A 288,358-nucleotide genomic window follows, 5' to 3' on the forward strand; every position below is an offset into this window, starting at 1 on the left:
GGGAGCGAAGACACTTGCAGCAAAGTAAAATAACTTCACAACTATTGCATCAGAGCTGCATGTGTGAGAGAGCCTAAGCCTGTCTCAGAGTGCAGGGGACAAGCGGAATGGAATGGTAAAATTAACACTGACAATTGAAATTTTGTTAAATAGCCTGCTACAGTTAATTTTATCACTTCAATGTATGCAGGTGTATTTCTATGAGCATTTATAGGTTCACACAACCCCACCAGCCCCTCTTGCCCCCATGGGGGATGGGATTTCTCAAGCACAGTGCCCCTCCTGCTTGCTTGGGCCACGCTGCGGGTCCTCACCTGGGGCCAGACTGCTACAGTACACTGAGTCCCCGAGGCACGGCCTGGGATACATGACAGGAACAACTGTGCTCTTGGCTGAGGGCCTCCATTTCCCCCTGCAGTGTAAGAATGCCGGTGACTCAGTTAGAAGCATGCATCCAAGCCGTCCTTCCGTGTCATCACCATCTAGAAGCGGTGCCTGAATCTTCTGAATTTCTGCAGAATGTGGTTTACAATCACCTTGAACAAGTGAGTGTGTGTCCTCTTTCAAGTGGAGGAGTTACTGCCGTTTTCCTGGAACTTACTCATCACTAGTCCATCTGATTTTTCTGTGCTAGGATTCAGTATGGCCTGCTAATAACTCTGCAGTCAGATCTAGAAACCCTGATGAAGAGGATTATTTATTTTCTTTCTTTATATGATAGTATTTTACTTTCAAATTTCTGAGTTTTCAGTTCTTGGAGGAATTTTTTCGGGGGTTGGAGAAACAACTTTGCTCTTACCATCTTTGTGACCTGTTGCTATATGCGTCTCACCTGTCTTCTGTCACTTGTGAGGCGGTTCCATTTGTGACCCTGTCCTGGTTGTTCATGTAATAAAACATAAAATCTGTAAAAGTACAGTCCCTTTTACTCCGAAGACATTCCACAAATACTCCTTTAATCTGGGTATGGTTTTAAGAAGACACAATAATTAGAATATATAATTGCAGGTTGCCAGTGCAAAATCCCCAAATTAATAGTCAAGCTCAACATCTAAAATCTTTCTAATCTACCATGGATTTGTATGGATAAGTGAAGTAGTTTGCTAAGAACTCAATCCTCCCAAGCTGATGTTCTGCCAGATGGTGGAGCCGAGGGACGAGGGTGTGTCCTGCCCTTCCTGAGCTGACAGCTTCATGGCAAAGACCTTCACCAGGTGAAGAAATTGAAGTTTCTTCTAAGAACAGTGGGTCTGAAATGAGTCCAAAAGCGTGGGAGAGACACAATCACATTTGTCTCAAGTAGGGGAGAGTGGCTGTGGGGCCACTTGGGAGACTCATGAGTCCAGGTGGGCAGTGTTGTTGGCTTCCACTTGAGCGGTGGGACGGTCAGTGGGTAAAAGCGAACAGATTGAAGGCATGTTTAGATGGTAAAGAGGAAAGGATCAATGATTTCTGTGAAGGTAGGATGGAGTAAGGCCCAGGTTTCTGGGTGGATTAATGAGTTAAATAATGGTCCTGCTGTGTTCTGAGGAGGGAAAGCAGCAGAGGGAGTTCTGGGGGAAAACTGATGAGTTCAGCTGTGGGTAAAGTGAAAGGCTGTTAGATGTGTGGTCTGGGAGCTCTGGTGAGAGCCAGCAGTGAGTAGGGGGCGGGGAGAGAGACTTTCAAATCATTTTGTCTTGTGAAAATACATACAAGAATGAGTAATGACACAACCCCTGTATATTCTGGATTTAAAACCCAGTAACATTTTGCTATATTGACTGCAGGGGTTCTTAATTTTTTAATAGAAATAAAATAAATAGAAATAAAATAGTGGAGTTAATGAATATCTTAGAGTTGATGTGTGTCCTTGTATGTATTTTCATACCTCATCTGTTTATAAACATAATCTACAAAAAGTTAACTTGCTTAGCATTAGAGTTAAACAGAGGGACGTGACACACTCTGTTGGTGGTTCAAGGTGATTTCTTGGGCAAATTATGTAGCCTCTCTGTGCCTTAGTTGCATCTTCTGTGACTGCCCCCGTGCCCCTCATCACAGCTGATTTCCTAGACTAGATGTTGGGAGGGAGGCTGCTGAAGGGAGTAAGAGGTGGCAACTGCTAGGGTCACTGAAGAGAGAGACAAAAACAGATTAAAGCCGAGAAACTGAGTGCTAATACCCTCAAAGGAGAAAGAATCCCTTAGTTTTTTGAGCCACTTAGCCTAAGAGAAAGAAAATCATGTGGATCCAAAGCTCTTGAGCATATGAGTATTGTGGGTGGGAGGGTTTCATCAGAAAAGGGTTGAGAAAAGGCCTTTTGGTTTCCCCTTACGTTTCCAGTAAGGATGAGGCGCAGAAGAAAAACCACCCGTTTCACCTGTAGAAGGTGCTGTTTTGTGCGAAACTGACCGAAGGTTGGAAACCATTCATCAGTGGTGCTGGCAAAAGAAGAGACTTCTGGATTGGGTGGGGCACTTGCTGTGACTTCCAGGTGACCTGCTGGCTGGGGGCTGTGAGGCGGGCAGTAGGTTTGCAGTGTGACCTGGGTATAATCCCTGGCAGTGAGGCTGCTGATCTGACTAGCAGAGCTGGGCAGACACCGTCCTAACGGGGCTGCTCGGGATGAGGCCTGGGACACCTGCCATGCTGAGGGCGAGAGGAGAGCTCCCCTGAGGTTGTGTCCCTGTGAAGATTAGAAACGTCCTCCTGCAGGGGAGGAAGAGCCTCTGAGCAGCGGGCCGGATGCACAGGCAAGACCAGCCTGAGCACTGAGATTTCAGGAAGCCGGAATTCATACAGGCCCGAACAGCCTTGTTCCTGAGAAACTGGAGGGAAAAGATGCTGCAAATGCAGGCTAAGTTCAGACACTATTGTGTGTCATGAGTGATAGGAAAAGACTGTTCAGGCAGCCACGAGAGAACCCTGTGGTTGTCCCAGTTGGGCGTCACACAGGAGGGAGGAGCAGAGTTATATACTTTGCCACTTATTAGCTGTGTGACTTTGAGCAATATCACCCCACTTCTCTCTATATATATCTACATCTGTAAAGAGACACAGTGACAAGCTCGTGTCATCAGAATGCTTTGTTTAGCTCTGATCCCCTTTGTCCAGTCCTGTCAGTGCTGCCCTGCAAGGTTCTGCAGCGGCTGCTCTTGCCCTGTGATGGGAGGGCATAAAAGGGCATTGTAGCACCCGAGGGCAGAAAGGGGTTGCTTTAAAAGCAGACATGTAGCCTCCTGCAGCTGCAGACCTGCAGGCAGTTTGGTTCATGGTCGTGGAGAGGACTTTGGAGGCCTTAGCGTCGTCTTAAGACTTGTTTTCCCTTGGGGACCTGATTTGCCTTTGCAGATTAATGTTGAAGATTTGGGCTTCTGGCAAAGCTGTTTTCAGAGATGGGTATATACGTAAAATATCATATAAAATAAAATGATTTATTTAACGTGTGCGACTTTGCAGCTGTTGGGAAGAGCTGTGTTGGCCTGGTCTCCACGGGGGACACCAAGGGTCAGCAGAGCGTGCGGGAGGGAAGGCAGCCTGCAGTGCTTCTGCGGGGGGTTCTCCCCAGCAGGGCGCTCTGCTGAGTTGACTCTTCTCTGAGTTTGGTTGCCAGAGGAGCAGACAGCAAAGTAATGAGTTCTGGAGGGATTGTATAATGACAGGAAGAAATAGGAACCTGGAGATTTTCTGGACTAAAACACGCTTTTGGTTCCTGATTCAGTGTGTTCCATTACAGAATTGTTGAGTTGTGTCTATTCTGGAACGTCATTGAAATAAACGTTCAGCCTAAATGTTAAGGGCTTTGATTTATTTGGCTGGAGGACTCGAGCCGGGATGACAGCCTCTCAGATCACTCTGAGGGACTGCTCCCAAGAGGTAGGGGAGGAGCTAGGATAAATAGAATCTTTACAACAAAGATCAGGTAATTGGAACAATAAAATATTGCTTGTTATCTAAAGAAAACCAGATATCTCAAGTTCAAGTATTTAGTGGTTTTCTATGTATGGTGGGAAGCAAACATTTGGGTCATTGAATTCATTCCTTTGGCAAGCACCTGGCTATCTAGGGCCAGTATCCTGTCCTTTCTTGCACTGAGTCTGCTCAGAGGGCACCACTGTGAGTGGCTGAGAGGCCGGGCTGTAGGCATGTACTCGCTGGGGGTTGGCAGCAGCCGCTGATGATTTGGATTCAGCATTCTTTGTTTACTGACATGGTTGCAGTATTTTCATGCACATTGTAGTATTTTCATTCACAGTGTTCCCCCTTGGTCCTAAATTCGACCAATATTTTGAGAGACATTTCATGACCAATTTTGTCCCACGGTGCTAGGATGGCTCATTCCTAGTTCAGGTGAAGAATCTTCTGAGTTGCCATTCAAGGTGTTAGTTTTTTTTGTCAGGCCCTGTTGATACTAAAAGTTCTCTGGATCACCTGTCTTACTACTCTATTATGATCCAGGAAGTGTTTACCCATCTTTGCTCATTCCCATACCTAGAATCACACTATTATATTTATTTTATTCAGGGTTATAAATTTTATCTGTTTCTTCAAGATGTTTAGCCATCATCAATCTTGTGGGCCTAGTTACACATTGGGAAATGTAACAGACAACAATTTTATAAAATAGACAGGATATAAGTAATACAGCTAGTAACGTTAATAAAGTCACGAGTAAGAATTTAATAGTCGAGAAGTTGTATTTTTGGGTTAAAATTTTGCTTGTGTTTCTGAGTTTGATCCTATGAGAAAGTTCATATTTATGGTCAGGGTCAGAGCAGGTATTAATTGGCCAGTTGAAATCTCCCACCTTGTAAGATCAACAGTGGCCTAAACAGAACTATAAATTCTTTTTAGAATAACGTTTCTGAGGGCTATCTAGTTAGAGCCTTGGAGTAGGGAAACCCACCAAGGTAACACAGAAGTACTAGACATAGGTAATTTATCATAAACTTAACAATTGGAGTAGTTCATAATCAAAGGTTGGAGAAATTATCAAAGTAATTGGTATACAGTCCTGGTCCGGTGTCTTGGGTCAGCAGTCTAGCTCAGATGTCGTCTTCTTCTCATCCTGGTATGGAAGCTTTTTCTCCATTTGGGCATTGTTTTAAGGTGAGCAGCGCTCTATAGGCCAGTGCACTGCAGGGGCTGTTTCAGATAGGAAATGAATCCGAGACTCCGTTTCCTTCAGCTTTGGTGTGTATGGTCTAGTTAAGAGTATCTGAAAAAGGGTCTTTCCATTCAGGTTGGAGACAGTTCTTTAAGTCATGCCTGTTGCAGTATGTATAATCCCCTGGCTGCAGGTCATGGGGCATTGGAATTTTACCCAAGGATAGATTACTGAGCTTCAGAATCAAACCTAGAGTATTCTTTTCATAATTCAATTAAACTGTACAGCAGTGTGACATAACAGCAAGGAATGATCTGGGAAGTGTCTTAGTAAATATGGACCTCAATTAACAAAACTAGAATTTAATATCCACTAAAATATAATTTTTTTCTCTCTAAAGTTACCCTCAGTTTTCTCAAATATAGCCAAATCAAGATTAATTTCTTTACAAATTGAATCTGATTATTTGATCATATAGGCTTTTTAAATTGACTGTGTTGGAAGTTTTAATACGGAGTCTCAGGGTAGAATGTTAATAAGGTTTTCTAAGGCCAAGAAAGCCACGTCAAGGCTTTTCATGGATTTTTGCCTTACAGATTTAGGTAAATTCTTTTCTCTTTAAAATCCTTAAAATACCTTTATACTCCTATATCTCTTAGGAGATGATCTCCCTAATTTGTCTGATGGAGCCACTGGGGACCTAAGTATTTTTAGTCTTTTGAGGAATCAGATAGAGAGAAAAGATAACTGTTCCAAGTCTGTATACATAGTTATAATTTATCAAATTGCTGTGAACCATAACTAGCTTAAGGAGAAGAGATTCTTTATGTCTGGGAAACAGGTTAAAAGGCAGTATTATTTCAAACAATATCAAAAATTATAACCATATTCAGCTGGTTAATTTGTCCCATGTAACTAATTCTTTTAATGAGAGTTTTCATTAGAACTTTAAAATTTCTTACCCAGTTTAGTTCAGTGCTGTAGTTTGAAATTTATTAGAAATCAGTAAATCTCCTTGAAGAGAAAGCATTTTGCAAAACCATCAGAAGAAAACAATTAACTGTCTATAAATGACAAAAGATTTAAAAGCATGGTTAAACACCGTTACACTATAATCAATAAAGAAACCTGTTCACTATACCCATAATTATCACTGGTAACATTTCAGATAAACCAGAATTTTAGGGAGTCCATATAATTTCTACAATACCTATATTAATAATATTTCTCATTCAATATAACCTTAGAAGTTTTATGATTCATTTGACAATTCCATGTTATTTAAAATGCCAAATGAAACTTTATAGTTAAAAATCTCTCTTTGGGATGATTCAGGGGCCTTCTGTAGCATCCCAAACTTAACTGGAGATTAAAAGAATTTTAATTAATTAAATTAATTTTTATTTAATTAATTAGAATTTTATATTTGGGGAGCTTTTTGAAAGATTTCAGAACACTTGATCAGATAAACATATAGATCACTGTAAAGTAGTACTAATTCATTAACAAGAAAATATGTCAAATGTAAAGGCAGAACAGATCAGCTAAGTGGTATAAGAAGTTTTACAATCTGTTACTGAAGGTGGATTAATATTTTAAGAAAAATTTTTCCTCTTACCAGAGAGAAAACCAAATCTAATCTTGTTCCAGCTAACTTCTAAGATTCATTTACGTTGCCCAATTTGTTTCTAAACTTAGCCAATTCTGACCATGTACAAAACTCTTCCCTCAGGGTTCCTTTTCAACAAGCCTTCCACAGCTTTCTATACTTATATTAGTGTGTCCCTTATTTTGTCTTCCATTCAGAGGTAACCAGCTTCAGGAGAAAGTCACTATTTTTCATTAACAAAGTATTATTCCATTCTTACATCTTCCTTTACGCATTTATATTACTTTCCTAGGATACTGAGATCATTCCCTTACTAATAGAGACTATTTCTGTGTGACACCAACCATTTATTAATATTTCTAAACACCTTTAGTTTCACTGTAAGAGGAAGTTAAATGTTAAGTAATTCATATTTCAATCTTATTTTATCTGAAAATGGCATAGATATTTAATAAAATCTTGTCATTTAACTTAATTTAGCACAACTCTAGAATTTAAAGATATCAAACATTTAGAGATTATTTTAAGCATACATTTTAAAAATATATTTTAAATATTTACCCAAAGCTCTCATCTCATTTGCATTTAATTTACTTAAAATTTTACCACAGCACATTACTGTTATTTTTTTTTTGACAAATCTGCAACAGATATAACAGGATCTTATTTGACTTTCATTAAACCTAGGTACAGTAAAGGTATTATACATAATACTGAAGACTTTAAAGATGTCTATATTAATTAGGACATACTTAAACTAAACAATATCAAATATTACCTTAATATTGAATATTTTCCAATTCACATGACACTGAAAGTCAATTTGTTAAGGTTTTATTTTAAAAATACTTAATTTTTAAGCTCTTATATTTTTACATCAATTAAGCAGAGCTCTTTGATTTCGAATTTTTTTTTTTTTAGCAGTAGAAATATCTCACTTCTATAATCTGTATGCAGGCTTATAAACAGACAAAAGCTAGAGATCTCATGGCTTCACTTTAAAACTTACTTATATTTATAATAATAGTTGGAGTAAGCTGAATTTGCTTGCTCAAATCACTAAGGCTTACTATTTATGAAACAGATAATTAAGATTTCCTCACAAAGTCTGAAGGACCCGTCAGAGTTCTGAGTTCTAAAATGCCAAAAGTTTCATGGCCTCAAGTTTTATTTCGTTGAGCTAATTAGGCTCAGTCCTAGGTCACTGTTTGTTGTATTTATATTTCTGATCTGCAAGACAAAGACACTCTCTTCCAGGTCCCCAGATAACTGCTCTGTCACCCAGACCCAATTTTATCTCCTTAATTGGCATTTTTGTATCAGTGAGAAGAGCTGTAAACAAAGAATTCCATGTTTTAAAACTAAGGTTTTCTTTATTTTGTCTTCCAAAGCTTGCATAAGACATTTATTAAGGTCTCTTTTCTTTGAGTTATAAGTTAAACCCAGGGTAAACCTATATTTTTTTTTTAGCTACTCAAATTACTTTTTAGATTTACGTTATATTGGACGTCTTAAGTAACTATATTGGTTTCCTTTAATTTGTTCAATTAATATTTTCAGAGGGACAGACATGTGCCCAGCCTTATAATACCAAGAAGGGGAAGCGTTTTTCCACTGAAACATATCTATCCCACAACATAAGCAAAAGGTTTATATAAAGACCATCTAAATATACCAATTTCACAAACTTTTATCTCAATTTTATTAAATCTTATACCTTTAATTTTTATATATATTAAGTTTAATCAATAATTCTTATTTCTAGAAGGAGTGACAGAAACCTTTTTTTTGTGGGTGTACATTGTATACAATTTTATAGAAGTCTCTAGGATGCCCAAGTTTCAGCCAAAGAGCTTAGGCCCTTCTCGATTTTTAATTTCATTAATTGGTCTGTTGTCCCAATCCTTGATCAAGTATTTCAGCCTACATATAAATATATTTTAAACTGTGGTAAATAAAACGGACTTGTTTGAACTTTAATGTTGGGGGGGAGTAGGTGAACTCTTTGGCCCTTTTTTTTTAACTTTACGTAGTGTAGTATCAAAACCCTGTATGTAAATCCAAAAATGTCCATTTTATTTATCTCATTCAAAATAACCATATAAAAATATTTATCCTTTTGGAATAAGCCACTTATCTGTTTTTTTGACATTTTTACAATCCTTTTTCCAGTTATTCAACCTATTTAACATTAATTATACTAAGTTTTTATTAGCATCTCTAGAAACATTTATCAGAAAGGAAAAACAAAAATGTAGCTTTTCAAACCAGTTATGTTTTTATATCTGAGTTCTTAGGTTAACCATTAGATATATTTTTCTGCATTTAAACTTTATTTTAATAGGTACCAATAAAACAGCCGTTTATAATGAGATCTCTTTAAACTTTCACCAATTAAAAAGTTTTTCCAAATTAAAAAATCCATCATATGGCCATCAATTTATATATATATATAGTGATTTTAAACCAATAAGATGAAGAGGCCCTTCCACATGAGAGTCGGGGTGTTGCCTAAATAAAATTCAAAGGTTTACTCTCCAAAAGCTTAAAGCCTTCGTGGTCCAGGCTGATGCAACAAAGTTTAAGATGGCAAAATATCTGAAAATTGGTACAATCAAAGAATTGCTTAGAATCCCAATTTATTTGCGTGGCCACCGTATGTACACAATACTTGAACCTTTTGTATGGCAGAGTCTAAGGTTTCCTTTAAAAACTAAACTAAACATATATATACTTACATGCACACACTTAAAACACCCAGAGAAAGATAAAATGTTTACATTTCAAGGACACAGGAAGAGAAATCCAAGTTCCCCCTAAAGGGGATTTTGTTTTTATAAGTTCAGAATGCCAAAAAATGTTTTTATCAGGCCTGGTTATTTCCAGAGTGAGTTTTTTTTTTTCTTATTCCCGATTAATGTTGTAAGTTTTGTATGTACATAAGTCTGGTTGGGGTAATAGTTGGAGACTGGCAATCTGTCATTTCTTTTTCTTTTCTTTTCTGTTCTTTATTTTTTTTTTGAAAGTTCTATTCCCCATTGTAAGGTCGGGTTCTCAGAATAAATTTGCTAGTAAGATTTCCCACAGGGACAACTCTGTGGCATGAAGTCTTTGTGTCTACCACTCCTGGAAGATTCCCTGTCACCCGAGAATGCTGTTACCAGCCAGGAGGATGGTCCAAAATTTGGAGTTGAAAGTTTCCTCATAAGAGTTTTACTTTTATCCTGAAAAATTCAATGGAGGTAACCAAATTGAGGAAAACATTAGACCAGCCTCTTACCTAACCACTCAGTCCTGAACCCAGTGTCTTTCAACTTGGACCCACTCGGGATGTCTCCACTGGGTGATTATTTTCCTCATATGTTTCCACCAGCCCCACTTTGGACATATCCTCAAGGTGGGTATTTCCTGTTATCTTTCAAACAGGCCCCACCCAGGATGTCTCCACTGGGTGGGTAATTCACCTCTGTTTCTTTCAACTGGAGGGCCACGTACCTGGATACACCGCCAGATAAAACTTAGGATCATCAACCAATATGTGAGATCTGAGAACCAGGAGAGACTCAGCCAAATTCATCTGGACCCCCCGAGGAGGCGGATGAGCACAAAGGGCCACTGCTGGTACCAAGGCTTCGGTTACTCGGAGAGTTCAGGTGGAGAGAAATCTGCTGTGGTGCTTCATGGTGTCCAAAACTGTTGACTGAAATAAACGTGCAGCCTAAAAGTTAAGAGTTATGTTTTATTTGGCGGGAGGACTCGAGCCAGGATGACCGTCTCTCAGAACTCTCTGAGGGACTGTTCCCAAGAGGTTGAGGAAGAGCTAGGATATATAGGAGCTTTACAACAAAGACCAGGTTGTTGGAACAATAAAAGATTACTTGTTATCTAAAGAAAGCCAGGTATCTCAAGTTCAAGAATTTAGTGATTTTTTATGAATGGGAGGAAGCAAATATTTGGACTCACTGAATTCATTTTTTAGACAAGCACCTAGCTATCTCGGGCCAGTAGCCCGTCCTTTCTTATTCTGAGTCTGCTCAGAGGGCACCATTGTGAGTTGCTGCAGTGGCTGGGCTGCAGGCCTGTCCTCGCCGGGGAGTGGCGGAAGCCTTTAATGACTTGGTATCAGTATTCTTTGTTTACTGACATGGTTGCAGTATTCTCATTCACATTGTAGTATTTTCGTTCACAGACCGAATATGGATAATCTGCAAACTTGGAAAGCAACCGAGATGGAATTATTGCAGATACCTTCTACTTTAATAAGCCGTGTGCAAACATAAACATGGAGGAAGCATACACTTGGATTTGGAGGTGTAGGAAAGGGATCCTGCACATTGCAGTAGAACGCAATGCAGAATTCCTTAAGTCCACCTTTCTTTACTGTAGTGGTTTCTGAGAACAGTTTATGGTAATTAAACAACATTGACAAACGGTGGCACACATTGCTTTTAAGAGATGGCCGGCTGCAAACTTTTATATTGGACAGGTGGAATTCATAGGCAAGTGGTCAGGTGGATGGGAGAGAGATGGAGCCAAGGCCTGGGCCCAGATTCCGGTTTAAATTGCCATTTCTTCACCATAGGGCCTTGGAATAGAATGCATACTCTCAACCTGTTGGTGAATCTGTGAAATGGGCATGATAATATTCATTTCTTCCTGGGATTGTTGTAAGATCTAAAGAGTATTATAGCACACATGAAGCATTTAACACCCTGGCACTTAGCAGTGTTCACTGTGTGGGGCCGCCCCGCTTAGCGTGCGTCAGAGCCGTAAAGGCAGCATTTGTCTGTTGAGGATGCACTTGTAGCCCCTTGGCTAGGTTGTGAATTTGTTGATTTCCTTTAATACTTGTAACTCTGTGTGACATGGGCAGTTATTTTCATGGACAGATGAGGAATCTCAGGGTAAAGAAGACTGTGTAATTTGCCCAAGGTCAGACCATAATTTTGGGTGCAGGGGCCTCAGTTCAGCATGGGCCCCTGGGCCTTCTGCTCTCTCCGTTCAGCACCAGAGCCAGATATGGAGTCGGCTGTTTCCCTGCCCAGAATATCCGGCAGGACCCAAGACACACCTGGCCCTGTGCTGCTTGAGCAAAAACTCCGGAGGAGAGGCAGTTACAAAAGGGATAAACATAAAAACATACGACAGCAAACTGTGATCAGCTCTGAGAAGGAAAGGAACACGTCTCGCCGTGCAGAGCTGGGAGCTTTCCCGTCTGGGCTGCTCTGGGGGTGTTCATCTCAGCTAAACAAGTTCTGCTGTTGCAGCAAGGCAGGAAGGCAGGGCGCGTGTGGGCAGGTAGAGAGGGCCTCATTGCTCGTACTCATTCCCCATTAAGCGGCAGCTTTCACGGGCACTTACCTAGTAAACATTGGCCATAATCTTCACGCAATTTGCTTGGTAGTTTTATTGACCCCAGCTTTGAGATGAGGTCATTGAAGCTGGGGAGTTTGCTGCATGCCCGTGATTACCTTGCAAATACCCCCACTGGTCTTTCAACCTAGACTGGTGTGGCTGTCATGCCCCATCCCTGTGAATGGCATTGTGTAGCTTCTCCCAAGTGGCCCAAATGACTGACATTGATATGCTTAATTCGTAGGAAATGGTATGTGGCAATAAGAGAAAAAGGTAGCAAGAAATTGCTTGGAAAACAAGAAAAAAACCTATTCTTCCCCAGCTGGGGGAGCGTAACCTGTATCACCCACCCTAATCACTGCCTGTCACATCCTCCCTGAGGATTCTGTGTTCAGACGCCACTCTGAGCCTTGGGAGAACATTTTTCCTCATGACACTTTTGACTAGGACCCACGACATCTCTGTCCCTGGTTAACACTCTCTTCAAAGCCGTTTAAATTTTTTGCAGGCTCCTCCACTCTGATGTAAGAATAGCCTGTTTAAACTTCTTGATGCAGCTCCTTAATGAAGATCTTGTGATGGAAACCTAGCCAAAACTGGGATGTATGCACATAATGACTGCAACTTCAGCACATTGTGAGTTCATAATCAGAGGGGTGGGTGACTCAGGAAAGGCTTTTTTAAGGTAACAAGGGGAAAGTGAAAGGACGCTTGCTGTGTGAGAAAGAAACATCTCGGTCACAGCCAGCAAGACACCTGTGTTCATGATGGGGTGTGGCGAGTGCAGAGTTCTCACAAAGAAAGAAGTGATATGATGGGAGGGAGGACAGTTGGGTAATTTATTGGGGAGGAAAAAAGTGGGCTGAACATTTCCTGGTTGAACAAGAGGATTGTGACATGACGTGCTTGTATTTTGGAGAGAAGGGTTTTGTGGGGACAGGCCTAGCAGTACGCTGTATGGGTGGGGAGTCAGCACAACAGAGAAACACAGAGAACTGGGCAGACCCCAAGGCCCAAGCTGGGGGAGAGGCTGCCCGCAAATTGGAACCCTGGAAGCTGGTTCTGTCCCTTAGCTGGGGCCCCAGACCTCACTTCACAGCCCAGTCCTGTTGATACAAGAATAAAAAACGTTTGGCATGAGAAGGGCTGTGTCCCAGGCTTTCGTTGAGCCCCTGGGATGTGCCCCACCAGATTTTGTTCTTTGAATTCATGCAGTAAAGAATTCAAGAGCAAGCCAGTGTTGAGTAAAGGTATATATATTCAGACATACATTGAAATGCAAGAGAAACGTCACGAGGTGTGGGGGTTTCATGCACAGATTAGAAGTAGGTACACACCCCACAGACAGAAGGTCTGTCTTCTCCAAAGAGGGACAGAGAGTGGTGACCGCGAGGTGGCGCTGTGTTGCTTGTTTTCTTGGGCTTGGTGGTTTCATATGCTAATAAGTAGAAGGACCAGCCTTAGGGCAAGGGGTTAGGATTCCCAGGGAGTTGGCCATTTTCCACCCTTTGACCTTTTGTGGCTATCATTGGGACTGCCATGGTGCCTGGGGCATGTTATTCACCAGGTTACTATTACAATGGATGTTTACTGAATCTCAAGATCTGCTAGAAGTTAAATCTCTTCATCCTGAGCCTCAAGGCCTATTGGGGGTTGAATCCTTCACCATTTTGATGTCAATTGCTGCGGCCTTCCTTGAATGGCTGTGCTCTTCCCCCTTCCATCCTGTATCACTGTGATGACACAAAGACAGCAAAGGCCGTGCCCTAACCATGCTCCTGCATTTAACGGCAGGAGGTGTGGTGTGGGCTTATGATGACTCTGAGTGGTGAGAAGGATGTTTCAGATTTTCCCACGTGAGACATGGGGACTTACCAGCAGCCTCCCCAGATTTATCTCACGGGCATTATCCCTTGTGTTGTTATGGAAACAAAAGGCCAGCCAAGAAATAAGAATCACACAGAGGGTTGGAGTACTGAGATTTATTACGCTGGCGGGCTCAGAGGGGTTTCTTTTCCAAAGCTCTGAGCACCTCCAACACGTGCACATGAGGTTTTATAGGGTTAATTACAAGTATAGGGCTATTACCCAATAAGGCTCAAACAACAAAAAGCAAGGAATCAGTACACTGAAGCTTATCAATTTGGAACAGATCACGTTACTGACAAATGTTGACCTTGGATTTTCGGGTTAGCTTATTAGCCCAGTAAACTGACACTAAACTTCAGATTTACCAGGTAGCCCAGCAAAACTTAGATCAGGAGACCGACACTTATCACACTTTGATTTGTGACTTAGCTTGTTAGCCCAGCTGTGGTTTTCCTTCAGTGTCACTTATCTTTTGAATTTTTCTTTTTTCCTTTTTTTTTAATATTTAATCCAAATTTAATATCAGGGTTCTTTGGGAAAGAAATTTCTCTTTTTCTTTTCTTTGGTGATCTTTTAAGGGGGCAGTTAATTAGATGTATTTATCTGTTAGTGGAAGCCCTGGGGCTTCAACCCAGGACCCCGTGCACGCTAAGCACACACACTACCACCCGCCCCATCATCTTTTCTTTTTGGTTTCGCTGCCAAGAATCCTACAGCTGAATTTATAGGCAGCCTTAACACTTGCCCTGACGTCATGGAATCCATTTTTATGAGTTTACTTCCCCCTGGTTTCATTTAAGTATTGAATCTTCATTTTCTCTTCACTCTCAGTTTTGCCTTTTTGTTGTTATGGTTGTTAAGCTGTGTTTAACAGAATTGTTTAAATTCTCTTTTAGCAAGAGGCTGAATGTAAATAAATATGTAAACAAACAGCACAATTAAATGCTTTTATACATTCTGAGCTGTTTAGTAGTAACTTAAAAACCGAATTGAATATTAAAGTGATAGCATTTTAAAAATATTTTTTAATTTTTCATAAAAATATAGCTGATTTAAAATATGATATTAGTTTCAGGTGTACAATAGATGCTCCATTTATAGTTACTGTAAAACATTGTCTGTATTCCCTGTGTTGTAAGATACATCCCTCTAGCGTGTTTACATTACATGTTGCAGTTTGTATAAGAAAGTTGGGTAACGCAGAGTCTGGAACGTGGCTGTGTATGACTCAGGTTCACGCTCACCCTGCCTGGCAGAGCTCAGGCCTTCACTCCTTTCTGCAGGGGAGTGAGTGGAGGCAGCTCTCATCAGCGCTGGCACCACCCTCTGAGTGGCAGTGACAGCAGTCACTGTGTGTGGACGTGCAACTTGTTTTTCCAAGAGCTTTATATGCGTTTCTGCATTTAATAATTAAAGACCTCCTGTGAGGAAGCGTTTTAAGTTTTTAATGCATAATACATTTTATTTTGATATTGATAGATTTCAAACCTCTGGAAAATTTACAGGAGTAGTACAATAAACGCTTAGATACAGTTCACTTTAAAGGGCACTATTTGGCTTTTTGTGTCTGGCTTATTTTAGCATAAAGTTTCAAGGTTCATCCATAATTGTAACCTGAATCAGTACTTTATTCTTTTTGTTTGATAATATCCTTTTCCTTTTTTTTTCGTTTTTGGTCTATTTAAAAATATTTTCATTGAAGTCTTGTTAGTTTATAATTTTGTGTCAGTTTCTTGTGTACAGCACAACACTTCAGCTAAATAGGAACCTACCTGTATTCATTTTCATCCTCTTTTTAAACATAAGTTACTATAAGATATTAAATATATTCTCCTGTGCTATACAGTATAAACTTGCTGTTTATTCTTTACATACTCAGTATCTGCAAATCTTGACTCCCAGTTTATTCCTTCCCACACCCTCTCCCCACTGGTAACCATAGTTTGGTTTCTATGTCTCTGTGTCTGTTTCTGTTCTGTAGATAAGTTTATTTTTTTGTTTCTTTCTTTTTTTTTTTTTTAGATTCCACATGTGAGCAATCTCATATGGTATTTTCCTTTCTCTTTCTGGCTTACTTCACTTAGAATGACATTCTCCAGGTCCATTGATGTTGCTGCCAATGCCATTATTTTATTATTATTTTATGGCTGAATAGTAGTCTATTGGACAAATATGCTACAACCTCTTTATCCAGTCATCTCTCAGTGGACATTTCGGTTGCTTCCATGTCTTGATATTGTAAATAGTGCTGCTGTGTACATTGGGGTGTAGGTGTCTTTTTCAATTAGGGTTCCTTCTGGATATATGCCCAGGAGTGGAATTGATGGTTCATATGGGAGGTCAATTTTTTGTCTTTAGAGGAACATCTATACACTTTTCCACAATGGCTCCACCAAACTGTATCCCCACCACAGTGTAGGTGTGTTCCCAATTCTCCGCAGACTCTCCAGTATTTATTGTCAGTGAACTTCTGAATGATGGCTATTCTGACTGGTGAGAGGTGATACTTGATTGCAGTTTTGATTTGCATTTCTCTGATAATGATATTGAATATTTTTTCATGTGGCTACTGGCCATTTGTATGTCTTCATTGGAGAAATGTTTCTTTAGGACTTCTGCCAATTTTTGAATTGAATTATTTGTTTTTCTTTCTTATTAAGTGTAAAAGCTGTTTACATATTCTGGGAATTAAGCCCCTAGCAGTTTCATTTATTGTAAATATTTTCTCCCATTCCATAGGTTGGTTGTCTTTTTGTTTTGCTTACTGTTTCCATAGCCGTGCAAAAGCTTGTAAGTTTAATTAGATCCCTCTTGTATATTTTTGGTTGTTTTCCTATTGCTTGAGTAGACTGCTCTAGGAAAACATTGCTGAGATGTATGTCAGATGTTTTGCCTATGGTTACTTCTAAGAGGTTTATAGTGTCTTGTCTACATGTTTAAGTCTTTAACACATTTTGTATTCATTTTTGTATATTCTGTGAGGGAGTAGTCTAACTTCAATGATTTACATGCAGCTGTTAAGTTTTCCCTACACCATTTGCTGAAGAGGCTGTCTTTACTCCATTGTATGTTCTCACCTCCTTTGTCAAAGTTTCAATGACCAAAAGTTTGTGGGCCTATTCTTGGTAATTTTGTTTATCCGTTCATTGATGGATGGATATTGTTAGTAACTTTTGGCTACTCTGAATGATACTGCTATGAATATTGATGTGAAAATTTTTATGAGAATATGTTTTCATTCTGTTGGCTGTACATTTGCCCCGCCATATCTGTAGTTTCCACTACATGAATCCAGATGGTTGATTGCAAAGGGACTCGAACATCCTTGGATTATGGTATCCAGGGTGTGGGGTTCCTGAAACCAACCCCCCAAGGATATTGAGAGATGACTCTATATGTAGGAGTGGAATTGCTGAGACATATAACTCTAAGCTTTTGAGGAAATACCAGACTTCTCCAAAGAAGCTGCAACATTGTTCCTTTCCCCTGGCCACATATGAGGTTTCTCTGCCCCCTGAACGACATTTGTTATTGTCCATGTTTTGGTTATAACCATCCTAGTGGGTGTAAAATGAGATCTCATTTTGTTTTTGACTTCCCTAGTGACACTGAGCATCTTTTCATATGATTATTGGCCATTTGCATATCTATTTAAATTCGTGGTAAATTTAAAAATTGGGTGTATTTTCCTGTATTGTTCAGTTGTAAACATTAGTTATATATCCTGGATACTACTCTCTTATTAGATACATGCTTTGCAAAATTTTTCTTCTATTCTGCACATTGTCCTTTAACTATATTTTTTTTAAACATTAAAACAATTTCTTTACAGGGGAGGTAGTTAGATGTAATGATTTATTTTATTTTTTTGCAAAGCACGCACTCTCTGACTTGAGATACCCTTTTCCCCTGTCATTTCAGTTTCTTGATGATGTCTTTGGAAGAAAAAGGTTTTAGTTTTGATGAAGTCCAGTTTATCTGCTTTTTCCTTCTATCACTTGTGCTCTTGGTTTTGTATCTAGGAAACCAAAGCCTATCCTAGGCCCACAAAGATTTATACTGTGTCTTCTTTTAGAAAGTTTATAGGTTTAATTTTTACATTTCTGTCTGTGATCTATTTTCAATTAATTTTATTTGTTATATAAAATATGGGTGTTCAGATTCCAGATTGATTCTTTTGCCTGCAGATACCCAGCTGTCCCTGAACCATTAGTTAAATAGACTATTCTTTCAATGGAGTGTTTTTGGCCCCCTAGTGGAAAACTGTCTGTAAATGTAAGTTTTTCCCCGTGGGTTTTTATTGTGTCTTTTAGATTTATTTATCCAAACTTATGCCAGTATCATACTGACTTAATACTATAGCATTTTAGTACACTTTAAAGTGAGTCCTCCAACTTTACTCTTCTTTTTCAAGGTTGTTTTTGCTGTCCTGGGCCCCTTGCACGTCCATGTGAATTTTAGGATCAGTTTTTCAATTTTGCATAGAAGTCAGCTGGAATTTTGATAGGGATTCCACTGAATATATAGTTCACTTTGAGGATTCTTAACATTTTTAATAATATTGTCAATTATTCCATGAAAATGGGATGTCTTCCATATATGTAGATCTTTTAAAATTTATTCTGGTGATACTTCAAAAAGTTCAATGTACAAATCTTGTAAATTTTTGTTAAATATATATCTCACTTTATTTTTAATGCTGTTGTAAATGGAAAGGCTGAATTTCTTATGGGTGGGACTATGTATCAATCTTCTTATTTGTAGAATTCCTTCACAACAAATACCCTTGGTATATATTTGCTACATAAATCTATCCACAACTATTCCCCGCCCCGTGTTATAAGAAACCAAGACCCAAGTTAAGCTACATGAAAACACCTATGTGGAAGTGAGAAATGAGACCCTTGGGTGGGTCTTTGTGCAGATGATACTGAGAGCTTATTCAGAATGGCTTCTTCTTAATTACTTTTAAACAACCTTTTCAGTGTATTTAGTCAGATACATTAAGATTATGCCCTTTTGATGTGCGGAGTAGCTAAGACTATAATTTTCAAATAAATTCTAGTGAGAGTGTTGTACTTGAAACCTAATTTGCATCAATCTTTGAAGATTTATGTTTCAGGAGCTTTGACTAAAGAACAACTGTCTTTATTCTATAATGAGAACTAAATGCTCAAGCAACATGTAAGAGTTTGAGCAAACTGCCCCCGCCCCGTAGTGCTGGGTGGCTGCAGCTGTAACTGGAGTCAGCACTTACCTCTCCCAGTATGCTTGTGCTGATCTGCTCAAAGTGGTTTGTCCAACAGTTTGTCAGTAGTCTGTTGGACAAAGTCATAAAACATTGATTGAAGGTTGCTAGAATGCAATATATTCTTATTAATATTAAGTAAGCACATATTGAATGCTTACTGTATGACGGAATTGTCCCTGAGCCTCACATCAATATTATTTCTCTTGAAACCTCACATATTTCCTTGTTATTCTCACTTTACAGATAAGGAGACTGAGAATTAGGTCTTCTCTCTTTTGGGGGGAGCTCATTATTAATGATGGGCAGTTGTAAGGAAAAAGATATTGATTCATCATGAGAAAACATTTTTGTGAGTGTCAGCAATGAAGAAGATGAACACTGAAGAAGGTGATCATTGTTCGAGTGAGACAAGCCCTGGGTTGTGCGGAGTCAGCATCCCTGTCCTAGACACGGCACGTGTAGAGCTGCGTGGTGGGTGAGGCGGCGCGGCCGTGCAGGGAAAGCGGATGCTGGGGCCTTAGGCTGTGCTCAGGCCTGGTTGGGCTTTCTCCTAAGGGGAGTGAACCATCATTGACAGATTTTAAGTAGGAGAGTGGGGTGCTCTCATAGTTCATATTTGTCTTCTAGAATGTTTGGAAACATTTAGAAGGCTTGGCAGGAGATGATGTGATGAGTCAGAGTAGGGTGGCTGCGAGGTGTAGCAGTGTCCAATTTTCAAGTGGTTTTCAGGCCCAGGCTTGTGGCTTAGTAGCCGTGTCAGTTTGAATGACGCACGCAAGGAAGTGAAACAATTTATCTAATCAATTGAAGCAGTGATGTACCCAATTCCCAGGACTATTGTGGAGATCCAGTGAGATACACTGTGCAGTGTGCAGTGTGGTCTCCAGCAGAGACTCAGTGCTGAGTGAGTGCCAGTGAGTATCTGGTAGGTCAGTTGAGGGTAGTGGGACTCGGTGTCTGAGGATATCTGGTCCCTGAAGGAGGGGTCCATTCACATCTGTGAGTGATGGGCCTGAGTTGGGAGACGCAGGGAGACCTTACCCCCCGACCAGGGGCCCTGGTAAGGACGGCTATGGGAGGAACACCGTGAAGTCAGCTCTTTGCATGTGGAGATGGAGCTGCCTTTGAGACAACTAACTGCAGTGTCACGAGCTTAAAGAAGAGATCTGGGCCCAGGTTGTGCATTTTCCTAAGATCTCAACTCCTAAGGACGCCGAAGTATTGATCACTGAACGTGAAGTCATACTTTAAAGGACAAACGAATAGTAGTATTATCTCTGTCATCAAAGCTCACGTCTATTTATTCATCACTCACTTTGCTAATTGGGTACTTACAGAGCTCACTTCACCGTCCTCCCATGGGCTCAGGCTCCACAGAAAAGAGCTGGTGAGACTCCCTCTTTTCTAGAATAAGACACATTTAGCTTGTAGCCTTCTGTACCTCGCCAGACTTAGGATATTAGTTTGTTGGTTTAATTATATTTTCTGTTGGCCATGTCCTGACAGGAGAGAAATTTTACCTCATGGTCATGTTTCAATTAGCTGTTACTGAGAATTGCTGATCTGATACATAGTGTATGTATTATATTAACTTTGTAGAGTAGTTATCATTTTTCTGTCTTTGCCCGTTAATTTGTTTGCCCCTTCAGTGTTCTATTCTTTTTGGGGCCTTATTTTTTTTTTAATTAAAAAATGTCTGTTAGTAGTTAAGAACAAAAAAGCAAAGAAAAAATGCACATGAGAACTAAATTTAGAAAATGTCTAGTGTGTTTTCTCTCTCGGCAATGGAGGGTTCTAGAAACTCCTGAAAACCTTCATTACACAAGTTCCTTAAAACGCTGATTGAGAAATAAAACCTTCCTTCCTCATCTTTCAAGCTGCACAACTAATTGTCAAGAAAGTGAGGGAAAATTCTCAGAAGCCAAGACAAACGAGAAAGCAGGGTTTCTGAGAGATACGTGAGCGTTAGAAGCCGTGGTGTGCTGGTTGGCTCCTGAACTGATTTTCAGTTGCCTTGACAGGAGGGAAGCAGGTGAGACCCAGACCTCTGACAGTAGGAGTTGGATGGGTGATCATATAATGGGCCAAGCCCATCCTGAGAATCTTGCTTTACTAAAGGGTGAAACAGGAAAAAAAATTTCCTCAAGACAAGAAAGTAAGAAAAGTCAATTTTGGTGGAAGAGGGGAAAAATAACAAATCCAAAGTAAGGATATAGTTTAAAGTTGTTCTGGCATGAGAGTGAACACAAACTCCTGGCAGAAAACCACAGCTACTCCTTGATAGATAAGTTGTGTTTTGAATGAATCAGTGAACAGCTATTCCGAAAAAGGCCTCCAGAGTCTTGTGGATCAAGATACTGGACAGCAAACACCTCTCTTCCAAGGTCTCATTGAAATAACCAGAAAGGTTTTAAAGGAAACTAACAATAATCTGAGTTGTATTTATTGACATTACTATATGCTAAGAATTCAGAGGTGACTATGGAGTTGTCTCCTCTTTTATGGACCTTATTTTCTCTTTGGGGAGAAAAATGACATAGTTGGGTATCTTGGTGGAGGGAGGTGTTAGTCTGTTGCAATTAGCCAGGAGAGGAGATTAAGAAAACAGTGAAGGGTGGGTGAACTTTTTAGCTGAGGACAGTCTTGTTCACTTGGCTTTTAATTGCAGGCTCAATGAGCTGTCACTGGAGGGAATAGATCTTACGGAAGATGGACTTAGCTCAGGCCTCTTTGGAATGGACAAGTGAACCTGGAAAAAGACAGTCAAATCTGTGCAGACATTAAAGTTCACTTGAACGTGCTGCATCCCTGAGCCAAAGATAGGACAAATATGCAGCAATTCTTGAGGACAGAAGAGTGGTTTTTAAGGTTCTCCAAGAATGAATCCCATGGAACCGAGATGGCCAGTTGTCAAACTGAGACTTTGTTCTTTGGACGGTGTACCCAGCAAGGGTATTGGCCTTTTATATGTTTCCATTTGTCTTTAATACATGTCTGTTAATGAGGGCATGGGCACAAATGTTTGACACCTTGTCGAGGCGATTTTGGATACCTGCCTAGAAGCACGGGCACAGTTGCGGCTGCTTCATACATCTTGCAGCCCATCCCTTTCCCCGGCTCCATGATCACGGCAGAGTGGTTCCTTGTTGACCTGTCCGTTTCCTCTGTGACATCATAACCCATGAAAAGACCGGAGCATATTAACTTGGCTTTGTTAAATTCAAAGAAACAGATCAAATATGAAGTCAGATTTGTTCTTTCCTATTTCAGTAGTACCATGGAGACAGCAGTTTGGGCAGCTTTTTGTAGTGTCCTGGAGGCTTTCTCTCTCAGCTTCTGGGCGCCTCTGTTGAAAACACTTCATAGCTCTCTGGCCTGCTGGAAAAGCACTCTGTCTGTTTTACCCTGAAGATGTGTTCTGTTTATAAACTCATCTCTACTCCTTGGAAAACAACTCAAGAAAAACTCGGTTGGTTTTCCACCAGCCATGGGCAGGGGTGAGGTAAACCGTGTTATTATTTCATAAAATAATAGTAATAATAGTAATAGTAATATTAGTAGTAGTTGTAGTAATAGTAATAATAATAATAATAATAATATTAATATTAATAGAAGTCTTAAAACTGGACAGAGCACATTGGAGAGAGTCAAAAAATGCTTTCTGGCTTAAATCAAAAGTGATGACTAGTGATTCCATGGCTGCTGTATTTGCTAAGCTAATTACTCCTTTGCTCCATTACATATTTGTTTTATCTGAAAAAGAAATACAAGGAAATGGTTTAAAAAAAACTCAGAGAACAAAAATACACAAGTGAAAGAAGTTTTCCCTCATCCTCTGTTCTTTCAGCCCTCTCTGGAGATGCCTCTGTTTACTATCCTTTGGGTGCTTTTCCAGATATGCTTTGCACATTCCCACCTATGTATGTAAATTCCTTTAAAATTTTAGTTATTTTTAACTTAAAGGGGTTTAAATCCTCAAGTGGCATCTGGCCGTGTAATATAACAGAACAAATCTGACTCCATATTAGATTTGTTCCTTTGAATTTAACACTATGCTCTGTCACCTAGGTTTCATCTTGCTTGTAAAACAATGTTGCCTAGAGCCTGAAATAAACAGGAGACCCTATTCTGAAGGCTCTGACCTTTAAGGATATTTAACACTTTTTCATTCATTAAAAGATAGCAAATTGCAGAATAGAAAATAACGTTTCTTTTGTTGGAGGTTTACAGGGATCTGCCCACGCAGATAGCTGCAAGAAGAAAGGATTCTAACAAGAAGGAATTCCTACACTAAGAAGTTTGCACTAACCAAGCACATAGGAAAGGAGCCTGAATTGTGACTTGGGGAGATGGTTTTCCAGAACATTAGTTTGCCATCTAGGTCTACAGAAACTTGCTATTCCATGCCCCAACATCTGGTCTCCCAACTTATTGGCCTGTCCTGCACTGAGGAGAATTAATTTGGACTTGGTAACACTCCTATCTACCTAGAAAGCTGGGCACTGGAGCTGAGTGTTATGGAAACAGGCCAGCCAAGACAAAAGCACCAATCGGAGTGTTGGAGTACTCAGAATTATTATGCCGGTGGGCTCAGAGGGGCTTCGGCTCCGAAGTTTTGAGTACCTCCAAGAAGTGCACATGAGGTTTTAAAGGCTTAGTTACAAGTAAGGGGGGATTAGCCAATAAGGCTCAAAGAACAAAAAGCAAGGAATAAGTACACTGGAGCTTATCAATTTGTAATAGATCACATTACTGACACTTGTTGAGCTTGGAATTACGAGTTAGGTTGTTAGGCAAATAAACTGACACTAAACTTCAGATTTACGAGATAGCCCAGCAGAATTTAGATCAGTAAACTGACACTTATCACACTTAGATTTGTGACTTAGCTTTTTAGCCCAGCTGGACTTTTCCTTCACATGAGGACAGCTCTCCCACACCCAGGGAACTACTGTGAGCCCTTGATGTTTCCACTAGGGTGGGGTATGGTTTACCCAGGAGGGATGGGGACTATGCACCAACACTCAGGCAGTCTGCTCCGTCTGGGGCTCTGATCTTGTACCATCCAGCTCCCCGCCAGCCCAACACCTGGGACAGTGGAGCTAAGGCAGAGATCCTGCCTGCCTGTTTCCCAGCGTGTAAAAGGGGAATATGTGCTCTTCACAAGGTAGTTCTGAGCGACAACACCTGCGGGTGCTTGGTTCTCAGAGCAACAGAAAACCCAGCTCCGCGTGGGGGCAACGGGTGTGATCTCCCTAGGGTTTCTGCAGAAGCATCGGACGGAGGGTTGGATCACGGTGGTAAAATTGAGCTGCGGGGCTTGAAGGGTAACAGAAGGGTACAGAGGCAGGTCTGCCGCCTAGGGATGCCCCAGAGGTAAAGCTTTTTTTCTCCAACTCCTCTAAGACCCTCCCTTCTCCAGATCCCTTCCTTCTCTCTGCTCATCCTGTCCATCTGTATCCCTCCAATTTTCCCGTCCTCTCCACCCGCTCCCATCTTCTCCCTCCCTCGCTGTCCCACCTTCTCTCACAGAACCCAGAGAGGAGCGCTGGCCCTCCTGCGCATGCGCAGTCAGTGCCAAGTGGTCCGCTGGTTGGGAGCTCCATATCCGAGCCGGGGATCGGGCCCAAAGGCTTCTCAACTACGTCGCCCGGTAGGCCTCTGGTTCCTGCCTGGGGTCGGGGCCTCTGACTGTGGAAGTGCAAGGTGGGGGGCTCCTGGGAAAGGGGTCAGGCGGCTGCGGGAGGGCGGTCCGCCTGTCACAGACCCCAAGGGCGCTAGTCAGCCCGTGTTCAGATGAATTGCTCAGGCCAGACCCCTCTGCCAGCGCCACCTGCCCCGGCGTCCCGGCCACAGTGTCCAGGGCCTGGTGTGCACCTGCCACCTCTCACCCAGCCGGGATCCCCTCAGTCCGCGGCTGGCGTCCCATTCCCCTCTCCCTCCCGCTAGTCCTCTCCTCCCGGGCTTCCTCTTCTCGTCCGCCGGCCCGTCCCCGCCCCTGGGCGGGCTGTGTCCCGGGCGGGCGGGGTCTGCGGACCCGGACGGGGGCGGGCGCCTGGGACTGGGGCTGGGGCTGTCCTCCGAGCGAGGCTGCAGCCCGCGTCCCCCTCCCCGCTTTCCCTGCCCCGCGACCCCGGGGCTTCCCTGCTCTCCCTTTCCCGCTCCCTGAGGACCAGCTCTGTGGCGTGGGCGCTGCTACCTGGGCTGAAAGCCTCCGGCTCTAACGCCCAGCTTCTCCTGGTGGAGTCGGGAAAAGGGAGCGTCACTGCTAAGCGAGGTTCTGTCTCCCCCCTCCATGTTTCTGCCTCAGGTAAGTACCTTGAACACTTTCAGGTGTTATGATGGCGGTGCTTGTTGATGTCACGTGTTTTTATAGTGAGAGGGATTGCAGTGGTGAAAGCAGGGCTTGGTTCTGTTAAAAATGTGCTGAAGGCATGAGGCTGTGACATCCTCCTTCCTTCCCTCTCCCAGGGTGAAAGGAGTGATCCTCGATTTTCAAAAGATAGTTACAGTCCCTAACTAGCCCAGCCCAGCTATTGTGTGTTAACAGGAACAGCACCACCAGAGGCCTTGGAGACCCAGGGATATTGCAGTCCTAAAGTGCTCCTGGCATAGTTTGGCTTGTTAAGTTTTTTGTTTTTCTTAAATTGTGGGACAGACTAGTGTATAAACTGAAAAGTAATTGTCAAGAAATAATTTTCATAGGACAGTTTTATTGTGATATAGTTCACAAACCATGAATTCCATCCATTTAAATGGTACAATTCAGCAGCTTTTTGCATATTCACAGTGGTGCATCCATTATTATTCCAGAACGTTTTCATCACTTCAGAAAGAGCAGTGGAAATGAATGACCTATCCACCCCTCCCAAGTGGTGGTTCTAAAGAAATTTCTTGGCTATTCCTGACCATAAATTAACTTGTTATATTCCAAGAAAAATCTGGTAGGAATTCTAACCAGAATTGAAATGAATCTGTCTATCAAAACAGGAAGAATTTATAACTTTATGGCATAAACTTCTTCTACCCATGAATATATCTGGGACCCTATCTTTTCATCTGACCAGAGCCTGGCCCATGTGAAGTTCTCACTACTTTTTGGGCTTGTGAATGATGAGATTCTATACATCGTTAGTTGCAACTGTAGCCTTTCACAGAAGAGAAAAGTAACCTCAGTGAAGCAAGTGACTCTCTGATGGTCAGAAAGAGTGACAGCCAGTGCTGGAGTGATCCAGTGGACTTGGTGTTTGCAGCTAGATTTCTCGACCACCTACAGTTAAGGGGATTAGAGAGTTCTTTTATTTTTCCTTAATGGCGTTGCATTTATTTTTACTTATTTTTTAAAATTATTTTTTATTTAAGTGTAGTCAATTTACAATGTTATTTTCAAGTGTGCAGCAGAGATTCAGTTATAAACATATGCATATGTATATATATATATATGTTTTAGATTGTTTTTAGTATAAATCACTACAAGAAATTGAATATAGTTCCCTGTGTTAAATAGCAGGTCCTTGTCATTTATTTTATATTTACTAATTTGTATCTGTTAATCCCCCCTTTCCTGCCTGCTAAACACACTTTGCATTCTATGTCCATGTGTCCATTACTAGGAGCACCGTTTTTCCTAGTAATATATGCTCTTTTGCTGCTTTCAGTTTCAGTAATTCCATCTTATCTGTGGGTGCTTTTCTTCTGGTGGCCTTAATGTGGTTTGCACACGTGGTAATAGAGATCTGTATTTGGGAGAACCCCAGGCCTCGTGTAGTCCCTGGTACAGAGTGCCCACTGAATTGCTGCTTGAACTGGGAAAAAAGCACAGTAAATGTTGGAATTTCCACTATGGTTGAGAATTCTATAACCTCTTTTGACAAACTTAATATTGGCTGCACCCATTCTGGGTAATTTGGTGGAAATTCATGTTATGGTGGTGAAGAGACGGGGCCTTGTATGCTTCTTCTCTTTCTGTTTTCTAACACTCATTCTCCTGGGCCTTCCAGATCCTCCCCTAGAAGTGCCAGGTCTGGCTTGGTGCTGCACTGAGGCAATATTTGTTAATAAGGCCCTTTCCTCATCTCTTCTGAGCCTCCGGTTTTTTCTCTGCACAATGAGGGCTTAGACTAGATAACTACTTTTCAGTTTCTTTTAAAGCCATGTTTCCTTTGAGAAACAGAAAATGCAAATCTCTCCTCTCAAACCAACCCTTTAGATTTTGAAAAGTCCTCCAAGGAGTGACATAGCTCTTTGTGGAAAATGAATGTGATTGTGATTGCAGGTGACACAGAAAAGACTATTCAGAGATTGATTGCAGGGAGAGGGCAGGAAAGGGGCAGTATGTCACACTTTCTAGTGTGAGCACTAGAGCAGGGGCTTGGATTTAAATACGGTGTCTGACGTGGCCTCTCTCTAATCTTGTAGAATGTGATAAACTTCTCTACCTCAGTTTCTTGATGTGTCAAGTTGGGGTGATAATATTTTAAGGCTTTTGTGAAACATTATGCACATAAGCCATTTGTGTATGGGTAGAAACAAGACCTGCTAGGGATTCAGGGATTTGTTTAAAAAAAAAAAATCGTGTCCATAGCACTCTGTCTGTGTGTATTTAGTAGTTTCTGAAGGGTGAGGGTGAGTCTAAAGTCCATCGTGGGACAGGTGGCCCATGGTTCTCTGTGCCCCTGAATGCCCCCTCCTCCCCAGTCCTCTTCCTCAGTCCAGGATGAAGTTCCCTAGTAGATTTACTCAGAGGTCTTGTGAAAATGGCTATTCATTTTATTGTTTCACCAAGAAGGACTGCCATCATGACCTCAGCCCTCCCCGGCCGCCACACCAACCCGGATCCCACCCCGGTCCATGTCCACTGGCCCCGCCAACGGCGCTGCCGTACATTTACCGTCTGTGAGACGCCGCCCCAGAAAGGATGTCGGCCGCCAACTGACGCGGCCAGAACTAGTGGCCCGGCCAAGCAAGCCGCCATCCCCAGCAGCAAACACCGCCATGGTCCCGGGCAGCTGCACACTTCCGGAGCCCGCTGCCTGCCCCAGAAGCGCACGCCAGCCCGCGAGGAGCGCGGCGTCTTTATCCATGGCAACGCCGCGGGGCCCTGCCCTAGCGCTTGCGTCTGCGTCCTCCCGAGGCTAGACGTGGGAGAGCAGAACTTTCGGAGCCAATGGGAGCCAGGGCGCGGCCAGGACGGGGGTGGGGGGAGGCTTATGGGGCAGCTGGGCGGGGCCGGGGCGGGCGGGGCCGCGCGGAGGTCCTCAGCTGCAGGTGGCACCGGCCGGAGGCTGGGGCAATGCTGCCAACTGTGGGCGGGGCGGCGGGGCAGCGGGGCGGGGGCACCCTCACCTGTCTGTGTGCGGGGCTCAGCCTGGGCTCCGCGGCCTCCGCTTGCACCGGAAGTGGACCCAGGCTACCTGTGGGCAAGATAGAGGACTGAGCCCAGGCAGGCACGGCTGGCCAGGTAGGGCACCTGAAGTGCAGATCCGCCAGGCCGGCTGCCGGCCTTGAATACGCGCTGCTAGGCAGTTTCCAAGAAGACGGGATCTGTCCCAAGAGGGGAGGTAGGGCAGGGTGCCAGATGCCTGGTTGGGTGCGGTCTTACAGGAGAGCCACGTTGAGAGGGTGCAGAGCAGCCCCTGTGTTGGCGGGGCTAGGAATTTGGGGTATAGGGTGGGGATGATGTGTGCCATTCCCTGTGGTCTCCCAAAGAACTCGCACCCCCAAGCAAAGGACCCTGCTCCCTCCACCCTTCACTGCATCCCCTGCCTTCCCCATCACCACCGCCCCTGCCCCCGGAGTGTCCCATGACCTCTCCCCACACCAGGCACCGTCCCTGTTACAGGTACTTATCTCCTGGTGGTTCCAGCCCAAGGGTGGGGGCTGTATCTAACCAGTTAGGATGCCTGGAGCCTTTGTATGAAACCTCAGACTATAATGCAGGCGTGCACAGAGGCCCCTCAAACAGGATTCCCTGCATTCCCTCCCCACCACGCACCCACAGCGCAGCTGCCACACCAGGCCAAGCCTGCCGGAGGACCGCTGTTCCCTCTCCTCCTGTCCCTGATCAAGAGTGCACCGCCCACACTGCTGGGTATTTAGTGGGCCTTAGAAGAGCAGCTGGTATTTTCATGGACAAATATTTGCTCTTTTGGGAAGAGTTGAGTGCAAAGGGATGTAGGGTATGCCTTTTCTGTTGTCCTGGAACTGGTGACTAGGATGCAAACTTAAGTCAAAGCAGTTTTTAGAGAGAGCCACAATATATCTTACCCAAAGATCACTGTTCCCCTACAAAGGCAACACCACCTGGCGGGTGGGGTCCTGGTCCCTCTTTCTGGAGGTTGGGCTTTGCATCCTCCAGCTGGGACAGAGCCCGAAACAGCTCTGAACACGCTCCAACAGGCTTTCCCAGCACAAACTGCCTTTATTTTGAATCTGGCTGAAGGAAGCAGCTGAGAAATCTGGGTAAATCTTCCTGGGTGTAACCATGCCTTTTGTGCTGAATGAAAGAGCGGCTCTCCACATGCTTACATCTTAGAACTGAATGTGTGTCGAAGCCTTCATGCATGTAGCATGTTGGGAACAGCGTTTCATGGTGAGGGGAACTCTATAACTTACATGTGTATGGGGAAGCCCTCACTCCAACAGGGTTTTCCTGCACAAACTGCCTTTATTTCGAAATTGGCTCTTGCTGAGAAATCTTGGTAAGTGTTCTTAAGTGTAGCCATGCCCATTATGCAGGATGAAAGAGCGGCTCTACACTTTTTCACATCTCAGAAATGAATGTGTGTTGAAGCCGTCATTCATGTAGCGTGTTGGGAACACAGAATTTAGTGGTGAGAACTATGTAAATTACATGTCTATGATGAAGCACTCTCTCGAGCCGGGTATTCCAGTGCATACTGCCTTTATTTCGAAACTGGCTTCTCAGAAGCCTGTGGTCTCCACTGCAGGTCTGTCTCCAAACCCAGGGCCAGCATGGTAACTCTGCTCCCCCTGTCTATTCTGGAAGTTCTAGGTGTCCTCCATGGCCCTTCCACCATTATGTTTTTGGAAAACCCCGCAGATGGAATGGGCCTGAGAACAGGAGAGCTGGATGCCAGAAGCCACTGCCCAGTGTGAGGCTCCTGGGAGGGGCATCTCCTCTCCGTGGGCTCTGATCTAACCTCCCCTCTCCCCCACCCCCACCCCTCTCCTCCTGCATTTCCTGATTGATCCCTGGATAATGGTCCATACCAGGAATGACCTGGGAGAGGTTTTATGAGTCTTTAAGTGGAAAAAAAAAAGAAATCTTTAGACAAGTTACTGAAAGTAACTTCCAGCTTTACCGGGAAAGACCTCATTCCAATGTTTAAGGCTAGTTGACAGGGTGTCAAATTGCTTAACCACTCACATCTGAGCAAGTGCTACCTCTCTCTCCAGCTCCCCGCAGCATCCACCTGTGGCAACTTGGCCAAAAGAAGGCAAGAAAGCTCTTTCCCCTCGCCAGCACCAGCGTGGCTTTGGAGTCAGTGGAGGCTGAGAGAAAGAGCCCCGCCCTGAGGTTTGAGGGGCCTCCAGCCACAGCCAGAGGAGCGGGGGTTTTCAGAGTGGCCCAGCAGGGAAACCAGGCAAGGCCACCTGGCCCAAGTCTTCCCTGCCCAGAGAGCCCCATGAACTGCTTTGGGCCACACTCCCCGTTTGGGCCCCCTGCAAAAAGATACCACGGGAGCCACACCTGAGAAGGCAGAAGGACAGCCCTTTAGCCTGGGGTCCCAGCAGGTGTGTCCTGTGAGACCTGTGGCCACATAAGTTCCTTGTCTCTCCAGGTCACTGAAGGGACTGTGCTGGGCATCTTGGTGGTCAGGGACATGGGAACACCTCTAAACTCTGAAGAAGGACAGAGAGACTCTTCCTGGAAGCAAGGATTCCAGGGAGACACCTTGCCCAGAACTGGGGGACTGTGTCCTGAGTAGACCCCTGGGAGGCAATGTGGGGCTGTGGGGTCCTCTTCTGAGAAGGGAGCAGGTGAGTTTTCCGGGGGTGGGGTCCTGCTTTGTCCAGATATGTCCTTGTGTAAGACTCATTTACAAACACCTCCAAGTCCACCTAGGGGTGGCCCCAGAGGTGGGGGTAGAGGAGGAGAGTGAAGGGTGCAGACTTAGGGCCCCCTGAGCCACCCAGGGAGCCAAGGGTCAGTGGGAACATCTTGGGAGTCTAGTGCAGGGGTGGAGGACGAGCACTAAGAACATGCCAAGTCATGCAATAAAGTGACCCGTGACCACGAGACACAGGTGGCCGTACACCAAAAGAGGCAGATAGAAATTTAGACCCAGGATCTGAGAACCTTGAGAGGGGCTGGAGGGTCCCAGGAACCCTCAGGAACAGCTCTTCTAGGGGCACAGACATCCCAATACACACATTTCTCATGGAAGCTTTTTGGGGTGCAGAGTGAGTTACCAGGATCCTGAACTTAGTATGGAATCACGGTTCCTGGCAATAAATTGCTGTCATTTGTCCCTGGACATGCACAGGGGAGCTGACTGCTGTGGGGGTCACTGCAGGACTAGAATCTTCTGGTGTCTGCTCTGTGACCACAGAAACCCAGGGGGATTTCTCAACAGGAGAACCTGGAGACCATGCCTGCAAGGACCACCCTCATGGGATGGCCAAGGAGCTCGTGGTACCCAGGTCACCAAGTGACGAAGTTGTGAGGTTGCCTGGGGTATCGTGGGGGCATGTAGATTTCTGAGGTCAGCACGTGGGCCCAGCACTGCTGGATGGTCTGCACAAAGAGGGGCCTGCCCTCCTGATGATGGCTCTTAACACCTGCAGGGAAACTGCTCCCAGGGCTCCTGGAGGTCCATATTGAGAGTGTCCTGCCAGCCTTGTGGGGTCACCTTCCCCTGATGCAGAAGCAGACCTCTCTCCCTTGAGGCCCAGGGGACACCTGGCTCAGGTGCCACCTGTGTGCCCTGGACACGCAGAGCCCCAGAGCTCTGGCACAGCCTGGGGTGTGGTGGTGTCCGGGCAAGAAAGGCCCTGGGAAGGGGGTCATTCAAGGGCAGAGGCCACTCTGCAGGGATGCTGGACCTGGCAGCAATGCACTGCTTCAGTACTCCCTTGGGTTGGGTCTCCAACCTGTGGGATGGAAGGGCCACTCCTTCCTGCGTTGCAGTCGGGGGAACTAGATCCATCGTCAAGGTCAGCCCTGAAAATGGAGGCTGCGCTACCTCCATTCCTGGAAAGAAAATCAGTCCCCTCCAGTCCAGGTGATTCAGAAAGTCATTCAGCAATGTTCGGGGCCCCCACTTTAGGCTTTGAATTAGAGCTGAGCGGCTTAGGAGGCCAGATCCCTGACCGTGGCTCCAGGAGCAGGTTTTCTGCTGGGGGACAGGATCCTCACAAACACCTGTGTCTTTGTGGGACACTCCCCTCTGACAAGCTGGGAGGCAGGGTGCAGTTGTGGGAAATCGTGTCTACATGAGCAGAGGGCCACCATGTGGTGGGGGCACAGGAGACTGTGAGAATGAGTCCCACAGGCTTTCTGGAATCAAAAAACTGGCAAATGTGAAAAAGTGCATAATTTGTTTTATTGAACAGGCTGCTTATGTACGTTTCGAGGACCAGGTTCAATGACTCAACATCCCTCCAGGACAATAGCCTCAAGAGAAGAACAGACAGAGCAGGAGGAGATCTGGGGTTTCTCCCAGGAATGAGGTGGAACAGGGATTTCTGCAGATTTGCAAGGAGTCCCCGACCACTGAGCATGGGGTTACAGCCCCACGAGCCCCTGTCATGTTTGGCTTGGGCTCTGGTTCTGGCCTGCTCATGTATTCTTCCAGCAGAGTTCCAGAAACTCAGAGGGTGGACTTAGAGGGGCTGCGTTTGGAACCTAGTGAGGAGTTGGAGGGTCCTTTATATTGAGTCCCTTCATCCTAATCACCGTAGCTGAAGCCCAACACCCCCCAGGCCCCCATGGTTGCCGTGCAGGGAGAACAAGCCTGGCAGGCGACCTAGGGGTCCCACTACTGTGTCCTTCCCTTGTCTTCGTTCCCTTTCACCCCGGAAGGTGTGATTGTCTCGTGTCATGGTGGCCTCCACAATGTCCCTCCCAGTAATCTCTCTTCTCCATCAGGTGGGGTTCCCAACCCCGCTCAGCCTTCTCTGCATGGATGCTGAAGGACCAGGCCCACCTGAAGTTCTGAGCTCGAGCAGTAAGGTGGAAACAAAGAAACCAATGGAAAAAAGAAGCAAGTGATTGTGGCAAAGCTCCCCACCACAGAGAAGCTGCCCTGAGTGGAAGGGAGAGTGTGGGCATGCCCGTTTGTTTCCTATCTCCCAGTGCTCTTAGCTTTCTTATTGCCTACCTGCATGGTTACAACAAAATGATCTGCAAAACTGAAAATATTTACTCTCTCGCTTTTACAGAAAAGGCTGTCCAGCCTCTGGTCCGGTACCAGGCAAGAGATTGGAGTTCCTTTCCAGTTTGGAAACATCTTGGCAGGCCCAGGTTTGCAAAGGTCTTTAAGAGTAGTTACGGAGTTTTGCTTTTAAACTTTTTTACGGCTGTATATACTTGTGAGATGTGGTTGTGATGTATAATTCTGAGCCGGGATTTTCTCAAACTGTTTCTCACTTCTTATACCAGACATTCCTAAATTCCAAGTGGAACTGCATATTAAGGAAGCCATGGAATTTAGCAAAAGGATACAGATCTCATTTCCTTTTAAGCATCGGTGTACCTCCATCATGGCAGTATTTGTTATGTGTTATTGATAGGGGAACTAAGTAGTAAACAGATTAATAGAAAATAGGGGATTTTAGGTACACAGGTTCATCTTTTCAACATTGTTTGTAATATTTGCAGTTTAAGATGACCATTCCTGAGAAACAGGCAGCCTCTTAGAATGAAATAGCATTTCCTCTGAACCATAATTAATTTTTATTTTGTAGACAGCAGGAAGGGTAATAACACGTCACACATTTGGGGACGTCAAAGAGAAAATGTAACTTTCTGGGAGCGCACTCCCCCGCCTCCCCCTGCCCTTTTTACTGTCCCATTCTCCCTGGAAGGCTCTTTCTTATCTTCTGCTCATGGCTCCAGTAACTCTTTCTTCCTCCTTGTTCCTCAGCTGGTAAGGTTAGTTTTCTACTTTGAACAAGCAAACAAGCCAACAGAAGAGAAATTTCACAAGCAACTCCCAGCACATCCGCTCGCCTTCTGATGTCTGTGACCTCACTCTCGGTGCCCCACCGCTTATTAAAAGTGGCATCGAAAGCCAGTTCCTCCAAAAGTCCCCGAGGCCCCATCCCTCCCATCTTCTCTGGGTTGTCACTCCCAAAACCATCCTCTCTTTCACTGCCTCATCTATTTTGTTCTCCTGCTAGTTGCCACCATCAGTATATAAACGTCCATCCTCTTAAACCAACAGCACTCCTTGACCCTAATTCACCCCCACCAATTGCCACCCTGTGTCTTTGCAGCAAATCTTTAAGGAGTTGTTTAAACTCACTGTCTGCATCTTCTCTTGAGCCATCCCCTTTTACACCCATTCTGGCTTTTCGCCTGATCCCTCGCTCTATGGAAACTGCCCTGTCAAGGCCATCAGTGACCCCATGTTGCTAAATATAGTGGTCAATTTTGACTCCTCATCATGCTTGGCCCCTCGGCAGCATTTGACCCAGCTCTTCCATCCCTCCTACCCCGTGTTCCTGCTTCACTCAACCTCCAGCCCATCTCTCTGTCTGTTTCTGCTTTTGGCCTGCTGGCTGGTCCTTTGCCAATGTCTCCTGTTTTTTCCAAACATATACTGTGGGTGTTCCCCAGGGTGGGTTCCTGGGCCTCTCCTCTCTCTCTCTGCTATTCCTTTGGTGGAAGCAACCCAGCCTTGGAAATTGGCATGCCATCAATTTCTCGATTTCTCCAAAATTCCCTGATTTCCCCTTTCCATCTGAGCCTTTATCCCTGAGACTCACATCACATTCTTTTCCTTTCATTCATCTTGCTTTCACATTCATACATATGTTCTACTATGTAATTACTTTTCCAAATTTTGAATCAGTACATATATATCATGTAAAATGCTCAAATATGTATTATTTCCACTAAGATGCTAATTCTACCTTAGAACATTTCTGCACTTCTGTATTTATGTGAATAAAGCGAATAGTATTTCTACAAGCCTCATAGTTAAACACTGTTAGTTTGGGGCTATTATGTAACATGAAATAATGGTACATCAACATAGTCGTTTTTCATTTATTTTTATGTAACACCGAGATGAGGTTTTTGCCCTGAAGACTGGTTTTATTGAAATTTTACCTACGTTACGGACAGTCAGTTTATGTGAAAGCCCTCATTTCTCCCCTTTTTGATATATGCTCCATTTGGCTATATATAACATATAACTTGGCATGAAACAAAATTCCCAAATCATTCACATAATACAATTAATATGTTTAATTATATTTTTTAAATGTTAAAAAGAAAAAGAAAACAGATTCCTCTACCTATTAGGCACTTCTGTGGCAATATGTAACACACCTCTTAACCATGACATTGAAGAACTGAGCTGATACCAGCCCCTTTCCACCTGCTCAGCCCCACCTTTTCCCATCCCCTTTCCCATCCGGAGAGGACATCCCTCCCATTGTCCAGGCCCAGATGTTGGAACCATGTCCTTTCTCTCTTTTTCTTTTACACTCACAGACAGCAAATCCAGCTTGTTAGAAAATTCTGGATATTCTGTCATAATTAAATACCTGCTCTCTGCTCCCCGCCCTCCTAAGAGCCACCTTCAGCCTTTCCTGGATACCAATAGCCTTCTGTTTCCATCTTTGCTTTCCTACAATCTCTCATCCACACAGAGTCAGAGGGAGCCTGTAAAAACATACATTGGGGGTGGTGGGTGTTGCTCAGTGGTAGGGCGCATGCTTAGCATGCTTGAGATCCTGGGTTCAATCACCAGCACATTCATTAAAATAAATAAATTACTTCCCCCCAAAAAACACAAACACAAAAGCATAAGTTGGACTACATCACCCCTCCCCTCAAAACTCACTAAACGGGTCACCATGTCATTAGGAGCCAAAGTCGTCACAAAGGCCTCAGGACCCGGCGTGCTCTGCCTCTCTGCCCACACTCTCCCCCTCACTCTGGGGACCTCTGGCTCCGGCTCTTCCTTCTTCCTCCGGATCTATTCTGCTTCAAGTTCATTACTCCGTGAGATCTGCCAGGATTGCCTTATTCTCTCCTGCCTGCCTCCCACCCCACCGCCATCACCCGAGTTTGCTCATATCACTCTTTTTTAAAAATTTATCCAAACTCTTGCTACCCCAACATGCTGCCTGTTTCCTCTGCTAAAATTCTGAGCCCCCAGTGATGGGGAGTCATGTCTATTTTGTTGACTGATAAAGCCCGAGAGCCTTGGGAACGGTCTAGTTAGGAGATTCCCGTATGTAGTAGGAGCTTATACACATTTGCTGAATGAATGTAGATGCCCTGGTCCAATCCGATGGAGCACTTCTGTGACGTGCTCAAAGAATAACTCTCCTTTCCACCTGAGAGGGGGTGACAACTTCCCTGCTGATTAAAGGCAAGAATTTTTTGCTTTATGCTGTTAACCTTAGGCGGGGAGACTGGGGGATCTTCATATATATTTTTAAATTTGGTTCACTCTGCAGTTGGTCTTTGGTCTCTGTATAATTTTGAGAAACTCTTTATGAGTGATCATTCTATGATCAGATTGAACAGGTTCCAGGGGGAAGGACCAAGCCTGTCCCATCAGCCATTCTATGTGTCTTGTCCTGGGACCCAGTGGATGCTCAGCATGTAAGTGAACCGACAGGAGTGAGTGAAGAGATGGGAGCATCTCATTATTGTGGCGGATCTCTGTCCAATGCCTTGAGATTTGGGGAAGGGTTTACGAGTGCAGAAGGGAGAGGTCAGGTCCTCTGTGCTTTTCCTGAGTGCCCTGGCCTTACCCATTCCCCCAGCCCCCTCTGGGCAGCCAAGCCAAGGAGCTGGGCCACCAGGGGTTGTGCTGATCAATAATCCACCTTCACCCCAATTCCGGGGGTAGGTACACATGGTTGTAGACACTGGAGTCAGGTCCTTGGAGGAATTCCTCACCGAACTATGTTTTGGACCTTTTATTTTTCTCTAGAACCTCCAGCTGAAGAAGATTGTTTTAGACACATGAAAGTTGAGGACACCTTCTGTCCCCTCGCAACCCAGGTGGGGCTGGGAGTCTGCTGTTTCTATAGCCGGTGGGCTCGTGTTGATTTGGGCATCCCTGTGCCTGAATTCCTGCAGTACACTCGGTGGTAAGGTTGGGGGTGCCTGGCAGGGAGGGAAGCGGGTTGGGAGACTGTACAGCTGGGCTGATGTTAAGCTGGGGTGAGCGGGAGCTTGCTGATGCATGGCATCTCGGGGCAGGGAACTCTCCACACTCAAGAGGGGTTCCCACTCCCGCAGGGTCCCTTTGATCAGGGTGCTGGGCTGTCAGGGGACCACAGGGGTCCCAGTGAGGATTAGGGTGCCTTCAGGCAATGGGAAGTGTGGGGTCCAGTGGCAATTGAATTAACTGTGCACCCAAACCCAGCCCCCACCTCTTTCAGCCTGTTTCCTAATCTGCAAAACTGGAATGTTATTAAACATCTCACGGGGTCATTGATGGGCTGGGACAGACTAGACAGTCAGGAGCTGGAATTCCTCTGTCCCCTGATTGTTTGCCTTCTTTCTGACTATTTGCTCTCACAAGCTCAGTCTCTCTGTCTCTCGCTCTTTCACTTCTAAGTGACTCTCATGCTCTGGTTTCATTTGATTTCCAACCACCGCCCCTCCCCTCCGCCAAACTCCAGATGAGTGAACTTGATTTCTATGTGTCAGTTCCAAATTCCCAGGAAAGATGCTCTGTCACCCTCTGGATCTGCTGTCCAACCCATGAGTTGTGGCCAGAGGAGCGAGTCCTTCTGGGACCAGCAGAGGGTCTCTGCCGAGCCCCCAGCCACCACTGTGGGAGCACATAGCTCTCCGTGGAGGAAGTACTGGCTGTGACCTTGTGTCACTAAGTGTGAATTTATGTCTTCTCTTGAACCACCTTCATCCTCCTAAACAAAGATGAAAATTAAACACTCCCGGGATTTGTGTCATGGAACACTCAGGGTGGGGGCTAATGGGGCTGGAATTTCTGCTGTATTTAAGGGGCTACACTGAATCCCCAACGAGAGCCTACAAAGGGAACAGCACCGGCCCCACCCGGCACTTAGGGCGCTGAGTCTGCGTGACGGTGAGCCAGGCTTCTGACCACAGCTCAGGGGTCTGGTCTGACCAGTTAGCCTTTGAAACCAACCAGCTTTGGATTCCTCAATCCCACCCTGAGGTTTTACCTGAACCATCAGCTTCTGTATCTCTGAAGACAGATGCTGAGGACCCTTCACGTAAGCCGTTCGCACAGCCCTGTTCAGGCCTTTGTGCTGCACGGTCTGCCCGGCGAGCTGACCGAGGTTGGTATTTTACTGATGTTAGAAGTAGTCTGGTTTCCCGATGTACTGTTTCACTGAACAAGCAACAGAAGCCACTTCTCGCTGATAAAAGCAGAAAAGGGACATAATGGAAAGATACTGGGAGGGTGTGTGGAGTGGCCAGGACCGGAGCCAACCCAGGAGCTGTAGGAGGTGTTAGGGAGCCCCAGGCACCAGGCTGGGAGGGGTGCTACCGGGCCCCCTGCCACCCCAGAAGGGACCCCCCTCCACCCGACCCTCCACCTCACTCACTGCAGGTTCATGTCCCGGCAGGGCCAGGTCACACTGAAGCCACCAGCACACACCTCAGTGGGGGAGCTGGCCCCGTCTGAGCTGCGGGCGTGCCTGGTGTGGGGAGAGGCCCAGTTAGAGGAAGGCAGTTCCCCTACTGTTCCGAGTTAAGGTGCAAGTCAGTGCCCATCACTCAGGAGAGCCAGGCTGGACGGACCTCATTGTGGTGACTAGGCTGTCTGAGTTCACTTATTACTTTCTACGTTTGAAGGCCCTGGAGGGAGAAAAAGTGAAGGTTCTAGTACTTATTTTGTGTTTCCCACGTACCAGGTGTGGTAAACAAGCCACTTCAGACAAGGCCCGGAGCAACCACGTAAATAGGCCACGGAGCAAGTCGTGCAGTCAGGCCTCTGTGGTCCCGAAACCCGTGTCCCCATCGGCTCCATAGTTACCAGTGGAAACTAGGGGGATTTATGGGACTGTGTGCTCCTGTGAGGGCTGGGATATGTGTGTTTAAGTCCACATCTTCAGAAACTCGGCTAGAACCACAGCCACTGATTGCACGGTGGCAGAGGAAGGGAGGATTCCAGCCTCTGGTCCAGCTCGTGTGGAGCTCAGAAGTTCTTCCTCCTGTCCTGAAAATAACACCAAATCTGAGGGAGCTGCAAACCCACTGCTCTTCTTAGATCCCAGAAGACTGAGGGGGAAAGCTGCTTCCAACCCAGAGAGGTTGCAAAGGGAACAGCGGGCAGGCTTGGAGAGTCACAGCTCCCAAGGCAGAACCTGCTTTTGTAAGAACCCCGGGGGCAGGCAGATTTAACAGGTCCCTGAGGCCAGCAGGAGGCTCAGTGTGGGGAAATCAGAGTGTGACAACTCCAGCGGGCCAGTCAGAGGGGCCCCATGCTCTTTTTCATGTATTTTACATCCAGGACCGTGTCCTGTTCTCAGAATGAAGGTCAGAGGATAACTCCTCATGCTTCCTGCCTGGAGAGGAGAAAATAACTGTATTGAAATACACCCAGAACATTCTGTTTCATTGGGGGAAGTTGTTTTTTGTTTGTTTTTTTAATGAGAAATTATTTTACCAGAGCCTAACCAACCTGGGAGAAGGGAAATCCCTTCTGTGTCACCCAAATTGGGGTGGGGGGAAAGAGACACACTTGTGGAGGTCACAGCTCAGGGCACAGGCTCAATGAGAACTAATCACAGGACTGCAGATGCCCTGCTCTGTCCCGCTCCCCCAACACCTTACCTCCATGTCAGTAGGGCCCGTGTGTAATAACAGGAATAATACTAACAGAAGTAAATGTCTCAGGAGTGTCTAGGGAAAACCCAAAGACAGCGGGGAGATGAAAACAAGGACACACAGGCTGTTTTAGCCTCTCACACCAATAGCTGTAGCAAACTACACACAGCCCAGCCCCAGTAGATAAACAGACAACCTCACAGAAGAAATTATTTATTTTGGTTCTCTTACCCAGTGCATTCCATGGTGCATCCTCGCCTAGAATTGAGTGGAAGCAAGTCCATCTCAGAAGGGACATAACTGAAGAGGGATGGCTTCCCAGACTCTGAGGGGCAGAGAGAGCACCAGCCTGGGTTAGAGAAAGGTGAGGGGTGGGGTAGGGTGTGGGCTGCCTTCTTCCCCATATAAGGAACCTTCCTGAGGCCAGCACAGTAGGAGGGAGGGCCATGGGGTGGAAGCAGCCAGACTTCATCCTGAGAACTGTTGGGATGCCTCAAAGGGACCATTCAGGTGCCCAAACTGGGCCCTGATTGAGGGAGCCAGTCGGTCTGACTCAGAGCCCAGGACTGAGGTGGGCTCACAGCAGGCCGGTATTACTTGGCCGGATCCATTTCACTTCTCCGAAGCCCTGTGTAAAACATGAAGCGTGGACGGCCTGGTGAGCACAGCTCTGCCCTCAAGACCGGTTTCAACTCCTCTCTTCCCAGAGAACAGCATCTCTGAACCCGTCCTGGGTGACCTCACAGAGATCACCCTAGTGGCCCAGGCTAGTGACCGGGAACATGTACCTTCCTGCAGGCAACCCCTGACGTCCACTGATGCATCATATACTGGCAAAGAGTGAGTCACTGTGCATTGGTCTAACAGCAGAGACTCTGCCAAAGGCCCAAGAGGTGGTGTGTGGGACATGCAGGGGTGCAGGAGTGTAAGCAGCGCAAAAGTGTAACTGGTGACAGGGGTGCAGGGGCTGTGGAGGGCGCAGGCATTTCAGGGGATGTGGGGGTGGAGGGATGCAGAATTGCAGAGAGTAGCAGGGGTGCAGAGGTGCAGGGAGTGTAGGGATGCAGGGAGGTGCTCAGGGACCTGGCCAGGATAAGAAGGCAAGTGCACATCCTTGCAGTCAGCCTGAACCCGGTGGGCTATTGCAATGCTTTTGGGCTGCCGCGGCGGCGGTGGCGGTTGGGAGGCTGCCCGGGCAAGCCGATCGATTTCTTCTCTTCCCTGCAGCCTGGCCTGGGGTGGGGCTTGGCCGCCGGAGATTCGCCAGATGTTGCACTCCAGGTAAGCTTGCTCCTGGGAGGTGGGGCGGTTAGGTCAGAGGGCGGTGGCAGCGGCAGAGGGGCGGAGCGGGCCTACCCCTGGCGAATGGGTGGAATAGCTGCCTTGTCCCGGCTGCTGGGCCTGGGAGCGGCCTCTTCTTCCCCAGGTCGCCGGACACTCCTGTCCCACTCAGCTTGCTGAGTGCGGAGTAGGGGCGGGGCCGTTAAGGTGCGGGACCCACGGGGGGAGGGAGGCTGCCGCGGGGGAGCCGATCAATTCGCTCCGCTCTCCCCAGAGGCGGAGCCAGGGGCGGCTTCTGCTGCCCTAGAGGCGGGACGCGGGTCTCCAGATGAGCTTGCTCCTGGGAGGCGGCGGCGGAGGCGGCAGGGGCAGGGGATGTGTTCCAGGGAGTTGCTCCATTTCTTCTCTCCCCCACGGCCTGGCTTGGGGGCGACGTCTGCCGCCGGAGATTTGCCTGAGGTCCGACTCCAGGTGAGCTTGCTCCTGGGAGATGGGTGCGGTGCGGTCAGGGGGCTGGTAAGGTGGTGGCTGCAGGCATAGGGAGGCTGCCCCGGAGGAGATTGTGGATTAGCTCCATGTCTGCACCGCGTGGCCTGAAGGCGGCCTCTGCTGCTCCAGGTCCCGGGACACCCCTGTCCCACTTTGCCTGCTGGGGGCGGGAGGCAGGGTAGTCAGGGTGCAGGGGTGGCGGTGGTCGGGGGCCTGCAGCGGGGGAGCGGACCATTTGTTCCCATCTTCCCCGCGTCTTGTCCTGGGGGCGGTCGCTGTTGCCCTGTGTTATGAGACGCGTGTATCCTAGTCGGCCTGACCCCGGGAGTTGGACTTGGTACTTTGGGGGTGGTGGCAGCAGCGGCAGGTTTTCCCAGGGAACTTGTCCATTTGCTCCCACTTCCCCCCATGGTTTGCCCTGGGGGCGGTCCCTGTTGTCCCAAGTTCGTCGGACGTCCATCTCCAGGTCAGCCTGCTCCCTAGAGAAGGCCACTGTGAGGTCATGGGCAAGAGTGGTGGCTGCTGCGGGGGTAGGGGCTGCCTTGGGGAGCTGGTGGATTGGCTCCCGTCTCCCCGATGGCCTGGTGTGGGAGTGGCCTCTCCTGCCCCAGGTCACCAGACGCACCTGTCCCACTCAGCCTGCTGGGGGAGGGGCGCCCTGGGCGGTGCCTTTAAGGTGCGGGGGTGGCGATGGCGGGGGTAGAAGACCTGCAGCGCGGAGCCTGTCAATTTGCTCTCCTCTTCCCCGTGACCAATCCTGGGGGCGTCCTCTGCTGCCCAAGAAGCCGGATGCCCGTCTCCAGGTCAGCTTGCTCCTGGGAGACGGGCCCGATGCGGTCGAGGGGCAGAGGCAGTTGCGACGGCCGGCTGCCCCGCCTAATGGGGCCACTTCTTCTCCTCTCCCCTGACCTGGCCTGGGGACGTCCTCTCTGGCGCAAGATTCGCCTGACACCCCACACCTGGTCTGATTGCTCCTGGAAGGTGGGCGCGGTGAGATCAGGAGGTGGAGAGGACAGGGGCTGCCCCTGGAGAGCTGGAGGATAAGCTCCAATCTCTCTGCAGGCCTGACGTGGGGGCGGCCTCTGCTGCCCCTCGTTCCCAGGTCACAATTCTTCGGGTCATATTTCCCCGGGGTTGCGGTAAGGTGCGGGGGCGTCGGGGTGTTGGCGGGGGTATGGAGCCTGCCGCTTGGGAGCTGGGGGTTTAGCTCCCATCTTTTCCGCAGATTGGCCTGAGGGCAGCCTCTGTTGCTCCAGGTCGCAAAGCAATATCTCTGACAGCTTAGCCACCGGAGGTGGGCAGGATGGGCTGAGAGGGCTGAGGCAGCCGCCAAGGCAGCGACGGAGGGGGCTGTCCCTGGCCAGCTGGTCAATTTGTTCCCATCTCAACCTTTGCTGCCGCAGTTTCGCAGAACGCCCTTCTCCAGTTTATTCTTCTCCAGGGAGGTGGGCGCAGTGCATGCAGCCCGAGGTCTGGGCTCTCCCTTGGGAGGGGCAGAACTCTCTTGTTCTCCTTTGTCTTTATTCTTCAGCGAAGTGGTTACTGGACGCAATTCTTAATTCTGAGAAAGTGTAGCCTGTGTTATGGAAGAGCTGCTGGACAGTGAGGTTTCTGGGTGGATTTTCACATCAGCTGATGCCCCAGGCAGGCAGGAAAGCTATTACTCAGAGCTTCTTAGTCTGGGGTTGGGGATGGCCCCGCCATCCTCACCATGCTTTTTAAAAATGTGTTACTCCCCTCTTTTTCCTAGGTGACATTTTAGGTTATTGGGTCTCAGATTGCTGGCACACTCATCCCTGTTCTCAGACATCTATTAAACTTGGGTGAAGTGATAAGTAGGGGAAGATGATTTACTGAAAGGTAAGAATACTTAAATTCGCATTAAAGCTACATTCTGTCAATCTTTCTAAAATGATTTTCCTCTGATTCTAAATCCACGACCTAGTGAATGTTGTACTCCTGTGTAAATTATTGATCTTCACATCATATTTGTTGAGTGGTCAACGAGATTTGTTAATTAGATTATTCCTGAAAGGAAAAGTTCAGGCTTTTCAGAGTTCCTTGTCTGATGTCACCCAGGCAGTCACAGTAGAAGACAGAGCTGATATAAAAATCCCTCAGCTGCCTGAACTGCAAAGCTTCTGGGATTACTGATCCCTGAAATGCAGGTGACTCTTGATGATAATCTGGGGGATGGTTTAAATGATCAGATTCTTCCAGTCCTATAAATGGGTTCCGTGGCCCCAGCCCCGGGAGAACTGGACATAAGGGCCATATCGTGTGTGGTGGGATGGGAAGGCAAGGTGTAAGAGCTGGAATCACTGAGATTCCACACTCGCTAAACACAGACTCCAGAGCCTAATTGTTGTCAGGTTCTGTTCTGGATTTGAGAGTGTGTTCATACGTGATTCTTGCCCTTCTGGAGTCACTGCCTGGGTGGAAGTAACCTATACATAGATCTGTGGAGGATGACATTTAAGTAGATGGGCTGTTATGGTTCTCAATGTGCCCAGGCTTGCTCTTCCAGGCACTCGTGGGACTAACGCGAGTCATGTTATTCACTCATTCACTGATTTATTACCCTTGAATTGATCACTCGTCCCACAGTAAGTGAAACAAGGTAACAGGAAGCTGAGTTTTGTCCCCTCTCCTATCACTGATAGTTTTTCAGTCGGGCGCCCTGCGTATGCATTGTGAAACGGTGGTATTTCGTGCCCAATGGGGCAGCACTGTCAGTTCTGAGAATCAGGGGAGACACATGGGTAGGACAGCACCCTGACACACATGGCACCCCCCATCCCGTGAGACAGAATTGTCGATGCTCAGGTGACCCGATGTAGACTGCGGTGCTAAACCTGAGCATGTTTAGTTATCCTGGTGGCTATGAAAATACAGACTACCAGTCGCTACCTCTGGAGACTCTGAGGGTGTGCACCCCAGAAATCTGCATTTTAAGAAGCACTTTAACGAATCCTGATGAAGAGATCTGAGTGTCCCACGGAGAAACACTGGTGTGCGAGGCACCAATATTGAGGATTCTCAGGGAACGATGTCTTTTTAGGATGGTCCATGGGCCCTCACTTTAGACTTTTGCCTTGGGTTTAATTGTATGTGTTCAGAAGTGATGTCTTTCAATTCCAGTGCATGTCAGCATGCTCTGTGCAGGGATTTACTCTCAGTAGATGGCAAAAACTATGATTCTTCAGGTCACCGCGCTACACTGTGAACGATATTTTATTTTGGTTTTCTTTGTAGCAATGCAGAGTCTCCCGAGAAGAGATTTAGACTCAACAGCTTTGTGTCAGACTTTGGAAGACCGCTGCTGTCCAAGGTGTTCTCTGGCAGTGCAATGACGAATCTAGGTCCCTCTTTCACTGCTACATCAATGAAGTGGACCACTTGGACAAGGCCAAAGCTGGTATCCCTACCATAGCCCTTTACAGTGTTATTCGGCTCCAGGAAGCCATCAGATGCAGCAGGTGGCCAGAGGAGGAGCCGAACAGACTCATGAAATGTGACATCCCCAACTTTATCAACACGGACCAGAACTCTGCCTTTGTGGAAGATGATTTCCTGATTTTGTAACTACCGATTGTTCTAGAAAATAAGCCAGTTGCCCAGAACTCCCACAAAGACTTGAATTGAGAAACGTGCTTTCTCAGGTATCTTTCTGAAGATGTGAAGTCTGTCTTTGTATGGAAGGAAGTCCCCTTTCACAAAACTGAATGTGTTTGTGTCTGAGAGAGGGAAATGGAGACAGAAAGACGAAGAAGCAGAAGAGAGCCCCCTCAGAAGAGATCTAGTTAAGGTGAGTTTTTGTGCCTTTAAAAAACATTTGGGGTTTTAGGGGGAACAAAGTATTTACACTGTCTTATTCTCCTCATTGGAAACCTTGGCCCCGTCGTCAGAGTCAGCGGCCTTGAACGGGGGTTGCACGCTGCGTTTCATCTGGCACTGCGACTTCCACGCTCTGCCTTTAGCACGTTGCTTTGCCTGTCAGGGTTGCCACCCTTTTAACTGTAAGGTGAGGAGTCTGGAGTAGATGATCCACCCCAGCTCTGCTGTTTTGCAAATTTCTGATTTCGTATTCGGATGAGTCTGGGATACACCCAGAGCAGTATAAACCAGGCCCTACCTCCTGCCTATTGCTGGGGCATCCCTCAGGTCTGTGCCTTCTACTCAACCCTTTACTGAGCCCAGCTTTTGTCAGGAGCCCAAGTGCCTACCGGGATGGCAGGGGACTTGTCTTTCGTGGTCACGGTGGCCAAGAATTCTATTGGTGTGCTGAAACAACTCTTCTGAGATCCTCCACCCACCCCTGCTCAAACCTAATGACAGCACTACGGTTCCTTTCCTAGGAGGAGAATCAATCCATGGTGCATTTTATGACAATCCTGTCCCCAGGGATGCACGGAAGTTTATCAGCTGAGTGAGGGGAGGTGCCTCTGTGTCCCTGTATCTCTGTCTGCTGACAGTTCGCTGCCACCGGCTACTGAACAAGAAAAGTGCTATTCACCATGTTGTGTGTTTTCCAAATGTGTAGGTGATGGTCTTGTGGCTCGTGCGTGGGCTTTGATTTGGGATGGTGAAGGGCTTATAAATACCTCATCAACATGTATTCGAGGTGGCCTGGTGCCACACAGATTTGATTCATGAAGGCATCAAGCCTGCACACTGGTTTGGAAACAACTTGGTTTTGATCATTCACACTGCGTGCATGACTCGCTGCTAATCTCTGGGTGGTTTTTTCATTTCAGATTTATTCACCCCATGTCTTGCTTAAGCTGAAAAATACATTTATTTCACCAGAATATTCTCTGATTCTTTGTTTACACACATCCAGTTTTTTTAATTCCTTTAAAAATGATTCTGTGTTTATAATGCCTCCTAATTTCTATCATCTCTATGTTGCCAGTGGCCTGAGACATGCACCAGATTTGATGCCGGAACAGTTCCACCAAAAGAAATCCCTTTGCCGTAATATCTTTTGAGGAAAATATTATTCTTTAAGGCTCTAACAGTAAATCGTAGAAGAAAGCATGGAACATTTCTTGTAGTTAATACATGTTCATGCGAAAAGAAATGATATTTTCATTAAACAATGTTGATTTTAATAACTTTTACAAATGTGAACATTATTATTCATAATTTAAGTAACCAGATAAAACCACAGTTATTTATTATGAAGATTGAAAACTATTTACACGGTCTCTTAATTAGAAGTAGCTTTATTAGAAGACTGAAGGGTATTTAAAAGATGGAAAAATACCCATGATGACACCATCATTTTTATTAACTAAATATCAAGAACTGTGCAGGGATAAGATTTAACCCTCTGCAAACTGCCAAGTTAGCATGAGGTAGTTTGTGGATGCTGCCAGAGGACAGGACACTCCCCCAGGATCAGAGACAAAGGACTTCCTGCCAGCACAGCAGGCAGCCTGTGGTTCAAGTTCATATTGGTTCCTGAGTTCCTTTCCTATTGCTGTTGTAACAAAGGACCACAGACTCAGTGGCTTAAAGCAATACACATTCATCTTCTCACTGTTCTAGGGTGCAGTAGTGCAAAGTCAATGTCAGTGGGCTAAAACCAACGAGTGGCCAAGGCTAAGTTCCACACCGAGGCTCTTGGGAGGGATTCGTCATCCTACCTTTCCCAGCTTGCAGAGGTGCTCACACTCCTTGGCCCAGGGCCCTGTGTCACTGTGACCTCTGCTGCCACTTTACATCTCTGTCTCTGACTATATAGATATAGAGGAAGAGTCTTCTACATCTGGTATGGACCCTTTTTCCTACATGGACATTGTATCCCTATTTATGTGCAGATGAAAACCCCTTCCCTCCAGGGTGCGGTGGCATCAGCTCACAAGATGACCACTCTGGGCTTTAAGTGTCCTCTTTGTATTGTCATCAGGGAACTTCTCTCTCCATAGTTAGCTCTGTGTTAATTTGTTGTTATATTTTACCCAGAATTACTGAAAGTTTTACTTAAAAGGGATCCTAATTAGCTCTGTTTACCTGTTTCCAGAGCTGAAAGCTTCAGTTCTAGAGTATCAGTTTGACTTTTCCTAAAAATACATTCCAGTATATTTCTCTGGTGAAAGTCTCTACCCTGTTATCTATTGTCCCATCATTTCCTTATTTTCTTGAATATATTAAAAGTATTTTATAGCCTTTATTGGTAACTCTGATGCCTACATCACCTGGGGTTTGCATCCTTTGTCTAATGCTCCTTATTCTCATGTTATCTGTCATATAGTCTGGACATGTTGCATGTCTAGAAATTCTTTATTACATGGCAGACATTGCAAATGAAAAATCCATGTTATCTTCCGTGAGAGCTTTTCTACCTTCCCGTTAGGCAGACAGTGTGAGGGACTGATCATGTCACTCCAATCAGGCGCTGAGGTGGATCAGGACTAAAGTGCCTTTTTTCTTAAAACAGCTTTGAGGTATACTTGGCAAAATAATTTTCACACGTTTAAAGTGTACAGCTTAATACGTTTTGACGTAAGTATATCCCCAAGGAACCATGACCACACTCAAGGCAGTGAACATACCCATCACCCACAAAGCTTCTCTCCTGACTTTTGTTGTCCCTCCCTCCCTCCTCGTCTCTTCCCCTGGGAACCATTGATCTGCTTTCTATCACAACATAGTGGTTTGCATTTTCAAGATCCTTATATGAATGGATTCATGCAGTATCTACTCTATGTTGTCTGACTTCTTTCATTCAGTGTAATTATTTTGAGAATCATCTGTGTTGCTGTATTAATAGCTTGTTTGTCTTATAGTAGAGTATTGTTTAGTGCTGAGTTTTTACTGAAGAGTTTATTGTGAGCAGTGTTTGTATAGACCATCATTTCTTTCTGCATTTACTTCTTGATGGATGCATGGGTTATTTACAACTTGTGCTATTATAAATAAAATAGCAGTGAATATTTGGTTACAAGTCTTTGTATGGACATATGCTTTTCCTTTCTAAAGCACCAGATGAGGAATATCTGGATTATATGGTACACAGGTGTTTACCTTTTTAAAAGAATCTGTTAAAGACTTTTCCAAAATGGTTGTACTATTGTAAATTCCTCGTGGTGTGTATCAGTTCTGGTTGCTCTACTTCCTTGCCAGCACCTTGTAAGGTCAGTCTTTCTAACTGTATTCATTCTAGTATGTATGTGAACTAGTATCTCACTGTGGTTTTTAAAAGTATTTCTCTAATGACTAATGACACCTTTAATCAGCATCTTTTCATATGCTTATTATCCATCTGGATATCTTTACTGAAGTGTGTTTTCTGGCCTCATTCATTCAGGTGTTTGAATTATTATTGAATTTTGAGACCTCTTTATTCTGGATCAGATACAAAGAGAGACCTTTATCAGATATATGATCTGCAAATAGCTTCTGTCTATGGCTTGTCTTTTCATTTGCTTAGCAGTGTTTAGAAGAGCATTGAAGAGTCTTCATGTTCATAAAGTTCACTCTATCAGTTTCTTTTTAAAATAGATGATACTTTTGGTGTCATAGCAAAGAAAAATTTGCCAAACCCAAGGCCATAAACCTTAAGCCTATGCTTGTTCTCCTAGCTGTTTTATAGTTTTAGATTTCCTATTAAGATCTATGATCCATTTTGAGGTAAATTTTGTATATTTTGTGAGGTGTGGATCAAAGTTCATTTTTTTTTTTTTGCGTATCACGATCTAATTGTTCCAGCACTACATGCTGAAAAGATCCTTTCTCCACAGCATCCTTTTTGAGAATCAATTGTCTGTATAAGTCTTGGTTTAGTTCTGAACATTCTATTGTGTTCCATTATTCTATTTTCCTGTTTTACACCAACACCATAATTTCTGATTACTGTAGCTTTATAAAAAAAAGTTTGAAAATCAGATAGTGCAAGTCTTCCAACTTTGTTTTTCTTGTTCAAAGTTGTTTTGGATTTTTGGGATCCTTTGAATTTTTATATGAATTATAGAATAAGTTTTTAAATTCCTTACATCCTGTTCTGCCAAAATTCCACCCATGTCTTTGGCCGTCTCCAAAGCCACATTTTCTGAAGAAGTCTCTCTAGATCCCAGGTGAAAGGAATTTCTCTTTCGTCTGTGCTCAAATCACATTTGATATTATTTGATTACATTTAATCATATTTGCCTGTATGTACTTGTCTGACCTTTCCAGCCATTTAGTAAATCTCAAAAGATTAGGAATCTTGACTTGGTTCCCTCTGTGTGCTGAGAAACTAGTTCTATGCTTTGCAGGAGTGAGCCCTGCAGTAAGAGTTATCTGCAGCACACATCTAGCTCATTGCTTGAATATTGTCAAGGAATTCTGCAGATTTAGAATTGTTTATTGATTGTTGTCTCCAAGACGGCTCAGTCTTTTTTATTTCTATTGCTACTGCTGCAGTTTCAAAGAACAATGGGCTAGTTATTTTCCAAATATCAAATCATACTCTAATTGTGTTGTCACGCAAATTATGTGCTGCTGTGTCTTAACAACCTGCTTAGTGTTCACAGGCTCCTTCACTCATGGAAAATTTGGGAGAATGTCATATCCTTAGAGATAGCAATGCTGTCTTTGGCGACCTGAGCAGCAGTATCTGAATTCACTCCTGCTGTTTTTCCAGTGTCCCCTCTAGACCTCCTCCAGCCCTCCATGGGGGGCCCTGCAGTTCTGCCCTAGAAAAGCCTGTTGCTTCTCAGGAAGACTTCCCTATGAAACATAACCATGTCCTTCTTGTGGGGACATTCAGTCCAGAGACCTGAAAGCAGGGGAAAATATTTAGCCTGCTTTTGGTAGAACCTAAATTCTTCCATACTTGTTAGAAGCAATTTCAATGAGGAAACTGTTTTGGCATCTAACAAATCAGCATAAATGACTGATGAGGAAGATCAGCTTCCCCATCCCACTCAGTCGTCATGTTGATGTGACACACACATTGGCAAACATTTTCTCCTGTGAGCAACATAAAGTTCAAGACGTTATGAATGGCTTTTTGTTTTTATTTCTTAGTCTTTCCACATTCACTGTGTCTCGTGAGATTATATGAATCCTGCTTATTTTCAGCCCAGCACTAAACTTTTTAAAAGGATCACGTGTTTAAAAGGCTAGTGGACAATTTTTTAGAAGACAGAAATCCTTAGATTTTGGTCCCAGAGTTGAATCTTGGTTAGTGGTGAATGAAAATTCCCATTAAAATTTTAAATTCAGTGATATAAAGTCTTAAAAATAGTTAAATATTAGTCAATTTCATTAAACACTATAAGAGTTATTTACCTTTAAGCCTGTTTCTGGGGCAATTTTGCAATGATTCCCTCCCTTTATCGATTCCCTCTTTATCAGAATCCTTGAGAGGCCCCTGTCATCATTGTCAGTATCATCATCATCATCATGGAACTGATTCTTCTGGAAGATTCTAGGAAAATAAAGAGATGGACGGGATTATGTATAGGTCAGTGTGTGCATATACAATAAGAACAGCTGTCAGACATTAGATGCAAGATACCCATTTCATTTAGGGGAGAATGTGGTCATGAAATCCTGATGTGGTGAATGAAGGAAGCGGTGGGAACAGGATAGTCAATGGAAAGGAGGAGGAAGTGAGTGAATTGGAGAGCATAGATCCTTGGTTAGTTGATCAGCACATTGGTGAGAATGAGGGGAGTGTGATGGCAGAATCATGTCCCTCCCCGGCCACAGGGTAGCCACCTGTGACATGTTACTGTACATGGCAAAAGGGATGACAGATATTTTAGGATTAAAAATCTTAGAGGATTTCTGTCTCCTAAATTGTCTATTAGTTAGCCTTTAAACCCATGATACATTATTATAGATTAGTGCAGGGGCACAAATAAAAAGGATTCATATAATCTCACCAGACAAACTGAATGTAGAAAGGATAAGGAAGAAAAACAAAAAGTCACTTATAAGTGCCTTGAACCATAAATTGCTCATGAGGAAATGTTACACAAGGTGAATGTCACAGCCACATACATACTGCCTGAGTGGGATGGGACAAGGGGATCCAGAGATGAGACAATAGGGTGAGTAGTCTGGATTGTCCAGGTGGGCTGAATGTAATCACAGGGGTCCTTAAAATGGAGGATATTTCCCAGCTGAGTTTAAAATCAGAGGGAGGTGTAGCGATGGAGCAATGTTCAGAAAGGCTGCTGACCATGAAAATGGAGGAAGTTGAGGGGCACAAGCTAAGGAAGGTGGGTGACCTCTGTAAACTGGAAAAAAAAAAGGAAACATTCTCTTCTAGACCCTCTAGGAGGAAGGAACCCTGCTGGTATCTTGAATTTATCCCAATGAGAACTGTGTTGGATCTCTGACATCCACAGCCATAAGCTAATAATTCTGTGCTGGTTTAAGCTATTAAGCTTATGGGAATTTGTTACAGTGGTAATAGGAAAATAACATAGTGAGTGGTAGTGTAAGGGATTAAAGGTCTAGGATGGGGTGTGGAGAGAATTCTGACATTTACACCTAAAAACAACCAGGTGAAGTGGGAAGGTGTTTTAAGGAAGACCTACCTGGCAGGGCTGTCAAGCAGACTGGAGTGAGCGAATCCTTGGAGTTAGAGGAATCAATTAAACCTCACAAGGAAAATAAGAAATAAAATGTAGCAGGGCTTCAGTGTTAGTAGATGTAGGAATGGAAATGGGCAGAGAGATATAAACATTATTTTGAAATTAGCTACAGGTTTGATGACTGCATGTTTGGGAGAGTTAGCCAATGTGTGGACTGAATGCATCCCCTCAAAATCCATATGTCGAAACCTCATCTCCCAGGGTGATGATATAGGGATGCGGGGCCTTTGGGAGGTGATTAGTAGGATAAAATGAGGTCATGAGAGTAGAGCCCTCATGAATGGTATTAGTGTTCTTATACAGGGCCCCAAAGTGCTTGCTTCTCTCTCCTCTCTGGGCCATGAAGATAGTGGGAAGACAGCCATCTTCGAGCTGGCAATCCTCTCCCAGATACATTGACCTTGAAAGCCTCAGCCTCCAAACCATAAGGAATATGCTGGTTGTTTAAGCCACCCGACACACGGTAATTTGTTACAGAATCCCAGACTGACGAAGACAGTGGAGAATGCCACTGTGTTTTGCACTGATTGCCTGGAGAATGCTGAAACCCAGGGAAGTGGGCAGCACAGACGTTTACTCATTTAATCCTGCCAACACTGTAGGGGATAGAGTCTACATTTTCCTCGCTATTTAAAAGGTAAGGAGAAAGAGGCACAAATAATAACAATGACAACGACAACAACAACAACAACAGCAACAATAATTTGTCCAAGATTCACACAGAACTCCCTGGAGGGAGAGTGAGAATTAGTACTTATGCAGGCTGGCCCCAGAGCCCCTGCTCATAACTACTAAGTCAGATCACCTTGCTTATTTAATCAGTTTTTTTCAACTGTGATATGAGTGTACTGTGCCCAGTAACTTATAATTTCAAAATACCTCACTGTAAGGGAAACATTAGTCGCAGGCATTACAACCCACAGAAAGCTAGACATACAAAAATAACTTGTTAAGGCAAGATAACCAATAATGTTTTTAAATATTATACCTGCTGACCCTTTGCAATAAAGTGTTTATTTATAATTCTGTCTGGCTACAGAATAACATCATAATCCTGCATGTGGCTGGTGGCTCCCGTGTTGGACAGCACGGGTCTAGAGAATTTAAATGACTTGCCCAGCCTTGCCCAGGAAGCTCGTGGTGGGATCAGAGCTATAGTCTGGGACTGTTCCTTCCTATCCAAGTCCCTCATGGAAGTTTAGAAGCTTCTCCTTTGGTGCCCAGCTGTCTATCCGTACTTATGACATCTTGTCAGGTGCCCCGGCCTGCTCCTGAACATCAGCCAGAACCCACTTCTGCTCTTTTTTGGCCAGGTAATACCTTCTAGCAACTTCCATTGCCTTCTTGGCATCAGTTTTTACATGGAAGGGTAGTGGCTAGAGAAGGAAATGTGTCCACATGACAGGTTTTTCATAAATATAGTAGGAGTGGTCAAGAGAAGAAAACCTCAGGAATACGAGTGGAAGCAGGTCATTTAATATACCAAATGCGTACTTTCAATGTATGTTTGTGTTTCCGAGTCCACGCTTGTTCTACTCGTGCATTATAGGCCAACACATCAGGAGACAAGGATTTGGGGCAAGAAATAGCGGCTTTAATTTGTAAAGCCAGCGGAGAAGATGGTAGACCAATGTCCTGGAGAACCATCATCCCAAGTCAGAATTCAGGCTCTTCTTATATTAAAAAGGGGAAGCGGGAATGCTTGATTGTTGCAAACTTGGTGTATGAATTCTTTGTTGTTAGAATCCTTTGTTCTTGCAGCTCTTCACCTGGGTCAGATCCGTGTAAACCTCCAACAAGCAAATGTTATTTTCTATTCTGTATCTTGTTATCTTTATACGAATGGAAAAGTGATAATATCCTTCAAAGTCAGAGCCTTGAGAATAGGGTCTCCTGTATATTTCAGGATCTAGGCAACATTGTTTCACAAAAGGTGCAGAAACAGCAAGACTAAGCCTAGGAAACAGGGCACAGGTTTAAAGTCAAAGGAACAGATCTAATATGGAGTCAGATTTGTTCTTTCCTATTTCAGTAGTGCCATGGAGAAGGCACTGTGGGCAGCTTTCTGTAGGGTCCTGGAGGCTTTCTCTCTCAGCCTCTGTGCGCCTCTATTGAAAACCCGTCATCGCTATCTGGCCTGCTGGAAAACCAGTCCGCCTGTTTTGCCCTGAAGTTGTGTTCTGTTTATAACTCATCTCTACTCCTTGGAAAACAACTCAATAAAAACTCAGTTGGTTTCCCACCAGCCCTGAGCAGGGGTGAGGGATAGCATGTTATTATTTTATAAAAAAAAATATAAAAAAGTTTTAAAACAGCACTGGGCACATAGGAGAGAGACAATCAATGCTTCCTGGCTTAAATCGAAAATGATGACTCAGTGAGTCTATGGCTGCTGTATTTGCTGAACTAGTTACTCCTTTGCTCCATTACACATTTATTTTAACTGAAAAAGAAATATATGCATATGGTTAAAAAAATTCAAACAGAGCAAAAAACACTCAAGTGAAAGAAGTTTTCCCTCATCCTCTGTTCTTACACGCCTCCCTGGAGATGCCAATGTTTACAATCCTTTGTGTGCTTTTCCAGATATGCTATGCAAGTTCCCACCAATGTATGTAAATTCCTTTAAAGTTTTACTTATTTTTAACTTTAAGGGATTTAAATCCTCAAGTGGCTTCTGCCACAGTAATAGAAAAGAAGAAATCTGACTCCATATTAGATCTGTTCCTTTGACTTTAACCCTGTGCTCTGTCTCCTAGGCTTCTTCTTGCTTGTAAAACAATGTTGCCTAGAGCCTAAAATATACAGGAGAGCCTATTCTGAAGGCTCTGACCTTTAAGGGTATTTAACACTTTTCCAATCATATAAAGATAACACGTTGCAGAATAGAAAATAACGTTTGTTTTGTTGGAGGTTTACAGAGATCTGACCCAGGGAGATAGCTGCAAGAACAAAGGATTCTAACAAGAAGGAATTCCTACACCAAGAAGTTTGCAAAAACCAAGCACATAGGAAAGCAGCCTGAATTCTGACTTGGGGAGATGGTTTTCCAGGACATTAGTTTGCCATCTAGGTCTACAGAAACTTGCTATTCCATGCCCCAACACTTGGTCTCCCAACTTACTGGCCTGTCCTGCACTGAGGAGAATGAATTTGGACTCAATAACACTTCTACCTACCTAGCAAGTTGGACACTGGGACTGAGGGCAGCTCTCCCACACACAGGGGCCTACGGTGAGCCCTTGATTATTCCCCGAGGTTGGGGTGTGGTTTACCCAGGAGGGATGGGGACTCTACACCAGCACTCAGGCAGTCTGCTCCTTCTGGGGCTCTGACATTTTACCTCCCGCTCCCTGCCAGCGCAACATTTGGGACAGTGGAGCTAAGGCAGAGATCGTGCCTGCCTGTTTCCCAGCGTGTAAAAGGGGAATATGTACTCTTCCCAAGGTAGTTCTGAGAAACAACACCTGCGGGTGCTTGGTTCCCTGAGCAACAGTAAACCTAGCTCCTTGTGGGGGCAACGGGTATGATACCCGTAGGGTTTCTGCAGAGACCTTAGCTGGAGGGCTGGGCCAGGGACGTAAAATATGAGCTGTGGGCAATGACGGGTAAGAGAAGGGTGTATAGGCAGGACTGCTGCCTCCTTCGGGGTGCCACAAGAGGTAAAACGCTTTCTCCCCATCTCTGTTACTCCCCTCCCAATTCCAGATAACTGCCTTCCCTCTGCTCCTCCTGTCCATGTGTCTCCCTCCACTTTTCCCCGCCTCCCCTCCTCCTCCCCTATTCTCCCTCCCTCGGTTCCCCTTCTCTCTCAGGACCCAGAGCGGATCGCTGGCCCTCCTGCGCATGCGCAGTTGCTGCCAGCTGGACCGCGGGTTGGAAGCTCCAGCTCCGAGCCGGGGATCGGCCCCAATGGCTTCTCAGCTCTGTCGCCCTGTAGGCCTTTGGCTACTGCCTGGGGCCGGGGCCTCTGGCTGTGGAAGTGCAAGGTGAGGGGATATCGGGAAAGGGGTGAGGCGGCTGCGGGAGGGCGGTCGGCGTGTCACAGCCCCCCAGGGCGCCAGTCAGCGTGTGTTCAGCTGGATTGCTCGGGCCAGACCCCTCTGCCCGCGCCACCTGCCCCGGCGCCCCGGCCACAGCTGTCCAGGGCCAGGTGTGCCCCTGCGCCTCTTGGCCCAGCCGGGCTCCCCTCAGTCCGCGGATGGCGTCCGCTTCCCCTCTCCCGCCCGCGAGTCCTCCTCTCCCGGGCTTCCTCTCCTAGGCCGCCGACCCGTCCCCACCACTGGGCGGGCTGTGTCCCGGGCGGGCGGGGTCTGCACACCCGGACGGGGCGGGCGGCTTGGGCTGGGGCTGGGGCTGGCCTCCGAGCGGGGCTGCAGCCCGCGTCCCCCACCCCGCTCTCCCTGCCCCGCGACCCCGGGGCTGCCTTCCTCTCCCTTTCCCGATCCCTGAGGTCCAGATTAGCGGCGTGGGCGCTGCTCCCCAGGCTGAGAGCCCGCGGCTGTAACTCCCAGCTTCTCCTGGTGGAGTCGGGAAAAGGGAGCGGCAGTGCTGAGGGAGCTTCTGTCTCCTTGATCAGGATTTCTGCCCCAGGTAAGTACCTTGAACACTTTCAGGTGTTATGATGGCGGTGCTTGTTGATGTCACATGTTTTTATACTGAGAGGGATTACAGTGGTGAAAGCAGGGCTTGGTTCAGTTAAAAATGAGCTGAAGGCATGAGGCTGTCTCATCCTCCATCATTCACTCTCCCAGGGTGAAACGTGAGACTGTCGATCTTAAAAAGATACTTATAGTCCCTAACTAGTCCAGCCCAGCTATTGTGTGTTAACAGGAACAGCACAACCCGAGGCGTTGGAGACCCAGGGACATTGCACTCCTAAAGAGCTCCTGGCAAAATCTGGTTTGTTTTGTTTTTTTTGTTTGTTTGTTTTACTTAAATTGTGGGACAGACTAGTAGTATAGAGGGAAAAATAATTGGCAAGAAGGATTTTTTCATATAACAGCTTTATTGTGATATTGTTCACACACCATGAAGTCCACCCACTTGAATGTTACAATTCAGCAGCTTTTAGCATATTCACATTTGTGCAACCATTATTATTCCAGAACGTTTTCATCACATCAGAAAGACCAGTTGAAATGCATGACCTATCCACCCCTTCCCAGTGGTGGTTCTAAAGAAGTTTCTTGGCTGTTCCTGACCATAAATTAACTTGTTACATTCCATGAAATATCTGGGAGGAATTCTAATCAGAATTGCAATGAATCTGTCTATCAAAGCAGGAAGAATTAATGTCTTTATGGCATAAACTTCTTCTACACATGAATATATCTGGGACCCTATCTTTTCATCTGTCCAGAGCCAGGCCTATGGGAAATCCTCATTAATTCTTGGGTTTGTGAATGATGAGATTCAATACATCATTAGATGCAACTGTAGCCTTTCACTGAAGAGAAAAGTAACCTCGTAGAAGCCAAGTGATTCTCTGATGGTTAGAATGAGTGACCGCCAGTGCTGGAGTATTCGAGTGGACTTGGTGCTTGCAGAGTTCTCCACCACCTACAGCTAAGGGGATTACCGTGTTCTTTTACTTTTTTTTTTTATGGCGTTGCTTTTATTTTTACTTATTATATAAAATTATTTTCTATTGAAGTGTTGTAAATTTACCATGTTAGCTTCAGATGTACAGCAGAGATTCAGTTATAAGCTTATGCATATGTATATAAATGTTTTTCAGATTGTTTTTAGTACAACTCATTACAAGAAATTGAAAATAGTACCCTGTGCTATATAGTAGGTCCTTGTCATTTATTTTATATTTATTAATGTGTATCTGTTAATCCTCCCTTTCCTGCCTGCTAACAACAGTTTGCTTTCTATGTCCATGAGTCTATTTCTAGCAGCACCGTTTTTGCTAGCAATATATGCTGGTTGGCTCTTTTCTGTTTCCGTAGTTGCATCTTATGTGTGGGCGTTTTTCTTCTGGTGGGCCTGTGTGTGGTTTGCACACGTGATAATAGAGATCTGTATTTGGGAGAACTCCAGGCCTCGTGTAGTCCCTCGTATGGAGTGCCCACTGAACTGATGCTTGAACTTGGAAAAAAACAGTAAATGTTGGAATTTCCACTATGGTTGAGACTTCCAGGTTTCTATAACCTCTTTAGCCCACCTAAATTTTGGCTGCACCCAATACTGGATAATTTGGTGGAACTTCATGGTATGGTGGTGTAGAGACAGGGCCTTGTATGCTTCTTCTCTTTCCTTTTTCTAACAATCATTTTCCTGGGCCTTCCAGGTACTCCCCCAGAAGGGCCCAGGGCTGGCTTGGTGTTGCACTGAGGCAATATTTGTTAATAAGTCCCTTTCCTCATCTCTTCTGAGCCTCCATTTCCTTCTCTGCACAATGAAGGCTTAGACTAGATAAGTGCTTTTCAGTTTCTTTTAAAGCCATGTTTCCTTTGAGAAACAGAAAATTCAAATCTCTCCTCCCATCACAACCCTTTAGATTTTGACACGTCCTCCAAGGAGTCACATAGCTCTTTGTGGTAAATTGACGTGATTGTGATTCCACGTGGCACAGAAAAGACTCTTCAGAGATTTATTGCAGGGAGAGGGCAGGAAAGGGGCAGTATGTCACACTTTCTTGTGTGAGCACTGGAGCAAAGGCTTGGGTTTAAATACAGTGTCTGATGTGGCATCCCTCTAATCTTGCACAATGTGATAAACCTCTATCCCTAGTTTCTTAATGTGTCAAGTTGGGGTGGTAATGTTTTAAGGCTTTTGTGAAACATTATACACATAAGCCATTTGTGTCTCGGTAGATACAAGACCTGCTAGAGAGTCGGAATTTCTTTAAAAATACATATATATTGTCCACATCACTCTGTCTGTGTGTATTTTGAAGTTCCTGGAGGGTGAGGGTTGAGTGTAATGTCCATCGTGGGACAGGTGGCCCATGGGTCTGTGTGCCTCAGATTGCCCCCTCCTCCCCAGTCCTCTTCCTCTCAGTCCAGGATGAAGTTCCCTAGTAGATTTACACACAGGTCTTGTGGAAATGGCTTTTCATTTTATTGTTTCACCAAGGAGGGTTGCCATCATGATCTCTGTGGTCAGGTTTTGGTGACCTGAAGGCTATGCAATTGGGGATTTCTATTTTATAAAAAGAAAAAAAATTACAAATACAAAATTAGACCTAGGTTGGTGGCAGGGGCTTTTGAAAGTGGGGACCATTAGCTTTTTTAGCTTCAGGTGCAGTGGCCTCTGGCCACGAGGACACATCCTCATGCTCTGAATTTGGAGGGACCAGTGGGTTCAGTGGGAATATTTACTGAGTGCATCTCATGGGCTGCGCATTCTCTTATTTGTACTGTGTGTTCCTTATTTGAGACGGTGAGCTGATTTAAACTCAATAGCCTCTTTAAAATAATAGACTTTTTATTTTTAGATGTAATGTAGATTCCCATGTAGTTGTAAGAGATAATATGGAGAGGGCCTATGGACTCTTTGCCCAATTTTCTTTAATAGTTCCATCTTGCAAAGTTGGGGTACTATTCATTCGTGACTCACTAACCCTTTTAGGTTTGTGTTATTGCCCTCATTTCTATTTATGAATAAACTGGTGTTGAGAGAAGCACACAGGTCTGCCCAGGTCACCCACGTGGTTAGTGAAGATTTGGGTGGAACGTGGGCTTGGCATTTCCAAGCAGTACCATTATGATGGTCTGTGGCAGGGAGCAGCATTCACTTTGCTTGTTTATTCATTCATTCAACAAACATTTATTGAATAAACTCTGTGGGTCAGATGCTTTCATAGGGTTATCTGATTCTTCAGCAGTATGGAGAATCAGGTAATGTTTTCTTTTTCTTTTTTTTTTTAATATGAGAAAAATATCTCTGAGAGGTTATAATCTCCCCAAAGGAAAAATAGCTCATAAATGAGGGATAGTACATTTGTACAGTTCCTTCTACTTATGCAGGTGGTACCCTAGGCATTTTACATTTGCAAACTTCCATAATCCAGATATATTCTTGTAAGGCAAGAAGTTTTTTTTTAATTGAAGTATAGTCAAGTTTACAATGTTGTGTCAATTGCAAGGTGGTTTTTTTTGAATTTTGAATGGAGAAAATATTTTTTGAGGGGGTTAATTAAGTTTATTTATTTGTTTCATTTTTCTAAAATGAGGTACTGAGGATTGAGCCTAGGTCCTTGAACATGCTAAGCACGTGCTCTACCACTGAACTGTACCCTCCTTCCCAAAGCAAGTTTTCTTACCCATTATTCTGCACCTTAGGAGTTCAAATAAATTGGCGTTGAAATCCAGATATTTTGATCCTACTATGGTTCTTTGCATTATATCCTGCTGAGGGGTGGGGAAGCAGTTCCTTTATTCATTCATTTATTCAGCAGTTTTGAGCACCGACTTTGCATCAGGGCCTGCCTAGGTGCTTGGAAACAGAAAACAAGAAATGATCCTTTTCTGCAGGGGATGGAAGCCTAGACCAAAAGCTGGGTAATGTGATCTGAGCTTCAGTAGCCATGTGCAGATGCTGAGGACAAAATTATCCCCGATTTGCTTGGACTTCCCTTGCCTTCTGGCTGGTGCACACCAGGTCGCCGCATCCCAGTGAGGCCCGCAGCCCACAGCACAGTATGTACATCGATTTACCCTCCCTTCTCGGCAGGGCCTTCAACATGAACGCCCCTGACTACGTGCAGTGCGCTGAGGACCACCAGACTCTCCCGATTGTGGTCCAACCCGTGGGGATCATCTTAGAGAATTTCTTTTGCATCTATAATGGAATCTCCTTGGTGAGCCAGATCAGACCGTGCGGCTCCCAGTGGGCACTCTGTATCTACTATAGGTATCTCTATGTGCCCGAGAATGGATGGAGTGACTTCCAGACCCACCGCAATGTCATGGGCCTTGTCACCATTACTGACTGCCTCTTGGCCAAGACCTTCTAGAAGCTCCACGCACAGAGGAGCTGTATGGCACCACGCTCTACGACTCTCAGCTCTTTGTCTTTGTGCTGTATGGGGAGGTGGCCGAGCAGCCGCACACCGACGTGGCCTTCAATCTACGAGGACTGCAGGGTGGTGGAGAAGAGGATCGACGACTTCACTGAGTCACTCTTCATCTTGCCCAAGTCCAAGTGGCTGGATGGGGACCGCGAAAATTCTGGGGAGAAGACCCCCCTCCTCTACATCCTATTTGAGAAGGAGGACTTCGTGGGACTGGACACAGACAGCAGGCAAGTCAACCTGAAGGCCGGGCCACCCTGGCTGTGTGACAGATTGCTTCCCTACATCCAGAATGGGATCATCAAGGAGGAGGGCTTTCTTGTAGCCAAGGCGGGAAGGAGGTGTAGCCCGCCGGTTTTCAGACGTTTAAAACTAAATCCGCCTTTGTTTCAGAGAGATCCTTTTAGGGTTAGTGTGGACACTTACTCCCCCTTTTCAGCCAGGACACTTGGGGGGACCCCTGGAGTTGCTGTCCAATAGAGTAGCCACAGCTACTGATTTTAGTAGTGCTGGGGAGGAGGCCGGTCTGAGCTGAGATGTGCTGTAAGTCAAATGCACATCAGACGCTGAAACTTGTCTAGTAAAAAGAATATAAACTATCTTGTTACTTTCTATATTGATTACACGTCAAAATGATAGTATTTTACATACAGTAGAATAAGTAAGGTCTGTTCTTAAAATCAGTTACTTGGTTTTTTTTTGTTACATTTTAAACGTGGCAACTGGGAAACGTTATTTACATGACTCTCATTTCATTCCTGTTGGACAGCCTGTCCTGGGACAGTTTCATCCCTTTGCTTATAAATGAGACTCTGAATCCCGAGACGCAGAACGAGGTGCTGGTTGAGCTCAGGGTGGAGCCGATGTCTCCTGCCTCCCAGGCCCAGCACCAGCACGGCTCAGGCCCTCTCCCCTGCCTGACAGCCACCATGCCAAGTTAGGACATCAGAAACACTGCCAGGGGCTTCCGAATTAGCTCCTTACGCAGGGAAAGGCGTGTCACGGTGTATGGGACACAGCAGGGAAAAATTCGTCCTCACTTTGTCCCTGTGATTAGGTCAAAGGCCCCACTCTGCCTTGGAAGTGCAGACGATCACTTCTGGGCTGCCTAACCCCTCACCCTCTACTATGTTTCCCTGTGTATCTTTCAAGCTGTCCCTCGGGCAGAAGAGGGTGAGACGTCTTTGCCGAGAGGTGGTCCCCCTTTACTGGGGAGAGTGAGGTGAGCTGTGTCCCCCCGGCCTACGGCCTCGGGCCTTGAGTCTGGAGAGCGCTCATGGCGGTCCCACAGGTGACGGTCGGAGGACATGGCACGTGCTGCCGGGCCCACTGTGCAGGAGGGGCTCTGTGATTCTCTGTGATTCTAAGGTCAGATTCTACTTTCTTGTTGTTGGTAAGATGGAGGAGAAGATGCCAGAGAATTGATAAAAAGAAAATCCACACCAGTCCTGTGAATGACAGACACAGGGGATCCGTGTCCCACCTGCGTGTGGTGCCTGGCAGGCTCTGGAATAATTTTCACTTCCTCCCCGGACATTCCTCTATGGCTTAAGGAAGGGGAGAGGCATGTCGTGGCCATGATCTGTACTTGTCCTCACAGGGCCCTGTGATCTACATGCCCACACTACACTTCTGCTCCTTGGAGATGAGGTGTCAGGTTTAGGAAACTGGGCACTGCTGAGGGCATAGCTGCCAGAACCGTGCTACACCAAGACTGGCTCCGTTCACCTCACCTGTCACCTCCTGTTGAGTCCTAAGGCGTCATTCAAGGTAGGTGCATCGGTGCAATGAAAGCAGGGACCTCCTTCACCCCCTGGACAGACTGGTGGGTGATCAGTGGAAGCCTGGAGCCCTGCCCCAGCCCCACGCCAGTGCCTCCTATTTTGTCATAGGAGGCACTGGTGACATTTTTGCTCAGCAACTGCTTGGCTCTGATTCTGCAGAGCCAACAGAGAATGCCAGCTTGTTTTTGCCTTTTGAAGTCTGCCCTTGGGATTTGGCGGAGTAGCTGGATGTGTGCTTAGCCCATAGTGGTTGACACTGTCACCATTGTTTACCCAGAACCTCGTGTACCAGGCATGGCTGCCGGCATCAAAATACAGCAGCACATTAAACCTCCCTCCTGGTGGGTCTGTCTGTTCTGGTACCATAAGGGCTCAGCCAGCATCTGAACGTCAGTGAGATAACGTGGCCAGTGAGCTCGGGTCAAGCACGTTCTCCTCCAGTGACTTTTACTCCATTGTTGCTTTTACTATTACACAGTCATTAATTTTTTAAACAATGCTTTGGTTCAGGAGCAGAACCTAATTCTCCCCTGTTCCTCTTGGTGGGAGTGAGTAAAGTTGTCCAGCTTGAAATGCGACCACATTTTGTAGCTCAAAAGCTGTCTACACGCATCTAGGTGAAGTTTTGGTTTGGGGCGCTGACCACGTTGGGGTCCCCCGGCAGCATCGCTCCCCTCAGGCCCCTGCCTTCCCTGGATCAGGAGGTGAGGGTGGGTCTCACCGTCCCCGCGTCCCTGTCCTCATCACACTCACGTAATTTCTTGTAAATGCTGTCAAATTCATTTTTGTTCTCGTGTGTTTCTAATTTTGGCTGTTCCTCTATTCCTTTTTCTATTTTCCTTTATCCCTTATACCACCCCGTGAGCATGTTGTTCGGTCTGAAAATGTGGGCTGTGCACACCCTGCATTGGAATAGCCAGATCGCCCTCTGTGCCGTCTCCATCGCTATAAAAAGCAAAAACTTAACAGTTGCCATGATTCGTATATTATCCTAGTCATCTTATTTTCTACTTTTTTGGAATTTTTGCTATGTTAGCACATCACCCACTGGAGTTTGATATCTGTTAAAGTCCTTGCTTTGAGGAACCTGTTAGTTCGTCCTTATATTTGGTAACAAATGCTCTCTTACTAATTTTGTTTATTTGTTTTGAAGAAGTGAGATGCGAATTGATTTAGGCGGCTGCTGAGGGATTTTTTTCATGGAGTATTTAAACTTGGAAAGTCAAAATCTGCAGCACCTTGCTTGATTCTGGCTTTTACACAAACGTGCTCGGCACACGGTTCCTGGCTGTCGCTGTGTGACGTGCGTGACGGCGCTTCCTGGCCGGCGGTCACTGGTGAGGAAGTGGCCGGCTCGGGGGTGAGCAGCTGCAGGGGACGCTGTTGGAGGAAGCAGTCACCGGTTTTTTGTTTTTTGGTTTTTTTTTTTGCATTCACCTTCCCAGTGCCATTTACTTTACTTTGCATTCATAGAGGGGCAGGCGCGGGCCTAAAACCATGCCACTCTTTTGTTCCCTTTATGAGGCTGGTTTTTCTAAGTATCAGGAAAACATTGCCTTGTCCTAAGGAGCTGGTTCACTTGGATCTGGTGGACACAGGGACCCCTAAATGGGACCATAGCTTCCTCTCTGCTTCAGCCAGTGGGCATTCAGAGCCGGGTCTGTGGTTTGCCTCAGAAGCCGTGCAGGCCTCCCTGCACCGGCCTTTACTTTTACCCCTTTTTGGCAGTAAATAGCTGACTCTGTGTCTGTTGCAGCTGATGTCCACCACTGACGGCCGTGTGGTTATTTTGCGGTAGTGAGTCTCCAACACCCCTGTCAGCCGTGAAGGGACCTTGCATTCTCACCCCGACCCTGGTTCATCTCACCCAGGGAAAGGGCTTGGCCACCACCGTCATGCTGGACATGAGGCCTTGTTTCTCCTTTCATGCTCTGGTCCAAATGTGGACACTTCATCCTTCACTGACTTGGTCTCGCTTGAGACAGTCCAGACTTTCTGAAAGAGTCCATCACATTCTGGGGGGGAACAGAACAGAAGTAAGAGTCGCAAGTAGGAGTCTAGGCTGTCTGGGTTGGCAAATGCAGGCTGGGATCTGTGATGGCCGGTCTGTGCCCTGGAAACTGGCCTTTCCCGTGGCTCCCGAGAGAAAAGGGGTTGGAGCGAGAACAGACTTGCCTGGGTTCCTACCATCCTCATCTGCTCACTGACAGGAGTGTCAGCTAACTAGGAGCTCCCCCAGACCTCGGGCCCTTCAAACCTCAGATCACGGGAGATCCTTGAGTCCCTTCTTCTGGTCCTTCTTTGTGAGAATCCAGTGCCTTCTGAGGTGGCTGGCAGCAGGAGATGCCTCCCCCTCCAGGGAACTCCCTTCGGAGGACTGTGACTCAGTGCACCTTGCTGTGAGCTTGTGGGTTTCCATCGTGCTCCCTGCAGAACCAGACTTGAGACTGGCTTAGCGACAGAAATAACAAGACTGATTCCAGGGCAGGGCCAGGTGGAGGGAACAGTGGAAATTGAATGTGACCTCAAACACCTAGGTGGGTGCTGGGGCTGTTACTAAAATGGGGAGCCTGGGAGGTACCTGCCAGGAATCGAAGTCTAGAGTAAATGGTGGACATAAGGCCTTTTTTTTTGACATATGGCATTTTTAAGATGCCATTTGTCATCCAAGTTAGGACTTCCAAGAGGCACTCGTGTCTATGAGCCTGGGGCTCAGGTGAAGGAGCCGGACTAGAGATACACATTGGGATTCGTCATTCTTAGCTGGTGTTCACAGCCGTGCAAGTGGATCAGCTCATCTCAAGAGGTGCAGACTGTGTCTGAGGGGGGGCAGGGCTGTGCCTGGTTTGGAGGAAAGCCCGGACCATGCAGCTTTGGTGTGTCAGTCAGCGGCGTTTGTGATTTTCAGAGCAATGGCATTTATCCTTAAGGTTCTGGGGGGTGGGCAGGGCCACACAGGAAGAAATCTGAAGAGAGGGTTTTGGCCACGTGTGCGCGTCTTGGGACGATCCAGAGGCTGCAGGGTCCAGAAGGGGAAACTCCTCAGAAGCTGGAGTCGGAGTGGGGAGTTGGGAGAATGTAGTCACACTCTCCTGTGATGAAGGGAGGGAGGCCTAGGGAGTCCGCACCCTAGCGGACTCTCTTTCCCACGAACAAAAGGCAATCAGACAGAAGATTTGAGGTAAGAAGGGATGGGCGTTGGGAGAGGAGCCAACCTGGAGAACGGTGGTTGAACAATTCTTGAATAGTCTCCCTGAAACATAGAGTTAAAAAAACCCAGACTCTTAAGAATATTGATAGTGACTGGGGAGGAGGCAGTTGTTTTTCTGACCTCCTAAGGGTAAGGTATGTATCCGGGGATATACAGAAGAATCGGGCAGTCTGTTCCTGGGGCTTCACCCTTACCAGGGGGAACAGTGCAAGTTTAAAGGGGGAGAAGGGCAGCGGAGGGAAACTAGCCAGGTCCCGTGTCACGTACCAGTCGGCCGCCCTACTTGCGTGTTGCATTCACATCCATGCCTCCCAAGTGGGCGGTGGCAGCCCCGTTTTGAAGATTGGGAAGCCTCCTCAGAGGTTTAAGGAATTGGTTCATTTAGCAGCTAGTAAATGCTGTAGCAGGATTCCAGCAGGGCCTTGTCAGACTTCAAGGGCATGTTCTCTCTACTAATTCCGGTTGTACCTGAAATGGTGAAGTGAGTCAGTTTCGGAGCCTTTCAGAGAAAGTACGCTTTAAGTGCCTCAGGACTGTTGCACAAAGCTCAGTGTTCTTTCATGGTTCGGAACCACCGCAGTGCTTTTTGCCCCACAGATGTAAGGTCTTACTCCTTTGACGATGGCGTGGTTGTAAATGACATACAGGTGCAAAACCACACTTAGCAGCTTCTGAAGGGAAACTCTCCTGTTCTCCCTTGATCGGCTTTCTTCCACGGGATGTAACTGTGCTGCAGCTAAGGCCTGAGCTTTCCGTATGGAGTGAGGGTTTGATATCCAAATTTAGCATAAAACAGTCAGATGGAGAAAATCGAAGATGACAATATATTTTGGGGTTTCATTAGACAAGACATACTATCTGTTAATGGCTCATAAAGCTAATGAAATTGAGTACAGAACATTGCATTTCTTACTTTCTACTGAGAGCTGTCTTCCAACATAAGTTTCTCTGCTTTGGAACTTCAGCTCAGCCACTAGGGCGCCTGTCATTGTGTTGGTGTGATTGCATTTACACAGTGCATGTAATCTGGGCTTCCTTAGCCCCAAACACTCCAGTGCAGAATCATAGGCTGTAGCCATCACTTAGTTATACAAATACTTCTAAAACTATATGATACCAAAAAAAATAAATAAATAAAAATAAAGAGAGAGAGGGAGATTGCCTTTATCAAAGTTCCTTTGGATTTTAACTGCAAAGTGTTGTTGAGCAGCTCTGGTTTCCTTTGGATATGAATATATACATTTCTTTGCATGTAACTTGGATTTCAGGCTTGAACACCAAGCTCTTGTTTTCCATGAGCCACAAAAATCATAGCCAAATGACACACGTATGAAACAGTTTATTCTTTTTATCTGAGACAGAATCCTTGAATTTGGGACTTGAGCTGCGACTTTCCTGTTTGCTCTTCCCACCCCTCTTGTCACCTCACTCCTTTTTCCCACGTGGCCTCCAAGAGGTCATGGTCTCATAGGAGCAGGTGGACAAATACCAGTTGGTCGCCAAGCAGTGCTGCTGTAGATGGAGCCCAGCCAAGAGCTAAAGGACATCATCAGGGAGGACTTCCTGGAAGAAATTGGCTCTACATTCAGTTCTGAGGACAGAGTAAGAGTCAGCCAGGGGAAGGAATCAAGAGGGTGACTCAGGTGGCAGGAGCAGCCCGGGTAGAGGCCTGGAGGCTTGTGGGGTGGGGACTCAGGGAGACTGCCCTGTGTGGTCCAGGGTGGTGGGTGATCCTGCTTTGAAGGACACTGGAGAGGGCCTAGGGGTGGAGGGCTTTGGAGGAGCTTGGTTTTTACTAGAACTGACACAGAAGAGGCAGTGAAGGGTGTCAGCAGGAAGTGACCCTTAGGAGAGCAGCTCTGCCTGTCCTTTTGAGTCCCACCCCTTCATTCTTTTATTCACAACACACGCAATTCTGAGTGTCTAGGGGAGAGGGGGTGGACCTACAGTAGTAAGCAAAATGTACTTGCTTCTTGAGAGCTTAGCAGTGTCAGAAGTTGACTTAGATTAAAATGTTTTATTAACACAGCAGGGCACCTAATCCAAAGTGCGGAGGTTGGAGGGAAGGAAGACTTCCTTGACAAACAGTTAAAATGAGCCTGGAGGCTAGTGGGAAGTAGCAGCAGGTCACGGGGCCCCTGAGGTCACTGGGGACCTGGTACTGAGGTGAGGATGGACAAGCAGGTTCGGGGGTGGGGCTAGAACTCTACCAGGGAGCCTTTGATGGGTTTGAAGTGGGGGAGATGTAATCAAATTTGTGCTTTGGGAAGGCTGCCTTGGCTGTGTGTGTGTGTGTGTGTGTGTGTGTGTGTAGCGGGGAAGAGGGGGAGAGTGTCACCAACTGGGAGGGTCATTAGAAGACCATTCACAGGCTCGGAGGCCACCAGTGGGAGAGGGGCGTCGGGGCTGCTTGGGGACCGCAGGGGCAGAGTGGATGCCGGGTTTCCTTATGTGGAGGGCTTGTTAGCGGGGTCGCTCTAGCGACACCTTGTGGCTGGAAGTAAACAGATGGAGGCCGCCAGGTGGACTTACCTCTTCTCTCCTTCCCTGCCTTGTGTGATGATCTTAGCTCTGCCAACATATGGAACAGAAGAGCTAAGTTCCAGAGTAGCCCAGGACTTTGCTGGGCTCGTTCAAGTGAGAGCAGATAGGATTTAGGCTTGTGTTGAGATCTGTAAGTTAACTTAGCTAGAAACGTCCTGTCTTTTGGATTTTCATAGGGGTAGTAATTCTTGATAAAGATTGCTTTCTTGGTGAGAGGAATTTTAATACAACTGATGTCTTTCTCAAAAAAATATCTTATCTTTTAAGAAATTTAATATTCAAAATAATAGGAATATTTTAAAATGATAAACTAAGGCTTTCGTGTAGTTTCTTTGGTTTCTGAGTTGATGTGTAGGTAGACCCTTTGCATTACATAATAGCACATCTTTGACAGTATTTAAAGAGCTGTTAGTGAGCGCCCCCAATTTGAAAGCATCATTAAAGCTTGCTCTGAAATAGTGAAGTCATATAGGTCTTGTTTGCAGAAGCCAGATATTTGGTTTATAATCTGCAGCATAGCTCCCTTTATAAAATAATAATAGATTCAAAATTAACAAAGTGGAAAATAATTGATTTTTTAAAAAAAATGAAACATAAACTTTCTTGTGCTATTGTTGCAACTGGAAATTTTGAAAAGAAAAATCCTATTGTAATATCATCTAAGTGAAATACATATATGTCTGTCACATTTGAATAGTAACTGCACAGTGGTTTTTGAAGTCAGGATCATTCCAGCTCAGATACTGGCAGTGATGGTTGCTGGTTTTCAATGGAAGAGCCTAAATTTGCTTTCTTAGCTTTATTCTTTTCTTTTCTTATATTTTCTTTTCTTTTCTTTTCTTCTCTTTTCTTTTCTTTTCTCCCTCTCTTTTTTTTTTTTTTGGGTAGTGCGAGGGTTGAGTAGTGCTGTGCCAGCATGATTTGGGGGCAATTTGTGGGCAGATGTCGTGCAGCAGCAGTGAGATATTTCCATGCATTTTACTTTCCGGACATCACCAGGGAACATGTGTGGTTTGTGCCTGCAGGATGGGATGCTGCAGGACTCCCTGGTCCATCAATGTTATGTCTTGGAGCTGCTCCGGTCAGTGAATGATTTTCTGTGGCTTGGAGCTAATGTGGTCTGATGCAGATGATCAGATGTGTAACTAAAGTACTGTTACTTGAAATAAGAGAAAAGCTAGCAAAAATGTCTCTAAAATACAGGATGAGGGAGGAGAATTGGCTGAGCTGCTTACAGTGGGGAATATTCTCAGGTGACTCCCTCACTGTGTCTCCTGTCACTATCCCCCACAGCCCTGCATGGCAGTCCTACTGAAGCAACCATGCACTTTCTCAGAAACGCGCTGAATTTCCTTGTGCCTCTGATTGTTCACTTTTTTTTTTGAAAGCACATCTTGCCCTTTGCTTAAATGCCATCCCTGCTAGCCACCACTTACACTCATTCTTCTGGACCTCGTCCATATATAGCTGCTGAATGAAAGAACAAAATGTAGTATCTCCATTTAGTGGAATATTATTCAGACATAAGAGTGAATAAAACAGAAAAAATAAATAAAGGGGAATATGAAAAAAGCCATCTGCTCTGGGTAGTCCACCCTGACTGCTCAACCCGGCCTTTTCCCTTTGAAACCCCACCCCTTATACCCCACTCTAACTATTTTTGATAGTATTTACCACCTTCTAATAAAGTTTAACATTTTCAAAAAAAAAGAGACATGCTGATACCACTTCAACATGGGAAAGCCTTGATAACAGCACGTTAACTGAAAGGAACCAGACACAAACGGCCACATATTGTTGATTTCAGTGATCTTAGAAATGCCCAGAATTGGCTCATGCAGTGGCAGAGAGCAGATGATGGTTGCAAGGGGCTGGGTGGAGGGGGGTTGTGGAGTGACTGCTAGTGACAGGGGTGTTCTATTGGGGTGATGAAGTGTTCTGGAAATAGATGGTGGTGAGGGCTGCACAACCGTGAGTGTGCAGAAGACTGCTGAGCGCTGTCTCTGGGAGTGCTTGTTGTTGGGGCGGCTTTATTTTGTTCTCATCCTGTAATGTGAAGGGTCATCTTGTGCTGAGACCATTCAACTCCTGTGAGTGGTAAGGCTAAGAGACTTTGCAGAGTCATGTTTCTTTTTTCCCCCTTGCTGAGTGTAGGCAAAAATGGTTTAAGCCTGAGAAAGTGCTCCATATGCAGAAATGTCTTTCAGTTTTGGCTGGTGTAAAAATCTTGTGAGCTTTTTAATCATTTAGGACAGTCTGTAGGGGGAAACAGCCTGTGAAGCCTGGGTGAGACTTGGAAGAGCCGCGCTACCCTCCCAGACACGGGTGGGGATTTCACCCCCATTCAGGCAGTGAAGGGCCAAGACCCGTGAGAGGAGTTGACAGTCATGAATATTTATGTGTATCCGCTGCTTCATCTTGGATATTAATTTCTAGCTGAGTCATTTTGTGGCGGCAGCCTCATCCTACATCAGGAATTTATAGTATCTGCTCTTTGAGGTGAAGAGCTGACAGACTTGATTATTTAACAGTCTATCTTGTATTGATATCTCAGATTCCTTTGTCAATCGCAAAACAGCAGAAATACAGACGTCCTTTAATGCCGATGTGACCTGGAGCAGGTTTAGTTTCTGTACCTCAGTGACCTTATCTGCGTGTGGGGAAGATGATAACAGTGCTTCCCTCAGAGGGGCTGGTGAGAGGAGACTGAGAAGCACAAATGGAAGACTTACACGAGATGCTCATGAATGACAAAATTTAGTGCTCTCAGCCTGGTGAGGCCTCAGGGGCAGAGATGTCAGAACAGAGCAGTCCTAGCCAGAGTTCGATCCGCATTGGCAGGTTTTATGATCACTATCACCACTGTGGGTTATCAGGTAGTTTTAAGACTTGGTAATATGAATTCATGAATAATGTTAAAGACTAGACAACTCAGATCCGGTTTACATAGTTCTCAAGATTTCCTGTGAGAAATGGATATTTTTTCCCCATCTTAAATCTGAGTGGATTCTCTAAAAAAATTCTGTAGTCCTCCATCTTTTTCCTTTAATTCTCCTTTTTTTTAAATAAAAGTTTTTAAATGGAGTTACTGGGGACTGAACTGAGGGCCTCATGCGTGCTGAGCACATACTCTCTCAACTGAGGTATACTCTCCCCCATAATTGTTTTAAACTTTACTTTCTTAGTATTCAGAGGTTAGAGGCCTCTAATTCTTTTTTTGGAGACTTGTCCATAAACCGGTAAATCTAAAATTAATGGACAAAATTTGGTTTATTAAAAAAATCATTAGAACTTTTATCAATCCATTCAAAAGGAAATGCTTATTGAGTTAAAATGTTTCTCCTTTATGGTGATTTCTAATTTTTGGTCTAGCTTAACTTATTAAAAGTAATCCTCATCATCATAATGACCAAGCTTGCTGTGAGTGGACACCTACCAAAGGCTAAACTGTTTTTCTCATGTTTTACTTCAAAGCAGGTGTTTGACGGTAGGTATCAATGTCTCCTTTTTGCAGCTGAGGGATTGAGAGGTGGGCAGCTTGTCCCAAATCAAACGCAGCTGGCGGTGCCTAGCTCGGTGCTGGAACCCAGGCTGCACAGGATGCATTCTCAATTTCTCCTCTGATCAGCCTCCCGTTGAGTGGTTTCCCGAACTCCTGTGAGTCCATAAATGACCGATTTTGGCGATCTCAGCCTGATGAGGCCTTCAAAGGAGAGACACCAGTGAGAATGTGAGACAGAGCGGCATAAATTAAAATTGTACATTTTCACAAATGTTGCATTCTCAGGTAATGACTTAAATAGTTTATGTTTTCTTTATATTAGTGCTATGTAAGCACTAAAAACAAAACATTAAAAATGATTATAGTGCAAAATAGGAGTGGGCTTTGAAAGTCCAATCATTGCTAATGATGTTGCTTGTTTTTCTCTAGTGGTGCTTATTGACAGAATAATTTACAATGACTGAATTTGTTTTATGTATGTAGTCTTAGTATGGAGGAAAAGTTTGTCAGTGCATATTGAAAGTAAAATCTTTACTCTTTTCTTTCCTGATGATAAATATGTACGTTGTTTCCATGGCTTAAGTATATTTCCTCATTTGTGAAATTTGAGTGATGCCGTTTACCATGTCTGACTGTGAGAGGTAGACGCCTTGTATACAAAGCATCCAAGAGCTGCTTAGTAAAAATGTGCTGTCACAATGACAGATAGTTTAGAAGGATCAACTGTGAATACTAAAGAGGGTGGCTTGTTTCTGATGCATATTCAATATGGATATATATGAATATGGCTTAAAGTAACAAGGATTCAGGGTTTTGTGTGTGTGTGTGCGTGCAGTATGAAGTTTTAATGAAATCTGTATCATTCTATTGAGACAGGGACTAGTTAAATTGACTTAAGCAGACGACCTTGAAGATTATTTACACAGAATGTGTATTGTTACAACTCAGTGTTCATGCTGCCGTGTAACTATACACTCAGACATTTAAATTCGTAGGACTCTGACCAGAAGCATTAAGTTTAGAAAAATCCACATTGATCATTTTCAGGGAATAAGCTTCTCTCTTTTGTGATTAAAGAAAATTTTGATTTATTTTTCTGCACTCTTAATAGGTTTTAAAATATCAAAACATTGATTTGACATGTCAGCTTTTTTAATAGAAAAAAGCTCATGCTGTTTTAATATGTAAATAAATGTTTTTGTATTTCAATACACTTCTATGATTTCCTGGCTCTTTGAGAAGTATTTTGCAAGATACTTAGATTACCTCCTGTTGGAAAAATACAGACATGACTTTTATGAATATAGGCCTAGTACAGTTCTGTTGGTTTTTGCTACAGTGCAAGACATGAGGACTAGGAGAGCAGTATGTGCTACATAAGCTTTTAGTTATCTGATTCTTGTTTCTGATCCACAGGCAATTTTTGTGTTGCACCTTTCCAGGCAACCAGGAAGGCCTTTTAAGCCATAGGTGGCGCTGTTACACCTTCTTACAGTCTTAACTTTCCTGTTTGTAAAGGAAGTCTTAAACAACGTTTTTTTTTTTTTTTGATTCCTTTGCTTAGTGCTTCAGGGTAGCACAATGTCCATTATGTCTGACTACCTGGAACTATTATTCTGCTTATGTCTTAGTTTTATTCTATCATCTCGCTGTGAACATTTCAGACTTCCTGTGCAAACAGTTGCAACATCGGACTTTTCTTGCAGTGTTAGAAACCAGTGAGCCGGGATTTTATAAAAGAGCTAGAAGCGGCCTCTGGAGCACCTTAAAGCTGAAAAGTGTACTGAGTTCCCTAAGTATTATCCCCACCGCTGTGTGTCAATGGGTGGTAGGAGATTTGGTACATATACAAAGGGGTGTGGTGTTTTGACTTGGGTTTGCGTGCACGCGCTGCCACTGAGCTACGTGATCCTGAGTCAGTTCTTTCTGAGTTTTTCCCTCGTCTGTGAGATGGGGACACTCATTTCTGCTTTGTAGAATTGTGAGAATTAGAAATTATGTAAAGTGTTTAGCACAGTGTGTATGACAAGAGGGCTCATAATCTTAACTGCTGTTTGGTGTGAAGCCATCATTTGATAGTCTTTGGCAATTACTGAGAAACAGGAAAATAAGAAAAGCTGGTTTTATGATGAAAGATATTTGAGGAGGTTCCATAGTTCCTATACACATAATTTAGCATCAGCAGAGTCAGGACAGTTACACAGTCGCCCTGAACCAATGTTAAGCCACAGAATTTTTGTTACTTCATATAAGTTGGGGCTTAAGGGGACCCAATACTTATACACATGTTGTGTCCAGCAGCCAACTGAGAGATGACAAAGAAGAACAGGCAGGCGATAAATGTCTCCTTTATTACTGATGAAGCCACGTTCTCCATGAAATTCAGGGCTGTGGGAGAGTGAGTGTCATGACACTATGTCCCAGAATTAGAGACTTACGCAGTCCCAGGTAACTCTGGTCCACAGCGAGCATTCCCTTGAGAGATTCTGACCCATAATGCACAGGACTGTCTTGCCATGGAACTGAGCATCCCGGCTGCTTCCTAAGGGTGGCCAACACTGGAGGGGAAGGAAAGCTTTCATATGCCCTGCTTGTCTCCCCGGACTCACACCTCAATCTGTTAGTGTGAGGAGGGCTAGCCGTGGGCCAGTGGTCAGGGGTGTGAAGGGAGAAGCAGTCTCCCATGGACCAGAGGAGTGGGGAGGAGGGAATCCCCCCTCAGATTAAACAGGTGGTGGCTTGAAACAGAAGGGTGCTCCTCAAGAGTTTATAAGAGGGGAAATAAGGATTTCCTTTGGGACTCAGAATAGTCATGAAACACAGAAGATGATTAGATGGGAGACTTGTAAATCACTTTCTTATTAAATTGAAATTTGTTGGGCACCAAAAATGTGCTACATTCTTTTCTGAGAGTTTTACAGAAATGAATCCTCCAATTTTCACAACAAGTGAGTAAGAAAGATTTGATTGTTATCCCAGGTTTACAGTGTGGAAATTGAGGCACACAGAGGGTAAGTAATTTGGCCAAGGTAACAGAGCTAGTAAGTGGCAGAGCTGATTAAATCCTGGCTATCTGGTTTCCAGGCTCCCAGGGATGGGCTTTGGGTGTTTACAGGTATCTGCATCCCTGGATCTCTGTACCTCTGCATCAGTTAGACCAGAAAGGACAGGGAAAGTGGAGTTATACAGGTACTCACAGTCGTGTTTCAGCCACTGTCCATGGAGTGTGCCCCGTGATTGGCATTAATTGTTTTCCAGGCAGTAGATCTGTTCTTATAACAGAAATTTAGTCCATTGAGTTAATCTAGAAACCCTTCCTGCTCTGCTTCTGTCCACGCTTGCCATGTGACTGCCTGCCCGAGATTGGGCCGTGGAGGAGAATCTGTACTCATGGTTGAACTCTGATATTTCAATCTGGTTTGTAGTTTCACATCTCCTGTTACATTAATAAATTGAATTTCTGGTTTTCTTGCATCAGTGTGTCATAAGTTTGCTTAATGTGAAACCAGTCCATGGGAGCCGAGGGGTGCTGACGGTATAATTTCTGAGCATGTGGCATTTCTACCCGTGCAGAAATGGCTGGAGGATGTCCAACTTCCTCACTGATTTCTCCCAGCAGCAGGGTCCTCTCCCACCCCCGGATGTGAGGATGGGATCTCTCTGAGTAGGCCATTCAGAGGCCGAGTCCACCAATCAGATGAAGTACCTGGAAGTGGGTTTAATAGAAGAAAAGGGCTTCCAGGTAGTCCGATGGGCTGTTTGAGTCCGTTTGGTGAAAAGATGTCCACTGTCTGTGGTTGAGCTGCTTCTTTGCTGTTTAAAAGTCTGTATTACATGAAGGGATTTTAAAAAGCAGAAAGGTGTGATTTCAGGTGGTACATCCGCACCGGTGAGTAGTGCCGGATGACCGCCTGTGTGAGGAATAGACAGAGTCTTACAAACTTCATAAAACAGCTTTTAAAGCTCTTCCATCTGAGTGCACTTCGTATGGGGTCCAGTTCATGACTGGTCGCGCTGAGAGGGCACGTAACTGATGATGGCAGAAAGGACACGGAGGCATCAAAAAGGTCCCAGACATGTTCTGTGTTTAGAGGATGGGGCACAGAGTAACATATTTGAGCTGGTTTTTCATTGAACACTTTTGAGTATTTTCTAGGACTCCCCAATCCCCCATGGTTCCATGCAGCTGGGTGTCCCCTCAGTGCAGCTCTGTCAGCGCTTGCCCTGGGCTGACGCGGTGTCACGGGGAGCAGGACGGTCAGTGTCCCCGGCTCCTCCGAGCTCCGTCTCCTCATCCGCAGAGCCGGGTTTCTCATCCGTGTCTACTTAGTAGGATTGCTGAGAATCACACGTGATGGTTGTCAGGTGTGATTTGTGGTTGTCTCTGTGATTGGCGTATAGTCAATATTTGATAGAAACTCTTGTTTTTTATTATAATTGTGGCTCCTAGATTGCAGTGGTTTTTAGTCTGCATTTATGTTTTTATATAAATTTATTCTTATTTTTAAGTAAGCACTTGTATTTATTTATTTTCATGAAGGTACAGGGGATTGAAGCCAGGAACATGTGCGTGCACAACAGGTGCTCTACAATGGAGTAATACCCACCCTCCTTGTCTGCACTTAAAAATAAATATTTCAATACACAAAATATTTCTTAAACACCATCATGGGTCCTATTTTCTGCATAGACAATTGAATACATATGCCATCTCAATAAGAATAAATGTCATAGGGACATACCTTTCTAAATCTGTTTACATGTTTTAAAACGATCATAGCTAGTGAAAAACACGAGTCTTGGATCCACTACTTCTTAGGGTCTGCTTTGCCATCATGGGGAATTACATTCTACAGAGAAGGCTAATTGGATCTCATTGATATTTGGATGATTTTGCAATGTTCAAGGCTTTCAAAAGCTGACCGTTTTGTATTTTAAACTAACTACAAAGTTATCTTCTAGAAGTTGTAAGTCCTTAGCTTGTGAAGTGCCCAGTAATTCAGTTTGTATATGTCTGTGTCTCTGTGAACGTGTATGTGTGTGATTTCAGGAATGTAGCAATAAGTTCCATATAGCCTTCTGAAATGTTTCTCCTCCAGTTCAAGGTGTAGGTATATATTTACACAAATAAATTGATACTCTTTTGTGATTTGGCATATTGGTGGGAATAAGAGGTTCTCATAATTGTTTCAGAAGGGTTGGGGAGCATGAGCTTAGAAAATGGGAGGAGATAGAGGCAGGGAGGTTCTTTAAACTTTGTGCAAGATGAGAAACAGTAGCTTTTCTTTTTTCTTCTAAAGCAAACTGGCACTGAATTGTAACATACTAATACTCAGAATTGCTTTTCTGATCAGAGACAAGTGCCTCAGATTTTTCAAGGCAACATGAATGATGAAATGTGTTTTAGCAGTTATCTTTAAAAGTATTTTTATTTTTCAAGTATAAGTCTATAGACTGTTCTTTTTTTCCAGCTGTACAAGAATTTCTCATTGATCCAGGTACGTGATCAATGTGTTTAGTTTCTTTGGGTTATTTATTTTTTTTAAGTGCTTGATTCATTCTGGTGTGAATGAATGTTTAAAATTTCTGGATTTTGATCTTTAAAACTTGCTGATTTATCAGAACTGCAAAAAACCTGATGTTTGTTCCTTGTTTGGTGGGGCAACCTATTGATTTATGTTGTCTGTTATAGAGGGAAATTCTTCCTCTAGCCTGTAGATAATTAAGTGAATGGTTTGCAGTGTGCCTTAAAAATTATTTGAATGCATTGAGCATGTTTGTCCAGTGAATTTTGGATTGAGTCATAATAATGACTTTGCTTTGATTCTGTGGCTTTTGTCCTCTCCACAAGAATTTGAATTCTCTGTTGCATTATGTATTCGTGTTCTTAACAGGGGAAGGAATTTTGCATTTTTTACAGAGGTGGGTTTTCCTATCCCCTCTGAATTCCTTCTGTAATTGATACAGCGAAAATCTGTTATTGCAGTGCTTAATTATTTCATAAAAAATTTTTTGGCTTAATCAGAAACAATGACAAAGAATGATAATAAAAAATACGAAAACCTTCCTTCCTTTGAAGAATAGAAATGAGGTGGTCAGGCTCACGCATGCTTTGTACCTGACACACTTACTCTCATGTCATTGTGTATCATGAGCCGGAGATGGAGTTGCTTCAGGTTTATAGATTTTTGTTTTAACATTTGTGTTGAATTCATTCTCTAGGCATGATGATTCCTGTTGCCTTTGTGGAAAGTGTAGATGAAGGGAAACAAATGCTTTGTTTTGTTTTCAGGAGGCCTGAGATGCTGATGAGAAAAGAGTAGAGGGTGGGCTGAGGAAAATAGTGATAGACCCTCACCTCCAGGCTGAAATTGATGAACAAAGAAATCAATTAAGTGTATTGGTATTTGACTAATAGAAGTCAGACAGCCCAGACTGTCTAGTTATACCCAAAGGAAAGTACTGAATTCACCTGCAGAATTAGGTGCTTTACCATGTAGAAGCAGCTTAGAGCAATCAGAAAAATCAGTCTTATGATGAGATATAAAAAGAATATAATATCTTTTATTTCTGAAACTTTTCTACATTAAGTTGTGTAGAGCTAAAATTAAGTTTCAAGCACCAGGAGTTAAGAGTTTAGGTGGTTCTGTGGGATCGTTATTCAGGGATGTGTCTAGACCCTGCTGGAGTGGCCGAAGCTGGCAGGAAAAGATCCAGAGCCAGGATTTGTCATCCTAGGATGTCCTCCATAATGGTTCCATGTGGGAGCCCATGATTGAGTTAACAAGTTGTAACACATCGCAGCCGCCTGTCAACTTTAAGAAAAAAAATGTGCTTATTAACTGCTTTAAAGCAAACACCTGTGCATCCTCACTCCTGTCTCCTTGCCATAAAAAGCAGAGACAATGCCTTGCTTGCATATTTGAGGTTATAGATAGCACACTGCTTATTGCAGAGCAATGACCCAGGCCCTCAGCTATAAACGCCAGGCCTGCGTGGTGTTAGATAGTCTATTATCCCCAAAACAGGGACCAGGCTGGTCTGGTGGTCTGCTTTGTAATGAACATGTCTAAAAAATGTATCTTGTTCCCCTCAGCCCATGACTTCCCTAAAGGTAAACTAAGCCTTAGTACTCATGGTGGAGTCTACAATCTCTGTCTCATCCCTTCTTTCCCCAAGTTCCTGCCTACTATCTCACAACTGTTATTGACTTTTTACTTTGATTATACACAATAAATATGGGAGCATTTGAGAGACTCGTGGATTTGGCTCCCTAATCCCTCTCGCTTTCTTTCCTTTTTCCGCAGTCTTGAGAAATTCATTCCGTGTCGGTAAGACTTCCGCCAGCCAGAACCCACAGTTCCAGGTGAGAAGGATGCAGGCTTTATCCCTCCTACCCGAGGGAGAGAGAGGAGATAATTGAGATATGCTCCCCTGTGGTCCCTTCCTGCCCCAGGGCCACTCCAGTTCACCTGCAGCCTTCTGGCCTCTGCTCACAGGGCCTCTGTCCCAGGATTGACCGCAGCCTTTTATTCCCTTGTCAACATTCCCTGTGCCTTTCAGAGGTTGCTCTCTTCTCTGCAATTCAACCCTGGCAGATGTGATGGTGGTCAGCGTGCTGATGGGCAGTTACTTGGGGACTCCCAGGAGCCATGCTGATTCTCCTGAGTCATTCGGGGTTACAGAACTGTCAAGCACTGCAGGAAGCCCATTCACGTGAGTTCAACACAGCATTACATCACTTTCATTTTATTTTTGAATTTTCAGTGGAGAAATTATTTGTAGCACACTGTTCCAGATTTTAGGCCGCCTGCTTTCCTCACCACCATTTCCTTGTTGGCTCTGGTGCTTGTTTTAAGAACCAGGTTTCTTCTCTGGTCATTTGTAGCAGCTGGGCTTGCCGAATCCTTGATTTGCATTTGAAGCAGAATGCTTCTTCGTGATGTCAAACTGATTTTCCTTGTCATGTCTGAATATTTCTTGTACACTCAGCAACAGTTTCAAGTGAAATGCTCTTGTCCAATTTCAGTTAACTAATATTTGCTGACCTCCTGCTTTCATGCTGAGGGCAGTTTCTTCTTCCTGTAATAAATGTTAGCAATTTGCATTTACTATGGAAGGTACTAATCCGAGGTGCTTTTGTTCTTAACAGTTTTAATACAAATCACCCATTAAAATGTACAGCGGATTTTACTCTATGCCCAGAAATGTGCATCCCAGTCAATCTTAGAATATTTTCTTCCCCCCAACAGGAAACCCAGTACGCATAAGCAGACATTATCAACTTCCCCATCCTCCCCAAGCACCAGGGAGCCACTCTTCTGTCTCTGTGGATTTGCCTGTGCTGAACATTTCATGCAAATCGAGTCACTTCATGTAAGTGGAACCGTCTATTTTGACTGACTTCTTTCACACTGAGTAATGTTTTCAATGTTTGTCCACGTTGTGGCCTGGGTCAGTACTCTATGCTTTGCTATTGCTGAATAATATTTCACTGTATGGCTGGGCCCCTTTGTTTACCCATTCATCACGTGATAGACATTTGGGTTGTTTCTGTTTTTTGGCTCTGAAAATTAATGGCGAAAAGTAATGGTGAATATTCCTGTAGGAGTTTTTATGTTAACATTTGTTTTCAGTTCTCTTACTTGTGTGCCCAGGAAGCAGAATTGCTGGATCATTCAGAAGCCAAATGTTCAACTCTCTGAGGACGTGCCAGGATGTTTTCCAAAGTGGTCACGCTGTGTTACATCCTCACCAGCAATGGCTGCGGGCTCCGCTTCCTCTGTGTCCTCATTAGTGCTTGTTAATCTTTTTTTGATTTTAACCTATTGTAGTGAATGTGAAGCGGTTTCTCCTAGTTGTTTTGACTTGATTTCCTTTAGAGCTAATGTTATTGAACACCGTTTCATTGTGCTTATTGGCCATTTGTATATTTTCTTGAAAAATATCTTTTCAGATTCTTTTTTCATTTTTTAATTGAGTTGCCTTTTTATTGTTGAGCTGTGGAATTTTTTTTTTGATACACAAATTCCTTATCAGATAAATGATTTGAAAAAATTTTCTCCTGAGTGTTGTTTTTTCACTTTCTGGATGCTGTTTTTTGAAGCAAAGTTTTAAAGTTTAATGAACTCCAATTTATCTCTGTTTTCATTTTTCCTTGTGCTTTTGGGGTAATATTTAATATCTGATGTATTTTATTAAAACTTGTATATATAAAATAACTTAATTCTTAGGACCGTTCTAGGAGATGGGTGCGGTTGTTGTCCCCAGTCTATGCATCGGAGACTGAGATGCAGAGAATTTGACTGACATATTAGTGTCAAAGCTACCTAGTGCTGTGGGAATTCAGACCCTCATGTTTTTCCCTAGCATCTGAGCTCAACACCACCATGCTCCAATCTTTCCAGGAAACGTTAATGAAAAAATCTTTACTTTTTTGATTTCTTGTTAGATTTTTTTCTTATTGGGGACCTCAAATTCTCATTTTCTTTTCGGATATCAGTGTCGATTTATTTTAGGTCTCATGTAGGGAGAAGCATTGCTATCAGTTAACTTCTTTATTACTCACTCTCCAGTGATGATTGTTGCTAGTTGATCTAATCAAGTCATGCTTAAGTCTTTCCTGCTCATGACACTAACAGCAGAGTCATGACTTATAGAATGCTCAAAGAAGAAAGTACTTGATTGATTTTATTTTGCCAACCAATCAAACCAATCAAATAAAACCCTGGTGTTGACACAGACTATAAGCCCTCCAAAATAGGGTCACTGTCTTCATTGTGTTTCATTTGTTGGGTCACAGTGTCTGGATAGTGCCTTGCTGTCCAGCAGTTTTGTGAGGATACGGTGCTCGTGAATCATTGTAAGGACAGAATTTTGACAACAGACTGTGTTGTTCATTTCACGACGGAAAAGGTAATATAGAATTACTGTTCAGATCTGTTTTAAAATTAAGCTTTGAATTTTGAGAATAGTTCAAGAAGCCATACAAAGCTCTTTTTCACTAATTTTAGATCTATCTTAGACACATTATGTTTACATAGCAGAGTAACTTATCAAGTAGATTTGACAAAGGAGTGTTATATTGATTATTTGTTTTAGTTGAAATATTCTACCAGGGATAAAGTCATAAGTGCCCATAAATGAACAAATATATTTGTATTTAAATGCAACATGGGAGCAGACTACCTATGTTTCTATATAATATATATGACTGTGTGTTTTAATCTTTCTGTCAGTGTTTTAATAGTTTTTCAGCAATTTTGTAACTTTAGAATTCTTCTAAAAAAATCACCCCCAATTCTAGTGCAGTTTGTACTGTGTATCCTGTCTTATGCATGGGATTCCACTGTCCCCTCAGTGAGGAATTTCCTCTCCTATTGTGTTAGGAGCAGAGTTAAAGGAACTGTGATTTCTAGGCCTTTGCTCTCCATGTGTTTGCAGTTGGCTCTCAGTCACGATTTTCCCTTTCCAGAGTTTTCATTGTTAAATTAGAATTTCTGAAAATAACTATTAGTATGTTGCATTGGTCTCCCTAGAAACTTGACGTCTTTGTGCTTTTCAGTTTTCAATTTATGAAAAATGCAAATGCACTCTTGTTTTTAAGTTGTCCTTTTTCAATAGATATTTATCTCTTAATTGATAGAATAATTTTTTCCCAATGAATGAATCGGTGTGCATGTTTTAAAGGATAACTTACTTTTTATTTTTCTTATTGTAACAGTAATATTCATTGTAGAGAATTTAGTAAATAAGGATTAACACAGTAATAACTTCACAATGGCCTCTAATCTCACCTGGAGATACAGTTGTAAGGTTTGAAATTGAGAATTATAAGTCCTCTCAAATTTTTCTTTTTCAAGGACGTATAGGTTACTGAGATCCTCGAATTCCCATATGAATTGTAGCAGCAGATAGTCAGTTTCTGCAGAGGAGCCCGCTGGGATTGTGATCGAGACCACGTTGAATATACGGATCGCTCTGGGGAGCACTGCCATTCCCAGAGCACTTTCTTTTGATAGGGGAATGTGTGTGGAGTGTCTGTCCTGGTATTTAGGTCTTCTTTAACTTTTTTTTTCAACAATGCTTTGAGTTTACAGAGTATTATTTTACTTTAATTATCTTTGCCTTTATATTGAGGACAAGTGTGCAGGGTACTGGGATCAGAAGTGTATTTGAACCCCGCAACTTGCTGCCACCATGGACGCTGCGCTCTTGCTTCACCCGCTGTACAATCTTGCACAGAATACGACCTCAGTAACTCTCTCTTGAATGAATGATTATATGATTGTTGGATGATGCTTGAGAGTCCTTGTGATGATTTTTTTCCCCAGCCTTTCCCCAGTTCTTAACTATGCCCTTTCTCTTCCTAAACTCCAGCCTGGGTTTCAGCCTGCCTGTGGCATTGATTTTCCTTGTCTGTGGACTCTTCCTTTCACTGGTTCCCGATAATGTTACATGTGGGCTGTGGAAACTTGCTAGATGTCAAGAAAGAGCTAATCCATTGTAGGCCAGTAGTTTTAGAGTTTGTTATTGTTTTATTGATTGAAATTAAATGAGGCTGCCCCCTGAGCCCTCCCATGAGCACTTTTGACCTTCCTACAGCTGATACTGCTCTAGTTGCTGCATGTGCCCTTTCCCCAGCCTTGATTTTGTAATTGAATAAGTCACCATCACTGGAGCCCTCTCTTTAAAAGATAAAGAGAACATTTGCTCCTTTTCCCTGTTTGGGGACTTCAATGAGATGAGATCCCAGATAAAGAATGGAGCCCCACCTCTTTCTGACCCCCGCTGTTTCCGTTCCTTTCTTCAGGGGAAAAGAGTACAATTCAACAGTATAAAAAGATTGATTGTGAGCTAATGAGATAGACAAGACAACCGATCATTTATTAAATAACCTTTCATGATAGAAACAAATGTATTATACACACAAACAGCACACAAAGCACTGTAGTACCATGGTTACAATCGTGGGTCCGAGTTCGTGTCCTGCTCTGGAGAGACCAGTCCTGTGAGATGGAGAACTGGTAAGTCGGCTTAGCCTCTCCAGAACTGGTTTTCTGTCCTGCAGAGACGGGGCTCGCTAGGCGTCCCCCCCGTAGAGGTGCTGTGGGGTGTAAATGACGCGCGTGGGCAGCCTGAGCACAGCTGCTCATTCCTCGTAAGTGCAGGGTAGCATAGCTTTTGCGGTGATGGCTTTATGACCGCCCCATGTAGACTGTCAGTGCTCTGAAGGGATGCCTTGTGGTTTGGAGATGGGATTCTCACTTCTGTAAATACCCAAGTATAGTGTTATTGGGTCCTGCTGATTTCAGTCTATTTTTTAGAAAGTACATATTGTAGATATATTTTTCAAGCATGAGTGCTTTTTTTCTTTTACTATTTAAAGTTCTACCCTCTCATCTCTTGGTGTTACTTTTCATGGAATCCAGGAAACAGTCCTAAGCTACCTGCCTCTTCACACTTTTCCGTGGTGGTTTCCTTCCCTGATTAGAAGAGGGTTTTGCATAGGAAATTTTATTTGTTCCCCTTTTCTTGGAGTCTCTCTCTCTGTCTGCCCATCTCTCACTTCTCAATCTGTCCATTTCTCAACCCACTGCTTCTTCTGACATGTTCCAAAACGCATTTCAGGTAGCTTACAGAAGAACAGATACCAAATAAACAGGTGAGAAAATGGGGCCCAGTTCAGACAGTGAGGCTAGGAGGCGAGCCTGTTTGAGGATTGCAGGCGTGAGACACATGTCTCTGCCATGTGACTTATAAGATCGACAGCAGCAGTGTGCTTCAAGCTCCCAGCAGACACAGGGAAGCAGGATTTGAGGGAGATGCTTACTGGCTGTGAAATAAATAAGTGACTTAGGAGAAGCCCAGCCTTTCCAGCTACTAAGGCTTAGGAGAATATTTTGAGTGTCTTCCAAAATCAGAGTATGGCATCTTTTCTTTTTCAGAGTTCTATGTATAGTTGGTTACATTCTATACCTGGAAATTTCTCCAAAACTGCTTCCCACGTGAGTCCCATGGCTCGGGGATTGGGTGGTTCTGCTCATTGATGGGGGTTGGCCAGAAACAGAAAATGAGAGCCTCAAAGGGGCCTGGGATTTGTCAGTTATGTTTTGTCAGTGCTGTAGGGTTCAAGAAATGCTTTCACCGTTTCTCTCCATCTGAGGCGGCAGCGTAATCTCTTACCAGCATCAGGAGCTCAGGGCCACGGGATGGTGGGGGCTGACTGCACTGCCGTCAAGACAGCTGAGCTAGTCACTGCAGGTGTGGTTCTTTTACATACTGCATTTCATGTTCTTTACTAGAATGTTTCAACAGGGAGTTAATTAACTGAGTTAATTAACATTTAATAAATATGATCTTTGTTGAAAAGACAGTTATAGGCAGAATATAAGCTGTGAAGTCTTTAAAAACGGTTTCATTACTGAAATTTCATTTGGGGAGATACACGGTTTATCTTATATATGGCTCTCTTTTAAAGTAACAAAGAAACAAGACAGAAAAGGCAGAGGATGATTTCTGTTCTTCCTCTCGGCTTGCAGGTGCCCTCACCCCCAGTAGCATCAATCAAGACACCAGCACTGACACTGGCCGTGCTCAGAACTGCCTCAGCCCTGAAGACACTGCTGACAAATAGAAGGGGGCCACGCCCTGTTACAGCAGGTGCTCTCACTTTGTGGGTCCTTATGTAACTTCGTGGTGTTAATCAGGATCGCCCGTCCTACATTGTGTGATGCTGCTGCTTTGTCTCCTAGTTACTTGTTTCTCTAAGTATTCTTGTATTATTCTCCAATGCATAGTACTACACACCTAAAAATGCTTTTTTTCAGATGAAAAAGAATGTGCATTTAAAATAATAACTCTGAAAAAGGGGGCAAAAAAGGCTATCCTTGTCCCGCTATTCAAAGATAATAATTAACACGTTAACGTATATTTTCATCAGTGTGGATCACCTCTGTCATAAAAAACCAGAGAGCACTCTGTGACTGTTTACTGTGTGGACACCTCCATTTTCCATTCGGCTTTTTATATGTTTTTCTACAGTATTCTATCTCCTCTGGCATGATTTTTGATGACCAGTATAGCATTCTGTCTTGTGGAGGCATTGTCCATTTTACTTCGGACTTAAATAAACTTTTAAATTCCAAGTATACTTAACTGAAATACTGAAAAGAGAACTGTGGTGGTAGAGGAAGGCCCTACCTCCCTTCCCCTTATTTCCGAAGAGTAAAAACTGTTGAAAATTTGATATATATGTTTCATGACCTTTATGCCTATGACATACATATATACACACATATGAGAATTCCATGTATACGTGTGTGTATATATGCTTTATTTAAAAATGAGACCATACTATATGTTTTTCTGCAGCTCGCTTTAATCACTCAGGTGTATATCATAGACGTCCTCCCACTCCAGACTCACCTGGTCCTTTCAGATAGAGTGGAGGGGTCTCCTGATTTGCGGGTGTGGTCTCTTTCCCACGCACACCTTTGGTGAGAGAATGCTGTGGACAAGGCCCTGGACCACGGCGAAACGCCGGCTCCCTCATTGCTCGCAGCTCGTCGTGATTTAACGCATCATTGTCTTGATGGTGGACAGTTAAGTTTTCTCCATTTTCCACTGTCAGAAAGGATATTTGACTGGCATCCTTCTTGTACAGACATTCCTGTGATCTTTTATGAGTATTCCTTTAGTTAAGGCTTCTGGAAATTTAGTCCCTGGATGTGACATTTACATTCATCACAGACTCCATTCAAGTAACTCTAGAAATTCCTTCCATAGGGGAATGAAAAGATGCACAATTACTTATGTAACCAATTCTCTATTGCTGGATATGATTTCACTTCAGTTTTTCTTCCCACCATTGTAAACAGTGCTGTGTAAATGCCCTGATGGGTACATCTTTTTGGACTAAATTTGTTTTTTCCTAGAGGAAAAGATTCGTAGAAGTGGTGTTGAGTCAGTGTGTACGTACGTTTTTCAGAGTTTACATATCCATTGACATGTCGTCCTCTGAAAGTGTCGCTCATGGTTTCTTCTCCCACAGATGGACACTAGATAGAATATCTTTTAAAAATATTTGCCAATATGATGAGCAAAAGTGCTTTTTCATTGTTTTAGTTTGCATTTGATGACCAGTGAGGTATTGAGCATTTTTCACTCATTAGCCATTTGACTTTTTTAAAATGAATGATTCCTTTTATCCTTTGCACACATTTAAGTGGGGGAGCTTCTTGTTGCTTTGTGACAGCTCTTTGTATGTTATGAACATTAACTTCTTGTCTTCAACAACATGTATCACAGAGCTTTTTCTTGTCATTTCTTGCCTTTCATTTTGTTTAGGAGGATTTTAATTTTGGTAGTGTCTCAAAATATTCTTATGATAATAAATGTATTCCTTATGTGTTTTATCTTTGAAATTATTCTTAAAAATAATTTCTTATACTGGAATAAATCTCCTCTGTAGGTTTTTTTTAATCTCTAAGATGGAGATGATAATAGTACTTGTTAATGTAAGGGTAAGTTGAGTTACTAAGAACAAAGTGTTGTATTTGCTGTTATTAGTACTTTTTTATATTTACATCACTGTCTGTAAATTATCTTGTGGTCCTTATGAGAGGAATAGTATTTATTCTTTCTAGGTGACTGTCTGATTGTCTCAGGACAATTACTGAAGTCATACTTTTCTCTTTGATTTGAAATCCCACCTTTACAAAATACTTATGTACACTAGAGTCTCTTTTTGAGCTCATGGTTCCCTTCTGTCAATCTGCCTTTCTTACTCCAGCACCATAACTTACATATTGTAAAAATTTATTTAATAATTGGCAGTCTGAATTTTTTTTCATTCTTTTCTTCCATCCCAAATTTTCTTGTCTAGTATTATGATTTTATTATTCCTGAAGAATTCCAAAATATTTTGTTCAAGTTAAAAAAAAAATCAGATTGGAGTTGTCATGGGAGTTTTCAGTAAGTTTTGCATTATTCTGATGAGAACTTACATCTTTACAAAACTGCTTTCCTCCATGCAATTTGTTGATGTCTCTACATTCCCACCTCTTACTTTACCCCTCAGTACAGCCCTGAAGTTTCTCCATTTAGAACATGGGCATTATTTTTTAACTTATTCCAGATTATTGTTTATGTTTTTGTCAATTTTGTAAGTGAAAATTTTTTGCTATTATATTTTTAAATGCTTAAAACTGAAATTTAGAAAGGAAGATTCGGTTTGTAAATACTCACTTCGTATTTTGTCATTTAAAATTGTAAGTATTAAGTAGTTGTTCCAGAATCCTTTCTTTTTTGTTTTTAAAAATTTGTGTCGAAGATTCTCAAAATGTTCATAGCTAAGTAGTATAGGTGGGGAGACAGATGGAGAGAGGTAGTGTGGCTCATGTACAAACTGTGAGCAGTTTCATGGCTGCCTTTAGGCTGGAGAAACCACAGAAGAGCCCAGGTTAGACAAGGAATGGCTTTGTATGCACTTGAAAGCCAGCTTTCCTGCCTGTATGGTGAAGCCTGGTGGGCGTGGCAGGTAGATGATCAAGGTCTGATCAAGGTCATTTGCTGCACAGAGCGCTGTGTCTGTGAGAAATGGTGACCATTGCCATGGCAAATGCTTGGTGCCAGGAACAATGCAGGGGAGCTGGGGAGCCTGTGTTAAGGATTTTCCAGTCCTGGGAGTGGGAAGATCAGACTGCATTCAGATCTGAGTTTGAATTAATCCTCTTTAGTTTACTGGACCTCTGACTTTTGTCAAGTTATGCATCCTGTTTGAACTCCTGCTTTGTTGTCTCTCAAAACAGAAGAATTACAGCCTGCTGCTAGAGTGTTTGATCAGGGTAAATGATTTGTGTCTATAAGATGCCACGTACAGTCACAAGCTCAGTGAGCAATGAGCTGTCCCCTCTTCTCCTGCAACTCAGTGCTCGATAAGTCATCAGCAGAAAGCGAGTCCCTAATTTGTATGTGATGCAAGGAAGAACAAAACTAACGTCTTGCCTTTCCCTGGCAGTATTCTTACTTCTTTGCTTCATGTACCTCTTTCCTCCTTCACTCTCCCCTTTCACCTCCTCCACCAAGAGCCCGAGACTCTCTCAGAACACTAGATTCAAATTATTTAAATGTTGGCTCATTCCCATGAAATGACAGTGACTTAAAAAAACTGTACACATCCCAGAATTCATTGTATTTGATTTACACACACACACACGTGCACACACACACACACACACATCAGGCTACCTCCCATTTACTGAGGGAGAAGGGCCACTTTTTCTGAGTTTTCATTTACTCAGCGTGAGAGCAGTCTCTTAAGCAGAATTTCACCTGGCTTCGTGCATGGTTTTTTAAATTGGATTTCTGCTTTTTGTCCATAAAAATATTCTCCTATTAGAAGACAGGAAGTGGAGACATAGATATTCTGCTGAGATATTGGTGTTATCATATTTGAGTTTTAATGGACATAAGGCGGCCTAGAGTCATACATTATTATGGATGAGAATCCATGATGATGTAACTTGGACAAGAATCTGGGTCTCCTGCCATCGTGTCCACGCGGGTGAAGAGGCAACTGGGTGGGGGATGGCAGGGAACCTTCTTGCTTGAGTTCCAGGTTCTTGTTAGTTTTCATTGCTCAGCTGCCTTTAGTTTATGTCCATGAGGCCTCTCATGGGAAGGTCACTATGTCCTGAGAGACTGAGTTACTAATCAGCAGAAAGCTCTGGACCCACTCATATTTTCCAGAGTTTTTCTGCTGACCTGCTGACACTTTATATAAATGAGACCTAACAAACTACTGGATATAAAATCCTTATTGTTATCATTTGCCCTCAAGTTCCATAGGAATGGGGTGCTGTCTCAGGCTGTCTAAGGCTAGATCTGAACAAAGATAGGGTGATAGGCTCTGCTGCTGGACCCTCCCCAGTCGAATGGGATTTCCACCTTAGTTTTTAGAATCAGGCAGATGAGTTCAAATCTTGTCTTTACCAGTTATTAGCTTTGTGACCTTGGGGAAATAACTACTTTTTTGGTTCCAATTTTCTTTATCTGTAAATAAGTTCAGTATTTATTTTAGGGTTTTTGTTTTAGAATTGAATGTGCTAATTCCCTAATTTATTCCTCAAATACTGATCACATGGTTCTATGCTGGTGCCTTAGTAGTTGATTGCTAAGGGACTCAACAGTGAGAATGGGGATGGGGCCCCCTGGATCATACAGCTTATATTCCAGGATATGCTTGTAAAAGACAAGATTGCAGTGGATTTTTAGTAAATGTCCATTCCTTTCCTAATCCCCATTGATTGTGTATATATCTTTATACTAATATATGAACAATTTTTTTTGCAGTTTAAATCTCTTTGTAGTATATAAAGAATGTAGCTATAACAAAAATACGTGAAATAAAATGACTTGACTTTTATTTTCCTTTCAATAAGCAAAACAAAATAAAATAGAAAAGAAAAGAAAAAGTATTGAAGGAGTAGAAATAATTTTATTTCCGTGGAATCAACTCCCTATGTTAGGTTTTTCCATTGTGTTGTTCAACATCATATAAAATTGACAGGTTGTGACTTCAGTGTTGATAGCTAGGTGAGTATAGTTTCTTTTTGTGGTTGTCTTTGATGAATTATTTGCACTAGATCATAAATGATGTGCATGTTACATATTGGAAACGAGGAAACATTGGAGACATACTACCTCCAATGCAGTCATTTTGTTACCGAGTCCAAACTCGTTCTGCTCGCCGCATGACAGGCCAATAAACCGGGAGATGAGGTGTTGGAGCAAGGAATAGTGACTTCACTTGCAATGCTGGCAGACCCAGAAGACGGCAGACTGATGTCCTGGAGAACTATCTTCCCCAAGTAAGAATTCAGTCTCCTTTTATACTAAAAACGGGGGGTGTTGTGGTTGGTTGTTGCATACTTCTTGCTTTATGAATTGTTTGTCCTTTGAATCCGCTGTTCTTGCAGCTGTCCATGTGGATCAAATCATGGTACCCCTGTAAAACCTCCAAAAAAACAAAGGCTATTCTCTATTATGCAACTTGCCATCTCTACAGAAGTGCAGATGAGCTAACATTTTTAAAGATCAGGGCCAGGAGAATAGGCTTTCCTGCAGATTTCAGGCTAAAGGCAACTTTCTTTTTCAAATGGTGCAGAGCTACCAAGTCTGAGCCTAGGAAACAGGGCACAGGTTTAAACTCAAAGGAACAGATTTAACATAGGGTAAAAACTGTTACATTTTATTACAATTCCGTTTCCAGCTTCATAGATAATATTAGTAAGAAATATGAGCAATTTTGTATTTTTGCTTCTTAATAACCGATAAGTGTACCAACTATATTTTGTGAGCAGGGATGCTGTGCAGGCATTGGGGTGACAGCAAACTCTTGTAGGGGGTGGCCGACCCTGCAACATCTCTGATGCCCCGTGAGTGTTGGTGAGGGTCCCCGTAGCCAGGGGCTCTCTTCAGGAACCAGCATATGGGCATTGACCTCTGGAGACCTCTTTTTCGGCTGCAGGAATTTTTTCAGATATTGAGATTGAAAAATCACTCCAGCTGGGAATAATTAGGGAAAAAAAAGAAAAGGAAAAGGGTTTGGAGTAGAGTAGAAGAGTAGGACTTAAGGTCACGGAGCCTGAGTGCTTGGCAGCGGGGCCTCGGGAGAGAGGGGAGCAGAGGTGGGGAGGGGCCTGGCTCCGGAACCAGCTCCTGTAATTGTCCCTGCACGCAAGCCACATAGCTTTAAATTGGCCTGGGCCACCTCTCTGGGCTGGATATCACCCTGGGCAGAACCGTGGTATCTGTAAAGTAAAATGACTTCACAACTATTGCACAGAGCTGCAGGTGTAAGAGAGCCTAAGCCTGTCTCAGAGTGCAGGGGACAAGCGGAAAGGAATGGCAAAATTTCCACTGACAATTGAAATTTTGTTAAATAGCCTGCTACAGTTGTTTGCATCACTTGAATGAATGCAGGCATATTTCTGTGGGCATTTATAGGTTCACTGAACCCCACCAGCCCCTCTTGCCCCCATCGGAGATGGGCTTTCTCAAGCACAGTGCCCCTCCTGCTTGGGTGGAAAACGCTGCTGGTCCTTGCCTGGGGCCGGGCTGCTGCAGGGCACTGAATCCCCGAGGCACGGCCTGTGAGACACGACAGGAACATCTCTGCTCTTGACTGGGTGCCTCCGTTTCCCCTGCAGTGTAAAAATGCCGGTGACTGAGTTAGAAGCATGCTTCCAAGCTGTCCATGTCCTTGGCATCCAGAAGCGGAGCCTGGAAGCTTTCGAATTTATCCAGAATGCGGTTTACATTCACCTTCAGCAGGTGAGTGTATGTCCTTACACAAGTGGAGGAATTACTGCAGTTTTCCTGGAACTTTCTCACTACAAGTCCATTTGATTTTTCTGTGCTAGGATTCAGTATGGCCTGCTAAAAACTCTGGAGTGAGATCTTGAAACCCTGATGAAGAGCATTATTTATTTCATTTCTCTATATGATACTCTTTTACTTTTAAAATTCAGAATTTTTGGTTGTTTCAGAAATTTTTTGGGGGGGTTGGAGAATCATGTTTACTCTTACCATCTTTGCAACCTGTTGCTTTGTGCCTCTCACCTGTCTTCTGTCACTTGTGAGGCGGTTCCATTTGTGACCCTGTCCGGGTTGTTCATGTTATAAAACATAAAGCCTGTAAAAGTACAGTCCCTTTTCCTCCGAAGACATTCCACAAATACTCCTTTAACCTGGGTGTGGTTTTAAGAAGACAGAATCTTTAGAACATGTCCTTGCAGGTTGCTAGTGCAAAATCCCAAAATCAATAGTCTAGCTCAACATCTAAAATCTTTCTAATTTACCTTGGAATTGTATGGATAAGTGAAGCAGTTTGCTAAGAACTCAGACCAGGTTTAGAATACAGGTTGGTGTAGCTCAGCAGGTCCTCCCAAGCTGATGCTCTGCCAGAGGGCGGGGCCGAGGGGAGAGGGCGGGTCCTGCCCTCCCTGAGGTGACAATTTCATGGCAAAGACTTTCACCTGGTGAAGAACTTGGAGTTTCTTCTAAGAAGAGTGGGTCTGAAAAGAGTCCAAAGAGCGCGGGAGTGGCACAGTCCCATTTGTCTCAAGTAGGGGAGAGCGGCTGTGGGGCCACTTAGGAGACTCGTGAGTCCAGGTGGGCAGTGTTGGTGGCTTCCACTTGAGCGGTGGGACGGTCAGTGTTTAAAAGCGAACATATTGAAGGCATGTTTAGATGGTAAAAAGGAAAGGATGAAGGCTGGCTGTGAATGCAGGATGGAGTAAGGCCCAGGTTTCTGGGTGGATTAATGAGGTAAATGATGGTCCTTCTGTGCTCTGAGGAGGGAAAGCTGCAGAGGGAGTTCTGCGGAAAACTGATGAGTTCAGCTGTGGGTAAAGTGAAAGGTTGTTAGATGTGTGGTCTGGGAGCTCAGGTGAGAGCCAGTAGTGAGTAGGGGGAGGTGAGAGGGACTTTCAAATAATTTTGTATTGTGAACATACAAATAAGTATGAGTAATGACACATTTAAAACCTCTATATTCTGGATTTAAAGCCCAGTAACATTTTGCTATACTGACTGCAGAGGTTCTTAATATTTTTTAATAGAAATAAGTAGAAACAAAATAGTGGAGTTAGTGAGCATCTTAGAGTAGATGTGTGTCCTTGTATGTATTTTTATACCTCATCTGTTTATAACCATAATCTACAAAAAGTTATCTTGCTTAGCATAAGAGTTAAACACAGGGACGTGACACACATTGTTGGGGGTTGAAGCTGATCTTCTCGGGCAAATTATGGACCCTCTCTTTGCCTTAGTTGCATCGTCTGTGACTGCCCCAGGGCCCCTCATCACAGCTGATTTCCTAGAGTAGATGTTGGGAGGGAGGCTGCTGAAGGGAGTAAGAGGTGGCAACTGCTAGGGATATTGAAGAGAGACAAAAACAGATTAAAGCCGATAAACTGAGTACAAATACCCTCTAAATAGAAGGAATCCCGCAGTGTTTTGAGCCGCTTATCATAAGGGAAAGAAAATCACGTGGATCCAAAGCTCTTGAGCATATGAGTATTGTGGGTGGGAGGGTGTCATTATAAAAGTGTTGAGAAAAGGCCTCTTTGTTTTCCTTGACATTACCAGTAAGGATGGGGAGGAGAAGCGAAACCCTCTGCTTCACAGTTGAAGGTGCTGTTTTGTGCGAAACTGACCAAAGTTTGGAAACCAGTCATCAGCGATGCTGGCAAATGAAGAGGCTTCTGGATTGGGTGGGGCACTTGCTGTGACTTACAGGTGACCTGCTGGCTGGGGGCTGTGTGGCGGGCAGTAGTTTTGCAGGGTAGCCCGGGCATAATCCCTAGCTCTGATGCTGCTGGTCTGATTAACAGACCTGGGCGCACACTGTCCTAATGGGGCAGCTCGGGATGTGGCCCTGCCGTGCTGAGAGCGAGAAGAGGGCTCCCCTGAGGAGGTGTCCCTGCGGAGAGTGGAAACGTACTCCTGCAGGGGAGGAAGAGCCTCTGAGCAGCGGGCCGGATGCACAGGCAAGACCAGCATGAGCACTGATGTTTCCGGGAGCCGGAAGTCATACAGTGGCCCAAACGGCCTTGTTCCTGAGAGACTGGAGGAAATAGATGCTGAAAAGGCAGGCTAGGGTCAGACCCTGTGGTGGGTTATGAGTGACAGGAGAGGATTGTTCAGGCAGGCATGAGACAACCCTGTGGGCGTCCCAGCTGGGGCGTCACGCCGAAGGGAAGAGCAGAGTTATAGACTTTGCCACTTATTAGCTGTGTGACGTTGAGCAATATCACCCCACCTCTCTCTATATATATCTTCATCTGTAAAGTGACACAGTGACAAGGTCGTGTCATCAGAAGTATTAGCTTAGCTCTGATCCTCTTTGTCGACTCCTGTCAGTGCTTCCCTGCAAGGTTCTGCAACGGCTGCTTTTACCCTGAGACGGGAGGGCATAGAGGGACACTGTAATACCCGAGGGCAGGAAGGGGTTGCTTTAAAATCAGACATGTAACAGCCTGCAGCTGCAGACCTGCAGGCAGTTTGGTTGACGGTCCTTGAGAGGACTTTGGAGGCCTTAGCGTCGTCTTAAGTCTTGTTTCCCCTTGGGGACCGGATTTGCCTTTGGGGATTGATGTTGAAGATTTGAGCTTCTGCAAAGCTGTTTTCAGAGATGTGTATATACGTAAAATACCATATAAAATAAAATGATTTATTTAACGTGTGCGAATTTGTAGCTGTTAGGAACAACTCTGTTGGCCTGGTCTCCACGGAGGACACCAAGGGTCAGCAGAGCGTGCAGGAGGGCAGGCAGCCTGCAGTGCTTCTGCGGGGTGTTCTCCCCAGCAGGGCGCTCTGCTGAGTTGAGTCTTCTCCGAGTTTTGTTGCCAGAGGAGCAGACAGCAAATTAATGAGTTCTAGAGGGATTGTATAATGACAGGAAGAAATAGGAACCCGGAGATTTTCTGGACTAAAACACGCTTTGGTTCCTGATTCAGTGTGTTCCATTACAGAATTGATGAGTTGTGTCTATTCTGGAACGTCATTGAAATAAACGTTCAGCCTATATGTTAAGGGCTTTGTTTTATTTGGCTGGAGGACTCGAGCCGGGATGACAGCCTCTCAGATCACTCTGAGGGACTGCTCCCAAGAGGTAGGGGAGGAGCTAGGATATATAGAAGCTTACAACAAAGACCAGGTAATTGGAACAATAAAATATTGCTTGTTATCTAAAGAAAACCAGATATCTCAAGTTCAAGTATTTAGTGGTTTTCTATGTATGGTGGGAAGCAAACATTTGGGTCATTGAATTCATTCCTTTGGCAAGCCCCTGGCTATCTAGGGCCAGTATCCTGTCCTTTCTTACTCTGAGTCTGCTCAGAGGGCACCACTGTGAGTGGCTGAGAGGCCGGGCTGTAGGCATGTACTCGCTGGGGGTTGGCAGCAGCCGCTGATGACTCGGATTCAGCATTCTTTGTTTACTGTCATGGTTGCAGTATTTTCATGCACATTGTAGTATTTTCATTCACAGTGCTCCCACTTGGTCCTAAATTTGACCAATATTTTGAGAGACATTTCATGACCAATTTTGTCCCACGGTGCTAGGATGGCTCATTCCTAGTTCAGGTGAAGAATCTTCTAAGTTGCCATTCAAGGTGTAAGTTTTTTTTTGTCAGGCCCTGTTGATACTAAAAGTTCTCTGGATCACCTGTCTTACTAGTCTATTATGATACAGAAAGTGTTTACCCATCTTTGCTCATTCCCATACCTAGAATCACACTATTATGTTTATTTTATTCAGGGTTATAAATTTTATCTGTTTCTTCAAGATGTTTAGCCATCATCAATCTTGTGGGCCTAGTTACACATTGGGAAATGTAATAGACAACAATTTTATAAAATAGACAGGATATAAGTAATACAGCTAGTAACGTTAATAAAGTCACGAGTAAGAATTTAATAGTCGAGAAGTTGTATTTTTGGGTTAAAATTTTGCTTGTGTTTCTGAGTTTGATCCTATGAGAAAGTTCATATTTATGGTCAGGGTCAGAGCAGGTATTAATTGGCCAGTTGAAATCTCCCACCTTGTAAGATCAACAGTGGCCTAAACAGAACTATAAATTCTTTTTAGAATAACGTTTCTGAGGGCTACCTATTTAGAGCCTTGGAGTAGGGAAACCCACCAAGGTAACACAGAAGTACTAGACATAGGTAATTTATCATAAACTTAACAAGTGGAGTAGATCATAATCAAAGGTTGAAGAAATTATCAAAGTAATTGGTATACAGTCCTGGTCCGGTGTCTTGGGTCAGCTGTCTAGCTCAGATGTCGTCTTCTTCTCATCCTGGTCTGGTAGCTTTTTCTCCATTTGGGCATTGTTTTAAGGTGAGCAGCACTCGATAGGCCAGTGCACTGCAGGGGATGTTTCAGATAGGAAATGAATCCGAGACTCCGTTTCCTTCAGCTTTGGTGTGTATGGTCTGGTAAAGAGTTCCTGAAAAAGGGTCCTTCCATTCAGGTTGGAGACAGTTCTTTAAGTCATGCCTGTTGCAGTATGTATAATCCCCTGGCTGCAGGTCATGGGGCATTGGAACTTTACCCAAGGATAGATTTCTGAGCTTCAGAAACAAACCTAGAGTATCCTTTTCATAATTCAATTAAACCGTACAGTAATGTGACATAACAGCAAGGAATGATCTGGGAAGTGTCTTAGTAAATATGGACCTCAATTAACAAAACTAGAATTTAATATCCACTAAAATATAATTTATTTTCTCTCTTAAGTTACCCTCAGTTTTCTCAAATATAGCCAAATCAAGATTAATTTTTTACAAGTTAAGTCTGATTATTTGATCATGTAGGCTTTTTTAAATTGGCTGTGTTGGAAGTTTTAATACGGAGTCTCAGGGTAGAATGTTAAGGTTTGCTAAGGCCAAGAAAGACACGTCAAGGCTTTTCATGGGTTTCTGCCTTACAGATTTAGGTAAATTCTTTTCTCTTTAAAATCCTTAAAATATCTTTATACTCCTATATCTGTTAGGAGATGATCTCCCTAATTTGTTTGATAGAGCCACTGGGGACCTAAGTGTTTTTAGTCTCTTGAGGGATCAGATAGAGAGAAAAGATAAGTGTTCCAAGTGTGATTACATAGGTATAATTTATCAAATTGCTGTGAACCATAACTAGCTTAAGGAGAAGAGATTCTTTACGTCTGGGAAACAGGTTAAAAGCCAGTAGTATTTCAAACAATATCAAAAATTATAACCATATTCAGCAGGTTAATCAGTCCCATGTAACTAATTCTTTTAATGAGAGTTTTCATTAGAACTTTAAAATGTCTTACCCAGTTTAGTTCAGTGCTATAGTGTGAAATTTATTAGGAATCAGTAAATCTCCTTGAAGAGAAAGCATTTTGCAAAACCATCAGAAGAAAACAATTAACTCTCTATAAATGACAAAAGATTTAAAAGCATGGTTAAACACCGTTACACTATAATCAATAAAGAAATCTGTTCACTATACCCATAATTATCACTGGTAACATTTCAGATATACCAGAATTTTAGGGAGTCCATATAATTTCTACAATATCTATATTAATAATATTGTCTCATTCAATATAACCTTAGAAGTTTTATGATTCATTTGACAATTCCATGTTATTTAAAATGCCAAATGAAACTTTATAGTTAAAAATCTCTCTTTGGGATGTTTCAGGGGCCTTCTGTAGCATCCCAAACTTAACTGGAGATTAAAAGAATTTTAATTAATTAAATTAATTTTTATTTAATTAATTAGAATTTTATATTTGGGGAGCTTTTTGAAAGATTTCAGAACACTTGATCAGATAAACATATAGATCACTGTAATGTAGTACTAATTCATTAACAAGAAAATATGTCAAATGTAAAGGCAGAACAGATCAGCTAAGTGGTATAAGAAGTTTTACAATCTGTTACTGAAGGTGGATTAATATTTTAAGAAAATTGTTTCCTCTCACCAGAGAGAAAACCAAGTCTAATCTTGTTCCAGCTAACTTCTAAGATTCATTTACGTTGCCCAATTTAATTCTAAACTTAGCCAATTCTGACCACGTACAAAACTTTCCTCAGGGTTCCTTTTCCACAAGCCTTCCACAGCTTTCTATACTTATATTAGTGTGTCCCTTATTTTGTCTTCCATTCAGAGGTAACCAGCTTCAGGAGAAAGTCACTATTTTTCATTAACAAAGTATTATTCCATTCTTACATCTTCCTTTACGCATTTATATTACTTTCCTAGGATACTGAGATCATTCCCTTACTAATAGAGACTATATCAGTGTGGCACCAACCATTTATTAATATTTCTATATACCTTTAGTTTCACTGTAAGAGGAAGTTAAATGTTAAGTAATTCGTATTTCAATGTTATTTTATCTGAAAATGGCATAGCTATTTAATAAAATCTTGTCATTTAACTTAATTTAGCACAACACTAGAATTTAAAGATACCAAACACTTAGAGATTATCTTAAACATACATTTTAAAAATATATTTTAAATATTTACCCAAAGCTCTCATCTCATTTGCATTTAATTTACTTAAAATTTTACCACAGCACATTACTTTTATTTTTTTTTTGACAAATCTGCAACAGATATAACAGGATCTTATTTGACTTTCATTAAACCTAGGTACAGTAAAGGTATTATACATAATATTGATGACTTTAAAGATGTCTATATTAATTAGAACATACTTAAACTAAACAATATCAAATATTATCTTAATATTGAATATTTTCCATTTCACATGACGCTGAAAGTCAATTTGTTCAGTTGTTATTTTAAAAATACTTAATGTTTAAGCTCTTATATTTTTACATCAATTAAGCAGAGCTCTATGACTTTGAATTTTTTTTCTTTAGCAGTAGAAATATCTCACTTCTATAATTTGTACACAGGCTTATAATCAGAAAAAAGCTAGAGATCTCATAGCTTCACTTTAAAACTTACTTATAAGATAGGTATAATAATAGTTGGAGTAAGCTGAATTTGCTTGCTCAAATCATTAAGGCTTACTATTTATGAAACAGACAGTTAAAATTTCTTCACAATGTCTGAAGGACCCTTCAGAGTTCTGAGTTCTAATATGCCAAAAATTTCTTGGCCTTAAGGTTTATTTCGTTGAGCTAATTAGACTCAGTCCTAGGTCACTGTTTGTTGTATTTATATTTCTGATGTGCAAGACAAAGACACTGTCTTCCAGGTCCCCAGAGAACTGCTCTCTCACCCAGGCCGTATTTTATCTCCTTAAATGGCATTTTTGTATCAGTGAGAAGAGCTGTAAACAAAGAATTCCATGTTTTAAAACTTTAAGGCTTACTTAAATATGTCTTCCAAAACTTGCATAAGGCATTTAGTAAGATCTCTTTTCCTTGTGTTATAAGTTAAACCCAGGGTAAACCTGTATTTTCTTATTAGCCACTCAAATTAGTTTTTAGTTTTACATTATATTGGACGGCTTATGTAACTATATTGGTTTATTTTAATTTGTTCAATTAATATTTTCAGAGGGACAGATATGTGCCTAGCCTTATAATACCAAGAAGGGGAAGTGTTTTTCCTCTTAAACATAGGTATCCCACAACACAAGCAAAAGTTTTGTATAAAGACCATTTAAATATACCAATTTCACAAACTTTTATCTCAATTTTATTAAATCTTATACCTTTAATTTTTATATTTATTAAGTTTAATCAATAATTCTTATTTCTTGAAGGAGTGCCAGAAACCTTTTTTTGTGTGTGTGTGCATTGTATATAATTTTATAGAAGTCTCTAGGATGCCCAAGATTCAGCCAAAGAGCTTAGGCACTTCTCAGTTTTTAATTTCATTAATTGGTCTGTTATCCCAATTATTGATCAAGTATTTCAGTCTATATATACATATATTTCAAACTGTGGTAAGTAAAATGGGCTTGTTTGAACTTTAATCTTGGGGGGAGTAGGTGAACTCCTTGGCCCTTTTTTTTTTAACTTTACGTTGTGTAGTATCAAAACCCTGTATGTAAATCCAAAAATGTCCATTTTATTTATTTGATTCAAAATAACCATATAAAAATATTTATCCTTTTGGGATAAGCCACTTATTTTTTTTTGACATTTTTACAATCATTTTTCCAGTTATTCAACCTAATTAACATTAATTATTCTAAGTTTTTATTAGCATATCTAGAAACATTTATCAGAAAGGAAAACACAAACGTAGCTTTTCAAACCAGTTTTATTTTTTTAACTAAGTTCTTAGGTTAACCATTAGATATATTTTTCTACATTTAAACTTGATTTTAATAGAAACCATAAAAAAACTGTTTATAATGAGATCTCTTTAAACTTTCACCAATTAAAAAGTTTTTCCAAATTAAAAAATCCATCATATGGCCGTCAATTTATATACAAATATAATATATATATAGTGATTTTAAACCAATAAGATGAAGAGGCACTTCCACATGAGAGTCGGGGTGTTGCCTAAATAAAATTCAAAGGTTTACTCTCCAAAAGCTAAAAGCCTTTGTGGTCCAGGCTGATGCAGCAAAGTTTAAGTTGGCAAAATATCTGAAAATTGGTACAATCAAAGAATTGCTTAGAATCCCAATTTATTTGCGTGGCCACCATATGTACACAATACTTGAAACTTTTGTATGGTGGAGTCCAAGGTTTCCTTTAAAAAATAAACTAAACATACATATACATACATACACACACTTAAAACACCCAGAGAAAGATAAAACATTTACATTTCAAGGACACAGGAAGAGAAATCCAAGTTACCCCTAAAGGGGATTTTGTTTTTATAAGTTCAGAATTCCAAAAAATGTTTTTATCAGGCCTGGTTAGTTATTTTCAGAGTGAGTTTTTTTTTTTTTCTTATTCCCAATTAATGTTGTAAATTTTGTATGTACATAAACCTGGCTGGGGTAATAGTTGGAGACTGGCAATCTGTCATTTCTTTTTCTTTTCTTTTCTGTTCTTTATTTTTTTTTTTTGAAAGTTCTATTCCCCATTGTAAGGTCGGGTTCTCAGAATAAATTTGCTAGTAAGATTTCCCACAGGGACAACTCTGTGTCATGAAGTCTTTGTGTCTACCACTCCTGGAAGATTCTCTGTCACCCGAGAAAGCTGTTACCAGCCAGGAGGATGGTCCGAATTTTGGAGTTGAAAGTTTCCTCATAAGAGTTTTACTTTTATCCTGAAAAATTCAATGGAGGTAACCAAATTGAGGAAAATATTAGACCAGACTCTTACCTAACCACTCAGTCCTGAACCCAGTGTCTTTCAACTTGGACTCACTCAGGATGTCTCCACTGGGTGAGTATTTTCCTCATATGTTTCCACCAGCCCCACTTTGGACATATCCTCAAGGTGGATATTTCCTGTTATCTTTCAACCAGGCCCCACTCAATATGTCTCCACTGGGTGGGTAATTCACCTCAGTTTCTTTCAACTGGAGGGCCACGTACCTGGATACACCGCCAGATAAAACTTAGGATCATCAACCAATATGTGAGATCCGAGAACCTAGAGAGACTCACCCAAATTCATCTGGACTCCCCGAGGAGGTGGATGGGCACAAAGGGCCACTGCTGGTACCAAGGCTCCGGTTACTTGGAGAGTTCAGGTGGAGAGAAATCTGCTGTGGTGCTTCATGGTGTCCAAAACTGTTGACTGAAATACATGTGCAGCCTAAAAGTTAAGAGTTATGTTTCATTTGGCGGGAGGACTCGAGCTAGGATGACAGCCTGTCAGAACTCTCTGAGGGACTGCTCCCAAGAGGTTGAGGCAGAGCTAGGATATATAGGAGCTTTACAACAAAGACCAGGTTGTTGGAACAATAAAAGATTGCTTGTTATCTAAAGAAAGCCAGGTATCTCAAGTTCAAGAATTTAGTACTTTTGTATGTGTGAGAGGAAGCAAATATTTGGACTCACTGAATTCATTTTTTAGACAAGCACCTAGCTATCTCGGGCCAGTAGCCTGTCCTTTCTTATTCTGAGTCTGCTCAGATGACACCATTGTGAGTTGCTGTAGCAGCTGAGCTGCAGGCCTGTCCTAGCTGGGGGGTGGCGGCAGCCTTTAATGACTTGGTTTCAGTATTCTTTGTTTACTGTCATGGTTGCAGTATTCTCATTCACATTGTAGTATTTTCGTTCACAGACTGATTATGGATAATCTGCAACCTTGGAAAGCAACCGAGATGGAATTACTGCAGGTACCTTCTGCTTTAATAAGCCGTGTGCAAACATAAACAGGGAGGAAGCATACACTTGGATTTGGAGGTGTAGGAAAGGGATCCTGCACATTGCAGGAGAACGCAATGCAGAATTCCTTACGTCCACCTTTCTTTACTGTAGTGGTTTCTGAGAACAGTTTATGGTAATTAACCAACATTGACAAACTGCACAAATTGCATTTAAGAGCTGGCCGGCTGAAACTTGTGTATTGGAGAGGTGGAATTCAAAGGCAAGTGGTCAGGTGGATTGGAGAGAGATGGAGCCAAGGCCTGGGCCCAGATTCCGGTTTAAATTGCCATTTCTTCACCATAGGGCCTTGGAATAGAATTCAAAATCTCTTAACCTGTTGGTGAATCTGTGAAATGGGCATAATATTCATTTCACCCTGGGATTGTTGTAAGATCTAAAGAGTATTATAGCACACATGAAGCACTTCACCCACTGGCACTTAGCAGTGTTCACTGTGTGGGGCCGCCCCGCTTAGCATGTGTCAGAGCCGTAAAGGCAGCATTTGTCTGTTGAGGATGCACTTGCAGCCCCTTGGCTAGGTTATGAATTTGGTGATTTCCTATAATCCTTGTAATTCTATGTGCCATGGACAGTTATTTTCATGGACAGGTGAGGAATCTCATGGTAAAAAGACTGTATAATTTGCCCAAAATCAGACCATAATTTTGGGTGCAGAGGCCTCGATTCAGCATGGGCCCCTGGGCCTTCTGCCCTCTCTGTTCAGCACCAGAGCCAGATATGGAGTCGGCTGTTTCCCTGCCCAGAATATCCGGCAGGCCGCAAGACACATCTGGCCCTGTGCTGCTTGAGCAAAAACTCCGAAGGAGAGACAGTTACAAAAGGGATAAACATAAAAACAGACGACAGCAAATTGTGATCATCTCTGAGAAGGAAAGGAACATGTCTCGCCGTGCAGAGCTGGAAGCTTTCCCGTCTGGGCTGCTCTGGGGGTGTTCATCTCAGCTAAACAAGTTCTGCTGCTGCACCAAGGCAGGAAGGCAGGGCGCGTGTGGCCAGGTAGACAGGGCCTCGTTGATCGTACTCATTCCCCATTAAGCGACAGTTCTCTCGGGCACTTAACTAATAAACAGATGTTGGCCATAATCATCACGCACTTTGCTTGGTAGTTTTATTGGCCCCAGCATTGAGATGAGGTCATTGAAGCTGGGGAGTTTGCTGCATGCCCGTGATTACCTTGCAAATACCCCGACTGTTCTTTCAATCTAGACTGGTGTGGCTGTCATGTCCCAGCCCTGTGAATGGCATCGTGTAGCTCCTCCCAAGTGGCCCAAATGACTGACATTGATATGCTTAATTCGTTGGAAATAGTATGTGACAATAATAGAAAAAGGTAGTAAGAAATTGTTTGGAAAACTGGAAAAAACCTTTTCTTCCCCAGCTGGGGGAGCGTAACCTGTATCACTCACCCTACTCACTGCCTGTCACCTCCTCCCCGCCGACTCCGTGTTCATAAGCCACACTGAGTCTTGGGAGAACATTTTGCCTCATGACACTTTTGACTAGGACCTGCAACTTCTTTGTCCCTGGTTAACTCTCTCTTCAAAGCCATTCAGCTTTTTTGCAGGCTCCTCCACTCAGATGTAAGAATAGCCTCTTTAAACTTCTTGATGCAGCTCCTTAATGAAGATCTTGTGATGGAAACCTAGCCAAAACTGGGATGTATGCATATAGTGGCTGCAAACTCAGCACTTTGTTAGTTCAGAATCAGAGGGGTGAGTGACTCAGGAAATGCTTTTTTAAGGTAACAAGGGGAAAGTGAAAGGACGCTTGCTGTGTAAGAAAGAAACATCTCAATCACAGCCAGTAAGGCACCTGTGTTCAGGATGGGGTGTGGCGAGTGCAGAGTTTTCACAAAGAAAATAGTGGTGTGATGGGAGCGAGGACAGTTGGGTACTTTATTGGGGAGGAAAAAAAGTGGGCTGAACATTTCCTTGTTGAACAAGAGGATTGTGACATGATGTGCTTGTATTTTGGAGAGAAGGGTTTTGTGGGGACAAGCCTAGGAGTACGCTGTATGTCTGGGGAGTCAGCACAACAGAGAAACACAGAGAACCGGGCAGACCCCAAGACCCATGCTGGGGGAGAGACTGCCCACCAATTGGAGCCCTGGAGGCTGCTTCTGTCCCTTAGCTGTGGCCTCAGACCTCCCTTCACAGCCCAGTCCTGTTGATACAAGAATAAAAAACGTTGGGCATGAGAAGGGCTGTGTCCCAGGCTTTCATTGAGCCCCTGGGATGTGCCCCACCAGATTTTGTTCCTTAACTTCATGCAGTAAAGAATTCAAGAGCAAGCCAGTGTTGAGTAAAGGTAGATTTATTCAGAGAGATACATTGATAGGCAAGAGAAACTTCACGAGGTGTGGGGGTTTGATGCTCATATAAGAAGTAGGTACACACTCCACACATTGTGGGCCTTCCCCAAAGAGGGAGAGAGAGTGGTGACCGCGAGGTGGCGCTGTGTTGCTTGTTTTCTTGGGCTTGGTGGTTTCATATGCTAATAAGTAGAAGGACCAGCCTTAGGGCAAGGGGCTAGGATTCCCAGGGAGTTGGCCATTTCCCACCCTTTGACCTTTTGTGGCTAGCATTGGGACTGCCATGTTGCCTGGGGCATGTTATTCACCAAGTTACTATTACAATGGATGTTTACTGAAGCTCAAGATCTGCTAGAAGTTAAATCTCTTCATCCTGAGCCTCAAGGCCTATTGGGGTTTGAATCCTTTAACATTTTGATGTTAATTGCGGTGGCCTTCCTTGAATGGCTGTGCTCTTCCCCCTTCCATCCTGTCTCACTGTGATGACACAGAGACAGCAAAGGTCGGGCCCTACCTGTGCTCCTGCATTTAAAGGTGGGAGGTGTGAGGTGGGCTTATGATGACCCTGAATGGTAAGAAAAATGTTTCAGATTTTCCTACGTGAGACATGGGGACCTGACAGCAACCTCCGCAGATTTATCTCACGGGCTTTATCGCTTGTGTTGTTATAGAAACAACAGGCAAGCCAAGAAACAAGTATAACTCACAAGGTTGTAGTACTGAGATTTATTTAGCTGGCACGCTCAGAGGGGCTTCATTTCCAAAGCTCTGAGCACCTCCAAGACGTGCACATGAGGTTTTATAGGGTTAATTACAAGTATGGGGCTATTAGCCAATAAGGCTCAAACAACAAAAAGCAAGGAATCAGTACACTGAAGCTTATCAATTTGGAACAGATCCCGTTACTGACAATTGTTGTCCTTGGATTTACGTGTTAGATTATTAGCCCATTAAACTGACACTAAACTTCAGGTTTACCAGGTAGCTCAGCAAAACTTAGATCAGTAAACCGACACTTATCACACTTAGATTTGTGACTTAGCTTGTTAGCCCAGCTGGGGTTTTCCTTCACAGTGTCACTTCTATTTTTTATTTTTCTTTTTATCTTTTTTTAAGTATTTAACCCAAATTTAATATCAGGGTTTTTTGGGAAAGAAATTTCTCTTTATCTTTTCTTTGGGGTTCTTTTGGGGGGGAGGTAATTAGATGTATTTATCTGTTAGTGGAGGCCCTGGGGCTTGAACCCAGGACCCCGTGCACGCTAAGCACATGCTCTACCACCCGCCCCATCATCATTTTCTTTTTGCTTTAGCTGCCAAGAATCTTACAGCTGAATTTGTAGTCGGCCTTTAACACTTGCCCTGACTTCATGGAATCCATTTTTATGAGTTTATCTCCCCCTGGTTTCATTTAAGTATTGAATCTCCATTTTCTCTTCACTCGGTTTTGCATTTTTGTTGTTATGGTTGTTAAGCTGTGTTTAACAGAATTGTTTAAATTCTCTTTTAGCAAGAGGCTGAATGTAAATAAATATGTAAGCAAACAGCACAATTAAATGCTTTTATACATTCTGAGCTGTTTAGTAGTAACTTAAAAACCGAATTGAATATTAAAGTGATAGCATTTTAAAAATATTTTTTAATTTTTCATAAAAATATAGCTGATTTAAAATATGATATTAGTTTCAGGTGTACAATAGATGCTCCATTTATAGTTACTGTAAAACATTGTCTGTATTCCCTGTGTTGTAAGATACATCCCTCTAGCGTGTTTACATTACATGTTGCAGTTTGTATAAGAAAGTTGGGTAACGCAGAGTCTGGAACGTGGCTGTGTATGACTCAGGTTCACGCTCACCCTGCCTGTCAGAGCTCAGGCCTTCACTCCTTTCTGCAGGGGAGCGAGTGGAGGCAGCTCTCATCAGCGCTGTCACCACCCTCTGAGTGGCAGTGACAGCAGTGACTGTGTGTGGACGTGCAAATTGTTTTTCCAAGAGCTTTATATGCATTTCTGCATTTAATAATTGAAGCCCTCCTGTGAGGAAGCATTTTTAATGCATAATACATTTTATTTTGATATTGATAGATTTCAAACCTCTGGAAAATTTACAGTAGTACAATAAACGCTTAGATACAGTTCACCTTATAGGGCACTATTTGGCTTTCTGTGTCTGGCTTATTTTAGCATAAAATTTCAAGGTTCATCCATATTGTAGCCTGAATCAGTACTTTATTCTTTTTGTTTGATAATATCCTTTTCCATTTTTTTTGGTTTTAGTCTATTTAAAAATATTTTCATTGAAGTCTAGTCAGTTTATAATGTTGTGTCAGTTTCTTGTCTACAGCACAAGACTTCAGTTAAAAAGGAACATACCTGCATTCATTTTCATACTGTTTTTAAACATAAGTTACAATAAGATATTAAATATATTCTCCTGTGCTATACAGTATAAACTTGCTGTTTATTCTTTACATACTCAGTAACTGCAAATCTTGAACTCCCAATTTATTCCTTCCCACACCCTCCCCCCTCTGGTAACCACAGTTTGTTTTCTGTGACTCTGTGTCTGTTTCTGTTCTGTAGATAAGTTTATTTTTTTGTTTCTTTCTTTTTTTTTTTTAGATTCCACATGTCAGCAATCTCATGTGGTATTTTCGTTTCTCTTTCTGGCTTACTTCACTTAGAATGACATTCTCCATGTCCATTGATGTTGCTGCAAATGGCATTATTTTATTATTATTTTATGGCTGAATAGTAGTCTATAGGACAAATATGCTACAACCTCTTTATCCAGCCATCTGTCAGTGGACATTTCGGTTGTTTCCATGTCTTGCTATTGTAAATAGTGCTGCTGTGAACATTGGGGTGTAGGTGTCTTTTTGAATTAGGGTTCCTTCTGGATATATGCCCAGGAGTGGGATTGCTGGGTCATCTGGGAGGTCAAGGTTTTGTCTTTTGATGAACCTCTATACATTTTTCCACAATGGCTCCACCAAACTGCATTCCCACCACAGTGTAGGAGGGTTCCCAATTCTCCGCAGCCTCTCCAGTATTTATTGTCTGTGAACTTCTCAATGATGGCTATTCTGACTGGTGAGAGGTGATATTTGATTGCAGTTTTGATTTGCATTTCTCTGATAATGATATTGAACATTTTTTCATGTGCCTACTGGCCATTTGTGCGTCTTCATTGGAGAAATGTTTCTTTAGGACTTCTACCATTTTTTGAATTGAATTGTTTGTTTTCCTTTCTTATTAAGTGTAAAAGCTGTTTACATATTCTGGGAATTAAGCCCCTAGCAGTTTCATTTATTGCAAATATTTTCTCCCATTCCATAGGTTGGTTGTCTTTTTGTTTTGCTTACTGTTTCCTTAGCTGTGCAAAAGTTTGTAAGTTTAATTAGATCCCTCTTGTATATTTTTGGTTGTTTTTCTATTGCTTGAGTAGACTGCTCTAGGAAAACATTGCTGAGATGTATGTCACATGTTTTGCCTATGGTTGCTTCTAAGAGGTTTATAGTGTCTTGTCTATATGTTTAATTCTTTAACACATTTTGAATTCATTTTTGTGTATGCTGTGAGGGAGTAGTCTAACTTCATTGATTTACATGCAGCTGTGCAGTTTTCCCTGCACCATTTGCTGAAGAGGCTGTCTTTACTCCATTGTATGTTCTCACCTCCTTTGTCAAAGTTTGAATGACCAAAAGTTTGTGGGCCTATTCTTGGTAAATGTGTTTATCCGTTCATTGATGGATGGATATTGTTAGTAACTTTTGGCTACTCTGAATGATACTGCTATGAATATTGATGTGAAATTTTTATGAGAATATGTTTTCATTCTGTTGGCTGTACAGTTGGCCCTCCATATCTGTAGTTTCCACTACATGGATCCAGATGGCTGATTGTAAAGGGACTCGAACATCCTTGGATTATGGTATCCAGGGTGTGGGGTTCCTGAAACCAACCCCCCAAGGGTATTGAGGGATGACTCTACATATAGGAGTGGAATTGCTGAGCCATATAACTCTAAGCTTTTGAGGAAATACCAGGCTTCTCCAAAGAAGTTACACAATTGTCCCTTTCCCCTGGCCGCATATGAGGTTTCTCTGCCTCCTGAATGACATTTGTTATTGTCCGTGATTTGGTAATAACCATCCTAGTGGGTGTAAAATGAGATCTCATTTTGATTTTGATTTGTCTAGTGATGTTGAGCATCTTTTCATATGCTTATTGGCCATTTGTATATGTATCTAAATTCATGGTAAATTTAAAAATTGGGTCTGTTTTATTGTATTGTTCAGTTGTAAGAATTCGTTATATATCCTGGATGCTACTCTCTTATTAGATACATGTTTTGCAAAATTGTTCTTCTATTCTGCACATTGTCTTTCACTATATTTTTTTAAAGATTAAAACAATTTCTTTACAGGGGAGGTAGTTAGATGTAATGATTTATTTTATTTTTCTTGCTAAGCAAGCACTCTCTGACTTGAGATACCCATTTCCCCTGTCATTTCACTTTCTTGATGATGTCCTTTGTAAGAAAAGGGTTTTAATTTTGATGAAGTCCAGTTTATCTGCTTTTTTCTTCTATCACTTGTGCTCTTGGTATTGTATCCAGGAAACCAAAGCCTATCCTAGGACCACAAAGATTTATACTGTGTCTTCTTTTAGAAAGTTTATAGGTTTAATTTTTACATTTCTGTCTGTGATCTACTTTGTTTTAATTTTTATTTGTTATATAAAATATGGGTGTTCAGATTCCAGATTGATTCTTTTGCCTGCAGACACCCAGCTGTCCCTGCACAATTTGTTGAATAGACTATTCTTTCAATGGGGTGTTTTTGGCCCCCTAGTGGAAAACTGTCTGTAAATGTAAGTTTTTCCCCGTGGGTTTTTATTGTGTCTCATAGATTTATTTATCCAAACTTATGCCAGCAACATACTGACTTATTACTATAACATTTTAGTACCTTTTAAAGTGAGTCCTCCAACTTTACTCTTCTTTTGCAAGGTTGTTTTGGCTATCCTGGGCCCCTTGCACGTCCATATTAATTTTGGGATCAGTTTTTCAATTTTTGCAAAGAAGTCAGCTGGAATTTTGATAGGGATTCCACTGTATATGTAGATCATTTTGAGGAGTCTTAATATTTTTAATAATACTGTCTATCATTCCATGGAAATGGGATGTCTTCCATATATGTAGATCTTTTAAAATTTATTTTGGTGATACTTCAAAAAGTTCAATGTACAAATCTTGTAAATTTTTGTTAAATGTATCTCTCATTTTATTTTTAATGCTGCTGTAATTGGAAATGCTGAGTTTCTTATGGGTGGGACTATATATCAATCTTCTTATTTCTAGAATTCCTTAACAGCAATTACCCTAGTTATATATTTGCTACTTAAATCTATCCACAACAATTCCCCACCCCGTGTTATAAGAAACCAAGACCCAAGTTAAGCTACCTGAACACCTATGTGGAAATGTGAAATGAGACCCTTGGGTGGGGCTTTGTGCAGATGATACTGGAGCTTATTCAGGATGGCTTCATCGTAATTTCTTTTAAACAACCCTTTCGGTGTATTTAGTCAGATACATTAAGAACATGCCCTTTTGATGTGCGGAGTAGCTAAGACTATGATTTTCAAATAATTTCTAATGAGAGTGTTGTTCTTGAAACCTAATTTGCATCAATCTTTGAAGATTTATGTTTCAGGGGCTTTGACTAAAGAACACCTGTCTTTAATCAATAACGACAACTAAATGCTCAAGCAACATGTAAGAGCTTGAGCAAACTGCCCCTACCCTATAGTGCTGGGTGGCTGCAGCTGCAACTGGAGTCAGCGCTTACCTATCCCAGTACGCTTGTGCTGATCTGCTCAAAGTGGTTCGTCCAACAGTTTGTCAGTAGTCTGTTGGACAAAGTCATTAAAAATTGATTGAAGGATGCTGGAATGCAATATAATCTTATTAATATTAATTAAGCACATATTGAGTGCTTATTGTATGATGGAATTGTCCCTCAGCCTCACATGAATATTATTTCTCATAAAACCTCACATATTTCCTTGTTAATCTCACTTTACAGATAAGGAGACAGACAATTAGGTCTTCTCTCTTTTGGGGGAGCTCATTATCAATGATGGGAAGTTATAAGGAAAAAGATATTGATTCATCATGAGAAAACATTTTTCTGAGGGTCAGCAAAGAAGAAGATGAACACTGAAGAAGGTGATCATTGTTCAAGTGAGACAAGACCTGGGTTGTGCGGAGTCAGCATCCCTGTCCTAGAGAAGGCACGTGTAGAGCTGCGTACTGGGTGAGGCGGCGCGGCCGCGCAGGGAACGCGGATGCTGGGCCGTTGGGCTGTGCTCAGGCCCGGTGGGGCTTTCTCCTAAGGGCAGTGGACCATCATTGACAGATTTTATGTTGGAGAGTGGGGTGCTCTCGTAGTTCACTTTTGTCTTGTAGAATGCTTGGAAATATTTAGAAGGCTTGGCAGGAGGTGATGTGATGAGTCAGAGTAGGGTGGCTGTGAGGTGTAGCAGTGTTCAATTTTCAAGTTGTTTTCAGGCCCAGGCTTGTGGCTCAGTAGCCGTGTCAGTTTGAATGACGCACTCAAGGAAGTGAAACAATTTATCTAATCAGTTGAAGCAGTGATGTACCCAATTCCCAGGACTCTTGTGGAGATCCAGTGAGATAAGGTTTGCAGTGTGCAGCATGGTCCCAGCACAGAGTCAGTGCTGAGTGAGTGACAGTGAGTATCTGGTAGGTCAGGTGTGGGTGGTGGGACTCGGTGTCTGAGGATATCTGGGCTCTGAAGGAGGGGTCCATTCACATCTGTGAGTGATGGGTCTGAGTTGGGAGAGGCACGGAGAACTTAGCCCCGGACCAGAGGCCCTGGGCAGGACGGCTATTGGAGGAGCACTGTGAAGTCAGCTCTTTGCAGGTGGAGTTGGAGGTGCCCTTGTGACATCTAAGTGCAGTGTCACGAGCTGAAAGAGGAGGTCTGGGCCCAGGCTGTGCATTTTCGAATAATGTCAACTCCTGAGGACACCGAAGTATTGATCACTGAACGGAAGTCATACTTTACAGGACAAATGAATAGTAGTATCACCTCTGTCATCAAAGCTCACGTCTATTTATTCATCACTCAGTTTGCTAATTGGGTACTTACAGAGCTCACTTCACCGTCCTCCCGTGGGCTCAGGCTCCACAGAAAAGAGCTGGTGTGTCTTCCTCTTTTCCAGAAGAAGACACATTTAGCTTGTAGCCTTCTGTACCTCGCCAGACTTAGGATATTAGTTTGTTGGTTTAATTGTATTTTCTGTTGGCCATGTCCTGACAGGAGAGAAATTTTACCTCATGGTCATGTTTCAATTAGCTGTTACTGAGAATTGCTGATCTGATACATAGTGTATGTATTATATTAACTTTGTAGAGTAGTTATCATTTTTCTGTCTTTGCCCTTTAATTTTGATTGCCCCTTCAGTGTTCTATCCTTTTTGGGGCCTTATTTTTTTTTAATTAAAAAATGTCTGTTAACAGTTAAGAAAACAAAAACAAAGAAAAAATGCACATGGGAGCTAAATTTAGAAAATGTCTAGTGTGTTTTCTATCTCGGCAATGGAGGGTTCTAGAAACTCGTGAAAACTTTCATTACATAAGTTCCTTAAAATGCTGATTAAGAAATAAAACCTTCCTTCCTCATCTTTCAAGCTGCACAACTAATTGTCAAGAAAGTGAGGGGAAATTCTCAGAAGCCAAGACAAATGAGAAAGCAGGGTTTCTGGGAGATATGCGAGCCTTAGAATCCCTGGGGTGCTGGTTCGATCCTGAACTGATTTTCAGTTGCCTTGACAGGAGGGCAGGATGTGAGCCCCAGGCCTCTGACACTAGGAGTTGGATGGGGGATCATATTATGGGCCAAGCCCATCCTGAGGATCTTGGTTTACTAAAGGGTGAAATAGGAAATAAAAGAATTCCTCAAGGCAAGAAAATAAGGAAAGTCAATTTTGTTGGAAGAGGGGAAAAATAACAAATCCAAAGTAAGGATATAGTTTAAAGTTGTTCTGGCATTAGAGTGACCACAAACACCTGGCAGAAAAGCACAGCTACTCCTTGATTGATAAGTTGTGTTTTGAATGAATCAGTGAACAGCCATTCTGAAAAAGGCCTCCAGAGTCTTGTGGATCAAGATACTGGACAGCAAACACCTCCCTTCCAAGGTCTCATTCAAATAACCAGAAAGGTTTTAAAGGAAAGAAGCCATGATCATAGTTCTATTTATTAACATTTCTATATGCTACGAATTCAGAGGTGACTATGTAGTTGTCTCCTCTATTTTGAACCTTACTTTCTCTTTGGGGATACAAAATGACATAGTTGGTAATCTTGGTGGAGGGAGGTGTTAGTCTGTTGCACTTAGCCAGGAGAGGAGATTAAGAAAACAGTGAAGGGTGGGTGAAATTTTTAGCTGAGGACAGTCTTGTTCACTTGGCTTTTAATTGCAGGCTCAATGAGCTGTCACTGGAGGGAATAGATCTTACAGAGGATGGAATTAGCTCAGGCCTCATTGGAATGGACAAATGAACCTGGAGAAAGACAGTCAAATCTGTGCAGACATTAAAGTTCACTTGAACGTGCTGCATCCCTGAGCCAAAGATAGGACAAATATGCAGCAATTCTTGAGGACAGAAGAGTGGTTTTTAAGGTTCTCCAAGAATGTATCCCATGGAACCGAGATGGCCAGTTGTCAAACTGAGACTTTGTTCTTTGGACGGTGTACCCAGCAAGGGTATTGGCCTTTTATATGTTTCCATTTGTCTTTAATACATGTCTGTTGATGAGGACATGGGCACAAATGTTTGACACCTTGTCGAGGCAATTTTGGATACCTGCCTAGAAGCACGGGCACAGTTGTGGCTGCTTCATACATCTTGCAGCCCATCCCTTTCCCCGGCTCCGTGATCACGGCAGAGTGGTTCCTTGTTGACCTGTCCGTTTCCTCTGTGACATCATAACCCATGAAAAGACCGGAGCATATTAACTTGGCTTTGTTAAAGTCAAAGAAACAGATCAAATATGGAGTCAGATTTGTTCTTTCCTATTTCAGTAGTACCATGGAGATGGCAGTTTGGGCAGCTTTTTGTAGTGTCCTGGAGGCTTTCTCTCTCAGCTTCTGGGCACCTCTATTGAAAACCCTTCATTGCTGTCTGGCCTGCTGGTAATGCACACTGCCTGTTTTGCCCTGAAGATGTGTTCTGTTTATAAACTCATCTCTACTCCTTGGAAAACAACTCAAGAAAAACTCAGTTGGTTTTCCACCAGCCATGGGCAGGGGTGAGGTATACCATGTTATTATTTCATAAAATAATAGTAATAATAGTAATAGTAATAGTACTAGAAATAATAATAGTATTATAATAATAATAATAATATAAAAGAAGTCTTAAAACAGGACTGAGCACATTGGAGAGAGTCAATAAATGCTTTCTGGCTTAAATCAAAAGTGATGACTTAGTGATTCCATGGCTGCTGTATTTGCTAAGCTAGTTACTCCTTTGCTCCATTACACATTATTTTAACTGAAAAAGAAATGCAAGCAAATGGTTAAAAAAAAAACTCAAACAGAGCACAAAAATACACAAGTGAAAGAAGTTTTCCCTCATCCTCTGTTCTTTCAGCCCTGTCTGGAGATGCCACTGTTTACTATCTTTTGGGTGCTTTTCCAGATATGCTTTGCACATTCCCACCTATGCATGTAAATTCCTTTAAAATTTTAGTTATTTTTAACTTAAAGAGATTTAAATCCTCAAGTGGCTTCTGCCCGGGTAATAGAACAGAACAAATCTGACTCCATATTAGATCTGTTCCTTTGAATTTAACCCTATGCTCTGTCTCCTAGGCTTCATCTTGCTTGTAAAAAATTGTTGCCTAGAGCCTGAAATACACAGGAGAGCTTATTCTGAAGCTCTGACCTTTAAGGATATTGAACACTTTTTCATTCATTAAAAGATAGCAAATTGCAGAATAGAAAATAACGTTTGTTTTGTTGGAGATTTACAGGGATCTGACCCACGCAGATAGCTGTAAGAACAAAGGATTCTAACAAGAAGGAATTCCTACACTAAGAAGTTTGCAACAACCAAGCGCGTAGGGAAGGAGCCTGAATTGTGACTTGGGGAGATGGTTTTCCAGAACATTAGTTTGCCAACTAGGTCTACAGAAACTTGCTATTCCAAGCCCCAACATCTGGTTTCCAAACTTATTGGCCTGTCCTGCACTGGGGAGAATGAATTTGGACTTGGTAACACTCCTATCTACCTAGAAAGCTGGGCACTGGAGCTGAGTGTTATGGAAACAGGCCAGCCAAGAAACAAGCACCAATCGGAGTGCTGGAGTACTCAGAATTATTATGCCGGCGGGCTCAGAGGGGCTTCTGCTCCGAAGTTCTGAGCACCTCCAAGACGTGCACATGAGGTTTTAAATACTTCAATACAACTAAGGGGATATTAGCCAATAAGACTTAAAGAACAAAAAGCAAGGAATCAGTACACTGGAGCTTATCAATTTGTAATAGATCACGTTACTGACACTTGTTGAGCTTGGAATTACGAGTTAGGTTGTTAGGCCAATAAACTGACACTAAACTTCAGATTTACGAGATAGCCCAGCAGAACTTAGATCAGTAAACCGACACTTATCACACTTAGATTTGTGACTTAGCTTGTTAGCCCAGCTGGACTTTTCCTTCACATGAGGACAGCTCTCCCACCCCCAGGAAACCACTGTGAGCCCTTGATGTTTCCACTAGGGTGGGGTATGGTTTACCCAGGAGGGATGGGGACTATGCACCAACACTCAGGCAGTCTGCTCTGTCTGGGGCTCTGATCTTGTACCACACCTCTCCCCGCCAGCCCAACACCTGGGACAGTGGAGCTAAGGCAGTGATCCTTCCTGCCTGTTTCCCAGCGTGTAAAAGGGGAATATGTGCTCTTCCCAAGGAAGTTCTGAGCGACAACACCTGCGGGTGCTTGGTTCTCAGAGCAACAGAAAACCCAGCTCCGCATGGGGGCAACGGGTGTGATCCCCGTAGTGTTTCTGCAGAAGCATCTAATGGAGGGCTGGATCAGGGAGGTAAAACATGAGCTGCGGGACTTGAACGGTTACAGAAGGGTACAGAGGTAGGTCTGCCATCTCAGGGTGCCCTAGAGGTAAAGCTTTTTCTCTCCAACTCCGCTACGACACTCCCCTATCCAGACCCATCCCTTCTCTGCTCTTCCTGTCCATCTGTATCCCTCCACTTTTCCCCTCTTCTCCACCCGCTCCCATCTTCTCCCTCCCTCGCTGTCCCACCTTCTCTCGCAGAATCCAGAGAGGATCCATGTCCGTCCTGCGCATGCGCTGTCGGTGCCTGGTGGTCCGCTGGTTCGAAGCTCCATGTCCGAGCCGGGGATTGGCCCCAAATGCTTCTCAACTCTGTCGCCCGTTAGGCCTTTGGTTCCTGCCTGGGGCCGGGGCTTCTGGCTGTGGAAGTGCAAGGTGGGGGGCTCCCGGGAAAGGGTTCAGGCGGCTTCGGGAGGGTGATCCGCCTTTCACAGCCCCCAAGGGCGCCAGTCAGCCCGTGTTCAGCTGAATTTCTCTGGCCAGACCCTTCTGACAGCACCACCTGCCCCGGCGCCCCGGCCACAGCTGTCCAGGTCCAGGTGTGCGCCTGCCACCTCTCACGCAGCCGGGATCCCCTCAGTCCACGGCTGGCGTCCCCTTCCCCTCTCCCGCCCGCGAGTCCTCTCCTCCCGGGCTTCCTCTCCTCGGCCGCCTGCCCGTCCCCACCAATGGGCGGGCTGTTTCCCGGGCGGGCGTGGTCTGCGGACCTGGACGGGAGCGGGCGGCTTATGCTGGTGCTGGGGCTGGCCTCCGAGCGGGGCTGCAGCCCGCACCCCCCCTTTCCCTCCCCCCTAGGGCTGCCCTCCTTTCCCTTTCACCCTCCCTCAGGACCAGCTCAGTGGCGTGTGTGCTGCTCCCCGGGCTGAGAGCCTCTGGCTGTAGCGCCCAGCTTCACCTGGTGGAGTCGGGAAAAGGGAGCATCAGTGCTGAGCAAGCTTCTGTCTCCTCCCTCAGTGTTTCTGCCGCAGGTAAGTACCTTGAACACTTTCAGGTGTTATGATGGCGGTGCTTGTTGATGTCACGTGTTTTTATAGTGAGAGGGATTAACAGTGGTGAAAGCAGGGCTTGGTTCTGTTAAAAATGAGCTGAAGGCATGAAGCTGTGATATCCTCCTTCCTTCCCTCTCCAAGGGTGAAACGTGTGACCGTCGATTTTAAAAAGACAGTTACAGTCCCTAACTAGCCCAGCCCAGCTAGTGTGTGTTAACAGGAACAGCATCACCAGAGGCCTTGGAGACCCAGGGATATTGCAGTCCTAAAGAACTCCTGGCACAGTTTGGTTTGTATTGGTTTTTTGTTTTTCTTAAATTGTGGGACAGACTAGTGGTATAAAAAGAAAAATATTTGTCAAGAAATATTTTTTCATATAACAGCGTTATTGTGATATAGTTCACACACCATGAATTCCATCCATTTAAATGGTAAAATTCAGCAGCTTTTAGCATATTCACAGTTGTGCAACCATTATTATTCCAGAACGTTTTTATCACTTCAGAAAGAGCAGTGGAAATGAATGACCTATCCACCCCTCCCCAGTGGTGGTTCTAAAGAAATTTCTTGGCTAATCTTGACCATAAATTCACTTGTTACATTCCAAGAAAAATCTGGTAGGAATTCTAATCAGAATTGCAATGAATCTGTCTATCAAAACAGGAAGAATTAACGTCTTTATGGCACAAACTTCTTCTACCCATGAATATATTTCGGACCCTATATTTTCCTCTGTCCAGAGCCTGGCCCATGGGAAGTCCTCACTACTTGTTGGGCTTGTGAATGATGAGATTCTATACATCGTTAGTTGCAGCTGTAGCCTTTCACAGAAGAGAAAAGAAACCTCAGTGAAACAAGTGACTCTCTGATGGTCAGAAAGAGTGACAGCCATTGCTGGAGTGATCCAGTGGACTTGGTGTTTGCAACCAGAATTCTCCACCACCTACAGCTAAGGGGATTAGAGTGTTCTTTTATTTTTTCTTAATGGCGTTGCTTTTATTTTTACTTATTTTTTAAATTATTTTTTATTTAAGTGTAGTCAATTTACAATGTTAGTTTCAGGTGTACAGCAGAGATTCAGTTATAAACATATGCATATGTATATACATATGTTTTAGATTGTTTTTAGTATAACTCATTACAAGAAATTGAATATAGTTCCCTGTGTTATATAGCAGGTCCTTGTCATTTATTTTATATTTACTAATTTGTATCTGTTAATCCCTCCTTTCCTGCCTGCTAAATACAGTTTGCTTTCTATGTCCATGAGTCCATTTATAGGAGCACCATTTTTCCTAGTAATATATGCTCTTTGGCTGCTTTCAGTTTCAGTAATTCCATCTTATCTGTGGGCGCTTTTCTTCTGGTGGCCTTTATGTGGTTTGCACACGTGATAATAGAGATCTTTATTTGGGAGAACTCCAGGTCTCGTGTAGTCCCTGGTACAGAATGCCCACTGAATTGATGATTGAACTGGGAAAAAAGCACAGTAAATGCTGGAATTTCCACTATGGTTGAGAATTCCAGGTTTCAATAACCTGTTTAGACAACCTTAATATTGGCTGCACCCATACTGGTTAATTTGGTGGAAATTCATGGTATGGTGGTGTAGAGACGGGGCCTTATATTCTTCTTCTCTTTCTATTTTCTAACACTCATTCTCCTGGGCCTTCCAGATCCTCCCCCAGAAGTGCCCAGGGCTGGCTTGGTGCTGCACTGAGGCAATATTTGTTAATAACGCCCTTTCCTCTTCTCCTCTGAGCCTCCGTTTCTTTCTGTGCACAATGAGCGCTTAGACTAGATAAATACTTTTCAGTTTCTTTTAAAGCCATGTTTCCTTTGAGAAACAGAAAATGCAAATATCTCCTCTCAACCCAACCCTTTAGATTTTGGTATGTCCTCCAAGGAGTGACATAGCTCTTTGTGAAAAATTGATGTGATTTTGATTGCAGGTGACACAGAAAAGACTCTTCAGAGATTTATTGCAGGGAGAGGGCAGGAAAGAGGCAGTATGTGACACTTTCTAGTGTGAGCAACGGAGCAGGGACTTGGATTTAAATACGGTGTCTGACGTGGCCTCTCTCTAATCTTGTAGAATGTGATAAACTTCTCTACCTCAGTTTCTTGATGTGTCAAGTTGGGGTGATAATATTTTAAGGCTTCTGTGAAACATTATACAAATAAGACATTTGTGTCTCGGTAGAAACAAGATCTGCTAGGGATTCAGGGATTTGTTTAAAAAAAAATTCTTGTCCATAGCACTCTGTCTGTGTGTATTTAGACGTTCCTGGAGGGTGAGGGTGAGTCTAAAGTCCATTGTGGGACAGGTGGCCCATATTTCTCCGTGTCCCAGTTTACCCCCTACTCCCCAGTCCTCTTCCTCAGTCCAGGATGAAGTTCCCTAGTAGATTTACACAGAGGTCTTGTGGAAATGGCTTTTCATTTTATTGTTTCACCAAGAAGGGCTGCCATCATGATCTCTGTGGTCAGGTTTTGAAGGGCTGCCATCATGATATCTGGTAAGAATTCTATGCAATTTGGAGTTCCAATTTAATGAAAAGAAAAAAATTACAAATAGAAAATTAGAACAAGGGTGGTGACAGGGGCTCTTTTAAGTGGACACCATTAGCTTTGTTAGCTTCAGGTGCTGTGGCCTGTTGCCACGAGGACCCATCCTCTTGCTCTGAAGTTGGAGGGACTAGTGGGCTCAGTGGGAATGTTAACTGAGTGTATCTCATGGGCTGGGCATTGTCCTATTTGTACTGTGTGTTCCTTATTTGAGACAGTGAGCTCACCTAACCTCGATAACCTCTTTAAAATATTAGACTTTTAATTTTGAGATGTAATGTAGATTCCCATGTGGTAGTAAGAGATTATATGGAGAGGGCCTATGGGCCCTTTGCCCAGTTTTCTTAATGGTTCCATCTTGCAGTGTTGGGGTACAATTCATTACTGACTCACTAACAATTTGAGGTTTGTGTTATTGCCCTTATTTCTATTCACGATTAAACTGGGGCTTCGAGAAGCACACAGGCCTGCCCAGGTCACCCACATTGTTAATGCAGAGTCGGGTGAACGTGGGCTTGGGATTTCCAGGCAGTACCATTATGATGGTTTGTGGCAGGGAGCAGCATTCACTTTGCTTGTTTATTCATTCATTCAACAAACATTTATTGAGTAAACTCTGTGGGTCAGATGCTTTCATAGAGTTATCTGATTCTTCAGCAGTACTGAGAATCAGGTAATGTTTATAATTTTTAATCTGCTCTGAGAAAATTAGCTCTGAGAGGTTATAACCCCCCCAAAGGAAGTATAACTCATAATTAGCTCTGAGAGGTTATAACCCCCCCAAAGGAAGTATAACTCACAAAGGAGGGATAGAACATGTGTACAGTCACCTCCTTTTATGCAGGTGGTACCCTATGCATTTTACATTTTCAAACATCCGTAATCCAGATATATTCTTGTAAGGCAAGGCTTTTTTTTTTTAATTGAAGTATAGTCAAGTTTACAATGTTGTGTCAATTGCAAGGTGTTTTTTGACTTTTGAATTAAAAAATACTTTTTCAGCTGGGTAATTAGGTGTATTTACTTGTTTCATTTTTAAAATGAGGTACTGGGATTTGAACCCAGGACCTCGTACATGCTAAGCATATGCTCTACCAATGAACAGTACCCTCTACCCCAAGGCAAGTTTTCTTATCCATTATTATGAAGCTTAGGAGTTCAAATAAATTGAATAGGAATCCAGATCTTTTGATCCTACTGTGGTCCTTTTCTTTATATTCTGCTGAAGGGGGTTGGGGAAGCATTTCCTTTGTTCATTTCTTTATTCAGCATTTTTGAGCAGTGACTTTGCATCAGGGCCTTGCTAGGTGCTTGGAAATAGAAAATAAGAAATGACCTTTCTCTGCAGAGGCAGGAAGCCTAGACCAAAAGCTGGGTAATGTGATCGAGCTACAGTAGCCATATGCAGACTCTGAGGACAAACTGTACCCTTGGATTTGCTTTGGCTTCCCTTGTCTTCTGGCTGGTACACACCAGGTCACCGCAACCCAGATGGGCCCGTAGCACACAGCAGAGAATGTACCTCGATCTCCTCTCCCCTCTCGGCAGGGCCTGCAACATGAGCATCCCTGACTACGTGCAGTGTGCTGAGGACCACCAGACTCGTCCCGTTGTGGTCCAATCCATAGAGATCATCTCAGAGGAGAATTTCTTTTGCATCTATCAGCTACTCACCTCGGTTAGCCATATCAGCCCTTGTGGCTCCCAGTGGACACTCTGTATCCACTACAGGCACCGCTATGTGCCCGAGAATCGGTGGAGCGTCTTCCAGAAACACCCCAAGGTCGTGGGCCTTGTCACCATTACCGAATGTCTCTCTGCCAAGGCCTTCGAGAAGCTCCACATGCAGAGGAGCTGTATGGCACATCGCTTAATGACTCTCAGCTTTTTGTCTTTGTGCAGCATGGGGAGGTAGCCGAGCAGACGCGCACCGACGTTGCCTTCAATCTAAGAGTACTGCAGGGTGGTGGAGAAGAGGATCGAGGACTTCACTGAGTCACTCTTCATCTTGCTCAAGTCCAAGTGGCTGGATGGTGGCCCCAAGAATTCTGGGGACAAGATCCCCCTCCCCTGCATCCCGTTTGAGAAGGAGGACTTCATGGGACTGGACACAGACAGCAGGTAAGTTTACCTGGAGGCCAGTCCACCTTGGCTGTGTGCTGGATTGCTTCCCTACATCCAGAAAGGGATCAGCAAGGAAGAAGTCAATCTTGTAGCCAAGGGGGGAGGGAGGTGCAGCCCGCCGGTTTCCAGACATTTCAAAGTGAATCCGCCTTTATTTCAGAGAGATCCTTTTAGGGTTAGTGTGGACACTTACTCCCGCTTTACAGCCAGGAACATGGTGGAACCCCTGGAGTTGCTGTCCAATAAAGTAGCCAACGCCACTGATGCTAGGAGCACTGGGGAGGAGGCTGGACTCAGCTGAGATGTGCTGTAGGTCAAATGCACATCAGACGCTGAGGCTTGTCTAGTAAAAGTACATAAACTATCTCTTTACTTCCTATATTGATTACATGTCAAAATAATAGTATTTTACATACAGTAGATTAAGTAAGATCTGTTCTTAAAATCACATTCTAGTATTTGTTTTTTGTTTGTTGGTTTGTTTCTTTGTTTCAAATTTTAAACGTGGCAACTGGGAAACTTTCTTTACATGGCTCTCATTTCATTTCTGTTGGGCAGCCTGTCCTGGTACATGCTCATCCCTTTGCTTATAGATGAGATGCTGAGCCCCGAGAGGCAGAACGAGGCGCTGGTTGAGCTGCGGCTGGAGCCGCTGTCACCTGCCTCCCAGGCCCAGCACCTTTTCAGCTCAGGCCGTCTCTTCCTGCCCGACAGCCACCATGCCAAGTTAGGACATCAGAAACACCGCCAGGGACTTCCTAATGAACTCCTTATGCAGGGAAAGGCGTATCACGGTGTATGGGACAGAGCAGGGAAATGTTCATTCCCACTTTGTCCCTGTGATTAAGTCAATGGCCCCACTTTGCCTCGGAAGTACAGATGAGCTCTTCTGGGCTGCCTAACCCCCACCTTCTGCTCTGTTTCCCCATATATCTATCGTGTTGTCCCTCGGGCTGAAGAGGGTGAGATGCCTTTGCCGAGACGTGGAAACCTTTGCTGGGGTGAGTGAGGGAAGCTGTGTCCCCCCGGCCTACGGCCTCGGTCCTTGAGTCTGGAGAGGGCTCATGGTGGTCCCACAGGTGGCGGTCAGAAGACCTGGCATGTGCTACCGGGCCCGCTTTGGAGGTGGTGCTCTGTGATTCTTGAACTTACCTAAGATCAGATCCTACTTTCTGGTTGTTGGTAAGTTGGAGGAGAAGATGCTAGAGAATTAATAAAAAGAATGTCTAGACCAGCCCTGTGAGTGAGAAGCACAGGGGACACTAGTCCCACCTGCGAGAGCCCACCTAGCAGGCTCTGGATGAATTTTCTGTTCCTCCCCGGAAATACCTCTATGGCTTAAGGAAGAGGAGAGGCATGTCGTGGCCATGATCTGTAGTTGTCCTCACAGGGCCCTGTGATCTACATGCTCGCACTCCCCATCTGCTTCTTGGAGATGAGTTGACAAGTTTAGGAGCCTGGGCACTGCTGAGGGCATAGCTCCCAGCACCGTGCTACACAGAGTCTGGCTCTGTTCACCTCACCTGTCAACTCCTGCTGAGGCCCCAGACATTAGTCAAGGTAGGTGCATCAGCGAAACCTAAGCAGGGACCACCTTCTCCCCCTGGACAGACTGGTGAGTGAGCAGTGGAAGCCTGGAGCCCTGCCCCAGCCCCCACGCCAGTGCCACTTCTTTTGTCATAGGAGGCACTGGTGACATTTTTGCTCAACAAATGATTGTCTCTGAGTCTGCAGCCCCACCAGAGAATGCCAGCTTGTTTTTGCCTTTTGATGTCTGCCCTTGGGACTTGGCGGAGTAGCTGGATGTGTACTTAGCCCACAGTGGTTCAGCGCATTGAACCTGCCTCCTTGTGGGTCTGTCTATTGTGGTACCATAAGGGCTCAGCCAGCATCTGAACGTCATTGAGATAACGCGGCCAGTGAGCTAGGGTCAAGCACATTCTCCTCCAGTCACTTTTACTCCATTGTTTCTTTTACTATTCCACAGTCATTAATTTTCTAAACAATGCTTTGGTGCAGGAGCAGAGCCTCATTCTCTCCTGCTACTCTTGGTGGAAGTGAGTAAAACGGTCCAGACTGAAATGCGACAAAAATTTGTAGCTCAAAAGCTGCCTAGACGCTTGTAGGTGGAATTTGGGTTAGGGGAGCTGAACACGTTGTGGTCCCCCGGCAGCGCCGCTCCCCTCAGGCCCCTGCTTTCCCTTGAGCAGGAGGTGAGGTTGGGCCTCACCATCCCCGTGTCCCTGGCCTCACACACTCACATAAATTCTTGTACATGCAGTCAAAATCATTTTTGTTCTTGTGTGATTCTAATTTTCTCTTGTTCCTCTTTTCCTTTTTCTTTACTCCTTTTTCACTTGTACTGCCCAGTGAGCATGTTGTTGCTTCTGAAAATGTGGGCTGTGCACACCCTGCATTGGAAATAGCCAGATTGCCCTCCGTACAGTCTCCATCACTTTAAAAACAACAACTTAACAGCTGTTTTGATCCATCTATTATCTTAGTCATTTTTTATTTTCTAATTTTTTGGAATATTTGCTTTGTTAGCTCATCACCCACTGGTGTTTGATACCTGTTGAAATCCTTGCTTTTGAGGAACATGTTTGGTCCTCCTTTTATTTGGTGACAAATGCACCCTTATTAAATTTGTTTGATTGTTTTGAAGAAGTAAGATGCGAATTGATTTTGTCGGCTGCTCAGGGATTCTTTTCATGGAGTATTTAAACTTGTAAGGTCAAACTCTGCAGCATTTTGCTCGATTCCTGCTTTTACACAAACGTGCTCGGCACGCGGTTCCTGGCTGTCGCTGTGTGACGTGCATGACGGCGCTTCCTGGCCGGCGGTCACTGGTGAGGAAGTGGCCGCCACGGAGGTGACAGCTGCAGCGGACGCTGTTGGAGGAAGCGGTCACCGTTTGGTTCTTTAATTTTTTTTTTTTTTGCATTCAACTTCCCCGTGCCATTTACTTTACTTTGCCTTCATAAAGGGGCAGAATTGGGTCTAAAATCCATGACACTATTTGTTCCCTTTACGAGGCTGGTTTTTCTGGGTATCAGGACAACATGACCTTCTCCTAAGTAGCTGGCTCACCTGGATCTGTTGGACACAGGGACAGCTAAAAGGGCCGTAGCTTCCTCTCTGCTCCAGCCAGTGGGCATTCAGAGCTGGGTCTGTGGTTTGCCTCAGCAGCCGTGCAGACCTCCCTGCCCCGGCCTTTACTTTTAACCCATGTTGGCAGTAAAGAGTTGAATCCGTTTCTGTTGCAGCTGACATCCACCACTGACAGCCGTGTCGTTAGTTTGTGGTAGTCAGTCTCCAACACCCCAGACAACCGTGAAGGAAGATGATTTGGCCGACCTAGGACCCTGGATTCTCACCCTCACCATGGTTCATCTCACCCGGTGGAAGGGTGTGGCCACCACCATCATGCTGACCATGAGGCCTTGTTTCTCCTTTCATGCTCTGGTCCAAATGTGGACACTTCATTTTTCACTGAATTTGTCTCGCTTGAGACAGGCCAGAATATCTGAATGAGTCCATCACATTCTGGGTGGGGAACAGAACAGAAGTAAGTGTCGCAAGTAGATGGAGTCTAGGCTGTCCGGGTTGGCAAATGCAGGCTGGGATCTGTGATGGCTGGGCTGTACACTGGACACAGGCCTTTCCTGTGGCTCCTGAGAGCCCATGAGTTGAAGTGATAACAGCCTTGCGTGGATTCCCCCATCCTCATCTGCTCATTGGCAAGTGTGTCTGCTAATTAGGAGCTCCCCCAGACCTCGGGCCCTTCAAAGCTCAGACCATGGGAGAACCTTGAGTCCCTTCTCCTGGACATCCTGTGTGAGAATCCACTGCCTTCTGAGGTGAACAGCGGCAGGAGATGCCTCCCCCTCCAGGGAGCACCCTACGGAGGACTGTTAGTGCACCATGCTGTGAGCTTGTGTGTTTCCGGCCATGGTCCCTACAGAACTACAGTTGAGATGGGCTTATTGATGGAAATAACAGGACTGATTCCAGGGCAGGGCCTGGGGGAGGGAACAGTGGAAATTGAATGTGACCTCAGACACCTCGGTGGGTGCTGGGGCTGTTACTAAAATGGGGAGTCTGGGAGATACCTGCCAGGAATGGAATTCTAGAGTAAATGGTGGACATGAGGCATTTTTAAGATGCCATTTGTCATCCAAATTAGGACTTCAAAGAGGCACTCGGGTCGATGAGCCTGGGGCTCAGGTGAAGGAGCCGGACTAGAGATACACGTTGGGAGTCGTCATTCTTAGCTGGTGTTCACAGCCTTGCATGTGAATTAGATCATCTCGAGAGCTGCAGACTGAGGCTGAGGGGTGGCAGGGCTGTGTCTTGGTTGGAGGAAAGCCCAGACCATACAGCTTTGGTGTGTCAGTCAGTGACGTTTGCCATTTTCAAAGCAATGCCAGTTATCCTTAAGGGGCCAGGGGCTGGGCAGGGCCAGCCAGGAAGAAATCTGAAGGGAGGGTCGTGGCCACGTGTGCGTCTTGGGAAGGTGCAGAGTCTGCAGGGTACGGGAGGGTAGACTCCTCAGATGCTAGAGTTGCAGTGAGGAATGGGGAGAAGTTAGTCACAATCACCTGTGAGGGAGGGAGGGAGGTCTAGGGAGCCCCACCTTACCGGACTCACTTTCCCATGAACAGAAGGCAGTCAGACAGAGGATCTGAGGTGAGAAGGGATGGGCACTGGGAGGGGAGCCAACCTGGAGAATGGTGCTTGCAAAATTCTGGAATAGTCTCCCTGAAAAATAGAGTTAAAAATACCCAGACTCTTAAGAACATTGTTAGTGACTTGGGAGGAGGCAGTTGTTTTTCTGGCCTCCTAAGGGTAAGGCATGTATCCAGGGATACACAGAAGATATGGGCAGTCTGTTCCGGGGGCTTGATCGTTACCGGGGGAACAGTGCAAGTTTAAAGGGGGAAAAGGGCAGCCGAGGGAAACTAGCCAGGCCCCGTGTCAGGTACCAGTCGGCCGCCCTACTTGCGTGTTGCATTCACATCCATGCCTCCCAGGTGGGCGCTGACAGCCCCCTTTTGGGGATTGGAAAGCCTTCTCAGAGGGGTTAAAGAATTGGTCCATTTAGTGACTAGTAAATGATGTAGCAGGATTCAAGCAGGGCCTTGTCAGAATTCAAGGGCATGTTCTCTCTACTGTTTCCAGTACTTCCCTGTTATACCTGGAATGGTGAAGTGGGTCAGTTTTGGAGCCTTTCAGAAAAAGTATGATTTAAGCGCCTCTGGACTGGTTCACAAAGCTCAGCATTCTTTGATGGTTCTGAAGCACGCAGTGATTTTCGCCCCAGAGAGGTAACGTCTAACTCCTTTGATGATGACGTGGTTGCAAATGGTGTACAGGTGCAAAACCAGACTTTGCAGCTTCTGAAGGGAAACTCTCCAGTTCTCCCTTGGTCGGCTTTCTTCCTCGGGATGTATCTGTGCTGCAGCATAGGCCTGAGCTTTCCATATGGAGTGAGAGTTTAATATCCGATGTTAGCATAAAACGGTCAGATGAAGAAAATCGACGTTGACAATTTATTTTTGGGTTTCATTAGTCAAAATATACTATCAGTTAATGGCCCATATAGCAAATGAAATTGAGTACAGGACATTGCATTTCTTACTTTCTATTTAGAGTTCTCTTACAGAATAATGTTGCCTGCTTTGGAACATCAGCTCCACCACTCACGGCACCTATCAGTGTGTTGGTGTGATTACATTTACAGAGTGAATGTAATCTGGGCTTCCTCAGCCCCAAACACTTCAGTGCAGAATCACGGGCTGTAGACGTCTGTTAGTCACGCAAATACTTCTAAAATTATATGATTCCAGAAAAGAAAGAAGAGAGAGAGAGAGATTGCCTTTATCAAATTTCCTTTCAGTTCTAAATGAAAACTGTTGTTGAGCAGCTCTGGTTTCCTTTGGATAAGAATATATACATTTCTTTGCATGTAACCTGGGTTTTGGGCTAGAACACCAAGTTCTTGCTGTCCACAAGCCACAAAAATAGTAGCCAAATTGCACACGTGTGAAATAGTTTATACCTTTTTCTGAGAAAGTATCCTTGAATTTGGGACTTGGGCTGTGATTTCTGCTTTTTGCTTCCCCCACCTGTCTTGTAATCTCTCACTCCTTCCCACGTGGTTCCCAAGTGTTCGTGGTCTCAAAGGAGCGGGCAAACACCCAGTTGGTCACCATGTACTGCTGCTATAGATAGAGCCCAGACAAGACCTAAAGGACATTATCAGAGAGGACTTCCTGGAAGAAATGGGCTGTACATTCAGTTGTGAGGACAGAGTAAGAGTCAGCCAGGAGAAGGAGTCAAGAATGTGTCTCAGATCGCAGGGGCAGCCCGGGCAGAGGCCTGGAGGCTTTTGGCGTGGGGACCCGGGGAGAGTGCCCTGTGCGGTCCAGGGTGGAGGGAGCCCCTGCTGGGGAGGACACTGGAGAGAGTCCGGGGTGTAGGGCTTTGGAAGAAGTTGAGTTTTACTAGAACTGACACAGTAGGCAGTGAAGGGTGTCAACAGAAGTGACCCTCAGGAAAGGTACTTCTGGTTTTGCTTCTGATATACTACAGACAAAAGGGTCGGGACGGGCGAGAGCAGGTATGTCTGTCCCTTTGAGATCCAACCCGTCATTCATTTATTCATAACACGTGCACTTCAGTGAGTCTAGGGGAGAGAATGTAGCCACATAAATAAGCAAAATGTATTTGCTTCTTGAGAGCTTAGCGTTGTCAGTTAGCCTAGAATGTTCTAGGAAGAGAGGAACAAATTGTGGAGGTTGGAGGGAGGGAAGGCTTCCTTGGGAAACAGTCAAAATGAACCTGGAGGCAAGTGGGAAGTAGGAGCAGGTCAGGGGGCTCCTGAGGTCACTGGGGACCTATGTACTGAGATGAGGCTGGGCGAGCAGGGTCTGGGGTGGGGCTAGAACTCTACCAGGGAGCCTCTGAACTGTTTGAAGTGGGGTTGATGTAATCAAATTTGTGCTTTGGGAAGGCTGTCGTGGCTTTGTGTGTGTGTGTAGCGGGGAAGAGGTGGAGGGTGCCACCAACTGGGGGATCATTTGAAGACCATTCACAGGCTGGGATATGGGCTTCGGGGCTACTTGGGGACGGCAGGGGCAGTGTGGATGCCGGCTTTTCTTATGGGGGACTTGTTAGCGGGGCTGCCCTAGAGGCACCTTGTGGCTGGAAGAAAACTGATGGAGGCTGCCAGGTGGACATTCCTCTTCTCTCTTTCCATGCCTAGTGTGATTATCTTAGCTCAGCCAACATTTGGAACAAAAGAGCTAATCTCCAGGGTTGCCCAGGCCTTTGTAGAGCTCCTTCGAGTGAGATCTGATAGGATTTAGGTTTGTGTTCAGATCTGGATGTTCACTTAGCTAGAAACGTCCTGTCATTTCGATTTCCATAGGGGTTTTTATTCCTGATAAAGATTGCTTTCTTGGTGAGAGGAAAATTATTACAGCTGTTGTCTTTTTCAAAAAAAATCATATGTTTTAAGAGCTTTAATATTCAAAAGAATAGGAATATATAAAATATTTAAGGAAGTCTTTGGTGTGGTTTCTTTGCTTTCTGAGCTAATGTGGACTTAGAGCCTTTGTATTACTTAATAGCACATCCTTGTCAGTATTTAAAGAGCTGTTAGTGAGCACCCCAGGCCCCACCTCTCAAAGAATCGTTAAAGTTTGCTCTGAAATAGTGAGGTCATAAACGTCTTGTTTTCAGAAATCAAAAGGTTTTAAATACGCACCATAGCTCCATTTATAAAATAATAATAAGTTCAAAATTAAGAAAATGGAGGATAATTGATTTTTTTTAAAGCCTAAACATAAACTTTCTTGTGCTAATTTTGCAACTGGAAATTTTGAAAAGAAAAATCCTACTGCAATATCATCTACGTGGTATATATATATGAGTTTCACGTTTGAAAAGTAACTGCGCAGTGGTTTTCAAAGTCAGGAGCATTCCAGCTCAAATACTGGCAGTGGTGGCTGCTGGTTTTCAATGGAAGAGCCTAAATTTGCCTTCTTAGCTTTTTTTTTTTTTTGTACTGAGAAGGTTGAGTAGTGCTTTGCCAGCATGATTTTCGGGAAATTTGAGGGCAGATGTCGTGTTCCAGCAGTGAGATATTTCCATGCATTTTATTTTCTGGACATCACCAGGGCACATGTGGGGTTTGTGCCTGCAGGCTGGAATGCTGCAGGACTCCCTAATCCATCACCATTATGTCCTGGTGCTGCTCCGGTCAGTGAATGATTTTCTGTGACTTGGAGGTAATGTGGTCTGATGGTGATGATCAGACGTGCAGTTAAATGCTATTAATTGAAATAAGAGTAACCTAGAAACATTGCTCTAACAATACAGGATGAGGGAGGAGGATTGGCTGAGCTGCTTGCAGTGGGGTGTCTTCTCAGGTGACTCCCTCACCGTGATTCCTGCCAATATCCGCCCCAGCCCTGCACGGTAGTCCTGCCGAAGCAAGCAAGCACTTTGCTCAGAAACGCACTGAATTTCCTTGCGCCTCTGTTTGTTGGCTTTTTTTTGAAAACACATTTTGCCCTTTGCTTAAATGCCATCCATGCTAGTCACCCCTTACACTCATTCTTCTGGACCTCGTCCATACATAGCTGCTGAATGGATGAACAGAATGTAGTATCTCCATGTAGTGGAACATTATTCACACGTAAGAGTGAATAAAAAAGAAAAAAAAAAAGAGGAAAATGAAAAATGCCACCTGTTTTGGGAAGTCCACCCTGACTGTTCAACCCACACTTTTCCCTTTGAAACACAATCACTTATGCTCCACTCTACTCTTTTTGATAGTACTTACCACCTTCTAATAATCTTTAACGTTTCCAAAAAAAATAAAAAATAAAGAGATGCTGATGCCACTTCAAAATATACAAGCCTTGCTAACAGCATGTTAATTGAAAGGAAGCAGACACAAACGGCCAGATATTGTTGATTTCAGTGATCTGAAAAGCCCAGAAAAGGCACATGCAGAGGCAGAGAGCAGGTGATGGTTGGAAGGGGCTGGGTGGAGGGGGATTACGGAGTGAATGCTAGTGATAGGGGGATTCTTTTGGGCTGATGAAGTGTTCTGGAAATAGAAGGTGTTGAGGGCTGCACAACCGTGATTGTGCAGAAGACTGCTGAGCGCTGTGTCTGGGAGTGCCTGTTGTTGGGGCATCTTTATTTTGTTCACATCCTGCAATGTGAAGGGCCATCTTCTGCTGTGGTCATTCTACTCCTGTGAGTGGTGAGGGTCAGAGACTTTGTAGAGTCCTGTTTCTTTTCTCCCTCTGGCTGAGTGTAGGCAAATAAATTTAAGCCTGTGAAATTGCTCCATCTGCAGAAATGTCTTTCAGTTTTGCCTGGTGTAAAAATCTTGAGAGCTTTTAACCGTTGAGGCTAGTCTGTGGGGGTAAATAGCCTATGAAGCCTGGGTGAGCCCGGGAAGAGCCGCGCTTCCCTCCCAGACACGGGTGGGGATTTCACCCCCTTTCAGGCAGTGAAGGGCCCAGACCCGTGGGCAGACTTGACAATCGTGAATATTTATGTGTATCCGCTGCTTCATCTTGGATATTAATTTCAAGCTGAGTCAGTTTGTGGCGGCAGCCTCATCCTACAACAGGAATTTATAGTATCTGCTCTTTGAGGTGAAGACCTGACAGACTTGATTATTTAACAGTCTGCTTTGAATTGATATCTCAGATTCCTTTGTCAAAAGCAAAACAGCAGAAATACAGACGTCCTTTAATTCCAATGTGGCCTGGAACGGGTTTAGTGTCTGTGCCTCAGTGGCCTTATCTGCGGGTGGGGAAGATGATAACAGTGCTTCCCTCAGAGGAGCTGGTGAGGGGAGTGTGAGAACCACAAATGGAGGACTTACACGAGATGCTCATAAATGACCGAATTTAGTGCTCTCCGCCTGGTGAGGCCTTAGGGGCAGAGATGTCAGAACAGAGCAGTCCTAGCCGGAGCTCGATACGTGATGGTAGCTGTTATGATCAGTATCACCACTGTGGGTTATCAGGTAGTTTTAAGACTTGGTAATATGATTTCATGAATAATGTTAAAAGACTAGACATCTCAGATCCAGTTTACATAGTCCTCAAGATTTCTTCTGAGAATTGGATGGTTTCTTCCCCATCTTAAATCTGAGATGAGTCTCTAAAAATTTCCGTATTCCTCCATCCTTTTGCTTTAATTCTCTATTTCTTAAAAAACAAAGTTTTTAGATGGAGTTACTGGGGACTGAATTGAGGGCCTCATGCATTCTAAGCACATACTCTCCCAAATGAGGTATAATCTCTTCCCTGATTTTTTTTTTAAATTTACATCTTAATTTTCAGAGGTTAGAGGCCTCTAATTATTTTTCTGGAGACTTGTCCATGAACCTGTAAATCTACAATTAATGGACAAAATTTGGTTTATTAAAAAAAAATCTATAGAATATTCTACAGTCCACCCAAAAGGAAATACTCATGGACTTAAAATGTTTCTCCTTTAAGGTGATTTCTCCTGTTTGGTCGAGCTTAATTTGTTAACAGCCATCCTCATCATCATAATGACCAAACTCGCTGTGAGTGGACGCCTAACTGAGGCTAAAATGCTTTGCTCATATTTTACTTCATAGCAAGTGTTTGATTGTAGGTATCAGTGTCTCCTTTTTTATAGCTGAGGGATTGAGAGATGGGTCAGCTTGCCCCAAATGACACGCAGCTGGCAGTGGCTAGCTCGATGCTGGAATCCAGGCTGCACAGGATGAATTCTCAATTGCTCCTCTAATCAGCTTCCCGTTGAGTGTTTTCCCGAACTCCTGTGAGCCCATAAATGACCGATTTTAGCTATCTCAGCCTGATGAGGTCTTCAAAGGAGAGACACCAGTGAGAATGAGAGGCAGAGTGGCATAAATTAAAATTGTACATTTTCACAAATGTTTTATTCTCAGGTAATGACTGTAAAGGAAATAGTTTTTTAATTTAGTGCTTTGTGAGAACTAAAAACAAAACATTTAAAATAACTATTGTGCAAGAGAGAAGTGGTCTTTGAAAGTCCAACTGTTGCTAATGATGTTACTTGTTTTTTCTAGTGGTGCTTATTTACTGAAAAATTTCCAAACACTGAATTTGTTTTATGTAGTCTTAGTATGAAAGAAAACTTTGTCAGTGAGTATTGTAAGTAAAATCCTTACTCTTTTCTTTCCTGATGATGAATATCTTAGTTCTTTACATGGCTTAAGTATATTTCGTCATTTATGAAATTTGAGTAATATGGTTTACCTTGTCTGACTGTGAGAGCTGGACGCCTTGTATACAAAGCACCGTAGAGGTGCTTAATAAAAATGTGCTTTCACAGTGACTGATAGTTTAGAAGTATCAACTCTGAATACTAAAAAGGGTAGCTTATTTCTGATGCATATTCAATATGTGTATATATGATATACATTAATATGGCTTCAAGTAACTAGGATTTTTTTTATAAGTGCAGTATGAAGCTTTAATGAAATCTGTGTCATTCTAGTGAGACAGGGACTACTTAAATTGCCTTAAGCAGACGACCTTGAAGATTATTTACACAGAATGTAAGCTCAGAATTCATGTTGCCGTGTAACCATCCATCAGACATTTAATTTCTCGGGATTCTGACCAGAACCATTAAGTTTAGAAAAATCCACATTGATTATTATCAGGGAATAAGCTTCTCTCTTTTGTGACTAAAGAAAATTTTGATTTTTTTCTGCACTCTTCAGGTTTTAAAATTTCAAAATTTTGATTTGACATGTCACTTTTTTAATAGAGAGAATAAAGCTCATGCTGTTTTAATATGTAAATAAATGTTTTTGTATTTCAATACCCTTCTATGATTTCCTGGCTCTTTGAGAAGTATTTTGCAAGATACTTAGATTACCTACTGTTGGAAAAATACAGACGTGACTTTTATGAATATAGGCGTAGTACAGTTCTGTTGGTTTTTACTACAGTGCAAGACATGAGACCTAGGAGAGCTTTGCTGCTGATTGCCAGGAGGACAGATCTCAGGTCTCAGTCTCCCCTGGTGTAAAATGAAGTGGCTGGACTGGATTCTTTCCTCTTCTAAGATGAGCTTCCATGAGCCTATGTCTTTTGTTTATATTTAGGAGTATTAGCAATATCAGATTAAATACTGAATACCCCTCCATCCCCCCGAAGCAAAGTGCAGTATATGCTACATAAGCTTCTAGTTATCTGATTCTCGTTTCTCATCTTACAGTCAATTTTTGTGTTGCATGTTTCCCGGCAACCTGGAAGGTCTTTTTAGCCATAGGTGGCGCTGTTGCAACTTTTTACAGTCTTAATTTTTCTGTTTGTAAAATAAGGCTTAAACAATGTGATTTTATTTTGATTCCTTTGCTTAATGCTTCAGAATAGCACAACGTCCATTATGTCTTTCTACCTGGAAAATTTTTTCTGCTTATATCATAGTTTTATTCTTTTATCTCGCTGTGAACATTTCAGACTTGCTGTGCAAACAATGGCAAAATCGGGCTTTTCTTCTAGTGTTAGAAACCAGTGAGCCGGGATATTTTAAAACAGCTAGAAGCTGCCTCTGGAGCACCATAAAGCTGAAAAGTGTGTTGAGTTCCCTGAGTATTGACCCCGCCGCTGTGTGTTAATTGGTGGGAGTTGATTTGGTACATATATGATGGGGTGTAGTTTCTTGACTTGGGTTTGCCTGCACGTGCTGACACTGAACCATGTGATCCTGAGTCAGCTCGTTCTGAGTTTTCCCCTCGTCTGTGAGAAGGGGACACTCATATCTGCTTTGTAGAATTGTGAGAATTAGTAATTATGTAACATGTTTACCACAGTGGGTATGTCAAGAGAGCTCATAAACTTTAGCTGCTGTTTTGTGTGCAGCCATCATTTTATAGTCTTTGGTAATTACAAAGAAACAAGAAAATAAGAAAAGCTGATTTTATGATGAAAGATATTTGAGGAGGTTCCATAATTCCTACACCCATAATTTAGCATCAGCAGAGTCAGAACTGTTACACAGTCGCCCTGGACCAACGTTAAGCCACAGAAATTTTTGTTACTTCATATATGTTGGGGCCTAAGGGGAACCAATACTTATACACATGTTGTCTCCAGCAGCCAACTGAGAGATGACACAAAAGAGTAGGCAGGCGATAAATGTCTTCTTTGTTACTGATGAAGCCACGTTCTCCATGAACTTCAGGGCTGTGGATAAATGAGTGTCATGATACTGTGTCCCAGAAGTAGAGACTCACCCTGTCCCAGGTATCTCTGGGCCACAGCAAGCCTTCCCTTGAGAGAATGAGCCCCATCATGCACAGGGCTGTTCTGCAATGGAGCTGAGCATCCAGGGTGCTTCCCTAGGGTAGTCAACACTGGAGGGAAAGGAAGGGTTTCACATGCCCTGCTTGTCTCCCCGGAATCACAACTCAATCTGTTAATGTGAGGAGGGCTAGCTGTGGGCCAGGGGTCAGGGCTGTGAAGGGAGTAGCACTCTGCATGGCCCAGAGGAGTGGGGAGGAGGTATCCCTTCCATCAGTTTAAACAGGTGGTGGGATGGAACAGAAGGGTTCATCCCATGAGTTTATAAAAGGAGAAATAAGAATTTCCTTTGGGTATTAGTCTAGCCAGGAAACACAGAAGATGATTAGGAAGGAGACTTGTAAACCACTGTAATATTAATTTGACATTTGTTGAGCACCCAAAATGTGCTACATTCTTTTCTGAGCGTTTTACAGAAATGAATCCTTCAATCTTCTCAACAAGCGAGTAAGGAAGGTTTGATTGTTATCCCAGTTTCACAGTGTGGAAATTGAGGCACACAGAGGGTAAGTTGACCAAGGTCACAGAACTAGTAAGTGGCAGAGCAAGTATTTTAACCCTGGCTGTATGGTATTGTGGCTCCCAGAATGGGCTTTGGGTGTTTAGATGTATCTGCATCCCTCGATTTCTGTACGTCTGTGCATCAATTAGCCCAGAAAGGACAGGGAAAGGAGAGTTACACAGGTGCTCACAGTCGTGTCTCGGCAACTGTCCACGAAGAGTGCACCGTGATTAGAATTAATTGTTTTCCAGGCAGCAGATCTGTTGGTATAACAGAAATTTAGTCCATTGAATTCATCTAGAAATCCTTCCTGCTCTGCTTCTGTCCACACTTGCCATGTGACTGCCTGCCCGTGTTTGGGCCGTGGAGGAGAACATATACTCATGGTTGAACTCTGATATTGCAGTCTGGTTCATAGTTTCACATCTTCTGTTACATTAATAAGTTAAATTTCTGGTTTTCTTGCATCAGTGTCTCATGAGTTTGGTTAATGTGAAACCAGTCCATGGGAGCCCAGGGGTTATGATGGTATAAATTTTTAGCACGTTGTGGCACTTCTAGCCATGCAGACATGACTGGGGGATGTACGCCTTTCTCACTGATTTCTCCCAACAGCAGGGTCCTCTCACGGATGTGAGGCTGGGAGCTCTCTGAGTAGCTCAGTCAGAGGCCAAGTCCACCAATCCGAAAATGATGAAGTACCTGGAAGTGGGTTTAATAAAAGTAAAGGGCTTCCAGGTAGTCCGATGGGCTGTTCAAGAAATTTGGTGAAAAGCTGTCCACTGTCTGTGGTTTAGCTGCTTCTTTGCTATTGAAAAGTCTGGAGTAGATGAAGGGATTTTAAAAAGCAGAAAGGAGTGATTTCAGGTGGTACATCCACACCGGTGAGAAGTGATGGATGACCGCCTGTGTGAGGCACAGACAGAGTCTTACAAACTTCATAAAACAGCTTCAAATGCTCTGCCATCTGAGTGCGCTTCATATGGGGTCCAGTTCATCACTGGTCACGCTGTGAGGGCAAGTAACTGACGATGGCAGAAAGGACACGGAGGCATCAAAAAGGTCTCACTCATGTTCCCTGTTTAAAGAATGTGGCACAGTGTATTATATTTGAGCTGGTTTTTCACTGAACAGTTTTTAGTGTTTTCTGGGACTCCCCAGTGCCCCAAGGTTCCATGCAGCTGGGTGTCCCCTCATTGCAGCTCCGTCAGCGCTTGCCCTGGGCTGATGTGGTGTCACGGGAAGCAGGACGGTCAGCGTCCCCGGCTCCTCTGAGCTCCGTCTCCTCATCTGCAGAGCCTGGTTTCCCATCCGTGTCTACTTAGTAGGGTTGCTGAGAATCACACGTGATGGTTATCAGGTGTGATTTCTGGTTGTCTCTGCGATTGGCAAATAGCCAATAATTGATAGAAACTCTTGTTTTTTTTTATTGTAATTGTGTCTCCTAGATTGCAGTGGTTTTTAGTCTGCATTTTTTTATAACTTTACTCATTTTTAAATATGCCCTTATTTTATTTATTTTTTTTTTTTGAGGTACTGGGGACTGAAGCCAGGACATTGTGCATGCTATGCAGGTGCTCTACAACTGAGTAATACCCACCCTCCTTTTCTGCACTTAAAAATAAATATTGCAATACACAAAATAGCTCTTAAACTCCATGATGGGACCTGGTCTCTGTATAGGCAAATGAACACGTATACTATTTCGATAAGAATAAATGCTGTTGAGACATACGTTTCTGAATCTGTTAATGTGCTTAAAAACGATCATAGCTAGTGATAAACACGAGACTTAGATCAAGGACTTTTTAGGGTATGTTTTGCCATCATGGGAAATTACATTCTACCGAGAAGGCTAATTGGGTCTCTTTGATATTTGGATGGTTTAGCAGGTGATCAAGGCTTTCCAAAGCTGACAGTTTTGTATTTTAAACTAACTACAAAGTTATCTTCTAGAAGATGGAAATCCTAAGTTTGTGAATTTCCCAGTAATCCAGGGGGTATGTGTCTGTGTCTGTGTCTGTGTCTGTGTGAACGTTTGTGTGTGTGATTTCAGGAATGTAGAAATAAGTTCCATATAGACTTCTGATATCTTTCTCTTCCAGTTCAAGGTTTAAGCATATACTTACACAAATAAATTGATTTTCTTTTGTCATTTGGCATATTGGCGGGAATAAGAGGTTCTCATACTTGTTTCAGAAGGGTTGGGAAGCATGAGCTTAGAAAACGGGAGGAGAAAGAGGCAGGGAGACACTTCACACTTTGTGCAGTATATGAGAAACGGTAGCTTTTCTTTTCTCTTTTCTTCTAAAGCAAACTGGCTCTGAATTGTAACACACTATTACTCAGAATTGCTTTTCTAATCAGATACAAGTGCCTCAGATTTTTCAAGGCAACATGAATGATGAAATGTGTTTTAGCATTTATCTTTAAAAGTAGTTTTATTTCTCAAGTAAAAGACTATAGCCTGTTTCTTCCAGCGTCTCAAGAAATTCTCATTGATCTATGTACATGTTCTATGTGCTTATTTTCTTTTCTTTTTTTTTAAGTGCTTGTTTCATTGTGGTGTGAATCAATGTTTAAAATTTCTGGATTTTGATCTTTAGAAAATGCTGATATATCAGAACTGTTAAAAACCTGATTGTTCTTTGGTCCTTGTTTGGTGGGGCACCCTATTGATTACTCTTGTCTGTTAAAGAGAGAAATTCTTCCTCTAGCCTGCAGATCATTAAGTGTATGGTTTGCAGTATGCCTTTAAATTTCATTGAATGCATTGAACATGATTGTCCAGTGAATTTTGAGTTGACTCATAGTAATGACTTTGCTTTGATTCTGTGGCTTTTGCTCCTCTCCACAAGAGCTTGAATTCTCTGTTGCATTTTGTATACGTGTTCTTCACAGTGGAAGAAATTTTGCATTTTTTACAGAGGTGGTTTTTCCTAACACCTCTGAATGCCTTCTGTAATTGATACAACAAAAATCTGTTATTTCAATGCTTAATTATTTCATAAACTAGTTTTTGGCTTAATCAGAAACAATGACAGAGTGATAATAAAAAATAGGAAAACTTTCCTTCCTTTGAAGAATAGAAATCAGGTGGTCAGGCTCACCCATGCTTTGGGCCTGACACACTTAATCTCATGTCATTGTGTATCATGATTCGGAGATGGAGTTGCTTCAGGTTTATTGATTTTTGTTTTAACATTTGTGTTGAATTCTTTCTCCAGGCTTATGTATCCTGTTGGGTTTGTTGAAACTGTAGAAGGGAAACAAAAGCTTTTTTTGGTTTCCGGAGGCCTGAGTTGCTGATGATAAGGGTTGAGGGTGGGCTGAGGAACAGAGTGACACTCCCTCTGCTCCCAGCTGAAATTGATGAACAATGAAATCAATTAAGTGTATCGGTATTTGACCAATAGAAGTTAGCGAGCCCAAAGTGGCTAGTTATGCCCAAAGAAAGTACTGAATTCACCTGCAGAATTAGGTGCTTTACCAAGAAGAAGCAGCTTAGAGCAATCAGAAAAATCAGTCCTATGATGAGATATAAAGTAAATATAATATCTTTTATTTCTGAAACTTTTCTACGTTAAGTTGTGTAGAGCTAAAATTAAGTTTCAAGCACCAGGAGTTAACAGTGTGGGTGGTTCTGTATGATCATTATTCAGGAATGTGCCTAGACTCTGCTAGAGTGGCTGAAGCTGGCAGGAAAAGACCCAGAGCCAGGATTTGTCACCTTAGGGTGTCCTCCATAATGGTTCCATGTGGGAGCCCATGATTGGGTTAACAAATTGTAACAGACCCCAGCCGCCTGTCAAATTTAAGAAGAAAACGTATGCTTAGTAACTGCTTTGCAAGCAAGTGCCTGTGCATCCTCACTCCTGTCTCCTTGCCTTAAAAAGCAGAGATAATGCTTTGCTTGCGTAGATGATGTTTTAGATAGCACTCTGCTCATCGCAAAGCAATGACCCAGGCCCACAGCTATAAAGGCTGGGCTTGTGTGCAGTTAGATACTCTATTATCCCCCAAGCAAGGACCTAGCTGGTCTGGTGGTCTGCTTTGTAATTCACATGTCTAAAGAATGTATCTTATTCCCCTCACCCCATGACTTACCTAAAGATACACTAAGCCTTTGTACTCATGGTGGATTCTACAATCTCTGTCTCATCCTTCTTTCCCCAAGTTCCTGCTTACTATCACACAACTGTTAATGACGTTTTCCTTTGATTATACACAATAAATATGGGATCATTTGAGAGGCTCGTGGAGTTGGGTCCCTACGCCCTCTCTCTTTCGTGACTTTTTCCACAGAGTCTTGAGTATTCATTCCCTGTACGTAAGACTTCTGCCAGCCAGAACCCACAGTTCCAGGTGAGAAGGATGCAGGCTTTATCTCTCCTACCTCTAGGGAGAGAGAGTAGAAAATTGAGATCTGCTCTTCCGTGGTCCCTTCCTGCCCCAGGTCTGCTCCAGTTCACCTGCAGCCTTCTGGCCTCTGCTCACACTGCCTCTGTCCCAGGACTGACAGCAGCCTTTTCTTCCCTGGTAAACATTTCCTGTGCCTTTTAGAAGTTGGTCTCTTCTCTGCAATACAACCCTGGCAGATGTGATGGTGGTAAACGTGCTGGTGGGCAGTCACTTGGGGACTGCCAGGAGCCATGCTGATTCTCCTGAGTCTCTCATTCGGGGTTACAGAACTGTCGAGCAGCAGAGGAAGCCCTTTAACGTGAGGCCAGCTCAGCATTGCATCACTTTCATTTTATTTTTGAATTTTCAGTGGAGAAATTATTTGTAGCAAACTGTTCCAGATTTTTGGCTGCCTGCTTTCCTCACCACCATTTCCTTGTTGGCTCTGGTGCTTGTTGTAAGAACCAGGTTTCTTCTCTGGTTATTTCTAGCAGCTGGGCTTGCCGAATCCTTGATCTGCATTTGAAGCAGAATGCTTCTTCGTGATGTCAAGCTGATTTTCCTATTTCTGAATATTTCGTGTACACTCAGCAACTCTTTCAAGTGAAATGCTCTTGTCCAATTCTGTTAACCCATATTTGCCGATCTCCTGCTTTCATGCTGAGGGCAGTTTCTTCTTCCTGTAATAAAAGTTAGCAATTTGCATTTACTATTTGAAGGTTCTGGCCCTAGGTGCTTTTGTCCTTAACAGTTTTAATACAATTCACCCATTAAAATGTGCAGCGGTTTTTACTCAAAGCCCAGAATTGTGCATCGCAGTCAATCTTAGAATATTTTCATCCCCCAACAGGAAGCCCTGTATGCACAAGCAGTCATTCCCATCTTCCTCATCCTCCCCCAGCCCCAGGCAGCCACTGTTCTCTCTCTATGGATTTGCCTGTGCTGGACATTTCATGTAAAACAAGTTATTTCATGTAAATGGAACTGTCTATTGTGACTGACTTCTTTCACACTGAGTAACTTTTTCAATGTATTTCCAGGTTGTGGCCTGGGTCAGTACTCTATGCTTTGCTATTGCTGAATTATATTCTACTGTATATCTGGGCCCTACTGTTTACCCATTCATCAGGTGATAGTCGTTTGTGTTGTGTCTGCTTTTTGTTTGTGAAGAGTAATGGCGCCGTGAATACTCCTGTAGGAATTTTTATGTGGACATTTGTTTTCAGTTCTCTTACTTGTGTGACCAGAGAGCAGAAATGCTGGGTCATTCATAAACCAAATGTTCAACTCTCTGAGGACCTGCCAGGCTGTTTTCTAAAGTGGCCACCCTGTGTTACATCCTCAAAAGCAAGGGCTGCGCGCTCCGCTTCCTCTGTGTCTTCATTAGTGCTTGTTACACATTTTTTTTATTATAACCTATTGTAGTAAGTGTGAAGCGGTTTCTCCTAGTGGTTTTGACTTGATTTCTTTTACAGCTAATGATATTGAACATCGTTTGATTGTGCTTATTGGCCATTTGTATATTTTCTTTGAAAAATACATTTTCAGATACTTTATACACATTTTAATTGAGTTCTCTTTTTCTTGTTGAGTTGTAGGAGTTTTTTCTTTTATTTGAAGATACAAATACTTAATCAGATAAATAATTTGAAAAAATTTTCTCCTCTCTGATGTTTTTTCACCTTCTGGATGGTGTCCTTTGAAGCAAATTTTTAACATTTGATGAACTCCAATTTATCACTGTTTTCTTTGTTCCTTGAGCTTTTGGGGTAATATTTAAAATCTGAGGTATTTTATTTAAACTTTTATATAAAAAATAACTTAATTCTTAAGACTGTTCTAGGAGATGGGTGCTGTGGCTGTCCCCAGTCTATGGATAGGAGACTGAGGTGCAGAAAATTTCACTGAAATATCAGTGTCACAGCTACCCAGTGCTGTGGGATTTCAGACCCTCATGTTTGTCCCCAGCATTTGTGATCTTCACCACCATGCTCCACTACTGCCTGGAATCATTAATGAAAAAGTTTTCCTTTTTTGATTTCTTGATTGTTTGTTTTCTCATTGGGGAACTCACCTCTTCATTTTCCTTGCAGAGATCTGTGTAGGTTTATTTTAGATCTCATGTACTTATTTATTACACAGGCTCCAGCGATGATTGTGCCTAGTTGATCTAATCAATTCATACTCAAGTCTTTCCTGCTCATGACACTAAAAAGAGAGTCATGATTTACATAATGCTCAAAGAAGAATGTACTTGAGTGATTTTATTTTTCTAACCAATCAAAGAAATCAAATAAAAACCCGGTGTTGGAACAGATTATAAGCCCTGCAGAATAGGGTCACTGTCTTCCTTGTGTTTCATTTGATTTGTCACAGTGTCTGGATAGTGCCTTGCTGTCCAGCAGTTTTGTGAGTATACGGTGCTCGTGAATCATTGTAAGGAAAGAATTTTGACAACAGACTGTGTTGTTCATTTCACAAGGGAAAAGATCATATAGAAATACTGCTCAGATTTATTTTAAAATTAAGCTTGGTGTTTTGAGAAGGGTTCAAGAAACCATACAAAAATCTTTTTCACTAATTTTAAATCTATCTTAGACACATTATGCATACATAGCAGAGTAACTTATCAACTAGTTTTGACAAGAGGAGTGTATTATTGATTATCTATTTTAGTTGAAATATTCTACCTGGGATAAAGTAATCAGTGCCCATAAATGAACAAATATGTTTGTATTTCTATGCAACATGGGGGCAGACTTCATATGTTTTTATATAATATATATGACTGTGTGTTTTAATCTGTCTGTCAGTGTTTTTATAGTTTTTCATCAATGTTGTAACTTTAGAATTCTTCTATGGAAATCACCCCCAATTCTAGTGCAGTTTGTACTGTGTATCCTGTCTTATGCATGGAATTCCACTGTCCCCTCACTGAGGAATTTCCTCTCCTATTGAGTTAGTAGCAGAGTTAAAGGAACTGTGATTTCTAGGCCTTTGCTCTCCATGTGTTTGCAGTTGGCTGTCAATCAAGATTTTCTCTTTCTTGAGTTTTCATTGTTCAATTAGAATTTTGGAAATAACAATTAATATGTTGCAACACTCTCCCTAGAAACTTGATGTGTTTGTGCTTTTCAGTTTCCAATTTACAAAAAATGTAAATGCACTCTTGTTTTTAAATAGTCCTTTTTCACTAGATATTTGTTTACTTCTTTATAGTCAAAATATTTTTTTCCCAATGAATGAATAGGTTTGCATGTTTTAAAAGATACCTTACTTTTTAAATTTCTTATTCTAACAGGTATATTCGTTGTACAGAATTTAGAAAATAAGGATAAACACAATTATAACTTAAAAATGGCCTCTAATCTCACCTGGAGATACAGTTGTAAGGTTTGAAATTGAGAATTACAAGTCCTCTCAAACTGTTCTTCTATTTCAAGTACGGTTTGGTTACTGAGATCCTCGAATTCCCATATGAATTGTAGCAGCAGATAGTCAGTTTCTGCAGAGGAACCCACTGGAATTGTGATCGAGTCCACGTTGAATATATGGATCGCTCTGGGGAGCACTGCCATCCCAAGAATGCTGTCATTTGATTCAGGAATGTGCGTGGTGTGTCTGTCCAGGTATTTAGGTATTCTTTAATTTTTTTCAGCATTGCATAGAGTTTACATTGGATTATTTTACTATATATTTTGCCTTTATACTGAGGACAAGTGTGCAAGGTACCGGGATCAGAAGTGTATTGGAGCTCCGCAGCTTGCTGCCACCATGGACGCTGTGCTCTTGCTTCGCCCACTGTACAATGTTGCACAAAATAGGACCTAAGTAACTCTCTCTTGAAAGAATGATTATATGATTGCTGGATGATGCTTGAGAGTCCTTGTGATGATGTCTTTTTCCCAGAATTTCCCCTCTTCTTTACTATGCCCTTTCCCTTCCTTTCCTCCAGCCTGTGTTTCAGCCTGCCTGTGGCATTGATTTTCCTTGTCTGTGGACTCTTCCTTTCACTAGTTCGTGATAATGTTACATGTGAGATGTGGAAACTTGCTAGATGTCAAGAAAGAGGAAATCCATTGCATTCTAGTTTTTTTAGAGTGTGCTATTGTATTATCGATTGAAATGAAATCAGGCTGACCCATTGAGCCATCCCCTGAGCTCTTTTTGCCTTCCTACAGGTGATACTGTTCTCGTTGCTGCATGTGCCCTTCCCCCAGACTTGGTTTTGGGGTTGAGTAAGTCACCGTCACTGGAGCCCTCTCTTTAAATGATGAAGAGAACATTTGCTCTTTCTCCCTGTTTGGGGACTTGGATGAGATGAGGCAACAGATAAAGAATGGAGCCCCACCTCATTCTGACCCCCGCTCTTTCCGTTCCTTTCTCCAGGGGAAGAGTACAATTCAAAAATATAAAGATTGTGAACTAATGAGATAGACAAGACAACCGATCATTTATTAAATACCCTTTCATGCCAGAAACAAATGTATTACACACACAAAAAGCACATAAAATACGGTAGTACTGTGGTTACAAACGTGGGTCCGAGTTCGAGTCCTGGTCTGGAGTGACAAGTCCTGTGAGATGGAGAATTGGTAGGTCGGCTTAGCCTCTCTTGGACTTGTTTTCTGTCCTGCAGAGATGGGGCTCGCTAGGCGTCCCTCCCCCGTAGAGGTGCTGAGGGGTGTAAAAGACACGTGTAGGCAGACCGAGCACAGCTGCTCTTTCCTCGTAAGTGCAGGATAGCATCGCTTTTGCGGTGATGGCTTTATGACTGCACCGTGTAGACTCTCAGTGCTCCAAAGGGATGCCTTGCAGATTGGAGATGGGATTCTCACTTCTGTATATACCCAAGGATTGTGTTATTGGGCCTTGCTAATTTGACTCTATTCTTTAGAAAGTACATAATGTAGATATATTTTTCAAACATGCATGATTTTTTCTTTTATTATTTATAGTTCTACCCTCTCATCTCTTGGTGTGACTTTTCATGGAATCCAGGAAACAGTCCTAAGCAACCTGCCTCTTCACACTTCTCCGTGGTGGTTTCCTTCCCTGACTAGAAGAGGGTTTTGCATAGGTAATTTTGATTGATCCCCTTCTCTTGGAGACTCTCTGTTTTTCTGCCCATCTCTCACCTGTCCATCTGTCCATTTCTCTACCCACTCATTCTTCTGACTTGTTTCAATAAGCATTTCAGGCAGCTTACAGAAGAACAGGTACCAAATAAACAGGTGAGAAAATGGGGCCAAGTTCATACAGTGAGGCTAGGAGTTGAGCCTGTGTGAGAGTTGCCAGCGTGAGACACACGCCTCTGCCTTGTGACTTATAAGATAGACAACATCAATGTGCCTGAAGCTCCCAGCAGACACAGGGAAACAGGGTTTGTGGGAGATGCTCATTGGCTGTGAAATAAATAAGTGGCTTAGTAGAAGCCTAGCCTTTCCAAGTACTAAGGCTTAGGAGAATATTTTAGTGTCTTCCAAAATCAGATTATTGCATCTTTTCTTTTTCAGAGTTTTATGTATAGTTGGTTTACATTCTATACCTGGAAATTTCTCCAAAACTGCTGCCCACGTGAGTCCCATGACTCGGGAATGTGGTGGTTCTGCTCATTGACGGGTGTTGGCCAGAAACGGAAAATGACAGCCTCAAAGGAGCCTGGGATTTATCAGTTATGTTTTGTCAGTGCTGTAGTTTTCAGAAAATGCTTTCACCTTTTCTTTCCATCTGAGGCAGCAGCGCGCTCTCTTACCAGCATCAGGAGCTCAGGGCCACGGGATGGTGGGGGCTGACTGCACTGCCGTCAAGACAGCTGAGCTAGTCACTGCAGGTGTGGTTCTTTTACATACTGCAGTTCATGCTCTTTACTAGAATGTTTCAACAGGGAGTTAATTAACTGAGTTAATTAACATTTTATAAATATGATGCTTTGTTGAAAAGACAGTCATAGGCAGAATATAAGTTGTGATCACTTTAGAAATGGTTTCATTACTGAAATTTCAGTAGGAAAGATCCAGTTTATCTTATTTCCGCCTCTCTTTAAAAGTAACAAAGAAACAAGACAGAAAAAGCAGAGGATGATTTCTGTTCTTCCTCTCGGCTTGCAGGTGCCCTCACCTCCAGTGGCATCCATCCAGACACCAGCACTGACACTGGCCGTGCTCAGAACTGCCTCAGCCCTGAAGACACATCTGACAAATGGAAGGGGGCCGCGCCCTGTTACAGCAGGTGCTCTCACTTTGTGGGTCCTTATGTAACTGCGCGGTGTTATTCAGGATCGCCCTTTCTACACTTTGTGACGCTGCTGCGGTGTCTCCTAGTTATTTGTTTCTGTAAGTACTCGTGTAATTTTCCAATGTGTGGTACTAGACATCTAAAAATGCATTTTTCAGATGAAAAATAGTGTGTATTTAATATAAATGTATGAAAAAAGGGTCAAATGGATCTATCCTGGTGCCAGTACTCAGAGATAATAATTAACACATTAACATCTATTTTCTGTTCTTTTCATCAGTGTGTATTACCTCTGTCATAAAAACCAGCGAGCAATGTGTGCCTGTATACTGTGTGGAGACCTCCATTTTCCATTCGGCTTATTACACATTTTTCTACAATATTCTATCTCCCCTGGCATGATTTTTAATGACTAGTATAGCATTCTGTCTTGTGGAGTCCTCGTCCATTTTACTTTGGACTTAAATAAACTTTTAAATTCCAAGTATACTTAACTGAAATTCTGAAAAGAGATCTGTTGTGGTACCGAAAGTCCCCTACATCCCTTCCCCTTTTTTCCTGAGAGTAAAAACTGCTGACAATGTGGAGTATATATTTCATGACCTTTATGCCTATGTCATATAAATAAACACATACATACACGTATATGAGAAATCTATGTCTATGTGTGTGTATATATGCTTTATTGAAAAATAAGGCCATACTATATGTTTTCTGCAGCTCGGTTTATTCACTCAGGTATATATCACAGACGTCCTCTCTCTCCAGACTCACCCGGTCCGTTCAGATAGAGTAGAGGGTTTTCCTGATATGCAGGTTTGGTCTCTTGTGTAAGGACACCTTTCGTGGGAGCGTACTGTGGACAAGGCCTTGGACCACGCCGAAACACCGGAACTTTAGTGCCCACAGCTCACCGTGATTTACCGCATCATTGTCTTGATGGTGGACACTTAAGTTTTCTCCATTTTCCACTGTCAGAAAGGGTGTTTGACTGGCATACTTCTTATACAAACATTCCTGTGATCTTGTATGAGTATTATTTTCGTTAAGTTTTCTGGAAATTTAGTCCTTGGATGTGACAACTACATAAATCACAGGCTCCTTTCAAGTGAATCAAGAAATTCCTTCTCCTGTGGGGCATGAAAAGATGTAGAATAACTTATGTAACCAATTCTCTATCGCTGGATATGATTTCACTTCAGCTTTTCTTCTCACCATTGTAAACAGTGCTGTGTAAATGCTCTGATAAGTACATCTTTTTGAACTGAATTTTTCTAAATGAAACGATTCCAAAATGTGGAGTTCAGCCTGTGTGTACACACGTTTTTCAGAGTTTACATATCCATTGACATGTCATCCTCCAAAAGATCGCTCACAGTTTGTTCTCTCAAAGATGGACACTAGCTAGAATATCTTTTAAAAATATGTGCCAATATGATGAGCAAAAGTACTTTTTCATTGTTTTAATTTGCACTTGATGACCAGTGAGGTATTGAGCATTTTTCACTCATTAGCCATCTGACTTTTAAAAAGTGAATGATCTCTTTTGTCCTTTGCACACATTTAAGTGAGGCAGCTTCTTGTTGCTTTGTGACAGCTCTATGTATATTATGAACATTAACCCCTTGTCTTCATCAACATGTATCAGAGAGCTTTTCCTTGTCATATTTTGCCTTTCATTTTGTTCAGTAGGTTCATTTTTGTTGTGGCCCAAAATAATCTTAAGATTGTAAATGTCTTCTTTTTGGGTTTTATTCCTGATATTATTCTTAGAAATACTTTCTTATAATGGTATAAATTTCTTCTGTAGGTTTTTTTAATCTCTAAGATTGAGATGATGATGGTACTTGTTATAGTGAAGAGAAGTTGAATTAATATGAGCAAAGAATTATATTCGCTGTTATTAGTACTTTCTAATATTCACATCACATTCTGTAATTTTTCTTGCGGTCATTATGACTGGAATAGAATTTGTTTTTTCCAGGGGATTCTCTGATTGTCCCAAGACAATTATTGAATTCCTACTTTGCTTTTTAACTTGAAATCCCACCTGTAAAGAATACTTATGTACACTAGAGTCTCTTTTTGAGCTCATGGTTTATTTTTATCAATCTTACTTTCTTACACTAGCACTATATCTTACATATTGTAAACATTTATTTAATATCTGACAGTGCGATTTTTTGATTCTCTTTTCGATCCCAAATTTTCTTGGTTAGTATTATGACTTTATTATTCGTGAAGAATTCTAATATAATTTTTCAAGTTAAAAAAAAAAGAAGTGCTGTCGTGGGATTTTTTAGTACTTTTGAATTATCTTTAGGAGAACGTACATTTTTACAAAACTGCTTTCCTCCATACAAAATGTTGATGTCTCTACTTTCACACCTCTTACTTTACCCCACAGTACAGTCCTGTACTTCCACCATGTACAACATGGGCATTATTTTTGAGTTTATTCCAGATTATTGTTGATGTTTTTGTTAATTATTTAAGTCAGAATTTTTTGCTATTGTATATTTTAACTGTTAAAACTGACACCTAGGAAGGCAGATTCGGTTTGTAAATACTCACTTTGTAACTTCTCATTTAAAATTGTAAGTATTAAGTACTTGTTACAGAATCCTTTCTTTTCTGTTTTTAAAAATTTGTTTCCAAGAGTCTCAAAATGGTCATAGCAAAGTAGTATAGGTGGGGACAGAGATGGAGAGAGGTAGTGTGGCTCATGTACAAACTGTGAGCACTTTCATGGCTGCGTTTACGCTGGAAAAGCCGCTGAAGAGTCCAGGATAAAACGGGTGGCTTTGTATGCAGTTGAAAGCCAGCTTTCTTGCCTGGTGAAGCCTGGTGGGCGTGACAGGTAGATGATCAAGGTCGAATGGAGGTTATTGGCTGCACAGAGCGCTGTGTCTGAGAACTGGAGAATATCGCCATGGGAAATGCTTGGTGCCAGGAACAAAGCAGAGGAGCTGGGGACCCTGTGTGTTAAGGAATTTCCAGCCCTCGGAGTGGGAAGATCAGACTCTGCATTCAGATCTGAGTTTGAATTCATCTTCTTTAGTTTACTTGTCCTCTGACTTTGGTCAAGCTATATACCCTCTTTCACTTCCTGTTTTCTTATCTCTCAAAATAGGAGAATTACAGCCTGCTGCTAGATTGTTTGATCAGGTTAAATAATTAGTGTCTATAAGATGCCACGTACAGTCACAAGCTCAGTGAGAAATGGGCTGTCACCTGTTCTTCTGCAACTCAGTGCTTGACAAGACATGTGGGAAAGCCAGTCCCTAATTTGTGTGTGATGCAAGTAGGAACAAAATTAATGTCTTGCCTTTCCCTAGCAGTATACTTACAGCTTTGCTTCATTTACTTCTTTCCTCCTTTCCTTTCCCCTTTCCCATCCTCCACCAAAAGATCCTGAGACTCTCTCAGAATAGTAGATTCAAATTACTTTAAAGGTTGGCTCATCCTCATGAAATGAGAGTAACATAAAAAAAATCTGTGCACATCCCACAATACATTGTATTTGATTTACACACACACGTGTGCACACATACACACACACAATCAGGCTACCTTCCACTTGCAGAGGGATAAGGACCACTTTTTCTGAGTTTTCACTCACTGAGCTTGAGAACAATGTCTCTTACACAGACTTTCACCAGGCTTCGTGCATGGTGTTTTTAATTGAATTTCGGCTTTGTGGCCATAGATATAGTCTCCTAATAGAAGAGAGAAAGTGGAGACATAGACATTCCGCTGAGATATTGGTGTCATCATATTTTAGTTGGAAAGGACTTAAGACAGCATAGAGTCGTAATATTATATGGGTGAGAATCCATGATGTTGTAACTTGGACAAGAACATGGACCTTCTGCCGTCTTGTCCACAAAGGTGAAGAGGCAACTGGGCAGGGGATGGTAGGGATCCTTCTTGCTTGAGTTCCATGTTCTTGCTAGTTTTCATTGCTCAGTTGCCTTTAGTTTATGTCCATGAGGCCTCTCATGGGAAGGTCACTCTGTCCTGATAGATTGAGTTTCTTATCAGCAAAAAGCTCTGGACCCACTCATATTTCCCAGAGTTTTCTGCTGACCTGCTGACACTTTATATAATTGAGACCTAAGAAACTACTGAATATAAAATCCTTATTGTTATTGTTTGCCCTCGAGTTCCATAGGAAGGGGTGCTGTCTCAGGCTGTCTAAAGCCAGATCTGAACAAAGATAGGGTGACAGGCTGTGCTGCTTGTCCTCCACAGTTTAAGGGGATTTCCAACTTAGCTTTATATTCAAGGCAGATGAGTTCAAATCCTGCCTTTACCAGTTATTATCTTTGTGAATTTGGGGAGAAACTGTACTTTTTTGTGTCCAAATTTGTTTATCTGTAAGTAAGTTCAGTATTTATTTTAAGGTTTCTGTTTTAGAATTGAATGAGCTAATACTCTCATTTATACCTAAAATAGTGATCTCATGGTTCTATGCTGGTGCCTTGGTAGTTGATTACTAAGGGACTCCGCAGTGAGATTGGGGGTGGGGGACCCTGGATAATAGAGCTTATATTCCAGGATATGCTTGTAAAAGACTGGATGTGCAGTGGATTTTTAGTAAATATCTACTCCTTTCCTAATCTGCATTGATTGTGTATATATCTTTATACTAATATATGAACAATTTTTATTGCAATTTAAATATCTTTGTAGTATTTACAATATCTAGTTATAAAAATACGTGAAATAAAAAGATTTGAATTTATTTTCTTTTCAATAAGCAAAACAAAATAAAATAGAAAAGAAAAAAGTTTTGAAGGAGTAGAAATAATTTTATTTCTGTGGAATCAATTCCTTGTAATAGGTTTTTTGTTCATGTTGTTAAAAAGCATATAAAATTGATAGGTTGTGAAATACTGGAAATGAGGAAACAGTGGAGACATACTACCTCTAAGGCAGTCAATTTGTTACCAAGTCCAAACTCGTTCTGCTTGCTGCATGACAGGCCGATTAATCGGGAGATGAGATGTTGGAGTAAGGAAAAGAGACTTTATTTGTAAAGCTGGCAGACCCAGAAAATGGCATATTGTTATCCAGTAGAACTCTCTTCCCCAGGGCAGAATTCAGTCTCCTTTTATACTAAAAAGTGGCGGGGATGTGGCTGGTTGTTGCAAACTTCTTGCTGTATGAATTGTTTGTCCTTGAAATCCTTTGTTCCTGCAGCTGTCCATGTGGGTCAAATTATGGTGCCCCTGTAAAACCTCCAAAAAAAAGAAAGGTTATTCACTATTTTGCAACTTGCCATCTATACATAAGTGTAGAAGAGCAAATATCCTTAAAGATCAGAGCCCGGAGAATAGACCCTCCTGGATATTTCAGGCTAAAGGCAACTTTCTTTTACAAAAGGTGCAGAGATAGCAAGTCTGAGCCTAGAAAACAAGGTACAGGATTAAAGCCAAATGAACACATCTAACATGGAGTGAAATTTGTTCTTTCTATAACAATTTCTTTTTCTCCCTCATAAATAATTTTAGTAAGAAACATGAGCAATTTTTTTATTTTTGCTTCATAATAAAGGACTACAACTACAATTTAGTGAGCAGGGATGCTGTGCGTGCCTTGGTGTCACAGCAAACTCTTGTTGGTGGTGCAACATGCCTGATGCCCCATGAGTGTTGGTGAGGGTCCCCCTAACCAGGGGCTCTATTCAGGAACCACCATATGCGCGTTGACCTCTGGCACCTCTTTTTCAGCTGCAGGAAATTTTTTCAGATTCTATGATAGAAAAATCACTCCAGCTAGGGATAATCAGGGAATAAAGGAAGAGGAAAAGGGCTTGAAGTAGAGTAGAAGAGAAAGACAGAAGCTCAGGGAGCCTGGGGGCTTGGCAGCGCTGCCTCGGGAGAGAGAGGAGCAGAGGTGTGGATGGGACCGGCTACGGAACCAGCTCCTGCAGCTTTCCCTGCACCCAAGCCACACAGCTTTTAATAGGGCCCAGGACTCTCTCCTGGCTGGATGTCACCCTGGGCAGAACCTTGAGAATCGAAGGTAAGGGGTGGGCAGCACTCACCTAGGGGGTCACTGAGGACTTTGGTCAAGTCCACATTGACTTTTCCAGTCAAGTGCCTTCACCTGTTCTTTATCTCAGGATCTGAGAAGCAGGAGCAAGGAACTCAGGGAGAGATCCAGGAAGATATCTGACTGTGTTAAGAGACGACAGTCACAGTGACACTGGGAGCGAAGACACTTGCAGCAAAGTAAAATAACTTCACAACTATTGCATCAGAGCTGCATGTGTGAGAGAGCCTAAGCCTGTCTCAGAGTGCAGGGGACAAGCGGAATGGAATGGTAAAATTAACACTGACAATTGAAATTTTGTTAAATAGCCTGCTACTTTTAATTTTATCACTTCAATGTATGCAGGTGTATTTCTATGAGCATTTATAGGTTCACACAACCCCACCAGCCCCTCTTGCCCCCATGGGGGATGGGATTTCTCAAGCACAGTGCCCCTCCTGCTTGCTTGGGCCACGCTGCGGGTCCTCACCTGGGGCCAGACTGCTACAGTACACTGAGTCCCCGAGGCACGGCCTGGGATACATGACAGGAACAACTGTGCTCTTGGCTGAGGGCCTCCATTTCCCCCTGCAGTGTAAGAATGCCGGTGACTCAGTTAGAAGCATGCATCCAAGCCGTCCTTCCGTGTCATCACCATCTAGAAGCGGTGCCTGAATCTTCTGAATTTCTGCAGAATGTGGTTTACAATCACCTTGAACAAGTGAGTGTGTGTCCTCTTTCAAGTGGAGGAGTTACTGCCGTTTTCCTGGAACTTACTCATCACTAGTCCATCTGATTTTTCTGTGCTAGGATTCAGTATGGCCTGCTAATAACTCTGCAGTCAGATCTAGAAACCCTGATGAAGAGGATTATTTATTTTCTTTCTTTATATGATAGTATTTTACTTTCAAATTTCTGAGTTTTCAGTTCTTGGAGGAATTTTTTCGGGGGTTGGAGAAACAACTTTGCTCTTACCATCTTTGTGACCTGTTGCTATATGCGTCTCACCTGTCTTCTGTCACTTGTGAGGCGGTTCTATTTTTGACCCTGTCCGGGTTGTTCATATTTTAAAACATAAAATCTGTAAAAGTACAGTCCCTTTTACTCCGAAGACATTCCACAAATACTCCTTTAATCTGGGTATGGTTTTAAGAAGACACAATAATTAGAATATATACTTGCAGGTTGCCAGTGCAAAATCCCCAAATTAATAGTCAAGCTCAACATCTAAAATCTTTCTAATCTACCATGGATTTGTATGGATAAGTGAAGTAGTTTGCTAAGAACTCAATCCTCCCAAGCTGATGCTCTGCCAGATGGTGGAGCCGAGGGACGAGGGTGTGTCCTGCCCTTCCTGAGCTGACAGCTTCATGGCAAAGACCTTCACCAGGTGAAGAAATTGAAGTTTCTTCTAAGAACAGTGGGTCTGAAATGAGTCCAAAAGCGTGGGAGAGACACAATCACATTTGTCTCAAGTAGGGGAGAGTGGCTGTGGGGCCACTTGGGAGACTCATGAGTCCAGGTGGGCAGTGTTGTTGGCTTCCACTTGAGCGGTGGGACGGTCAGTGGGTAAAAGCGAACAGATTGAAGGCATGTTTAGATGGTAAAGAGGAAAGGATCAATGATTTCTGTGAAGGTAGGATGGAGTAAGGCCCAGGTTTCTGGGTGGATTAATGAGTTAAATAATGGTCCTGCTGTGTTCTGAGGAGGGAAAGCAGCAGAGGGAGTTCTGGGGGAAAACTGATGAGTTCAGCTGTGGGTAAAGTGAAAGGCTGTTAGATGTGTGGTCTGGGAGCTCTGGTGAGAGCCAGTAGTGAGTAGGGGCGGGGAGAGAGACTTTCAAATCATTTTGTCTTGTGAAAATACATACAAGAATGAGTAATGACACAACCCCTGTATATTCTGGATTTAAAACCCAGTAACATTTTGCTATATTGACTGCAGGGGTTCTTAATTTTTTAAAAGAAATAAAATAAATAGAAACAAAATAGTGGAGTTAATGAATATCTTAGAGTTGATGTGTGTCCTTGTATGTATTTTCATACCTCATCTGTTTATAAACATAATCTACAAAAAGTTAACTTGCTTAGCATTAGAGTTAAACAGAGGGACGTGACACACTCTGTTGGTGGTTCAAGGTGATTTCTTGGGCAAATTATGTAGCCTCTCTGTGCCTTAGTTGCATCTTCTGTGACTGCCCCCATGCCCCTCATCACAGCTGATTTCCTAGACTAGAAGTTGGGAGGGAGGCTGCTGAAGGGAGTAAGAGGTGGCAACTGCTAGGGTCACTGAAGAGAGAGACAAAAACAGATTAAAGCCGAGAAACTGAGTGCTAATACCCTCAAAGGAGAAAGAATCCCTTAGTTTTTTGAGCCACTTAGCCTAAGAGAAAGAAAATCATGTGGATCCAAAGCTCTTGAGCATATGAGTATTGTGGGTGGGAGGGTTTCATCAGAAAAGGGTTGAGAAAAGGCCTTTTGGTTTCCCTTTACGTTTCCAGTAAGGATGAGGTGCAGAAGAAAAACCACCCGTTTCACAGTTGAAGGTGCTGTTTTGTGCGAAACTGACCGAAGGTTGGAAACCATTCATCAGTGGTGCTGGCAAAAGAAGAGACTTCTGGATTGGGTGGGGCACTTGCTGTGACTTCCAGGTGACCTGCTGGCTGGGGGCTGTGAGGCGGGCAGTAGGTTTGCAGTGTGACCTGGGTATAATCCCTGGCAGTGAGGCTGCTGATCTGACTAGCAGAGCTGGGCAGACACCGTCCTAACGGGGCTGCTCGGGATGAGGCCTGGGACACCTGCCATGCTGAGGGCGAGAGGAGAGCTCCCCTGAGGTTGTGTCCCTGTGAAGATTAGAAACGTCCTCCTGCAGGGGAGGAAGAGCCTCTGAGCAGCGGGCCGGATGCACAGGCAAGACCAGCCTGAGCACGGAGATTTCAGGAAGCCGGAATTCATACAGGCCCGAACAGCCTTGTTCCTGAGAAACTGGAGGGAAAAGATGCTGCAAATGCAGGCTAAGTTCAGACACTATTGTGTGTCATGAGTGATAGGAAAAGACTGTTCAGGCAGCCACGAGAGAACCCTGTGGTTGTCCCAGTTGGGCGTCACACAGGAGGGAGGAGCAGAGTTATATACTTTGCCACTTATTAGCTGTGTGACTTTGAGCAATATCACCCCACTTCTCTCTATATATATCTACATCTGTAAAGAGACACAGTGACAAGCTCGTGTCATCAGAATGCTTTGTTTAGCTCTGATCCCCTTTGTCCAGTCCTGTCAGTGCTGCCCTGCAAGGTTCTGCAGCGGCTGCTCTTGCCCTGTGATGGGAGGGCATAAAAGGGCATTGTAGCACCCGAGGGCAGAAAGGGGTTGCTTTAAAAGCAGACATGTAGCCTCCTGCAGCTGCAGACCTGCAGGCAGTTTGGTTCATGGTCGTGGAGAGGACTTTGGAGGCCTTAGCGTCGTCTTAAGACTTGTTTTCCCTTGGGGACCTGATTTGCCTTTGCAGATTAATGTTGAAGATTTGGGCTTCTGGCAAAGCTGTTTTCAGAGATGGGTATATACGTAAAATATCATATAAAATAAAATGATTTATTTAACGTGAGCGACTTTGCAGCTGTTGGGAAGAGCTGTGTTGGCCTGGTCTCCACGGAGGACACCAAGGGTCAGCAGAGCGTGCGGGAGGGAAGGCAGCCTGCAGTGCTTCTGCGGGGGGTTCTCCCCAGCATGGTGCTCTGCTGAGTTGACTCTTCTCTGAGTTTGGTTGCCAGAGGAGCAGACAGCAAAGTAATGAGTTCTGGAGGGATTGTATAATGACAGGAAGAAATAGGAACCTGGAGATTTTCTGGACTAAAACACGCTTTTGGTTCCTGATTCAGTGTGTTCCATTACAGAATTGATGAGTTGTGTCTATTCTGGGACTTCATTGAAATAAACGTTCAGCCTAAATGTTAAGGGATTTGGTTTATTTGGCTGGAGGACTCGAGCCGGGATGACAGCCTCTCAGATCACTCTGAGGGACTGCTCCCAAGAGGTAGGGGAGGAGCTAGGATAAATAGAATCTTTACAACAAAGATCAGGTAATTGGAACAATAAAATATTGCTTGTTATCTAAAGAAAACCAGATATCTCAAGTTCAAGTATTTACTGCTTTTCTATGTATGGTGGGAAGCAAACATTTGGGTCATTGAATTCATTCCTTTGGCAAGCCCCTGGCTATCTAGGGCCAGTATCCTGTCCTTTCTTACTCTGAGTCTGCTCAGAGGGCACCACTGTGAGTGGCTGAGAGGCCGGGCTGTAGGCATGTACTCGCTGGGGTTTGGCAGCAGCCGCTGATGACTCGGATTCAGCATTCTTTGTTTACTGTCATGGTTGCAGTATTTTCATGCACATTGTAGTATTTTCATTCACAGTGTTCCCCCTTGGTCCTAAATTCGACCAATATTTTGAGAGAAATTTCATGACCAATTTTGTCCCACATTGCTAGGATGGCTCATTCCTAGTTCAGGTGAAGAATCTTCTGAGTTGCCATTCAAGGTGTTAGTTTTTTTTATCAGGCCCTGTTGATACTAAAAGTTCTCTGGATCACCTGTCTTACTACTCTATTATGATCCAGGAAGTGTTTAACCTTCTTTGCTCATTCCCATACCTAGAATCACACTATTATATTTATTTTATTCAGGGTTATAAATTTTATCTGTTTCTTCAAGATGTTTAGCCATCATCAATCTTGTGGGCCTAGTTACACATTGGGAAATGTAACAGACAACAATTTTATAAAATAGACAGGATATAAGTAATACAGCTAGTAACGTTAATAAAGTCACGAGTAAGAATTTAATAGTCGAGAAGTTGTATTTTTGGGTTAAAATTTTGCTTGTGTTTCTGAGTTTGATCCTATGAGAAAGTTCATATTTATGGTCAGGGTCAGAGCAGGTATTAATTGGCCAGTTGAAATCTCCCACCTTGTAAGATCAACAGTGGCCTAAACAGAACTATAATTTCTTTTTAGAATAATGTTTCTGAGGGCTACCTAGTTAGAGCCTTGTATTAGGGAAACCCACCAAGGTAACACAGAAGTACTAGACATAGGTAATTTATCATAAACTTAACAATTGGAGTAGTTCATAATCAAAGGTTGGAGAAATTATCAAAGTAATTGGTATACAGTCCTGGTCCGGTGTCTTGGGTCAGCAGTCTAGCTCAGATGTCGTCTTCTTCTCATCCTAGTATGGAAGATTTTTCTCCATTTGGGCATTGTTTTAAGGTGAGCAGCGCTCTATAAGCCAGTGCACTGCAGGGGCTGTTTCAGATAGGAAATGAATCCGAGACTCCGTTTCCTTCAGCTTTGGTGTGTATGGTCTAGTTAAGAGTATCTGAAAAAGGGTCTTTCCATTCAGGTTGGAGACAGTTCTTTAAGTCATGCCTGTTGCAGTATGTATAATCCCCTGGCTGCAGGTCATGGTTCATTGGAATTTTACCCAAGGATAGATTACTGAGCTTCAGAATCAAACCTAGAGTATTCTTTTCATAATTCAATTAAACTGTACAGCAGTGTGACATAACAGCAAGGAATGATCTGGGAAGTGTCTTAGTAAATATGGACCTCAATTAACAAAACTAGAATTTAATATCGACTAAAATATAATTTTTTTCTCTCTAAAGTTACCCTCAGTTTTCTCAAATATAGCCAAATCAAGATTAATTTCTTTACAAATTAAATCTGATTATTTGATCATATAGGCTTTTTAAATTGACTGTGTTGGAAGTTTTAATACGGAGTCTCAGGGTAGAATGTTAATAAGGTTTTCTAAGGCCAAGAAAGCCACGTCAAGGCTTTTCATGGATTTTTGCCTTACAGATTTAGGTAAATTCTTTTCTCTTTAAAATCCTTAAAATACCTTTATACTCCTATATCTCTTAGGAGATGATCTCCCTAATTTGTTTGATAGAGCATCTGGGGACCTAAGTATTTTTAGTCTTTTGAGGGATCAGATAGAGAGAAAAGATAACGGTTCCAAGTCTGTATACATAGTTATAATTTATCAAATTGCTGTGAACCATAACTAGCTTAAGGAGAAGAGATTCTTTATGTCTGGGAAACAGGTTAAAAGGCAGTAGTATTTCAAACAATATCAAAAATTATAACCATATTCAGCTGGTTAATCAGTCCCATGTAACTAATTCTTTTAATGAGAGTTTTCATTAGAACTTTAAAATGTCTTACCCAGTTTAGTTCAGTGCTGTAGTTTGAAATTTATTAGAAATCAGTAAATCTCCTTGAAGAGAAAGCATTTTGCAAAACCATCAGAAGAAAACAATTAACTGTCTATAAATGACAAAAGCTTTAAAAGCATGGTTAAACACCGTTACACTATAATCAATAAAGAAACCTGTTCACTATACCCATAATTATCACTGGTAACATTTCAGATAAACCAGAATTTTAGGGAGTCCATATAATTTCTACAATACCTATATTAATAATATTTCTCATTCAATATTACCTTAGAAGTTTTATGATTCATTTGACAATTCCATGTTATTTAAAATGCCAAATGAAACTTTATAGTTAAAAATCTCTCTTTGGGATGTTTCAGGGGCCTTCTGTAGCATCCCAAACTTAACTGGAGATTAAAAGAATTTTAATTAATTAAATTAATTTTTATTTAATTAATTAGAATTTTATATTTGGGGAGCTTTTTGAAAGATTTCAGAACACTTGATCAGATAAACATATAGATCACTGTAATGTAGTACTAATTCATTAACAAGAAAATATATCAAATGTAAAGGCAGAACAGATCAGCTAAGTGGTATAAGAAGTTTTACAATCTGTTACTGAAGGTGGATTAATATTTTAAGAAAATTTTTTCCTCTTAACAGAGAGAAAACCAAATCTAATCTTGTTCCAGCTAAGTTCTAAGATTCATTTACGTTGCCCAATTTGATTCTAAACTTAGCCAATTATGACCACGTACAAAACTTTCCTCAGGGTTCCTTTTCCACAAGCCTTCCACAGCTTTCTATACTTATATTAGTGTGTCCCTTATTTTGTCTTCCATTCAGAGGTAACCAGCTTCAGGAGAAAGTCACTATTTTTCATTAACAAAGTATTATTCCATTCTTACATCTTCCTTTACGCATTTATATTACTTTCCTAGGATACTGAGATCATTCCCTTACTAATAGAGACTATTTCTGTGTGATACCAACCATTTATTAATATTTCTAAACACCTTTAGTTTCACTGTAAGAGGAAGTTAAATGTTAAGTAATTCATATTTCAATCTTATTTTATCTGAAAATGGCATAGATATTTAATAAAATCTTGTCATTTAACTTAATTTAGCACAACTCTAGAATTTAAAGATATCAAACATTTAGAGATTATTTTAAGCATACATTTTAAAAATATATTTTAAATATTTACCCAAAGCTCTCATCTCATTTGCATTTAATTTACTTAAAATTTTACCACAGCACATTACTGTTATTTTTTTTTTGACAAATCTGCAACAGATATAACAGGATCTTATTTGACTTTCATTAAACCTAGGTACAGTAAAGGTATTATAGTTAAGATGGATGATTTTAAAGATGTCTATATTTATTGGAACATACTTAAACTAAACAATATCAAATATTACCTTAATATTGAATATTTTCCAATTCACATGACACTGAAAGTCAATTTGTTAAGTTTTTATTTTAAAAATACTTAATTTTTAAGCTCTTATATTTTTACATCAATTAAGCAGAGCTCTTTGACTTCGAAATTTTTTTTTTTTAGCAGTAGAAATATCTCACTTCTATAATCTGTATGCAGGCTTATAAACAGACAAAAGCTAGAGATCTCATAGCTTCACTTTAAAACTTACTTATATTTATAATAATAGTTGGAGTAAGCTGAATTTGCATGCTCAAATCACTAAGGCTTACTATTTATGAAACAGATAATTAAGATTTCCTCACAAAGTCTGAAGGACCCGTCAGAGTTCTGAGTTCTAAAATGCCAAAAATTTCATGGCCTCAAGTTTTATTTCGTTGAGCTAATTAGGCTCAGTCCTAGGTCACTGTTTGTTGTATTTATATTTCTGATCTGCAAGACAAAGACACTCTCTTCCAGGTCCCCAGATAAATGCTCTGTCACCCAGACCCAATTTTATCTCCTTAATTGGCATTTTTGTATCAGTGAGAAGAGCTGTAAACAAAGAATTCCATGTTTTAAAACTAAGGTTTTCTTTATTTTGTCTTCCAAAGCTTGCATAAGACATTTATTAAGGTCTCTTTTCCTTGAGTTATAAGTTAAACCCAGGGTAAACCTATATTTTTTTTTTTAGCTACTCAAATTACTTTTTAGATTTACGTTATATTGGACGTCTCAAGTAACTATATTGGTTTCCTTTAATTTGTTCAATTAATATTTTCAGAGGGATAGACATGTGCCCAGCCTTATAATACCAAGAAAGGGAAGCTTTTTTCCACTGAAACATATCTATCCCACAACATAAGCAAAAGGTTTATATAAAGACCATCTAAATATACCAATTTCACAAACTTTTATCTCAATTTTATTAAATCTTATACCTTTAATTTTTATATTTATTAAGTTTAATCAATAATTCTTATTTCTAGAAGGAGTGACAGAAACCTTTTTTTTGTGGGTGTACATTGTATATAATTATATAGAAGTCTCTAGGATGCCCAAGTTTCAGCCAAAGAGCTTAGGCCCTTCTCGATTTTTAATTTCATTAATTGGTCTGTTGTCCCAATCCTTGATCAAGTATTTCAGTCTACATATAAATATATTTTAAACTGTGGTAAATAAAACGGACTTGTTTGAACTTTAATGTTGGGGGGGAGTAGGTGAACTCTTTGGCCCTTTTTTTTTAACTTTACGTAGTGTAGTATCAAAACCCTGTATGTAAATCCAAAAATGTCCATTTTATTTATCTCATTCAAAATAACCATATAAAAATATTTATCCTTTTGGGATAAGCCACTTATCTGTTTTTTTGACATTTTTACAATCCTTTTTCCAGTTATTCAACCTAATTAACATTAATTATACTAAGTTTTTATTAGCATCTCTAGAAACATTTATCAGAAAGGAAAAACAAAAATGTAGCTTTTCAAACCAGTTATATTTTTATATCTGAGTTCTTAGGTTAACCATTAGATATATTTTTCTGCATTTAAACTTTATTTTAATAGGTACCAATAAAACAGCCGTTTATAATGAGATCTCTTTAAACTTTCACCAATTAAAAGTTTTTCCAAATTAAAAAATCCATCATATGCCTATCAATTTATATATATATAAATAAATATATAGTGATTTTAAGAGATGGCCAGCTGCAAACTTTTATATTGGACAGATGGAATTCATAGGCAAGTGGTCAGGTGGATGTGAGAGAGATGGAGCCAAGGCCTGGGCCCAGATTCCGGTTTAAATTGCCATTTCTTCACCATAGGGCCTTGGAATAGAATGCATACTCTCAACCTGTTGGTGAATCTGTGAAATGGGCATGATAATATTCATTTCTTCCTGGGATTGTTGTAAGATCTAAAGAGTATTATAGCACACATGAAGCATTTAACACCCTGGCACTTAGCAGTGTTCACTGTGTGGGGCCGCCCCGCTTAGCGTGCGTCAGAGCCGTAAAGGCAGCATTTGTCTGTTGAGGATGCACTTGTAGCCCCTTGGCTAGGTTGTGAATTTGTTGATTTCCTTTAATACTTGTAACTCTGTGTGACATGGACAGTTATTTTCATGGACAGATGAGGAATCTCAGGGTAAAGAAGACTGTGTAATTTGCCCAAGGTCAGACCATAATTTTGGGTGCAGGGGCCTCAGTTCAGCATGGGCCCCTGGGCCTTCTGCTCTCTCCGTTCAGCACCAGAGCCAGATATGGAGTTGGCTGTTTCCCTGCCCAGAATATCCGGCAGGACCCAAGACACACCTGGCCCTGTGCTGCTTGAGCAAAAACTCCGGAGGAGAGGGAGTTACAAAAGGGATAAACATAAAAACAGACGACAGCAAACTGTGATCAGCTCTGAGAAGGAAAGGAACACTTCTCGCCGTGCAGAGCTGGGAGCTTTCCCGTCTGGGCTGCTCTGGGGGTGTTCATCTCAGCTAAACAAGTTCTACTGCTGCACCAAGGCAGGAAGGCAGGGCGCGTGTGGCCAGGTAGACAGGGCCTCGTTGATCGTACTCATTCCCCATTAAGCGGCAGCTTTCACGGGCACTTACCTAGTAAACATTGGCCATAATCTTCACGCAATTTGCTTGGTAGTTTTATTGACCCCAGCTTTGAGATGAGGTCATTGAAGCTGGGGAGTTTGTTGCATGCCCGTGATTACCTTGCAAATACCCCCACTGGTCTTTCAACCTAGACTGGTGTGGCTGTCATGCCCCATCCCTGTGAATGGCATCGTGTAGCTTCTCCCAAGTGGCCCAAATGACTGACATTGATATGCTTAATTCGTAGGAAATGGTATGTGGCAATAAGAGAAAAAGATATTAAGAAATTGTTTGGAAAACAAGAAAAAAACCTATTCTTCCCCAGCTGGGGGAGCGTAACCTGTATCACCCACCCTAATCACTGCCTGTCACCTCCTCCCTGAGGATTCTGTGTTCAGAAGCCACTCTGAGCCTTGGGAGAACATTTTTCCTCATGACACTTTTGACTAGGACCCACGACATCTCTGTCCCTGGTTAACACTCTCTTCAAAGCCGTTTAAATTTTTTGCAGGTTCCTCCACTCTGATGTAAGAATACCCTGTATAACTTCTTGATGCAGCTCCTTAATGAAGATCTTGTGATGGAAACCTAGCCAAAACTGGGATGTATGCACATAGTGACTGCAACTTCAGCACATTGTGAGTTCATAATCAGAGGGGTGGGTGACTCAGGAAAGGCTTTTTTAAGGTAACAAGGGGAAAGTGAAAGGACGCTTGCTGTGTGAGAAAGAAACATCTCGGTCACAGCCAGCAAGACACCTGTGTTCATGATGGGGTGTGGTGAGTGCAGAGTTCTCACAAAGAAAGAAGTGATGTGATGGGAGGGAGGACAGTTGGGTAATTTATTGGGGAGGAAAAAAGTGGGCTGAACATTTCCTGGTTGAACAAGAGGATTGTGACATGACGTGCTTGTATTTTGGAGAGAAGGGTTTTGTGGGGAGAGGCCTAGGAGTACGCTGTATGGGTGGGGAGTCAGCACAACAGAGAAACACAGAGAACCGGGCAGACCCCAAGGCCCAAGCTGGGGGAGAGGCTGCCCGCAAATTGGAACCCTGGAAGCTGGTTCTGTCCCTTAGCTGGGGCCTCAGACGTCACTTCACAGCCCAGTCCTGTTGATACAAGAATAAAAAACGTTGGGCATGAGAAGGGCTGTATCCCAGGAATTCGTTGAGCCCCTGGGATGTGCCCCACCAGATTTTGTTCTTTGACTTCATGCAGTAAAGAATTCAAGAGCAAGCCAGTGTTGAGTAAAGGTATATATATTCAGACAGATACATTGAAATGCAAGAGAAACGTCACGAGGTGTGGGGGTTTCATGCACAGATTAGAAGTAGGTACACACCCCACAGACAGAAGGTCTGTCTTCTCCAAAGAGGGAGAGAGAGTGGTGACCGCGAGGTGGCGCTGTGTTGCTTGTTTTCTTGGGCTTGGTGGTTTCATATGCTAATAAGTAGAAGGACCAGCCTTAGGGCAAGGGGCTAGGATTCCCAGGGAGTTGGCCATTTCCCACCCTTTGACCTTTTGTGGCTATCATTGGGACTGCCATGGTGCCTGGGGCATGTTATTCACCAGGTTACTATTACAATGGATGTTTACTGAATCTCAAGATCTGCTAGAAGTTAAATCTCTTCATCCTGAGCCTCAAGGCCTATTGGGGGTTGAATCCTTCACCATTTTGATGTCAATTGCTGCGGCCTTCCTTGAATGGCTGTGCTCTTCCCCCTTCCATCCTGTCTCACTGTGATGACACAAAGACAGCAAAGGCCGGGCCCTAACCTTGCTCCTGCATTTAACGGCAGGAGGTGTGGTGTGGGCTTATGATGACTCTGAGTGGTGAGAAGGATGTTTCAGATTTTCCCACGTGAGACATGGCGACTAACCAGCAGCCTCCCCAGATTTATCTCACGGGCATTATCGCTTGTGTTGTTATGGAAACAAAAGGCCAGCCAAGAAATAAGAATCACACAGAGGGTTGGAGTACTGAGATTTATTACGCTGGCGGGCTCAGAGGGGTTTCTTTTCCAAAGCTCTGAGCACCTCCAAGACGTGCACATGAGGTTTTATAGGGTTAATTACAAGTATGGGGCTAATACCCAATAAGGCTCAAACAACAAAAAGCAAGGAATCAGTACACTGAAGCTTATCAATTTGGAACAGATCACGTTACTGACAACTGTTGACCTTGGATTTTCGGGTTAGCTTATTAGCCCAGTAAACTGACACTAAACTTCAGATATACCAGGTAGCCCAGCAAAACTTAGATCAGGAAACCGACACTTATCACACTTTGATTTGTGACTTAGCTTGTTAGCCCAGCTGTGGTTTTCCTTCAGTGTCACTTATCTTTTGAATTTTTCTTTTTTTCTTTTTTTTAATATTTAATCCAAATTTAATATCAGGGTTCTTTGGGAAAGAAATTTCTCTTTTTCTTTTCTTTGGTGATCTTTTAGGGGGGCAGTTAATTAGATGTATTTACCTGTTAGTGGAAGCCCTGGGGCTTCAACCCAGGACCCCGTGCACGCTAAGCACACGCTCTACCACCCGCCCCATCATCTTTTCTTTTTGGTTTCGCTGCCAAGAATCCTACAGCTGAATTTCTAGTCAGCCTTAACACTTGCCCTGACTTCATGGAATCCATTTTTATGAGTTTACTTCCCCCTGGTTTCATTTAAGTATTGAATCTCCATTTTCTCTTCACTCTCCGTTTTGCCTTTTGTTGTTATGGTTGTTAAGCTGTGTTTAACAGAATTGTTTAAATTCTCTTTTAGCAAGAGGCTGAATGTAAATAAATATGTAAGCAAACAGCACAATTAAATGCTTTTATACATTCTGAGCTGTTTAGTAGTAACTTAAAAACCGAATTGAATATTAAAGTGATAGCATTTTAAAAATATTTTTTAATTTTTCATAAAAATATAGCTGATTTAAAATATGATATTAGTTTCAGGTGTACAATAGATGCTCCATTTATAGTTACTGTAAAACATTGTCTGTATTCCCTGTGTTGTAAGATACATCCCTCTAGCGTGTTTACATTACATGTTGCAGTTTGTATAAGAAAGTTGGGTAACGCAGAGTCTGGAACGTGGCTGTGTATGACTCAGGTTCACGCTCACCCTGCATGGCAGAGCTCAGGCCTTCACTCCTTTCTGCAGGGGAGCGAGTGGAGGCAGCTCTCATCAGCGCTGTCACCACCCTCTGAGTGGCAGTGACAGCAGTGACTGTGTGTGGACGTGCAAATTGTTTTTCCAAGAGCTTTATATGCGTTTCTGCATTTAATAATTAAAGCCCTCCTGTGAGGAAGCGTTTTAAGTTTTTAATGCATAATACATTTTATTTTGATATTGATAGATTTCAAACCTCTGGAAAATTTACAGGAGTAGTACAATAAACGCTTAGATACAGTTCACTTTAAAGGGCACTATTTGGCTTTCTGTGTCTGGCTTATTTTAGCATAAAGTTTCAAGGTTCATCCATAATTGTAGCCTGAATCAGTACTTTATTCTTTTTGCTTGATAATATCCTTTTCCTTTGTTTTCGTTTTTGGTCTATTTAAAAATATTTTCATTGAAGTCTTGTTAGTTTATAATTTTGTGTTAGTTTCTTGTGTACAGCACAACACTTCCGCTAAATAGGAACCTACCTGTATTCATTTTCATCCTCTTTTTAAACATAAGTTACTATAAGATATTAAATATATTCTCCTGTGCTATACAGTATAAACTTGCTGTTTATTCTTTACATACTCAGTATCTGCAAATCTTGAACTCCCAGTTTATTCCTTCCCACACCCTCTCCCCACTGGTAACCATAGTTTGGTTTCTATGTCTCTGTGTCTGTTTCTGTTCTGTAGATAAGTTTATTTTTTTGTTTCTTTCTATTTTTTTTTTTAGAGTCCACATGTGAGCAATCTCATGTGGTATTTTCCTTTCTCTTTCTGGCTTACTTCACTTAGAATGACATTCTCCAGGTCCATTGATGTTGCTGCCAATGTCATTATTTTATTATTATTTTATGGCTGAATAGTAGTCTATTGGACAAATATGCTACAACCTCTTTATCCAGTCATCTCTCAGTGGACATTTCGGTTGCTTCCATGTCTTGATATTGTAAATAGTGCTGCTGTGTACATTGGGGTGTAGGTGTCTTTTTCAATTAGGGTTCCTTCTGGATATATGCCCAGGAGTGGGATTGCTGGGTCATCTGGGAGGTCAATTTTATGTCTTTAGAGGAACATCTATACACTTTTCCACAATGGCTCCACCAAACTGTATCCCCACCACAGTGTAGGTGTGTTCCCAATTCTCCGCAGACTTTCCAGTATTTATTGTCAGTGAACTTCTGAATGATGGCTATTCTGACTGGTGAGAGGTGATACTTGATTGCAGTTTTGATTTGCATTTCTCTGATAATGATATTGAATATTTTTTTATGTGGCTACTGGCCATTTATACGTCTTCATTGGAGAAATGTTTCTTTAGGACTTCTGCCAATTTTTGAATTGAATTGTTTGTTTTTCTTTCTTATTAAGTGTAAAAGCTGTTTACATATTCTGGGAATTAAGCCCCTAGCAGTTTCATTTATTGTAAATATTTTCTCCCATTCCATAGGTTGGTTGTCTTTTTGTTTTGCTTACTGTTTCCATAGCTGTGCAAAAGCTTGTAAGTTTAATTAGATCCCTCTTGTATATTTTTGGTTGTTTTTCTATTGCTTGAGTAGACTGCTCTAGGAAAACATTGCTGAGATGTATGTCAGATGTTTTGCCTATGGTTGCTTCTAAGAGGTTTATAGTGTCTTGTCTACATGTTTAAGTCTTTAACACATTTTGTATTCATTTTTGTATATTCTGTGAGGGAGTAGTCTAACTTCAATGATTTACATGCAGCTGTTAAGTTTTCCCTACACCATTTGCTGAAGAGGCTGTCTTTACTCCATTGTATGTTCTCACCTCCTTTGTCAAAGTTTCAATGACCAAAAGTTTGTGGGCCTATTCTTGGTAAATGTGTTTATCCGTTCATTGATGGATGGATATTGTTAGTAACTTTTGGCTACTCTGAATGATACTGCTATGAATATTGATGTGAAATTTTTTATGAGAATATGTTTTCATTCTGTTGGCTGTACATTTGCCCCGCCATATCTGTAGTTTCCACTACATGAATCCAGATGGTTGATTGTAAAGGGACTCGAACATCCTTGGATTATGGTATCCAGGGTGTGGGGTTCCTGAAACCAACCCCCCAAGGATATTGAGAGATGACTCTATATGTAGGAGTGGAATTGCTGAGACATATAACTCTAAGCTTTTGAGGAAATACCAGACTTCTCCAAAGAAGCTGCAACATTGTTCCTTTCCCCTGGCCGCATATGAGGTTTCTCTGCCTCCTGAACGACATTTGTTATTGTCCATGTTTTGGTTATAACCATCCTAGTGGGTGTAAAATGAGATCTCATTTTGTTTTTGACTTCCCTAGTGATGCTGAGCATCTTTTCATATGATTATTGGCCATTTGTATATCTATTTAAATTCGTGGTAAAATTAAAAATTGGGTGTATTTTTTTGTATTGTTCAGTTGTAAGCATTCGTTATATATCCTGGATACTACTCTCTTATTAGATACATGCTTTGCAAAATTTTTCTTCTATTCTGCACATTGTCCTTTAACTATATTTTTTTAAACATTAAAACAATTTCTTTACAAGGGAGGTAGTTTGATGTAAAGATTTATTTTATTTTTTTGCAAAGCACGCACTCTCTGACTTGAGATACCCTTTTCCCCTGTCATTTCACTTTCTTGATGATGTCCTTTGTAAGAAAAAGGTTTTAGTTTTGATGAAGTCCAGTTTATCTGCTTTTTCCTTCTATCACTTGTGCTCTTGGTTTTGTATCTAGGAAACCAAAGCCTATCCTAGGCCCACAAAGATTTATACTGTGTCTTCTTTTAGAAAGTTTATAGGTTTAATTTTTACATTTCTGTCTGTGATCTATTTTCAATTAATTTTATTTGTTATATAAAATATGGGTGTTCAGATTCCAGATTGATTCTTTTGCCTGCAGATACCCAGCTGTCCCTGAACCATTAGTTGAATAGACTATTCTTTCAATGGAGTGTTTTTGGCCCCCTAGTGGAAAAGTGTCTGTAAATGTAAGATTTCCCCGTGGGTTTTTATTGTGTCTCTTAGACTTATTTATCCAAACTTATGCCAGTATCATACTGACTTAGTACTATAGCATTTTAGTACACTTTAAAGTGAGTCCTCCAACTTTACTCTTCTTTTTCAAGGTTGTTTTTGCTGTCCTGGGCCCCTTGCACGTCCATGTGAATTTTGGGATCAGTTTTTCAATTTTGCATAGAAGTCAGCTGGAATTTTGATAGGGATTCCACTGAATATATAGTTCACTTTGAGGATTCTTAACATTTTTAATAATATTGTCAATCATTCCATGAAAATGGGATGTCTTCCATATATGTAGATCTTTTAAAATTTATTCTGGTGATACTTCAAAAAGTTCAATGTACAAATCTTGTAAATTTCTGTTAAATGTATCTCTCACTTTATTTTTAATGCTGTTGTAAATGGAAAGGCTGAATTTCTTATGGGTGGGACTATGTATCAATCTTCTTATTTGTAGAATTCCTTCACAACAAATACCCTTGGTATATATTTGCTACATAAATCTATCCACAACTATTCCCCGCCCCGTGTTATAAGAAACCAAGACCCAAGGTAAGCTACTTGAAAACACCTATGTGGAAGTGAGAAATGAGACCCTTGGGTGGGTCTTTGTGCAGATGATACTGAGAGCTTATTCTGAATGGCTTCTTCTTAATTACTTTTAAACAACCCTTTCAGTGTATTTAGTCAGATACATTAAGATTATGCCCTTTTGATGTGCGGAGTAGCTAAGACTATAATTTTCAAATAAATTCTAGTGAGAGTGTTGTACTTGAAACCTAATTTGCATCAATCTTTGAAGATTTATGTTTCAGGAGCTTTGACTAAAGAACAACTGTCTTTATTCTATAATGAGAACTAAATGCTCAAGCAACATGTAAGAGTTTGAGCAAACTGCCCCCGCCCCGTAGTGCTGGGTGGCTGCAGCTGTAACTGGAGTCAGCACTTACCTCTCCCAGTATGCTTGTGCTGATCTGCTCAAAGTGGTTCGTCCAACAGTTTGTCAGTAGTCTGTTGGACAAAGTCATAAAACATTGATTGAAGGTTGCTAGAATGCAATATATTCTTATTAATATTAAGTAAGCACATATTGAATGCTTACTGTATGATGGAATTGTCCCTCAGCCTCACATGAATATTATTTCTCTTGAAACCTCACATATTTCCTTGTTATTCTCACTTTACAGATAAGGAGACTGAGAATTAGGTCTTCTCTCTTTTGGGAGGAGCTCATTATTAATGATGAGCAGTTGTAAGGAAAAAGATATTGATTCATTATGAGAAAACATTTTTGTGAGAGTCAGCAATGAAGAAGATGAACACTGAAGAAGGTGATCATTGTTCGAGTGAGACAAGCCCTGGGTTGTGCGGAGTCAGCATCCCTGTCTTAGACACGGCACGTGTAGAGCTGCGTGGTGGGTGAGGCGGCGCGGCCGTGCAGGGAAAGCGGATGCTGGGGCCTTAGGCTGTGCTCAGGCCTGGTTGGGCTTTCTCCTAAGGGGAGTGAACCATCATTGACAGATTTTAAGTAGGAGAGTGGGGTGCTCTCATAGTTCATATTTGTCTTCTAGAATGTTTGGAAACATTTAGAAGGCTTGGCAGGAGATGATGTGATGAGTCAGAGTAGGGTGGCTGCGAGGTGTAGCAGTGTCCAATTTTCAAGTGGTTTTCAGGCCCAGGCTTGTGGCTTAGTAGCCGTGTCAGTTTGAATGACGCACGCAAGGAAGTGAAACAATTTATCTAATCAATTGAAGCAGTGATGTACCCAATTCCCAGGACTATTGTGGAGATCCAGTGAGATACACTGTGCAGTGTGCAGTGTGGTCTCCAGCAGAGACTCAGTGCTGAGTGAGTGCCAGTGAGTATCTGGTAGGTCAGTTGAGGGTAGTGGGACTCGGAGTCTGAGGATATCTGGTCCCTGAAGGAGGGGTCCATTCACATCTGTGAGTGATGGGCCTGAGTTGGGAGACGCAGGGAGACCTTACCCCCCGACCAGGGGCCCTGGTAAGGACGGCTATGGGAGGAACACCGTGAAGTCAACTCTTTGCATGTGGAGTTGGAGCTGCCTTTGAGACAACTAACTGCAGTGTCACGAGCTTAAAGAGGAGATCTGGGCCCAGGTTGTGCATTTTCCTAAAATCTCAACTCCTAAGGACGCTGAAGTATTGATCACTGAACGTGAAGTCATACTTTAAAGGACAAACGAATAGTAGTATTATCCCTGTCATCAAAGCTCACGTCTATTTATTCATCACTCACTTTGCTAATTGTGTACTTACAGAGCTCACTTCACCGTCCTCCCGTGGGCTCAGGCTCCACAGAAAAGAGCTGGTGAGACTCCCTCTTTTCTAGAATAAGACACATTTAGCTTGTAGCCTTCTGTACCTCGCCAGACTTAGGATATTAGTTTGTTGGTTTAATTGTATTTTCTGTTGGCCATGTCCTGACAGGAGAGAAATTTTACCTCATGGTCATGTTTCAATTAGCTGTTACTGAGAATTGCTGATCTGATACATAGTGTATGTATTATATTAACTTTGTAGAGTAGTTATCATTTTTCTGTCTTTGCCCGTTAATTTGTTTGCCCCTTCAGTGTTCTATTCTTTTTGGGGCCTTATTTTTTTTTTAATTAAAAAATGTCTGTTAGCAGTTAAAAAAAAAAAGCAAAGAAAAAATGCACATGAGAACTAAATTTAGAAAATGTCTAGTGTGTTTTCTGTCTCGGCAATGGAGGGTTCTAGAAACTCCTGAAAACCTTCATTACACAAGTTCCTTAAAACGCTGATTGAGAAATAAAACCTTCCTTCCTCATCTTTCAAGCTGCACAACTCATTGTCAAGAAAGTGAGGGAAAATTCTCAGAAGCCAAGACAAACGAGAAAGCAGGGTTTCTGAGAGATACGTGAGCGTTAGAAGCCGTGGTGTGCTGGTTGGCTCCTGAACTGATTTTCAGTTGCCTTGACAGGAGGGAAGAAGGTGAGCCCCAGACCTCTGACACTAGGAGTTGGATGGGTGATCATATAATGGGCCAAGCCCATCCTGAGAATCTTGCTTTACTAAAGGGTGAAATAGGAAAAAAAAATTCCTCAAGACAAGAAAGTAAGAAAAGTCAATTTTGGTGGAAGAGGGGAAAAATAACAAATCCAAATTAAGGATATAGTTTAAAGCTGTTCTGGCATGAGAGTGACCACAAACTCCTGGCAGAAAACCACAGCTACTCCTTAATTGATAAGTTGTGTTTTGAATGAATCAGTGAACAGCTATTCCGAAAAAGGCCTCCAGAGTCTTGTGGATCAAGATACTGGACAGCAAACACCTCTCTTCCAAGGTCTCATTCAAATAACCAGAAAGGTTTTAAAGGAAACTAACAATAATCTGAGTTGTATTTATTGACATTACTATATGCTAAGAATTCAGAGGTGACTATGGAGTTGTCTCCTCTTTTATGGACCTTATTTTCCCTTTGGGGAGAAAAATGACATAGTTGGGTATCTTGGTGGAGGGAGGTGTTAGTCTGTTGCAATTAGCCAGGAGAGGAGATTAAGAAAACAGTGAAGGGTGGGTGAACTTTTTAGCTGAGGACAGTCTTGTTCACTTGGCTTTTAATTGCAGGCTCAATGAGCTGTCACTGGAGGGAATAGATCTTACGGAAGATGGACATAGCTCAAGCCTCTTTGGAATGGACAAGTGAACCTGGAAAAAGACAGTCAAATCTGTGCAGACATTAAAGTTCACTTGAACGTGCTCCATCCCTGAGCCAAAGATAGGACAAATATGCAGCAATTCTTGAGGACAGAAGAGTGGTTTTTAAGGTTCTCCAAGAATGAATCCCATGGAACCGAGATGGCCAGTTGTCAAACTGAGACTTTGTTCTTTGGACGGTGTACCCAGCAAGGGTATTGGCCTTTTATATGTTTCCATTTGTCTTTAATACATGTCTGTTGATGAGGGCATGGGCACAAATGTTTGACACCTTGTCGAGGCGATTTTGGATACCTGCCTAGAAGCACGGGCACAGTTGCGGCTGCTTCATACATCTTGCAGCCCATCCCTTTCCCCGGCTCCGGGATCACGGCAGAGTGATTCCTTGTTGACCTGTCCGTTTCCTCTGTGACATCATAACCCATGAAAAGACCGGAGGATATTAACTTGGCTTTGTTAAATTCAAAGAAACAAATCAAATATGAAGTCAGATTTGTTCTTTCCTATTTCAGTAGTACCATGGAGATGGCAGTTTGGGCAGCTTTTTGTAGTGTCCTGGAGGCTTTCTCTCTCAGCTTCTGGGCGCCTCTGTTGAAAACACTTCATAGCTCTCTGGCCTGCTGGAAAAGCACTCTGCCTGTATTACCCTGAAGATGTGTTCTGTTTATAAACTCATCTCTACTCCTTGGAAAACAACTCAAGAAAAACTCGGTTGGTTTTCCACCAGCCATGGGCAGGGGTGAGGTAAACCGTGTTATTATTTCATAAAATAATAGTAATAATAGTAATAGTAATATTAGTAGTAGTTGTAGTAATAGTAATAATAATAATAATAATAATAATAATAATATTAATAGAAGTCTTAAAACAGGACAGAGCACATTGGAGAGAGTCAAAAAATGCTTTCTGGCTTAAATCAAAAGTGATGACTAGTGATTCCATGGCTGCTGTATTTGCTAAGCTAATTACTCCTTTGCTCCATTACACATTTGTTTTATCTGAAAAAGAAATACAAGGAAATGGTTTAAAAAAAACTCAGAGAACAAAAATACACAAGTGAAAGATGTTTTCCCTCATCCTCTGTTCTTTCAGCCCTCTCTGGAGATGCCTCTGTTTACTATCCTTTGGGTGCTTTTCCAGATATGCTTTGCACATTCCCACCTATGTATGTAAATTCCTTTAAAATTTTAGTTATTTTTAACTTAAAGGGGTTTAAATCCTCAAGTGGCATCTGGCCGGGTAATATAACAGAACAAATCTGACTCCATATTAGATTTGTTCCTTTGAATTTAACCCTATGCTCTGTCACCTAGGCTTCATCTTGCTTGTAAAACAATGTTGCCTAGAGCCTGAAATAAACAGGAGACCCTATTCTGAAGGCTCTGACCTTTAAGGATATTTAACACTTTTTCATTCATTAAAAGATAGCAAATTGCAGAATAGAAAATAACGTTTCTTTTGTTGGAGGTTTACAGGGATCTGACCCACGCAGATAGCTGCAAGAAGAAAGGATTCTAACAAGAAGGAATTCCTACACTAAGAAGTTTGCACTAACCAAGCACATAGGAAAGGAGCCTGAATTGTGACTTGGGGAGATGGTTTTCCAGGACATTAGTTTGCCATCTAGGTCTACAGAAACTTGCTATTCCATGCCCCAACATCTGGTCTCCCAACTTATTGGCCTGTCCTGCACTGAGGAGAATTAATTTCGACTTGGTAACACTCCTATCTACCTAGAAAGCTGGGCACTGGAGCTGAGTGTTATGGAAACAGGCCAGCCAAGACAAAAGCACCAATCGGAGTGTTGGAGTACTCAGAATTATTATGCCGGTGGGCTCAGACGGGCTTCGGCTCCGAAGTTTTGAGTACCTCCAAGACGTGCACATGAGGTTTTAAAGGCTTAGTTACAAGTAAGGGGGGATTAGCCAATAAGGCTCAAAGAACACAAAGCAAGGAATAAGTACACTGGAGCTTATCAATTTGTAACAGATCACATTACTGACACTTGTTGAGCTTGGAATTACGAGTTAGGTTGTTAGGCCAATAAACTGACACTAAACTTCAGATTTACGAGATAGCCCAGCAGAATTTAGATCAGTAAACTGACACTTATCACACTTAGATTTGTGACTTAGCTTGTTAGCCCAGCTGGACTTTTCCTTCACATGAGGACAGCTCTCCCACACCCAGGGAACTACTGTGAGCCCTTGATGTTTCCACTAGGGTGGGGTATGGTTTACCCAGGAGGGATGGGGACTATGCACCAACACTCAGGCTGTCTGCTCTGTCTGGGGCTCTGATCTTGTACCATCCCGCTCCCCGCCAGCCCAACACCTGGGACAGTGGAGCTAAGGCAGAGATCCTGCCTGCCTGTTTCCCAGCGTGTAAAAGGGGAATATGTGCTCTTCCCAAGGTAGTTCTGAGCGACAACACCTGCGGGTGCTTGGTTCTCAGAGCAACAGAAAACCCAGCTCCGCGTGGGGGCAACGGGTGTGATCTCCCTAGGGTTTCTGCAGAAGCATCGGACGGAGGGTTGGATCACGGTGGTAAAATTGAGCTGCGGGGCTTGAAGGGTAACAGAAGGGTACAGAGGCAGGTCTGCCGCCTAGGGATGCCCCAGAGGTAAAGCTTTTTTTCTCCAACTCCTCTAAGACCCTCCCTTCTCCAGATCCCTTCCTTCTCTCTGCTCATCCTGTCCATCTGTATCCCTCCAATTTTCCCGTCCTCTCCACCCGCTCCCATCTTCTCCCTCCCTCGCTGTCCCACTTTCTCTCACAGAACCCAGAGAGGATCGCTGGCCCTCCTGCGCATGCGCAGTCAGTGCCAAGTGGTCCGCTGGTTGGGAGCTCCATATCCGAGCCGGGGATCGGGCCCAAAGCCTTCTCAACTACGTCGCCCGGTAGGCCTTTGGTTCCTGCCTGGGGTCGGGGCCTCTGACTGTGGAAGTGCAAGGTGGGGGGCTCCTGGGAAAGGGGTCAGGCGGCTGCGGGAGGGCGGTCCGCCTGTCACAGACCCCAAGGGCGCTAGTCAGCCCGTGTTCAGATGAATTGCTCAGGCCAGACCCCTCTGCCAGTGCCACCTGCCCCGGCGTCCCGGCCACAGTGTCCAGGGCCTGGTGTGCACCTGCCATCTTTCACCCAGCCGGGATCCCCTCAGTCCGCGGCTGGCGTCCCCTTCCCCTCTCCCTCCCGCTAGTCCTCTCCTCCCGGGCTTCCTCTTCTCGTCCGGCGGCCCGTCCCCGCCCCAGGGCGGGCTGTGTCCCGGGCGGGCGGGGTCTGCGGACCCGGACGGGGGCGGGCGCCTGGGACTGGGGCTGGGGCTGTCCTCCGAGCGAGGCTGCAGCCCGCGTCCCCCTCCCCGCTTTCCCTGCCCCGCGACCCCGGGGCTGCCCTGCTCTCCCTTTCCCGCTCCCTGAGGACAAGCTCTGTGGCGTGGGCGCTGCTACCTGGGCTGAAAGCCTCCGGCTCTAACGCCCAGCTTCTCCTGGTGGAGTCGGGAAAAGGGAGCGTCACTGCTAAGCGAGGTTCTGTCTCCCCCCTCCATGTTTCTGCCTCAGGTAAGTACCTTGAACACTTTCAGGTGTTATGATGGCGGTGCTTGTTGATGTCACGTGTTTTTATAGTGAGAGGGATTGCAGTGGTGAAAGCAGGGCTTGGTTCTGTTAAAAATGTGCTGAAGGCATGAGGCTGTGACATCCTCCTTCCTTCCCTCTCCCAGGGTGAAAGGAGTGATCCTCGATTTTCAAAAGATAGTTACAGTCCCTAACTAGCCCAGCCCAGCTATTGTGTGTTAACAGGAACAGCACCACCAGAGGCCTTGGAGACCCAGGCATATTGCAGTCCTAAAGTGCTCCTGGTATAGTTTGGCTTGTTTAGGTTTTTTGTTTTTCTTAAATTGTGGGACAGACTAGTGTATAAACTGAAAAATAATTGTCAAGAAATAATTTTCATAGGACAGTTTTATTGTGATATAGTTCACAAACCATGAATTCCATCCATTTAAATGGTACAATTCAGCAGCTTTTTGCATATTCACAGTGGTGCATCCATTATTATTCCAGAACGTTTTCATCACTTCAGAAAGAGCAGTGGAAATGAATGACCTATCCACCCCTCCCAAGTGGTGGTTCTAAAGAAATTTCTTGGCTATTCCTGACCATAAATTAACTTGTTATATTCCAAGAAAAGTCTGGTAGGAATTCTAACCAGAATTGAAATGAATCTGTCTATCAAAACAGGAAGAATTTATAACTTTATGGCATAAACTTCTTCTACCCATGAATATATCTGGGACCCTATCTTTTCATCTGACCAGAGCCTGACCCATGTGAAGTTCTCACTACTTTTTGGGGTTGTGAATGATGAGATTCTATACATCGTTAGTTGCAACTGTAGCCTTTCACAGAAGAGAAAAGTAACCTCAGTGAAGCAAGTGACTCTCTGATGGTCAGAAAGAGTGACAGCCAGTGCTGGAGTGATCCAGTGGACTTGGTGTTTGCAGCTAGATTTCTCGACCACCTACAGTTAAGGGGATTAGAGAGTTCTTTTATTTTTTCTTAATGGCGTTGCATTTATTTTTACTTATTTTTTAAAATTATTTTTTATTTAAGTGTAGTCAATTTACAATGTTATTTTCAAGTGTGCAGCAGAGATTCAGTTATAAACATATGCATATGTATATATATATGTTTTAGATTGTTTTTAGTATAAATCACTACAAGAAATTGAATATAGTTCCCTGTGTTATATAGCAGGTCCTTGTCATTTATTTTATATTTACTAATTTGTATCTGTTAATCCCCCCTTTCCTGCCTGCTAAACACAGTTTGCATTCTATGTCCATGTGTCCATTACTAGGAGCACCGTTTTTCCTAGTAATATATGCTCTTTTGCTGCTTTCAGTTTCAGTAATTCCATCTTATCTGTGGGCGCTTTTCTTCTGGTGGCCTTAATGTGGTTTGCACACGTGGTAATAGAGATCTGTATTTGGGAGAACCCCAGGCCTCGTGTAGTCCCTGGTACAGAGTGCCCACTGAATTGATGCTTGAACTGGGAAAAAAGCACAGTAAATGTTGGAATTTCCACTATGGTTGAGAATTCTATAACCTCTTTTGACAAACTTAATATTGGCTGCACCCATTCTGGGTAATTTGGTGGAAATTCATGTTATGGTGGTGAAGAGACGGGGCCTTGTATGCTTCTTCTCTTTCTGTTTTCTAACACTCATTCTCCTGGGCCTTCCAGATCCTCCCCTAGAAGTGCCAGGTCTGGCTTGGTGCTGCACTGAGGCAATATTTGTTAATAAGGCCCTTTCCTCATCTCTTCTGAGCCTCCGGTTTTTTCTCTGCACAATGAGGGCTTAGACTAGATAACTACTTTTCAGTTTCTTTTAAAGCCATGTTTCCTTTGAGAAACAGAAAATGCAAATCTCTCCTCTCAAACCAACCCTTTAGATTTTGAAAAGTCCTCCAAGGAGTGACATAGCTCTTTGTGGAAAATGAATGTGATTGTGATTCCAGGTGACACAGAAAAGACTCTTCAGAGATTGATTGCAGGGAGAGGGCAGGAAAGGGGCAGTATGTCACACTTTCTAGTGTGAGCACTGGAGCAGGGGCTTGGATTTAAATACGGTGTCTGACGTGGCCTCTCTCTAATCTTGTAGAATGTGATAAACTTCTCTACCTCAGTTTCTTGATGTGTCAAGTTGGGGTGATAATATTTTAAGGCTTTTGTGAAACATTATGCACATAAGCCATTTGTGTATGGGTAGAAACAAGATCTGCTAGGGATTCAGGGATTTGTTTAAAAAAAAATCTTGTCCATAGCACTCTGTCTGTGTGTATTTAGTAGTTCCTGAAGGGTGAGGGTGAGTCTAAAGTCCATCGTGGGACAGGTGGCCCATGGTTCTCTGTGCCCCTGAATGCCCCCTCCTCCCCAGTCCTCTTCCTCAGTCCAAGATGAAGTTCCCTAGTAGATTTACTCAGAGGTCTTGTGAAAATGGCTATTCATTTTATTGTTTCACCAAGAAGGGCTGCCATCATGACCTCAGCCCTCCCCGGCCACCACACCAACCCGGATCCCACCCCGGTCCATGTCCACTGGCCCCGCCAACGGCGCTGCCGTACATTTACCGTCTGTGAGACGCCGCCCCAGAAAGGATGTCGGCCGCCGACTGACGCGGCCAGAACTAGTGGCCCGGCCAAGCAAGCCGCCATCCCCAGCAGCAAACACCGCCATGGCCCCGGGCAGCTGCACACTTCCGGAGCCCGCTGCCTGCCCCAGAAGCGCACGCCAGCCCGCGAGGAGCGCGGCGTCTTTATCCATGGCAACACCGCGGGGCCCTCCCCTAGCGCTTGCTTCTGCGTCCTCCAGAGGCTAGACGTGCAAGGGCAGAACTTTCGGAGCCAATGGGAGCAAGGGCGCGGCCAGGACGGGGGTGGGGGAGGCTTATGGGGCAGCTGGGCGGGGCCGGGGCGGGCGGGGCTGCGCGGAGGTCCTCAGCTGCAGGTGGCACCGGCCGGAGGCTGGGGCAATGCTGCCAACAGTGGGCGGGGCGGCGGGGCAGCGGGGCGGGGGCACCCTCACCTGTCTGTGTGCGGGGCTCAGCCTGGGCTCCGCGGCCTCCGCTTGCACCGGAAGTGGACCCAGGCTACCTGTGGGCAAGATAGAGGACTGAGCCCAGGCAGGCACGTCTGGCCAAGTAGGGCACCTGAAGTGCAGATCCGCCAGGCCGGCTGCCGGCCTTGAATACGCGCTGCTAGGCAGTTTCCAAGAAGACGGGATCTGTCCCAAGAGGGGAGGTAGGGCAGGGTGCCAGATGCCTGGTTGGGTGCAGTCTTACAGGAGAGCCGCGTTGAAAGGGTGCAGAGCAGCCCCTGTGTTGGCGGGGCTAGGAATTTGGGGTATAGGGTGGGGATGATGTGTGCCATTCCCTGTGGTCTCCCAAAGAACTCGCACCCCCAAGCAAAGGACCCTGCTCCCTCCACCCTTCACTGCATCCCCTGCCTTCCCCATCACCACCGCCCCTGCCCCCGGAGTGTCCCATGACCTCTCCCCACACCAGGCACCGTCCCTGTTACAGGTACTTATCTCCTGGTGGTTCCAGCCCAAGGGTGGGGGCTGTATCTAACCAGTTAGGATGCCTGGAGCCTTTGTATGAAGCCTCAGACTATAATGCAGGCGTGCACAGAGGCCCCTCAAACAGGATTCCCTGCATTCCCTCCCCACCACGCACCCACAGCACAGCTGCCACACCAGGCCAAGCCTGCCGGAGGACCGCTGTTCCCTCTCCTCCTGTCCCTGATCAAGAGTGCACCGCCCACACTGCTGGGTATTTAGTGGGCCTTAGAAGAGCAGCTGGTATTTTCATGGACAAATATTTGCTCTTTTGGGAAGAGTTGAGTGCAAAGGGATGTAGGGTATGCCTTTTCTGTTGTCCTGGAACTGGTGACTAGGATGCAAACTTAAGTCAAAGCAGTTTTTAGAGAGAGCCGCAATATATCTTACCCAAAGATCACTGTTCCCCTACAAAGGCAACACCACCTGGCGGGTGGGGTCCTGGTCCCTCTTTCTGGAGGTTGGGCTTTGCACCCTCCAGCTGGGACAGAGCCCGAAACAGCTCTGAACACGCTCCAACAGGCTTTCCCAGCACAAACTGCCTTTATTTTGAATCTGGCTGAAGGAAGCAGCTGAGAAATCTGGGTAAATCTTCCTGGGTGTAACCATGCCTTTTGTGCTGAATGAAAGAGCGGCTCTCCACATGCTAACAGCTTAGAACTGAATGTGTGTCGAAGCCTTCATGCATGTAGCATGTTGGGAACAGCGTTTCATGGTGAGGGGAACTCTATAACTTACATGTGTATGGGGAAGCCCTCACTCCAACAGGGTTTTCCTGCACAAACTGCCTTTATTTCGAAATTGGCTCTTGCTGAGAAATCTTGGTAAGTGTTCTTAAGTGTAGCCATGCCCATTATGCAGAATGAAAGAGCGGCTCTACACTTTTTCACATCTCAGAAATGAATGTGTGTTGAAGCCGTCATTCATGTAGCGTGTTGGGAACACAGAATTTAGTGGTGAGAACTATGTAAATTACATGTCTATGATGAAGCACTCTCTCGAGCCGGGTATTCCAGTGCATACTGCCTTTATTTCGAAACTGGCTTCTCAGAAGCCTGTGGTCTCCACTGCAGGTCTGTCTCCAAACCCAGGGCCAGCATGGTAACTCTGCTCCCCCTGTCTATTCTGGAAGTTCTAGGTGTCCTCCATGGCCCTTCCACCATTAGGTTTTTGGAAAACCCCGCAGATGGAATGGGCCTGAGAACAGGAGAGCTGGATGCCAGAAGCCACTGCCCAGTGTGAGGCTCCTGGGAGGGGCATCTCCTCTCCGTGGGCTCTGATCTAACCTCCCCTCTCCCCCACCCCCACCCCTCTCCTCCTGCATTTCCTGATTGATCCCTGGATAATGGTCCATACCAGGAATGACCTGGGAGAGGTTTTATGAGTCTTTAAGTGGAAAAAAAAAAGAAATCTTTAGACAAGTTACTGAAAGTAACTTCCAGCTTTACCGGGAAAGACCTCATTCCAATGTTTAAGGCTAGTTGACAGGGTGTCAAATTGCTTAACCACTCACATCTGAGCAAGTGCTACCTCTCTCTCCAGCTCCCCGCAGCATCCACCTGTGGCAACTTGGCCAAAAGAAGGCAAGAAAGCTCTTTCCCCTCGCCAGCACCAGCGTGGCTTTGGAGTCAGTGGAGGCTGAGAGAAAGAGCCCCGCCCTAAGGTTTGAGGGGCCTCCAGCCACAGCCAGAGGAGCGGGGGTTTTCAGAGTGGCCCAGCAGGGAAACCAGGCAAGGCCACCTGGCCCAAGTCTTCCCTGCCCAGAGAGCCCCATGAACTGCTTTGGGCCACACTCCCCGTTTGGGCCCCCTGCAAAAAGATACCACGGGAGCCACACCTGAGAAGGCAGAAGGACAGCCCTTTAGCCTGGGGTCCCAGCAGGTGTGTCCTGTGAGACCTGTGGCCACATAAGTTCCTTGTCTCTCCAGGTCACTGAAGGGACTGTGCTGGGCATCTTGGTGGTCAGGGACATGGGAACACCTCTAAACTCTGAAGAAGGACAGAGAGACTCTTCCTGGAAGCAAGGATTCCAGGGAGACACCTTGCCCAGAACTGGGGGACTGTGTCCTGAGTAGACCCCTGGGAGGCAATGTGGGGCTGTGGGGTCCTCTTCTGAGAAGGGAGCAGGTGAGTTTTCCGGGGGTGGGGTCCTGCTTTGTCCAGATATGTCCTTGTGTAAGACTCATTTACAAACACCTCCAAGTCCACCTAGGGGTGGCCCCAGAGGTGGGGGTAGAGGAGGAGAGTGAAGGGTGCAGACTTAGGGCCCCCTGAGCCACCCAGGGAGCCAAGGGTCAGTGGGAACATCTTGGGAGTCTAGTGCAGGGGTGGAGGACGAGCACTAAGAACATGCCAAGTCATGCAATAAAGTGACCCGTGACCACGAGACACAGGTGGCCGTACACCAAAAGAGGCAGATAGAAATTTAGACCCAGGATCTGAGAACCTTGAGAGGGGCTGGAGGGTCCCAGGAACCCTCAGGAACAGCTCTTCTAGGGGCACAGACATCCCAATACACACATTTCTCATGGAAGCTTTTTGGGGTGCAGAGTGAGTTACCAGGATCCTGAACTTAGTATGGAATCACGGTTCCTGGCAATAAATTGCTGTCATTTGTCCCTGGACATGCACAGGGGAGCTGACTGCTGTGGGGGTCACTGCAGGACTAGAATCTTCTGGTGTCTGCTCTGTGACCACAGAAACCCAGGGGGATTTCTCAACAGGAGAACCTGGAGACCATGCCTGCAAGGACCACCCTCATGGGATGGCCAAGGAGCTCGTGGTACCCAGGTCACCAAGTGACGAAGTTGTGAGGTTGCCTGGGGTATCGTGGGGGCATGTAGATTTCTGAGGTCAGCACGTGGGCCCAGCACTGCTGGATGGTCTGCACAAAGAGGGGCCTGCCCTCCTGATGATGGCTCTTAACACCTGCAGGGAAACTGCTCCCAGGGCTCCTGGAGGTCCATATTGAGAGTGTCCTGCCAGCCTTGTGGGGTCACCTTCCCCTGATGCAGAAGCAGACCTCTCTCCCTTGAGGCCCAGGGGACACCTGGCTCAGGTGCCACCTGTGTGCCCTGGACACGCAGAGCCCCAGAGCTCTGGCACAGCCTGGGGTGTGGTGGTGTCCGGGCAAGAAAGGCCCTGGGAAGGGGGTCATTCAAGGGCAGAGGCCACTCTGCAGGGATGCTGGACCTGGCAGCAATGCACTGCTTCAGTACTCCCTTGGGTTGGGTCTCCAACCTGTGGGATGGAAGGGCCACTCCTTCCTGCGTTGCAGTCGGGGGAACTAGATCCATCGTCAAGGTCAGCCCTGAAAATGGAGGCTGCGCTACCTCCATTCCTGGAAAGAAAATCAGTCCCCTCCAGTCCAGGTGATTCAGAAAGTCATTCAGCAATGTTCGGGGCCCCCACTTTAGGCTTTGAATTAGAGCTGAGCGGCTTAGGAGGCCAGATCCCTGACCGTGGCTCCAGGAGCAGGTTTTCTGCTGGGGGACAGGATCCTCACAAACACCTGTGTCTTTGTGGGACACTCCCCTCTGACAAGCTGGGAGGCAGGGTGCAGTTGTGGGAAATCGTGTCTACATGAGCAGAGGGCCACCATGTGGTGGGGGCACAGGAGACTGTGAGAATGAGTCCCACAGGCTTTCTGGAATCAAAAAACTGGCAAATGTGAAAAAGTGCATAATTTGTTTTATTGAACAGGCTGCTTATGTACGTTTCGAGGACCAGGTTCAATGACTCAACATCCCTCCAGGACAATAGCCTCAAGAGAAGAACAGACAGAGCAGGAGGAGATCTGGGGTTTCTCCCAGGAATGAGGTGGAACAGGGATTTCTGCAGATTTGCAAGGAGTCCCCGACCACTGAGCATGGGGTTACAGCCCCACGAGCCCCTGTCATGTTTGGCTTGGGCTCTGGTTCTGGCCTGCTCATGTATTCTTCCAGCAGAGTTCCAGAAACTCAGAGGGTGGACTTAGAGGGGCTGCGTTTGGAACCTAGTGAGGAGTTGGAGGGTCCTTTATATTGAGTCCCTTCATCCTAATCACCGTAGCTGAAGCCCAACACCCCCCAGGCCCCCATGGTTGCCGTGCAGGGAGAACAAGCCTGGCAGGCGACCTAGGGGTCCCACTACTGTGTCCTTCCCTTGTCTTCGTTCCCTTTCACCCCGGAAGGTGTGATTGTCTCGTGTCATGGTGGCCTCCACAATGTCCCTCCCAGTAATCTCTCTTCTCCATCAGGTGGGGTTCCCAACCCCGCTCAGCCTTCTCTGCATGGATGCTGAAGGACCAGGCCCACCTGAAGTTCTGAGCTCGAGCAGTAAGGTGGAAACAAAGAAACCAATGGAAAAAAGAAGCAAGTGATTGTGGCAAAGCTCCCCACCACAGAGAAGCTGCCCTGAGTGGAAGGGAGAGTGTGGGCATGCCCGTTTGTTTCCTATCTCCCAGTGCTCTTAGCTTTCTTATTGCCTACCTGCATGGTTACAACAAAATGATCTGCAAAACTGAAAATATTTACTCTCTCGCTTTTACAGAAAAGGCTGTCCAGCCTCTGGTCCGGTACCAGGCAAGAGATTGGAGTTCCTTTCCAGTTTGGAAACATCTTGGCAGGCCCAGGTTTGCAAAGGTCTTTAAGAGTAGTTACGGAGTTTTGCTTTTAAACTTTTTTACGGCTGTATATACTTGTGAGATGTGGTTGTGATGTATAATTCTGAGCCGGGATTTTCTCAAACTGTTTCTCACTTCTTATACCAGACATTCCTAAATTCCAAGTGGAACTGCATATTAAGGAAGCCATGGAATTTAGCAAAAGGATACAGATCTCATTTCCTTTTAAGCATCGGTGTACCTCCATCATGGCAGTATTTGTTATGTGTTATTGATAGGGGAACTAAGTAGTAAACAGATTAATAGAAAATAGGGGATTTTAGGTACACAGGTTCATCTTTTCAACATTGTTTGTAATATTTGCAGTTTAAGATGACCATTCCTGAGAAACAGGCAGCCTCTTAGAATGAAATAGCATTTCCTCTGAACCATAATTAATTTTTATTTTGTAGACAGCAGGAAGGGTAATAACACGTCACACATTTGGGGACGTCAAAGAGAAAATGTAACTTTCTGGGAGCGCACTCCCCCGCCTCCCCCTGCCCTTTTTACTGTCCCATTCTCCCTGGAAGGCTCTTTCTTATCTTCTGCTCATGGCTCCAGTAACTCTTTCTTCCTCCTTGTTCCTCAGCTGGTAAGGTTAGTTTTCTACTTTGAACAAGCAAACAAGCCAACAGAAGAGAAATTTCACAAGCAACTCCCAGCACATCCGCTCGCCTTCTGATGTCTGTGACCTCACTCTCGGTGCCCCACCGCTTATTAAAAGTGGCATCGAAAGCCAGTTCCTCCAAAAGTCCCCGAGGCCCCATCCCTCCCATCTTCTCTGGGTTGTCACTCCCAAAACCATCCTCTCTTTCACTGCCTCATCTATTTTGTTCTCCTGCTAGTTGGCACCATCAGTATATAAACGTCCATCCTCTTAAACCAACAGCACTCCTTGACCCTAATTCACCCCCACCAATTGCCACCCTGTGTCTTTGCAGCAAATCTTTAAGGAGTTGTTTAAACTCACTGTCTGCATCTTCTCTTGAGCCATCCCCTTTTACACCCATTCTGGCTTTTCGCCTGATCCCTCGCTCTATGGAAACTGCCCTGTCAAGGCCATCAGTGACCCCATGTTGCTAAATATAGTGGTCAATTTTGACTCCTCATCATGCTTGGCCCCTCGGCAGCATTTGACCCAGCTCTTCCATCCCTCCTACCCCGTGTCCCTGCTTCACTCAACCCCCAGCCCATCTCTCTGTCTGTTTCTGCTTTTGGCCTGCTGGCTGGTCCTTTGCCAATGTCTCCTGTTTTTTCCAAACATATACTGTGGGTGTTCCCCAGGGTGGGTTCCTGGGCCTCTCCTCTCTCTCTCTGCTATTCCTTTGGTGGAAGCAACCCAGCCTTGGAAATTGGCATGCCATCAATTTCTCGATTTCTCCAAAATTCCCTGATTTCCCCTTTCCATCTGAGCCTTTATCCCTGAGACTCACATCACATTCTTTTCCTTTCATTCATCTTGCTTTCACATTCATACATATGTTCTACTATGAAATTACTTTTCCAAATTTTGAATCAGTACATATATATCATGTAAAATGCTCAAATATGTATTATTTCCACTAAGATGCTAATTCTACCTTAGAACATTTCTGCACTTCTGTATTTATGTGAATAAAGCGAATAGTATTTCTACAAGCCTCATAGTTAAACACTGTTAGTTTGGGGCTATTATGTAACATGAAATAATGGTACATCAACATAGTCATTTTTCATTTATTTTTATGTAACACCGAGATGAGGTTTTTGCCCTGAAGACTGGTTTTATTGAAGTTTTACCTACGTTACGGACAGTCAGTTTATGTGAAAGCCCTCATTTCTCCCCTTTTTGATATATGCTCCATTTGGCTATATATAACATATAATTGGCATGAAACAAAATTCCCAAATCATTCACATAATACAATTAATATGTTTAATTATATTTTTTAAATGTTAAAAAGAAAAAGAAAACAGATTCCTCTACCTATTAGGCACTTCTGTGGCAATATGTAACACACCCCTTAACCATGACATTGAAGAACTGAGCTGATACCAGCCCCTTTCCACCTGCTCAGCCCCACCTTTTCCCATCCCCTTTCCCATCCGGAGAGGACATCCCTCCCATTGTCCAGGCCCAGATGTTGGAACCATGTCCTTTCTCTCTCTTTCTTTTACACTCACAGACAGCAAATCCAGCTTGTTAGAAAATTCTGGATATTCTGTCTTAATTAAATACCTGCTCTCTGCTCCCCGCCCTCCTAAGAGCCACCTTCAGCCTTTCCTGGATACCAATAGCCTTCTGTTTCCATCTTTGCTTTCCTACAATCTCTCATCCACACAGAGTCAGAGGGAGCCTGTAAAAACATACATTGGGGGTGGTGGGTGTTGCTCAGTGGTAGGGCGCATGCTTAGCATGCTTGAGATCCTGGGTTCAATCACCAGCACATTCATTAAAATAAATAAATTACTTCCCCCCAAAAAACACAAACACAAAAGCATAAGTTGGACTACATCACCCCTCCCCTCAAAACTCACTAAACGGGTCACCATGTCATTAGGAGCCAAAGTCGTCACAAAGGCCTCAGGACCCGGCGTGCTCTGCCTCTCTGCCCACACTCTCCCCCTCACTCTGGGGGCCTCTGGCTCCGGCTCTTCCTTCTTCCTCCGGATCTATTCTGCTTCAAGTTCATTACTCCGTGAGATCTGCCAGGATTGCCTTATTCTCTCCTGCCTGCCTCCCACCCCACCGCCATCACCCGAGTTTGCTCATATCACTCTTTTTAAAAAATTTATCCAAACTCTTGCTACCCCAACATGCTGCCTGTTTCCTCTGCTAAAATTCTGAGCCCCCAGTGATGGGGAGTCATGTCTATTTTGTTGACTGATAAAGCCCGAGAGCCTTGGGAACGGTCTAGTTAGGAGATTCCCGTATGTAGTAGGAGCTTATACACATTTGCTGAATGAATGTAGATGCCCTGGTCCAATCCGATGGAGCACTTCTGTGACGTGCTCAAAGAATAACTCTCCTTTCCACCTGAGAGGGGGTGACAACTTCCCTGCTGATTAAAGGCAAGAACTTTTTGCTTTATGCTGTTAACCTTAGGAGGGGAGACTGGGGGATCTTCATATATATTTTTAAATTTGGTTCACTCTGCAGTTGGTCTTTGGTCTCTGAATAATTTTGAGAAACTCTTTATAAGTGATCATTCTTTGATCAGATTGAACAGGTTCCAGGGGGAAGGACCAAGCCTGTCCCATCAGCCATCCTATGTGTCTTGTCCTGGGACCCAGTGGATGCTCAGCATGTAAGTGAACCGACAGGAGTGAGTGAAGAGATGGGAGCATCTCATTATTGTGGCGGATCTCTGTCCAATGCCTTGAGATTTGGGGAAGGGTTTATGAGTGCAGAAGGGAGAGGTCAGGTCCTCTGTGCTTTTCCTGAGTGCCCTGGCCTTACCCATTCCCCCAGCCCCCTCTGGGCAGCCAAGCCAAGGAGCTGGGCCACCAGGGGTTGTGCTGATCAATAATCCACCTTCACCCCAATTCCGGGGGTAGGTACACATGGTTGTAGACACTGGAGTCAGGTCCTTGGAGGAATTCCTCACCGAACTATGTTTTGGACCTTTTATTTTTCTCTAGAACCTCCAGCTGAAGAAGATTGTCTTAGACACATGAAAGTTGAGGACACCTTCTGTCCCCTCGCAAACCAGGTGGGCCTGGGAGTCTGCTTTTTCTATAGCCGATGGGCTCGTGTTGATTTGGGCATCCCTGTGCCTGAATTCCTGCAGTACACTCGGTGGTAAGGATGGGGGTGCCTGGCAGGGAGGGAAGCGGGTTGGGAGACTGTACAGCTGGGCTGATGTTAACCTGGGGTGAGCGGGAGCTTGCTGATGCATGGCATCTCGGGGCAGGGAACTCTCCACACTCAAGAGGGGTTCCCACTCCCGCAGGGTCCCTTTGATCAGGGTGCTGGGCTGTCAGGGGACCACAGGGGTCCCAGTGAGGATTAGGGTGCCTTCAGGCAATGGGAAGTGTGGGGTCCAGTGGCAATTGAATTAACTGTGCACCCAAACCCAGCCCCCACCTCTTTCAGCCTGTTTCCTAATCTGCAAAACTGGAATGTTATTAAACATCTCGCGGGGTCATTGATGGGCTGGGACAGACTACACAGTCAGGAGCTGGAATTCTTCTGTCCCCTGATTGTTTGCCTTCTTTCTGACTATTTGCTCTCACAAGCTCAGTCTCTCTGTCTCTCGCTCTTTCACTTCTAAGTTTCTCTCATGCTCTGGTTTCATTTGATTTCCAACCACCGCCCCTCCCCTCCGCCAAACTCCAGATGAGTGAACTTGATTTCTATGTGTCAGTTCCAAATTCCCAGGAAAGATGCTCTGTCAACCTCTGGATCTTCTGTCCAACCCATGAGTTGTGGCCAGATGAGCGAGTCCCTCTGGGACCAGCAGAGGGTCTCTGTCCAGCCCCCAGCCACCACTGTGGGAGCACATAGCTCTCCGTGGAGGAAGTACTGGCTGTGACCTTGTGTCACTAAGTGTGAATTTATGTCTTCTCTTGAACCACCTTCATCCTCCTAAACAAAGATGAAAATTAAACACTCCCGGGATTTGTGTCATGGAACACTCAGGGTGGGGGCTAATGGGGCTGGAATTTCTGCTGTATTTAAGGGGCTACAGTGAATCCCCAACGAAAGCCTGCAAAGGGAACAGCACCAGCCCCACCCGGCACTTAGGGCGCTGAGTCTGCGTGACGTTGAGCCAGGCTTCTGACCACAGCTCAGGGGTCTGGTCTGACCAGTTAGCCTTGAAACCAACCAGCTTTGGATTCCTCAATCCCACCCTGAGGTTTTACCTGAACCATCAGCTTCTGTATCTCTGAAGACAGATGCTGAGGACCCTTCACGTAAGCCGTTCGCACAGCCCTGTTCAGGCCTTTGTGCTGCACGGTCTGCCCGGCGAGCTGACCGAGGTTGGTATTTTACTGATGTTAGAAGTAGTCTGGTTTCCCGATGTACTGTTTCACTGAACAAGCAACAGAAGCCACTTCTCGCTGATAAAAGCAGAAAAGGGACATAATGAAAAGATACTGGGAGGGTGTGTGGAGTGGCCAGGACCGGAGCCAACCCAGGAGCTGTAGGAGGTGTTAGGGAGCCCCAGGCACCAGGCTGGGAGGGGTGCTACCGGGCCCCCTGCCACCCCAGAAGGGACCCCCCTCCACCCGACCCTCCACCTCACTCACTGCAGGTTCATGTCCCGGCAGGGCCAGGTCACACTGAAGCCACCAGCACACACCTCAGTTGGGGAGCTGGCCCCGTCTGAGCTGCGGGCGTGCCTGGTGTGGGGAGAGGCCCAGTTAGAGGAAGGCAGTTCCCCTACTGTTCCGAGTTAAGGTGCAAGTCAGTGCCCATCACTCAGGAGAGCCAGGCTGGACGGACCTCATTGTGGTGACTAGGCTGTCTGAGTTCACTTATTACTTTCTACGTTTGAAGGCCCTGGAGGGAGAAAAAGTGAAGGTTCTAGTACTTATTTTGTGTTTCCCACGTACCAGGTGTGGTAAACAAGCCACTTCAGACAAGGCCCGGAGCAACCACGTAAATAGGCCACGGAGCAAGTCGTGCAGTCAGGCCTCTGTGGTCCCGAAACCCGTGTCCCCATCCGCTCCATAGTTACCAGTGGAAACTAGGGGGATTTATGGGACTGTGTGCTCCTGTGAGGGCTGGGATATGTGTGTTTAAGTCCACATCTTCAGAAACTCGGCTAGAACCACAGCCACTGATTGCACGGTGGCAGAGGAAGGGAGGATTCCAGCCTCTGGTCCAGCTCGTGTGGAGCTCAGAAGTTCTTCCTCCTGTCCTGAAAATAACACCAGATCTGAGGGAGCTGCAAACCCACTGCTCTTCTTAGATCCCAGAAGACTGAGAGGGAAAGCTGCTCCCAACTCAGAGAGGTTGCAAAGGGAACAGCGGGCAGGCTTGGAGAGTCACAGCTCCCAAGGCAGAACCTGCTTTTGTAAGAACCCTGGGGGCAGGCAGATTTAACAGGTCCCTGAGGCCAGCAGGAGGCTCAGTGTGGGGAAATCAGAGTGTGACAAGTCCAGGGGGCCAGTCAGAGGGGCCCCATGCTCTTTTTCATGTATTTTACATCCAGGACCATGTCCTGTTCTCAGAATGAAGGTCAGAGGATAACTCCTCATGCTTCCTGCCTGGAGAGGAGAAAATAACTGTATTGAAATACACCCAGAACATTCTGTTTCATTGGGGGAAGTTGTTTTTTGTTTGTTTTTTTAATGAGAAATTATTTTACCAGAGCCTAACCAACCTGGGAGAAGGGAAATCCCTTCTGTGTCACCCAAATTGGGGTGGGGGGAAAGAGACACACTTGTGGAGGTCACAGCTCAGGGCACAGGCTCAATGAGAACTAATCACAGGACTGCAGATGCCCTGCTCTGTCCCACTCCCCCAACACCTTACCTCCATGTCAGTAGGGCCCGTGTGTAATAACAGGAATAATACTAACAGAAGTAAATGTCTCAGGAGTGTCTAGGGAAAACCCAAAGACAGCGGGGAGATGAAAACAAGGACACACAGGCTGTTTTAGCCTCTCACACCAATAGCTGTAGCAAACTACACACAGCCCAGCCCCAGTAGATAAACAGACAACCTCACAGAAGAAATTATTTATTTTGGTTCTCTTACCCAGTGCATTCCATGGTGCATCCTCGCCTAGAATTGAGTGGAAGCAAGTCCATCTCAGAAGGGACATAACTGAAGAGGGATGGCTTCCCAGACTCTGAGGGGCAGAGAGAGCACCAGCCTGGGTTAGAGAAAGGTGAGGGGTGGGGTAGGGTGTGGGCTGCCTTCTTCCCCATATAAGGAACCTTCCTGAGGCCAGCACAGTAGGAGGGAGGGCCATGGGGTGGAAGCAGCCAGACTTCATCCTGAGAACTGTTGGGATGCCTCAAAGGGACCATTCAGGTGCCCAAACTGGGCCCTGATTGAGGGAGCCAGTCGGTCTGACTCAGAGCCCAGGACTGAGGTGGGCTCACAGCAGGCCGGTATTACTTGGCCGGATCCATTTCACTTCTCCGAAGCCCTGTGTAAAACATGAAGCGTGGACGGCCTGGTGAGCACAGCTCTGCCCTCAAGACCGGTTTCAACTCCTCTCTTCCCAGAGAACAGCATCTCTGAACCCGTCCTGGGTGACCTCACAGAGATCACCCTAGTGGCCCAGGCTAGTGACCGGGAACATGTACCTTCCTGCAGGCAACCCCTGACGTCCACTGATGCATCATATACTGGCAAAGAGTGAGTCACTGTGCATTGGTCTAACAGCAGAGACTCTGCCAAAGGCCCAAGAGGTGGTGTGTGGGACATGCAGGGGTGCAGGAGTGTAAGCAGCGCAAAAGTGTAACTGGTGACAGGGGTGCAGGGGCTGTGGAGGGCGCAGGCATTTCAGGGGATGTGGGGGTGGAGGGATGCAGAATTGCAGAGAGTAGCAGGGGTGCAGAGGTGCAGGGAGTGTAGGGATGCAGGGAGGTGCTCAGGGACCTGGCCAGGATAAGAAGGCAAGTGCACATCCTTGCAGTCAGCCTGAACCCGGTGGGCTATTGCAATGCTTTTGGGCTGCCGCGGCGGCGGTTGCGGTTGGGAGGCTGCCCGGGCAAGCCGATCGATTTCTTCTCTTCCCTGCAGCCTGGCCTGGGGTGGGGCTTGGCCGCCGGAGATTCGCCAGATGTTGCACTCCAGGTAAGCTTGCTCCTGGGAGGTGGGGCGGTTAGGTCAGAGGGCGGTGGCAGCGGCAGAGGGGCGGAGCGGGCCTACCCCTGGCGAATGGGTGGAATAGCTGCCTTGTCCCGGCTGCTGGGCCTGGGAGCGGCCTCTTCTTCCCCAGGTCGCCGGACACTCCTGTCCCACTCAGCTTGCTGAGTGCGGAGTAGGGGCGGGGCCGTTAAGGTGCGGGACCCACGGGGGGAGGGAGGCTGCCGCGGGGGAGCCGATCAATTCGCTCCGCTCTCCCCAGAGGCGGAGCCAGGGGCGGCTTCTGCTGCCCTAGAGGCGGGACGCGGGTCTCCAGATGAGCTTGCTCCTGGGAGGCGGCGGCGGAGGCGGCAGGGGCAGGGGATGTGTTCCAGGGAGTTGCTCCATTTCTTCTCTCCCCCACGGCCTGGCTTGGGGGCGACGTCTGCCGCCGGAGATTTGCCTGAGGTCCGACTCCAGGTGAGCTTGCTCCTGGGAGATGGGTGCGGTGCGGTCAGGGGGCTGGTAAGGTGGTGGCTGCAGGCATAGGGAGGCTGCCCCCGAGGAGATTGTGGATTAGCTCCATGTCTGCACCGCGTGGCCTGAAGGCGGCCTCTGCTGCTCCAGGTCCCGGGACACCCCTGTCCCACTTTGCCTGCTGGGGGCGGGAGGCAGGGTAGTCAGGGTGCAGGGGTGGCGGTGGTCGGGGGCCTGCAGCGGGGGAGCGGCCCATTTGCTCCCATCTTCCCCGCGTCTTGTCCTGGGGGCGGTCGCTGTTGCCCTGTGTTACGAGACGCGTGTATCCTAGTCGGCCTGACCCCGGGAGTTGGACTTGGTACTTTGGGGGTGGTGGCAGCAGCGGCAGGTTTTCCCAGGGAACTTGTCCATTTGCTCCCACTTCCCCCCATGGTTTGCCCTGGGGGCGGTCCCTGTTGTCCCAAGTTCGTCGGACGTCCTTCTCCAGGTCAGCCTGCTCCCTAGAGGAGGTCACTGTGAGGTCATGGGCAAGAGTGGTGGCTGCTGCGGGGTTAGGGGCTGCCTTGGGGAGCTGGTGGATTGGCTCCCGTCTCCCCGATGACCTGGTGTGGGAGTGGCCTCTCCTGCCCCAGGTCACCAGACTCACGTGTCCTACTCAGCCTGCTGGGGGAGGGGCGCCCTGGGCGGTGCCTTTAAGGTGCGGGGGTGGCGATGGCGGGGGTAGAAGACCTGCAGCGCGGAGCCTGTCAATTTGCTCTCCTTTTCCCCGCGAACAATCCTGGGGGCGTCCTCTGCTGCCCAAGAAGCCGGATGCCCGTCTCCAGGTCAGCTTGCTCCTGGGAGACGGGCCCGATGCGGTCAAAGGGCAGAGGCAGTTGCGACGGCCGGCTGCCCCGCCTAATGGGGCCACTTCTTCTCCTCTCCCCTGACCTGGCCTGGGGACGTCCTCTCTGGCGCAAGATTCGCCTGACACCCCACACCTGGTCTGATTGCTCCTGGAAGGTGGGCGCGGTGAGATCAGGAGGTGGAGAGGACAGGGGCTGCCCCTGGAGAGCTGGAGGATAAGCTCCAATCTCTCTGCAGGCCTGACGTGGGGGCGGCCTCTGCTGCCCCTCGTTCCCAGGTCACACTTCTTCGGGTCATATTTCCCCGGGGTTGCGGTAGGGTGCGGGGGCGTCGGGGTGTTGGCGGGGGTATGGAGCCTGTCACTCCGGAGCTGGGGGTTTAGCGCCCATCTTTTCCGCAGATTGGCCTGTGGGCAGCCTCTGTTGCTCCAGATCGCAAAGCAATTTCCCTGACAGCTTAGCCACCGGAGGTGGGCAGGATGGGCTGAGAGGGCTGAGGCAGCCGCCAAGGCAGCGACGGAGGGGGCTGTCCCTGGCCAGCTGGTCAATTTGTTCCCATCTCAACCTTTGCTGCCCCAGTTTCGCAGAACGCCCTTCTCCAGTTTATTCTTCTCCAGGGAGGTGGGCGCAGTGCATGCAGCCCGAGGTCTGGGCTCTCCCTTGGGAGGGGCAGAACTCTCTTGTTCTCCTTTGTCTTTATTCTTCAGCGAAGTGGTTACTGGACGCAATTCTTAATTCTGAGAAAGTGTAGCCTGTGTTATGGAAGAGCTGCTGGACAGTGAGGTTTCTGGGTGGATTTTCACATCAGCTGATGCCCCAGGCAGGCAGGAAAGCTATTACTCAGAGCTTCTTAGTCTGGGGTTGGGGATGGCCCCGCCATCCTCGCCATGCTTTTTAAAAATGTATTACTCCCCTCTTTTTCCTAGGTGACATTTTAGGTTATTGGGTCTCAGATTGCTGGCACACTCATCCCTGTTCTCAGACATCTTTTAAACTTGGGTGAAGTGATAAGTAGGGGAAGATGATTTACTGAAAGGTAAGAATACTTAAATTCGCATTAAAGCTACATTCTGTCAATCTTTCTAAAATGATTTTCCTCTGATTCTAAATCCACGACCTAGTGAATGTTGTACTCCTGTGTAAAATCATTGATCTTCACATCACATTTGTTGAGTGGTCAACGAGATTTGTTAATTAGATTATTCCTGAAAGGAAAAGTTCAGGCTTTTCAGAATTCCTTGTCTGATGTCACCCAGGCAGTCACAGTAGAAGACAGAGCTGATATAAAAATCCCTCAGCTGCCTGAACTGCAAAGCTTCTGGGATTACTGATCCCTGAAATGCAGGTGACTCTTGATGATAATCTGGGGGATGGTTTAAATGATCAGATTCTTCCAGTCCTATAAATGGGTTCCGTAGCCCCAGCCCCGGGAGAACTGGACATAAGGGCCATATCGTGTGTGGTGGGATGGGAAGGCAAGGTGTAAGAGCTGGAATCACTGAGATTCCACACTCGCTAAACACAGTCTCCAGAGCCTAATTGTTGTCAGGTTCTGTTCTGGATTTGAGAGTGTGTTCATACATGATTCTTGCCCTTCTGGAGTCACTGCCTGGGTGGAAGTAACCTTTACATAGATCTGTGTAGGATGACATTTAAGTAGATGGGCTGTTATGGTTCTCAATGTGCCCAGGCTTGCTCTTCCAGGCACTCGTGGGACTAACGCGAGTCATGTTATTCACTCATTCACTGATTTATTACCCTTGAATTGATCACTCGTCCCACAGTAAGTGAAACAAGGTAACAGGAAGCTGAGTTTTGTCCCCTCTCCTATCACTGATTGTTTTTCAGTCGGGCGCCCTGCGTATGCATTGTGAAACGGTGGTATTTCGTGCCCAATGGGGCAGCACTGTCAGTTCTGAGAATCAGGGGAGACACATGGGTAGGACAGCACCCTGACACACATGGCACCCCCCATCCCGTGAGACAGAATTGTCGATGCTCAGGTGACCCGATGTAGACTGCGGTGCTAAACCTGAGCATGTTTAGTTATCCTGGTGGCTATGAAAATACAGACTACCAGTCGCTACCTCTGGAGACTCTGAGGGTGTGCACCCCAGGATTCTGCATTTTAAGAAGCACTTTAACGAATCCTGATGAAGAGATCTGAGTGTCCCACGGAGAAACACTGGTGTGCGAGGCACCAATATTGAGGATTCTCAGGGAACGATGTCTTTTTAGGATGGTCCATGGGCCCTCACTTTAGACTTTTGCCTTGGGTTTAATTGTATGTGTTCAGAAGTGATGTCTTTCAATTCCAGTGCATGTCAGCATGCTCTGTGCAGGGATTTACTCTCAGTAGATGGCAAAAACTATGATTCTTCAGGTCACCAAGCTACACTGTGAACGATATTTTATTTTGGTTTTCTTTGTAGCAATGCAGAGTCTCCCGAGAAGAGATTTAGACTCAACAGCTTTGTGTCAGACTTTGGAAGACCGCTGCTGCCCAAGGTGTTCTCTGGCAGTGCAATGACGAATCTAGGTCCCTCTTTCACTGCTACATCAATGAAGTGGACCACTTGGACAAGGCCAAAGCTGGTATCCCTACCATAGCCCTTTACAGTGTTATTCGGCTCCAGGAAGCCATCAGATGCAGCAGGTGGCCAGAGGAGGAGCCGAACAGACTCATGAAATGTGACATCCCCAACTTTATCAACACGGACCAGAACTCTGCCTTTGTGGAAGATGATTTCCTGATTTTGTAACTACCGATTGTTCTAGAAAATAAGCCAGTTGCCCAGAACTCCCACAAAGACTTGAATTGAGAAACGTGCTTTCTCAGGTATCTTTCTGAAGATGTGAAGTCTGTCTTTGTATGGAAGGAAGTCCCCTTTCACAAAACTGAATGTGTTTGTGTCTGAGAGAGGGAAATGGAGACAGAAAGACGAAGAAGCAGAAGAGAGCCCCCTCAGAAGAGATCTAGTTAAGGTGAGTTTTTGTGCCTTTAAAAAACATTTGGGGTTTTAGGGGGAACAAAGTATTTACACTGTCTTATTCTCCTCATTGGAAACCTTGGCCCCGTCGTCAGAGTCAGCGGCCTTGAACGGGGGTTGCACGCTGCGTTTCATCTGGCACTGCGACTTCCACGCTCTGCCTTTAGCACGTTGCTTTGCCTGTCAGGGTTGCCACCCTTTTAACTGTAAGGTGAGGAGTCTGGAGTAGATGATCCACCCCAGCTCTGCTGTTTTGCAAATTTCTGATTTCGTATTCGGATGAGTCTGGGATACACCCAGAGCAGTATAAACCAGGCCCTACCTCCTGCCTATTGCTGGGGCATCCCTCAGGTCTGTGCCTTCTACTCAACCCTTTACTGAGCCCAGCTTTTGTCAGGAGCCCAAGTGCCTACCGGGATGGCAGGGGACTTGTCTTTCGTGGTCACGGTGGCCAAGAATTCTATTGGTGTGCTGAAACAACTCTTCTGAGATCCTCCACCCACCCCTGCTCAAACCTAATGACAGCACTACGGTTCCTTTCCTAGGAGGAGAATCAATCCATGGTGCATTTTATGACAATCCTGTCCCCAGGGATGCACGGAAGTTTATCAGCTGAGTGAGGGGAGGTGCCTCTGTGTCCCTGTATCTCTGTCTGCTGACAGTTCGCTGCCACCGGCTACTGAACAAGAAAAGTGCTATTCACCATGTTGTGTGTTTTCCAAATGTGTAGGTGATGGTCTTGTGGCTCGTGCGTGGGCTTTGATTTGGGATGGTGAAGGGCTTATAAATACCTCATCAACATGTATTCGAGGTGGCCTGGTGCCACACAGATTTGATTCATGAAGGCATCAAGCCTGCACACTGGTTTGGAAACAACTTGGTTTTGATCATTCACACTGCGTGCATGACTCGCTGCTAATCTCTGGGTGGTTTTTTCATTTCAGATTTATTCACCCCATGTCTTGCTTAAGCTGAAAAATACATTTATTTCACCAGAATATTCTCTGATTCTTTGTTTACACACATCCAGTTTTTTTAATTCCTTTAAAAATGATTCTGTGTTTATAATGCCTCCTAATTTCTATCATCTCTATGTTGCCAGTGGCCTGAGACATGCACCAGATTTGATGCCGGAACAGTTCCACCAAAAGAAATCCCTTTGCCGTAATATCTTTTGAGGAAAATATTATTCTTTAAGGCTCTAACAGTAAATCGTAGAAGAAAGCATGGAACATTTCTTGTAGTTAATACATGTTCATGCGAAAAGAAATGATATTTTCATTAAACAATGTTGATTTTAATAACTTTTACAAATGTGAACATTATTATTCATAATTTAAGTAACCAGATAAAACCACAGTTATTTATTATGAAGATTGAAAACTATTTACACGGTCTCTTAATTAGAAGTAGCTTTATTAGAAGACTGAAGGGTATTTAAAAGATGGAAAAATACCCATGATGACACCATCATTTTTATTAACTAAATATCAAGAACTGTGCAGGGATAAGATTTAACCCTCTGCAAACTGCCAAGTTAGCATGAGGTAGTTTGTGGATGCTGCCAGAGGACAGGACACTCCCCCAGGATCAGAGACAAAGGACTTCCTGCCAGCACAGCAGGCAGCCTGTGGTTCAAGTTCATATTGGTTCCTGAGTTCCTTTCCTATTGCTGTTGTAACAAAGGACCACAGACTCAGTGGCTTAAAGCAATACACATTCATCTTCTCACTGTTCTAGGGTGCAGTAGTGCAAAGTCAATGTCAGTGGGCTAAAACCAACGAGTGGCCAAGGCTAAGTTCCACACCGAGGCTCTTGGGAGGGATTCGTCATCCTACCTTTCCCAGCTTGCAGAGGTGCTCACACTCCTTGGCCCAGGGCCCTGTGTCACTGTGACCTCTGCTGCCACTTTACATCTCTGTCTCTGACTATATAGATATAGAGGAAGAGTCTTCTACATCTGGTATGGACCCTTTTTCCTACATGGACATTGTATCCCTATTTATGTGCAGATGAAAACCCCTTCCCTCCAGGGTGCGGTGGCATCAGCTCACAAGATGACCACTCTGGGCTTTAAGTGTCCTCTTTGTATTGTCATCAGGGAACTTCTCTCTCCATAGTTAGCTCTGTGTTAATTTGTTGTTATATTTTACCCAGAATTACTGAAAGTTTTACTTAAAAGGGATCCTAATTAGCTCTGTTTACCTGTTTCCAGAGCTGAAAGCTTCAGTTCTAGAGTATCAGTTTGACTTTTCCTAAAAATACATTCCAGTATATTTCTCTGGTGAAAGTCTCTACCCTGTTATCTATTGTCCCATCATTTCCTTATTTTCTTGAATATATTAAAAGTATTTTATAGCCTTTATTGGTAACTCTGATGCCTACATCACCTGGGGTTTGCATCCTTTGTCTAATGCTCCTTATTCTCATGTTATCTGTCATATAGTCTGGACATGTGGCATGTCTAGAAATTCTTTATTACATGGCAGACATTGCAAATGAAAAATCCATGTTATCTTCCGTGAGAGCTTTTCTACCTTCCGGTTAGGCAGACAGTGTGAGGGACTGATCATGTCACTCCAATCAGGCGCTGAGGTGGATCAGGACTAAAGTGCCTTTTTTCTTAAAACAGCTTTGAGGTATACTTGGCAAAATAATTTTCACACGTTTAAAGTGTACAGCTTAATACGTTTTGACGTAAGTATATCCCCAAGGAACCATGACCACACTCAAGACAGTGAACATACCCATCACCCACAAAGCTTCTCTCCTGACTTTTGTTGTCCCTCCCTCCCTCCCCGTCTCTTCCCCTGGGAACCATTGATCTGCTTTCTATCACAACATAGTGGTTTGCATTTTCAAGATCCTTATATGAATGGATTCATGCAGTATCTACTCTATGTTGTCTGACTTCTTTCATTCAGTGTAATTATTTTGAGAATCATCTGTGTTGCTGTATTAATAGCTTGTTTGTCTTATAGTAGAGTATTGTTTAGTGCTGAGTTTTTACTGAAGAGTTTATTGTGAGCAGTGTTTGTATAGACCATCATTTCTTTCTGCATTTACTTCTTGATGGATGCATGGGTTATTTACAACTTGTGCTATTATAAATAAAATAGCAGTGAATGTTTGGTTACAAGTCTTTGTATGGACATATGCTTTTCCTTTCTAAAGCACCAGATGAGGAATGTCTGGATTATATGGTACACAGGTGTTTACCTTTTTAAAAGAATCTGTTAAAGACTTTTCCAAAATGGTTGTACTATTGTAAATTCCTCGTGGTGTGTATCAGTTCTGGTTGCTCTACTTCCTTGCCAGCACCTTGTAAGGTCAGTCTTTCTAACTGTATTCATTCTAGTATGTATGTGAACTAGTATCTCACTGTGGTTTTTAAAAGTATTTCTCTAATGACTAATGACACCTTTAATCAGCATCTTTTCATATGCTTATTATCCATCTGGATATCTTTACTGAAGTGTGTTTTCTGGCCTCATTCATTCAGGTGTTTGAATTATTATTGAATTTTGAGACCTCTTTATTCTGGATCAGATACAAAGAGAGACCTTTATCAGATATATGATCTGCAAATAGCTTCTGTCTATGGCTTGTCTTTTCATTTGCTTAGCAGTGTTTAGAAGAGCATTGAAGAGTCTTCATGTTCATAAAGTTCACTCTATCAGTTTCTTTTTAAAATAGATGATACTTTTGGTGTCAAAGCAAAGAAAAATTTGCCAAACCCAAGGCCATAAAGCTTAAGCCTATGCTTGTTCTCCTAGCTGTTTTATAGTTTTAGATTTCCTATTAAGATCTATGATCCATTTTGAGGTAAATTTTGTATATTTTGTGAGGTGTGAATCAAAGTTCATTTTTTTTTTTGCGTATCACTATCTAATTGTTCCAGCACTACATGCTGAAAAGATCCTTTCTCCACAGCATCCTTTTTGAGAATCAATTGTCTGTATAAGTCTTGGTTTAGTTCTGAACATTCTATTGTGTTCCATTATTCTATTTTCCTGTTTTACACCAACACCCTAATTTCTGATTACTGTAGCTTTATAAAAAAAAAGTTTGAAAATCAGATAGTGCAAGTCTTCCAACTTTGTTTTTCTTGTTCAAAGTTGTTTTGGATTTTTGGGATCCTTTGAATTTTTATATGAATTATAGAATAAGTTTTTAAATTCCTTACATCCTGTTCTGCCAAAATTCCACCCATGTCTTTGGCCGTCTCCAGAGCCACATTTTCTGAAGAAGTCTCTCTAGATCCCAGGTGAAAGGAATTTCTCTTTCGTCTGTGCTCAAATCACATTTGATATTATTTGATTACATTTAATCATATTTGCCTGTATGTACTTGTCTGACCTTTCCAGCCATTTAGTAAATCTCAAAAGATTAGGAATCTTGACTTGGTTCCCTCTGTGTGCTGAGAAACTAGTTCTATGCTTTGCAGGAGTGAGCCCTGCAGTAAGAGGTATCTGCAGCACACATCTAGCTCATTGCTTGAATATTGTCAAGGAATTCTGCAGATTTAGAATTGTTTATTGATTGTTGTCTCCAAGACGGCTCAGTCTTTTTTATTTCTATTGCTACTGCTGCAGTTTCAAAGAACAATGGGCTAGTTATTTTCCAAATATCAAATCATACTCTAATTGTGTTGTCACGCAAATTATGTGCTGCTGTGTCTTAACAACCTGCTTAGTGTTCACAGGCTCCTTCACTCATGGAAAATTTGGGAGAATGTCATATCCTTAGAGATAGCAATGCTGTCTTTGGCGACCTGAGCAGCAGTATCTGAATTCACTCCTGCTGTTTTTCCAGTGTCCCCTCTAGACCTCCTCCAGCCCTCCATGGGGGGCCCTGCAGTTCTGCCCTAGAAAAGCCTGTTGCTTCTCAGGAAGACTTCCCTATGAAACATAATCATGTCCTTCTTGTGGGGACATTCAGTCCAGAGACCTGAAAGCAGGGGAAAATGTTCAGCCTGCTTTTGGTAGAACCTAAATTCTTCCATACTTGTTAGAAGCAATTTCAATGAGGAAACTGTTTTGGCATCTAACAAATCAGCATAAATGACTGATGAGGAAGATCAGCTTCCCCATCCCACTCAGTCGTCATGTTGATGTGACACACACATTGGCAAACATTTTCCCCTGTGAGCAACGTAAAGTTCAAGACGTTATGAATGGCTTTTTATTTTTATTTCTTAGTCTTTCCACATTCACTGTGTCTCGTGAGATTATATGAATCCTGCTTATTTTCAGCCCAGCACTAAACTTTTTAAAAGGATCACGTGTTTAAAAGGCTAGTGGACAATTTTTTAGAAGACAGAAATCCTTAGATTTTGGTCCCAGAGTTGAATCTTGGTTAGTGGTGAATGAAAATTCCCGTTAAAATTTTAAATTCAGTGATATAAAGTCTTAAAAATAGTTAAATATTAGTCAATTTCATTAAACACTATAAGAGTTATTTACCTTTAAGCCTGTTTCTGGGGCAATTTTGCAATGATTCCCTCCCTTTATCGATTCCCTCTTTATCAGAATCCTTGAGAGGCCCCTGTCATCATTGTCAGTATCATCATTATCATCATGGAACTGATTCTTCTGGAAGATTCTAGGAAAATAAAGAGATGGACGGGATTATGTGTAGGTCAGTGTGTGCATGTACAATGAGAACAGCTGTCAGGCATTAGATGCAAGATACCCATTTCATTTAGGGGAGAATGTGGTCATGAAATCCTGATGTGGTGAATGAAGGAAGCGGTGGGAACAGGACAGTCAATGCAAAGGAGGAGGAAGTGAGTGAGTTGGAGAGCATAGATCCTTGGTTAGTTGATCAGCACATTGGTAAGAATGAGGGGAGTGTGATGGCAGAATCATGTCCCTCCCCGGCCACAGGGTAGCCACCTGTGACATGTTACTGTACATGGCAAAAGGGATGACAGATATTTTAGGATTAAAAATCTTAGAGGATTTCTGTCTCCTAAATTGTCTATTAGTTAGCCTTTAAACCCATGATACATTATTATAGATTAGTGCAGGGGCACAAATAAAAAGGATTCATATAATCTCACCAGACAAACTGAATGTAGAAAGGATAAGGAAGAAAAACAAAAAGTCACTTATAAGTGCCTTGAACCATAAATTGCTCATGAGGAAATGTTACACAAGGTGAATGTCACAGCCACATACATACTGCCTGAGTGGGATGGGACAAGGGGATCCTGAGATGAGACAATAGGGTGAGTAGTCTGGATTGTCCAGGTGGGCTGAATGTAATCACAGGGGTCCTTAAAATGGAGGATATTTCCCAGCTGAGTTTAAAATCAGAGGGAGGTGTAGCGATGGAGCAATGTTCAGAAAGGCTGCTGACCATGAAAATGGAGGAAGTTGAGGGGCACAAGCTAAGGAAGGTGGGTGACCTCTGTAAACTGGAAAAAAAAAAGGAAACATTCTCTTCTAGACCCTCTAGAAGGAAGGAACCCTGCTGGTATCTTGAATTTATCCCAATGAGAACTGTGTTGGATCTCTGACATCCACAGCCATAAGCTGATAAGTCTGTGCTGGTTTAAGCTATTAAGCTTAATGGAATTTGTTACAGTGGTAATAGGAAAATAACATAGTGAGCGGTAGTGTAAGGGATTAAAGGTCTAGGATGGGGTGTGGAGAGAATTCTGACATTTACACCTAAAAAACAACCAGGTGAAGTGGGAAGGTGTTTTAAGGAAGTCCTACCTGGCAGGGCTGTCAAGCAGACTGGAGTGAGCGAATCCTTGGAGTTAGAGGAATCAATTAAACCTCTACAAGGAAAATAAGAAATAAAATGTAGCAGGGCTTCAGTGTTAGTAGATGTAGGAATGGAAATGGGCAGAGAGATATAAACATTATTTTGAAATTAGCTACAGGTTTGATGACTGCATGTTTGGGAGAGTTAGCCGATGTGTGGACTGAATGCATCCCCTCAAAATCCATATGTCGAAACCTCATCTCCCAGGTTGATGATATAAGGATGCGGGGCCTTTGGGAGGTGATTAGTAGGATAAAATGAGGTCATGAGAGTATTGCCCTCATGAATGGTATTAGTGTTCTTATACAGGGCCCCAAAGTGCTTGCTTCTCTCTCCTCTCTGGGCCATGAAGATAGTGGGAAGACAGCCATCTTCGAGCTGGCAATCCTCTCCCAGATACATTGACCTTGAAAGCCTCAGCCTCCAAACCATAAGGAATATGCTGGTTGTTTAAGCCACCCGACACACGGTAATTTGTTACAGAATCCCAGACTGACGAAGACAGTGGAGAATGCCACTGCGTTTGGCACTGATTGCCTGGAGAATGCTGAAACCCAGGGAAGTGGGCAGCACAGACGTTTACTCATTTAATCCTGCCAACACTGTAGGGGATAGAGTCTACATTTTCCTCGCTATTTAAAAGGTAAGGAAAAAGAGGCACAAATAATAACAATGACAATGACAACAACAACAACAACAGCAACAATAATTTGTCCAAGATTCACACAGAACTCCCTGGAGGGAGAGTGAGAATTAATACTTATGCAGGCTGGCCCCAGAGCCCCTGCTCATAACTACTAAGTCAGATCACCTTGCTTATTTAGATCAGTTTTTTTTCAACTGTGATATGAGTGTACTGTGTCCAGTAACTTATAATTTCAAAATACCTCACTGTAAGGGAAACATTAGTTGCAGGCATTACAACCCACAGAAAGCTAGACATACAAAAATAACTTGTTAGGGCAAGATAACCAATAATGTTTTTAAATATTATACCTGCTGACCCTTTGCAATAAAGTGTTTATTTATAATTCTGTCTGGCTACAGAATAACATCATAATCCTGCATGTGGCTGGTGGCTCCCGTGTTGGACAGCACGGGTCTAGAGAATTTAAATGACTTGCCCAGCCTTGCCCAGGAAGCTCGTGGTGGGATCAGAGCTATAGTCTGGGACTGTTCCTTCCTATCCAACAATTCCCTCATGGAAGTTTAGAAGCTTCTCCTTTGGTGCCCAGCTGTCTATCCATACTTATGACATCTTGTCAGGTGCCCCGGCCTGCTCCTGAACATCAGCCAGAACCCACTTCTGCTCTTTTTTGGCCAGGTAATACCTTCTAGCAACTTCCATTGCCTTCTTGGCATCAGTTTTTACATGGAAGGGTAGTGGCTAGAGAAGGAAATGTGTCCACATGACAGGTTTTTCATAAATATAGTAGGAGTGGTCAAGAGAAGAAAACCTCAGGAATACGAGTGGAAGCAGGTCATTTAATATACCAAATGCGTACTTTCAATGTATGTTTGTGTTTCCGAGTCCACGCTTGTTCTACTCGTGCATTATAGGCCAACACATCAGGAGACAAGGATTTGGGGCAAGAAATAGCGGCTTTAATTTGTAAAGCCAGCGGAGAAGATGGTAGACCAATGTCCTGGAGAACCATCATCCCAAGTCAGAATTCAGGCTCTTCTTATATTAAAAAGGGGAAGCGGGAATGCTTGGTTGTTGCAAACTTGGTGTATGAATTCTTTGTTGTTAGAATCCTTTGTTCTTGCAGCTCTTCACCTGGGTCAGATCCGTGTAAACCTCCAACAAGCAAATGTTATTTTCTATTCTGTATCTTGTTATCTTTATACGAATGGAAAAGTGATAATATCCTTCAAAGTCAGAGCCTTGAGAATAGGGTCTCCTGTATATTTCAGGATCTAGGCAACATTGTTTCACAAAAGGTGCAGAAACAGCAAGACTAAGCCTAGGAAACAGGGCACAGGTTTAAAGTCAAAGGAACAGATCTAATATGGAGTCAGATTTGTTCTTTCCTATTTCAGTAGTGCCATGGAGAAGGCACTGTGGGCAGCTTTCTGTAGGGTCCTGGAGGCTTTCTCTCTCAGCCTCTGTGCGCCTCTATTGAAAACCCGTCATCGCTATCTGGCCTGCTGGAAAACCAGTCCGCCTGTTTTGCCCTGAAGTTGTGTTCTGTTTATAACTCATCTCTACTCCTTGGAAAACAACTCAATAAAAACTCAGTTGGTTTCCCACCAGCCCTGAGCAGGGGTGAGGGATAGCATGTTATTATTTTATTAAAAAAATATATAAAAGAGTTTTAAAACAGCACTGGGCACATAGGAGAGAGACAATCAATGCTTCCTGGCTTAAATCGAAAATGATGACTCAGTGAGTCTATGGCTGCTGTATTTGCTGAGCTAGTTACTCCTTTGCTCCATTACACATTTATTTTAACTGAAAAAGAAATATATGCATATGGTTAAAAAAATTCAAACAGAGCAAAAAATACTCAAGTGAAAGAAGTTTTCCCTCATCCTCTGTTCTTACATGCCTCCCTGGAGATGCCAATGTTTACAATCCTTTGTGTGCTTTTCCAGATATGCTATGCAAGTTCCCACCAATGTATGTAAATTCCTTTAAAGTTTTACTTATTTTTAACTTTAAGGGATTTAAATCCTCAAGTGGCTTCTGCCACAGTAATAGAAAAGAAGAAATCTGACTCCATATTAGATCTGTTCCTTTGACTTTAACCCTGTGCTCTGTCTCCTAGGCTTCTTCTTGCTTGTAAAACAATGTTGCCTAGAGCCTAAAATATACAGGAGAGCCTATTCTGAAGGCTCTGACCTTTAAGGGTATTTAACACTTTTCCAATCATATAAAGATAACACGTTGCAGAATAGAAAATAACGTTTGTTTTGTTGGAGGTTTACAGGGATCTGACCCAGGGAGATAGCTGCAAGAACAAAGGATTCTAACAAGAAGGAATTCCTACACCAAGAAGTTTGCAAAAACCAAGCACATAGGAAAGCAGCCTGAATTCTGACTTGGGGAGATGGTTTTCCAGGACATTAGTTTGCCATCTAGGTCTACAGAAACTTGCTATTCCATGCCCCAACACTTGGTCTCCCAACTTACTGGCCTGTCCTGCACTGAGGAGAATGAATTTGGACTCAATAACACTTCTACCTACCTAGCAAGTTGGACACTGGGACTGAGGGCAGCTCTCCCACACACAGGGGCCTACGGTGAGCCCTTGATTATTCCCCGAGGTTGGGGTGTGGTTTACCCAGGAGGGATGGGGACTCTACACCAACACTCAGGCAGTCTGCTCCTTCTGGGGCTCTGACATTTTACCTCCCGCTCCCTGCCAGCCCAACATTTGGGACAGTGGAGCTAAGGCAGAGATCGTGCCTGCCTGTTTCCCAGCGTGTAAAAGGGGAATATGTACTCTTCCCAAGGTAGTTCTGAGAAACAACACCTGCGGGTGCTTGGTTCCCTGAGCAACAGTAAACCTAGCTCCTTGTGGGGGCAACGGGTATGATACCCGTAGGGTTTCTGCAGAGACCTTAGCTGGAGGGCTGGGCCAGGGACGTAAAATATGAGCTGTGGGCAATGACGGGTAAGAGAAGGGTGTATAGGCAGGACTGCTGCCTCCTTCGGGGTGCCACAAGAGGTAAAACGCTTTCTCCCCATCTCTGTTACTCCCCTCCCAATTCCAGATAACTGCCTTCCCTCTGCTCCTCCTGTCCATGTGTCTCCCTCCACTTTTCCCCGCCTCCCCTCCTCCTCCCCTATTCTCCCTCCCTCGGTTCCCCTTCTCTCTCAGGACCCAGAGGGGATCGCTGGCCCTCCTGCGCATGCGCAGTTGCTGCCAGCTGGACCGCGGGTTGGAAGCTCCAGCTCCGAGCCGGGGATCGGCCCCAATGGCTTCTCAGCTCTGTCGCCCTGTAGGCCTTTGGCTACTGCCTGGGGCCGGGGCCTCTGGCTGTGGAAGTGCAAGGTGAGGGGATATCGGGAAAGGGGTGAGGCGGCTGCGGGAGGGCGGTCGGCGTGTCACAGCCCCCCAGGGCGCCAGTCAGCGTGTGTTCAGCTGGATTGCTCGGGCCAGACCCCTCTGCCCGCGCCACCTGCCCCGGCGCACCGGCCACAGCTGCCCAGGGCCAGGTGTGCCCCTGCCGCCTCTTGACCCAGCCGGGCTCCCCTCAGTCCGCGGCTGGCATCCGCTTCCCCTCTCCCGCCGGCGAGTCCTCCCCTAACGGGCTTCCTCTCCTAGGCCGCCGACCCGTCCCCACCACTGGGCGGGCTGTGTCCCGGGCGGGCGGGGTCTGCACACCCGGACGGGGCGGGCGGCTTGGGCTGGGGCTGGGGCTGGCCTCCGAGCGGGGCAGCAGCCCGCGTCCCCCACCCCGCTCTCCCTGCCCCGCGACCCCGGGGCTGCCTTCCTCTCCCTTTCCCGATCCCTGAGGTCCAGATTAGCGGCGTGGGCGCTGCTCCCCAGGCTGAGAGCCCGCGGCTGTAACTCCCAGCTTCTCCTGGTGGAGTCGGGAAAAGGGAGCGGCAGTGCTGAGGGAGCTTCTGTCTCCTTGATCAGGATTTCTGCCCCAGATAAGTACCTTGAACACTTTCAGGTGTTATGATGGCGGTGCTTGTTGATGTCACATGTTTTTATACTGAGAGGGATTACAGTGGTGAAAGCAGGGCTTGGTTCAGTTAAAAATGAGCTGAAGGCATGAGGCTGTCTCATCCTCCATCATTCACTCTCCCAGGGTGAAACGTGAGACCGTCGATCTTAAAAAGATACTTATAGTCCCTAACTAGTCCAGCCCAGCTATTGTGTGTTAACAGGAACAGCACAACCCGAGGCGTTGGAGACCCAGGGACATTGCACTCCTAAAGAGCTCCTGGCAAAATCTGGTTTGTTTTGTTTTTTTTGTTTGTTTGTTTTACTTAAATTGTGGGACAGACTAGTAGTATAGAGGGAAAAATAATTGGCAAGAAGGATTTTTTCATATAACAGCTTTATTGTGATATTGTTCACACACCATGAAGTCCACCCACTTGAATGTTACAATTCAGCAGCTTTTAGCATATTCACATTTGTGCAACCATTATTATTCCAGAACGTTTTCATCACATCAGAAAGACCAGTTGAAATGCATGACCTATCCACCCCTTCCCAGTGGTGGTTCTAAAGAAGTTTCTTGGCTGTTCCTGACCATAAATTAACTTGTTACATTCCATGAAATATCTGGGAGGAATTCTAATCAGAATTGCAATGAATCTGTCTATCAAAGCAGGAAGAATTAATGTCTTTATGGCATAAACTTCTTCTACACATGAATATATCTGGGACCCTATATTTTCATCTGTCCAGAGCCAGGCCTATGGGAAATCCTCATTAATTCTTGGGTTTGTGAATGATGAGATTCAATACATCATTAGATGGAACTGTAGCCTTTCACTGAAGAGAAAAGTAACCTCGTAGAAGCCAAGTGATTCTCTGATGGTTAGAATGAGAGACCGCCAGTGCTGGAGTATTCGAGTGGACTTGGTGCTTGCAGAGTTCTCCACCACCTACAGCTAAGGGGATTACCGTGTTCTTTTACTTTTTTTTTTTATGGCGTTGCTTTTATTTTTACTTATTATATAAAATTATTTTTTATTGAAGTGTTGTAAATTTACCATGTTAGCTTCAGATGTACAGCAGAGATTCAGTTATAAGCTTATGCATATGTATATAAATGTTTTTCAGATTGTTTTTAGTACAACTCATTACAAGAAATTGAAAATAGTACCCTGTGCTATATAGTAGGTCCTTGTCATTTATTTTATATTTATTAATGTGTATCTGTTAATCCTCCCTTTCCTGCCTGCTAACAATAGTTCGCTTTCTATGTCCATGAGTCTATTTCTAGCAGCACCGTTTTTGCTAGCAATATATGCTGGTTGGCTCTTTTCTGTTTCAGTAGTTCCATCTTATGTGTGGGCGTTTTTCTTCTGGTGGGCCTGTGTGTGGTTTGCACACGTGATAATAGAGATCTGTATTTGGGAGAACTCCAGGCCTCGTGTAGTCCCTCGTATGGAGCGCCCACTGAACTGATGCTTGAACTTGGAAAAAAACAGTAAATGTTGGAATTTCCACTATGGTTGAGACTTCCAGGTTTCTATAACCTCTTTAGCCCACCTAAATTTTGGCTGCACCCAATACTGGATAATTTGGTGGAACTTCATGGTATGGTGGTGTAGAGACAGGGCCTTGTATGCTTCTTCTCTTTCCTTTTTCTAACAATCATTTTCCTGGGCCTTCCAGGTACTCCCCCAGAAGGGCCCAGGGCTGGCTTGGTGCTGCACTGAGGCAATATTTGTTAATAAGTCCCTTTCCTCATCTCTTCTGAGCCTCCATTTCCTTCTCTACACAATGAGGGCTTAGACTAGATAAGTGCTTTTCAGTTTCTTTTAAAGCCATGTTTCCTTTGAGAAACAGAAAATTCAAATCTCTCCTCCCATCACAACCCTTTAGATTTTGACACGTCCTCCAAGGAGTCACATAGCTCTTTGTGGTAAATTGATGTGATTGTGATTCCACGTGGCACAGAAAAGACTCTTCAGAGATTTATTGCAGGGAGAGGGCAGGAAAGGGGCAGTATGTCACACTTTCTTGTGTGAGCACTGGAGCAAAGGCTTGGGTTTAAATACAGTGTCTGATGTGGCATCTCTCTAATCTTGCACAATGTGATAAACCTCTATCCCTAGTTTCTTAATGTGTCAAGTTGGGGTGGTAATGTTTTAAGGCTTTTGTGAAACATTATACACATAAGCCATTTGTGTCTCGGTAGATACAAGACCTGCTAGAGAGTCGGAATTTCTTTAAAAATACATATATATTGTCCACATCACTCTGTGTGTATTTTGAAGTTCCTGGAGGGTGAGGGTTGAGTGTAATGTCCATCGTGGGACAGGTGGCCCATGGGTCTGTGTGCCTCAGATTGCCCCCTCCTCCCCAGTCCTCTTCCTCTCAGTCCAGGATGAAGTTCCCTAGTAGATTTACACACAGGTCTTGTGGAAATGGCTTTTCATTTTATTGTTTCACCAAGGAGGGTTGCCATCATGATCTCTGTGGTCAGGTTTTGGTGACCTGAAGGCTATGCAATTGGGGATTTCTATTTTATAAAAAGAAAAAAAATTACAAATACAAAATTAGACCTAGGTTGGTGGCAGGGGCTTTTGAAAGTGGGGACCATTAGCTTTTTTAGCTTCAGGTGCAGTGGCCTCTGGCCACGAGGACACATCCTCATGCTCTGAATTTGGAGGGACCAGTGGGTTCAGTGGGAATATTTACTGAGTGCATCTCATGGGCTGCGCATTCTCTTATTTGTACTGTGTGTTCCTTATTTGAGATGGTGAGCTGATTTAAACTCAATAGCCTCTTTAAAATAATAGACTTTTTATTTTTAGATGTAATGTAGATTCCCATGTAGTTGTAAGAGATAATATGGAGAGGGCCTATGGACTCTTTGCCCAATTTTCTTTAATAGTTCCATCTTGCAAAGTTGGGGTACTATTCATTCGTGACTCACTAACCCTTTTAGGTTTGTGTTATTGCCCTCATTTCTATTTATGAATAAACTGGTGTTGAGAGAAGCACACAGGTCTGCCCAGGTCACCCACGTGGTTAGTGAAGATTTGGGTGGAACGTGGGCATGGCATTTCCAAGCAGTACCATTATGATGGTCTGTGGCAGGGAGCAGCATTCACTTTGCTTGTTTATTCATTCATTCAACAAACATTTATTGAATAAACTCTGTGGGTCAGATGCTTTCATAGGGTTATCTGATTCTTCAGCAGTATGGAGAATCAGGTAATGTTTTCTTTTTTTTTTTTTTTAATATGAGAAAAATATCTCTGAGAGGTTATAATCTCCCCAAAGGAAAAATAGCTCATAAATGAGGGATAGTACATTTGTACAGTTCCTTCTTCTTATGCAAATGGTACCCTAGGCATTTTACATTTGCAAACTTCCATAACCCAGATATATTCTTGTAAGGCAAGTAGTTTTTTTTTAATTGAAGTATAGTCAAGTTTACAATGTTGTGTCAATTGCAAGGTGGTTTTTTTTGAATTTTGAATGGAGAAAATATTTTTTGAGGGGGTTAATTAAGTTTATTTATTTGTTTCATTTTTCTAAAATGAGGTACTGAGGATTGAGCCTAGGTCCTTGAACATGCTAAGCACGTGCTCTACCACTGAACTGTACCCTCCTCCCCAAAGCAAGTTTTCTTACCCATTATTCTGCACCTTAGGAGTTCAAATAAATTGGCGTTGAAATCCAGATATTTTGATCCTACTATGGTTCTTTGCATTATATCCTGCTGAGGGGTGGGGAAGCAGTTCCTTTATTCATTCATTTATTCAGCAGTTTTGAGCACCGACTTTGCATCAGGGCCTGCCTAGGTGCTTGGAAACAGAAAACAAGAAATGATCCTTTTCTGCAGGGGATGGAAGCCTAGACCAAAAGCTGGGTAATGTGATCTGAGCTTCAGTAGACATGTGCAGACGCTGAGGACAAAATTATCCCCGATTTGCTTGGACTTCCCTTGCCTTCTGGCTGGTGCACACCAGGTCGCCGCATCCCAGTGAGGCCCGCAGCCCACAGCACATTATGTACATCGATTTACCCTCCCTTCTCGGCAGCGCCTGCAACATGAACGCCCCTGACTACGTGCAGTGCGCTGAGGACCGCCAGACTCTCCCGATTGTGGTCAAACCCGTGGGGATCATCTTAGAGAATTTCTTTTGCATCTATAATGGAATCTCCTTGGTGAGCCAGATCAGACTGTGCGGCTCCCAGTGGGCACTCTGTATCTACTATAGGTATCTCTATGCGCCCGAGAATGGATGGAGTGACTTCCAGACCCACCGCAATGTCATGGGCCTTGTCACCATTACTGACTGCCTCTTGGCTAAGACCTTCTAGAAGCTCCACGCACAGAGGAGCTGTATGGCACCACGCTCTACGACTCTCAGCTCTTTGTCTTTATGCTGTATGGGGAGGTGGCCGAGCAGCCGCACACCGACGTGGCCTTCAATCTACGAGGACTGCAGGGTGGTGGAGAAGAGGATCGACGACTTCACTGAGTCACTCTTCATCTTGCCCAAGTCCAAGTGGCTGGATGGGGACCCCGAAAATTCTGGGGAGAAGACCCCCCTCCTCTACATCCTATTTGAGAAGGAGGACTTCGTGGGACTGGACACAGACAGCAGGCAAGTCAACCTGAAGGCCGGGCCACCCTGGCTGTGTGACAGATTGCTTCCCTACATCCAGAATGGGATCATCAAGGAGGAGGGCTTTCTTGTAGCCAAGGCGGGAAGGAGGTGTAGCCCGCTGGTTTTCAGACGTTTAAAACTAAATCCGCCTTTGTTTCAGAGAGATCCTTTTAGGGTTAGTGTGGACACTTACTCCCCTCTTTCAGCCAGGACACTTGGGGGGACCCCTGGAGTTGCTGTCCAATAGAGTAGCCACAGCTACTGTTGTTAGTAGTGCTGGGGAGGAGGCCGGTCTGAGCTGAGATGTGCTGTAGGTCAAATGCACATCAGACGCTGAAACTTGTCTAGTAAAAAGAATATAAACTATCTTGTTACTTTCTATATTGATTACACGTCAAAATGATAGTATTTTACATACAGTAGAATAAGTAAGGTCTGTTCTTAAAATCAGTTACTTGGTTTTTTTTTTTGTTGTTACATTTTAAACGTGGCAACTGAGAAACATTATTTACATGACTCTCATTTCATTCCTGTTGGACAGCCTGTCCTGGGACAGTTTCATCCCTTTGCTTGTAAATGAGACTCTGAATCCCGAGACGCAGAACGAGGTGCTGGTTGAGCTCAGGGTGGAGCCGATGTCTCCTGCCTCCCAGGCCCAGCACCAGCACGGCTCAGGCCCTCTCCCCTGCCTGACAGCCACCATGCCAAGTTAGGGCATCAGAAACACTGCCAGGGGCTTCCGAATTAGCTCCTTACGCAGGGAAAGGCATGTCATGGTGTATGGGACACAGCAGGGAAAAATTCGTCCTCACTTTGTCCCTGTGATTAGGTCAAAGACCCCACTCTGCCTTGGAAGTGCAGATGATCTCTTCTGGGCTGCCTAACCCCTCACCCTCTACTATGTTTCCCTGTGTATCTTTCAAGCTGTCCCTCGGGCAGAAGAGGGTGAGACGTCTTTGCCGAGAGGTGGTCCCCCTTTACTGGGGAGAGTGAGGTGAGCTGTGTCCCCCCGGCCTACGGCCTCGGGCCTTGAGTCTGGAGAGCGCTCATGGCGGTCCCACAGGTGACGGTCGGAGGACATGGCACGTGCTGCCGGGCCCACTGTGCAGGAGGGGCTCTGTGATTCTCTGTGATTCTAAGGTCAGATTCTACTTTCTTGTTGTTGGTAAGATGGAGGAGAAGATGCCAGAGAATTGATAAAAAGAAAATCCACACCAGTCCTGTGAATGACAGACACAGGGGATCCGTGTCCCACCTGCGTGTGGTGCCTGGCAGGCTCTGGAATAATTTTCACTTCCTCCCCGGACATTCCTCTATGGCTTAAGGAAGGGGAGAGGCATGTCGTGGCCATGATCTGTACTTGTCCTCACAGGGCCCTGTGATCTACATGCCCACACTACACTTCTGCTCCTTGGAGATGAGGTGTCAGGTTTAGGAAACTGGGCACTGCTGAGGGCATAGCTGCCAGAACCGTGCTACACCAAGACTGGCTCCGTTCACCTCACCTGTCACCTCCTGTTGAGTCCTAAGGCGTCATTCAAGGTAGGTGCATCGGTGCAATGAAAGCAGGGACCTCCTTCACCCCCTGGACAGACTGGTGGGTGATCAGTGGAAGCCTGGAGCCCTGCCCCAGCCCCACGCCAGTGCCTCCTATTTTGTCATAGGAGGCACTGGTGACATTTTTGCTCAGCAACTGCTTGGCTCTGATTCTGCAGAGCCAACAGAGAATGCCAGCTTGTTTTTGCCTTTTGAAGTCTGCCCTTGGGATTTGGCGGAGTAGCTGGATGTGTGCTTAGCCCATAGTGGTTGACACTGTCACCATTGTTTACCCAGAACCTCGTGTACCAGGCATGGCTGCCGGCATCAAAATACAGCAGCACATTAAACCTCCCTCCTGGTGGGTCTGTCTGTTCTGGTACCATAAGGGCTCAGCCAGCATCTGAACGTCAGTGAGATAACGTGGCCAGTGAGCTCGGGTCAAGCACGTTCTCCTCCAGTGACTTTTACTCCATTGTTGCTTTTACTATTACACAGTCATTAATTTTTTAAACAATGCTTTGGTTCAGGAGCAGAACCTAATTCTCCCCTGTTCCTCTTGGTGGGAGTGAGTAAAGTTGTCCAGCTTGAAATGCGACCACATTTTGTAGCTCAAAAGCTGTCTACACGCATCTAGGTGAAGTTTTGGTTTGGGGCGCTGACCACGTTGGGGTCCCCCGGCAGCATCGCTCCCCTCAGGCCCCTGCCTTCCCTGGATCAGGAGGTGAGGGTGGGTCTCACCGTCCCCGCGTCCCTGTCCTCATCACACTCACGTAATTTCTTGTAAATGCTGTCAAATTCATTTTTGTTCTCGTGTGTTTCTAATTTTGGCTGTTCCTCTATTCCTTTTTCTATTTTCCTTTATCCCTTATACCACCCCGTGAGCATGTTGTTCGGTCTGAAAATGTGGGCTGTGCACACCCTGCATTGGAATAGCCAGATCGCCCTCTGTGCCGTCTCCATCGCTATAAAAAGCAAAAACTTAACAGTTGCCATGATTCGTATATTATCCTAGTCATCTTATTTTCTACTTTTTTGGAATTTTTGCTATGTTAGCACATCACCCACTGGAGTTTGATATCTGTTAAAGTCCTTGCTTTGAGGAACCTGTTAGTTCGTCCTTATATTTGGTAACAAATGCTCTCTTACTAATTTTGTTTATTTGTTTTGAAGAAGTGAGATGCGAATTGATTTAGGCGGCTGCTGAGGGATTTTTTTCATGGAGTATTTAAACTTGGAAAGTCAAAATCTGCAGCACCTTGCTTGATTCTGGCTTTTACACAAACGTGCTCGGCACACGGTTCCTGGCTGTCGCTGTGTGACGTGCGTGACGGCGCTTCCTGGCCGGCGGTCACTGGTGAGGAAGTGGCCGGCTCGGGGGTGAGCAGCTGCAGGGGACGCTGTTGGAGGAAGCAGTCACCGGTTTTTTGTTTTTTGGTTTTTTTTTTTGCATTCACCTTCCCAGTGCCATTTACTTTACTTTGCATTCATAGAGGGGCAGGCGCGGGCCTAAAACCATGCCACTCTTTTGTTCCCTTTATGAGGCTGGTTTTTCTAAGTATCAGGAAAACATTGCCTTGTCCTAAGGAGCTGGTTCACTTGGATCTGGTGGACACAGGGACCCCTAAATGGGACCATAGCTTCCTCTCTGCTTCAGCCAGTGGGCATTCAGAGCCGGGTCTGTGGTTTGCCTCAGAAGCCGTGCAGGCCTCCCTGCACCGGCCTTTACTTTTACCCCTTTTTGGCAGTAAATAGCTGACTCTGTGTCTGTTGCAGCTGATGTCCACCACTGACGGCCGTGTGGTTATTTTGCGGTAGTGAGTCTCCAACACCCCTGTCAGCCGTGAAGGGACCTTGCATTCTCACCCCGACCCTGGTTCATCTCACCCAGGGAAAGGGCTTGGCCACCACCGTCATGCTGGACATGAGGCCTTGTTTCTCCTTTCATGCTCTGGTCCAAATGTGGACACTTCATCCTTCACTGACTTGGTCTCGCTTGAGACAGTCCAGACTTTCTGAAAGAGTCCATCACATTCTGGGGGGGAACAGAACAGAAGTAAGAGTCGCAAGTAGGAGTCTAGGCTGTCTGGGTTGGCAAATGCAGGCTGGGATCTGTGATGGCCGGTCTGTGCCCTGGAAACTGGCCTTTCCCGTGGCTCCCGAGAGAAAAGGGGTCGGAGCGAGAACAGACTTGCCTGGGTTCCTACCATCCTCATCTGCTCACTGACAGGAGTGTCAGCTAACTAGGAGCTCCCCCAGACCTCGGGCCCTTCAAACCTCAGATCACGGGAGATCCTTGAGTCCCTTCTTCTGGTCCTTCTTTGTGAGAATCCAGTGCCTTCTGAGGTGGCTGGCAGCAGGAGATGCCTCCCCCTCCAGGGAACTCCCTTCGGAGGACTGTGACTCAGTGCACCTTGCTGTGAGCTTGTGGGTTTCCATCGTGCTCCCTGCAGAACCAGACTTGAGACTGGCTTAGCGACAGAAATAACAAGACTGATTCCAGGGCAGGGCCAGGTGGAGGGAACAGTGGAAATTGAATGTGACCTCAAACACCTAGGTGGGTGCTGGGGCTGTTACTAAAATGGGGAGCCTGGGAGGTACCTGCCAGGAATCGAAGTCTAGAGTAAATGGTGGACATAAGGCCTTTTTTTTTGACATATGGCATTTTTAAGATGCCATTTGTCATCCAAGTTAGGACTTCCAAGAGGCACTCGTGTCTATGAGCCTGGGGCTCAGGTGAAGGAGCTGGACTAGAGATACACATTGGAATTCGTCATTCTTAGCTGGTGTTCACAGCCGTGCAAGTGGATCAGCTCATCTCAAGAGGTGCAGACTGTGTCTGAGGGGGGGCAGGGCTGTGCCTGGTTTGGAGGAAAGCCCGGACCATGCAGCTTTGGTGTGTCAGTCAGCGGCGTTTGTGATTTTCAGAGCAATGGCATTTATCCTTAAGGTTCTGGGGGGTGGGCAGGGCCACACAGGAAGAAATCTGAAGAGAGGGTTTTGGCCACGTGTGCGCGTCTTGGGACGATCCAGAAGCTGCAGGGTCCAGAAGGGGAAACTCCTCAGAAGCTGGAGTCGGAGTGGGGAGTTGGGAGAATGTAGTCACACTCTCCTGTGATGAAGGGAGGGAGGCCTAGGGAGTCCGCACCCTAGCGGACTCTCTTTCCCACGAACAAAAGGCAATCAGACAGAAGATTTGAGGTAAGAAGGGATGGGCGTTGGGAGAGGAGCCATCCTGGAGAACGGTGGTTGAACAATTCTTGAATAGTCTCCCTGAAACATAGAGTTAAAAAAACCCAGACTCTTAAGAATATTGATAGTGACTGGGGAGGAGGCAGTTGTTTTTCTGACCTCCTAAGGGTAAGGTATGTATCCGGGGATATACAGAAGAATCGGGCAGTCTGTTCCTGGGGCTTCACCCTTACCAGGGGGAACAGTGCAAGTTTAAAGGGGGAGAAGGGCAGCGGAGGGAAACTTGCCAGGCCCCGTGTCACGTACCAGTCGGCCGCCCTACTTGCGTGTTGCATTCACATCCATGCCTCCCAAGTGGGCGGTGGCAGCCCCGTTTTGAAGATTGGGAAGCCTCCTCAGAGGTTTAAGGAATTGGTTCATTTAGCAGCTAGTAAATGCTGTAGCAGGATTCCAGCAGGGCCTTGTCAGACTTCAAGGGCATGTTCTCTCTACTAATTCCGGTTGTACCTGAAATGGTGAAGTGAGTCAGTTTCGGAGCCTTTCAGAGAAAGTATGCTTTAAGTGCCTCAGGACTGTTGCACAAAGCTCAGTGTTCTTTCATGGTTCGGAACCACCGCAGTGCTTTTTGCCCCACAGATGTAAGGTCTTACTCCTTTGACGATGGCGTGGTTGTAAATGACATACAGGTGCAAAACCACACTTAGCAGCTTCTGAAGGGAAACTCTCCTGTTCTCCCTTGATCGGCTTTCTTCCACGGGATGTAACTGTGCTGCAGCTAAGGCCTGAGCTTTCCGTATGGAGTGAGGGTTTGATATCCAAATTTAGCATAAAACAGTCAGATGGAGAAAATCGAAGATGACAATATATTTTGGGGTTTCATTAGACAAGACATACTATCTGTTAATGGCTCATAAAGCTAATGAAATTGAGTACAGAACATTGCATTTCTTACTTTCTACTGAGAGCTGTCTTCCAACATAAAGTTCTCTGCTTTGGAACTTCAGCTCAGCCACTAGGGCGCCTGTCATTGTGTTGGTGTGATTGCATTTACACAGTGCATGTAATCTGGGCTTCCTTAGCCCCAAACACTCCAGTGCAGAATCATAGGCTGTAGCCATCACTTAGTTATACAAATACTTCTAAAACTATATGATACCAAAAAAAATAAATAAATAAAAATAAAGAGAGAGAGGGAGATTGCCTTTATCAAAGTTCCTTTGGATTTTAACTGCAAAGTGTTGTTGAGCAGCTCTGGTTTCCTTTGGATATGAATATATACATTTCTTTGCATGTAACTTGGATTTCAGGCTTGAACACCAAGCTCTTGTTTTCCATGAGCCACAAAAATCATAGCCAAATGACACACGTATGAAACAGTTTATTCTTTTTATCTGAGACAGAATCCTTGAATTTGGGACTTGAGCTGCGACTTTCCTGTTTGCTCTTCCCACCCCTCTTGTCACCTCACTCCTTTTTCCCACGTGGCCTCCAAGAGGTCATGGTCTCATAGGAGCAGGTGGACAAATACCAGTTGGTCGCCAAGCAGTGCTGCTGTAGATGGAGCCCAGCCAAGAGCTAAAGGACATCATCAGGGAGGACTTCCTGGAAGAAATTGGCTCTACATTCAGTTCTGAGGACAGAGTAAGAGTCAGCCAGGGGAAGGAATCAAGAGGGTGACTCAGGTGGCAGGAGCAGCCCGGGTAGAGGCCTGGAGGCTTGTGGGGTGGGGACTCGGGGAGACTGCCCTGTGTGGTCCAGGGTGGTGGGTGATCCTGCTTTGAAGGACACTGGAGAGGGCCTAGGGGTGGAGGGCTTTGGAGGAGCTTGGTTTTACTAGAACTGACACAGAAGAGGCAGTGAAGGGTGTCAGCAGGAAGTGACCCTTAGGAGAGCAGCTCTGCCTGTCCTTTTGAGTCCCACCCCTTCATTCTTTTATTCACAACACACGCAATTCTGAGTGTCTAGGGGAGAGGGGGTGGACCCACAGTAGTAAGCAAAATGTACTTGCTTCTTGAGAGCTTAGCAGTGTCAGAAGTTGACTTAGATTAAAATGTTTTATTAACACAGCAGGGCACCTAATCCAAAGTGCGGAGGTTGGAGGGAAGGAAGACTTCCTTGACAAACAGTTAAAATGAGCCTGGAGGCTAGTGGGAAGTAGCAGCAGGTCACGGGGCCCCTGAGGTCACTGGGGACCTGGTACTGAGGTGAGGATGGACAAGCAGGTTCGGGGGTGGGGCTAGAACTCTACCAGGGAGCCTTTGATGGGTTTGAAGTGGGGGAGATGTAATCAAATTTGTGCTTTGGGAAGGCTGCCTTGGCTGTGTGTGTGTGTGTGTGTGTGTGTGTGTGTGTGTGTGTAGCGGGGAAGAGGGGGAGAGTGTCACCAACTGGGAGGGTCATTAGAAGACCATTCACAGGCTCGGAGGCCACCAGTGGGAGAGGGGCGTCGGGGCTGCTTGGGGACCGCAGGGGCAGAGTGGATGCCGGGTTTCCTTATGTGGAGGGCTTGTTAGCGGGGTCGCTCTAGCGACACCTTGTGGCTGGAAGTAAACAGATGGAGGCCGCCAGGTGGACTTACCTCTTCTCTCCTTCCCTGCCTTGTGTGATGATCTTAGCTCTGCCAACATATGGAACAGAAGAGCTAAGTTCCAGAGTAGCCCAGGACTTTGCTGGGCTCGTTCAAGTGAGCGCAGATAGGATTTAGGCTTGTGTTGAGATCTGTAAGTTAACTTAGCTAGAAACGTCCTGTCTTTTGGATTTTCATAGGGGTAGTAATTCTTGATAAAGATTGCTTTCTTGGTGAGAGGAATTTTAATACAACTGATGTCTTTCTCAAAAAAAATCTTATCTTTTAAGAAATTTAATATTCAAAATAATAGGAATATTTTAAAATGATAAACTAAGGCTTTCGTGTAGTTTCTTTGGTTTCTGAGTTGATGTGTAGGTAGACCCTTTGCATTACATAATAGCACATCTTTGACAGTATTTAAAGAGCTGTTAGTGAGCGCCCCCAATTTGAAAGCATCATTAAAACTTGCTCTGAAATAGTGAAGTCATATAGGTCTTGTTTGCAGAAGCCAGATATTTGGTTTATAATCTGCAGCATAGCTCCCTTTATAAAATAATAATAGATTCAAAATTAACAAAGTGGAAAATAATTGATTTTTTTAAAAAAATGAGACATAAACTTTCTTGTGCTATTGTTGCAACTGGAAATTTTGAAAAGAAAAATCCTATTGTAATATCATCTAAGTGAAATACATATATGTCTGTCACATTTGAATAGTAACTGCACAGTGGTTTTTGAAGTCAGGATCATTCCAGCTCAGATACTGGCAGTGATGGTTGCTGGTTTTCAATGGAAGAGCCTAAATTTGCTTTCTTAGCTTTATTCTTTTCTTTTCTTATATTTTCTTTTCTTTTCTTTTCTTCTCTTTTCTTTTCTTTTCTCTCTCTCTTTTTTTTTTTTTGGGTAGTGCGAGGGTTGAGTAGTGCTGTGCCAGCATGATTTGGGGGCAATTTGTGGGCAGATGTCGTGCAGCAGCAGTGAGATATTTCCATGCATTTTACTTTCCGGACATCACCAGGGAACATGTGTGGTTTGTGCCTGCAGGATGGGATGCTGCAGGACTCCCTGGTCCATCAATGTTATGTCTTGGAGCTGCTCCGGTCAGTGAATGATTTTCTGTGGCTTGGAGCTAATGTGGTCTGATGCAGATGATCAGATGTGTAACTAAAGTACTGTTACTTGAAATAAGAGAAAAGCTAGCAAAAATGTCTCTAAAATACAGGATGAGGGAGGAGAATTGCCTGAGCTGCTTACAGTGGGGAATATTCTCAGGTGACTCCCTCACTGTGTCTCCTGTCACTATCCCCCACAGCCCTGCATGGCAGTCCTACTGAAGCAACCATGCACTTTCTCAGAAACGCGCTGAATTTCCTTGTGCCTCTGATTGTTCACTTTTTTTTTTGAAAGCACATCTTGCCCTTTGCTTAAATGCCATCCCTGCTAGCCACCACTTACACTCATTCTTCTGGACCTCGTCCATATATAGCTGCTGAATGAAAGAACAAAATGTAGTATCTCCATTTAGTGGAATATTATTCAGACATAAGAGTGAATAAAACAGAAAAAATAAATAAAGGGGAATATGAAAAAAGCCATCTGCTCTGGGTAGTCCACCCTGACTGCTCAACCCGGCCTTTTCCCTTTGAAACCCCACCCCTTATACCCCACTCTAACTATTTTTGATAGTATTTACCACCTTCTAATAAAGTTTAACATTTTCAAAAAAAAAGAGACATGCTGATACCACTTCAACATGGGAAAGCCTTGATAACAGCACGTTAACTGAAAGGAACCAGACACAAACGGCCACATATTGTTGATTTCAGTGATCTTAGAAATGCCCAGAATTGGCTCATGCAGTGGCAGAGAGCAGATGATGGTTGCAAGGGGCTGGGTGGAGGGGGGTTGTGGAGTGACTGCTAGTGACAGGGGTGTTCTATTGGGGTGATGAAGTGTTCTGGAAATAGATGGTGGTGAGGGCTGCACAACCGTGAGTGTGCAGAAGACTGCTGAGCGCTGTCTCTGGGAGTGCTTGTTGTTGGGGCGGCTTTATTTTGTTCTCATCCTGTAATGTGAAGGGTCATCTTGTGCTGAGACCATTCAACTCCTGTGAGTGGTAAGGCTAAGAGACTTTGCAGAGTCATGTTTCTTTTTTCCCCCTTGCTGAGTGTAGGCAAAAATGGTTTAAGCCTGAGAAAGTGCTCCATATGCAGAAATGTCTTTCAGTTTTGGCTGGTGTAAAAATCTTGTGAGCTTTTTAATCATTTAGGACAGTCTGTAGGGGGAAACAGCCTGTGAAGCCTGGGTGAGACTTGGAAGAGCCGCGCTACCCTCCCAGACACGGGTGGGGATTTCACCCCCATTCAGGCAGTGAAGGGCCAAGACCCGTGAGAGGAGTTGACAGTCATGAATATTTATGTGTATCCGCTGCTTCATCTTGGATATTAATTTCTAGCTGAGTCATTTTGTGGCGGCAGCCTCATCCTACATCAGGAATTTATAGTATCTGCTCTTTGAGGTGAAGAGCTGACAGACTTGATTATTTAACAGTCTATCTTGTATTGATATCTCAGATTCCTTTGTCAATCGCAAAACAGCAGAAATACAGACGTCCTTTAATGCCGATGTGACCTGGAGCAGGTTTAGTTTCTGTACCTCAGTGACCTTATCTGCGTGTGGGGAAGATGATAACAGTGCTTCCCTCAGAGGGGCTGGTGAGAGGAGACTGAGAAGCACAAATGGAAGACTTACACGAGATGCTCATGAATGACAAAATTTAGTGCTCTCAGCCTGGTGAGGCCTCAGGGGCAGAGATGTCAGAACAGAGCAGTCCTAGCCAGAGTTCGATCCGCATTGGCAGGTTTTATGATCACTATCACCACTGTGGGTTATCAGGTAGTTTTAAGACTTGGTAATATGAATTCATGAATAATGTTAAAGACTAGACAACTCAGATCCGGTTTACATAGTTCTCAAGATTTCCTGTGAGAAATGGATATTTTTTCCCCATCTTAAATCTGAGTGGATTCTCTAAAAAAATTCTGTAGTCCTCCATCTTTTTCCTTTAATTCTCCTTTTTTTTAAATAAAAGTTTTTAAATGGAGTTACTGGGGACTGAACTGAGGGCCTCATGCGTGCTGAGCACATACTCTCTCAACTGAGGTATACTCTCCCCCATAATTGTTTTAAACTTTACTTTCTTAGTATTCAGAGGTTAGAGGCCTCTAATTCTTTTTTTGGAGACTTGTCCATAAACCGGTAAATCTAAAATTAATGGACAAAATTTGGTTTATTAAAAAAATCATTAGAACTTTTATCAATCCATTCAAAAGGAAATGCTTATTGAGTTAAAATGTTTCTCCTTTATGGTGATTTCTAATTTTTGGTCTAGCTTAACTTATTAAAAGTAATCCTCATCATCATAATGACCAAGCTTGCTGTGAGTGGACACCTACCAAAGGCTAAACTGTTTTTCTCATGTTTTACTTCAAAGCAGGTGTTTGACGGTAGGTATCAATGTCTCCTTTTTGCAGCTGAGGGATTGAGAGGTGGGCAGCTTGTCCCAAATCAAACGCAGCTGGCGGTGCCTAGCTCGGTGCTGGAACCCAGGCTGCACAGGATGCATTCTCAATTTCTCCTCTGATCAGCCTCCCGTTGAGTGGTTTCCCGAACTCCTGTGAGTCCATAAATGACCGATTTTGGCGATCTCAGCCTGATGAGGCCTTCAAAGGAGAGACACCAGTGAGAATGTGAGACAGAGCGGCATAAATTAAAATTGTACATTTTCACAAATGTTGCATTCTCAGGTAATGACTTAAATAGTTTATGTTTTCTTTATATTAGTGCTATGTAAGCACTAAAAACAAAACATTAAAAATGATTATAGTGCAAAATAGGAGTGGGCTTTGAAAGTCCAATCATTGCTAATGATGTTGCTTGTTTTTCTCTAGTGGTGCTTATTGACAGAATAATTTACAATGACTGAATTTGTTTTATGTATGTAGTCTTAGTATGGAGGAAAAGTTTGTCAGTGCATATTGAAAGTAAAATCTTTACTCTTTTCTTTCCTGATGATAAATATGTACGTTGTTTCCATGGCTTAAGTATATTTCCTCATTTGTGAAATTTGAGTGATGCCGTTTACCATGTCTGACTGTGAGAGGTAGACGCCTTGTATACAAAGCATCCAAGAGCTGCTTAGTAAAAATGTGCTGTCACAATGACAGATAGTTTAGAAGGATCAACTGTGAATACTAAAGAGGGTGGCTTGTTTCTGATGCATATTCAATATGGATATATATGAATATGGCTTAAAGTAACAAGGATTCAGGGTTTTGTGTGTGTGTGTGCGTGCAGTATGAAGTTTTAATGAAATCTGTATCATTCTATTGAGACAGGGACTAGTTAAATTGACTTAAGCAGACGACCTTGAAGATTATTTACACAGAATGTGTATTGTTACAACTCAGTGTTCATGCTGCCGTGTAACTATACACTCAGACATTTAAATTCGTAGGACTCTGACCAGAAGCATTAAGTTTAGAAAAATCCACATTGATCATTTTCAGGGAATAAGCTTCTCTCTTTTGTGATTAAAGAAAATTTTGATTTATTTTTCTGCACTCTTAATAGGTTTTAAAATATCAAAACATTGATTTGACATGTCAGCTTTTTTAATAGAAAAAAGCTCATGCTGTTTTAATATGTAAATAAATGTTTTTGTATTTCAATACACTTCTATGATTTCCTGGCTCTTTGAGAAGTATTTTGCAAGATACTTAGATTACCTCCTGTTGGAAAAATACAGACATGACTTTTATGAATATAGGCCTAGTACAGGTCTGTTGGTTTTTGCTACAGTGCAAGACATGAAGACTAGGAGAGCAGTATGTACTACATAAGCTTTTAGTTATCTGATTCTTGTTTCTGATCCACAGGCAATTTTTGTGTTGCACCTTTCCAGGCAACCAGGAAGGCCTTTTAAGCCATAGGTGGCGCTGTTGCACCTTCTTACAGTCTTAACTTTCCTGTTTGTAAAGGAAGTCTTAAACTTTTTTTTTTTTTTTGATTCCTTTGCTTAATGCTTCAGGGTAGCACAATGTCCATTATGTCTGACTACCTGGAACTATTATTCTGCTTATGTCTTAGTTTTATTCTATCATCTCGCTGTGAACATTTCAGACTTCCTGTGCAAACAGTTGCAACATCGGGCTTTTCTTGCAGTGTTAGAAACCAGTGAGCCGGGATTTTATAAAAGAGCTAGAAGCGGCCTCTGGAGCACCTTAAAGCTGAAAAGTGTACTGAGTTCCCTAAGTATTATCCCCACCGCTGTGTGTCAATGGGTGGTAGGAGATTTGGTACATATACAAAGGGGTGTGGTGTTTTGACTTGGGTTTGCGTGCACGCGCTGCCACTGAGCTACGTGATCCTGAGTCAGTTCGTTCTGAGTTTTTCCCTCGTCTGTGAGATGGGGACACTCATTTCTGCTTTGTAGAATTGTGAGAATTAGAAATTATGTAAAGTGTTTAGCACAGTGTGTATGACAAGAGGGCTCATAATCTTAACTGCTATTTGGTGTGAAGCCATCATTTGATAGTCTTTGGCAATTACTGAGAAACAGGAAAATAAGAAAAGCTGGTTTTATGATGAAAGATATTTGAGGAGGTTCCATAGTTCCTATACACATAATTTAGCATCAGCAGAGTCAGGACAGTTACACAGTCGCCCTGAACCAATGTTAAGCCACAGAATTTTTGTTACTTCATATATGTTGGGGCTTAAGGGGACCCAATACTTATACACATGTTGTGTCCAGCAGCCAACTGAGAGATGACAAAGAAGAACAGGCAGGCGATAAGTGTCTCCTTTATTACTGATGAAGCCACGTTCTCCATGAAATTCAGGGCTGTGGGAGAGTGAGTGTCATGACACTATGTCCCAGAATTAGAGACTTACGCAGTCCCAGGTAACTCTGGTCCACAGCGAGCATTCCCTTGAGAGATTCTGACCCATAATGCACAGGACTGTCTTGCCATGGAACTGAGCATCCCGGCTGCTTCCTAAGGGTGGCCAACACTGGAGGGGAAGGAAAGCTTTCATATGCCCTGCTTGTCTCCCCGGACTCACACCTCAATCTGTTAGTGTGAGGAGGGCTAGCCGTGGGCCAGTGGTCAGGAGTGTGAAGGGAGAAGCAGTCTCCCATGGACCAGAGGAGTGGGGAGGAGGGAATCCCCCCTCAGTTTAAACAGGTGGTGGCTTGAAACAGAAGGGTGCTCCTCAAGAGTTTATAAGAGGGGAAATAAGTATTTCCTTTGGGACTCAGAATAGTCATGAAACACAGAAGATGATTAGATGGGAGACTTGTAAATCACTTTCTTATTAAATTGAAATTTGTTGGGCACCAAAAATGTGCTACATTCTTTTCTGAGAGTTTTACAGAAATGAATCCTCCAATTTTCACAACAAGTGAGTAAGAAAGATTTGATTGTTATCCCAGGTTTACAGTGTGGAAATTGAGGCACACAGAGGGTAAGTAATTTGGCCAAGGTAACAGAGCTAGTAAGTGGCAGAGCTGGGATTTAAATCCTGGCTATCTGGTTTCCAGGCTCCCAGGGATGGGCTTTGGGTGTTTACAGGTATCTGCATCCCTGGATCTCTGTACCTCTGCATCAGTTAGACCAGAAAGGACAGGGAAAGTGGAGTTATACAGGTGCTCACAGTCGTGTCTCAGCCACTGTCCATGGAGTGTGCCCCGTGATTGGCATTAATTGTTTTCCAGGCAGTAGATCTGTTCTTATAACAGAAATTTAGTCCATTGAGTTAATCTAGAAACCCTTCCTGCTCTGCTTCTGTCCACGCTTGCCATGTGACTGCCTGCCCGAGATTGGGCCGTGGAGGAGAATCTGTACTCATGGTTGAACTCTGATATTTCAATCTTGTTTGTAGTTTCACATCTCCTGTTACATTAATAAATTAAATTTCTGGTTTTCTTGCATCAGTGTGTCATAAGTTTGCTTAATGTGAAACCAGTCCATGGGAGCCCAGGGGTGCTGACGGTATAATTTCTGAGCATGTGGCATTTCTACCCGTGCAGAAATGGCTGGAGGATGTCCACCTTCCTCACTGATTTCTCCCAGCAGCAGGGTCCTCTCCCACCCCCGGATGTGAGGATGGGATCTCTCTGAGTAGGCCATTCAGAGGCCGAGTCCACCAATCCGAAAATGATGAAGTACCTGGAAGTGGGTTTAATAGAAGAAAAGGGCTTCCAGGTTGTCAGATGTGCTGTTCGAGTCCATTTGGTGAAAAGCTGTCCACTGTCTGTGGTTGAGCTGCTTCTTTGCTGTTTAAAAGTCTGTATTACATGAAGGGATTTTAAAAAGCAGAAAGGTGTGATTTCAGGTGGTACATCCGCACCGGTGAGTAGTGCTGGATGACCGCCTGTGTGAGGAATAGACAGAGTCTTACAAACTTCATAAAACAGCTTTTAAAGCTCTTCCATCTGAGTGCACTTCGTATGGGGTCCAGTTCATGACTGGTCGCACTGAGAGGGCACGTAACTGATGATGGCAGAAAGGACACGGAGGCATCAAAAAGGTCCCAGACATGTTCCGTGTTTAGAGGATGGGGCACAGAGTAATATATTTGAGATGGTTTTTCATTGAACACTTTTGAGTATTTTCTAGGACTCCCCAATCCCCCATGGTTCCATGCAGCTGGGTGTCCCCTCAGTGCAGCTCTGTCAGCGCTTGCCCTGGGCTGACGCGGTGTCACGGGGAGCAGGACGGTCAGTGTCCCCGGCTCCTCCGAGCTCCGTCTCCTCATCCGCAGAGCCGGGTTTCTCATCCGTGTCTACTTAGTAGGATTGCTGAGAATCACACGTGATGGTTGTCAGGTGTGATTTGTGGTTGTCTCTGTGATTGGCGTATAGTCAATATTTGATAGAAACTCTTGTTTTTTATTATAATTGTGGCTCCTAGATTGCAGTGGTTTTTAGTCTGCATTTATGTTTTTATATAAATTTATTCTTATTTTTAAGTAAGCACTTGTATTTATTTATTTTCATGAAGGTACAGGGGATTGAAGCCAGGAACATGTGCGTGCACAACAGGTGCTCTACAATGGAGTAATACCCACCCTCCTTGTCTGCACTTAAAAATAAATATTTCAATACACAAAATATTTCTTAAACACCATCATGGGTCCTATTTTCTGCATAGACAATTGAATACATATGCCATCTCAATAAGAATAAATGTCATAGGGACATACCTTTCTAAATCTGTTTACATGTTTTAAAACGATCATAGCTAGTGAAAAACACGAGTCTTGGATCCACTACTTCTTAGGGTCTGCTTTGCCATCATGGGGAATTACATTCTACAGAGAAGGCTAATTGGATCTCATTGATATTTGGATGATTTTGCAATGTTCAAGGCTTTCAAAAGCTGACCGTTTTGTATTTTAAACTAACTACAAAGTTATCTTCTAGAAGTTGTAAGTCCTTAGCTTGTGAAGTGCCCAGTAATTCAGTTTGTATATGTCTGTGTCTCTGTGAACGTGTATGTGTGTGATTTCAGGAATGTAGCAATAAGTTCCATATAGCCTTCTGAAATCTTTCTCCTCCAGTTCAAGGTGTAGGTATATATTTACACAAATAAATTGATACTCTTTTGTGATTTGGCATATTGGTGGGAATAAGAGGTTCTCATAATTGTTTCAGAAGGGTTGGGGAGCATGAGCTTAGAAAATGGGAGGAGATAGAGGCAGGGAGGTTCTTTAAACTTTGTGCAAGATGAGAAACAGTAGCTTTTCTTTTTTCTTCTAAAGCAAACTGGCACTGAATTGTAACATACTAATACTCAGAATTGCTTTTCTGATCAGAGACAAGTGCCTCAGATTTTTCAAGGCAACATGAATGATGAAATGTGTTTTAGCAGTTATCTTTAAAAGTAGTTTTATTTTTCAAGTATAAGTCTATAGACTGTTCTTTTTTTCCAGCTGTACAAGAATTTCTCATTGATCCAGGTACGTGATCAATGTGTTTAGTTTCTTTGGGTTATTTATTTTTTTTAAGTGCTTGATTCATTCTGGTGTGAATGAATGTTTAAAATTTCTGGATTTTGATCTTTAAAACTTGCTGATTTATCAGAACTGCAAAAAACCTGATGTTTGTTCCTTGTTTGGTGGGGCAACCTATTGATTTATGTTGTCTGTTATAGAGGAAAATTCTTCCTCTAGCCTGTAGATAATTAAGTGAATGGTTTGCAGTGTGCCTTAAAAATTATTTGAATGCATTGAGCATGTTTGTCCAGTGAATTTTGGATTGAGTCATAATAATGACTTTGCTTTGATTCTGTGGCTTTTGTCCTCTCCACAAGAATTTGAATTCTGTTGCATTTTGTATTCGTGTTCTTAACAGGGGAAGGAATTTTGCATTTTTTACAGAGGTGGGTTTTCCTATCCCCTCTGAATTCCTTCTGTAATTGATACAGCGAAAATCTGTTATTGCAGTGCTTAATTATTTCATAAAAAATTTTTTGGCTTAATCAGAAACAATGACAAAGAATGATAATAAAAAATACGAAAACCTTCCTTCCTTTGAAGAATAGAAATGAGGTGGTCAGGCTCACGCATGCTTTGTACCTGACACACTTACTCTCATGTCATTGTGTATCATGAGTCGGAGATGGAGTTGCTTCAGGTTTATAGATTTTTGTTTTAACATTTGTGTTGAATTCATTCTCTAGGCATGATGATTCCTGTTGCCTTTGTGGAAAGTGTAGATGAAGGGAAACAAATGCTTTGTTTTGTTTTCAGGAGGCCTGAGATGCTGATGAGAAAAGAGTAGAGGGTGGGCTGAGGAAAATAGTGATAGACCCTCACCTCCAGGCTGAAATTGATGAACAAAGAAATCAATTAAGTGTATTGGTATTTGACTAATAGAAGTCAGACAGCCCAGACTGTCTAGTTATACCCAAAGGAAAGTACTGAATTCACCTGCAGAATTAGGTGCTTTACCATGTAGAAGCAGCTTAGAGCAATCAGAAAAATCAGTCTTATGATGAGATATAAAAAGAATATAATATCTTTTATTTCTGAAACTTTTCTACATTAAGTTGTGTAGAGCTAAAATTAAGTTTCAAGCACCAGGAGTTAAGAGTTTAGGTGGTTCTGTGGGATCGTTATTCAGGGATGTGTCTAGACCCTGCTGGAGTGGCTGAAGCTGGCAGGAAAAGATCCAGAGCCAGGATTTTTCATCCTAGGATGTCCTCCATAATGGTTCCCTGTGGGAGCCCATGATTGAGTTAACAAGTTGTAACACTTCCCAGCCGCCTGTCAACTTTAAGAAAAAAAAGTGCTTATTAACTGCTTTAAAGCAAACACCTGTGCATCCTCACTCCTGTCTCCTTGCCATAAAAAGCAGAGACAATGCCTTGCTTGCATATTTGAGGTTATAGATAGCACACTGCTTATTGCACAGCAATGACCCAGGCCCTCAGCTATAAACGCCAGGCCTGCGTGGTGTTAGATAGTCTATTATCCCCAAAACAGGGACCAGGCTGGTCTGGTGGTCTGCTTTGTAATGAACATGTCTAAAAAATGTATCTTGTTCCCCTCAGCCCATGACTTCCCTAAAGGTAAACTAAGCCTTAGTACTCATGGTGGAGTCTACAATCTCTGTCTCATCCCTTCTTTCCCCAAGTTCCTGCCTACTATCTCACAACTGTTATTGACTTTTTACTTTGATTATACACAATAAATATGGGAGCATTTGAGAGACTCGTGGATTTGGCTCCCTAATCCCTCTCGCTTTCTTTCCTTTTTCCGCAGTCTTGAGAAATTCATTCCGTGTCGGTAAGACTTCCGCCAGCCAGAACCCACAGTTCCAGGTGAGAAGGATGCAGGCTTTATCCCTCCTACCCGAGGGAGAGAGAGGAGATAATTGAGATATGCTCCCCTGTGGTCCCTTCCTGCCCCAGGGCCACTCCAGTTCACCTGCAGCCTTCTGGCCTCTGCTCACAGGGCCTCTGTCCCAGGATTGACCGCAGCCTTTTATTCCCTTGTCAACATTCCCTGTGCCTTTCAGAGGTTGCTCTCTTCTCTGCAATTCAACCCTGGCAGATGTGATGGTGGTCAGCGTGCTGATGGGCAGTTACTTGGGGACTCCCAGGAGCCATGCTGATTCTCCTGAGTCATTCGGGGTTACAGAACTGTCAAGCACTGCAGGAAGCCCATTCACGTGAGTTCAACACAGCATTACATCACTTTCATTTTATTTTTGAATTTTCAGTGGAGAAATTATTTGTAGCACACTGTTCCAGATTTTAGGCCGCCTGCTTTCCTCACCACCATTTCCTTGTTGGCTCTGGTGCTTGTTTTAAGAACCAGGTTTCTTCTCTGGTCATTTGTAGCAGCTGGGCTTGCCGAATCCTTGATTTGCATTTGAAGCAGAATGCTTCTTCGTGATGTCAAACTGATTTTCCTTGTCATGTCTGAATATTTCTTGTACACTCAGCAACAGTTTCAAGTGAAATGCTCTTGTCCAATTTCGGTTAACTAATATTTGCTGATCTCCTGCTTTCATGCTGAGGGCAGTTTCTTCTTCCTGTAATAAATGTTAGCAATTTGCATTTACTATGGAAGGTACTAATCCGAGGTGCTTTTGTTCTTAACAGTTTTAATACAAATCACCCATTAAAATGTACAGCGGATTTTACTCTATGCCCAGAAATGTGCATCCCAGTCAATCTTAGAATATTTTCTTCCCCCCAACAGGAAACCCAGTACGCATAAGCAGACATTATCAACTTCCCCATCCTCCCCAAGCCCCAGGGAGCCACTCTTCTGTCTCTGTGGATTTGCCTGTGCTGAACATTTCATGCAATTCGAGTCACTTCATGTAAGTGGAACCGTCTATTTTGACTGACTTCTTTCACACTGAGTAACGTTTTCAATGTTTGTCCATGTTGTGGCCTGAGTCAGTACTCTATGCTTTGCTATTGCTGAATAATATTTCACTGTATGGCTGGGCCCCTTTATTTACCCATTCATCACGTGATAGTCATTTGGGTTGTTTCTGTTTTTTGGCTCTGAAAATTAATGGCGAAAAGTAATGGTGAATATTCCTGTAGGAGTTTTTATGTTAACATTTGTTTTCAGTTCTCTTACTTGTGTGCCCAGGAAGCAGAATTGCTGGATCATTCAGAAGCCAAATGTTCAACTCTCTGAGGACGTGCCAGGATGTTTTCCAAAGTGGTCACGCTGTGTTACATCCTCACCAGCAATGGCTGCGGGCTCTGCTTCCTCTGTGTCCTCATTAGTGCTTGTTAATCTTTTTTTGATTTTAACCTATTGTAGTGAATGTGAAGCGGTTTCTCCTAGTTGTTTTGACTTGATTTCCTTTAGAGCTAATGTTATTGAACACCGTTTCATTGTGCTTATTGGCCATTTGTATATTTTCCTTGAAAAATATCTTTTCAGATTCTTTTTTCATTTTTTAATTGAGTTGCCTTTTTATTGTTGAGCTGTGGAATTTTTTTTTTGATACACAAATTCCTTATCAGATAAATGATTTGAAAAAATTTTCTCCTGAGTGTTGTTTTTTCACTTTCTGGATGGTGTCTTTTGAAGCAAAGTTTTGAAGTTTAATGAACTCCAATTTATCTCTGTTTTCATTTTTCCTTGTGCTTTTGGGGTAATATTTAATATCTGATGTATTTTATTAAAACTTGTATATATAAAATAACTTAATTCTTAGGACCGTTCTAGGAGATGGGTGCGGTTGTTGTCCCCAGTCTATGCATCGGAGACTGAGATGCAGAGAATTTGACTGACATATTAGTGTCAAAGCTACCTAGTGCTGTGGGAATTCAGACCCTCATGTTTTTCCCTAGCATCTGAGCTCAACACCACCATGCTCCAATCTTTCCAGGAAACGTTAATGAAAAAATCTTTACTTTTTTGATTTCTTGTTAGATTTTTTTCTTATTGGGGACCTCAAATTCTCATTTTCTTTTCGGATATCAGTGTCGATTTATTTTAGGTCTCATGTAGGGAGAAGCATTGCTATCAGTTAACTTCTTTATTACTCACTCTCCAGTGATGATTGTTGCTAGTTGATCTAATCAAGTCATGCTTAAGTCTTTCCTGCTCATGACACTAACAGCAGAGTCATGACTTATAGAATGCTCAAAGAAGAAAGTACTTGATTGATTTTATTTTGCCAACAAATCAAACCAATCAGATAAAACCCTGGTGTTGACACAGACTATAAGCCCTCCAGAATAGGGTCACAGTCTTCATTGTGTTTCATTTGTTGGGTCACAGTGTCTGGATAGTGCCTTGCTGTCCAGCAGTTTTGTGAGGATACGGTGCTCGTGAATCATTGTAAGGACAGAATTTTGACAATAGACTGTGTTGTTCATTTCACGACGGGAAAGGTAATATAGAATTACTGTTCAGATCTGTTTTAAAATTAAGCTTTGAATTTTGAGAATAGTTCAAGAAGCCATACAAAGCTCTTTTTCACTAATTTTAGATCTATCTTAGACACATTATGTTTACATAGCAGAGTAACTTATCAAGTAGATTTGACAAAAGGAGTGTTATATTGATTATTTGTTTTAGTTGAAATATTCTACCAGGGATAAAGTCATAAGTGCCCATAAATGAACAAATATATTTGTATTTAAATGCAACATGGGAGCAGACTACATATGTTTCTATATAATATATATGACTGTGTGTTTTAATCTTTCTGTCAGTGTTTTAATAGTTTTTCAGCAATTTTGTAACTTTAGAATTCTTCTATGGAAATCACCCCCAATTCTAGTGCAGTTTGTACTGTGTATCCTGTCTTATGCATGGGATTCCACTGTCCCCTCAGTGAGGAATTTCCTCTCCTATTGTGTTAGGAGCAGAGTTAAAGGAACTGTGATTTCTAGGCCTTTGCTCTCCATGTGTTTGCAGTTGGCTCTCAGTCACGATTTTCCCTTTCCAGAGTTTTTATTGTTAAATTAGAATTTCTGAAAATAACTATTAATATGTTGCATTGGTCTCCCTAGAAACTTGACGTCTTTGTGCTTTTCAGTTTTCAATTTATGAAAAATGCAAATGCACTCTTGTTTTTAAGTTGTCCTTTTTCAATAGATATTTATCTCTTAATTGATAGAATAATTTTTTCCCAATGAACGAATCGGTGTGCATGTTTTAAAGGATAACTTACTTTTTATTTTTCTTATTGTAACAGTAATATTCATTGTAGAGAATTTAGTAAATAAGGATTAACACAGTAATAACTTCACAATGGCCTCTAATCTCACCTGGAGATACAGTTGTAAGGTTTGAAATTGAGAATTATAAGTCCTCTCAAATTTTTCTTTTTCAAGTACGTATTGGTTACTGAGATCCTCGAATTCCCATATGAATTGTTGCAGCAGATAGTCAGTTTCTGCAGAGGAGCCCGCTGGGATTGTGATCGAGACCACGTTGAATATACGGATCGCTCTGGGGAGCACTGCCATTCCAAGAGCACTTTCTTTTGATAGGGGAATGTGTGTGGAGTGTCTGTCCTGGTATTTAGGTCTTCTTTAAATTTTTTTTTCAACAATGCTTTGAGTTTACAGAGTATTATTTTACTTTAATTATCTTTGCCTTTATATTGAGGACAAGTGTGCAAGGTACCGGGATCAGAAGTGTATTTGAGCCCCGCAACTTGCTGCCACCATGGACGCTGCGCTCTTGCTTCACCCGCTGTACAATCTTGCACAGAATACGACCTCAGTAACTCTCTCTTGAATGAATGATTATATGATTGTTGGATGATGCTTGAGAGTCCTTGTGATGATTTTTTTCCCCAGCCTTTCCCCAGTTCTTAACTATGCCCTTTCTCTTCCTAAACTCCAGCCTGGGTTTCAGCCTGCCTGTGGCATTGATTTTCCTTGTCTGTGGACTCTTCCTTTCACTGGTTCCCGATAATGTTACATGTGGGCTGTGGAAACTTGCTAGATGTCAAGAAAGAGCTAATCCATTGTAGGCCAGTATTTTTAGAGTTTGTTATTGTTTTATTGATTGAAATTAAATGAGGCTGCCCCCTGAGCCCTCCCGTGAGCACTTTTGACCTTCCTACAGCTGATACTGCTCTAGTTGCTGCATGTGCCCTTTCCCCAGCCTTGATTTTGTAATTGAATAAGTCACCATCACTGGAGCCCTCTCTTTAAAAGATAAAGAGAACATTTGCTCCTTTTCCCTGTTTGGAGACTTCGATGAGATGAGATCCCAGATAAAGAATGGAGCCCCACCTCTTTCTGACCCCCGCTGTTTCCGTTCCTTTCTTCAGGGGAAAAGAGTACAATTCAACAGTATAAAGATTGATTGTGAGCTAATGAGATAGACAAGACAACCGATCATTTATTAAATAACCTTTCATGATAGAAACAAATGTATTATACACACAAACAGCACACAAAGCACTGTAGTACCATGGTTACAATCGTGGGTCCGAGTTCGTGTCCTGCTCTGGAGAGACCAGTCCTGTGAGATGGAGAACTGGTAAGTCGGCTTAGCCTCTCCAGAACTGGTTTTCTGTCCTGCAGAGACGGGGCTCGCTAGGCGTCCCCCCCGTAGAGGTGCTGTGGGGTGTAAATGATGCGCGTGGGCAGCCTGAGCACAGCTGCTCATTCCTCGTAAGTGCAGGGTAGCATAGCTTTTGCGGTGATGGCTTTATGACCGCCCCATGTAGACTGTCAGTGCTCTGAAGGGATGCCTTGTGGTTTGGAGATGGGATTCTCACTTCTGTAAATACCCAAGTGTAGTGTTATTGGGCCCTGCTGATTTCAGTCTATTCTTTAGAAAGTACATATTGTAGATATATTTTTCAAGCATGCGTGCTTTTTTTCTTTTACTATTTAAAGTTCTACCCTCTCATCTCTTGGTATTACTTTTCATGGAATCCAGGAAACAGTCCTAAGCTACCTGCCTCTTCACACTTTTCCGTGGTGGTTTCCTTCCCTGATTAGAAGAGGGTTTTGCATAGGAAATTTTATTTGTTCCCCTTTTCTTGGAGTCTCTCTCTCTGTCTGCCCATCTCTCACCTCTCAATCTGTCCATTTCTCAACCCACTGCTTCTTCTGACATGTTCCAAAACGCATTTCAGGTAGCTTACAGAAGAACAGATACCAAATAAACAGGTGAGAAAATGGGGCCCAGTTCAGACAGTGAGGCTAGGAGGCGAGCCTGTGTGAGGATTGCAGGCGTGAGACACATGTCTCTGCCATGTGACTTATAAGATCGACAGCAGCAGTGTGCTTCAAGCTCCCAGCAGACACAGGGAAGCAGGATTTGAGGGAGATGCTTACTGGCTGTGAAATAAATAAGTGACTTAGGAGAAGCCCAGCCTTTCCAGCTACTAAGGCTTAGGAGAATATTTTGAGTGTCTTCCAAAATCAGAGTATGGCATCTTTTCTTTTTCAGAGTTCTATGTATAGTTGGTTACATTCTATACCTGGAAATTTCTCCAAAACTGCTTCCCACGTGAGTCCCATGGCTCGGGGATTGGGTGGTTCTGCTCATTGATGGGGGTTGGCCAGAAACAGAAAATGAGAGCCTCAAAGGGGCCTGGGATTTGTCAGTTATGTTTTGTCAGTGCTGTAGGGTTCAAGAAATGCTTTCACCGTTTCTCTCCATCTGAGGCGGCAGCGTAATCTCTTACCAGCATCAGGAGCTCAGGGCCACGGGATGGTGGGGGCTGACTGCACTGCCGTCAAGACAGCTGAGCTAGTCACTGCAGGTGTGGTTCTTTTACATACTGCATTTCATGTTCTTTACTAGAATGTTTCAACAGGGAGTTAATTAACTGAGTTAATTAACATTTAATAAATATGATCTTTGTTGAAAAGACAGTTATAGGCAGAATATAAGCTGTGAAGTCTTTAAAAACGGTTTCATTACTGAAATTTCATTTGGGGAGATACACGGTTTATCTTATATATGGCTCTCTTTTAAAGTAACAAAGAAACAAGACAGAAAAGGCAGAGGATGATTTCTGTTCTTCCTCTCGGCTTGCAGGTGCCCTCACCCCCAGTAGCATCAATCAAGACACCAGCACTGACACTGGCCGTGCTCAGAACTGCCTCAGCCCTGAAGACACTGCTGACAAATAGAAGGGGGCCACGCCCTGTTACAGCAGGTGCTCTCACTTTGTGGGTCCTTATGTAACTGCGTGGTGTTAATCAGGATCGCCCGTCCTACATTGTGTGTTGCTGCTGCTTTGTCTCCTAGTTACTGTTTCTCTAAGTATTCTTGTATTATTCTCCAATGCATAGTACTACACACCCAAAAATGCTTTTTTCAGATGAAAAAGAATGTGCATTTAAAATAATAACTCTGAAAAGGGGGGCAAAAGAGGCTATCCTTTTCCCGCTATTCAAAGATAATAATTAAGACGTTAACGTATATTTTCATCAGTGTGGATCACCTCTGTCATAAAAAACCAGAGAGCACTCTGTGACTGTTTACTGTGTGGACACCTCCATTTTCCATTTGGCTTTTTATATGTTTTTCTACAATATTCTATCTCCTCTGGCATGATTTTTGATGACCAGTATAGCATTCTGTCTTGTGGAGGCATTGTCAATTTTACTTCGGACTTAAATAAACTTTTAAATTCCAAGTATACTTAACTGAAATACTGAAAAGAGAACTGTGGTGGTACAGGAAGGCCCTACCTCCCTTCCCCTTATTTCCGAAGAGTAAAAACTGTTGAAAATTTGATATATATATTTCATGACCTTTATGCCTATGACATACATATATACACACATATGAGAATTCCATGTATACGTGTGTGTATATATGCTTTATTTAAAAATGAGACCATACTATATGTTTTTCTGCAGCTCGCTTTAATCACTCAGGTGTATATCATAGACGTCCTCCCACTCCAGACTCACCCGGTCCTTTCAGATAGAGTGGAGGGGTCTCCTGATTTGCGGGTGTGGTCTCTTTCCCACGCACACCTTTGGTGAGAGAATGCTGTGGACAAGGCCCTGGACCACGGCGAAACGCTGGCTCCCTCATTGCTCGCAGCTCGTCGTGATTTACCGCATCATTGTCTTGATGGTGGACAGTTAAATTTTCTCCATTTTCCACTGTCAGAAAGGATATTTGACTGGCATCCTTCTTGTACAGACATTCCTGTGATCTTTTATGAGTATTCCCTTAGTTAAGGCTTCTGGAAATTTAGTCCCTGGATGTGACATTTACATTCATCACAGACTCCATTCAAGTAACTCTAGAAATTCCTTCCATAGGGGAATGAAAAGATGCACAATTACTTATGTAACCAATTCTCTATTGCTGGATATGATTTCACTTCAGTTTTTCTTCCCACCATCACCATTGTAAACAGTGCTGTGTAAATGCCCTGATGGGTACATCTTTTTGGACCTAATTTGTTTTTTCCTAAAGGAAACGATTCCTAGAAGTGGTGTTGAGTCATTGTGTACGTACTTTTTCAGAGTTTACATATCCATTGACATGTCATCCTCTGAAAATGTCGCTCATGGTTTCTTCTCCCACAGATGGACACTAGATAGAATATCTTTTAAAAATATTTGCCAATATGATGAGCAAAAGTGCTTTTTCATTGTTTTAGTTTGCATTTGATGACCAGTGAGGTATTGAGCATTTTTCACTCATTAGCCATTTGTCTTTTTTAAAATGAATGACTCCTTTTATCCTTTGCACACATTTAAGTGGGGGAGCTTCTTGTTGGTTTGTGACAGCTCTTTGTATGTTATGAACATTAACTTCTTGTCTTCAACAACATGTATCACAGAGCTTTTTCTTGTCATTTCTTTCCTTTCATTTTGTTTAGGAGGATTTTAATTTTGGTAGTGTCTCAAAATATTCTTATGATAATAAATGTATTCCTTATGTGTTTTATCTTTGAAATTATTCTTAAAAATAATTTCTTATACTGGAATAAATCTCCTCTGTAGGTTTTTTTTAATCTCTAAGATGGAGATGATAATAGTACTTGTTAATGTAAGGGTAAGTTGAGTTAATAAGAGCAAAGTGTTGTATTTGCTGTTATTAGTACTTTTTTATATTTACATCACTGTCTGTAAATTATCTTGTGGTCCTTATGAGAGGAATAGTATTTATTCTTTCTAGGTGATTGTCTGATTGTCTCAGGACAATTACTGAAGTCATACTTTTCTCTTTGATTTGAAATCCCACCTTTACAAAATACTTGTGTACACTAGAGTCTCTTTTTGAGCTCATGGTTCCCTTCTGTCAATCTGCCTTTCTTACTCCAGCACCATAACTTACATATTGTAAAAATTTATTTAATAATTGGCAGTCTGAATTTTTTTCATTCTTTTCTTCCATCCCAAATTTTCTTGTCTAGTATTATGATTTTATTATTCCTGAAGAATTCCAAAATATTTTGTTCAAGTTAAAAAAAATCAGATTGGAGTTGTCATGGGAGTTTTCAGTAAGTTTTGAATTATTCTGATGAGAACTTACATCTTTACAAAACTGCTTTCCTCCATGCAATTTGTTGATGTCTCTACATTCTCACCTCTTACTTTACCCCTCAGTACAGCCCTGAAGTTTCTCCATTTAGAACATGGGCATTATTTTTAACTTATTCCAGATTATTGTTTATGTTTTTGTCAATTTTGTAAGTGAAAATTTTTTGCTATTATATTTTTAAACGCTTAAAACTGAAATTTAGAAAGGAAGATTCGGTTTGTAAATACTCACTTTGTATTTTGTCATTTAAAATTGTAATTATTAAGTAGTTGTTCCAGAATCCTTTCTTTTTTGTTTTTAAAAATTTGTGTCGAAGATTCTCAAAATGTTTATAGCTAAGTAGTATAGGTGGGGAGACAGATGGAGAGAGGTAGTGTGGCTCATGTACAAACTGTGAGCAGTTTCATGGCTGCCTTTAGGCTGGAGAAACCACAGAAGAGCCCAGGTTAGACAAGGAATGGCTTTGTATGCACTTGAAAGCCAGCTTTCCTGCCTGTATGGTGAAGCCTGGTGGGCGTGGCAGGTAGATGATCAAGGTCTGATCAAGGTCATTTGCTGCACAGAGCGCTGTGTCTGTGAGAAATGGTGACCATTGCCATGGCAAATGCTTGGTGCCAGGAACAATGCAGGGGAGCTGGGGAGCCTGTGTTAAGGATTTTCCAGTCCTGGGAGTGGGAAGATCAGACTCTGCATTCAGATCTGAGTTTGAATTAATCCTCTTTAGTTTACTGGACCTCTGACTTTTGTCAAGTTATGCATCCTGTTTGAACTCCTGCTTTGTTGTCTCTCAAAACAGAAGAATTACAGCCTGCTGCTAGAGTGTTTGATCAGGGTAAATGATTTGTGTCTATAAGATGCCATGTACAGTCACAAGCTCAGTGAGCAATGAGCTGTCCCCTCTTCTCCTGCAACTCAGTGCTCGATAAGTCATCAGCAGAAAGCGAGTCCCTAATTTGTATGTGGTGCAAGGAAGAACAAAACTAACGTCTTGCCTTTCCCTGGCAGTATTCTTAGTTCTTTGCTTCATGTACCTCTTTCCTCCTTCACTCTCCCCTTTCACCTCCTCCACCAAGAGCCTGAGACTCTCTCAGAACACTAGATTCAAATTATTTAAATGGTGGCTCATTCCCATGAAATGACAGTGACTTAAAAAAACTGTACACATCCCAGAATTCATTGTATTTGATTTACACACACACACACGTGCACACACACACACACACACATCAGGTTACCTCCCATTTGCTGAGGGAGAAGGGCCACTTTTTCTGAGTTTTCATTTACTCAGCGTGAGAGCAGTCTCTTAAGCAGAATTTCACCTGGCTTCGTGCATGGTTTTTTAAATTGGATTTCTGCTTTTTGTCCATAAAAATATTCTCCTATTAGAAGACAGGAAGTGGAGACATAGATATTCTGCTGAGATATTGGTGTTATCATATTTGAGTTTTAATGGACATAAGGCGGCATAGAGTCATACATTATTATGGATGAGAATCCATGATGATATAACTTAGACAAGAATCTGGGTCTCCTGCCATCGTGTCCACGCGGGTGAAGAGGCAACTGGGTGGGGGATGGCAGGGAACCTTCTTGCTTGAGTTCCAGGTTCTTGTTAGTTTTCATTGCTCAGCTGCCTTTAGTTTATGTCCATGAGGCCTCTCATGGGAAGGTCACTATGTCCTGAGAGACTGAGTTACTAATCAGCAGAAAGCTCTGGACCCACTCATATTTTCCAGAGTTTTTCTGCTGACCTGCTGACACTTTATATAAATGAGACCTAACAAACTACTGGATATAAAATCCTTATTGTTATCATTTGCCCTCGAGTTCCATAGGAATGTGGTGCTGTCTCAGGCTGTCTAAGGCTAGATCTGAACAAAGATAGGGTGATAGGCTCTGCTGCTGGACCCTCCCCAGTCAAATGGGATTTCCACCTTAGTTTTTAGAATCAGGCAGATGAGTTCAAATCTTGTCTTTACCAGTTATTAGCTTTGTGACCTTGGGGAAATAACTACTTTTTTGGTTCCAATTTTCTTTATCTGTAAATAAGTTCAGTATTTATTTTAGGGTTTTTGTTTTAGAATTGAATGTGCTAATTCCCTAATTTATTCCTAAAATACTGATCACATGGTTCTATGCTGGTGCCTTAGTAGTTGATTGCTAAGGGACTCAACAGTGAGAATGGGGATGGAGCCCCCTGGATCATACAGCTTATATTCCAGGATATGCTTGTAAAAGACAAGATTGCAGTGGATTTTTAGTAAATGTCCATTCCTTTCCTAATCCCCATTGATTGTGTATATATCTTTATACTAATATATGAACAATTTTTTGCAGTTTAAATCTCTTTGTAGTATTTAAAGAATGTAGCTATAACAAAAATACGTGAAATAAAATGACTTGACTTTTATTTTCCTTTCAATAAGCAAAACAAAATAAAATAGAAAAGAAAAGAAAAAGTATTGAAGGAGTAGAAATAATTTTATTTCCGTGGAATCAACTCCCTATGTTAGGTTTTTCCATTGTGTTGTTCAACATCATATAAAATTGACAGGTTGTGACTTCAGTGTTGATAGCTAGGTGAGTATAGTTTCTTTTTGTGGTTGTCTTTGATGAATTATTTGCACTAGATCATAAATGATGTGCATGTTACATATTGGAAACGAGGAAACATTGGAGACATACTACCTCCAATGCAGTCATTTTGTTACCGAGTCCTAACTCGTTCTGCTCGCCACATGACAGGCCAATAAACCGGGAGATGAGGTGTTGGAGCAAGGAATAGTGACTTCACTTGCAATGCTGGCAGACCCAGAAGACGGCAGACTGATGTCCTGGAGAACTATCTTCCCCAAGTAAGAATTCAGTCTCCTCTTATACTAAAAAGGGGCGGGGTTGTGGTTGGTTGTTGCATACTTCTTGCTTTATGAATTGTTTGTCCTTTGCATCCGCTGTTCTTGCAGCTGTCCATGTGGATCAAATCATGGTACCCCTGTAAAACCTCCAAAAAAACAAAGGCTATTCTCTATTATGCAACTTGCCATCTCTACAGAAGTGCAGATGAGCTAACATTTTTAAAGATCAGGGCCAGGAGAATAGGCTTTCCTGCAGATTTCAGGCTAAAGGCAACTTTCTTTTTCAAATGGTGCAGAGCTACCAAGTCTGAGCCTAGGAAACAGGGCACAGGTTTAAACTCAAAGGAACAGATTTAACATAGGGTAAAAACTGTACATTTTATTACAATTCCGTTTCCAGCTTCATAGATAATATTAGTAAGAAATACGAGCAATTTTGTATTTTTGCTTCTTAATAACCGATAAGTGTACCAACTATATTTTGTGAGCAGGGATGCTGTGCAGGCATTGGGGTGACAGCAAACTCTTGTAGGGGGTGGCCGACCCTGCAACATCTCTGATGCCCCGTGAGTGTTGGTGAGGGTCCCCGTAGCCAGGGGCTCTCTTCAGGAACCAGCATATGGGCATTGACCTCTGGAGACCTCTTTTTCGGCTGCAGGAATTTTTTTCAGATATTGAGATTGAAAAATCACTCCAGCTGGGAATAATTAGGGAAAAAAACAAAAGGAAAAGGGTTTGGAGTAGAGTAGAAGAGTAGGACATAAGATCACGGAGCCTGAGTGCTTGGCAGCGGGGCCTCGGGAGAGAGGGGAGCAGAGGTGGGGAGGGGCCTGGCTCCAGAACCAGCTCCTGTAATTGCCCCCGCACGCAAGCCACATAGCTTTAAATTGGCCTGGGCCACCTCTCTGGGCTGGATATCACCCTGGGCAGAACCGTGGTATCTGTAAAGTAAAATGACTTCACAACAATTGCACAGAGCTGCAGGTGTAAGAGAGCCTAAGCCTGTCTCAGAGTGCAGGGGACAAGCGGAAAGGAATGGCAAAATTTCCACTGACAATTGAAATTTTGTTAAATAGCCTGCTACAGTTGTTTGCATCACTTGAATGAATGCAGGCATATTTCTGTGGGCATTTATAGGTTCACTGAACCCCACCAGCCCCTCTTGCCCCCATCGGAGATGGGCTTTCTCAAGCACAGTGCCCCTCCTGCTTGGGTGGAAAACGCTGCTGGTCCTTGCCTGGGGCCGGGCTGCTGCAGGGCACTGAATCCCCGAGGCACGGCCTGTGAGACACGACAGGAACATCTCTGCTCTTGACTGGGTGCCTCCGTTTCCCCTGCAGTGTAAAAATGCCGATGACTGAGTTAGAAGCATGCTTCCAAGCTGTCCATGTCCTTGGCATCCAGAAGCGGAGCCTGGAAGCTTTCGAATTTATCCAGAATGCGGTTTACATTCACCTTCAGCAGGTGAGTGTATGTCCTTACACAAGTGGAGGAATTACTGCAGTTTTCCTGGAACTTTCTCACTACAAGTCCATTTGATTTTTCTGTGCTAGGATTCAGTATGGCCTGCTAAAAACTCTGGAGTGAGATCTTGAAACCCTGATGAAGAGCATTATTTATTTCATTTCTCTATATGATACTCTTTTACTTTTAAAATTCAGAATTTTTGGTTGTTTCAAAAATTTTTGGGGGGGTTGGAGAATCATGTTTGCTCTTACCATCTTTGCAACCTGTTGCTTTGTGCCTCTCACCTGTCTTCTGTCACTTGTGAGGCGGTTCCATTTGTGACCCTGTCCGGGTTGTTCATGTTATAAAACATAAAGCCTGTAAAAGTACAGTCCCTTTTCCTCCGAAGACATTCCACAAATACTCCTTTAACCTGGGTGTGGTTTTAAGAAGACAGAATCTTTAGAACATGTCCTTGCAGGTTGCTAGTGCAAAATCCCAAAATCAATAGTCTAGCTCAACATCTAAAATCTTTCTAATTTACCTTGGAATTGTATGGATAATTGAAGCAGTTTGCTAAGAACTCAGACCAGGTTTAGAATACAGGCTGGTGTAGCTCAGCAGGTCCTCCCAAGCTGATGCTCTGCCAGAGGGCGGGGCCGAGGGGAGAGGGCGGGTCCTGCCCTCCCTGAGGTGACAATTTCATGGCAAAGACTTTCACCTGGTGAAGAACTTGGAGTTTCTTCTAAGAAGAGTGGGTCTTAAAAGAGTCCAAAAAGCGCGGGAGTGGCACAGTCCCATTTGTCTCAAGTAGGGGAGAGCGGCTGTGGGGCCACTTAGGAGACTCGTGAGTCCAGGTGGGCAGTGTTGGTGGCTTCCACTTGAGCGGTGGGACGGTCAGTGTTTAAAAGCGAACATATTGAAGGCATGTTTAGATGGTAAAAAGGAAAGGATGAAGGCTGGCTGTGAATGTAGGATGGAGTAAGGCCCAGGTTTCTGGGTGGATTAATGAGGTAAATGATGGTCCTTCTGTGCTCTGAGGAGGGAAAGCTGCAGAGGGAGTTCTGCGGAAATCTGATGAGTTCAGCTTTGGGTAAAGTGAAAGGTTGTTAGATGTGTGGTCTGGGAGCTCAGGTGAGAGCCAGTAGTGAGTAGGGGGAGGTGAGAGGGACTTTCAAATAATTTTGTATTGTGAACATACAAATAAGTATGAGTAATGACACATTTAAAACCTCTATATTCTGGATTTAAAGCCCAGTAACATTTTGCTATACTGACTGCAGAGGTTCTTAATATTTTTTAATAGAAATAAGTAGAAACAAAATAGTGGAGTTAGTGAGCATCTTAGAGTAGATGTGTGTCCTTGTATGTATTTTTATACCTCATCTGTTTATAACCATAATCTACAAAAAGTTATCTTGCTTAGCATAAGAGTTAAACACAGGGACGTGACACACATTGTTGGGGGTTGAAGCTGATCTTCTCGGGCAAATTATGGACCCTCTCTTTGCCTTAGTTGCATCGTCTGTGACTGCCCCAGGGCCCCTCATCACAGCTGATTTCCTAGAGTAGATGTTGGGAGGGAGGCTGCTGAAGGGAGTAAGAGGTGGCAACTGCTAGGGATATTGAAGAGAGACAAAAACAGATTAAAGCCGATAAACTGAGTACAAATACCCTCTAAATAGAAGGAATCCCGCAGTGTTTTGAGCCGCTTATCATAAGGGAAAGAAAATCACGTGGATCCAAACTCTTGAGCATATGAATATTGTGGGTGGGAGGGTGTCATTATAAAAGTGTTGAGAAAAGGCCTCTTTGTTTTCCTTGACATTACCAGTAAGGATGGGGAGCAGAAGCGAAACCCTCTGCTTCACAGTTGAAGGTGCTGTTTTGTGTGAAACTGACCAAAGTTTGGAAACCAGTCATCAGCGATGCTGGCAAATGAAGAGGCTTCTGGATTGGGTGGGGCACTTGCTGTGACTTACAGGTGACCTGCTGGCTGGGGACTGTGTGGCGGGCAGTAGTTTTGCAGGGTAGCCCGGGCATAATCCCTGGCTCTGATGCTGCTGGTCTGATTAACAGACCTGGGCGCACACTGTCCTAATGGGGCAGCTCGGGATGTGGCCCTGCCGTGCTGAGAGCGAGAAGAGGGCTCCCCTGAGGAGGTGTCCCTGCGGAGAGTGGAAATGTACTCCTGCAGGGGAGGAAGAGCCTCTGAGCAGCGGGCCGGATGCACAGGCAAGACCAGCATGAGCACTGATGTTTCCGGGAGCCGGAAGTCATACAGTGGCCCAAACAGCCTTGTTCCTGAGAGACTGGAGGGAATAGATGCTGAAAAGGCAGGCTAGGGTCAGACCCTGTGGTGGGTTATGAGTGACAGGAGAGGATTGTTCAGGCAGGCATGAGACAACCCTGTGGGCGTCCCAGCTGGGGCGTCACGCCGAAGGGAAGAGCAGAGTTATAGACTTTGCCACTTATTAGCTGTGTGACTTTAAGCAATATCACCCCACCTCTCTATATATATATCTTCATCTGTAAAGTGACACAGTGACAAGGTCGTGTCATCAGAAGTATTAGCTTAGCTCTGATCCTCTTTGTCGACTCCTGTCAGTGCTTCCCTGCAAGGTTTTGCAATGGCTGCTTTTACTCTGAGACAGGAGGGCGTAGAGGGACACTGTAATACCCGAGGGCAGGAAGGGGTTGCTTTAAAAGCAGACATGTAACAGCCTGCAGCTGCAGACCTGCAGGCAGTTTGGTTGACGGTCCTTGAGAGGACTTTGGAGGCCTTAGCGTCGTCTTAAGTCTTGTTTCCCTTTGGGGACCGGATTTGCCTTTGGGGATTGATGTTGAAGATTTGAGCTTCTGCAAAGCTGTTTTCAGAGATGGGTATATATGTAAAATATCATATAAAATAAAATGATTTATTTAACGAGTGCGAATTTGTAGCTGTTATGAACAGCTCTGTTGGCCTGGTCTCCACGGGGGACACCAAGTGTCAGCAGAGCGTGCAGGAGGGCAGGCAGCCTGCAGTGCTTCTGCGGGGTGTTCTCCCCAGCAGGGCGCTCTGCTGAGTTGAGTCTTCTCCGAGTTTTGTTGCCAGAGGAGCAGACAGCAAATTAATGAGTTCTAGAGGGATTGTATAATGACAGGAAGAAATAGGAACCCGGAGATTTTCCGGACTAAAACACGCTTTGGTTCCTGATTCAGTGTGTTCCATTACAGAATTGATGAGTTGTGTCTATTCTGGAACGTCATTGAAATAAACGTTCAGCCTATATGTTAAGGGCTTTGTTTTATTTGGCTGGAGGACTCGAGCCGGGATGACAGCCTCTCAGATCACTCTGAGGGACTGCTCCCAAGAGGTAGGGGAGGAGCTAGGATATATAGAAGCTTACAACAAAGACCAGGTAATTGGAACAATAAAACATTGCTTGTTATCTAAAGAAAACCAGATATCTCAAGTTCAAGTATTTACTGCTTTTCTATGTATGGTGAGAAGCAAACATTTGGGTCATTGAATTCATTCCTTTGGCAATCCCCTGGCTATCTAGGGCCAGTATCCTGTCCTTTCTTACTCTGAGTCTGCTCAGAGGGCACCACTGTGAGTGGCTGAGAGGCCGGGCTGTAGGCATGTACTCGCTGGGGGTTGGCAGCAGCCGCTGATGACTCGGATTCAGCATTCTTTGTTTACTGTCATGGTTGCAGTATTTTCATGCACATTGTAGTATTTTCATTCACAGTGCTCCCACTTGGTCCTAAATTCGACCAATATTTTGAGAGAAATTTCATGACCAATTTTGTCCCACGGTGCTAGGTTGGCTCATTCCTAGTTCAGGTGAAGAATCTTCTGAGTTGCCATTCAAGGTGTTAGTTTTTTTTGTCAGGCCCTGTTGATACTAAAAGTTCTCTGGATCACCTGTCTTACTAGTCTATTATGATACAGAAAGTGTTTACCCATCTTTGCTCATTCCCATACCTAGAATCACACTATTATATTTATTTTATTCAGGGTTATAAATTTTATCTGTTTCTTCAAGATGTTTAGCCATCATCAATCTTGTGGGCCTAGTTACACATTGGGAATTGTAACAGACAACAATTTTATAAAATAGACAGGATATAAGTAATACAGCTAGTAACGTTAATAAAGTCACGAGTAAGAATTTAATAGTCGAGAAGTTGTATTTTTGGGTTAAAATTTTGCTTGTGTTTCTGAGTTTGATCCTATGAGAAAGTTCATATTTATGGTCAGGGTCAGAGCAGGTATTAATTGGCCAGTTGAAATCTCCCACCTTGTAAGATCAACAGTGGCCTAAACAGAACTATAAATTCTTTTTAGAATAACGTTTCTGAGGGCTATCTAGTTAGAGCCTTGGAGTAGGGAAACCCACCAAGGTAACACAGAAGTACTAGACATAGGTAATTTATCATAAACTTAACAAGTGGAATAGTTCATAATCAAAAGTTGGAGAAATTATCAAAGTAATTGGTATACAGTCCTGGTCCGGTGTCTTGGGTCAGCTGTCTAGCTCAGATGTCGTCTTCTTCTCATCCTGGTCTGGTAGCTTTTTCTCCATTTGGGCATTGTTTTCAGGGGAGCAGCACTCGATAGGCCAGTGCAGTGCAGGGGATGTTTCAGATAGGAAATGAATCGGAGACTCCGTTTCCTTCAGCTTTGGTGTGTATGGTCTGGTAAAGAGTACCTGAAAAAGGGTCCTTCCATTCAGGTTGGAGACAGTTCTTTAAGTCATGCCTGTTGCAGTATGTATAACCCCTGGCTGCAGGTCATGGGGCATTGGAACTTTACCCAAGGATAGATTTCTGAGCTTCAGAAACAAACCTAGAGTATCTTTTTCATAATTCAATTAAACCGTACAGTAATGTGACATAACAGCAAGGAATGATCTGGGAAGTGTCTTAGTAAATATGGACCTCAATTAACAAAACTAGAATTTAATATCCACTAAAATATAATTTATTTTCTCTCTTAAGTTACCCTCAGTTTTCTCAAATATAGCCAAATCAAGATTAATTTTTTACAAGTTAAGTCTGATTATTTGATCATATAGGCTTTTTTAAATTGGCTGTGTTGGAAGTTTTAATACGGAGTCTCAGGGTAGAATGTTAAGGTTTGCTAAGGCCAAGAAAGACACGTCAAGGCTTTTCATGGGTTTCTGCCTTACAGATTTAGGTAAATTCTTTTCTCTTTAAAATCCTTAAAATATCTTTATACTCCTATATCTGTTAGGAGATGATCTCCCTAATTTGTTTGATAGAGCCACTGGGGACCTAAGTGTTTTTAGTCTCTTGAGGGATCAGATAGAGAGAAAAGATAAGTGTTCCAAGTGTGATTACATAGGTATAATTTATCAAATTGCTGTGAACCATAACTAGCTTAAGGAGAAGAGATTCTTTACGTCTGGGAAACAGGTTAAAAGCCAGTAGTATTTCAAACAATATCAAAAATTATAACCATATTCAGCAGGTTAATCAGTCCCATGTAACTAATTCTTTTAATGAGAGTTTTCATTAGAACTTTAAAATTTCTTACCCAGTTTAGTTCAGTGCTGTAGTGTGAAATTTATTAGAAATCAGTAAATCTCCTTGAAGAGAAAGCATTTTGCAAAACCATCAGAAGAAAACAATTAACTGTCTATAAATGACAAAAGATTTAAAAGCATGGTTAAACACCGTTACACTATAATCAATAAAGAAACCTGTTCACTATACCCATAATTATCACTGGTAACATTTCAGATATGCCAGAATTTTAGGGAGTCCATGTAATTTCTACAATACCTATATTAATAATATTTCTCATTCAATATAACCTTAGAAGTTTTATGATTCATTTGACAATTCCATGTTATTTAAAATGCCAAATGAAACTTTATAGTTAAAAATCTCTCTTTGGGATGTTTCAGGGGCCTTCTGTAGCATCCCAAACTTAACTGGAGATTAAAAGAATTTTAATTAATTAAATTAATTTTTATTTAATTAATTAGAATTTTATATTTGGGGAGCTTTTTGAAAGATTTCAGAACACTTGATCAGATAAACATATAGATCACTGTAAATTAGTACTAATTCATTAACAAGAAAATATGTCAAATGTAAAGGCAGAACAGATCAGCTAAGTGGTATAAGAAGTTTTACAATCTGTTACTGAAGGTGGATTAATATTTTAAGAAAATTTTTTCCTCTTAACAGAGAGAAAACAAAATCTAATCTTGTTCCAGCTAACTTCTAAGATTCATTTACGTTGCCCAATTTGTTTCTAAACTTAGCCAATTCTGACCATGTACAAAACTCTTCCCTCAGGGTTCCTTTTCCACAAGCCTTCCACAGCTTTCTATACTTATATTAGTGTGTCCCTTATTTTGTCTTCCATTCAGAGGTAACCAGCTTCAGGAGAAAGTCACTATTTTTCATTAACAAAGTATTATTCCATTCTTACATCTTCCTTTACGCATTTATATTACTTTCCTAGGATACTGAGATCATTCCCTTACTAATAGAGACTATTTCAGTGTGGCACCAGCCATTTATTAATATTTCTAAACACCTTTAGTTTCACTGTAAGAGGAAGTCAAATGTGAAGTAATTCGTATTTCAATGTTATTTTATCTGAAAATGGCATAGCTATTTAATAAAATCTTGTCATTTAACTTAATTTAGCACACCACTAGAATTTAAAGATACCAAACACTTAGAGATTATCTTAAACATACATTTTAAAAATATATTTTAAATATTTACCCAAAGCTCTCATCTCATTTGCATTTAATTTAATTAAAATTTTACCACAGCACATTACTTTTATTTTTTTTTTGACAAATCTGCAACAGATATAACAGGATCTTATTTGACTTTCATTAAACCTAGGTACAGTAAAGGTATTATACATAATATTGATGACTTTAAAGTTGTCTATATTAATTAGAACATACTTAAACTAAACAATATCAAATATTATCTTAATATTGAATATTTTCCATTTCACATGACGCTGAAAGTCAATTTGTTCAGTTGTTATTTTAAAAATACTTAATGTTTAAGCTCTTATATTTTTACGTCAATTAAGCAGAGCTCTATGACTTTGAATTTTTTTTCTTTAGCAGTAGAAATATCTCACTTCTATAATGTGTACACAGGCTTATAATCAGAAAAAAGCTAGAGATCTCATAGCTTCACTTTAAAACTTACTTATAAGATAGGTATAATAATAGTTGGAGTAAGCTGAATTTGCTTGCTCAAATCACTAAGGCTTACTATTTATGAAACAGACAGTTAAAATTTCTTCACAAAGGCTGAAGGACCCTTCAGAGTTCTGAGTTCTAATATGCCAAAAATTTCTTGGCCTTAAGGTTTATTTCGTTGAGCTAATTAGACTCAGTCCTAGGTCACTGTTTGTTGTATTTATATTTCTGATGTGCAAGACAAAGACACTGTCTTCCAGGTCCCCAGAGAACTGCTCTCTCACCCATGCCGTATTTTATCTCCTTAAATGGCATTTTTGTATCAGTGAGAAGAGCTGTAAACAAAGAATTCCATGTTTTAAAACATTAAGGCTTACTTAAATATGTCTTCCAAAACTTGCATAAGGCATTTAGTAAGATCTCTTTTCCTTGTGTTATAAGTTAAACCCAGGGTAAACCTGTATTTTTTTATTAGCCACTCAAATTAGTTTTTAGTTTTACATTATATTGGACGGCTTATGTAACTATATTGGTTTATTTTAATTTGTTCAATTAATATTTTCAGAGGGACAGATATGTGCCTAGCCTTATAATACCAAGAAGGGGAAGTGTTTTTCCTCTTAAACATACGTATCCCACAACATAAGCAAAAGTTTTGTATAAAGACCATTTAAATATACCAATTTCACAAACTTTTATCTCAATTTTATTAAATCTTATACCTTTAATTTTTATATTTATTAAGTTTAATCAATAATTCTTATTTCTAGAAGGAGTGCCAGAAACCTTTTTTTGTGTGTGTGTGCATTGTATATAATTTTATAGAAGTCTCTAGGATGCCCAAGTTTCAGCCAAAGAGCTTAGGCACTTCTCAGTTTTTAATTTCATTAATTGGTCTGTTATCCCAATTATTGATCAAGTATTTCAGTCTATATATACATATATTTCAAACTGTGGTAAGTAAAATGGGCTTGTTTGAACTTTAGTCTTGGGGGGGAGTAGGTGAACTCTTTGGCCCTTTTTTTTTTAACTTTACGTTGTGTAGTATCAAAACCCTGTATGTAAATCCAAAAATGTCCATTTTATGTATTTGATTCAAAATAACCATATAAAAATATTTATCCTTTTGGGATAAGCCACTTAATTTTTTTTTCGACATTTTTACAATCATTTTTCCAGTTATTCAACCTAATTAACATTAATAATTCTAAGTTTTTATTAGCATATCTAGAAACATTTATTAGAAAGGGAAAACACAAACGTAGCTTTTCAAACCAGTTTTATTTTTTTAACTAAGTTCTTAGGTTAACCATTAGATATATTTTTCTACATTTAAACTTGATTTTAATAGAAACCATAAAACAACTGTTTATAATGAGATCTCTTTAAACTTTCACCAATTAAAAAGTTTTCCAAATTAAAAAATCCATCATATGGCCGTCAATTTATATACAAATATAATATATATATAGTGATTTTAAACCAATAAGATGAAGAGGCCCTTCCACATGAGAGTCGGGGTGTTGCCTAAATAAAATTCAAAGGTTTACTCTCCAAAAGCTAAAAGCCTTTGTGGTCCAGGCTGATGCAACAAAGTTTAAGATGGCAAAATATCTGAAAATTGGTACTATCAAAGAATTGCTTAGAATCCCAATTTATTTGCGTGGCCACCATATGTACACAATACTTGAAACTTTTGTATGGTGGAGTCCAAGGTTTCCTTTAAAAAATAAACTAAACATACATATACATACATACACACACTTAAAACACCCAGAGAAAGATAAAACATTTACATTTCAAGGACACAGGAAGAGAAATCCAAGTTACCCCTAAAGGGGATTTTGTTTTTATAAGTTCAGAATGCCAAAATTGTTTTTATCAGGCCTGGTTAGTTATTTTCAGAGTGAGTTTTTTTTTTTCTTATTCCCAATTAATGTTGTAAATTTTGTATGTACATAAACCTGGCTGGGGTAATAGTTGGAGACTGGCAATCTGTCATTTCTTTTTCTTTTCTTTTCTGTTCTTTATTTTTTTTTTTGAAAGTTCTATTCCCCATTGTAAGGTCGGGTTCTCAGAATAAATTTGCTAGTAAGATTTCCCACAGGGACAACTCTGTGTCATGAAGTCTTTGTGTCTACCACTCCTGGAAGATTCTCTGTCACCCGAGAAAGCTGTTACCAGCCAGGAGGATGGTCCGAATTTTGGAGTTGAAAGTTTCCTCATAAGAGTTTTACTTTTATCCTGAAAAATTCAATGGAGGTAACCAAATTGAGGAAAATATTAGACCAGACTCTTACCTAACCACTCAGTCCTGAACCCAGTGTCTTTCAACTTGGACTCACTCAGGATGTCTCCACTGGGTGAGTATTTTCCTCATATGTTTCCACCAGCCCCACTTTGGACATATCCTCAAGGTGGATATTTCCTGTTATCTTTCAACCAGGCCCCACCCAATATGTCTCCACTGGGTGGGTAATTCACCTCAGGTTCTTTCAACTGGAGGGCCACGTACCTGGATACACCGCCAGATAAACTTAGGATCATCAACCAATATGTGAGATCCGAGAACCTAGAGAGACTCACCCAAATTCATCTGGACTCCCCGAGGAGGTGGATGGGCACAAAGGGCCACTGCTGGTACCAAGGCTCCGGTTACTTGGAGAGTTCAGGTGGAGAGAAATCTGCTGTGGTGCTTCATGGTGTCCAAAACTGTTGACTGAAATACATGTGCAGCCTAAAAGTTAAGAGTTATGTTTCATTTGGCGGGAGGACTCGAGCCGGGATGACAGCCTGTCAGAACTCTCTGAGGGACTGCTCCCAAGAGGTTGAGGCAGAGCTAGGATATATAGGAGCTTTACAACAAAGACCAGGTTGTTGGAACAATAAAAGATTGCTTGTTATCTAAAGAAAGCCAGGTATCTCAAGTTCAAGAATCTAGTACTTTTGTATGTGTGAGAGGAAGCAAATATTTGGACTCACTGAATTCATTTTTTAGACAAGCACCTAGCTATCTCGGGCCAGTAGCCTGTCCTTTCTTATTCTGAGTCTGCTCAGACGACACCATTGTGAGTTGCTGTAGCAGCTGGGCTGCAGGCCTGTCCTAGCTGGGGGGTGGCGGCAGCCTTTAATGACTTGGTTTCAGTATTCTTTGTTTACTGTCATGGTTGCAGTATTCTCATTCACATTGTAGTATTTTCGTTCACAGACTGATTATGGATAATCTGCAACCTTGGAAAGCAACCGAGATGGAATTACTGCAGGTACCTTCTGCTTTAATAAGCCGTGTGCAAACATAAACAGGGAGGAAGCATACACTTGGATTTGGAGGTGTAGGAAAGGGATCCTGCACATTGCAGGAGAACGCAATGCAGAATTCCTTAAGTCCACCTTTCTTTACTGTAGTGGTTTCTGAGAACAGTTTATGGTAATTAACCAACATTGACAAACTGCACAAATTGCATTTAAGAGCTGGCCGGCTGAAACTTGTGTATTGGAGAGGTGGAATTCAAAGGCAAGTGGTCAGGTGGATTGGAGAGACATGGAGCCAAGGCCTGGGCCCAGATTCCGGTTTAAATTGCCATTTCTTCACCATAGGGCCTTGAAATAGAATTCAAAATCTCTTAACCTGTTGGTGAATCTGTGAAATGGACATAACATTCGTTTCACCCTGGGATTGTTGTAAGATCTAAAGAGTATTATAGCACACATGAAGCACTTAACCCACTGGCACTTAGCAGTGTTCACTGTGTGGGGCCGCCCCGCTTAGCATGTGTCAGAGCCGTAAAGGCAGCATTTGTCTGTTGAGGATGCACTTGTAGCCCCTTGGCTAGGTTATGAATTTGGTGATTTCCTATAATCCTTGTAATTCTATGTGCCATGGACAGTTATTTTCATGGACAGATGAGGAATCTCATGGTAAAAAGACTGTATAATTTGCCCAAAATCAGACCATAATTTTGGGTGCAGAGGCCTCGGTTCAGCATGGCCCCCTGGGCCTTCTGCCCTCTCTGTTCAGCACCAGAGCCAGATATGGAGTCGGCTGTTTCCCTGCCCAGAATATCCGGCAGGCCGCAAGACACATCTGGCCCTGTGCTGCTTGAGCAAAAACTCCGAAGGAGAGACAGTTACAAAAGGGATAAACATAAAAACAGACGACAGCAAATTGTGATCAGCTCTGAGAAGGAAAGGAACACGTCTCGCCGTGCAGAGCTGGGAGCTTTCCCGTCGAGGCTGCTCTGGGGGTGTTCATCTCAGCTAAACAATTTCTGCTGCTGCACCAAGGCAGGAAGGCAGGGCGCGTGTGGCCAGGTAGACAGGGCCTCGTTGATCGTACTCATTCCCCATTAAGCGGCAGCTTTCACGGGCACTTACCTAGTAAACAGATGTTGGCCATAATCATCACGCACTTTGCTTGGTAGTTTTCTTGGCCCCAGCATTGAGATGAGGTCATTGAAGCTGGGGAGTTTGCTGCATGCCCGTGATTACCTTGCAAATACCCCGACTGTTCTTTCAATCTAGACTGGTGTGGCTGTCATGCCCCATCCCTGTGAATGGCATCGTGTAGCTTCTCCCAAGTGGCCCAAATGACTGACATTGATATGCTTAATTCGTTGGAAATAGTATGTGACAATAATAGAAAAAGGTAGTAAGAAATTGTTTGGAAAACTGGAAAAAACCTTTTCTTCCCCAGCTGGGGGAGCGTAACCCGTATCACTCACCCTACTCACTGCCTGTCACCTCCTCCCCGCCGACTCCGTGTTCATAAGCCACACTGAGCCTTGGGAGAACATTTTGCCTCATGACACTTTTGACTAGGACCTGCAACTTCTTTGTCCCTAGTTAACTCTCTCTTCAAAGCCATTCAACTTTTTGCAGGCTCCTCCACTCAGATGTAAGAATAGCCTCTTTAAACTTCTTGATACAGCTCCTTAATGAAGATCTTGTGATGGAAACCTAGCCAAAACTGGGATGTATGCATATAGTGACTGCAACCTCAGCACTTTGTTAGTTCAGAATCAGAGGGGTGAGTGACTCAGGAAATGCTTTTTTAAGGTAACAAGGGGAAAGTGAAAGGACGCAGGCTGTGTGAGAAAGAAACATCTCAATCACAGCCAGTAAGGCACCTGTGTTCAGGATGGGGTGTGGCGAGTGCAGAGTTCTCACAAAAAATAGTGGTGTGATGGGAGCGAGGACAGTTGGGTACTTTATTGGGGAGGAAAAAATGTGGGCTGAACATTTCCTTGTTGAACAAGTGGATTGTGACATGATGTGCTTGTATTTTGGAGAGAAGGGTTTTGTGGGGACAAGCCTAGGAGTACGCTGTATGTCTGGGGAGTCAGCACAACAGAGAAACACAGAGAACCGGGCAGACCCCAAGACCCATGCTGGGGGAGAGACTGCCCACCAATTGGAGCCCTGGAGGCTGCTTCTGTCCCTTAGCTGTGGCCTCAGACCTCCCTTCACAGCCCAGTCCTGTTGATACAAGAATAAAAAACGTTGGGCATGAGAAGGGCTGTGTCCCAGGCTTTCATTGAGCCCCTGGGATGTGCCCCACCAGATTTTGTTCCTTAACTTCATGCAGTAAAGAATTCAAGAGCAAGCCAGTGTTGAGTAAAGGTAGATTTATTCAGAGAGATACATTGAAATGCAAGAGAAACGTCACGAGGTGTGGGGGTTTGATGCTCATATTAGAAGTAGGTACACACTCCACAGATTGAGGGCCTTCCCCAAAGAGGGAGAGAGAGTGGTGACCGCGAGGTGGCGCTGTGTTGCTTGTTTTCTTGGGCTTGGTGGTTTCATATGCTAATAAGTAGAAGGACCAGCCTTAGGGTAAGGCGCTGGGATTCCCAGGGAGTTGGCCATTTCCCACCCTTTGACCTTTTGTGGCTAGCATTGGGACTGCCATGTTGCCTGGGGCATGTTATTGACCAAGTTACTAATACAATGGATGTTTACTGAAGCTCAAGATCTGCTAGAAGTTAAATCTCTTCATCCTGAGCCTCAAGGCCTATTGGGGATTGAATCCTTTAACATTTTGATGTTAATTGCTGTGGCCTTCCTTGAATGGCTGTGCTCTTCCCCCTTCCATCCTGTCTCACTGTGATGACACAGAGACAGCAAAGGTCTGGCCCTACCTGTGCTCTTGCATTTAACTGCGGGAGGTGTGAGGTGGGCTTATGATGACCCTGAATGGTGAGAAAAATGTTTCAGATTTTCCTACGTGAGACATGGGGACCTGACAGCAACCTCCGCAGATTTATCTCACGGGCATTATCGCTTGTGTTGTTATAGAAACAACAGGCAAGCCAAGAAACAAGTATAACTCACAGGGTTGTAGTACTGAGATTTATTTAGCTGGCACGCTCAGAGGGGCTTCATTTCCAAAGCTCTGAGCACCTCCAAGACGTGCACATGAGGTTTTATAGGGTTAATTACAAGTATGGGGCTATTAGCCAATAAGGCTCAAACAACAAAAAGCAAGGAATCAGTACACTGAAGCTTATCAATTTGGAACAGATCCCGTTACTGACAATTGTTGTCCTTGGATTTACGTGTTAGCTTATTAGCCCATTAAACTGACACTAAACTTCAGGTTTACCAAGTAGCTCAGCAAAACTTAGATCAGTAAACCAACATTATCACACTTAGATTTGTGACTTAGCTTGTTAGCCCAGCTGGGGTTTTCCTTCACAGTGTCACTTATCTTTTTTATTTTTCTTTTTATCTGTTTTTAAGTATTTAACCCAAATTTAATATCAGGGTGTTTTGGGAAAGAAATTTCTCTTTTTCTTTTCTTTGGGGTTCTTTTGGTGGGAAGGTAATTAGATGTATTTATCTGTTAGTGGAGGCCCTGGGGCTTGAACCCAGGACCCCGTGCACGCTAAGCACATGCTCTACCACCCGCCCCTTCATCATATTCTTTTTGCTTTAGCTGCCAAGAATCTTACAGCTGAATTTGTAGTCGGCCTTTAACACTTGCCCTGACTTCATGGAATCCATTTTTATGAGTTTATCTCCCCCTGGTTTCATTTAAGTATTGAATCTCCATTTTCTCTTCACTCTCCGTTTTGCCTTTTTGTTGTTATGGTTGTTAAGCTGTGTTTAAAAAAATTGTTTAAATTCTCTTTTAGCAAGAGGCTGAATGTAAATATGCAAACAAACAGCACAATTAAATGCTTTTATATATTCTAAGCTGTTTAGTATTTACTTAAAAACCGATTTGAATATTAAAGTGATAACATTTTAAAAATATTTTTAAATTTTTTATAGAGATATAGCTGATTTAAAATATGATATTAGTTTCAGGTGTACAATAGATGCTCCATTTATAGTTACTGTAAAACATTGTCTGTATTCCCTGTGTTGTAAGATACATCCCTCTAGCGTGTTTACATTACATGTTGCAGTTTGTATAAGAAAGTTGGGTAACGCAGAGTCTGGAACGTGGCTGTGTATGACTCAGGTTCACGCTCACCCTGCATGGCAGAGCTCAGGCCTTCACTCCTTTCTGCAGGGGAGCGAGTGGAGGCAGCTCTCATCAGCGCTGGCACCACCCTCTGAGTGGCAGTGACAGCAGTGACTGTGTGTGGACGTGCAAATTGTTTTTCCAAGAGCTTTATATGCGTTTCTGCATTTAATAATCAAAGCCCTCCTGTGAGGAAGCGTTTTAAGTTTTTAATGCATAATACATTTTATTTTGATATTGATAGATTTCAAACCTCTGGAAAATTTACAGGAGTAGTACAATAAACGCTTAGATACAGTTCACCTTATAGGGCACTATTTGGCTTTCTGTGTCTGGCTTATTTTAGCATAAAATTTCAAGGTTCATCCATATTGTAGCCTGAATCAGTACTTTATTCTTTTTGTTTGATAATATCCTTTTCCATTTTTTTTGGTTTTAGTCTATTTAAAAATATTTTCATTGAAGTCTTGTCAGTTTATAATGTTGTGTCAGTTTCTTGTCTACAGCACAAGACTTCAGTTAAAAAGGAACATACCGGCATTCATTTTCATACTGTTTTTAAACATAAGTTACTATAAGATATTAAATATATTCTCCTGTGCTATACAGTATAAACTTGCTGTTTATTCTTTACATACTCAGTAACTGCAAATCTTGAACTCCCAATTTATTCCTTCCCACACCCTCCCCCCTCTGGTAACCACAGTTTGGTTCCTGTGACTCTGTCTGTTTCTGTTCTGTAGAGAAATTTATCTTTTTGTTTCTTTCTTTTTTTTTTTTTTTTTGATTCCACATGTCAGCAATCTCATGTGGTATTTTCCTTTCTCTTTCTGGCTTACTTCACTTAGAATGACATTCTCCAGGTCCATTGATGTTGCTGCAAATGGCATTATTTTATTATTATTTTATGGCTGAATAGTAGTCTATTGGACAAATATGCTACAACCTCTTTATCCAGCCATCTGTCAGTGGACATTTCGGTTGTTTCCATGTCTTGCTATTGTAAATAGTGCTGCTGTGAACATTGGGGTGTAGGTGTCTTTTTTAATTAGGGTTCCTTCTGGATATATGCCCAGGAGTGGGATTGCTGGGTCATCTGGGAGGTCAAGGTTTTGTCTTTGATGAACCTCTATAATTTTTCCACAATGGCTCCACCAAACTGCATTCCCACCACAGTGTAGGAGGGTTCCCAATTCTCCGCAGCCTCTCCAGTATTTATTGTCTGTGAACTTCTGAATGATGGCTATTCTGACTGGTGAGAGGTGATATTTGATTGCAGTTTTGATTTGCATTTCTCTGATAATGATATTGAACATTTTTTCATGTGCCTACTGGCCATTTGTGCGTCTTCATTGGAGAAATGTTTCTTTAGGACTTCTGCCAATTTTTGAATTGAATTGTTTGTTTTTCTTTCTTATTAAGTGTAAAAGCTGTTTACATATTCTGGGAATTAAGCCCCTAGCAGTTTCATTTATTGCAAATATTTTCTCCCATTCCATAGGTTGGTTGTCTTTTTGTTTTGCTTACTGTTTCCATAGCTGTGCAAATGTTTGTAAGTTTAATTAGAGCCCTCTTGTATATTTTTGGTTGTTTTTCTATTGCTTGAGTAGACTGCTCTAGGAAAACATTGCTGAGATGTATGTCACATGTTTTGCCTATGGTTGCTTCTAAGAGGTTTATAGTGTCTTGTCTACATGTTTAATTCTTTAACACATTTTGAGTTCATTTTTGTGTATGCTGTGAGGGAGTAGTCTAACTTCATTGATTTACATGCAGCTGTGCAGTTTTCCCTGCACCATTTGCTGAAGAGGCTGTCTTTACTCCATTGTATGTTCTCACCTCCTTTGTCAAAGTTTCAATGACCAAAAGTTTGTGGGCCTATTCTTGGTAAATGTGTTTATCCGTTCATTGATGGATGGATATTGTTAGTAACTTTTGGCTACTCTGAATGATACTGCTATGAATATTGATGTGAAATTTTTATGAGAATATGTTTTCATTCTGTTGGCTGTACAGTTGGCCCTCCATATCTGTAGTTTCCACTACATGGATCCAGATGGCTGATTGTAAAGGGACTCGAACATCCTTGGATTATGGTATCCAGGGTGTGGGGTTCCTGAAACCAACCCCCCAAGGGTATTGAGGGATGACTCTACATATAGGAGTGGAATTGCTGAGCCATATAACTCTAAGCTTTTGAGGAAATACCAGACTTCTCCAAAGAAGTTGCACAATTGTCCCTTTCCCCTGGCCGCATATGAGGTTTCTCTGCCTCCTGAATGACATTTGTTATTGTCCATGATTTGGTAATAACCATCCTAGTGGGTGTAAAATGAGATCTCATTTTGATTTTGATTTGTCTAGTGATGTTGAGCATCTTTTCATATGCTTATTGGCCATTTGTATATGTATCTAAATTTGTGGTAAATTTAAAAATTGGGTCTGTTTTATTGTATTGTTCAGTTGTAAGAATTCGTTATATATCCTGGATGCTACTCTCTTATTAGATAAATGTTTTGCAAAATTGTTCTTCTATTCTGCACATTGTCTTTCACTTTATTTTTTTTAAACATTAAAACAATTTCTTTACAGGGGAGGTAGTTAGATGTAATGATTTATTTTATTTTTCTTGCTAAGCACGCACTCTCTGACTTGAGATACCCATTTCCCCTGTCATTTGACTTTCTTGATGATGTCTTTTGTAAGAAAAGGGTTTTAATTTTGATGAAGTCCAGTTTATCTGCTTTTTTCTTCTATCACTTGTGCTCTTGGTATTGTATCCAGGAAACCAAAGCCTATCCTAGGACCACAAAGATTTCTACTGTGTCTTCTTTTAGAATGTTTATACGTTTAATTTTTACATTTCTGTCTGTGATCTTTGTTTTAATTTTTATTTGTTATATAAAATATGGGTGTTCAGATTCCAGATTGATTCTTTTGCCTGCAGATACCCAGCTGTCCCTGCACAATTTGTTGAATAGACTATTCTTTCAATGGGGTGTTTTTGGCCCCGTAGTGGAAAACTGTCTGTAAATGTAAGTTTTTCCCCGTGGGTTTTTATTGTGTCTCATAGATTTATTTATCCAAACTTATGCCAGCATCATACTGACTTATTACTATAGCATTTTAGTACCTTTTAAAGTGAGTCCTCCAACTTTACTCTTCTTTTGCAAGGTTGTTTTGCCTATCCTGGGCCCCTTGCACGTCCATATTAATTTTGGGATCAGTTTTTCAATTTTTGCAAAGAAGTCAGCTGGAATTTTGATAGGGATTCCACTGTATATGTAGATCATTTTGAGGAGTCTTAATATTTTTAATAATACTGTCTATCATTCCATGGAAATGGGATGTCTTCCATATATGTAGATCTTTTAAAATTTATTTTGGTGATACTTCAAAAAGTTCAATGTACAAATCTTGTAAACTTTCGTTAAATGTATCCCTCATTTTATTTTTAATGCTGCTGTAATTGGACATGCTGAGTTTCTTATGGGTGGGACTATATATCAATCTTCTTATTTCTAGAATTCCTTAACAGCAATTACCCTAGTTATATATTTGCTACTTAAATCTATCCACAACTATTCCCCGCCCCGTGTTATAAGAAACCAAGACCCAAGTTAAGCTACCTGAACACCTATGTGGAAATGTGAAATGAGACCCTTGGGTGGGGCTTTGTGCAGATGATACTGGAGCTTATTCAGGATGGCTTCATCGTAATTTCTTTTAAACAACCCTTCCGGTGTATTTAGTCAGATACATTAAGAACATGCCCTTTTGATGTGCGGAGTAGCTAAGACTATGATTTTCAAATAATTTCTAGTGAGAGTGTTGTTCTTGAAACCTAATTTGCATCAATCTTTGAAGATTTATGTTTCAGGTGCTTTGACTAAAGAACCCCCACCTGTCTTTAATCAATAACGACAACTAAATGCTCAAGCAACATGTAAGAGCTTGAGCAAACTGCCCCCACCCCGTAGTGCTGGGTGGCTGCAGCTGCAACTGGAGTCAACACTTACCTATCCCAGTACGCTTGTGCTGATCTGCTCAAAGTGGTTCGTCCAACAGTTTGTCAGTAGTCTGTTGGACAAAGTCATTAAAAATTGATTGAAGGTTGCTGGAATGCAATATATTCTTATTAATATTAATTAAGCACATATTGAGTGCTTATTGTATGATGGAATTGTCCCTCAGCCTCACATGAATATTATTTCTCATAAAACCTCATATATTTCCTTGTTAATCTCACTTTACAGATAAGGAGACTGACAATTAGGTCTTCTCTCTTTCAGGGGAGCTCATTATCAATGATGGGAAGTTATAAGGAAAAAGATATTTATTCATAATGAGAAAACATTTTTCTGAGGGTCAGCAAAGAAGAAGATGAACACTGAAGAAGGTGATCATTGTTCAAGTGAGACAAGCCCTGGGTTGTGCGGAGTCTGCATCCCTGTCCTAGAGAAGGCACGTGTAGAGCTGCGTACTGGGTGAGGCGGCGCGGCCGCGCAGGGAACGCGGATGCTGGGCCGTTGGGCTGTGCTCAGGCCCGGTGGGGCTTTCTCCTAAGGGCAGCGGACCATCATTGACAGATTTTATGTTGGAGAGTGGGGTGCTCTCGTAGTTCACTTTTGTCTTGTAGAATGCTTGGAAACATTTAGAAGGCTTGGCAGGAGGTGATGTGATGAGTCAGAGTAGGGTGGCTGCGAGGTGTAGCAGTGTTCAATTTTCAAGTGGTTTTCAGGCCCAGGCTTGTGGCTCAGTAGCCGTGTCAGTTTGAATGACGCACTCAAGGAAGTGAAACAATTTATCTAATCAATTGAAGCAGCGATGTACCCAATTCCCAGGACTGTTGTGGAGATCCAGTGAGATAACGTTTGCAGTGTGCAGCATGGTCCCAGCACAGAGTCAGTGCTGAGTGAGTGCCAGTGAGTATCTGGTAGGTCAGGTGTGGGTGGTGGGACTCGGTGTCTGAGGATATCTGGGCCCTGAAGGAGGGGTCCATTCACATCTGTGAGTGATGGGTCTGAGTTGGGAGAGGCACGGAGAACTTAGCCCCCGACCAGAGGCCCTGGGCAGGACGGCTATTGGAGGAGCACCGTGAAGTCAGCTCTTTGCAGGTGGAGTTGGAGGTGCCCTTGTGACATCTAAGTGCAGTGTCACGAGCTGAAAGTGGAGGTCTGCGCCCAGGCTGTGCATTTTCGAATAATGTCAACTCCTGAGGACACCGAAGTATTGATCACTGAACGGAAGTCATACTTTACAGGACAAACGAATAGTAGTATCACCTCTGTCATCAAAGCTCACGTCTATTTATTCATCACTCAGTTTGCTAATTATGTACTTACAGAGCTCACTTCACCGTCCTCCCGTGGGCTCAGGCTCCACAGAAAAGAGCTGGTGTGTCTTCCTCTTTTCCAGAAGAAGACACATTTAGCTTGTAGACTTCTGTACCTCGCCAGACTTAGGATATTAGTTTGTTGGTTTAATTGTATTTTCTGTTGGCCATGTCCTGACAGGAGAGAAATTTTACCTCATGGTCATTTTTCAATTAGCTGTTACTGAGAATTGCTGATCTGATACATAGTGTATGTATTATATTAACTTTGTAGAGTAGTTATCATTTTTCTGTCTTTGCCCTTTAATTTTGATTGCCCCTTCAGTGTTCTATCCTTTTTGGGGCCTTATTTTTTTTTAATTAAAAAATGTCTGTTAACAGTTAAGAAAACAAAAACAAAGAAAAAATGCACATGGGAGCTAAATTTAGAAAATGTCTAGTGTGTTTTCTTTCTCGGCAATGGAGGGTTCTAGAAACTCGTGAAAACTTTCATTGCACAAGTTCCTTAAAATGCTGATTAAGAAATAAAACCTTCCTTCCTCATCTTTCAAGCTGCACAACTAATTGTCAAGAAAGAGAGGGAAAATTCTCAGAAACCAACACAAATGAGAAAGCAGGGTTTCTGGGAGATATGCGAGCCTTAGAATCCCTGGGGTGCTGGTTTGATCCTGAACTGATTTTCAGTTGCCTTGACAGGAGGGCAGGATGTGAGCCCCAGGCCTCTGACACTAGGAGTTGGATGGGGGATCATATTATGGGCCAAGCCCATCCTGAGGATCTTGGTTTACTAAAGGGTGAAATAGGAAAAAAAAAAATTCCTCAAGGCAAGAAATTAAGGAAAGTCAATTTTGTTGGAAGAGGGGAAAAATAACAAATCCAAAGTAAGGATATAATTTAAAGTTGTTCTGGCATTAGAGTGACCACAAACACCTGGCAGAAAAGCACAGATACTCCTTGATTGATAAGTTGTGTTTTGAATGAATCAGTGAACAGCCATTCTGAAAAAGGCCTCCAGAGTCTTGTGGATCAAGATACTGGACAGCAAACACCTCTCTTCCAAGGTCTCATTCAAATAACCAGAAAGGTTTTAAAGGAAAGAAGCCATAATCATAGATCTATTTATTAACAGTTCTATATGCTACGAATTCAGAGGTGACTATGTAGTTGTCTCCTCTATTATGGACCTTACTTTCTCTTTGGGGAGACAAAATGACATAGTTGGTAATCTTGGTGGAGGGAGGTGTTAGTCTGTTGCAATTAGCCAGGAGAGGAGATTAAGAAAACAGTGAAGGGTGGGTGAAATTTTTAGCTGAGGACAGTCTTGTTCACTTGGCTTTTAATTGCAGGCTCAATGAACTGTCACTGGAGGGAATAGATCTTACGGAGGATGGACATAGCTCAGGCCTCATTGGAATGGACAAATGAACCTGGAGAAAGACAGTCAAATCTGTGCAGACATTAAAGTTCACTTGAACGTGCTGCATCCTTGAGCCAAAGATAGGACAAATATGCAGCAATTCTTGAGGACAGAAGAGTGGTTTTTAAGGTTCTCCAAGAATGAATCCCATGGAACCGAGATGGCCAGTTGTCAAACTGAGACTTTGTTCTTTGGACGGTGTACCCAGCAAGGGTATTGGCCTTTTATATGTTTCCATTTGTCTTTAATACATGTCTGTTGATGAGGACGTGGGCACAAATGTTTGACACCTTGTCGAGGCGATTTTGGATACCTGCCTAGAAGCACGGGCACAGTTGCGGCTGCTTCATACATCTTGCAACCCATCCCTTTCCCCGGCTCCGTGATCACGGCAGAGTGGTTCCTTGTTGACCTGTCCGTTTCCTCTGTGACATCATAACCCATGAAAAGACCGGAGCATATTAACTTGGCTTTGTTAAAGTCAAAGAAAGAGATCAAATGTGGAGTCAGATTTGTTCTTTCCTATTTCAGTAGTACCATGGAGATGGCAGTTTGGGCAGCTTTTTGTAGTGTCCTTGAGGCTTTCTCTCTCAGCTTCTTTGCGCCTCAATTGAAAACCCTTCATTGCTGTCTGGCCTGCTGGTAATGCACACTGCCTGTTTTGCCCTGAAGATGTGTTCTGTTTATAAACTCATCTCTACTCCTTGGAAAACAACACAAGAAAACCTCAGTTGGTTTTCCACCAGTCATGGGCAGGGGTGAGGTATACCATGTTATTATTTCATAAAATAATAGTAATAATAGTAATAGTAATAGTACTAGAAATAATAATAGTATTATAATAATAATAATAATATAAAAGAAGTCTTAAAACAGGACTGAGCACATTGGAGAGAGTCAATAAATGCTTTCTGGCTTAAATCAAAAGTGATGACTTAGTGATTCCATGGCTGCTGTATTTGCTAAGCTAGTTACTCCTTTGCTCCATTACACATTATTTTAACTGAAAAAGAAATGCAAGGAAATGGTTAAAAAAAAACTCAAACAGAGCACAAAAATACACAAGTGAAAGAAGTTTTCCCTCATCCTCTGTTCTTTCAGCCCTGTCTGGAGATGCCACTGTTTACTATCTTTTGGGTGCTTTTCCAGATATGCTTTGCACATTCCCACCTATGCATGTAAATTCCTTTAAAATTTTAGTTATTTTTAACTTAAAGAGATTTAAATCCTCAAGTGGCTTCTGCCCGGGTAATAGAACAGAACAAATCTGACTCCATATTAGATCTGTTCCTTTGAATTTAACCCTATGCTCTGTCTCCTAGGCTTCATCTTGCTTGTAAAAAATTGTTGCCTAGAGCCTGAAATACACAGGAGAGCTTATTCTGAAGCTCTGACCTTTAAGGATATTGAACACTTTTTCATTCATTAAAAGATAGCAAATTGCAGAATAGAAAATAACGTTTGTTTTGTTGGAGATTTACAGGGATCTGACCCACGCAGATAGCTGTAAGAACAAAGGATTCTAACAAGAAGGAATTCCTACACTAAGAAGTTTGCAACAACCAAGCGCGTAGGGAAGGAGCCTGAATTGTGACTTGGGGAGATGGTTTTCCAGAACATTAGTTTGCCAACTAGGTCTACAGAAACTTGCTATTCCAAGCCCCAACATCTGGTTTCCAAACTTATTGGCCTGTCCTGCACTGGGGAGAATGAATTTGGACTTGGTAACACTCCTATCTACCTAGAAAGCTGGGCACTGGAGCTGAGTGTTATGGAAACAGGCCAGCCAAGAAACAAGCACCAATCGGAGTGCTGGAGTACTCAGAATTATTATGCCGGCGGGCTCAGAGGGGCTTCTGCTCCGAAGTTCTGAGCACCTCCAAGACGTGCACATGAGGTTTTAAATACTTCAATACAACTAAGGGGATATTAGCCAATAAGACTTAAAGAACAAAAAGCAAGGAATCAGTACACTGGAGCTTATCAATTTGTAATAGATCACGTTACTGACACTTGTTGAGCTTGGAATTACGAGTTAGGTTGTTAGGCCAATAAACTGACACTAAACTTCAGATTTACGAGATAGCCCAGCAGAACTTAGATCAGTAAACCGACACTTATCACACTTAGATTTGTGACTTAGCTTGTTAGCCCAGCTGGACTTTTCCTTCACATGAGGACAGCTCTCCCACCCCCAGGAAACCACTGTGAGCCCTTGATGTTTCCACTAGGGTGGGGTATGGTTTACCCAGGAGGGATGGGGACTATGCACCAACACTCAGGCAGTCTGCTCTGTCTGGGGCTCTGATCTTGTACCACACCTCTCCCCGCCAGCCCAACACCTGGGACAGTGGAGCTAAGGCAGTGATCCTTCCTGCCTGTTTCCCAGCGTGTAAAAGGGGAATATGTGCTCTTCCCAAGGAAGTTCTGAGCGACAACACCTGCGGGTGCTTGGTTCTCAGAGCAACAGAAAACCCAGCTCCGCATGGGGGCAACGGGTGTGATCCCCGTAGTGTTTCTGCAGAAGCATCTAATGGAGGGCTGGATCAGGGAGGTAAAACATGAGCTGCGGGACTTGAACGGTTACAGAAGGGTACAGAGGTAGGTCTGCCATCTCAGGGTGCCCTAGAGGTAAAGCTTTTTCTCTCCAACTCCGCTACGACACTCCCCTATCCAGACCCATCCCTTCTCTGCTCTTCCTGTCCATCTGTATCCCTCCACTTTTCCCCTCTTCTCCACCCGCTCCCATCTTCTCCCTCCCTCGCTGTCCCACCTTCTCTCGCAGAATCCAGAGAGGATCCATGTCCGTCCTGCGCATGCGCTGTCGGTGCCTGGTGGTCCGCTGGTTCGAAGCTCCATGTCCGAGCCGGGGATTGGCCCCAAATGCTTCTCAACTCTGTCGCCCGTTAGGCCTTTGGTTCCTGCCTGGGGCCGGGGCTTCTGGCTGTGGAAGTGCAAGGTGGGGGGCTCCCGGGAAAGGGTTCAGGCGGCTTCGGGAGGGTGATCCGCCTTTCACAGCCCCCAAGGGCGCCAGTCAGCCCGTGTTCAGCTGAATTTCTCTGGCCAGACCCTTCTGACAGCACCACCTGCCCCGGCGCCCCGGCCACAGCTGTCCAGGTCCAGGTGTGCGCCTGCCACCTCTCACGCAGCCGGGATCCCCTCAGTCCACGGCTGGCGTCCCCTTCCCCTCTCCCGCCCGCGAGTCCTCTCCTCCCGGGCTTCCTCTCCTCGGCCGCCTGCCCGTCCCCACCAATGGGCGGGCTGTTTCCCGGGCGGGCGTGGTCTGCGGACCTGGACGGGAGCGGGCGGCTTATGCTGGTGCTGGGGCTGGCCTCCGAGCGGGGCTGCAGCCCGCACCCCCCCTTTCCCTCCCCCCTAGGGCTGCCCTCCTTTCCCTTTCACCCTCCCTCAGGACCAGCTCAGTGGCGTGTGTGCTGCTCCCCGGGCTGAGAGCCTCTGGCTGTAGCGCCCAGCTTCACCTGGTGGAGTCGGGAAAAGGGAGCATCAGTGCTGAGCAAGCTTCTGTCTCCTCCCTCAGTGTTTCTGCCGCAGGTAAGTACCTTGAACACTTTCAGGTGTTATGATGGCGGTGCTTGTTGATGTCACGTGTTTTTATAGTGAGAGGGATTAACAGTGGTGAAAGCAGGGCTTGGTTCTGTTAAAAATGAGCTGAAGGCATGAAGCTGTGATATCCTCCTTCCTTCCCTCTCCAAGGGTGAAACGTGTGACCGTCGATTTTAAAAAGACAGTTACAGTCCCTAACTAGCCCAGCCCAGCTAGTGTGTGTTAACAGGAACAGCATCACCAGAGGCCTTGGAGACCCAGGGATATTGCAGTCCTAAAGAACTCCTGGCACAGTTTGGTTTGTATTGGTTTTTTGTTTTTCTTAAATTGTGGGACAGACTAGTGGTATAAAAAGAAAAATATTTGTCAAGAAATATTTTTTCATATAACAGCGTTATTGTGATATAGTTCACACACCATGAATTCCATCCATTTAAATGGTAAAATTCAGCAGCTTTTAGCATATTCACAGTTGTGCAACCATTATTATTCCAGAACGTTTTTATCACTTCAGAAAGAGCAGTGGAAATGAATGACCTATCCACCCCTCCCCAGTGGTGGTTCTAAAGAAATTTCTTGGCTAATCTTGACCATAAATTCACTTGTTACATTCCAAGAAAAATCTGGTAGGAATTCTAATCAGAATTGCAATGAATCTGTCTATCAAAACAGGAAGAATTAACGTCTTTATGGCACAAACTTCTTCTACCCATGAATATATTTCGGACCCTATATTTTCCTCTGTCCAGAGCCTGGCCCATGGGAAGTCCTCACTACTTGTTGGGCTTGTGAATGATGAGATTCTATACATCGTTAGTTGCAGCTGTAGCCTTTCACAGAAGAGAAAAGAAACCTCAGTGAAACAAGTGACTCTCTGATGGTCAGAAAGAGTGACAGCCATTGCTGGAGTGATCCAGTGGACTTGGTGTTTGCAACCAGAATTCTCCACCACCTACAGCTAAGGGGATTAGAGTGTTCTTTTATTTTTTCTTAATGGCGTTGCTTTTATTTTTACTTATTTTTTAAATTATTTTTTATTTAAGTGTAGTCAATTTACAATGTTAGTTTCAGGTGTACAGCAGAGATTCAGTTATAAACATATGCATATGTATATACATATGTTTTAGATTGTTTTTAGTATAACTCATTACAAGAAATTGAATATAGTTCCCTGTGTTATATAGCAGGTCCTTGTCATTTATTTTATATTTACTAATTTGTATCTGTTAATCCCTCCTTTCCTGCCTGCTAAATACAGTTTGCTTTCTATGTCCATGAGTCCATTTATAGGAGCACCATTTTTCCTAGTAATATATGCTCTTTGGCTGCTTTCAGTTTCAGTAATTCCATCTTATCTGTGGGCGCTTTTCTTCTGGTGGCCTTAATGTGGTTTGCACACGTGGTAATAGAGATCTTTATTTGGGAGAACTCCAGGTCTCGTGTAGTCCCTGGTACAGAATGCCCACTGAATTGATGATTGAACTGGGAAAAAAGCACAGTAAATGCTGGAATTTCCACTATGGTTGAGAATTCCAGGTTTCAATAACCTGTTTAGACAACCTTAATATTGGCTGCACCCATACTGGGCAATTTGGTGGAAATTCATGATATGGTGGTGTAGAGACGGGGCCTTATATTCTTCTTCTCTTTCTATTTTCTAACACTCATTCTCCTGGGCCTTCCAGATCCTCCCCCAGAAGTGCCCAGAGCTGGCTTGGTGCTGCACTGAGGCAATATTTGTTAATAACGCCCTTTCCTCTTCTCCTCTGAGCCTCCGTTTCTTTCTGTGCACAATGAGCGCTTAGACTAGATAAATACTTTTCAGTTTCTTTTAAAGCCATGTTTCCTTTGAGAAACAGAAAATGCAAATATCTCCTCTCAACCCAACCCTTTAGATTTTGGTATGTCCTCCAAGGAGTGACATAGCTCTTTGTGAAAAATTGATGTGATTTTGATTGCAGGTGAAACAGAAAAGACTCTTCAGAGATTTATTGCAGGGAGAGGGCAGGAAAGAGGCAGTATGTGACACTTTCTAGTGTGAGCAACGGAGCAGGGACTTGGATTTAAATACGGTGTCTGACGTGGCCTCTCTCCAATCTTGTAGAATGTGATAAACTTCTCTATCTCAGTTTCTTGATGTGTCAAGTTGGGGTGATAATATTTTAAGGCTTCTGTGAAACATTATACAAATAAGACATTTGTGTCTCGGTAGAAACAAGATCTGCTAGGGATTCAGGGATTTGTTTAAAAAAAATTCTTGTCCATAGCACTCTGTCTGTGTGTATTTAGACGTTCCTGGAGGGTGAGGGTGAGTCTAAAGTCCATTGTGGGACAGGTGGCCCATATTTCTCCGTGTCCCAGTTTACCCCCTACTCCCCAGTCCTCTTCCTCAGTCCAGGATGAAGTTCCCTAGTAGATTTACACAGAGGTCTTGTGGAAATGGCTTTTCATTTTATTGTTTCACCAAGAAAGGCTGCCATCATGATCTCTGTGGTCAGGTTTTGAAGGGCTGCCATCATGATATCTGGTAAGAATTCTATGCAATTTGGAGTTCCAATTTAATGAAAAGAAAAAATTACAAATAGAAAATTAGAACAAGGGTGGTGACAGGGGCTCTTTTAAGTGGACACCATTAGCTTTGTTAGCTTCAGGTGCTGTGGCCTGTTGCCACGAGGACCCATCCTCTTGCTCTGAAGTTGGAGGGACTAGTGGGCTCAGTGGGAATGTTAACTGAGTGTATCTCATGGGCTGGGCATTGTCCTATTTGTACTGTGTGTTCCTTATTTGAGACAGTGAGCTCACCTAACCTCGATAACCTCTTTAAAATATTAGACTTTTAATTTTGAGATGTAATGTAGATTCCCATGTGGTAGTAAGAGATTATATGGAGAGGGCCTATGGGCCCTTTGCCCAGTTTTCTTAATGGTTCCATCTTGCAGTGTTGGGGTACAATTCATTACTGACTCACTAACAATTTGAGGTTTGTGTTATTGCCCTTATTTCTATTCACGATTAAACTGGGGCTTCGAGAAGCACACAGGTCTACCCAGGTCACCCACATTGTTAATGCAGAGTCGGGTGAACGTGGGCTTGGGATTTCCAGGCAGTACCATTATGATGGTTTGTGGCAGGGAGCAGCATTCACTTTGCTTGTTTATTCATTCATTCAACAAACATTTATTGAGTAAACTCTGTGGGTCAGATGCTTTCATAGAGTTATCTGATTCTTCAGCAGTACTGAGAATCAGGTAATGTTTATATTTTTAATCTGAGAAAATTAGCTCTGAGAGGTTATAACCCCCCCAAAGGAAGTATAACTCATAAAGGAGGGATAGAACATGTGTACAGTCACCTCCTTTTATGCAGGTGGTACCCTATGCATTTTACATTTTCAAACATCCGTAATCCAGATATATTCTTGTAAGGCAAGGCTTTTTTTTTTTAATTGAAGTATAGTCAAGTTTACAATGTTGTGTCAATTGCAAGGTGTTTTTTGACTTTTGAATTAAAAAATACTTTTTCAGCTGGGTAATTAGGTGTATTTACTTGTTTCATTTTTAAAATGAGGTACTGGGGTTTGAACCCAGGACCTCGTACATGCTAAGCATATGCTCTACCAATGAACAGTACCCTCTACCCCAAGGCAAGTTTTCTTATCCATTATTATGAAGCTTAGGAGTTCAAATAAATTGAATAGGAATCCAGATCTTTTGATCCTACTGTGGTCCTTTTCTTTATATTCTGCTGAAGGGGGTTGGGGAAGCATTTCCTTTGTTCATTTCTTTATTCAGCATTTTTGAGCAGTGACTTTGCATCAGGGCCTTGCTAGGTGCTTGGAAATAGAAAATAAGAAATGACCTTTCTCTGCAGAGGCAGGAAGCCTAGACCAAAAGCTGGGTAATGTGATCGAGCTACAGTAGCCATATGCAGACTCTGAGGACAAACTGTACCCTTGGATTTGCTTTGGCTTCCCTTGTCTTCTGGCTGGTACACACCAGGTCACCGCAACCCAGATGGGCCCGTAGCACACAGCAGAGAATGTACCTCGATCTCCTCTCCCCTCTCGGCAGGGCCTGCAACATGAGCATCCCTGACTACGTGCAGTGTGCTGAGGACCACCAGACTCGTCCCGTTGTGGTCCAATCCATAGAGATCATCTCAGAGGAGAATTTCTTTTGCATCTATCAGCTACTCACCTCGGTTAGCCATATCAGCCCTTGTGGCTCCCAGTGGACACTCTGTATCCACTACAGGCACCGCTATGTGCCCGAGAATCGGTGGAGCGTCTTCCAGAAACACCCCAAGGTCGTGGGCCTTGTCACCATTACCGAATGTCTCTCTGCCAAGGCCTTCGAGAAGCTCCACATGCAGAGGAGCTGTATGGCACATCGCTTAATGACTCTCAGCTTTTTGTCTTTGTGCAGCATGGGGAGGTAGCCGAGCAGACGCGCACCGACGTTGCCTTCAATCTAAGAGTACTGCAGGGTGGTGGAGAAGAGGATCGAGGACTTCACTGAGTCACTCTTCATCTTGCTCAAGTCCAAGTGGCTGGATGGTGGCCCCAAGAATTCTGGGGACAAGATCCCCCTCCCCTGCATCCCGTTTGAGAAGGAGGACTTCATGGGACTGGACACAGACAGCAGGTAAGTTTACCTGGAGGCCAGTCCACCTTGGCTTTGTGCTGGATTGCTTCCCTACATCCAGAAAGGGATCAGCAAGGAAGAAGTCAATCTTGTAGCCAAGGGGGGAGGGAGGTGCAGCCCGCCGGTTTCCAGACATTTCAAAGTGAATCTGCCTTTATTTCAGAGAGATCCTTTTAGGGTTAGTGTGGACACTTACTCCCACTTTACAGCCAGGAACATGGTGGGACCCCTGGAGTTGCTGTCCAATAAAGTAGCCAAAGCCACTGATGCTAGGAGCACTGGGGAGGAGGCTGGACTCAGCTGAGATGTGCTGTAGGTCAAATGCACATCAGACGCTGAGGCTTGTCTAGTAAAAGTACATAAACTATCTCTTTACTTCCTATATTGATTACATGTCAAAATAATAGTATTTTACATACAGTAGATTAAGTAAGATCTGTTCTTAAAATCACATTCTAGTATTTGTTTTTTGTTTGTTGGTTTGTTTCTTTGTTTCAAATTTTAAACGTGGCAACTGGGAAACTTTCTTTACATGGCTCTCATTTCATTTCTGTTGGACAGCCTGTCCTGGGACAGTCTCATCCCTTTGCTTATAGATGAGATGCTGAGCCCCGAGAGGCAGAACGAGGCGCTGTTTGAGCTGCGGCTGGAGCCACTGTCACCTGCCTCCCAGGCCCAGCACCTTTTCAGCTCAGGCCGTCTCTTCCTGCCCGACAGCCACCATGCCAAGTTAGGACATCAGAAACACCGCCAGGGACTTCCTAATGAACTCCTTATGCAGGGAAAGGCGTATCACGGTGTATGGGACAGAGCAGGGAAATGTTCATTCCCACTTTGTCCCTGTGATTAAGTCAATGGCCCCACTTTGCCTCGGAAGTACAGATGAGCTCTTCTGGGCTGCCTAACCCCCACCTTCTGCTCTGTTTCCCCATATATCTATCGTGTTGTCCCTCGGGCTGAAGAGGGTGAGATGCCTTTGCCGAGACGTGGTCCCCCTTTGCTGGGGTGAGTGAGGGAAGCTGTGTCCCCCCGGCATACGGCCTCGGTCCTTGAGTCTGGAGAGGGCTCATGGTGGTACCACAGGTGGCGGTCAGAAGACCTGGCATGTGCTACCGGGCCCGCTTTGGAGGTGGTGCTCTGTGACTCTTGAACTTACCTAAGATCAGATCCTACTTTCTGGTTGTTGGTAAGTTGGAGGAGAAGATGCTAGAGAATTAATAAAAAGAATGTCTAGACCAGCCCTGTGAGTGAGAAGCACAGGGGACACTAGACCCACCTGCGAGAGCCCACCTAGCAGGCTCTGGATGAATTTTCTGTTCCTCCCCGGAAATAGCTCTATGGCTTAAGGAAGAGGAGAGGCATGTCGTGGCCATGATCTGTACTTGTCCTCACAGGGCCCTGTGATCTACATGCCCGCACTCCCCATCTGCTTCTTGGAGATGAGTTGACATGTTTAGGAGCCTGGGCACTGCTGAGGGCATAGCTCCCAGCACCGTGCTACACAGAGTCTGGCTCTGTTCACCTCACCTGTCAACTCCTGCTGAGGCCCCAGACATTAGTCAAGGTAGGTGCATCAGCGAAACCTAAGCAGGGACCACCTTCTCCCCCTGGACAGAGTGGTGAGTGAGCAGTGGAAGCCTGGAGCCCTGCCCCAGCCCCCACGCCAGTGCCACTTCTTTTGTCATAGGAGGCACTGGTGACATTTTTGCTCAACAAATGCTTCTCTCTGAGTCTGCAGCCCCACCAGAGAATGCCAGCTTGTTTTTGCCTTTAGAAGTCTGCCCTTGGGACTTGGCCGAGTAGCCGGATGTGTACTTAGCCCACAGTGGTTCAGCGCATTAAACCTGCCTCCTTGTGGGTCTGTCTATTGTGGTACCATAAGGGCTCAGCCAGCATCTGAACGTCATTGAGATAACGCGGCCAGTGAGCTAGGGTCAAGCACATTCTCCTCCAGTCACTTTTACTCCATTGTTTCTGTTACTATTCCACAGTCATTAATTTTTTAAACAATGCTTTGGTGCAGGAGCAGAGCCTCATTCTCTCCTGCTACTCTTGGTGGAAGTGAGTAAAACGGTCCAGACTGAAATGCGACAACAATTTGTAGCTCAAAAGCTGCCTAGACGCTTGTAGGTGGAATTTGGGTTAGGGGAGCTGAACACGTTGTGGACCCCGGCAGCGCCGCTCCCCTCAGGCCCCTGCTTTCCCTTGAGCAGGAGGTGAGGTTGGACCTCACCATCCCCGTGTCCCTGGCCTCACACACTCACATAAATTCTTGTACATGCAGTCAAAATCATTTTTGTTCTTGTGTGATTCTAATTTTCTCTTGTTCCTCTTTTCCTTTTTCTTTACTCCTTTTTCACTTGTACTGCCCAGTGAGCATGTTGTTGCTTCTGAAAATGTGGGCTGTGCACACCCTGCATTGGAAATAGCCAGATTGCCCTCCGTACAGTCTCCATCACTTTAAAAACAACAACTTAACAGCTGTTTTGATCCATCTATTATCTTAGTCATTTTTTATTTCTAATTTTTTGGAATATTTGCTTTGTTAGCTCATCACCCACTGGTGTTTGATACCTGTTGAAATCCTTGCTTTTGAGGAACATGTTTGGTCCTCCTTTTATTTGGTGACAAATGCGCCCTTATTAAATTTGTTTGATTGTTTTGAAGAAGTAAGATGCGAATTGATTTTGCCGGGTGCTCAGGGATTCTTTTCATGGAGTATTTAAACTTGTAAGGTCAAACTCTGCAGCATTTTGCTCGATTCCTGCTTTTACACAAACGTGCTCGGCACGCGGTTCCTGGCTGTCGCTGTGTGACGTGCATGACGGCGCTTCCTGGCCGGCGGTCACTGGTGAGGAAGTGGCCGCCACGGAGGTGACAGCTGCAGGGGACGCTGTTGGAGGAAGCGGTCACCGTTTGGTTCTTTAATTTTTTTTTTTTTTGCATTCAACTTCCCCGTGCCATTTACTTTACTTTGCCTTCATAAAGGGGCAGAATTGGGTCTAAAATCCATGACACTATTTGTTCCCTTTACGAGGCTGGTTTTTCTGGGTATCAGGACAACATGACCTTCTCCTAAGTAGCTGGCTCACCTGGATCTGTTGGACACAGGGACAGCTAAAAGGGCCATAGCTTCCTCTCTGCTTCAGCCAGTGGGCATTCAGAGCTGGGTCTGTGGTTTGCCTCAGCAGCCGTGCAGACCTCCCTGCCCCGGCCTTTACTTTTAACCCATGTTGGCAGTAAAGAGTTGAATCTGTTTCTGTTGCAGCTGACATCCACCACTGACAGCCGTGTCGTTAGTTTGTGGTAGTCAGTCTCCAACACCCCAGACAACCGTGAAGGAAGATGATTTGGCCGACCTAGGACCCTGGATTCTCACCCTCACCATGGTTCATCTCACCCGGTGGAAGGGTGTGGCCACCACCATCATGCTGACCATGAGGCCTTGTTTCTCCTTTCATGCTCTGGTCCAAATGTGGACACTTCATTTTTCACTGAATTTGTCTCGCTTGAGACAGGCCAGAATATCTGAATGAGTCCATCACATTCTGGGTGGGGAACAGAACAGAAGTAAGTGTCGCAAGTAGATGGAGTCTAGGCTGTCCGGGTTGGCAAATGCAGGCTGGGATCTGTGATGGCTGGGCTGTACACTGGACACAGGCCTTTCCTGTGGCTCCTGAGAGCCCATGAGTTGAAGTGATAACAGCCTTGCGTGGATTCCCCCATCCTCATCTGCTCATTGGCAAGTGTGTCTGCTAATTAGGAGCTCCCCCAGACCTCGGGCCCTTCAAAGCTCAGACCATGGGAGAACCTTGAGTCCCTTCTCCTGGACATCCTGTGTGAGAATCCACTGCCTTCTGAGGTGAACAGCGGCAGGAGATGCCTCCCCCTCCAGGGAGCACCCTACGGAGGACTGTTAGTGCACCATGCTGTGAGCTTGTGTGTTTCCGGCCATGGTCCCTACAGAACTACAGTTGAGATGGGCTTATTGATGGAAATAACAGGACTGATTCCAGGGCAGGGCCTGGGGGAGGGAACAGTGGAAATTGAATGTGACCTCAGACACCTCGGTGGGTGCTGGGGCTGTTACTAAAATGGGGAGTCTGGGAGATACCTGCCAGGAATGGAATTCTAGAGTAAATGGTGGACATGAGGCATTTTTAAGATGCCATTTGTCATCCAAATTAGGACTTCAAAGAGGCACTCGGGTCGATGAGCCTGGGGCTCAGGTGAAGGAGCCGGACTAGAGATACACGTTGGGAGTCGTCATTCTTAGCTGGTGTTCACAGCCTTGCATGTGAGTTAGATCATCTCGAGAGCTGCAGACTGAGGCTGAGGGGTGGCAGGGCTGTGTCTTGGTTGGAGGAAAGCCCAGACCATACAGCTTTGGTGTGTCAGTCAGTGGCGTTTGCCATTTTCAAAGCAATGCCAGTTATCCTTAAGGGGCCAGGGGCTGGGCAGGGCCAGCCAGGAAGAAATCTGAAGGGAGGGTCGTGGCCACGTGTGCGTCTTGGGAAGGTGCAGAGTCTGCAGGGTACGGGAGGGTAGACTCCTCAGATGCTAGAGTTGCAGTGAGGAATGGGGAGAAGTTAGTCACAATCACCTGTGAGGGAGGGAGGGAGGTCTAGGGAGCCCCACCTTACCGGACTCGCTTTCCCATGAACAGAAGGCAGTCAGACAGAGGATCTGAGGTGAGAAGGGATGGGCACTGGGAGGGGAGCCAACCTGGAGAATGGTGCTTGCAAAATTCTGGAATAGTCTCCCTGAAAAATAGAGTTAAAAATACCCAGACTCTTAAGAACATTGTTAGTGACTTGGGAGGAGGCAGTTGTTTTTCTGGCCTCCTAAGGGTAAGGCATGTATCCAGGGATACACAGAAGATACGGGCAGTCTGTTCCGGGGGCTTGATCGTTACCGGGGGAACAGTGCAAGTTTAAAGGGGGAAAAGGGCAGTGGAGGGAAACTAGCCAGGCCCCGTGTCAGGTACCAGTCGGCCGCCCTACTTGCTTGTTGCATTCACATCCATGCCTCCCAGGTGGGCGCTGACAGCCCCCTTTTAGGGATTGGGAAGCCTTCTCAGAGGGGTTAAAGAATTGGTCCATTTAGTGACTAGTAAATGCTGTAGCAGGATTCAAGCAGGGCCTTGTCAGAATTCAAGGGCATGTTCTCTCTACTGTTTCCAGTACTTCCCTGTTATACCTGGAATGGTGAAGTGGGTCAGTTTTGGAGCCTTTCAGAAAAAGTATGATTTAAGCGCCTCTGGACTGTTTCACAAAGCTCAGCATTCTTTGATGGTTCTGAAGCACGCAGTGATTTTCGCCCCAGAGAGGTAACGTCTAACTCCTTTGATGATGACGTGGTTGCAAATGGTGTACAGGTGCAAAACCAGACTTTGCAGCTTCTGAAGGGAAACTCTCCAGTTCTCCCTTGGTCGGCTTTCTTCCTCGGGATGTATCTGTGCTGCAGCATAGGCCTGAGCTTTCCATATGGAGTGAGAGTTTAATATCCGATGTTAGCATAAAACGGTCAGATGAAGAAAATCGACGTTGACAATTTATTTTTGGGTTTCATTAGTCAAAATATACTATCAGTTAATGGCCCATATAGCAAATGAAATTGAGTACAGGACATTGCATTTCTTACTTTCTATTTAGAGTTCTCTTACAGAATAATGTTGCCTGCTTTGGAACATCAGCTCCACCACTCACGGCACCTATCAGTGTGTTGGTGTGATTACATTTACAGAGTGAATGTAATCTGGGCTTCCTCAGCCCCAAACACTTCAGTGCAGAATCACGGGCTGTAGACGTCTGTTAGTCACGCAAATACTTCTAAAATTATATGATTCCAGAAAAGAAAGAAGAGAGAGAGAGAGATTGCCTTTATCAAATTTCCTTTCAGTTCTAAATGAAAACTGTTGTTGAGCAGCTCTGGTTTCCTTTGGATAAGAATATATACATTTCTTTGCATGTAACCTGGGTTTTGGGCTAGAACACCAAGTTCTTGCTGTCCACAAGCCACAAAAATAGTAGCCAAATTGCACACGTGTGAAATAGTTTATACTTTTTTCTGAGAAAGTATCCTTGAATTTGGGACTTGGGCTGTGATTTCTGCTTTTTGCTTCCCCCACCTGTCTTGTAATCTCTCACTCCTTCCCACGTGGTTCCCAAGTGTTCGTGGTCTCAAAGGAGCGGGCAAACACCCAGTTGGTCACCATGTACTGCTGCTATAGATAGAGCCCAGACAAGACCTAAAGGACATTATCAGAGAGGACTTCCTGGAAGAAATGGGCTGTACATTCAGTTGTGAGGACAGAGTAAGAGTCAGCCAAGAGAAGGAGTCAAGAATGTGGCTCAGGTCGCAGGGGCAGCCCGGGCAGAGGCCTGGAGGCTTTTGGCGTGGGGACCCGGGGAGAGTGCCCTGTGCGGTCCAGGGTGGAGGGAGCCCCTGCTGGGGAGGACACTGGAGAGAGTCCGGGGTGTAGGGCTTTGGAAGAAGTTGAGTTTTACTAGAACTGACACAGTAGGCAGTGAAGGGTGTCAACAGAAGTGACCCTCAGGAAAGGTACTTCTGGTTTTGCTTCTGATATACTACAGACAAAAGGGTCGGGACGGGCGAGAGCAGGTATGTCTGTCCCTTTGAGATCCAACCCGTCATTCATTTATTCATAACACGTGCACTTCAGTGAGTCTAGGGGAGAGAGAGTGTAGCCACATAAATAAGCAAAATGTATTTGCTTCTTGAGAGCTTAGCATTGTCAGAAGTTGACTTAGCCTAGAATGTTCTAGGAAGAGAGGAACAAATTGTGGAGGTTGGAGGGAGGGAAGGCTTCCTTGGGAAACAGTCAAAATGAACCTGGAGGCAAGTGGGAAGTAGGAGCAGGTCAGGGGGCTCCTGAGGTCACTGGGGACCTATGTACTGAGATGAGGCTGGGCGAGCAGGGTCTGGGGTGGGGCTAGAACTCTACCAGGGAGCCTCTGAACTGTTTGAAGTGGGGTTGATGTAATCAAATTTGTGCTTTGGGAAGGCTGTCGTGGCTTTGTGTGTGTGTGTAGCGGGAAAGAGGCGGAGGGTGCCACCAACTGGGGGATCATTTGAAGACCATTCACAGGCTGGGATATGGGCTTCGGGGCTACTTGGGGACGGCAGGGGCAGTGTGGATGCCGGCTTTCCTTATGGGGGACTTGTTAGCGGGGCTGCCCTAGAGGCACCTTGTTGCTGGAAGAAAACTGATGGAGGCTGCCAGGTGGACATTCCTCTTCTCTCCTTCCCTGCCTAGTGTGATGATCTTAGCTCAGCCAACATTTGGAACAAAAGAGCTAATCTCCAGGGTTGCCCAGGCCTTTGTAGAGCTCCTTCGAGTGAGATCTGATAGGATTTAGGTTTGTGTTCAGATCTGGATGTTCACTTAGCTAGAAACGTCCTGTCATTTCGATTTCCATAGGGGTTTTTATTCCTGATAAAGATTGCTTTCTTGGTGAGAGGAAAATTATTACAGCTGTTGTCTTTTTCAAAAAAAATCATATGTTTTAAGAGCTTTAATATTCAAAAGAATAGGAATATATAAAATATTTAAGGAAGTCTTTGGTGTAGTTTCTTTGCTTTCTGAGCTAATGTGGAGTTAGAGCCTTTGCATTACTTAATAGCACATCCTTGTCAGTATTTAAAGAGCTGTTAGTGAGCACCCCAGGCCCCACCTCTCAAAGAATCGTTAAAGTTTGCTCTGAAATAGTGAGGTCATAAAGGTCTTGTTTTCAGAAATCAAAAGGTTTTAAATACGCCCCATAGCTCCATTTATAAAATAATAATAAGTTCAAAATTAAGAAAATGGAGGATAATTGATTTTTTTTAAAGCCTAAACATAAACTTTCTTGTGCTAATGTTGCAACTGGAAATTTTGAAAAGAAAAATCCTACTGCAATATCATCTACGTGGTATATATATATAAGTTTCACGTTTGAAAAGTAACTGCGCAGTGGTTTTCAAAGTCAGGAGCATTCCAGCTCAGATACTGGCAGTGATGGTTGCTGGTTTTCAATGGAAGAGCCTAAATTTGCCTTCTTAGCTTTTTTTTTTTTGTACTGAGAAGGTTGAGTAGTGCTTTGCCAGGATGATTTTCGGGCAATTTGAGGGCAGATGTCGTGTTCCAGCAGTGAGATATTTCCATGCATTTTATTTTCTGGACATCACCAGGGCACATGTGGGGTTTGTGCCTGCAGGCTGGAATGCTGCAGGACTCCCTAATCCATCACCATTATGTCCTGGTGCTGCTCCGGTCAGTGAATGATTTTCTGTGACTTGGAGGTAATGTGGTCTGATGGTGATGATCAGACGTGCAGTTAAATGCTATTAATTGAAATAAGAGTAACCTAGAAACATTGCTCTAACAATACAGGATGAGGGAGGAGGATTGGCTGAGCTGCTTGCAGTGGGGTGTCTTCTCAGGTGACTCCCTCACCGTGATTCCTGCCAATATCCACCCCAGCCCTGCACGGTAGTCCTGCCAAAGCAAGCAAGCACTTTGCTCAGAAACGCACTGAATTTCCTTGTGCCTCTGTTTGTTGGCTTTTTTTTGAAAGCACATTTTGCCCTTTGCTTAAATGCCATCCATGCTAGTCATCCCTTACACTCATTCTTCTGGACCTCGTCCATACATAGCTGCTGAATGGATGAACAGAATGTAGTATCTCCATGTAGTGGAACATTATTCACACGTAAGAGTGAATAAAAAAGAAAAAAAAAAGAGGAAAATGAAAAATGCCACCTGTTTTGGGAAGTCCACCCTGACTGTTCAACCCACACTTTTCCCTTTGAAACCCAATCACTTATCTCCATTCTACTCTTTTTGATAGTACTTACCACCTTCTAATAATCTTTAACGTTTCCAAAAAAAATATATAAATAAAGAGATGCTGATGCCACTTCAAAATATACAAGCCTTGCTAACAGCATGTTAATTGAAAGGAAGCAGACACAAACGGCCACATATTGTTGATTTCAGTGATCTGAAAAGCCCAGAAAAGCACATGCAGAGGCAGAGAGCAGGTGATGGTTGGAAGGGGCTGGGTGGAGGGGGATTACGGGGTGAATGCTAGTGATAGGGGGATTCTTTTGGGCTGATGAAGTGTTCTGGAAATAGAAGGTGTTGAGGGCTGCACAACCGTGATTGTGCAGAAGACTGCTGAGCGCTGTGTCTGGGAGTGCCTGTTGTTGGGGCATCTTTATTTTGTTCACATCCTGCAATGTGAAGGGCCATCTTCTGCTGTGGTCATTCTACTCCTGTGAGTGGTGAGGGTCAGAGACTTTGTAGAGTCCTGTTTCTTTTCTCCCTCTGGCTGAGTGTAGGCAAATAAATTTAAGCCTGTGAAATTGCTCCATCTGCAGAAATGTCTTTCAGTTTTGCCTGGTGTAAAAATCTTGAGAGCTTTTAACCGTTGAGGCTAGTCTGTGGGGGTAAATAGCCTATGAAGCCTGGGTGAGCCCGGGAAGAGCCGCGCTTCCCTCCCAGACACGGGTGGGGATTTCACCCCCTTTCAGGCAGTGAAGGGCCCAGACCCGTGGGCAGACTTGACAATCGTGAATATTTATGTGTATCCGCTGCTTCATCTTGGATATTAATTTCAAGCTGAGTCAGTTTGTGGCGGCAGCCTCATCCTACAACAGGAATTTATAGTATCTGCTCTTTGAGGTGAAGACCTGACAGACTTGATTATTTAACAGTCTGCTTTGAATTGATATCTCAGATTCCTTTGTCAAAAGCAAAACAGCAGAAATACAGACGTCCTTTAATTCCAATGTGGCCTGGAACGGGTTTAGTGTCTGTGCCTCAGTGGCCTTATCTGCGGGTGGGGAAGATGATAACAGTGCTTCCCTCAGAGGAGCTGGTGAGGGGAGTGTGAGAACCACAAATGGAGGACTTACACGAGATGCTCATAAATGACCGAATTTAGTGCTCTCCGCCTGGTGAGGCCTTAGGGGCAGAGATGTCAGAACAGAGCAGTCCTAGCCGGAGCTCGATACGTGATGGTAGCTGTTATGATCAGTATCACCACTGTGGGTTATCAGGTAGTTTTAAGACTTGGTAATATGATTTCATGAATAATGTTAAAAGACTAGACATCTCAGATCCAGTTTACATAGTCCTCAAGATTTCTTCTGAGAATTGGATGGTTTCTTCCCCATCTTAAATCTGAGATGAGTCTCTAAAAATTTCCGTATTCCTCCATCCTTTTGCTTTAATTCTCTATTTCTTAAAAAAACAAAGTTTTTAGATGGAGTTACTGGGGACTGAACTGAGGGCCTCATGCATGCTAAGTACATACTCTCCCAAATGAGGTATAATCTCTTCCCTGATTTTTTTTAAAATTTACATCTTAATTTTCAGAGGTTAGAGGCCTCTAATTATTTTTCTGGAGACTTGTCCATGAACCTGTAAATCTACAATTAATGGACAAAATTTGGTTTATTAAAAAAAATCTATAGAATATTCTGCAGTCCATCCAAAAGGAAATGCTCATGGACTTAGAATGTTTCTCCTTTAAGGTGATTTCTCCTGTTTGGTCGAGCTTAATTTGTTAACAGCCATCCTCATCATCATAATGACCAAACTCGCTGTGAGTGGACGCCTAACTGAGGCTAAAATGCTTTGCTCATGTTTTACTTCATAGCAAGTGTTTGATTGTAGGTATCAGTGTCTCCTTTTTTGTAGCTGAGGGATTGAGAGATGGGTCAGCTTGCCCCAAATCACACGCAGCTGGTGGTGGCTAGCTCGATGCTGGAATCCAGGCTGCACAGGATGAATTCTCAATTGCTCCTCTAATCAGCTTCCCGTTGAGTGTTTTCCCGAACTCCTGTGAGCCCATAAATGACCGATTTTAGCTATCTCAGCCTGATGAGGTCTTCAAAGGAGAGACACCAGTGAGAATGAGAGGCAGAGTGGCATAAATTAAAATTGTACATTTTCACAAATGTTTTATTCTCAGGTAATGACTTTAAAGGTAATATTTTTTTAATTTAGTGCTTTGTGAGAACTAAAAACAAAACATTTAAACTAATTATTGTGCAAGAGAGAAGTGGTCTTTGAAAGTCCAACTGTTGCTAATGATGTTACTTGTTTTTTCTAGTGGTGCTTATTTACTGAAAAATTTCCAAACACTGAATTTGTTTTATGTAGTCTTAGTATGAAAGAAAAGTTTGTCAGTGAGTATTGTAAGTAAAATCCTTACTCTTTTCTTTCCTGATGATGAATATCTTAGTTGTTTACATGGCTTAAGTATATTTCGTCATTTGTGAAATTTGAGTAATATGGTTTACCTTGTCTGACTGTGAGAGCTGGACGCCTTGTATACAAAGCACCGTAGAGGTGCTTAATAAAAATGTGCTGTCACAGTGACTGATAGTTTAGAAGTATCAACTCTGAATACTAAAAAGGGTAGCTTATTTCTGATGCATATTCAATATGTATATATATGATATACATTATTATGGCTTAAAGTAACTAGGATTGTTTTTTTTTAAGTGCAGTATGAAGCTTTAATGAAATCTGTGTCATTCTAGTGAGACAGGGACTACTTAAATTGCCTTAAGCAGACGCCCTTGAAGATTATTTACACAGAATGTGTATTGTTACAGCTCAGAATTCATGTTGCCGTGTAACCATCCATCAGACATTTAATTTCTCGGGATTCTGACCAGAACCATTAAGTTTAGAAAAATCCACATTGATTATTATCAGGGAATAAGCTCCTCTCTTTTGTGACTAAAGAAAATTTTGATTTTTTTCTGCACTCTTTTCAGGTTTTAAAATTTCAAAATTTTGATTTGACATGTCACTTTTTTAATAGAGAGAATAAAGCTCATGCTGTTTTAATATGTAAATAAATGTTTTTGTATTTCAATACCCTTCTATGATTTCCTGGCTCTTTGAGAAGTATTTTGCAAGATACTTAGATTACCTACTGTTGGAAAAATACAGACGTGACTTTTATGAATATAGGCGTAGTACAGTTCTGTTGGTTTTTACTGCAGTGCAAGACATGAGACATAGGAGAGCTTTGCTGCTGATTGCCAGGAGGACAGATCTCAGGTCTCAGTCTCCCCTGGTGTAAAATGAAGTGGCTGGACTGGATTCTTTCCTCTTCTAAGATGAGCTTCCATGAGCCTATGTCTTTTGTTTATATTTAGGAGTATTAGCAATATCAGATTAAATACTGAATACCCCTCCATCCCCCCGAAGCAAAGTGCAGTATATGCTACATAAGCTTCTAGTTATCTGATTCTCGTTTCTCATCTTACAGTCAATTTTTGTGTTGCATGTTTCCTGGCAACCTGGAAGATCTTTTTAGCCATAGGTGGCGCTGTTGCAACTTTTTACAGTCTTAATTTTTCTGTTTGTAAAATAAGGCTTAAACAATGTGATTTTATTTTGATTCCTTTGCTTAATGCTTCAGAATAGCACAACGTCCATTATGTCTTTCTACCTGGAAAATTTTTTCTGCTTATATCATAGTTTTATTCTTTTATCTCGCTGTGAACATTTCAGACTTGCTGTGCAAACAATGGCAAAATCGGGCTTTTCTTCTAGTGTTAGAAATCAGTGAGCCGGGATATTTTAAAACAGCTAGAAGCTGCCTCTGGAGCACCATAAAGCTGAAAAGTGTGTTGAGTTCCCTGAGTATTGACCCCGCCGCTGTGTGTTAATTGGTGGGAGTTGATTTGGTACATATATGATGGGGTGTAGTTTCTTGACTTGGGTTTGCCTGCACGTGCTGACACTGAACCACGTGATCCTGAGTCAGCTCGTTCTGAGTTTTCCCCTCGTCTGTGAGAAGGGGACACTCATATCTGCTTTGTAGAATTGTGAGAATTAGTAATTATGTAACATGTTTACCACAGTGGGTATGTCAAGAGAGCTCATAAACTTTAGCTGCTGTTTTGTGTGCAGCCATCATTTTATAGTCTTTGGTAATTACAAAGAAACAAGAAAATAAGAAAAGCTGATTTTATGATGAAAGATATTTGAGGAGGTTCCATAATTCCTACACCCATAATTTAGCATCAGCAGAGTCAGAACTGTTACACAGTCGCCCTGGACCAACGTTAAGCCACAGAAATTTTTGTTACTTCATATATGTTGGGGCCTAAGGGGAACCAATACTTATACACATGTTGTCTCCAGCAGCCAACTGAGAGATGACACAAGAGTAGGCAGGTGATAAATGTCTTCTTTGTTACTGATGAAGCCACGTTCTCCATGAACTTCAGGGCTGTGGATAAATGAGTGTCATGATACTGTGTCCCAGAAGTAGAGACTCACCCTGTCCCAGGTATCTCTGGGCCACAGCAAGCCTTCCCTTGAGAGAATGTGCCCCATCATGCACAGGGCTGTTCTGCAATGCAGCTGAGCATCCAGGGTGCTTCCCTAGGGTAGTCAACACTGGAGGGAAAGGAAGGGTTTCACATGCCCTGCTTGTCTCCCTGGAATCACAACTCAATCTGTTAATGTGAGGAGGGCTAGCTGTGGGCCAGGCGTCAGGGCTGTGAAGGGAGTAGCACTCTGCATGGCCCAGAGGAGTGGGGAGGAGGTATCCCTTCCATCAGTTTAAACAGGTGGTGGGATGGAACAGAAGGGTGCATCCCATGAGTTTATAAAAGGAGAAATAAGAATATCCTTTGGGTATTAGTCTAGCCAGGAAACACAGAAGATGGTTAGGAAGGAGACTTGTAAACCACTGTAATATTAATTTGACATTTGTTGAGCACCCAAAATGTGCTACATTCTTTTCTGAGCGTTTTACAGAAATGAATCCTTCAATCTTCTCAACAAGCGAGTAAGGAAGGTTTGATTGTTATCCCAGTTTTACAGTGTGGAAATTGAGGCACACAGAGGGTAAGTTGACCAAGGTCACAGAACTAGTAAGTGGCAGAGCAAGTATTTTAACCCTGGCTGTATGGTATTGTGGCTCCCAGAATGGGCTTTGGGTGTTTAGATGTATCTGCATCCCTCGATTTCTGTACGTCTGTGCATCAATTAGCCCAGAAAGGACAGGGAAAGGAGAGTTACACAGGTGCTCACAGTCGTGTCTCGGCAACTGTCCACGAAGAGTGCACCGTGATTAGAATTAATTGTTTTCCAGGCAGCAGATCTGTTGGTATAACAGAAATTTAGTCCATTGAATTCATCTAGAAATCCTTCCTGCTCTGCTTCTGTCCACACTTGCCATGTGACTGCCTGCCCGTGTTTGGGCCGTGGAGGAGAACATATACTCATGGTTGAACTCTGATATTGCAGTCTGGTTCATAGTTTCACATCTTCTGTTACATTAATAAGTTAAATTTCTGGTTTTCTTGCATCAGTGTCTCATGAGTTTGGTTAATGTGAAACCAGTCCATGGGAGCCCAGGGGTTATGATGGTATAAATTTTTAGCACGTTGTGGCACTTCTAGCCATGCAGACATGACTGGGGGATGTACGCCTTTCTCACTGATTTCTCCCAACAGCAGGGTC

The 288,358-nt window shown here is 43.5% G+C and overlaps 2 protein-coding genes across 2 annotated transcripts in view; both read left to right on the top strand.

The window, feature by feature from the left end:
- The first annotated feature begins 56,838 nt into the window (after positions 1-56,838).
- Positions 56,839-173,265, top strand: LOC140698887 (uncharacterized). The gene is made up of 18 exons (XM_072970746.1): positions 56,839-57,111; positions 79,892-79,950; positions 80,148-80,300; positions 80,837-80,960; positions 85,532-85,591; positions 85,690-85,847; positions 86,126-86,246; positions 91,347-91,456; positions 92,798-92,921; positions 117,105-117,278; positions 117,732-117,871; positions 122,363-122,581; positions 145,810-145,931; positions 146,962-147,186; positions 153,219-153,418; positions 153,722-153,848; positions 163,884-164,010; positions 173,160-173,265. Exons 8-11 carry the CDS (start codon positions 91,401-91,403, stop codon positions 117,783-117,785), a joined length of 408 nt encoding a protein of 135 aa, XP_072826847.1. The 5' UTR covers positions 56,839-57,111; positions 79,892-79,950; positions 80,148-80,300; positions 80,837-80,960; positions 85,532-85,591; positions 85,690-85,847; positions 86,126-86,246; positions 91,347-91,400; the 3' UTR covers positions 117,786-117,871; positions 122,363-122,581; positions 145,810-145,931; positions 146,962-147,186; positions 153,219-153,418; positions 153,722-153,848; positions 163,884-164,010; positions 173,160-173,265.
- A 31,176-nt stretch (positions 173,266-204,441) lies between these two features.
- Positions 204,442-288,358, top strand: part of LOC140698890 (uncharacterized) — a 99,951-nt gene continuing 16,034 nt past the window's right edge. Inside the window, exons 1-9 of the mRNA XM_072970749.1 lie at positions 204,442-204,470; positions 207,655-207,828; positions 231,476-231,628; positions 232,165-232,288; positions 242,674-242,783; positions 244,124-244,247; positions 268,431-268,604; positions 269,025-269,197; positions 273,634-273,852. Coding sequence (XP_072826850.1) covers positions 207,686-207,828; positions 231,476-231,628; positions 232,165-232,288; positions 242,674-242,783; positions 244,124-244,247; positions 268,431-268,604; positions 269,025-269,111 — 915 coding nt within the window. The 5' untranslated portion in view covers positions 204,442-204,470; positions 207,655-207,685 and the 3' untranslated portion in view covers positions 269,112-269,197; positions 273,634-273,852. The remainder of the gene's footprint in view (positions 204,471-207,654; positions 207,829-231,475; positions 231,629-232,164; positions 232,289-242,673; positions 242,784-244,123; positions 244,248-268,430; positions 268,605-269,024; positions 269,198-273,633; positions 273,853-288,358) is intronic.

This window comes from Vicugna pacos, chromosome 10 (assembly GCF_048564905.1).
Source record: "Vicugna pacos chromosome 10, VicPac4, whole genome shotgun sequence".
NCBI lineage: Eukaryota > Metazoa > Chordata > Mammalia > Artiodactyla > Camelidae > Vicugna > Vicugna pacos.

Coding starts and splice junctions, on each gene's coding strand:
- LOC140698887 (XM_072970746.1), top strand. CDS start 91,401: ATGCTGGCAGACCCAGAAGACGGCAGACTGATGTCCTGGAGAACTATC. Junction 91,457..92,797: donor TGGAGAACTATCTTCCCCAA/GTAAGAATTCAG, acceptor TTTCCCCTGCAG/TGTAAAAATGCCGGTGACTG. Junction 117,279..117,731: donor TCTGGCTGTGGAAGTGCAAG/GTGGGGGGCTCC, acceptor ACCCTCCCTCAG/GACCAGCTCAGTGGCGTGTG.